Raw genomic sequence first — 269,712 nt, 5'->3', positions numbered from 1 at the left:
TTTATCTCTGTGTGAAATGGGAAGTTACTGAAAACTTTGAGCTGGGGAGGGACATGGTAGGAACTATTGCTATCATGAAAATCCTGGTGGGTAAATTTTTATCAGCATGTTTCATTGCTTTTTTAGAACAGAGTCCTTGAAGTGTAGTTACAGGGTAAAAAGATAGGACTTTTGTTTGAGGACCATTTTAACCCTGTCAACATCTTGATCTTAGACTTCCAGCCACCAGAACTGTAAGGAAATAAATTTCTTTATTTATTTTTCTTGGCCATGCCACGCAGCCTGTGGGATCTTAGTTCCCTGACCAGGGATTGAACCCGGGCTCTCGGCAGTGAGAGCACAGAGTCCTAACCCTGGACCTCCAGGGAATTCTCAGGAAATAAATTTATATTGTCTGAGCCATGCAGTCTGTAGTACTTTGTTATGGCAACCCCAACAAACTAACACATCATCTTAATTTGCTCATCTGTTAAAATTCTCTTTCCAAATAAGGTATTCACAGGTACTGGGCATTAGGACTTCAATACCTTTTAGAGGACAAAGGTATCAACCCACAACACCAGACACAAACAAGCAGAGATCAAAGATGAAAAGAGAGGCTGGTGGAACCGGATTTCCAGGTCTAGTCCCTGAATCCCATGAGCTGCCCTGTTTCCTGCAGCTCCTTGGGTTTTCTGAGTTTCTCCAGAATCCTTCTAGTAAATCGCCTTTTCTGCTTAACTTAATTTGAGCTGAGTTTTCTAACACTTTCAACTGAGACTCCTGCCTAATATAAAGTGGGAGAAAAATTTAGCTGTTATGAGTTCATATGCCAGGAAAAAAAGAAAAGAGAAAAGAACCCCTTATTGCCTGCCAGGCCTTATTCCATCTGCAAATCAACCCAACTCTTGATACCTTTGAAAGTTGAGCTGCCTTTCACATTTATATTTTCAACTCTTTCTTTTTACTTTTTCCACCTTGATTGTTTAGAAATCCACTGAGAATTTTATTCATTTTGTTTGGTAAAACTGCATCCTTTAAGGCCAATTTACCTCATGATGTTCGTACAAAAGGGGAAATTTTCTTTGTAATAGCGGTAGCAATTAATGGCATGAATTATAAAAGAATCTAAGATATTTCCTGTCTGAGAAGACCAATTTTAAAAGACTGATCTCACACCAGACTGAAAACCAGAAATTACGGAAGGGCAGTTGTGGTCATAATACAGGGAACAATGATAATAAAACAAAAGGCACACATAGAGAATTTCAAAAGAAGTGTAACTTAGAAAGCTAAGGGGTAACATGTTCAGCCTCAATGAGAATAAGTTTACCAAGTCTTTTCCCTTCCCACCTATTTTTCTAGGGCAAGAAGGTGTGAGCAGTAAGGAACTGGAGGGCTGGAACTGTTGGAGGGGAAAGAGGCAACCATGAAGAGCCCCAGAGCAAAAGAAGAGTGAGTTTAGGGACAAATAACAAACTTAAGATAACTTAACTTTGCCTTGAGTTAGTTATTACTTTTCTCAAAGGACTATCTGATTGATGAGATCAGGCAGAAATGTGAATGTCATCAGTCAATGACGTACAGGAGGATTGGGGGTGCTTTGGGAGATACAACCACCGGTAGTGAAGAATGCAAGATTAGGCAAAGAGATAATCTAACCCAAAATATGGTTCCAACTGAGTCTCAGCCGACCCTATAGGAGCAGAAGCTCTGGTTCTGGGTGAGTCCCACTGAGGCGAGGGGCTAGGGGAGGCAATTCCCTTGCAGTGCAGGACAATTCCCAGTGAGGAGCACGGCTTTCGGTTGGGGGTTGGAGGAAGCATAGGTCCTGAAGTGGGGATCCGGGTAGAGTACCACATCCATTATCATTCCTATCCAGAGTATACAGATGAATAAACTGAAGCTTGAAGTTAACTCATCTGAAGGGAGTAGAATCCAGTCTTCCCAAATTTTTCTCTGCAGAGGTGTAAACGAATAGACACAAAGTCACTGGAAGAAAACTGGAAGGATTTGAAGGCAGAACACAAAAGAGCGTTTAAAGGCATTCATAATTCTGAAGAAAGAATAAGCTAATCAAAAGAGGTATTGGTGACTCATGAAAGCATGAGAAAATAAAATTCGAGGTAAACATAAATATTAGAGAAAGTACCCCTAGAAATAGATGATTCATGCAAGGACTTTGAATAATTCTTTCCTCTTTGGAAAAAAATATTCTTTTCCTAGAACAGTCACATCAAGATTAACTTAAGCCGTCAAGCAACGGCCTTTGTTTGCTCGCCAAGAAGGCTGATCTTACCAGTAAGAGCATATCTAATTAATGTGGTAGTGATGTCTCAGAATGAAGCGGCTCCTGACTTTGCTTTTAGCTCCCCAAAAGCTTAAATGACTATTGAAGATTATATTATGCAGTGGTTGTGTGTACTTGGTTACCCCAAGTCTACCCCTAAAATACGGATGCTGTCTTAGAGATGAGATAAAAGAGAAGCTGAGCATGCAAGTCAAAGGGTTAATTCCAGGGATGTAACACATTTACCAATGTCACATGTACCTAACATTATTCTTACTTGTGACCAGGCATTAGACTTGCTTTTCTTTCTTTCTTTTTTTTTTTTTACTATAGTTGTTACCATTGTCATTACCTATGATGACTTGGAGGCTAGGCCGGGCTGTTTTTTCTGCATGAAGCAACATTCCAGTGAGGCTCTCAGTGTCTCTCTGGGACAACCGATTAAACAACAGTTTAAGGATGGGGAGCTTATTCTGAGTCCTCCTAAGATGCTAATTAGTCCATCAACATCTGCTTCCCTAACCTCAGAGCTGAAATAAAGAGGGAGCTTAAATGGCAACTTCTCTGGGCACAAACCTTAGAAGATTGACTCACCTACCATGACGTACGATACCAACCAGCCAAAAGATGCCCCATGACCTGGGAATGAATGAGGAACATCACAACTTATAATTAAACAACGATGGGGCTCCAGAAGGAAGGGTCAATCCAGACCTCCCCTCTAGCACTACTGGGACTAGATGGAACCCATGGTTATATTGCTAAGGGAAAAGGCAATTAAACAAGAAAGAACTGGTCATGCTAGTTCCTGGGACAAGCATTTCTAGGATGCAGGAGGCTTATGTAAGGTGAATAAATAATTCTTCCTAGGTCTATTCACTACCCAGCCTTTCTGCTAGTATTTATTAAGCATCTTCTGTGCAGCTGGCACAGAACGTGTTAGAACATAAAGAAAAGTAAGATACAGTTCCCCCTTCGAAGGGTAGGCTGGGAATTGTTGGTCGTTTACTCTGCATTCATCCTGCCCTCTGTCTTCAGGATAGAACCCTGTTTTTCTTCAGGTGTTCACTCGACCCCTAGCTTCAGTGGTGGGCCTTACTGGCCTAGGAAAGATCTTCATTACCACTGATTGGCAGTAGAATGGGCATCTGACCCAGTCTGGACCTGTGAGACATAAAGAGAGGTTTACTGGGGCCACAGCCTTGGTTTGATGCCATCCCTGTGATGACAGGAAACAACAGATAGGAAATTCTAGGCCTTTTTTTCTTTTTTTTTTTTGCCACACCGCACAGCTTGTGGGATCTTAGTTCCCTGACCAGAGATTGAACCCATGCCCCCTGCAATGGAAGCGTGGAGTCCTAACCACTGGACTGCCAGGGAATTCCCAGTCTTTTTTTTTTTTTTAATCTCGGCCTTAAAGTGAACACTATGGAACCCCTCACCAATTACCCCCAATTACACCATACTATTTTCATTGCCCCATACATGGGCTAACAAATCCACTTTGTAGTCCAAGCCAGTCTGAGCTGGCTTCTCTTACTTGCAACCTAGAGAATCCTAATTGGTAAAAAGCTGACAGTCCAAATTTAGCTCCCTTGGAGTGGTATTTTCTAAAAGCAAGCCATAGGATAAAGTACTTTGCTGGAACTCAATTGCATATTTCTCAAAGATGGGACTGGGTCTTAACGTTTCTTTGTATCTCTGGCACCCTGCAAACACTAAGTGCTGAATCTTTCATGCAATTCAGATAAGGTGATGTATAAATAAGTTCTCTGATAGAGGAAATTGCTATCAAATAAAATAATAAAGGAACTAAAGCACGAATACAAGCTTTTCGTAATAATAGGTAACATTTCTTGGGCACTTAATATGAGTCAGGCACTGTTCTTTGTGTAATTGCTTTGAGTAATTTGCATGTGTTAACTTATTTCATCCTCACCACAATAGCCAGGAACTGTTATATCCACAGTTTACAGACAAAGAAGGTGAGGCCCAACACACCTACTCAGATACTTATAAGAAAGTTTGCTTAAGATGAAAATTCTCAGTAGTTAACTAATGACTAATAAAAAGAAAACCTTAAAGTCTCCATACTTCAACCAATAGGACTTACCTAAGCCAGTTCATAATAGGATTGTGTTTCATCTTCTTGACAGGATGAGAGGTTGAAAAATATAGATTTGCTTAGTTTTTTACAACACTTTAATATGCTATGTTGATTTATAGATTCTTGGAAACCCTTTTTTTTCATTTTGCTGCAGTCTAAAAGTTATTGTAGAAGCATTTGATAATCCATGCTATTACTGCAATCTGTTAGCTGTACTGTCTTACTAAAATGCAACTTCTTGGACTTCCCTGGTGGTGCAGTGGTTAAGAATCCGCCTGCCAATGCAGGGGACACAGGTTCGATCCCTGGTCCAGGAAGATCACACGTGCTGCAGAGCAACGAAGCCTGTGTGCCACAATTACTGAGCCCGCACGCCGAGAACCCATGCTCTGCAACAAGAGAAGCCACTGCGATGAGAAGCCCGTGCACCGCAACAAAGAGTAGCCCCTGCTTGCCACAACTGGAGAAAGCCCTTGCACAGCAACGAAGACCCAACGCAGGCAAAAATAAATAAATAAATAAAATTTTAAAAAAAAAAGCATCTCCTTGTTAACCTAGACATACCAGGCCATGTATCTTTGAGCCAAAATCCCCAAAATTCTGTTCCATGTCTTTATCTTAAAATCTGTAAGTATCCAATGGGTAGTGTTTGCTGTTATTTCTTTCAATAAATATTTTTTGGGGAGCCATCACATACAGGCAGTCTTCCAGACACTGAGGAAACATCAATAAACAAAATAGATATACAGTTGACCCTTGAACAACACAGGTTTGAATTGCATGGGTCCACTTATAGGTGGATTTTTTCCAATAAATTAGTATCTATATTTTCATTTTACAGATCTTTAAATCAGCTAAATATGGGGGAAAGTTTGTGTTCTATTAGAGATCACAGTATGAAGAATCAAAAAAGTTAGGGCTTGAGTTCTGAGTGGTGAAAAATAAAAGATAAAGCATTCCCGTGAACAACTCATGTGAAGGGAAAAAACTGAATCGGAGGTTGAAAATGGGGAAGACGTGTTTTGAGGTTACTTCAGGTAGGAGGTGATGTTGACTGGACTATGGTGATGGTATGGAATATGGAAAAGAATGGAGAGATTCAAAATATACTTTAGAGATAGAAAATGATAGGAAATAATTTTTCTCTGCTAAGACCCCTTGCTTTCTCATTTTGACTTTATGTTTAACAGCCCAGGGGCAGCATTAAAAAATTAATGAACTGAGAGTTAGAAGACCCCAAATCCAAGGTTAAGTCAGTTAAGTAGGATGTGACTTTGGACAAGTCCTTTGCCTTTTCAGACCTTCACTTCTCATCTCTATAAAACAAGGGGGGAGTCAGGGTACCTCTACTGTTTCCTTTAAGCACTGTCATTCTATGGAGTCTGAACAGAGGAAACTACCATATCAAAATATTTGAATGGGATAAGTGTCCCCGACTCAATTAAGGAAATAAAGAATGAAAACTCAGAAGATTTTGCCATAGTATAGTCGCTTTGTGAATAGTGCAGGTAAAATAACACCCAGTGGCATAAGAAGGGCTGGAACCTTTTGATTATGATTTCATAATGATAGTTTATTTAACCAAGTATCTGAAAAATGACCCAGATGGCATATGTGCTACATTGTCAATATGACTCACTCTGATTTGGACTCAGACAGACTCTTCTACATTAAATATGTTCCTCCAAATGTAACAAATAAACTGAGATGCAGGGAAGGTACCCAAGAAATATTGGACAAGGTGAACTTCACAGGCACTTTATCGTAACACTGTTCACTATAGCAGCATTTCCCAAAAGTTGTACTTAGATGCTTTAACTCGATACATGGACAAACATGTATTTTTAGTAGTTATTTCCCCTGACTTTGTGTTTTATTTACAGAAGTATCCATTAGCTTAATGTTCCCTGGCCCCTCTCTGCTCCCTTACTCATTCCTGCCTGATTGGTGAGTTTGGAGAAAAATCTAAGTATGGTAGCTCAGTCTTTCTCTCCTTACTGTTTGAATCTGTCTCCTTCAGAGAGGACAACTTCTGTGCTGTCCTTGGCTATGAGGAAAATGGGGCCACACTGCAGGTCAAGCCTGTCGGTGGATGTGTCTGTCCAAGCCTGGGGTCCACTCTAAGGGAGGCCGTAATCATCCAGCTCCTAAGCAACACCCCCAGTGCAGCCTTTATTAGTAATGAACCTCATATTTTGAGCTCTTTTTTCCTGATTTTTGTCTACCTTTCAGGTGGCGCTAAACTTGAGTGAGAAAGATGACATTTATTGAGTCACCTCAAATTCCAACACTCACATCCATCTTAATAGATACTGGAAAAAATATATGGCCCATTAATGAAACCTTATATTTCCACAGATATTATTGCCTAATATGAATATCATTCTTTTAAGGGGGTCACTTTAACGTTGATTAAACAAAAATATTAAGAAAACAATAATATAAATGATACAAAATTATAAACTTAGCAAATTTGTAGAAAAAAATTTAGGAATTATGTGACTGACAGAAGTTTGGGAATTATTGTACCAAAGAGCAGAATGTGATATAAAGCATGTCTTGGTCCCATTCAGGAGCTTCATCAGACCAAAAAGACTGTCAATTCAGGAGAAAGGCTTGTACTTGATGAAACCTTATATAATACAAGAAAAGTATGGAATAGCAATACCGTAAGTTAAATTGGAAATACCAGTGTGAAATAATAACCTTAATAAGTATGTTTTCAGCTCTCAGTGACCCAGTAGCAACAGGAATGCATTCTTGCTCCCCACACATTTCCATGTGCATCCCCAGAGCCCAGCTCCTGGTCTTTAGAATTATTTCCTATTAAAAGAAAACAGAATCCTTTGGAAGGTAGCTAATTTCATGATTTATGATGGAAAAAAAAATTTCAGAACATCTCTCCAACATCCTATTGTTGCCAAAAAAGCAAGAGAGTTTTCAAGAATATTAGGGGCAGTGTATAAAGGATAAAGGAGTCAACATAAAGGGCCCCCCAGTGACCATATCGTGACAGTTTTTTAAACAAAATTACTATTATACAAATAGAGCAGATATAACACACACACACACACACACACACACACACACACACACACACACAAGTCAAATGTTTGCCCAGGTCAAAAAATAGAACTTTGCCACCTATTCCATAAGCTCCTACCATGAGCCTCATTCTGATCACACACCCTTCCCCTTCCTCATATCCTCACTTTTATAATAATAACTTTCTTGTTTCTTGTTTTTTTGATTTTATCACCCAAATGTGCATCCTTAAACACTATAGTTTACTCTTGCCCATTTAAAAGAAGATGCATCTCTTAGGATGAAGTTACAATTTGAGCATCAAAAGCACCGTCACCATCATCATCACCATCACCATCACCATCACCATCATAATCATCATCATGGTTTACAGGACAAGATGAGTTTTGTGAAAGACCATGAATTCAAAATGACTCAAAATAGAAAAGTTATTATGAAGTTTGCCCGAAAGATTACTGTAATAGAATGTAGTGACTATAATAGATCATGTTTATTTTTTATTGATTTTAATAATTAAGAGGGTTTGATATTTCTTCTATGAATCTTGTATGTTTATAAAGCACAGTCATATGTCTACTTTATCTGTTAAGAATAAACACTGGACAGTGTAAGTCAAATAGCCCCAGAAAATGTATATGCCAAGAACAAGAAGGACTATTCAGTTTGGGTGGGCACCCACAATAACCAACCAGAAAGGGGGTTCCACAGTGTTTGCCAGATGACCTACAGAGGAACACTAACTACACAGACTTAATCTCTCAACCCCTAGGAGATTAAATCTCAATGCTAATGAGGGAGATGTAACTTTTTAATGCTAAGAGACAAAAATCAATATTTGAATATGACAAGATAATAGGTTATATATAACAATGGCCAAGTGATTTTTTTTTAATCAGAGATAAATACTAGGTTGCAAAATTAAAACCCTAGGCATAAGATAAGGCCTGAAATAGTCGCATTGGAATTAACAGGTGTAATTTAACTATAGAAAATTATAGTTAATTTTTATAGTTAAGCTTTCATAGAAAAGCTTAATATAGAAAGGTAGTTTGGGTTAGAATCACCTTGAGAGAAACAAACAAGTATAATCAAGAATTAGTCAGTCAATAAACCAAAGTTCTGCAATCTAGGCCATTCTGATAAGGTAATCTTTTCTTCAGGATCTGCTAAGAATTTTATGACCCAAGGAAAGGAATAAAATTAATAATGCTGAAACTCTGAGGGTATCTAAAAACACATATAGAAAAACAAGAAGAGAAATAAGAAAGACATTAAACCTATGATATTGATGTTTTAGAGGAAATTTAAGTGAAACTATAACAATAAGTTCTGTAGCCTTTGTTTTATATGTTTGTGAATTATGGTTTCAAAGTGTTTAAAAGGATCAGCTGTTCTAAATATATAATTACAGTTAGTTTAAACTGTTTAAAATGATAAGCTTAATAAATCTGTAATCAATATTTAAAGGCCCCGAGAAAAAATTCATTTTCAGTTTGGGGTATTAGATTCATGAGTTTAATAAATTGAACATTAAACAAAGAACAAATGATTCTGTGTATTCCTTTCCATGGGAAAACCTTTTGGATTTAAATGATCTGTCAAAAACAAAACAAAACAAAAGAAATGATCTGTCAATAAAGACCTAGAGAGAAGGTGGTCTTACATTGTGTTAATTATCTATCCCTATGTAACTAATGGTCCCCAAACTTACTGGCTTAAAACAACATTTATTATCTCGAAGTTCAGCATCCCATAGGCCAGAGATCTGGGCAGGGCTTAACTGGGTGGCTGTGGCCCCAGGTCCCTCACAAGGCTGAAATTAAGAGGTCAACTCTGGTTGAGTCTCAAGCTCACCTAGGGAAGGGGCCTCTTCCAAGCTCACACATGTGGTTGTCGGCAGGATTTAGTTCCTAGCGGTTGCTGGACTGAGGACCTCCATTCCTCCTTGGCTGTTGGCCAGGAGCCACCCTCTGTTCGTGGCCATGTGACCTCTCTATAACGCAGCTCACAGCACGGTAGCTGGCTTCATCAGGTGAGAAAGCAAGAAAAGCCAGAGAAAGAGTCATAGTCTTTTATAATCTATTCTCAGAGATGGCATCCCATCATTTTTGCCATAGCCTACTGTTTGAAGCACATCACTCAGTCCAGTTCACACTCAAGGGGATGATTGCACAGGATGATTACCAGAAGGTGGGGATCATTGGGAGCCATTTTAGAAGCTGTCTACATGTGAAATTTCCCAAGGCACTGGCCCATACGGCAATACACTGAGGGCCATGTGTGTGCAACCAAATGTCATGTCTCTGCAAACACCAAATCACCAATCATTTACTGAGCACTTTCTATGCACCAGGCTTTGTAGGAGATGCTGGGGATACAGTGATAGATGAGGCACACTTCCTGCCCTTAAGGAGCTCATAGTTCAATGAAAGAGACCCACAATTCAAGGAGAGTTAGCCACTCTCTCTTCTCTTCCTCTCCTATGGCAAACATAATTTTATTTTGCAAATATTTATTTAAATCTCTGGTTCCCTGTGAGACTATAATGTCCCAGAGAGAAGCTACTATGTCTGTTTCATCTTCTGGCTCCTCGTGTCTTGCACATGGCCTGACTCATAGGAGGCCTTCAACAGCATAACACTTTGAACCTAAAAAGCAGCCACGGTCAATAATCTACTAGCCATTCACACCTAAATGTGAATTAACGGCCTCAGTCTTCTGAGAATTAATCATTAATAGGGAAAGAAGGACTTGGGAGCTGGACAAAAGTGATGCTAAGGGAAATGTACAAAGAGGAATCTCGTCATGTTAAAGGAGATACAGGTTGACTCTAATTTTGTCAAGGCCTGATTTAACTTCCCCCTCCTACTTCCTTCCCCCACTCTCCCACCCCCAAGCAATGAGGAAGTTCTACTGTATTATGGTTGCAAGTCTTCTCTTCTCTGGGCTGTACACGTTCTTCAACACAGGCAGTAATTATATGCCACAATCTGACACTGACATAACTCCATTTCTCTCTCACATAATTGCAGGAATGCAAACTCTCTATAATTACTGTGGTTAATTAGAAAATAAGGAGACGCAACTAATGAGGACAGGTGATAAAAACAACTGTGAACATTTCTTTCAAATTTACCTTTAGCATAAAATTCACTCAGCTTAAGCTCTAGTGAACCACAGAAGTTTTTTATAAATGTCACCGGCACAGGTCTAAATGAATATTTTACCACAGCGATTCGTGTTTTCAGAAGACTTAGAATAAGAACAACATCTTCTCTATAAATGTAAGCTTAATTCATGTCTTTGGAAAGGTAAATTATGTGGATTTCAAAAATATTTTAAATATGCAACATTCTCTTCAAGAGGAATCTTATCTGGAAAAAAAAAAAGGAAGCCAAAGTAAAAACAGAAAAATCGTAGAGTTATTCTAGGGGCAAAGGTTTCAGGAGTATGGACTCTTGCCCTCCTCACCCCACAGAATCCCCTGGACAGGAAGGGAAGGGAAGATAAGTCATTTCAAACCACAAGCGTCTTCCAAGAAGGGTTGGGTGTGTGAAAGAAAACCCCTGGACCTGCAGATCTTGGCCTGTGGAGAAGCAGATAGGCGTTGAGGCTAAGCCGTGTTTGGGAACAGGGGCCATGAAGATGAGTCACTCTACCCAACAGATTAATAAAAACAGAGGGTGAACTAGAAAAGAAAGGAAGGACCAGCAGGATGGTGGCAAGTGGCCAGCACAGTCAGCAAAGGTAGTCTTGCTGAGTTAGGTTGCCTCATTACAATCATATAAGGTCAGCCCCCGTTTTCATACAGCTTGTTCCTTTCACAAAGGCATAGTGAGGCAAGACGTTTGTGAGGGCCACAGCAAGGGCCTGCAGGTGTATAGTCTGGGTGAACGTGGCACCCAATGGAAAGGAATATCCTGTGTGGGACTGAAATCGAGCAGGACCCTGTGGGGCTCCTGGGCATGGAAGCCTTTCCGTGTCCCCCATTTCTTGTTTGTAAGGAATAGTTTCCAGCCTCCATGACCTTCCCTGAGATCCAAAGGGCAGATTCCAACAGTTGGTAATCAGGGAAGGGAGGGGATGCAGAGACACAGGCGGAGCCACCAAGAAACAATAGTGCAGCCTTGGAACAGGATCCTGGTTCCACCTCAAGGGATACACAACATAACAATATCTTTAAGCTCTTCTGCAGATCTAAAACCTCCACCAACTGGAAGATGTCCCAGAGAGAAGGTCACAGTTTGACAACCTCGAGAAACTCATCAGGACTACCTGAGGCCACATTAAAGGAACCAGAGAAGTTCATCAGGAGGCAGGATTAAAAGAGTGCAGGCCCTGCACACACTCTGATCCCTATCAGCAACTCCGCCCTTGAAGCTTTGCTATAAAACTCCTTACCAGGGACTTCCCTGGTGGCCCAGTGGTTAAGAATCCACCTGCCAATGCAGGGTACATGGGTTCGAGCCCTGGTCCGGGAATATCCCACATGCCGCGGAGCAATGAAGCCCGTGCGCCGCAACTACTGAGCCTGCGAGCCACAACTACTGAGCCCACGTGCCTAGAGCCTGTGCTTCACAACAAGAGAAGCCACCGCAATGAGAAGCCCGCGCACCGCAATGAAGAGTGGCCCCTGCTCACTGCAACTAGAGAAAGCCTATACACAGCAACGAAGACCCAATGCAGCCAACAATAAATAAATAAATATAAATTTATATTAAAAAACTCCTTACCAAATCTCCCCAGGTTGGGACACAGAGTTTTGAGAGGCACAAACCCACTATGGCCTCCTTTGCCTAGCAAAGCAGTAAAGCTGCTCTTTTCTATGTCACCCAGAACTCTTGTTTCAAAGAGTTCATTCGGCACTGGTGCAGAGAGGCTGAGTTTTTGGCATCAGGACTAAGAGGTGATCCCTAAACTGAAGTAATTCAATTGTTAGGACAATTCAAGGTGTTAGTAAATGTGGAGTGCTAAGAACAGTGTCTTGTGATGAATTGGGAGATTGGGATTGACATATGTACACTAATATGTATGAAATGGATAACTAATAAGAACCTGCTGTATAAAAAAATAAATAAAATTCTAAAATTCAAAAAAAAGTATTATTATAATAATGAAAATTAAAATTTAAAAGAAAAATAAAAGAACAGTGTCTTGCACACACTACAGCTGATATGTACTTCTTAAAATAAACAAGTAAATTAACTCTGCAATACAGCTGACCTGGGCCAGCACACGAACCAAAAGTCACTGGAGGAAGTAGCAGAGGAGGTAACTGCATCCTCCCCGAGCTGTAAGGCCAGATTCACTCATTATGCTGACCAGAGGCCCAAGATTATAATCTCATTAATGCGAAATACTAAGTGTATTTTCATCTTTGAATCCCCTACTTATTAATTCTTTATTAAATAGAAGCATGATTTAAAAGAGTACACATAACAAACAAAAGAAGAATACACACAAAAGTCTATGAAACCAAACAGAAAAAAATAGCTACTAAGACTATACAAATACACTGTGATATTATATTATATATAATGTCTTTTATGTATAATATTTTTTAAATCTCAAAATAAGAAAGAGATTAATGCTTAGACTTTAGCTTCCTGGAATCTGATCTTGCTGGAATATAAATGAATGGATAGATAGTGTGCCTTTTGAAAACATGTATTCATTGAAAATTTTTTGAGTTTTCAAAGGATATAGCATTATTTTTATTTTGACCACAGCATCACTGTGATACTTTCTAAACCTCTTATTTGTCTCTAGCTCTGAAGGAATTCTCATCGTCTTAGGCGTCCTGGTTGGCTAACCTTGCCCTAAACCTATCCCTGACACTGCCCAACCCACTGGTAATGCCTGTAGTACACAAATCAGAAAGCGGATTTTTGTGCAAACTTATCTCCACTAGTAAGCAAAGAACTCAGGAAAGTTTTGTATACAGTTAAGTAGGTCACAAGCAATATTTCTGCATACAAAGGACAGTAAGTAGACCCTATATCTCTACCTTCAAAATATATCCACAATCTGACCATCTTTACCCCTTCTGCTGGAGCCGCCCTGGCCTAGGCCACCATTAGCTGTCACCAGGCTTACTGCAGTGGTCTCCTAACTGGCCTCCCACTTTCACTTTTGCCCCGTAGCATCTTCCCTCAACACAGCAGCCAGAGTAGCTTGTTAAAACGTAAATTAGATGGTGACCCTCTGCTGCTCCAAACATTTGTATCAGTCGGCATCCAATCAGGAAACCAGAAACCACTCTAGATATCTCAGAGAGAGGGGCTACGGATTATAAGGAATTGATGACAAAGAGGAGTAACTGCAGGAAGCCACTGCCACCCTCAGGCTGGAGGAACAGAGGGAATATGGTGTGACATGGAACCTGCAATCAGAGCCACTGAAGGGACCATGGCTGGAAGGAGCTGCCTGAGCCAGAGTCCCCAGCTGCCGTTGGTTTTAGGGCAGCTGCCACATGGGAAAGGCCGCCAGGACCCTCAGCTGGAAAAACAAGAAAGGCTCTTCCTTCCTCCCTTCTTCCAGTCCTGCCAGCACCTCCCAGGGCAGAACCTAAGAGGACGCCAGCGGGAAAGGGACTCTGGGAAGTGTAGTTTGCAGGTCCCCTGCCCCAGCAGTAAGAGGAGGGAGCTGAAGGAGAGGGTGAGGGGTTTCAGAAAACAGCTCCCATCCAGAGCAGCACCTCTCTCACGGTAACACCCAAGTTCTTACGACGGTTTCACAAGAAGGCACCGCCTGGTCCCGACACACGCACACGCCTTCTTTTCTGACCTCCTCTTGTCATCTTGCTCACTGTGCTCCAGCCACACTGGCTTCGTTGCTCTTCAAACACACCATGCTCTCCTTCCTGTGCTGTTTCCTCTGCCTGGAATAGTCCTACCCCAGATAACTTCGCAACTCCTTCATCCCCTTTAAGCCTTTATTTAAAGGACACCTTCTCAAGGACACTTCCCTGAAAACTAATTTAAAAATGCAACCCCTCCTAACTCCCGATCCTCACCAATGTTTTCTTTTTATTTATTTATTTATTTATTTATTTATTTATTTATTTATGTTTTGCGGTACACGGGCCTCTCACTGCTGTGGCCTCTCCCGTTGCAGAGCACAGGCTCCAGACGCGCAGGCTCAGCGGCCATGGCTCACGGGGCCCAGCCGCTCCACGGCATGTGGGATCTTCCTGGACCGGGGCACGAACCCGTGTCCCCTGCATCGGCAGGCAGACTCTCAACCACTGCGCCACCAGGGAAGCCCCAATGTTTTATTTTTCATCAAACATTTATCCTTCTCTAACACACTATATGTTATATATATACATATATAGTTTAATCAGATAAGTATCTTTTTATTCTGTATTACATATTTGTAGTTGTCTCTAAATACATATATTTTAGTTGTCAATATCACCCCACTAAAATGTAAGCTCCACAGGGACCAGGACTTTGTCCGTTTTGTTTAGTGATGCATCCCCAGTATTCAATAAATACTTAACTGAATAAATAAATGTAATCATTAGTAGATGTATTTATTATGAAATGAAAAGTATTAAATGATCTTAAGAGCTTGGGGTAAGGAAAAGAAACCAACAGAGTTCACACCTCTTCCTCTGGGAAGCCACTCTAACCCCACTCAGGCTATGTTAGGTGTCCCTTCCATGTGCTCCAAATGCTCCCTGGAATTCCCCTTTCCCAGAACTTGTCACACTATATTGCAATTATCTGTTTATATATCTGTCTCCTCCGCTGAAACTCTAAGTCCCATAAGATACCAAAGGGTGGTGCCCATCCGGGAAACACTGCACATCGAGCACCTGGTAATACCATCCTGCATGTCCAACAAACAGTATCTGTGGTCGAATGTTCCTGTCAAAAAGCAGAAAAATACACTTAAAGGTCTTAGGATCTCTCGACATCATTCCTTCCTGTGATATTCTGGAAAGACAGAAGAGCCAATAGCTGTAAGGAAACATAAACAGAGTCAGGAAATAGTTAAGTACAGAAGCAAAGAAAGTTGGTGAGCAATAGTGCCATTGTTTTGGCTGAAAGAGAACAGGCAAAATTATCTTGGTCTTGAAAAATAGTTTAATATTTTTATTAGAAGTATGTATATTGTCTGAAGATCACTCCACTGTTGAATTATATTAACAGCTGAATATTAGAGAATAACAAACAAATCTTGAAAAAATTAAGTTACGAAAATCAAAATAATTACCATAGAAAAGCAATGCGTATAAATAGATAACAGATTTTACAGTGTTATTCTCAAGGGGGAAGGGGAATGGCTGTTAGAGCTGCAAAAGTTCATTTAACAAACGTATTTTTCTAATTTTACAACAAACTTTAAGAGGAAAAATTATCCTTAGTATGCATATTCATAGACAGTAGAAACATAATTACTAAATATCAGCCTTGGTGAGTTTTTTTTTTAAGAAGTTTCCAATAGACACCTATAAAATACCCACAGTCTTTTATGAAGAGATCATGGCTATATCTTAGTCTTAAAATAAATGCATTCATTTGGTAATAATTTGGGGGCTGGAAGAAGTCGTTATCACACACACCCATATACTTAAGCACCAAATTTATCATAAATAGCTTTGACTTGGCTTATAACCTCAGTAGTGTAGAGGCGCACAGAAATGTCTTATCTCATCTTGTCCTAAGAAGTAGCATTGCTCATTGCCTGCATGCATATTACCCAAGCACATCACACAGGAGAGACTCAGGACTTTGAAAAAAAGGGGCTCCTCAGCTCGCCTCTCTTCAGCAAGAAGCAAACACATCTTGTTTTGTTTTCAGCGGCCTGCTAGTGCATTCAACATCGGGCCTCCCTTTCCTCCTCTGCTTAATTAAAAATGCAATTTGACCAATAACTGTGTGAAATGCATTATAAGCAACAAGAAGGCAGTTCATCAGAAACCTGACTTTTTTTATTCCTTTCTCTCTGCATAAGTTTTCAAATAACTCCCAACCGGGAAATGACTTCAGCCTGCTGCCTGAATTGTACATTTATTTGTTCACTTGTGCAAGGAGAAACCTGAGCTAAGTCAAGTGAGATACATGCACACGGTCCTGGAAGGATCATTTGAGAACCAGTTTCAAAGCAGATTCTAATTCCAAAATGCCTCTGCCACTTAGACCCACATGGGGATGTTACCAGCCTCACGAAATATCATCGAATAACTGAGCTGTGCCAGTGGTGGAAGTGATCGCGGCCACGGTGGCTTCCTTGCTGGGAAAGGGAGGAGAAGGTGGAGGAGGGGCAGTTGATTACAAATAGCTTTAGGGAGGATACGATAAAAGCGGACATACAAAGCCACGGGCTATTGATTGCAAATCTGGCAAGGCTGCAGGCCATTCTCATTGCAGGCAGGGCACCGCAGGGCCCGATAGGACTCCTTAAATCTGTTGGCCAGCATCGAGAACTTGCTGCCGTGGCACAGAGAGCAGGTGGCACTGCCCGATCCTCGGCAGTGAAAACAGTTGTCCTCGGGAAGTTCCCCTTCCTGCAAGAGACAGGTCAGGGTTAAGTTACAGCAGCAGTTCAAATCCATTGTTCACACACAAGTCAAAATAGCACTGGGAGCCTGCAGAGGCCCGGGCAGAATTCGAGGAAAATGCGTCCCACACGTGCCAACGAGGGACCTGGCCAGAGGCACAGAATAAGCTCAGCACTTTATCGGAGATTTCCCTGATGGACATCTCTGAGACAGCAACTCCTGCCACCAGGCCGTGCACTCCACAACTTGACCTTTTTCATCCCTCTTGTCACCATCTGACACGTTATTTCTGTACCCATAAGGGCAGGACTTAATGTTCCTCATTGCCAAACTAATAGTGAACACTTGTGAAACACCTGGGAGGTGTCAGGCGCTGTACCCGAGCCCTCGGCAGTGAGAGTGCAGAGGCCTAACCACTGGACGCCAGGGAATTCCCTGGGCACTGTTCGAAGAGCTCTCTCTGTGCCAGTGGTCACACAGCTTGAAGAGAAGGAGGCAGGCTTGGGTCCCAGGGGGTCGGGCGCCAGAGGTCATGCTCCTACTGACTCCATATGCAGCACTCATCAGAGTTGCCCAGCAGTAGGTGCCCAGGATTGTTCTGTGTGACTGAGGGGACGGATGAATGGATGTTGCAATCCTTTGGAGCGTAGCTCTGAATTCCTGAAGAACTTTTATCTTTATGCTCTTGGAGAGCCATGAAAAGGCCCTGTGATTAAGAGCTCGGCTCTGGAGTCAGCAGCCTGGAGCTGAGGCCTGCCTCTGACAACAACTGTGCACCTGGGATGGTTCCCTTAACCTCCCTAAATCTCAGTTTCTTTACCTGTGATCTGGGAGGGATATTGCTTACCTCTCTGAGTAGCTGGAATATTAAATGAGAGAGTATATGTAAATGCCCTAATATGTTATCTGGCATATTATAGGTTCTCCATTAAAGTTAGTTTACTTCTAAGCCTTGTCCCCTCCTGCCAGGGACACCAGACTATGCCCCTTGGCTATCGCTGTGCTCTTCCCCTAAGACATCTCAAGGAAACTGGCAATTTTGCGCTGCCATGCAATGACCGTGCACAGACCACGAACCTTCTGTGAAATAAGGGGTAATACCAGATCGATACCAGGCAGATTCAGCACCAATTCCTGTCTATTTCACCTTTTGAACATCTCTCAAATCTCTTCAGTTTCCCCTCCACAACCACAATCCCCATCCAGACACCTATCGATTCTGGCAGGAACTCAGCATAGTTCCTGCCTCCGGGCTTGTGGGATGTTCTCGCCATGGATACCAATCTCATGAACCTACAGTTGTGATTGCCACATAGAAAGCACCCAAGAAACCTTGTAATGAACACCTGCCCACCAGATAAACTTCAGGTTAAAACCCAATGCCTGGGACTTCCCTGGTGGCTCAGTGGTTAAGAATCCGCCTGCCACTGCAGGGGACACGGGTTCGAGCCCTGGTCCGGGAAGATCCCACATGCCGCGGAGCAACAAAGCCTGTGCGCCACAACTACTGAAGCCCGCGTGCCTAGGGCCCGTGCTTCGCAACAAGAGAAGCCACTGCAATGAAAAGCCCACGCACCGCAACGATGAGTAGCCACTGCTCTCTGCAACTAGAGAAAGCCCGCGTGCAGCAATGCAGACCCAACACAGCCAAAGATAGATAGATAAATAAATAAATTTATTGAAAAATAAATCTCCTTAGCTGATGTACATTGTCAGTTACTTCTTACATCAGGCTCTCATCCTTAGGTCTCTCTCTAGCTGGTGTCGAGGAAACTTTCCCCACTCTCAACCCAACCAGCTCCTACCTGTTCTCAGATGTCAGCTTAGCAGCACTTCCTCCAGGAAGCCTTGCCCACTCGTACCTCTGGACCAGGAGTCCCACCCCACCCCTACTGCCCCTAGCCTGGCAGGTCTCACACTCCCCTGAAAGTTCCTGCTGACTAGACAGGAAGTGTTCTGGGCTCGTGCCTCTCTCCATCACTTCCTGACATCTAGTGTAGTACCTGGCACAATATTTGCTGTTCACATACTTGCTGAATGAATAAACAAACAAAACAATGATGTCTGGAGATCCCTTAGTGTTCTTAAATTCTAGGAACTAACAAGACAGCTGGAGTTCACTGGGTGCCTCAACCAGCTAACACACCTTTCTTTTGTAACCTAAGAATACAAATCATCTCTGAAAAGGGAGGCCTATGTTCTAAAAATAGCCCCATCGCACTGCAAAGTGCCTAAGTAGGTATTAAATTGTATTTATTCTAGAGGTAGGGAATGGAGGTCATTTTCCAGCTGACAAAATCCCAGATGATGTCCATGTCCCCTTTTGTTAATATTTTACTGATTGTTGCCATATTCTGATATGTTAACAATGGGGAAATTGGTTTTCTTCCCTTAAAGTATGCAGAATAAATATATTTGCCAAAATATTCTTAAAGCAAATTGCCATGGTCCATTTTCCTGCCAAATCCATCATGTTTTTGTTTTGCACTTGATCCCATTGAGATTTTAATGATATAAGTCAATGTTGTCAAAGAAAATACAGTAAAATCCTACCATAATGCTATACATGTGATCCAAAAATTCATTTGCATAGAATGCCAGGCCAGATATTGAAAGATCAGTGAAATGACCTGGTGAGCCTGCCATAAAGAACAAGAACAAATCATCAATCAAATCTCATCTCATGTCACATGGTTATATGACACATTGTTAGAGGTTTCACTGGAGTTTCCATTCTTTTTTTTTTTTTTTGCGGTACGCGGGCCTCTCACTGTTGTGGCCTCTCCCGTTGCGGAGCACAGGCTCCGGACGCGCAGGCTCAGCGGCCATGGCTCACGGGCCTAGCCGCTCCGCGGCATGTGAGATCTTCCTGGACCGGGGCACGAACCCGTGCCCCCTGCATCGGCAGGCGGACCCTCAACCACTGCGCCACCAGGGAAGGCCTGGAGTTTCCATTCTTATCCTAAGTTACCACCCTTCCTCCAACTGTTTGCTCTCAATATGCTCTTTTTAATCATTCAGTTAACTCAACAAGTATTTATTGAGCCTCTACTCTATATAAGGCATGCATGATATCAGCGTCTGCATACCAGTCTCAATATTTTTAAAAATTCTTCCCAGAAAACATTTAGTAAGAAGATATAGAACATCGCTGCACAGCGTAACTTAGGTTCGAGAACCCAACAACCTACCCAAACCACCTCTCATTAGCTCCATGAACAAGAAAAGGGGTCTCAGCTTTCATCAGAGACTCAAAGGCTTGCGTGGCCCTGAAGATGGCAACCAGCACCAATCTGGAGGCCGATCAGCAGAGTGATTAAGATCATGAGATTGGTAGTCAGATGGACCCGGGTTTGACTACTGACCCCGGTGACCTCTGGCGAGTTACTTAACTTCTCTGAGCCTTAGTTTCCCCAGCTGCAGAATGGGACTACGGATAATACCCACCTCACAGAGTCCTTGTGAGGATGAAATGGACTACTGCATGGAAAGCACTGGGCATGGGGCCTGGCTAACATGAACCCTCAAAAAATGGCAGTTATTATTATTATTATCATTATTCTGTTTCAAAGGTAAGATCACCTAAAGCATAAAGAAGCCCAGATGACTTATGGTCTCAAATCCACTGAATACAGGGTCAGATTTTTCCCCTTCTACTTTTCATTGTGGCTCAATTCAATAATTCCTCTCCTCTTCTTTTATAGTTAATACAGACGTTCAAGCATGGCCTGGCTTTTAGCCTTCCCTGCTCTTTCATCAAGGTCCTACTGTTTCCCTGTTCCATATAACACAACAAAGAGTCTCTTGGTCAGAATGGGCTCCTTGATGTTCTTTGACCCTCTGTTTTAGAATAAAAGTTGTCTGGGCATTTACTGCATGAGGGATGGGGCAAACAAATAGCAATTTCAAACAGAGCTTAGGGACTTCCCTGGTGGCGCAGTGGTTACGAATCCACCTGCCAATGCAGGGGACATGGGTTCGAGCCCTGGTCTGGGAAGATCCCACATGCCGTGGAGCACCTAAGCCCATGCACCACCACTACTGAGGCTGTGCTCTAGAGGCTGCAAGCCACAGCTACTGAAGCCCGAGTGCTCAACTACTAAGGCCCACGTGCCTAGAGCCCGTGCTCCACAACAAGAGAAGCCACTGCAATGAGAAGCCCATGCACCGCAATGAAGAGTGGCCCCCGCTCGCCACAACTAAAAAAAGAAAGCCTGCGTGCAACAATGAAGACTCAACGCAGGCAAAAATCAATCAATCAATTAATTAATTAATTAATTATAAATAAATAAAATAAAATAGAGCTTAAAGGACAGGCAAGTGGAGTATAACCTTTCACAGTAACTTTCTGCTGCACACCTCTGTCTTGGTTTATGGCATTATAGCTAAAAAACACCGTTCTCTCCAAATTGAATTGAAAGGTAATTGTCATAGCAGGCTTGTTGTTGCTTTTTCATTCAGGCCTGCAATGTGACCTGCATTTCTCGTCCTCTTCTGAAAATGCATGCTCTAAGTTACAATACGGTATGGAAAAGGATAGCATTAATGAATTTTAAAGTGGGACGGTAATGCTTTGGATCACAAAGTTTAGTTGTCTGACTGCTGCTATGCTAGGCTCTGAATAGTGCTTTGTAGAAAGCGAGAGAAGGCAGAGGCAGAATATTTCTTATCAGTTGGCATTTTCATTCCAAATTCCAGTATTCTTTCCACAAACATTTACCTAATATTTACTGAGCACCTATTAAATGTCAGGCTCTATTTTTTTTAGCATTGGAACTACTATGTTACACCCAACATAAACATGCCCCCTGACCTAATAGAGACTGAATCCTAGTGGGTAAGAGCAAACATTAACCAAAGAATCACACAAATAAATGTAAGATTACATGTGCAGGGGGAGGGGGAGGTGCCTTGAGGGGTCCATCCTTGTGGATTTTTATCCTCATGGGATTTTATCCTCATGGAAACCAGGGGAGGCCTCTCTGTAGAAGTGATGCCTCCACTGAGATCTGTGGGCAAGGAGGTAGGGAGTCTGGAGAATATTCTAGGCACAGGGAAGTTGCCAGCAAAGAACATCTAAGGGGTAGCCAGATGGGCAGTGTGCATAGGGCAGAGAATTAGCAGATATGTGTAAGAGATGAGGCTGAAAAAGCCAGGCCACACAGTGCTTTCTAGAACAAGTGAGGAGTTTTGGTTTTATCCCAAGTGATAAGAGCCTACTGAAAGTTGTTTTCTTTTGGCAGCAGGGCTGGGGGGGGGGGGGGGGGGGGGAGGTGAGCAAGGGATGGCATGATCAGATTTGCATTTCAACTATATTTTATCAAGTGTGAGATCAGGTCGGAAAGAGACAGGAATGGTTCTGAGGAGAACTGGAGTCTGGTCATGGCTTTCTCATTCCCTTGACTCAAGTGCGAGGAAGACCCTGGCCCATTTTGTCACGCTAACCCATGGGAGGTTCAGCTTCAAGTCCCAAGAGATGGAATCTAAAGAGATAAAATTCATTTCTGCTGCTTTCCAAGCTTTTACTCTCTTAGCTTAAATTCACCAAAATTGCTTTTCTCACCCTCAACCCCATACTGTGAACTAACGAATGTCATCACCTTCCCACTTGTCTGAGCATGTCTGAGCAAGGTGGGGTGTGCACACCTCTGAAACGTGTGGGGAGAAAAAAACATTCGTACTATCTATATTTATTTTTTATCTAAAGAAAACAAAACAAGAAATTAAGCTTTAATAATATCTTCATAAGAAAAGGTTATATTGATTTTTAATAAACAAGGTGACACCAGCACCCTCACTAAGTTGGGCAGTCACTTAACATAGGTGGTACCCAAGGGACCCTGTTGTATACATGATGTAAAGTGACCTCACTTTACATAAAGTGACAATGACGACCCTGCTCATTCGTTCACTTTCAGCATATTACAACATGTGGTTCACTAGTGTCTGGTCTAGTGGATTTACAGATGATATTGCTTAGTTTTAACTAAACTAATCTCCACAAACTCTAAAGACAAGTAGATTTATTAGATTTCTTCAAGGAAACTGTGGGCTGAGAATTACCAACAGTAATAGGAGCACAAGCAAACCCATAAGAAAAGGACAGAGCTGATTTTTTTCCATCTCTAGAACAAGCTGTTCTAAGCCTCAATGCAAAGTGAAAACAATAAGTTCCTAATCAGATCTTAAATCATTCAAAATAATTCAAATTTTGAGTATTTGAAATATGGGCTTATAACTATCATTGCTAACAATAAAATGTGATAAACCACTAGAATATAATAAACTTAAAATTCCTCAACATCTTTAACATTTAGACATAAGTATTCACATTCAAAAGTTCTTACTTAAATAGTGCACAGTGAAAACAATTTGGAGACCACGGCTATAGGGCCAGCTCTGCGCAGGGCAGTGAACCGTTCTGACATACCTGTGGGTACTGGTTATGGGGGAAGGTGCCTCCCGTCTCTGCCAAAGGCCCATCGTTCTGGTCTCCATAGATTTCTTCTTTGCTCATCAGAGACTCTTCCTCAGCCTCCTCTTCCTTCTGGAGCATTTTCCTCATGAAATCTCTCTTGTCCATTGGAGTTCGAATGATTTTCAGGTTATTCGTGTAGATGATTATCTTTCCAAAATCTATAATAGGTGGGGACTAGAGAAATGAAGAATGAGCATGGTCATTCACCAGGAGTCACCAAATACAGGGCTGCAGAACCTCTTCAACATCCCAGGAAAGAGAGATATGGTCTGGCACTAGGGATCCCATCACAGCCCAAAGCTACAGTTCATTCTCTGGTTTCTTTGCTCGGTCTGAAAACCCTGAACAACAGCTTCTTTCTTCCTGTTGATGGTAACCAGCCAAAGCTGAATTAATCATGTAACTAGAATGTAGGACTCTGCAGGACAGGGTCTAGAGCTTCTATTCCTGCTACATACCATGGGATCTGGTGCAGGGCTGGGCACAGTGAGTGCTCAATGCATACAAAGGAAAGCTCTTAAAAAATAAATCTCTCAGCAACCAAATTACTAGTTATGCTTTTTTTAAAAAAATTACCAGTTTACATAATTAATCAGGGTGCCTTTTAAGTTCTAACTTTTTTTTGTTTATTGTATAATGTGCATCGTTTGAAAATACCAAGGAAATATCTTTTTGTTTTTAATGATGCATGAATGGAAGTAATGCTAGTTGGCAGTATTTGATTGTAAGAAATCAATAAAGTAACTGTATTTTTAAAAAAAATAAATAAATCTCTCTCCAACATTTTTATGCATAAATAATAACAGTAGACACAATTTATTGAATTACTACTATTATTATCATTATAGTGGATAGCATTTGTTTTGGGTCAGGCTTCATACTAAGCATTTTACAAACATTACCTCACTTCCCTCCCAAACATCCCTATGAGGTAGATGCTATGATTTCTACATTTTACAGAGAAGGAGACTGGGTTCAGTGTGGTTAAGAGTCTTCCACGTTTACAGAGTTACTCAGCGTTTGTGGCCAGGATTCAAACCCAGGTCTGTCTCACCCTAAGGACCATATTCTTAACACCTATACTGTAGTACTCATAAACATTCCCCACAACCACCAGATAAGATATATGTGTGTGTGTGTGGTGTGTGTGTGTTCATTATTCATATAATATGAAAATTTTTTATGTCAATAAATGTACTTCTATAGCATCATTATTAATAGCCTATGTTCCCTTGTATGGATTTATCATGTGTAACTTCATCATTTGCTGAGAAACAACTTGGGCAATACTACAATGCAGTAGAGAAGCCTGGGGAGGAAATGTTTCGCAGAGCTAGGATAGCTTGGGGGGAAACAACACTAGATCCCAGTTCCATTGTCCACCAGTTGTGAGATGGGGAGAGCCATTTGGCCTCTCAGAACCTGTTTGCTCACGCAGATGGGTTGACATCCAACTAATGGGCACCACCAGAGACAAATTACTTATTAAAATATATGAATATTTCCATACTGGGTGGTAATCAGGTGCTGTCCTGATACTCCTGAGAGCCTTCCTGTTTCCCCAGCCTCTCTCCTCAGGGAGCCTCTCACATCCCCAAACCCAGCAATGTAGACATTAATGCTTAAGACCCCAGTCTCAGGACCCTGCCCCAGCACTCTGCTGGCTTCTGTGCTGACTGAGCAGTGTTCCTGTGCTTAAATATTTTGACTCTCATCCCTGAGGCTAATTATATCAACGTCTAGGGGCGAGGGTGCAATGAAGAATATGTAAGAGTTTGCAAAAGCTGAAGATACTATGCAAGTGATGGGCATTGCTACTGCCACTAGTATTAGAAACTTCTTTAGTAGTGCACGTACAATCATGCTACACAACTACATTCCCCAGCATGAAATATCTGGCCCTGCTTTTACAGAACTGTATAAACCAAATTTATTTGGATGCCACAGTTAAGCAGTCTCCTATTTAAAGCCATCAGGCATTCAGTCACAACCTGGCTTGAGCAGGACTTCAATCTTCAGGTCCCCTTCCTTGAAACACCCATGGAGTTTTCAATAATTATTTACGGAGCCACAAGCTTCCTGCCTGGCCCTGCATTCTCTCCCTCTCTTCAGGGGATCATGTAGCAGCTTCCATTTCCTACTGTTTGATGCATGCTGGGTTCCTGTTTCACACTGTGGACTATCAGTTTCTGAGCATCAGAAGATAAAGATGGTGGCACTTTTGGAAGGTTCCATATCTCTTTCCAGTAATAGCCAAAGAGGTTCAGTTACTAGGAAGCTTTTTTCACACATAGGGCTGGTTTTTTCAAGGCAAAATTCTCAATATACAAAAAAAAAAAAAAAAATTGCAGTCATCTGGTCCAACCTCCTGCCTCTAAGCTGGTCAGCATCTGAGACACTCAGGATAGTAAATTTATTTTTAAGATACTCCGAACATGGAGGGTCCCAAATCACCTTTAAGGTGTGTTTAAGTTTCAGTCACCCTGACAGCCAAGTTCTTCCTTGTGTCTAAGGAAACTCTCTGGGTGTAACTAAAGTTCACATTATCCAGTTACACCCAATTGCCTGTGAGGAATACCCACTCTTACATTATAGAGGACCAGGATGGAGCCAGGAATTTTTTGTGTCCTTCCAATGCTCGGAATGGCAACTTATGTGATTAAACATTCATAAATACTCTGATGTCAAAAGCAACAGGACTAGGAATTGCCATTCAGGGACCATGAAACCTTTCCACTGCTCTGTGTTTAAATGCAGACATGCCTAGTGGGTACCAGAAACTCAATGGCGTTTGGAGGTAGGCAGACCTGAGTTCAAATTTTAAATCTCTCAAACTGTGTGAGATTTGCAAGTTTTTTTAAGCCCTATAAACTTGTTTTTCCAATTTGTAAAACTCTCACAGAGTTACTGTGAAGAAAAATTTGCATAATTTCCACAAAGTACCTGTTCAATAAATGTTACTTTCCTTCTTCATTTCCCTTTCATTTTTTTAAATGAACCTTATAAATTTTAGTCAGTTTCAATTCCTTAAAATATCTGATTGTTTATAACCACTTTCTCTATCCATCACATAAAATTTTAAAAGACTCCATATTTCCTAGATAAGAACCTGGTCATTATCACAATGGTAGGTAACATATACTGAGCATATACAATGTGCCAGGCACAATGCTAAGTACTTTTAATGTCATATATTTTTAATCACCGTGATAATCTTTGAAAGTAGGTACTTTTATTATCACAAGGTTAAGTGGCTTGCTCAAGCTCACAGAGTAAGTGGGTAGAACGGACATCAAGTCCAGGTTTAATTGACACCAGAGCCTTGCTTTTTATGATTATTATTTTATTGTGGTAAAATATACATAACATAAAATTTACCACTTTAACCTCCTTAAGGTTCAGTTCGGGGACATCAGTACGTTCACATTATTGTGCAACCCTCCCCACCACGTGTCTTCAGAATGTTTTCTTATTCCCACACTGAAACTCTTCAGTTAAACTCCACCTTCTCCTCTCCCCAACCCCTGGCAAACACCACTCTGCTTTCTGTCTCCGTAAATTAGACTATGCTAGTACCTCATGAAAGTGGAATCATACAACTATCTTTTTGTGACCGGCTCATTGCACTTAGCTCAAGGTCTTCAGGGTTCAGGCATGTTATAATGTGTATCAGAATTTCCTTCCTTTTAAGGCTGAATAACATTCTACTGTATGTATATACCACGTTTTGTTTGTTCAGTCACCTATTGATGAATATTTGGGCACCTATGGGCAATTATGCTGCTATGAACACTGGTGTACAAATATCTGTTCAAGTTCAGAGCCCTTGCTTTTAATTATTGTGTTTCACTGCTACCCAGTGTTGCTGCAAAGCCGATATTTACTAAGCGTTATTTTACAGTTGGATTCACTATTGAAAAATCATGACTTCCCAGCCCTCATTTCCTTATTTTTCCTAAGTACCGCACTGACAACCTGTTTCAGTGGGTGGAGCTGCACGAATCCATCCTGATCACTCTCACACCAGAGGCGGCCTAGCAGTGGGATGTGGCATTTGTTCAGGCAACAAAGAAAACAAGGATAACCGGATGAAGCAGAAATCAAACCCTGAACCTTGTCTCTAGAGTACTATGTTTAAAACCACTGTGCCGTGCTGCGAGGAAGACTCCGGTAGCTGGTTTTATCAAGTCCATGCCTAATCATACTTTTACATAGATGCCAGGTGTGACACATGACTGATGAAGGTCAAGAAGTCCAACATTATAAACCATGGCCTTGTACAAGGTTCGTATAAACTATGACTTTATAAATTCTAAAGCTACAAATGAGATTTAGTTAAAAAGAAATCCTGTAAGTACAGGATATAACAAAGTACCTAGGACGTATAAGCACTTGATAAATGGTAACTATCATTATCATCATCATCACTATTATTAATGGCCTTATTCTCTTAAAAGGAACATTCCATAGGGCCAAGGGCATGAGGAATCAGAAGACCTGGGTTCTTATTCTGACTCTACACCTAATGACCCTATAATATTGGGTGGGTCCCTTACAACTTGGAACTCAATTTTCCTCACTTGCAAAATGGAAAATACCATACTTTGCCTTTCTCCTCAAGGTTGTGAAGAAGACTCAATGAGATAGAATGTGATAGTGTTTTGTAATGCATAAGTCACTCCACTAACATGAGGGATTGTTCATTCCAGCCCCCTTTAATAGCAAAAAGAAACCTGGTGTTATCTTTGATAAATGTGGACATGCCCATAATTACACTTTTACCAATGCCAGCAAGGCCAATACATTTGTCTGCTATAGAGGTATAATCTGTTCCCTTAGGAAACGAGCAATAAAAATGATTAGAGAGTAATTATCTGAATTTCACACTTTAAAGATGAAAACATATCCTGGTGTGCTATTCATTAATAACCTGGTACATTATATCATTGTATTCACTCTTTTTTTTTTTTTTAAGGCATTCATGGCCCTACCGGCAGAGAGCATATACACATCTCTGTTTTTGGAAATCAGCAAATATTTTCCAGGTTCTTGTAGCTTCAAAGAAGATCATGTATGGGCTTTTGATTATCCATGGTACTGGAGAAGATAACTGAAATTCACAGATAAAATACATGTTTCAAGTGAAATATTAGCTCAAATGTCTTCCCATGTAACATTTCCTCTGGCTGATTTGCTTTTCACCATTTCTTCCCAGGACTCCAACTACCCAGCATTCATGTTAACAAGCAATGGAAAGGCAAAATAAATAAATAAACAAACAAAAAAGCAGGCAGCAGGAGGGAGATAAGAAATAAAAGAAGACATGGATAAACCACAAGCTGAATAATTGGCTGGAATAAAATAAGCACCTTCAAGCACTTAGCTCTTTCAGAAAAAAGAACAACTCGTTGCCGCATAATTTTCTAAAACAGCAGACCGGCAACCTGAAAACCGCTGCATCTCTATTTCATTTACTTACCAAGATTGCCCAGACAAAGACCCAATTACAATTTGCTACCCTGCATGGAATTTGAATACTAGCTATGCGTATTGCACTTTCCAATAGGTAGTCAACAAGAATGTTATTTTCATCCCAGAAATATTATTCTGAGAGCGGCTTCACGTTTGGTGCACCTATAGCTCTGGTCAGTACCAGAGTAGGAGCGAGATACAAATCTGAACAATTCAGGTGTTTCTCTAACCACATTTTAGTCCTTAAAGCTTATACACCATGGGCAATACCAACCTTACGGTCATTCGCCTTGTAATCATTGAAGAAAGGCTGGCTGCTCGCCAAGGTGTAGGCACTACCCTCTCGAAACACGCTGATCCTCTGAGCAGTCAGCTTAGGGGAGTACGACCGGGGTTTGGGGGCTTCCCCAGACCCATAAACACCATCCATTGGTTCAAGGGACTCTTGGAGGAAACTGTGAGGGTACTCCTCCTTTGGCGACTCTAATTCCTGCCCATCCTCAAAGACCTGCTTCAACACCCGGCCACTGTAGGAGGAAGAGATTTTAAATCGTACTTTCCGGGGTTTGCCGTCACTCTTCTGGTTCAGCTTCTTCGCAGGGTCCTCCATCAGCAGAAGGTTCACCTTGTGGTTTCCAGGCTCTGGTGTAGCCAGTGAAACTTGGGGCTCTGAGAAAAAGGCATTTTATTTTCTCTCCTGCATATGATTAATTCAAGCTGGTGCTGGGGTATGCTCGGTTTACAGCAACTGACACCTGCAGGTTAAATATTGATAGGCCTTCATGCCGAGGCAGGCTGCTGCGGGTCTATGGAGTGGACGGAGCATGAGACAAGACCGGGTCCTCTCGGAATCCCAAACTCGCCCGTGCCTTCACCCCAACCCTGGCGTTTCTTAATAGGAGCATGAGTAGGTTTATTTAGACTGAACAAGTAATCAGTTCAGCAGGGATCAGTTAGCAAGGGTCTTGTTATTCTTACCCACAACTATGACCTAGTGAGCATTTAATAGGTGCCAGAGATTTTTACAAGCATTATCTTACTTTGTCCTCACAATAAACCTACAATGAAACTATTATTAACTGTGTTTTACAGAGGGGAAAGTGAGGGCCCCAGCAGATTCTCCATTAGTTTACTCTATTACAGCAAGTAAGTGACAGAGCAGGGATTCGAACTCAGTTCTAACTGATTCCAAAACCCATGACCAGTCCACCAAGCCGAAAGTTTTCAAACCGTGTCTCATGGAGCCCTAGACAGGAAGAAGCCATGGGTCCTCCTGAGCCTTCTACCCCTGCATTAACCAACGCACCTTCACTTTATATCTATCTTATATTTAAGATTTCATCTGCAAGAACAGCATGAGCCCCAATGCCTACTGAAGACAGCACCTAGTAAATGCCCACACTGTGAGATAGTTGCTGGGATGAATATCAGAGAAGCACAAGACATGGGGCTTGAGAATGACAGTCCTATAATTCAGTTTAGGAAACAGGCCTAACACGTATGAAGTAACAGCTTCCTGCTTAGGGAGCAAACCGTCCACTGCTAACTGCCGGAACAGCTATTCTGGGAAGAGAGCAGTCCCTCAGGAGACAAGGATGTAAGAGGAAGGCTCATAATGGAAGGGCCCTTGTATTGGCAAAAAAAAGAACAAGTTGGATTTGAAGAGCTGACAGGGTGGAGGTTAAGACTTTCTCCCAGTCTTTGCTAACGACATCATCATTGACTTAGTTGCCCAAACTGATTTCTCCCGTACTTCTGCAGCCATTCCCATGGATTCTATCACCACTGCCTTCTTCCATCCAGCCCCACCTCTCCGTCCCCAGCTCAAGCCCTCATCACTTCTGTTTTCAGAGCTGTGGCAGCCTCGTGGTGACCTCCCCACCCATCCACAAGTCCATTCTCCACATAGATGCCAGAGCTATGCTTCCAAAGCACAAGTCTGCGGAGGCCACTCTCCTGCATAAAACGTCCTAACTCTTCATGCAGCAGGCAAAGTTCCTCAAAACCTAACCCTGTCTTCCTCTCCAGACTGTCCTCTGTCTCTTCCGGGTGCTGCCTGGAATTTGTGTTCCAGGCATACTGACAATCTCACCTATTTCTCAAAACCACAGATTTCTGGCTCCTATCCAGCACAAACTCTGTTTCCTGATTGAAATGTCAAACTTTCACTCATCCTTCAAGTCACACCTCCAAACTCACAGCTTCTGGGAAGCCTTCCCACCTGCCCCAAGGAGAAGGCCATGGGACTTTGGACCTACCACCATTAACTGCTTCTTGTTTTTTTCTTACCATTCCTGTGTTCTCCATGAAACTGTGAACACATCAGAGTCAGGCGCTATCTTGACCATTTCTTTACCCCTAGTTTTTACCAAAATGCCTAGTATTTAATAAAACTCAGTTAATAATTATTCAATGAATGACTTCCAGGTGAGAGAAGTCAAGTAAATAAAACTTTTAGAACAGGAGATGAGCACATTTTGTGGAGAACAGTGAAGAGGTAAAAGTTGTCAAGAAAAACATCTACATTTCTACTAAAAAAGGGTTTCCCGGTTATAAGGTCTCTGTGTAATCAATGCAAGGAGTAGATTAAACACACACACACACACACAGACACACACACACACACACACACACACACACACACTCACTCATACAGAGACAACATTTTAAAACAAGAAAGAAAGATATGTCTTCATAGTATCAGAAGATACATGCCTATAGGTTCCCTAGGATGCAGAGCTGGCTGTGATGTGCCATGAATGGATGACAGGAGGCTGAAACATGGACCCCTCAGCCCTCAGGACAGCCAGGTGGGGCCCCAGGCTCCCAGGTGGTCACCTCGGATGACATCAGCCTCATCTATTTCCTCCAGTGTAAAAAAACAAGTACCATTATTTTCTAAGTATACCATGCCATGAAAAAGACCAGGAAGCCCTAACTAGAAGAACATTTTCTTCTATCCATCCCAAGAAACAAGTATTAGTAAGTGACTTATAGCCTATCTTCACCCAGAGGACCAGTGAGTGGACTTCCATGACTACCTGGTAAATAGGCATTCTCCACTGAACACGGAATAAACATCATTAAAAAGGTAGACTTTCAAAAGGGTAGATTTCAACCAGAGTGTATACATTGATGCATTTTGCACAATTGTGCTTCTGCTACCTTGAAAATTCGTTAAGCTTAAATTAAGATAGAATTATGAACACAACCGAATGAATCGGATAGGATCCTCACTATGAAAAAAAGAATCCTTTAGTTATGTGCAGAAATCAAAGGCTGGTAATGAGTTTTCCAAGTAACATTTGTTTTGTACTTTTTACACCCATTCCCACGTTCGCAAACAGACTTTCAGCAAGCCAGACCAAACTCATGGAAGTTTTGAAACAATCATGCTTACCTGATAATTTTTAGATGTTAGTGATTTCAGGACAGTCACAACTTAACACACCTCCAGATGGAGCATACATTGACAAAATGAAAACAATTTTGGCAGTATTATCCAAAGCTTTAAAACTGTTCACATCCTTGAACCTTACTAAAGAGAAAATAATCGCATAAATCAGAAGAAATAATGTCAAAACATTAGCATGAGTTGCCCCCAGGTGGAAGACTCTCAATGACTATTTTTTCCTTCCCAGTTTCATTATATTTTACTTGACTATGATAAACGTATCTTACTTTAATAATCGGGGGAAAATAAATGAAAACAAATTCATTACTTTCAACCCAATAATTTTTCTTAAGGAGATGATTTTTCTTTTTAATTTTAAAAGTTTTATTTGAGCAAAATTGATTTGAATCAGGCAGCACCAATCCAGAAGTGGTTAGGAGTGTTCCACCAACAGGGGCTTGGGGAGAGACTTTTATAGAGAAAAGGCAGAGGCAAAGTAAGGCAATCATTGTTTGGCTACAGCTCCAAGCCTAGTTGTCTGTTTGCGACTGGTCAGCCTTAGCGTTTTGATTTCATAACCATGGGGCATTTACAGGCTTAGACTTTGATTTGCTTACATAGGCCACCACAGCATTAAAGCTACACCAATTTAATAGCCTCCTTGTTTAATTAATTTAACGATTCCCCTCTTTTTGCTATCTTCTCATACGTGAGAGACCAACCAAACGTTTGCTATTAGTGCCTCTCTCAATCACCATCAAAGTTAAGTTGTTCTTGTCTCATTGTCTCACAGATTATGATGTCAGATCCACAGAAGAATTGTTTTTGCTGTTCATCTCGTTGTTCATCTAGTTTCTGTTTCTCCAAGTGCAGAAAGCCCATCTGATGTACTGCTGATGGCTACAAACATGCATTTAAGACCTTTGATAGGAGGATAATACCAAGAGACTTAAGTATACTCCTTAGCCAGGGACCCCGTGAACCAAACCAGTTGATATCAAATAAATCAAAGAAGATACCTGAAAGGGCATCAACCTGTTATAGCCAAGTGGCTTATTTGTTAATTTCTTGTATTTGCTACAATACCAAAGGTGCTGATCTAGGTATAGCAGAAGGTATTTGCTATGGCATAGACTGCTTTTTCAGCCAAGTAATCTAAAGCAAGTCTATCACGTAAAACTGCCTTAGCAAGAAAGTCTAGGGACTTCTGTTGTGTAGCTATGGCCTTGTCGGTAGATTCTGTGATAGTTGCCAGAGTTAAGGAGCATTGTCTTCCTATGTATTAACAGAGAGGAAAAGCAAGTAGTAAAAATGCAAAAGGAATAAAGTTTTCACACTGGAGATGAAGATCTTGATCCATGATCTTGGGAGAGCTGTCCACCTCAAGATGCTGTCTGCTTCTGGGAAGTAACCTCCCTCGTCAATTTTAATTTTAGATCTCCAGCTGGTATGCAGTTCCAAGAGTCTGGAGAACCCCTTTATAACTGGGGGATGTAGACCCAAGGTTCAAGTCCCTAAAATTCAGCTGCCACCTGGGTAGTGAGGAGGACCTGGTATGGTCCCTTTCAAGGAGATTCAAGGGCAGTCTCTGTTCTTAGTGATTCCAAATCGGAAGGGTGGCAGAAAACTGGAATCATTCGTTTGGACAGTTGTAGCCAGATATTTGAGGAAACTAGAATTAAGGATCCAGTCAGTTTACTGGTATATAACAAAACCTCAAAGACAATGAACGGGACTAGAACCCAATACCCACAAGACCGTGTTATAATTTTCTATGAAATATAATTATTTCCTCTACAATCACCCTCATTTCTATCAAAGATAATCATAGTAAGACAACTTTGTTTGCAAGTGTAGTCTCATTAAAATTGGCCTGATTATTCAGATAAATGCAGCAAGAATAGTGATTGACCATATAGATTCTCTTAAATCTGCTTTGCGGGAACTTTTCATAAGGAATCTTAGATTGGACTTTTAAAAGCCTCTCCAGGCTACGAGACCAGGCCAAGAACTCAACATTAAACTTCACCTGGAATACCTACAGATGTGAGTGAATTCCTCTCTTTCTGAGGGTACCCTAAGGTTCTGGGCCTGCCAGGAAGCGGGCTTCCTCATTCACCAGGTAGGGCTTCCAGGAATCCTTAAGCAAGGTAAGAGGCCAGTTTTTCCAAAGGGTTTTTATTGGCTCATAGAATCCACCTGAGTTCCTTAAAAGTATCAGGTCAAATCTGATTTTATGCATATTCTCAAACATGACATTCTAGTCAAAGCTTTGGTAATATAACCAATGTTTCCAATTGTATCTTATGATAAGAAGAAAATATTCTTATTGAACTTATGCAAATAACTGTATTGCTATGCAAATAAGAATACGCAACAACTTTCTAAATTCTGGAGGGATTGGGTAGGGAGAAAAAGTAAATGTTCCAGTTCTGTTTATAAAGGTATACTTTACAAAATTACTCTAAGTCATAGATAGATGAGAAAAGAGAACAAGTTTTCCTTAAATCTGGGAGGTAGGGGGGAAAGAATATTAAAGATTCAGGAATGTTTCAAAGAAAAAGTTGTAAAAAAATTATAATCATCTTCATCAGTTCATTCAATCCCATGTTATTAATTCTTGTTCTGCTGAATACAGTTTTCCCATTAGTTCTGGAAATTCTCACCCAAGTCACTTTTATGGTCTTTATCACAAACTTACATTCTAGAGTACTTGTCAGAGTCCTTCCCGTGAATCTCTCTAAAGATGAAACACCTTTGCAAAAGCATCACAGTAAGACAATAACTGTTTGTAAATGATAAAAAAACACAAAACTTTAAACTGGCCATGGACAAACATCTGATGAGAGTGCATTTGATAAGGAAATGTAGTTATTTCTATAGTATACAATAATTTAGGATAATAATTGGATTATTAGAGTGCTGACAAATTTCTAGAAACTTTAAACAATTTCTAGAATACCTATATTAGTAAATATCCAACAACATATAACCTAAGAAGGTTTGTCATTACTTACTATTTGACAATGCACCCCACATAATTTAACATACCAAATAAACATAATTAGTTTAACATCTCTCTTTTACAAGGTGAGAAACAAATCCTTTGAGATTTTCCAGGCTTCCTCTGGGAAATTTCAAAGTTACTTTGAGGTCAAAAAGACTGCACTTATATTTTGATTTTGGGAAGTTGTCAAAATGTCAAAAGGTTTGAACATTTGACTAAATAGGATCTCATATCTTTATGAAATAATACTTAATTATCAATTTAACTAAATTGACAATAGAAGGTTTTAAAAGCAAACACAGAAGGTTACAAAGCTGTAAACAAAACTTAGATCTTTTAATATTGAGAAGACTGGGTTTTCTTAAGTAATCAAAGACCTGATAAAGACAAAGTAAAGCACAATAAATTATTTTGGAAGACACCAAATCTTTGCTTTCCAGGTAGATTACCCAAAAAGTTAAACAACAACAACAATAACAACAAACTTTCACAATCAAGAGGAAACCCACATTCCAAGAAAACTCTGTCCTTTTAACAGAGAGAAAGCCAAATTCTAATTCTGTATCAGTGTACTTCTGATACTAAAACTCATACTTCACAATTTTAAATAAATCCATTCTCATTTTAGTCAGCTTGACCACACATAAAATTCCTTTTCCAACATCCTTTTCCACAAAACTTTTACAACTTTTTATTTTTTTTTTTTAATATCCATTCAGGTTTTGTCCTACGTTTTTCTCTTCCTCATCCGGAACAACCCGTCATTTTACTTTCCTTACCTACTTTTCACACAGTTGTTTCCTTTAACTTTTCTAAGTAGTTTTAATTACATTTATTGATTAGAATTCTTAACCCTTAGAATCCTTTATTCCTAATAAAAACTAAGAAGTAAGCAATTGTGGACTGTTACAGTAGCATTCTGTGGATTGGCCAATCCATAAATATATTTCACAATTTCTAGAAGTATATTCTTCCTCATAGTAAAATTTTCAATGTGTTACAAAACATGTCTACTAATAGATCCAAGTATCTTTAGTTCCCCTCTAAAAGGAAGGCAAAAGTGGATAAACCTATGTCAGTAATTTATGTTTCAATACTTTATTTTATTTGGAAATGATCTGGCTATTCAATGAATATCCATCATTTAACTGATCTCAACATAACTTTAAGGTTTCAATTTATCAAAAATATTTTGGAAATTATTTTTAAGTAGACATTCCTTAAAGCATTATTATTGTTGAAAAGTTTATTTATAAGCTTTAACCTTACTTACATCTATTTAACTTACTTGTTCTTAACAATTATGTTTAGATTACTCATGAAAATTTCATGGGAGATTAAACAGCTAACCGTCATCTTAAGTTATGTTTCTTGCTGACAAATTCTGTAACAGAGAAGACATGAGCTTATTTGAATTTTAGTAAACCTAGGTAGAATGAAAGCATTCTATTTAATACTGTAACTCTAAAGACATGCCTGTTTTAATTAAACCAACAGGCTTAAACTAGCTTTTATTTGTCAGAGATTATCCTAGATCACATGAAATTGAAAGACATGGGTTAGTTTCTATATTTCTGAAAGTATACTTGATTTATATAAATGTTTTTTGTCTTTAAGCCAATTAAATAGAGCTCTTTACCAATTAATTTTGGCAATACCATTAAGAGGTAGAAAAATACCACGTATCTATAACATACATACATAGACATACATAAACATACAGACAAATGCAGAACTCTTATAGCTTTCATTTTAAAATTTTAGCCATGAGACAGTTACAATAATATAAAACTCACTAGCTTATAAAAGAACATTTGGATACAAATTGTGCTTCTGGTGAATACAATAAGTTAAGGTTACCTCTCTGATGGCTAGGGCTCTTACTAATATTTGGGGTAAAGACTTCAAGATTTTTTTTTTTTTTGCGGTACGCGGGCCTCTCACTGCAGTGGCCTCTCCCGCCGCGGAGCACAGGCCCCAGACGCGCAGGCCCAGCGGCCATGGCTCACGGGCCCAGCCGCTCTGCGGCATGTGGGATCTTCTCAGACCGGGGCACGAATCTGTGTCCCCTGCATCGGCAGGCGGACTCCCAACCACTGCGCCACCAGGGAAGCCCCCAAGACTTCAAAATTTTTAATTCAGCTAATTTCCAAAAAAAAATTTTTTTTTTCCTAGATCAGAATTACCTCCTTTAAGTTGGCATCTCAAGAGATGGCTGTAGTTTCCTAGAGAAGACCAGGTAGAACATTTACATCTCAAAGGCACAGAGAAAGGACGGGCTATCTCCAAAAAGGACTCTTTTTCCCCCTAATTCCAGATCTTCCACAATATCAGCAAGGCTTTTGAGATGAATAGGGGATATTCTGGGACTGGATAAAAAAAGAATAGGTGGCTTCGAACTGTTTCTAGAGCCGAATTTCTGTTCTTGTCGAGACTCAATTTGTAAGACAAGCACAGCTGTTTTTCATTCCTTAAAGAATTGGGTTGCACAATCAAGAGGTTGACCCACCCACCCAATTACATCACACTCGGTTTGCTTGGTTATATCAGGGAGAAGATCTTCAACCAAGATGGAAGTCAAAAGATTCCTGTACTATAGCTTGAGAACCGTGTGTCATTGAAATGCGTGAGTAAACCCTTCCACAAGGGCTTCAAAATGTTTTCTTTCCCTCTGGATACACAGTTTCATTTTAGTCTAGGAGAGAAGGCCTAAAAAAAAGTTCCTACCAGGCTCTGAATATCAGCTTCTAATTTGGCCAACTTCTGACCATAGAGCTATTAAACACACACACACACACACACACACACACACACACACACACACACACACCAACAACAACAACAAAACCCTTTTGAATGTCTTGTTAGCTTTCAATCAGGGCAAATAGTAAATTCTCCTGGCAGTACTGAACCCCTTGGATGAAGAGGCATTCCCCAAAGAGGGTGCAAAAGATACGATCCTCCCAAGACTCAGGACTCCTCCCAAAGATAAGCAAGAAAAAGAAAGACTTAGAAAATTCCCTTGAGAGCTGACAACAGTCGGTAGGACCCTAGCTGCAAATGGAGTGCAACCCACAGTCCTGTACGGTCATATTTTGGGGGCCCCACCTAACAGATGTCAAGCCAAGTTCTCAGGACACAAATTGAGACAAACAAGAAGGCAATAGATGTCCCTGGGAAACCAAGGATTGATAACTATTTTTTCCTGCCAATCTGGATTTGGAAAGGAAGGGACAACGTGAAATTTTACCTTCCTCTCGTGAGCAGACACCACAGAGATCTGGGCGAGCTGACTTTGGTAAGGATTCTTACCCCTTGTGGGCTTCTGCCAGTTTTCCCAGGATGCCATCTGCAGGCCCCGAAGAGGGTGGGGTGTCCCAGCGGGACTCCTCCTGGTCACCAGAAACTGAGGCTTCACACTGGACCCAGTCCAGTTTAAGTCAGAACCAGTCCAACCCTGGACCCAGTCTGGTTTCTCAAGTAGACCCAGGCCAACTTCAGCAGTTTCCAGAAAGAAATGTTCAAATAAAGTCTGAAAGCGCATAGTGCAGAAGCTGTGGATGGAGGATGGAGGGACCTTACCCACCACCTCCAGCAACGCAAGGGGCTCTGCAGGTGCCTTCACTGCTGTCGCTCGTTGTTCCTGAGGGCCTTCGGGGTCTCCTTGGGTTCCCTCTTATGTCAACAGACCTGTGAAAAGATAAACTGAGGCATATTAAAATTTTTAAGAGTTTATTTGAGCAAAACTCAATTCAAATCTATCAGTGCCAAACAGGAAGTGCTTAGGAGTGCTCCTAAGGAGATGATTTCAAGTGGAGAAAAATATTTGTATGGATAAATTATTCACAGTAGGAAAAAAATTTGAAAACAACTTAAATGTTCAACATAGGAATTCCACAAAATGAAAGATTATGTAGTCATTTTTAAAAGATTTACAGAGCTTGAAATAATATGGAAAAATACTTATGAAACAAATTAAGTGAGAAAAGGTGTAACAGAATGTTTTGTTCTGTGATATAGACTTTACTATGTAAAATTTTATATGAGAAAAAGACAAAAGTAAATCCATTAACATGTTAAAAATAGTTCTGTCTGAGAAGGTAGTTAGGGGTGATTTTTATTTTCTTTTTTATACTTTTCTGTATTTTTCTAAATTTCCCATAATTAGCTAATATTGATTTTAATATTAGGGAAAAAACAGGTTTTTTAAAAGTAAACTGCGCCTAACATTTTAAAATACAGATGAATTTATGCAATTGGCTGGAGAAAATTAAATCTTCAACCACTGCCATTTTTCTTCTGGATAAATTCAACTAATAGGAAATTATATCATTTTATTGTAAAAATATATTTTTTTCATACCATTTTAACACAAAAAGAAGTGATTTTAACTTAAGTCAAACTTAGGGCAGAATCATTTACTCATGATTGTACCCAGATGCAGAAAATTTTGATGGGTTATTGAAAGTAGAGGTGACTTACATAACAAAATCAATCAATTTATAATCTCAGTATGGGGCTCATTAATTTTTAAAAGCTCTGATGGACACCTAACCCGGTGATTAGACTTGGTGTCCCTAATGGTGGGACAAACTGACATTCTGTGTCTCCTAATGAGATGCTTCATTTAGAGATGGGGTGTCCAACCCAAGACGTTCTTGACACTGAAAGTCACTATTTATAGTTACACTGGGACAGGAGACAAACGGGAATAAATAAGCACCCTACTGATGAGGTATTTTGGCCAAAAATATTTAATATTTATGTAGTCAAGACTTCAGACCTAACTTTTCATTTACAAGAAACACAGGTGATGGAAGTATGAGTGAAATGACGCTAAGAGGAAACAGATGGACAAAGCCAGTATGTGGGACATCCTACAAGACAACTAGTCTCACCAAAAAGTCAATACGTTGGGGAAAAATGTTGTGATGAGTGGGACATTTTAGATTTAAAGAGATATAACCAAATGTAATATATGAACCTTGGTTGGTTCCTGGAGAAACTTGACTCTAGAGTTGGTATCAGAGGGACCTAGAGAATTATCCTTCATTTTCTTATGCAGGATAACACTATGTGATTATGTGTGAGAATGTCCTTTTTGTAGGAGACACATGCTAAAATATTTAAAGTGAAATGTCATGATGTCTGCAATTTATTATAAAAAAGCTTATCCCCTCAGTATATATGCATACTTAAATACATATGCATATATATAAAGTAAAAAAAATGGAAAAAATATTAACAATTCTTTACGGTTGTTTATTATACTATTCTAATTTTTTAATGTTTGAAATGCTTATGATAAAAATTGGGGGCAAATAATGTGCTTAGAAAAATATTCACAGATGTTTGCTTGTATGCATTTTGATTTATACCTAGTGTATTCTGAATCTTCTTGGAGTAGAATCTTTATCCTATCCTGTCTGATGTCATTTACTGGACTTTATTTTTATGTGTACTTTGGGATTTGGGAGATTATATTAAATATGTGTCTTGATGAAAGAAATGTGCAATTATTGCAAATTGAGTATAAACATTATCCGTTAGCGATCTTTCCACATCTATCTTTTCTAATCAGAGTAGGGCTTATAAATTAAACATATCCTTTTAATCTGCTCATACATTACTACACAGTATGTGTGTGCGTGTGTGTGTGTGTGTGTGTGTGTGTGTGTGTGTGTGTATTTAAACCCCAGTCTGGCATTTCCTTTTGAAATATTTTTATGGCAGAACATTGTTATAGTTATTGATCATTCCTAGAGAGTTGTGAGGGTTCATGCAACTTTATAAAAAACATGAAAAACAAAATCTAAGTTTAGAGTACCTCTACTCTATCACAACCAAAATAGAAATTTCCAAGGCAATACTTCAAGAGACTCATATCTCACTATTTTTTTTTTTTAATTTTACAAGGTTGTCTAAGCTCCCACAGGAATGAGTTTTTCATTACGGACCTAGGTGATATGGAACATAGTCTGGTGACTTGTTTTCCCCCATATCACAGGACAATCTGATGAGGAGACCAGCCCATCCAAAGTGTGAGATCAAGGGCTCTGATTAGAGGGTAAGACATTTTCTTCCACGCCATCATTTCCCAAAGTGTGACCGACAGAGCTAAAAGTTACTTCTTGGAAAAAAAAATCCTCATAAAATAAGTTTGGGAAATTATGGGTTAAGTCAAGTTAAACTAATTTCTTTACTGCAGAACTTCTTAGAATGTTAAATATACTAATGTACTTTGTCGACTTCCACCGGGGGACACACCATTTCCAAAATGTAGTGCCCACAAAACTCTTTTTATTGTTGGAATTCTATTTCAGGAAACCAGTGTTCTGAGAAAAATGTCTCAGAGATGCTGTTAGAAGATGCTTATCTACTTAAAAATTCTCCCCACCTCTGACTCTCACCCTCTTCATAGTGAAAAACAGTACAGCTTATTAAGCATTTGCTATGTGTGAGAGAGGTATTTCACAGATAAGAAAACTGGAAACTGAAGCTCAGAGAGGTTATGTTATCTGCACAGGGTCCCAGAGACACGAAATATCAGTTGCTATACTCACCTAGGTCTGACCCCAAAGTTCATGCTTCTCTTACATCATCAAATTGACCACTTGGGGGAAAAAGGTCAATTCTTTAAAAGTGGGATAGAGGGGACTTTCCTGGTGGTCCAGTGGTTAAGAATACACCTTCCAGTGCGGGGGATGCGGGTTCGATCCCTGATCAAGGAACTAAGATCGCACATGCCACGGGGCAACTAAGCCCACGGCTCTAGAGCCCGCACACGCCACAACTAGAGAGCCCACACACCGCAACTACTGAGCCCGTGCACTCTGGAGCCCACGCCCACAACTAGAGAGAGGCTCACGTGCCACAACGAAAGATTCCTTGAGCCACAAATAAGACCCGCTGCAGCCAAATAAATAAATAAATATTTTTTTTAAAAAGTGGGATAGAAATTAATTTTAAGAAGTCTAGTCGTAATCTAAAACCCATAATAGACTTTTGAATATATGATCAGTGAGGCCTCTCTGTGGCTGGGATATAACTTAGCCACCAGTGTGGTTGGGTCTCTATGTTCTGTCTCAGAGGAGACCCCATAGTTTGTTTTGAAATTTAATCACCTGCATTATCTGTAATTCACCAGAATGGAGAGATAGGCCATCTTCCTTGCACTTTGAAATGCCTTTTCCTCATTGCCTCTGAGCAGAGCTGGCACAAGTCTTTGCATCACAGGCCAAAACCCCCATGTCAGAAGGTAAAGGGAAGGTTCCCAGAGGACCGAGCAGAGGGTGAGTGTAGTGGAAAAACATCAACCCTGCCAGAAACCACAGGCCAAAATCTGGGACTTCATTAAAAAATAATAATCACTTGGGATTATTCTACCATTGCAAAGACCCTGTCCCTAGGGCCCCTGGTTTGCCAGCTAGAGAATAAGGAACTCGTTTTTCTAACTCCTCTCTCACTTCTGACTTACTGTGCATTGCTACCAGACAGAAAGGAAGAAGGGCTCTCAGAGGCTGCAAAACGGTCCTGAATTTTCTTGATCTCAGCACCCTCCAGTAGAAATACACATATGTATGTAACGTAACCCACATATATATGTTTAAATTTTCCACTAGCAACATTTAAAAAAGTACAAAGAAACAAGTGAAATACTAGAAACATTTTATCAGTATTCAAATTTCATAAGATTGATAGTTGATGACGTAGATTCACATACCCAAGTAGTTCCAGTCACACTTAAAAAAGTCTTCCAGTAACAGACTTGAGCATCAGCTTAAAAATATATGTGTAGGGAGTCAAGATGGCAGGGTGGGAAGACACGGAGTTCGCATCTCCCAACAACTAGGGTGCCTGCTCGATGCTGGGGGGGACCCCGACACCCAAGGAGATGGGAAGAACCCCCAAGCAAACCGGTAAGACGTGGGGGGACTGATGGGGGAGGAGAAGTGGAGGCCATACAGGACTGGCGCCCCAGAGGGGTGGCTAAGACGGGGGAGGGATTCCCACGCCAGGAGAGACGCTCAGGGGCTTGGATGGAGGGAGAGCACCCAGCATTTCCCCTGCCCAATTGGGGGGAAGTCTGCCCGGCTCTTGGGCTGGGTCCTACACCCTCAGAGGTCCCCTCTGGGCCAGATTGGTCCTGGAGGTGTAGGAGGGAGGCCAGGAGAGAACAGGAGAGGTAGGTGAGAGGGACCAAAGATCTGGAGAGGAGCGGAGGGCATTTGCTCCACCTACTGGGGCACAGGGAGCCTCCTGGGCTCCCAGGCTGGTCCCTTGCCCTCCAAAGTACCCTCGGAGCTGCGTGGGTCCTGGGGGAATAAGAGGGAGACTGGGGAGATCAGCAGAGGCAGGCAGGAGGGGCTGTCCAGGATGAGAGGAGTGGGAGAGGAGTGGACGCGATTTGCCCCACCCACTGGGGGCCCGGGGAGCCTGCTGAGCTCCCAGGTGGGGTCCCCCCCGCCCCCTGAGACCAGAGGCGGGAGGTATGCCTGGGCCCCTTCTGTTCTGTTGAGCCTAAGCCCCACCCCCCACATCCCCCAGGGCCTTTTGCAGCCATGTGTGTCCTAAGCATAGGCCCCGCCCACTGCCCAAACCTCACCCTGCTTAGGCCCCACCCTCCACAGCCAACGCCTTTTCCACCTTTTTTTTTTTTTCTCCTCCTCTTTTTTTACTATTGTGGTTCTGTTTTACCTTCCAGGTGTTGTTTCATCTATATTTTTATATTTTTTCTAATACACCTTTCAGTTTCGTAGTCTGATTTTATTTTTTACTTTGTTATTGTTCCCCCTTTTTTTTTTCTGCCCCACGCAGCTTGCAGGATGTTGGTTCATGAGCCAGGGGTCAGGCTGAAGCTTCTGTGGTGGGAGCTCCATGTCAGAACCATTGGACTAACAGAGAACCTCAGACACCAGGGAACATTCATCAGAGTGAGGTCTCCCAGAAGTCCTCATCTCAGCACCAAGACCCAGCTCTACTCAACAGTCTACAAACTCCAGTGTTGGAAGCCTCAGGCCAAACAACCAGTAAGACAGGAACACAATCCCACTCATAAAAAAAAAAAAAAGGAAAAAAAAAATGAGACGGCAAATAAATATGTCACAGATGAAGGAGCAAGGTAAAAACCTACAAGATCAAATAAATGAAGTGGAAATAGGCAGTCTACCTGAAAAAGAATTCACAGTAATGATAGTAAAGCTGATCCAGAATCTCAGAAATAGAATAGAGGCATGGACTGAGAAAATACAAGAAATGTTTAACAAAGATCTAGAAGAACTAAAGAACAAACAAACAGAGATGAATAACACAATAACTGAAATGAAAAATACACTAAAAGGAATCAGTGACAGACTAACTGAGGCAGAAGAACAAATAAGTGAGCTGGAAGACAAAATGGTGGAATAATGGCAGAGGAGCAGAATAAAAAAAGAATGAAAAGAATTGAGGACAATTTCAGAGATGTCTGGGACAACACTAAATGTACCAACATTCAAATCATAGGCGTCCCAGAAGAAGAAGAGAGAAAGAAAGGGTCTGAGAAAATATTTGAAGAGATTATAGTGGAAAACTTCCCTAATATGAGAAAGGAAATAGTCACCAAGTCCAGGAAGAACAGAGAGTCCCATACAGGATAAATGCTAGGAAAAACACACCAAGACACATATTAATCAAACTAACAAAAATTAAATTCAAAAGAAAATATATTAAAATCAGCAAGGGAAAAACAAAAAATAACATACAAAGGAATCCCCATAAGGTTAACAGCTGATTTTTACCAGAAACTCTGCAGGCCAGAAGGGAGTGGCAGGATATACTTAAAGTGATGAAAGAGAAAAACTTACAACCAAGATTACTCTACCCAGCACGGATCTCATTCAGATTCGGTGGAGAAATCAGAAGATTTTCAGACAAGCAAAAGCTAAGAGAATTCAGCACCACCAAACCAGCTTTACAACAAATGCTACAGAAACTTCTCTAGGTGGGAAACACAAGAGAAGAAAACGACCCACAAAAACAAACCCAAAACAATTAAGAAAATGGTAATAGGAACATACATATCGAAACTAACCTTGAATATAAATGCATTACATGCTCCAACCAAAAGACACAGACTGGCTAAATGGATACCAAAACAAGACCCATATATATGTTGTCTACAAGACACCCACTTCAGACCTAGGGACACATACAGACTGAAAGTGAAGGGATGGAAAAAGATATTCCATGCAAATGGAAATTAAAAGAAAGCTGGAGTAGCAATATTCGTATCAGATAAAATAGACTTTAAAATCAAGGCTGTTACAAGAGATAAGGAAGGACACTACATAATGATGAAGGGATCAATCCAAGAAGAAGATATAACAAGTATAAATGTTTATGCACCCAACATAGGAGCACCTCAATACATATGGCAAATGCTAACAACCATGAAAAGGGAAATCAACAGTAATACAATAACAGAAGGAGACTTATCACCCCACTTACACCAATGGACAGATCATCCAAACAGAAAATAAATAAGGAAACACAAGTTTTAAATGACACAACAGACCATATAGTTTTAATTGATATTTATAAAACATTTCACCTGAAAGTGGCAGAATACACTTTCTTCTCAAGTGCACACAGAACATTCTCCAGGATAGATCACATCTTGGATCACAAATCAAGCCTTGGAAAATTTAAGAAAATTGAAATCATATCAAGCATCTTTCCTGACCACAGCGCTATGAGATTGGAAATCAATTACAGGAAAAAGACTGTAAAACCCACAAATACATGAGAGCTAAACAGTGTGCTACTAAATAGCCAAGAGATCACTGCAGAAATCAAAGAAGAAATTTAAAACTACATAGAAACAAATGACAATGAAAACATAATGACCAAAACCTATGGGATGCAGCAAAAGCAGTTCTAAGAGGGAAGTTTACAGCAATTCAATCTCACCTCAAGAAACAAGCAAAATCTCAAATAAACAATCTAACCCTACACCTAAAGCAACTAGAGAAAGAAGAACAAAGAAAACACAAAGTCAGTAGAAGGAAAGAAATCATAAAGATCAGAACAGAAATAAATGAAATAGAAACGAAGAAAACAATAGCAAAGATCAATAAAACTAAAAGCTGGTTCTTTGAGAAGATAAACAAAATTGATAAACCCTTAGCCAGACTCATCAAGAAAAAAAGGGAGAGTACACAAATCAATTAACTTAGAAATGAAAAAGGGGAAATCACAACTGACACCACAGAAATAAAAAGGATTATAAGAGACTACTACAAACAACTATATGCCATTTAAATGGACAATCATGAAGAAATGGACAAATTCTTGGAAAGATACAATTTTCCAAGACTGAACCAGGAAGAATGAGAAAATATAAACAGACCTATCACAAGTAAAAAATTGAAACTGTAATTAGAAATCTTCCAACAAACAAAAGTCCAGGACCAGATGGCTTCACAGGTGAATTCTGTCAAATATTTAAAGAGCTAACTCTGATCCTTCTCAAACTCTTCCAAAAAATTGAAGAGGGAAGAACATCCCCAAATTCATTCTACGAAGCCACCATCACCCTGAAACCAAACCCAGAAAAAGATATCACAAAAAAAGAAAATTATAGACCAATATCACCGATGAACATAGATGCAAAAATCCTGAACAAAATACTAGCAAACAGAATCCAACAACATATTAAAAGGATCATACAACACAATCAAGTGTGATTTATCCTAGGGATGAAAGGATTCTTCAATATGCGCAAATCAGTGTGATACACCATACTAACAAATTAATGAATAAAACCCATATGATCATCTCAATAGATGCAGGCAAAGCTTTTGACAAAATTCAACACCAATTTATGATAAAAACTCTCCAAAAAATGGGCATAGAGGGAACCTACCTCCACATAATAAAGGCCATATATGACAAACCCACAGCAAACATCATACTCACAGGTGAAAAACTGAAAGCATTTCCACTAAGATCAGGAAGAACACAAGGATGTCCACTCTTGCCACTCTTATTCAACATAGTTTTGGAAGTCCTAGCCACAGCAATCAGAGAAGAAAAGAAATAAAAGGAATACATATTGGAAAAGAAGAAGTAAAATGTCCCTGTTTGCAGATGACAGGATACTATACATAGAAAATCCTAAAGACACCACCAGAAAACTACTAGAGCTAATAAACGAATTCGGTAAAGTTGCACGATACAAAATTAATGCAGAGAAATCTCTGGCATTCCTATATACTAACAACGAAAAATCAGAAAGAGAAATTAAGGAAACAATCCCATTTACCATCACAACAAAAAGAATAAAATACCTAGGAATAAACCTACCTAAGGAGGCAAAAGACTTGTACTCAGAAAACTATAAAACATTGATGAAAGAAATCAAAGATGACATAAACAGATGGAGAAATAGACCATGTTCTTGGATTGGAAGAATCAATATTGTGAAAATGACTATGCTACCCATAGCAATCTACAGATTCAATGCAATCCCTATCAAACTACCAATGGCATTCTTCACAGAATTAGAACAAAAAATGTTTCAATTCGTATGGAAACACAAAAGACCCTGAATAGACAAAATAATCTTAAGAAAGAAAAATGGAGCTGGAGGAATCAGGCTCCCTGACTTCAAACTATGCTACAAAGCTACAGTAATCAAGACAGTATGGTACTGGCACAAGAACAAAACTATAGATCAATGCTACGGGATAGAAAGCCCAGAGATAAATCCACGCACATATGGTCATCTAATTTATGACAAAGGAGGCAAGAACATACAATGAGAAAAGACAGCCTCTTCAATAAGTGGCACTGGGAAAACTGGACAGCTACATGTAAAACAATGAAATTTAAACACTACCTAACATCATACACAAAAATAAACTCCAAAAGGATTGAAGACCAAAATGTAAGATGAGACACTATAAAACTCTTAGAGGAAAGCATAGGAAAAACACTCTTTGACATAAACCACAGCAAGATCTTTTTTGACCCACCTCCTAAAGTAATAGAAATAAAAACAAAGATAAACAAATGGGACCTAATGAAACTTAAAAGCTTTTGCACAGCAAAGGAAACCATAAACAAGATGAAAAGACAACCCTCAGAATGGGAGAAAATATTTGCAAATGAAACAATAGACAAAGGATTAATCTCCAAAATATATAAACATCTCATGGAGCTCAATATCAAAAAAACAAAACAGTTCAATTAAAAAATGGGCAGAATGGCTTCCCTGGTGGCGCAGTGGTTGAGAGTCTGCCTCCGATGCAGGGGACACGGGTTCGTGCCCTGGTCCGGGAAGATCCCACATGCCGCGGAGCGGCTAGGCCCATGAGCCATGGCCGCTGAGCCTGCGTGTCCGGAGCCTGTGCTCCGCAACGGGAGAGGCCACAACAGTGAGAGGCCCACGTACCGCAAGAAAAAAAAAAAAAAATGGGCAGAAGACCTAAATAGACATTTCACCAAAGAAGACATAGAGATGGCCAAGAGGCACGTGAAAAGATGCTCAACATCACTAATTATTAGAGAAATGCAAATCAAAACTACAATGAGGTATCACCTCACACTGGTCAGAATGGCCATTAGAAAATCTACAAACAAATGCTGGAAAGGCTGTGGTGAAAAGGGAACCCTCCTGCACTTTTGGTGGAAATGTAAATTGATACAACCAATATGGAGAACAGTATGGAGGTTCCTTAAAAAACTAAAAATAGAACTACCATATGACACAGCAATCCCACTACTGGGCATATACCCTGAGAAAACCATAATTCAAAAAGAGACATGTACCGCCGTGGTCATTGCAGCAGGTATCTACAATAGCCAGACATGGAAGCAACCTAAATGTCCACTGACAGATGAACGGATAAAGAAGATGTGGCACATATATACAATGGACTATTACTCAGCCATAAAAAGAAAGGAAATTGAGTTATTTGTAGTGAGGTGGATGGACCTAGAGTCTGTCATACAGAGTGAAGTAATTCAGAAAGAGAAAAACAAATACGGTGCACTAACACATATATATGGAATGTAAAAAAAAAAAATGGTACTGATGAACCTAGTGGCAGGGCAGGAATAAAGACATAGACGTAGAGAATGGACTTGAGGACATGGGGGAGGAGGGGGAAACTGGGGTGAAGTGAGAATAGCGTCAACATATATACAACCGAATGCAAAATAGCTAGTGGGAAGCAGCAGCATAGCACAGGGAGATCAGCTCCGTGCTTTGCGATGACCTAGAGGGGTGGGATAGGGAGGGTGGGAGGGAGGCTCAAGAGGGAGGGGATATGGGGACATATGTATGCATATGGCTGATTCAACAGAAACTAACATAGTATTGTAAAGCAATTATACTCCAATAAAGATCTATTTTTTTAAAGTATATGTATAAGTTGAATTAGATTAAAAGTTTAGTTCTTTAGTCCCGCTAGCCACATTTCAAGGCCCACTGGCCACATTCTGCTTGTGGCTACCCTATTAGACAGCACAGCTGTGCAAGAGTTCTTAATGGGGCCAGCAGTGCCCCCTAAGGGGCATAATGGAAATGTGTGGAAACATTTCTTTTTCAGTACTGTACTCACAGGCAGTGGATGGGAGGCCAGAGATGCAGACATCCTGCAATATAAAGGGCAGTTCTGCACAACACGACATTGTCCCACATCTCAGATTCCCACATAGGTTAAACACATGTTTATAATTAGAACCTGTTTGTTTTGGTGAGAGCAGTACGCTTGGCTTTAATATACATTTTGGGGGACTGAAAATGTATATAACTTAATAGAAGTTTGTTTTATTTAGAGCTCTACCAAGAAATGCATAACATTTTGAAAAATTGCTTCACAGATTGAAATGTCGCTCCTATATCAGACAGTACCTGTAGCTGTGGCATTCACAGGGGTCCTAGACACAGGTAAAGCAGCTGACTACTTCATGATATCTGCTAGAGAAATCACACCCAAGCATTTGCTATTAAAATACACAGCATTTTATTATCAATTACTTTCCTTTCTTTCTCTTTATATGAGAGCAAGGGCATTGTATGGGTTTTCAAAGTTATATTAGTAGGAGGATTATTTAATCTAGTAATTTCATTCCAGAATAGTAAAGGGGTGTTATGAAATGTGTTACTGAAAGCACGTAGAACCATTGTTCTAGGAAGAAGCATGGCTGGCTCAAGCCGATGAAGACTGCCACCTGCAGGTAGGAGAGCAAACTGAGGCTGCATCCCAGAACGCAGAGGACAGGAAAGAGCTGCCTCAATTAAACAGCTACGTACTTTGCATCTCCCAAGTCCAAAGCACTGTGCTAGAAAACAGGGCTATGGCAGTGACCCAAACGATTAGGGCTCTGCTACCAAGGAGCTCACAGTCCAGGGTGGGAAAGTACGTGGGTCTGGGGAGGGGGGATCAAGGTCAAGTGGGCACAAATAATCAGCTGGTCAGAGATACCCCCATCCATTTCAATCCTCTCTGATAGCAACCTGTTCAGTTTAGTTGATCCAGGAAGATATACCAAAGACTGCTAAATTTTCTGTACACATATTTCATATTGTTTCAAAATTTACATCAATTTAGAAAAACATACACAAGTAATACATGAATACAGGCCTTTTAGAGGATACATTTTTTTAAATTGAGAGGAATAAAGAAGAAAATAAAAGGTCTCCTTCACTCTTCTTAAAAAGGAACTGTTGGGCTTCCCTGGTGGTGCAGTGGTTGAGAGTCCGCCTGCCAATGCAGGGGACACGGGTTCGTGCCCCGGTCCAGGAGAATCCCACGTGCCGCGGGGCGGCTGGACCCGTGAGCCGTGGCCGCTGGGCCTGCGCGTCCGGAGCCTGTGCTCTGCAGCGGGAGAGGCCACAGCAGTGAGAGGCCCACATAAAAAAAAGTAACTGTTACTAATACATCTAGAATGTGGCCTTCCCAACATTTTATGCATTTATATACATATGAATGCAGATACAAATAGATGGTTTTGTTTTTTAAACGTAAATGAAGTTATATATACATAGATACATATGTATACAGATATACATTATAATTTCATTTATGTTTAAATATATATATATATTAATAGCTTTACAACTTGATTTATTTAATTTAAAAATATATCTTGGAGATCTTTCCATGTCAATACAGATAGATCCCCCTCATTGGTTTTATGATTCCATACTAACTCATTGTAAAGAATTCATTCATTCTTCAACAAATGTTTATTAAGTATCTACTACATGCTTGAAACTATTCTAGGTGCTGAGGATGTAACAGTAAACAACAAAAGCAAGAAAAAAAAAAGGCAAAAACACTTGCCTTCATGGAGGTTAAATTCCAGTGGAGAGAAAGAGGCAATACACTTAATAAATAAGTTAATAATATATGCACATGAAAAAGTGATAACTGCTATGGAAAATACAGAATAGGATAAAGGAGACTGGGAATACTAAACTCAGAGTGGGGTGGATTGCAACTAAAAACAGTGTGGATAGAGCAGGCCTCACTGGGAAGCAGGCTTGAGTAGATGAGAAAGAGAGCTATGAGGACATTGTGGGAAAGAGTTTTCCAGGCAGCAGGAACAGCCTGTGCAAAGGTCCTGAGGTAGGAATGTAACTAATAGGTTCAAGAAACAGCGAGCATGCTACAGCAGCTGGAAAGGGCAAAAGTGGAAGAAGAAAGATTAGGTCGAAGGTGACTGCAAAAATCTATGAGAGATGACAGTGGGTTAAGATCAGGGTGGTAGCAGATAATGAGAACTGGTCAGATTCTGCATATATTTTGAAGGTAGAGTCAACAGGATTTACTGACGGTATTCACGTGGGGAGTGAGAGGGAGAAAAAAGGAATCAAAGGTGATTTATCCTAAGCACATGGAAGTACTGAACTGCATTAACTGTGATGTACCATAGCTGATGTAACCTGTTCTTTATAAGCTAACACTTAGGTTATTTCTAGGTTTTCTCTATTATAAATGATATTGCAAAGGTTATCCTCTTACATGTACCTTTATGCACATCCAGCTGGGTTTCCCAGTGAACAGTTTCACTCATCTCTCACCTTTGAAACGAGCTGATCTACTCTAATACACCAGGGAGGAGAGACGTGTTCTCAGGACATGCAAAGGAATTGGTGCGTGAAGCCAAATTAAGCACGAAGAAAAGGTCATCTTTTCTCCTTTACATTTTCTCTTCTTGCATCATCCCATTCCCCAATTAATATCGTGCATGATAAAATCACATAACAGCTAACATTTTTGAGCACTTGAGTGCCAGGCACAGTGTTAAGTGATGGACCAGCATCTTCTCATTTTTACCCTCATGACAACACTATGAAATAAATGTTTATGTCCATTGTATACATAAGAAGTAAAATAAGATCTTGCAGGGGAAAAATGCACCCCAAAGGTCGAACACACATAACTGATGGACCTTGGACTTAAACCTGGCCCTGAAGCTCACATCCTCAGCCATCTGCACTGTGCAGTATTTAATATAAATAAACTTCTACATTACCCTGTGATTATTTTTCCTTGGGACAAAATACCTTCAATTCCATTTACAGTAAGGACTATGCCTGCCCCCCTAAAAGGCAGTACAGGGTAATGCAAAGGACACAGCCTACGGAATCAGCTCTTTCTGACTGTACGATCTTGAGTAAACAGTTTAACCCCTCTAAACCTTAGAGAAGTGGGTCAGGACCCAGAGAAAACAAAACATAGCGTGGCTAATTCTCTATGGGGACTTGTGAGTATGAAAACCTCTTAAAGATTTTATATCCAAGTGTCCTATTTGTGGTTAAAGACAGACATTGAAGTCCAGAGTCTCTACTGGAGAAATCGAGATCATTCTCTCCACTCCCTGTGGTCCCCCTGCTACAAATCAGTTTCCTTGGAAACGCAGCATCCTCCCTATCTCCCTTCTTCATGACCTACTCTCTATCCTGTGTCAGAGCTGTCACCAAAGTCACCAAAAGATTCAGGGCTGTGGAAGGAGGATTTGCCTCAGACTCGGAAGCTGAGAGTCTAGTCCCAACTCGACCCATAGCATTGCTGTGTAACTGGAACAAGCCCTTAGCCCTCTCTGAGCCTGTTTTCCCATCTCTGAAATCATCAGTAAACCAAAGAAACTCTAAATTATCTCTCAGAATGAACATCCTACAACTCTGTCTCCAGTGGTGATGGGAAGGAAGAGAATTATGGATGCAGTGAACACGAAGGATCTTGCCTCCTACCTATATTTATTGATTTGTCAGAGGCCACAATTGATTGTCTTCCTCTGGAGCAGACGCTCAACTGCTGTTCATGCAGCAAAAGCCATTTTTTGCCTGAGGAAACAAAACGTTCTGGGAAATTTCACAAAAATTGATCTTAAATTGTCTAAAGAGCCACAAATTCACATCAAACAGAGCATTACGAGAAGCCTGAGGTCCCAAATGTTGTCTGTAAATGCTTCCTCCCTATGAAAATTTTAGAGCACTTCAGAGATGTGTCCTGGACTGCCTGGCTTAACGATCAGCTCTGTTGGTAAAGGCTGCGGAGCAGGGGTGACTGGAGCTGAGCTGGGTCTGACTCACTCCAAATCCAGGCAGCCGATTCATGTGCAAACATGGGTCTCTGGCCAGAGGGGCACTGGGAGCACACAGGGCTCTGGGAGGATTACATCACTCCCCCTAAACCCCCAGCCCAAGGCCCCTCCAATCTACCCCATGTCAGATTCCCAGAAACACACACACTCACCCCACCTCTACCCCACCCCCGCCAACCATTACCACTGAGGAAACCTGGGGTGACAGAAAAAGACCCAGAGGAGGAATTGGGATACTGGGCTTCTGGCCTGATGACTGGTAGATCTTGACCCTAGAACTGGGCCTTAATTACAGTATCTGTAAAACGAAAGAACTGGACTTGAACTTGTTAACTCTGACAATCTACGATTCTGGGATACGAAGGACCTCCACCGGTTCCCCTAGGAGCTATGCTGGCTTTCTGCAGTCTCTACCAGGTTCCAGGACCTACACTTGTTGTCTCTTCTGCACAGTTTCCCAGACCTTCTGTGAGGCTCTCTTCCCCTGATCCATATGGTCCTCAAGAAGGTACAAGACCCCACCACCATGGCCACGGTGACTGGTTCAGGGCTGGGCAGGTGAACTTGGAATAAATCAGTCGCTTGCCTGATGCTTCTGTTACCTATTGCTGAAGACCAAACTGTCCTGAAACTTAATGGCTTTAAGTGACAACCATTTTACTCTCCCTCAAGGTTCTCTGGCTGGAATTGCAGTCAGCTGGAGGCTGGCCTGGGCTGGACCATCTGGGACACTCACTGCACCCAGTAGGCTCACTCATGCTGGCTATTGGTGCTGAGTGGCTGCTGAAGGCTCAGCTGGGGCTGTTGACGAGAGCATCCTGTTTCTTCTACCCCATGGTCTCTCCATGTGGCTTGGGTTTTTTAGGGCATGTCAGTTGGGTTCCAAGAAGGAGCATTCAAAGTAGGCAAGTCCCAATTTGCCAGCAATTTATCAAGCCTCTGTTTACATCACGCTTGCTAAAATCCCATCAGTCAAAACACGTCACATGTCCAAGCTCAGAGTCACTGAGGGATGGCCGGCCCTACACAAGTGTGAGTACCAAAAAGCATGGTTCTTTGGGGGCCATCAATTAACCAATAAATTTCCTATTGTACTTAAGCTGACTTGAATTGCTCTCACTTGTTGCCAAAAGAGTTATGACTAATACAGAGTCAAAGATTTCAATTCAATTCTTGTCCTTACCACTGTGCAGCCAAAAAGTTACCTGACCTGAGATTCAGTTTCTTCATAAGATAAGAGATAATATTCAGTTCAGAATACCATTATAGAAAGTAAATAAGATGAAAAACCCCAAAACATTTAAAAAATCCCAACATGCTATACAAATAAGATGTCCTATACAAATAAACATAACATAAATGATGATGATAAAGGTGATGGTAAAGCAGGAGAAACTGAAAGTTTAAGTCACTTCAGTTTGTAATTGATTCATTTCACAAACACTTCTTAGATATCTACTATGTATACAATACTATTATAACTGGCTGGTTGTATAGTGGCAGGAGATGTCCAAGCCCTCAAAGAATTAGAGTCCAATAGGGGAAACAGGTATACACACACACACACACATATATGTATATATATATATATTGGATTGGCCAAAAGTTCGTTTGTTTTTTTCTGAAAGATGGCTCCAGTAGAGCTTAGTTGTCCTTAACTTCATTCGAAACAATTTTGTTAGATTGTATTGTGACAGCTGTCATATCAGCATGCATTTGAAAAAAACTTATCGAAATTGGTGAATTTTTGTGTAGCCATTTTAATATCGAAGATGGAAGAAAAAAAGCAACATTTTCAGCATATTATGCTTCATTATTTCAAGAAAGGAAAAAACTGAACTGAAATGCAAAAAAAGATTTGTGCAGTGTATGGAGAAGGTGCTGTGACTGATCGAATGTGTCAAAAGTGGTTTGTGAAGTTTCCTGCTGGAGATTTCTCCCTGGACGACGCTCCAAGGTCAGGTAGACCAGCTGAAAGTTGATAGTGATCAAATTGAGACATTAATTGAAAACAATCAACTTAAGACCACACTGGAGATAGCTGACATACTCAAAATATCCAAATCAAGCACTGAAAATCATTTGCACCAGCTTGGTTGTGTTAATCGGTTTGGTGTTTGGGTTCCACGTAAGTTAAGCAAAAAAACCCTTCTTGACCGTATTTCTGCATGCAATTCTCTACTTAAATGTAACAAAAACATTCCTTTTTTTAAAACAAATTGTGACAGGTGATGAAAAGTGGATACTGTACAATAATGTGGAACGGAAGAGATCGTGGGGCAAGCGACATGAACCACCACCAACCACACTCAAGGCTGGTCTTCATCCAAAGAAGGTGATGTTGTGTATATGGTGGGATTGGAAGGGAGTCCTCTACCATGAGCTCCTGGAAAACCAAACGATTATTTCCAACAAGTACTGCTCCCAGTTACCAAATGAAAGCAGCACTCTACAAAAAGCGTCCGGAATTAGTCAACAGAAAATGCATAATCTTCCATCAGGATAACACAAGACCACATATTCCTTTGATGACCAAGCAGAAACTGTTACAGCTTGGCTGGGAAGTTCTGATTCATCTGCCGTAGTCACCAGATATTGCACCTTTGGATTTCCATTCATTTCGGTCTTTACAAAATTCTCTCAATGGAAAAAATTTCAACTCCTTGGAAGACTGTAAAAGGTACCTGGAAGAGTTCTTTGCTCAAAAAGATAAGAAGTTTTGGGAAGATGGAATGATGAAGTTGCCTGAAAAATGGCAGAAGGTGAATACTTTGTTCAATGAAGTTCTTGGTGAAAATGAAAAATGTGTCTTTTATTTTTAACTTTAAAAACCGAAGGAGGATGGGAGGGAGGGAGACGCAAGAGGGAAGAGATATGGGAACATATGTATATGTATAACTGATTCAGTTTGTTATAAAGCAGAAACTAACACACCATTGTAAAGCAATTATACTCCAATAAAGATGTTAAAAAAACAAAACAAAGGAACTTTTTGGCCAAACCCATATATATATATATGTATATAAAACATTAACCTAAGGCTAAAAAAAAATGCTGCCTCAGGAGAGGAATAAATTTTTCTATGACGAGAGATGGAGGGAATAAATCATTCTGAGCTGCATAATGGGTGGAGGGGAGAAGAATGAGGGCATCTTAGAAAATATAGTACTTAACCTAGGCCATAAAGAATGTGTTGGCTTTTATATACATGGAGGAGGCAAAAGGCATTCTGGAGAGCGGTCACCAAAAGGACAAAGGCTGGGAGGCATACAGTAGGTGCTTCATGAGAAAAAGATAGATAGATATAAGTAAGTGAATAAATGGTGTCCCAAGGATAGCGCAGAGTCCCGTGCTTCTGCAGTAAAGGGAAGATGGGAGGGAATGGTGAGACAAAACCAGAAGAATAGATTGGGACCACATTATGATGAGCCTTGAATACCAGCCCAAAGGATTTTCGCATTTATTTCAATAGGGAGTCAGTGAGGATCCTGGAGCGTAATAATGACAAGATCAGAACCATGTTTTGCAAAGATCAGTCTGGTAATAATGAGGGATGAACCTATACTTCCCTTTACAGAAGCAGCCCTCCGTCTGTCTCAGTCTACGGATGGTGGGTGGCCTGGTACCCCTACTCTCTCATTCTACTCCAGGGATGTGCAGGTGATTCGACTTGACCAATGGGAACATTTCATCCCAGTGGCTGGTTCAGGGAGAGGTGTCTGATTCAAGCTAGGTCAATGAGATTGTCTCCTAGGACTTTGGATAGAAGTGTTGGGAAAGACGTGTTTGTTTTTTCCCCACTGGTATTGCTAATGTAGTGTTATGTAAGGCTGAAGTTTATGGTGACCAAGAAAGCCTGCCTGAGAATGAGGCTAACAGGGAAGAAAAAGAGACAATAGGCAAAGGAAGCAAGTGACTATTGGCTTCATTTGAGTTCCTGGATAGAGCTGCCCTGAAAGTAATGCACCCCTGAATTTCTATCCCATTGGAAGTGATCCAATCATATTCCATTTGAATTGGTTTTCTTTTTGTAATGAAATGATTCCAGACTTCATACAGTCAGGCACTATGTGAATCCCTTAACAGTCATCCATTCACTTAAGAAATGTGTTTAAGTGCCTACTCTGTGCCAGGCACTATTCTAGGCATTGGAAATAGTGTGAAAAAACAGACAAATATTCCTGCCCTCAAGGAACTTACATTCTAGAGTGGACAAGCAGGCTAGATCAAATGAGATTAGAACAATAATGGGGGAGGGGCACCCTGGAGGGCTTAATAGGCCATTCTGAGGATTTAACTTTTGTTCTGAGGACAGGAAAGCATTAGAGAGTTTTGAGCAGAGGAGGGGTATGCACTCGCGCAGATTTCAAAGGATCACTCTGGCTGCCACACTGTGTATGAAAAAGGGCACGGGTGAAAGCGCAAGGCCAGTTAGGAGACCATGGAAATCAGGAAAGAGAGGATGGTGGCTCGGTCCATGGTGACAGCCATGAAGGTGGTGAGACATGGTCAGAATCTGAATCTAGTCTGAAAGTGAAGGCCAACAGGTGTTGCTGATGAATCGGACATGGGTCCCGTCAGGGAAAGAAAAGTGTTGGGGAGACGCCAACGTTTTCCCTCAAGCACCTCAAAGGATAGAGTTGTTGTTAACAGATGTGGGGAAGCCCAAGAGAGGAACAAGCATGAGGGTGAAGGTCAGGCATTTGTTGTTACCTTGTTAAACTTGAGTTGCCTCTTAGACTTCTAAGTGGAGACACGGAGTAGGTGGTCAAATATTAGAGTCTCGACTCCAGAGAAAACATCTGGACTGGAGTGACACACCTGCACCCACCTCAGAGAAAGATCAAGGGGAAGCTGCTCCGGCTGCCTTACTTTTCCTCTGTCGCTGCACCTGCTCCCCTTGTAACTGTAATTGCCTGGCTAGGCAGTGAGCTCAAACATGCTTTCCTCTGGTCTCAGAGGATCTTCTATATTCTAACAGTCCTATCCAAGAAGACTTTTTTTTTCTTAAGTTTTTCAAGGTGAAAGTTCAGCTCTAGAGATCCAAGAACATAGGAATGACCACGTGCAAAAAACAAAAACAAACTCACTGGGAACAATGTTTCCTACCTGAGAAGTCTCAAGGAGACCTGGAATTCCTGGGCTCTACACAAGCAGGAGCAATACAGGCACCGAGAGCAACGTCCGGGTGACAGGTGGCAGAGTGGGGGTCGATTCAGAATCGCGGTGGCTTTCATCAGCTGATGAATACTGAAATGCTTGGGGGATTTTTTTAGCTCAAAATAGGAACAATGAATATGGAGGGATCTTTTAAATATTAATAGAAGCAGTATTAAGGAAGAAAATGGAAACTATTGTTTCACAAACAGCTGGATCTACTGAAGCAAATTCAGTGTGTATTTCTGAGGGTTCCTTTCAAAATATGCTTAAGTATAATAAGCAAAAACTCCAGGGGGTTGTGCCATGGGGAGAAGACCGGTGGATTGGGAATCAGATCTGGCTTCCAACCTGATGGCAAATCACTGACTTCTGAATGTCACATTCTAAAATGCAGGTTCTAAGATCGCTCACGGTTGCTGCGAAGTGGAAGAAAATGTGCGTAGTAATGACAGAACTAGGAGCATTGAGAGTCATCACTGCTGGCACTGGGCGAGGTATCTGATGGGTGCTGTTCTAAGCCTGCTAAATCTGGAAGATACAGGGGGTAAGGCTGAGGACTTCGGACGAAGAGTGCCTGGATTCAAATCCCCACCCTGTCACTCACTGGCTGGGTGACTTGGAGCAAGTTGCTCACCCTCTCTGTACTCAGTTTCCTCATCTGCAAAATGAGGAACATAATATTAGCTTCTAACCTTATCAAGAAGGTTAGCAACAAGATTAAATGAGCTTTGGTAAATGAAACACTTAGCACAGTGCCCGGCACATAATAAGCACTCAATAATTATCAGTACTTATTACCATCACATGTAAGTCTCATAACACGGCCAGGAGGTGTGTAGTCATTACTACTGCTATGTTATGGCTGTCAAATTAGAGTGATGAATACCTTGTCTAAGGTCACACTGCTGGTAAGTAATAAGTATCACTAGTAAGTAATAAAGAATGTGAAATTGTTCATTATTTGTATTTTAGTACGTGGCAGGGATTGAGAGACCTTTTGGTTTTCTCCCTGATGTTGAGCTCATTTCACGGCTTCTCCTGTTCTGTTCCTCAGCTGAGCTGCTAGGAACTTCCATCTCTGAGCAGCTGCCTCCGCCCAAACATCTGCTTTTCATTCCATGTCACATGTTCAGAGAAGCCTTTTCTGACCGTCAACCCTAAACAGTCCCTACCACCCCCATCCGAGTACCAGCCTATAACGTGACCCTGTTTTATTTTCTTTACTAAAGTTACTGATTAACTTGCTCATTTGGTTGTTGTCTACCTCTTCCCACCAGAATGTAAGCTCCTTGGGGGCAGGGACTTCGACTGGCTTCTTCACACTCGATCCACATGGCCTCGAATAGCACCCAGCACATAGCAGATGCTCAATAAATGAAAGATGAATGACTGACGTTCTCTCCACTTATCTGAGCCTTTGGAAAGCAGCCTCATTTTACTTCTATAAATCCTTCTCAGTTAGTCTTCTGTCTTAGATCCACCAGCAAATGACCAAGGAATGGGGATAAATATTCCTGCTCCCTTTACTGTCCCCCATTAATACCTCCCTTACACACATTTATAAGACTAACAGGACAGTTCGATCAGATGTGTTTTTCTCCTCTTCCTAAGGCTGGTGCTAAATTGTGAGGATTAATGAGATTCCCGTTGCTCTCACACATTCTAAGTGTCATGCCGTGGCTGAACCAATATTGGAACTCATATAGTACATCGGAGTTCATTTCGTTCCTAGGCTGTTGTATTTGCAAGCACGGTCTCTGTCAAGTTTGTTTTAATAACAGGGTTCCAGAGAAAATACCAACTGAATTCACTACTAAAATAAATTGAAACTACATGAGCAGGCTTGAGGGGAAGAGGTATCCAAGAAACTTTATCTTTTCAAACTCGGGGGCCGGTCATAAATTGACAATCAGTAGAACACACACCACCTCTTCTTGGGAAATAATTTCTCTTGGCCGGCACCCCCAGACTACGACTTGACTTTGTGAATCTAAATTACGCTCTCCAGTAACCAAGCAAAGAGGACCTTGTTGCCCAGAGATTTTCTTTTTCCTTCTTTTCAATAACTCCCCACTGTCCATAAAAATAATATAAGTATAAATAATGGCATAATAATATAGCAACTCTATACTATCTGCTGTTGCAACATCTGGGATACAGTGATGCCAATTAATTACACCACCTACCTGCACTCTGATGGTGGAGATGACACAAAACATATGTAAATCACTTCATTATAAACTGTGATAAGCGCTATGGCTGAGGCCAAGGGACCTACTTTAGATAAAGCAGATAAGATTTAAAGTGAGATTGAAAGGGTAAGAAGATCAGCTATGTGAAGTGTGTGTGTGTGTACATGTGGGCATGCACATGTCCATCAACATCTACATCCCCGTCCTGTGGATGAGGAGAGCAGGGCTCTGGGAGGTTACATTTCCTGCCCAAGGTTACTCAGTCATTACAAGGCAGGGTTTGGAAACCCATATAACCCATTCTAATGCTAGGCAGTGACGGTCCAAAGATGAATGAAGTGGTCAGTGATTGGTCTTGTCTAAAATAGGGTTCACCTCAGACTCCCCAAGTTAGCCAGCAAGTGTCCAAGTCAGAGACCCTAATGAGTTCCACTGCTGTTGAATGCCCCTCTGTCCCAGGTGTGGGCAAGCTCTAAAAGTGCAAAGGTGGATCACATCATTCTACCCACCAGAGCTCAGGGCCTAGTGAAGGAGACAGAGGGCCAACAGGCAGTTACAACCCAGTTGGGCAAAGGCTGTAGAAGAGAGAAATGCAGGAGGCCGTGGGACCAGAGGCGGGGAATCTTATCCCTGAGCAGCGGTCAGGGAGCCTTCCTGGATGAAATGTCCCTGCTTTCGTTCCTTCAGCAAATAATTCGAGAGCCCCTAGTATGTGCCAGACGCTACTCTAGGTGCTGAGGATCCAGGGATGAACAGTAAACCCCAGTCCTCACGGACCTGACATCCAAAGGGGAGGGGGAGACAATAAACACCAAGGAAAGAAATCATTTAAGTAATTTGATAGATGGTGTTAGGTGTTTTGAAGACCACAAAGCAGAGTGAAGTGAAGGACCGTGACCAGCAGAGAAGCTACGCTAGAGTGGGTGGGCAGCAAAAGTGCTGGAAAAGAGCCCTAAGTGTCCAGAGTCAGCCATGAGAACATCTGGTGGAAGAGGGTTCTAGAACCCTCTGGTGCAGAGGCCTAAGGAGGCAACAAGCATGGCCTCGTCAGGAAACTGCAGGAAGGCCACTGTGACTGGAGTGATCAAAGGCAGAGTGGACAGACCAGACATGAGGTGGGAGATACAGCAGGGCTGGTTCCCGAGGTCCTGGTATAGGTGTGGGATTTGATCCCCAGGGCAATGGGAAGTCACTGAAAGACTTTAAGAAACATACTGATATGCTCTGATTTACATATTCAAAAGGTAACTTTGATCAAATGGATTTTTGAGCACATGGACTGTCAGCATTTTTTTTAATTTATTTTTTTTATTATTTATTTTGGAATAATTTTAGATTCGTGGAAAAGCTACAAAAATAGCACAGAGATTTCCTATACCCTTCACCCGGTTTCTCCTACCGCTAACGTCTTACATAACCACGGTGTAGTCAGCACGAGGAAGACACTAACAATGATAGATTACCATTAACTAAACTACAAACTTCATCTGGATTTTACCAGTCTTTCCACTAATGTCCTTTTTCTCTTCCAGGATCCAGCTGAGGATAGCACAATGCCTTTAGGCTTACCTTCTTTTAAATAGTCTTTCTGTCTTTGAGGAAATACCCAGGTCAGCTAGAATCCCCTTGTCTGGATTGTAACTGAAAGTCTTGACAGATAAAAGGGGGGAAGTGGGCTCAGGCAGGCTACTTCTGGAGGCTCCTTCAGTCTTCTAGGCAAGAAATGCAGGAGCCTACCCAAAAGAGGGGGGCGTGGAGTCAGTTAAGTCAATATGGTCACGTCTCTTGCTATCACCTCATGGAATAGAGGTAATTTTAACACACCCAAATTAGGAAGAACATAGTCTCAGAATAGACAGCCTTTTAAATTTAGCTTTATGAAAAACTTAATACACTGCCCTAAAGTTTTGCATTTCTGTCTGAGAAGAGTGCAACTTTACATGGACTTATTCTGGTGCAGCCCACAGAGTCTCATCTGGAGACAACCCCTCTTCAAAAAATTGTGGATTCACAGAATTACAGTCACTTAATCAACAAACATTTATGGCACGCCTTCTGTGTGTCAGGCACTACACGGCTCTCTCAAGATCCTTGTGTTTCCTGTCCTAGTAGAGTCTACAGCCTTTGTGGGCATCAGAAAAGCTCTGGTTTTAGAAGCACGCTGTGGATCAAAGAAAATGAAATAACTTATTGCAGAATGACATGTTCAGAGGTTTATTACTAACCTGATAGAGCAAATGATTACATGCCACTTAACATTGACAGATTGGCTATAAACTGAGCATAGCAATGGGAGTGCCCCGCAGATTATATCTGGGATGGGACGGGTAGCCACTCCTCTTCGGAAAAAGGCCTCCTGTGGGAGGTGAAGCCTCCAGCACAACTTAAAGAGGGAACCAAGCTGGGGGCACCTTCAGCTGTGTCTACACCTAAACATGCAGCTGTCTTTATAACCTGTCTCTAGTGCAGGATCTCTTCCCTACTTTTTCCTGATCATTTCAGTTGGTCAAAATGGGCAGTCAAAGTTGGTCTCTAAATGGGTTAGAGAATCCCTTGGTAGGCGATATTAGACCAGAAGATAAAAATCTTGATCCTAGTTAAGAAGATTAATAAATAATAATCAATATTATTGAGCTCCTACAATAAGCACAGCAGATAAAGATGAACAGCTCCTCAGCTGCATCCTCCCCAGCAACAGAGGTGAAGGGTGAAGAGCAGAGAGCAGGGCAACCAAGTGATGCTGGGGTCCCGGGATTACAGTCCTGCTCTCGGGCACTTGTGAGAGATTGCTCGAGGCAGCTGACCTCCATTGCATTTTGCTTCCTTGTCCTAATGCTATTGTCCGAGAAGCAGTGGTTACTTTTAAATAGCGGGTTGGAGACTTCTTGCATCAGGATCACCAGAGGTACTTGGAAAAATGAAAATTCTAGGTCCCTCTCCCAGGCCTCCTGAATCAGAATTTCCAGAATCCAGATTTTAGATAAGCTCCCTAAGTGATCCTGACCCCCCTGAAACCTTAAGAACTGCTGTCCTTAAGGTCACCCTACCTATCCATAGATGGCTGTAATGACAGAAGTGTGGGGAAGGTGCAAATGATGGGGAGGAGGTCTTGCAGGAGGTGACAGACAGAGACAGGTGCAGGGGGCCATTCCCACCACCATTCCTGCGCTCTCCTTACAGGGAGAGAATGGTCAGGTTTTGGTTACCTTAAACGGTCTGTGGATGGTCTGTAAACCCCTCTAGTCATTGTTACTGCTTGACTTGACCTTTCCGAGGTTACTGTCCACCTTGATTCTCTAGGGCAGGGGTCCCCAACCCCCGGGCCATGGACAGATACTGGTCTGCAGCCTGTTAGGAACCGGGCCGCACAGCAGGAGGTGAGAGGCAAGCGGGCAGGAGAGCGAGCGAAGCTTCATCTGCGGCTCCCCTTCGCTCCTCATTGCTCGCATTACCACCTGAACCACACCCCCGGCCCCCCTCAACCTGTCCGTGGAAAAACTGTCTTCCATGAAACCGGTCCCTGGTGCCAAAAAGGTTGGGGACCACTGCTCTAGGGCCCTGTGGGCTGAGAACTTCAAAAACCAGAGATACTCTCAAGGCTCTCCGATGTTGCACAAGGAAGTTTCCAGAACAAAACCTAAGCTGGTGAGTCCTGCTGGTTAAGAAGATAGGCTCTAGACTCTAGACACTAGAGGGCTATGTGCCCTTGGACATCTTGTGCCTCAGTTTCCGCATCTGTACAGTGGGTTTACCACCAGGACCCTCCTCCTTGGGATGATGTAAGTAGCAAATTAGATAATCCATTCAAAGCTCTCAGCATGTGCCTGGAACAAAGTTCATACATGACACGTGTTAGCTCAAATATACATCCTGTCGGAAATACCGGGCCCCCAGGGGCACACCCAGCTGACAAGTCACCGTGGAGGGCTGGAGAAAGACGAGCTTACTCATGGGAACTCAAAGAGCTGTGTGGGAGGGAGGCGGGGGGCGGAGGAAAAGGCGGGATGCTGCTCAGACCCCTGCTTGCACTGGGGCGGAAATCACGTGTGACGGGAAAGGAAAAGAAATGAAGGGAAGTGACAAACTCTCTGTGCGTGTGTCTGTCATCCTGGATGAGCGATAGACATGATAAGAACCCTCAAGACCAGGCCGCATCATCAGATGAAGAATAAAAAAGCTTATTATTAGGGGAAACTGATGCTCTACGAAACCAGAGCTTTGAGAACAAAGAGAATCTGACCGGCATGCTGTGAGGCTGGGGAAGCATGTTTCATTCATGACTGGTCACAGGCCTTGGGGTCTTTTGTTTTCTTTTATTTCCTTGTTTTCTTGTCTCATTTTCTCCCCCAGGCTGAACCCTGGGGGTGGGAGGGTGCTCTGTCTATAAAAAAACCCTTGAAGGGAGGTGTTGGGACGGGGAGGATTTCTTGTCGGGGAAATACACACAGTCTGTATCTTGAAGGGCTTTATTTGAACTGCCTGGAAAATACTTCAGAGGCAAGTCTGTACAACCTCATCAATAAACTCAACCTTACACTTTTCAAAGGAGGCAGTTCAGGGGGTGGAGGAAGGAATGGATGTAGCTTTCAGGCTGGGATTCAAACATGGTTCAAATTAAGTTGACTGGCTGTGTGACCTTGGGGAAATCACTTAACCTCTCTGAGCCTCCATTTCCTCATCTGTAAAATGGGATCATGGTTGTCACTAATCTTACATAGTTGTTGTGAGAAATAAGACAGGGTGGTGTAGAGCAAGCCCTTAGAGAAAGGGCACTGTCCACATTGATGTCACTGTTGTTAAGATCCATAAGAGGTTTTGGGAGCAACAAGGGAAACCAACATAAAATCAAGATGTTCCCTGGTTTACAATCATAGCAGCATGCAGGAAACTCACAAGACACCTGTTTCAACCCTAACAACAATAGGAGCCATTTCCAGATTAATTTTGTCAGTTCCCGGTTCTTTTTGAAAAAGCCCCTATTTCCAGGGCCAGAAGTCTTCAGAGCCCACATCTCCTTCAAGTTACAGAACAGCATTATTGTGTCAAGACAGGTGAATTCTCCACAGAAGATGCCTGCTGCCCCACCCACGCACCCACCACCAGCGACCAATTCCCAAGTCTCCTTTCTCCCCCAGAGTTGATCCCCAAGGCACAAAGAGCTCAGAAAGGAAAGCAATTCTTATTGTTCTTCCTCAGCTTTTCCTGTTTCTTCAACCCATGAATTTGTGTTTCCATGTTCCAGTCTCCCCAGAGCTGTGGATTACTTTAAGGGCATTTCAGAAAGAGAAGCAGCATAAGAATGAAAGTCTGCAGAATACAGACAAGAACCGTGATCCAAAAAAAGGAAACATACCCTCTCAGTCACTCACTCACTAAATCGTTCCATAAACCCTGATGGGACGAACCGCCACTGAGTGGCAGGCCCTGTGCCAGGGGCTGGACAAGGAAGAGAAGAGAACATGGTCCGCGATCTAGAAGTGCACAGTCTAGAAGGTAGACAGGGATACATGACCACGGCAGAGGCGACAGGAGGGGCAGCTGTCGCAGCCTCAGCATTGCCCCAGTAATTGATACCTCCTGATGAGATTATTGGGTTCGTGTCCCACAGACCAGCCTCGGGAGTAGGTAGTGAACACCCAGGGATCTCCCCAAACACCTCCCCATCCCTCACCTGTCTCCACGCCTGAGTTCCCTCATGAGTCTTCATTTTGGAATAAGGCACCATCACTTGTTCGGATGCCAGTAGCCCTAGGAGCTGTCATCATCAGTCAAACCAAAACCACTTCCCTTAATTCCCTTAAACAGAACTTTACAGTTTACAAAACATTTTGCATTTATTATCTGGTTGTAGGGCAGGCAGTTTTGTCCCCACTGTACAGACGAGGAAGTTAAATAATTAGCCTATGGCCTCAACGCTCAAAGGTAACAAATCTGGGGTCTGAACAAGGTCTTCTGCCTCCAAGTCTAGGGAGCCGGCCAGGATCATCACTATTGCCTAGTACCTAAGGCCTAAGTTACTCTTTCCTCTCAAAAGTAGGTATTTTGTGGTTGTGATAGAGAAAACTGACTTAGCATGGACTTAATAATACCCTACTCTGCATTCTCCAAAGAGTTCCATGGAAAGAGAGGTTGAGAATTCTCATGTCCTTCAATACTCAAGCAGACCTTGCCCGGGGCCATGGGCACAGGGCAAGGTCAGGTGGCAGGAAACAGCTAGGAATAATGACCAGTTCCTGGATGGTTACCCTGTGCCCAGCATTCTGCAGCAGACTTCAGCTACATCACCCGAAAGTCCCTACTCCTCCCCTGTTCCCACCTGTGTCACTTGCACCCCCGTCGTTTAGGGATTTCCCCGCGCACAGAAGGAGAACCTTCGGAACGAGTCCCCTTGTGTTCTTCATTAATAACTACTACCCACTTACAAGTCCCTGTGGGAATTACTTTGTCATCTCCGTGGATGCTGTGGCCTCCATGAAAACACTGCTTTCCTGCCCAGGATGCTGCCTCTTGGGACCTCAAAACTTTGAGAGGAAAACAGACCCGGGTTCCCTTGTGTTTTCACTGCACCCCTGGTGCCATGTGTAAGCCCTTTCCCCAACTCTGCATTTTGTCACCTTGGCCTCTGAGCCACTGAGTGTCCCGCACCACCTGGGGAGAACAGATCCTTCAGCTTATGGCCCTAACCCCTGCCTTACGGGGGCTGAGCCGCAGTTCCTTGGGTCAGGCAGGGTCATACTCCCCACAGGCCATCCTCTGTCACTGTGTCCCCATTTCTTTCCCCGTCTCTTTCAATCCAAAACCATATAAACAAATTGGAGAAAATGGAAAATCTAGCCCCACAAACCAACTGAACACTGCTGGATAATTCTGTAAACGTGACAGCTCAGGGGGGCATGCAGCTGTTGGTCCCAATCCTAAACTCTTAAAAATCACCCGGGTAGTAACAATAGCTGTCATTTATTGAGTCCTCACATACTTATCTAAATAACCCTCACAAAGACTCTTTGGAATAAGTACTACTACTGCCCTCAATTTAGATAAGAAAATGGGAGTTTAGAAAGTCATCTGTCAAGGGCACTCTCTCCAAGCCAGAAAGTGGAGAGATGGGCCCCATCCATCTGACCCCAGAACCTAAACTCTTTTTTTTTTTCTTTTTTTTGGGGAGGGGTACGCGGGCCTCTCACTGCTGTGGCCTCTCCCGTTGCGGAGCACAGGCTCCGGACGCGCAGGCTCAGCGGCCATGGCTCACGGGCCCAGCTGCTCTGCGGCATGTGGGATCCTCCCGTACCGGGGCACGAACCCGTGTCCCCTACATCGGCAGGCGGACTCTCAACCACTGCGCCACCAGGGAAGCCCCAGAATCTAAACCCTTAACGCTAAAGTGACACTGAATTCCCCACCTTGGCTGTGTTTGAAAGGCTTGCAGATTCAGGTAGAATTTCTTAGGACTCGATTGCTTCTAGAAACGATGACAAAGGAGAGTTTAAGTACTGGGTTGGTGGTTGGGGGAGAAGCTGTTAATTTTAGATCTGTAATTCAGGCTGCTCATGAAGTGACAGAGGTGTCACCATGACCCTTATCTTTGCCATCCACCTTCTAAAATAAAAGAGTCAGGGCCCATGATTTCCTCAGTGGGAAGATCCATCTTTATGTACTTAAAAGCCCTAGGGATGATGGGTGTTTTTGTTTTTTTTTTTTTTTACAAGTTACTAAAAGAAATTCTGGCCTGTGGAACTCCCCTGTCATTTTCCAGAATTTCCCTAAAACGTGCCCTTAACACCTGGTAGAGAGTCTTGTGCAATAGGAGAATGTTCCAGAAATGTGTTTTTTAATCCAGACACGTCCCAAGAGGTCAAGGCTGATAAAACTGTATTGATGCCTGCTCAGTCTAGGTCCCTCCTTCCTATGTCTGCATCACACAGATGTCCTCAGCAGCAAAGGTAGATTCCAACCCCCTAGAATACTAAATTATTTCTCCTCACTGCTTATATTAGTTCTACTTAAATTCAAAATTAAGCAATTAATTGACATAGCCAAAATAAGGACCCCAAAATTAGAATAATAGCCAAGTGGTGGCAACTACTTTATGACCCCTACCCAAAAATACAAAAGGTGATGGTAGCTCACATCCATCTGGTATTGACAGGCTGCCCTGTTGTCAAAGTATGGCCTGGGACCACCACACTAGCACTGCCTGGGAATTGGTTAGAAATACAAATTCTCAGCCTCTCCCAAGACTTCAGGAATCACAACCCCTGAGGATGGAGTCTAGCGGTCTGTTTTAACAAGATGTCTGGGTGATTCTGATTCTCTGAGGTTTGGGAACCCTGCCTTACTTCACTGAGTCTTTACAATGACCGTGGAAGATGCAGGAAGTATTGGGCATCACTGTTCCCATTTCAAAGAGAAGAAAACTAACTCTGAAATTATTGAGGGACTTCCCTGGTTGTGCAGTGGATAAGACTCTGCACTCCCAATGCAGGGTGTCCGGGTTCAATCCCTGGTCAGGGAACTAGATCCCACATGCATGCCACAACTAAGAGTTCACATGCCACAACTAAGGAGCCTGCCTGCCGCGACTAAGACTCAGCGCAACCAAATTAATGAATTAATTAAAACAACAACAACAAAAAAACAAATACTGTAGTGGAATAACTGAGGACATGGAAAGGAGATGTGACCCATGAGCCCCCCCGCCCCAGCAAACTGGGGGCTGGCGAATAAGCCAGAACTGCAAACAGTCCTGGATGCTTTGAGCCCCACCCCGGCAAACCGGGGGCCTGCGAATAAGCATTGAGTGTTTTGGGCACTGATCCATGAGATGTCCTCAGTATAATCAGAATGGTGGGAACACAAGGAAATGTCCTTGTGCTACTTCAGTATAATCAAAATAATGGTGGGAACCTTGTGCTGCTTTTGCGCTCAAGGACGAAGCACGGCATGTTTTCAAGAAAGCCCATTAATGCTTGTATAATCAATAGAAGCATATGTTGCTGCTTTGGCATTTCTGGAATGTTAAGAAAATAAGTCTTAAAATGTAAACATAGATAATGCTTTAATAAAAGCTACCACAGCAGGACAGACGGCGCTGTTTTGCCTGAGCGAGCGGCAGGCAGCCCTCTACTGCTGTGTTTCGGCACAATTCATCTCCTGTGATGAGCTTACTTTCGGCCCTGTCATAAGATAAACTACAACAAAATACACATTACTTTAAAATAAATTTTAAAATAAAATAAAATAAAAATATTGAGTCACCTGTCCAAAGCGAGTAGTAACACTAGGATTGGAATACAAGGCATTCTGCTCCCAAAGTTCCCACTTCTCTGAACATGTGTTTCCTTACTGGTGAAAAGTAAGCAGGACAGAGAGTCAGGGAGACAAATGGCTATTCCTATGAAAACCAATTAAAAGTAACTTTAGTCCAGGGTCGGGAGAGAAATTAACATCTATTGAACATCAGGTATGTTTCAGTCACTATACACAAACATCTCACCCCATTTAATTGTCACAGAAGCCCAGGCTAGGTGGGCACTCTGAAATCCGATCAGGTAGGGTAAACAATTTTCCCAGGCTCTCACAGCTAAGTAAGTTGCAGAGGAGAATCTGAATCCTGCTTAGTCTGCCTCTAAAATCCTTACAGCCTCCCTGGGGCACACTTACACATTCAGCATATGCATGTGTCCTCATGGCAAAAAGACAAGAAAGCCAGAGATGAATGCATAGGCAGCAGCAAATGAGATCACCCTGCTCCAGGGATGAAAAACCACCGTGACAGCAATTGTGGGGCTTTCACAGCGTCACCAGTCAACCCAGTCTGTTCCTCCCTCCCCTCCCTTCTCTCTCTCTCAAAAACCACTGACTTTTCCCTTTCACCTTGTGAGACAGGGAAGTCAAGTTATTACCAAGTTAAACATGTTTATTCTCTTCCTATTCATTGAGGATTCATCTACCTTTCTGAGGAAGCGTGGCCTTTTGTGGGTAATGGTGCCAGAAATGGCATGAATTGCTAGTTGAAATCCTAGCAATATTCAGCAAGGATTATCATAATGTTATGGATGTCTTTAACCAGCTCCCCACTCAGAATACATACACACCCTCGAAACTGGTTTGGAATTTACCAGCAACCTTCCAAGTTGATGGGTTAATTAACTTGCAGGCAATGTATGACATGTCATGAAACATCTAAAGTCAAGCAGCACAGAAGGTATAAAACTTAAAGCTACAGTTTCTCACCCATTATTTTGTAGAGTTTTTTTTTTTAAACACTTGTTTCCTTTCACTTAATAAAAACAAAAAAACAGTATTTCCCACCCCACACCCCTTGGTTCATAGAATCAAGGGAACACAAAATGAAAACTCTGGGTGAAAATATTCGTTGACATAAATATATAAGACAGCCCCCAAATCTCCCTAGCTTAAAACCAGTCATTGGCTTTCACGTTCTTTTAGGATGGAGCCCAGGCATCCCAGGCTGCTCTATCAAGCGCTTGTGATCAGATGGCTGCCCACGCTCATCCCAAAGCCTGACATGTCCTGCCACAAACTCAGTACTCAGGCTCTACAGAGTACGGGCTGTTCCCAGAAGGTCCCAGGTCCTCTCCTGCCTTCATGCCTTTACACCTGTGGATCTCTCAACAGTCCCTCATTTCTTTACCAGGCTAACTCCTGCTCACCTCTCCAAACTCAGCCCAGGTGCTACCTCTTCAGGCAAGTCTTCCCTAACTTCCACTGGAGTCTCCCGAGGCATCATGTGCTGATCCTCACCACACTACGTTTCACACGATTTTACATCAGTCTCTTTATTTGGTGCTACCTCCAAAGGGGGGAACTCCATGCAAATCTCTCACTGCTATCAAGACCCAACAAAGGGCCAGACACATAGTAAGCACTCAGGGCATCTTTGCTGAATGAAAGAGTGAATGAATGAATGAAAGATGATCACTTAGCTATTCATTTTCCCACAAACTCTGAGCACATCGTGGAAATTGAGAGAGATGATTGTTCCCTTCCTTAAAATGCTGCTTCTACCCCAAGGACCCATACGGTCCAACACAGCCAGAAGTATCTCAAGGCTGCAGAAACCCTAGTCCAAAGCAGTATCCAGATGAGCTCATTATCTAGATGAGCCCAGGGGTATCCACCAAACTCAAGATACTTGTGATCAGTAACAAAACCAAAGCTAGGCCAAAATCCTGAAACTGGCTCCCGTCTGAAATGGTCTAGAAACTCACTTTGGTCCAGATCTTTCTAGCATGAGGCCAGTGTAAGTATGTTTGTGTGTTTGTATTCATCATAAAAGCAGTAGATAGAAAAGAAAGCTCCACCACTCTAAATCCCAGCTGCCAGGAAGGGGACGGATACATGCAGCTGTGAGCTCGAGAGCTACCTGGAGTCCAAGAGCAGGCCTAGGTCCCAGCACCCTGCGTGCACCGAGCCTCTATGCTGGACCATGGGAACCCTAAAGCCTCGGATCCGTGTGGCAGCTGGGCCTGGGGCAGCCGTAGGGCGTGGCCTGCCTGGACCAGAGCCGCATGTGCCTCTGCATCACTTTGAAGAATGGTTTGCAGCAAGATGCCCAGCGGGAGGACTTCCGCATCTTCCAGCCTGGGCCAAGGCTAGAGGTCCTAAAACTCTGGGAAGGATAAGCCCAACCTGCTGACCCAGAAGAGGAATTTCCGGTCTGCCCTAAACCAGAAGGAAGTATTTTATTGCATTTGGTCTAGGACAGAGCAAGGACCCCCCAGGATCTGCACTAGATCTACGAGTTTGTGACCTCAGGAGCTGGGGACTTTCCTGAGCCGGATACCTCTCCAGACACCAGTGGCAGATGTGGTACCTCTGACGCCCAGAAGGAGTTCCTGAGTGACGTGGGCTTGGCCCCATTACCAGATGGGGGCCTTCGAGCCTGGGTGTGGACCCTGAGCACACTCCTCAGCTTTTGCTGAGCCCCACCTTAAACATCCCTGTTCCCTGCCCTAACTTGGACCCCCGCTCCCACTCCCAATAGCCCACTGTGGCAGCTTACCTGAGGAAGGTGAGTACCAGCTGTGGCATGGGAGGGGCTGGAGCTGGGGAGACGGCCCCCTACACTCTCTCGTCCCTCTCTCTTAAGATTGCTGCTATCACTGCTCAGAGTGGAAGTTCAAGGGGACCACCTCCTACCTGGGTACCAAGTCTTCCAGCAGACTGTCTTCTGCCCCAGGGGCCTGTGGCTGGTGGGGTCAGATGCAGGGGACAGGGCACTGCTTGGACAGCCAATAAGACTGTCAGACCCCAGGGTATGACAGGCTACATGAGGCTGTGCTGAGCTGCCTTGCAGGGGGGTGGGGGGAGGAAGCGGGGAGCTCTGCAGAGAGCTTGGCAGCAGCTATGGGCCCAGAGGCTGGGGTACTGCCACTGGTACTGGGCCATGGGCTAGACCGCCTTCCTGATGGTGACCACCAGCACGATGGCGAGGCCCCCAAGGGCAAGAAAGGAGGCATGTTCCACCTGGAACCTTTTGTGGCAAACCTGATCATCTTCAGGGAAGGAAGCAGACACCATCTACACCCTGTAATTCTCTTGCTGGGGACTCGTGGTCCCAGGACCAGCTGTCTATCAAGAGGCTCCTGGTGGTCAAGGTTGTTCCCACGTGACTCAGCACCCTGCCAGATATGGCCCATTTAGAGGGTACCTCCTCCCTGGGGCATACCTTGAACCTGCACATTTCCAACAGCCACTTACTCTCCCTCACCTTGAACCAGTACAAGGCTTATCTCCAAGACCTGGTCAAGGAGGTGGATTTCTAGGTCACTGGGAAGGCCTGAACCCTTGCTCATCATGGGTATAGGGCCCTCAGCCCTCACCTCAACCAAGAAACGGGTTCTTGAGACAGGCCGAAAACCCCTCAAACGTAAAGCAACGTATAGAGAGTGGAAATTAGCCCATAATATGATTCTCCAGAGAGAGCCATTGCTAAGAGTATGGCCCACATACTGTGAGCCCGCAAGACAAAATCCAGTTTAAAATATTTTTTTTTAATATTTCTATTAGTTGCCACAAAATAAAAATCTAAAGGTTCATGTAACTGAGATATTTTTTGTGGAGCTCTGAAGGCGGCAGAGAAGGAAATAGACTACCACAAAGTAGCACGAGAAGTTACAGCTTTTCTTGGAAAATCCAAAAATCCACCAACCCATTAGCAATGATTATCTGAAGCTGAGTGGTGCCAGTTGATTTCACATAGGGTGTGCTCTCAAGGTTGTCACAGTACCTACCTGACCCATTCATAAAACCAGTCTGGCCCCCATGTGCATTTGAGTTTGCAATCATTGATGTCTATCCTTTCAAAACCCTTCTGTAGTATGAGTATTATGAACACTGCCTACAATTTTCTCTTTTGTATTGTATCTATCTATGTATTCCTCTGGATGACCACATTATGGTATATATACACAATCCCTTCCTGATGGATATCTATCATTAATCACAAAGAAGGTAACAGTAAAAACCCTTATATGTATCTTTGTATATTTGGGCATTTCTCTTGAATAAACTTCTAAATGTGAAATTACTGAGTAAAAGGGAACACATATTTAAAATTTCAATAGATAATGCCAAAAGACTGAAGTTGGTTTAGAATCCAAGCCATTTTTTGCCCCAAGCAAGGAGCAAGGAGTAGTTGAGTTTAGAGACAGGCACCAGAGATGAACTGTTCAACTCACAGACATAGAGAACAGATTTGTGGTTGTCAGGGGGAGGGGGGTGGGGGGAGGAGGGATGGAGTGGGAGTTTGGGATTAGCAGATGTAAACTATTATATATGGAATGGATAAACAGCAAGGTCCTACTGTATAGCACAGGGAACTAGATTCAATATCCTGTGATAAACCATAATGGAAAAGAATATGAAAAAGAATGTATACATGTGTAACTGAATCACTTTGCTGTACAGCAGAAATTAACACAACACTGTAAATCAACTATACTTCGAAAAAAAAAATTTTTTTAAGAGATGAACTGTCCAACATGTGAGCCCTCTTCTTCAATAACCGTACTCCTATACCCCTAATCGACCCATAGATGATTTCCACAAAGATAATATTGCAAATGGAAAAGGCAGATGCAGCAGGACAAATATATTTTAGAGTTCTAGCTGACAAGTTATTTCACAGTCATAAATTGGGCGTGAAAACAAAATGAGATAATAATTCTGGTTATATTTATGGAATTCTCCATTTGTTGTTAAAAACAAAAGGAATTTTTATCCAAATATATTGACTAGTCTTTATTTCGTTTTTGGCACTTCTCATCGTTTCATCTAAAAAAAATACCCCCTATATTTTCTCCATTTATGTTTCAGGCTTATTTCCATTTCTGTTCCTTGTAGACTAACCCAATGTTACTGTGTGAAGGCTGCTTATGTTTCCAAGGTTTGGGCTCTACTGAGTGGAACTAAAAATAAAAATCTCGGATCAAAATTACAATAAGGAATTCACAAAAATACATCGTTTTTTCTATGATAAATGTAGCAAATGGGATGACTTGAAGGTTAAGAGTAGAGATTGCCTGGGCATAAGTCTTGACGTTCCCCCAAGCACTAGTTGGGGCAAAACATAAACCTCTCTAAAACTGTCTCTTAATCTATTAAGATTGGGGTAATACTAGGGTTATCGTTCTTTGCACAGAATCTGGCACAAAATAATGTTCATTGTTATTGTTTATTCTAACATAATAGCAAGCCCCCACCCCCTCTTAAAGTCTATAAGATGCTACAACGCTCAAGACCACTGCGGCTACTCTGTGAGTTGACAATCATGTAATGGCCAAATCGGAATGAATGACTCCTTCAGGAAAAGAAGCAGCCAGGAGTTGGGCTCAGTTTTAAATTGTACTTTAGATGCAACACCATAAATGATAAGAGTCCTGGTAAGAGGATAATGGCTAACCTTTACTTAGCACTTACTCTGTGTCACACTCTTTGAAGCATTTTATAAGCATCTTCTCAGTGTATGCCTACAATGATCCTATGGAATGAGCACTATTATTATCATCCCTGTTGTACAGATGAGAAAACCAAGTATAGAGTGTTTAATCAACTTGCTCTAAGTCATCCTCTTATTTAATAAGATGGCATAAGTCAGAAAGAGAAAAACAAATATCAGGTAATATCACTTATATGTGGAATCTAGAAAAAGGGTACAGATGAACTTATTTGCAAAGCAGAAATGGAGACACAGATGTAGAGAACAAAGGTATGGATACCAAGGGGAGAAGGGGGAGATAGGATGAATTGGGAGATCGGGATTGACATATATACACCACTATGTATAAAATAGATAACTAATGAGAACCTACTGTATAGCACAGGGGACTCTACTCAATGCTCTGTGGTCACCTAAATGGGAAGAAAATCCAAAAAACGGGGGATATATGTATACATATAGCTGATTCACTCTGCTGTACAGCAGAAACTAACACAACATTGTAAAGCAACTATTCTCTTATAAAAATTAAAAAAAAAAAAGATGGCACAGGCCTTCTGACTTCAGAGCTTACACTCTTAACCACTATAGTAAGTCAGAAACAATGGCAGAAAGAGGCCATTTACAGCTAGGACAAAAGGAGGAATTCAGGTATTGTCAACCAATATCTTTCAAGCAACTACTCTGTACCAGATACTGTTCTAATGCTACCAATGCATATTAGGAGGTTTATTCCTTATGCCATGCCTGAGAATTACATGTTACTGATAGCACTTTTGCGGATGGGGCTTAGAGCTACTGAACACCTGGGGTCACAGAGCTGTCAGCGGCAGAGGTGAGTTTCCTAAACATGTCTGCAGATTCCAAGTCCCAGGCTTTCTCCCTAGGATTGCAGTAAGAATTCCAAGCACAAATGAGTCATCCTCACCACTCAGCAAATATTTATTAAGCACTTAAAATTTGTCTCAGGTGCAAATGAACAACACAAACGGTTCCTGCACCAAGGAACAGGGATTATTTGGAAGAGAAACAATTTACAGGGACAAGTGAGTAAGTAATATTTTATATAATTAATATATAATCAGCACCATCACAGGGCCCAAAAAAATGTCTAATTGATTTGGCAAATATTTACAGTCAGTTACAGAAAAATAATTCTACTTCTCTCTTTTAAAAAAGAGGAAGATAGGGGACTTCCCTGGTAGCACACTGATTAAGACTCTGTGCTCCCAATTCAGTGGGCCCAGGTTCAATCCCTGGTCAGTGAACTAGATCCTACATGCATGTCACAACTAAGAGTTCACATGCCACAACTAAGGAGCCCGCCTGCCACAACTAAGACCCAGTGCAACCAAATAAATAATAAATATTTTTAAAAGGAGGAAGACATTTGTTTACCATGTATTTTCATATTATCCTAGAAGACTTACCTATGAAGAAAGGCATGTAGGACTAATCAGGGCAAGTAAGGAATTACTAAGTTTTGTAACTTTCCCAACTGTGATCAAAAGTACTAGATCGTGGTTACTCATTAGCCTAGGCAAATAGTCAGCTCTTGCACAGACTTGCCCTGAGTTTAGTAAGTATTAAGGGTGCATCCTGCTCATGATTTTGAATCAAAACATTTACTGATTTCATCAGAAAAGAAACAGTAAAGGAAAAGGAGAAAGACAGGTTATGAGTGAAGTAATTGACCACAGCCCTTTTCTTTTGTAAGTCACAGTATCTGTTGTGGAATAACATCTACATACAGCAATTTCGGAGCTTTGTGATTTATTTTTCTTTCCAATGGCTATCTTATCAATTGTAATGCATAGATTATTAGTGTTACAGGATTTAACTCTGTCTGTTGAAAATGTTTTAGTAAATCTATAACGATTTAAGCTAGTTTTATTATCTTTGAAATATTTATTACACTAGTAACATACATTCATTACAGAAAAACTACAAATACACATGAGCAAAATAAAAAAATTAAAATCAATTGGTAAGTCTAGTGGCCAGAAATTACTGTCACTGACATTTGGGCATACATTCTTCTAGTCTCAATAATATATATCTACATATCATTCTTAAATAACCTGGGCTCATATGGCTTGTAAGTTTCTATATTTACTTAATTGTGCATGTTCTTTATGTCATTAAATATACATCTCCACTATAATTTTCAATAGCTGTAATATCTATTTATCTATGCCACCATTTATTTACCCATTTACCCATTCCCCTATTATTGGACATTAAGGATGTTTCAAATACCATAAATAATTATATGAGGAACATACTGGGGTATATACCTGTTGCATTAGTATAAATTTCTAGAAGTGGTATTTCAGGGTCAAATAAGGACATATTTGTAAGATTTTGGCTAATTTTTTTACTGGTTTCTTTTCTTTGTTTTTTTTTTTTTTGAAATAATTATAGACTCACAAGAAGTTGCAAACATGCAAGTAGTACAGAGAAATCCCTTGCACCCTTCACCAGTCTTCCCTCAATGATAACATCATACATAACAATAATACAGTATAAAAACTAGGACACTGGCATAATGTAATAACTAGACTACAGACTTTACTTGGATTTAAGCAGCTGAATTATTTTTTTAATATTAATAGAATGGTAAGATGCATTCTCACTTTCCTACTTTCTCTTCTCACACAGCTGTCTTTAGCACTCCCTTCAAATCCTACAGAGAGGAAAGACTACAACTATGTTTAGTAGACCACTGTCTTTTATTAAAAATTAAGAGGAAAAAAAATGCAAGTAAGACTTTCACCAGATGCAGAGGTGGTTGAACCAACATTTATGACACAGAAAATGCGTAGGATTCTGCCCTCCTTTTGGTTCTTTGCATCATTCCAGTTCCTTTATAATACACTGGAACAAAGTTTTCCAAAGCTGAGGGTACCCCAACACAAAGCAAGTAACAGTGAATCACACAGTGAGAAAGTGATTCATTTCTCCTTCACTCCTTTGATGACATCAAGGAGAAAGCCTCAGTTTAGGGCTATTCTTCAATGCCTCTATAACACTTACTAATTCTCCCTTTTTAACAAATTGCTTAGGCCTCAAGTTCAGACGTAGGCAGGCAGCATCTTTTAATCGGAATTCAATGGCATTTTACTGTTTTAACGAAATGTACTTTTGCTTTCAAATTGCAGCAGATGAAACTGGTTTTCCATTTACAGGAGTATTTTTTAAGTTTCCTTTTAAAATAAATTTATTTTAACAAAAAAGTGATTTTATTTTTAAAAATTAAAAAAAAAAGCAAAAAGACGGAATGCAAATAGCTGAGCTTAGTGATACATTGTGTTAGAGCATTTTGGTCAATAAAGAACTGACCAGGGCTTCCCTGGTGGCACAGTGGTTAAGAGTCCGCCTGCCGATGCAGGGGACACGGGTTTGTGCCCCGGTCCGGGAAGATCCCACATGCCGCTGAGCGGCTGGGCCCGTGAGCCATGGCTGCTGAGCCTGCGCGTCCAGAGCCTGTGCTCCGCAACGGGAGAGGCCACAACAGTGAGAGGCCCACGTACCGCAAAAAAAAAAAAACAAAAACAGAACTGACCAGCCAAATGGCCCAGCATATTCTTCCTTGGGGTTGAGTTTGGGTGAGAGTGAGAATCACCTGGCTTCTGGTTCTCTTCTGGGATTTGCTTGCAAAAATGAAATAGATGAACAGAATCCTACATCTAGTAAGCACTTATTGGATGCATCGTTTCATAGACTCCCCAGAACAACCCAATGAGATAGATTTCATTAATAACTTCATTTTAAACATGAGGAATCCAAGGGACAGAGGACCTGGCAGGGCTAGGATTCAGACCAGGTGACTGCTGGTTCATACTGTTTCTCATTAAACTTAAAGACCATTAGTCATCTCTAGAAAATTTGGGATGACTCTTTATCCTTGCCAAGACTTTGGGTCACTGCGGGTCTGGTGCTTGGTAGGAATTCCCTAAAGTACATTCCTGACCTGATTAGACAGACATACTCCTGATTAGAAAGGAAATCTCACAGTTCATTATGGGCCTGCATCTTTCAGAGAAAGACAGAAGGTCTAAATAGCCATTCAACCCCTGCCGTTCTACTTTCCTACACATTTCCACTATTGGAAACGTGCCCACTTCTCTCCAATCATTCCTCTCCTTGAATTGTTCCAAAGGTTTCCCAATATCATTAGAAAACCAAATCACAGAGGCAAATTCAGCATCATGGAAACAGATAATATAGCTCGATTTAAATATTTAAAACCTATATCCAAATTTATACTAGGTACTAAGGACAGAGAGCAAAGAATTACAAAGCATGGGCTCTGCCAACAAGAGTCCAGTGACAGTCAAGAGAGTCTTCATGACCTTTCAGTTATAATACCTTAGATTTCCAGTGACCTGAACTCCTTTGATGGACTTATGGATTGGGTTATGAATGACTAAGCTTATGGCAAAGCTCCTGAGACCACCAAAGTGTTAAGAGCAGCTCAAATGAAAACAGCACACCTCTAACGTTATAATTCAAAAAAGTAAATAAATTTCATTTACAAAAATTGTCTGCGGGAGAGGCCTTCAAGATGGCGGAGGAGTAAGACGTAGCGATCACCTTCCTCCCCACAAATACATCAGAAATACATCAACATGTGGAACAACTCCTACAGAACACCTACTGAACACTGGCAGAAGACCTCAGACTTCCCAAAAGGCAAGAAACTCCCCCACATACCTGGGTAGGGCCAAAGAAAAAAGAAAAAACAGAGACAAAAGAATAGGGACGGGACTTGCACCTCTGGGAGGGAGCCGTGAAGGAGGGAAACTTTCCACATGCTAGGAAGCCCCTTCACTGGCAGAGACAGGGGTTGGCGAGGGTGAACTCTCAGAGCCACAGAGGAGAGCGCAGCAACAGGGGTGCGGAGGGCAAAGCAGAGAGATTCCCACACAGAGGATCAGTGCCAGCCAGGACTCACCAGCCCGAGAGGCTTGTCTGCTCACCCGCTGGGACGGGTGGGGGCTGGGAGCTGAGGCTCCGGCTTCAGAGGTCATATCCCAGGAAGACGACGGGGGTTGGTTGCGTGAACACAGCCTGAAGGGGGCTAGTGCGCCACACCTAGCTGGGAGGGAGTCTGGGAAAAAGTCTGGACCTGCCTAAGAGGCAAGAGACCATTGTTTCGGGGTGCACAAGGACAGGGGATTCAGAGCACCGCCTAAATGAGCTCCAGAGATGGGTGAGAGCCACGGCTATAAGTGTGGACACCAGAGATGGGCATGAAATGCTAAGGCTGCTGCTGCAGCCACCAAGAAGCCTGTGTGCGAGCACAGGTCACTATTCACACCTCATCTCCCAGGAGCTTGTGCAGCCCACCACTGCCAGGGTCCCACGATCCAGGGACAACTTCCCCGGGAGAACACACGGCGTGCCTCAGGCTGTTGCAATGTCACGCTGGCCTCTGCCCCCTCAGGCTGGCCCCGCATTCCGTACCCCTCCCTCCCCGCAGCCTGGGTGAGCCAGAGCCCCCTAATCAGGCGCTCCTTTAACCCCGTCCTGTCTGGGCAAAGAACAGATGCCAGAGGGTGACCTACATGCAGAGGTGGGGCCAGCGCCAAAGTTGAACCCAAGGAGCTGTGCGAACAAGGAAGAGAAAGGGAAATCTCTCCCAGCAGCCTCAGGAGCAGCAGATTAAATCCCCACAATCAACTTGATGTACCCTGCATCTGTGGAATACCTGGATAGACAACGAATCATTCCAAAATTGAGGCAGTGGATGTTGGGAGCAACTGTAGACTTGGGGTTTGCTTTTGGCATCTAATTTGTTTCTGGTTTTATGTTTATCTTAGTTTAGTGTTCAGAGTTTATTATCATTGGTAGATTTGTTTATTGATTTGGTTGCTCTCTTCCTTTTATATATGTATATTTTTTATATTCCTTTTGCTCTTTTTGTGAGTGTGTATGTATATACTTCTTTGTGTGATTTTATCTCTATAGCTTTGCTTTTTACCATTTGTCCTAACGTTCTGTCTGTGTGTTTTTTGGATTTTTTTTCAGTATAGCGTTTAGAACTTGTTATCATTGGTGGATGTGTTTTTTGGTTTGGTTGCTCTCTTCTTTCTTTCTTTAATTACTTTTTAATTTTTTAAATTTTTAATAATTGTTAACGTTTTTATTTTAATAAATTTATTTTATTTTTCTTTCTTTCTTTATTTTTTTCTCCCTTTTATTCTGAGCCATATGGCTGACAGGGTCTTGGTGCTCCAGCTGGGTGTCAGGCCTGTGCCTCTAAGGTGAGAGAGCCGAGTTCAGGACATTGGTCCACTGGAGACCTCCTGGCCCCACGTAATATCAAATGGTGAAAGCTCTCCCAGAGATCTCCATCTCAATGCAAAGACCCAGCTCCACTCAACGACCGGCAAGCTACAGTGTTGGACACCCTTCGCCAAACAACTAGCAAGACAGGAACACAACGCCACCCATTAGCAAAGAGGCTGCGTAAAATCATAGTAAGGTCACAGACACCCCAAAACACACCACCAGACGTGGACCTGCCCACCAGAAAGACAAGATCCAGCCTCATCCACCAGAACACAGGCACCAGTCCCCTCTACCAGGAAGCCTACACAAACCACTGAACCAACCTTAGCCACTGGGGGTAGACACCAAAAACAACAGTAACTACGAACCTGCAACTTGTGAAAAGGAGACCCCAAACACAGTAAGTTATGCAAAATGAGAAGACAGAGAAACACACAGCAGATGAAGAAGCAAGGAAAACACCCAGCAGACCTAACAAATGAAGAGGAAAAAGGCAGTGTACCTGAAACAGAATTCAGAGTAATAATAGTAAAGATGATCCAAAATCTTGTAAATAGAATGGAGAAAATACAAGAAATGTTTAACAAGGACCTAGAAGAGCTAAAGAGCAAACAAACAATGATGGACAACACAATAAATGAAATTAAAAATTCTCTAGAAAGAATCAACAGTAGAATAACTGAGGCAGAAGAACAGATAAGTGAGCTGCAAGATAAAATAGTGGAAATAACTACCACAGAGCAGAAAAGAAAAAAGAATGAAAAGAACTGTAGGCAGTCTCAGAGACCTCTGGGACAACATTCAATGCATCAACATTCGAATTATAGGGGTCCCAGAAGAAGAAGAGAAAAAAAAGGGACTGAGAAAATATTTGAAGAGATTATAGTCAAAAACTTCCCTAATATGGGAAAGGAAATAGTCAATCATGTCCAGGAAGCACAGAGAGTTCCATACAGGATAAATCCAAGGAGAAACACACCAAGACAAATATTATCACAGGATCAAAAATTAAATACAAAGAAAAAATATTAAAAGCAGCAAGGGAAAAGCAACAAATAATATACAAGGGAATCCCCATAAGGTTAACAGCTGATTTTTCAGCAGAAACTCTGGAAGACAAAAGGGAATGGCAGGACATATTTAAAGTGATGAAAGGGAAAAACCTACAACCAAGATTACTCTACCCAGCAAGGATCTCATTCAGGTCCAACAGAGAAATTAAACCTTTACAGACAAGCAAAAGCTAAGAGAATTCAGCACCACCAAACCAGCTTTACAATAAATGCTAAAGGAACTTCTCTAGGCAGGAAACAGAAGAGAAGGAAAACACCTACCATAACAAACCCCAAACAATTAATAAAATGGTAATAGGAACATACATATGGATTATTACCTTAAATGTAAATGGATAAAGTGCTCAAACCAAAAGACATAGACTGGCTGAATGGATACAAAAACAAGACTTGTATATGTGCTGTCTACAAGAGACCCACTTCAGACCTAGGGACACATACAGACTGAAAGTGAGGGGATGACTCTCTCTCGCCCTGTCACAGCTCACCTTTCCCCCTCCCCATAACCTCAAGTCCGTTCTCTAGGAGGTCTGTGTCTTTATTCCTGCTTTACCCCTAGGTTCTTCATGACATTTTTTTCTTAAATTCCATATATATGTGTTAGCATATGGTATTTGTCTTTTTCCTTCTGACTTACTTCACTCTGTATGACAGACTCTAGGTCTATCCACCTCATTACAAATAGCTCAATTTCGTTTCTTTTTATGGCTGAGTAATATTCCATTGTATATATGTGCCACATCTTCTTTATCCATTCATCCGATGATGGGCACTTAGGTTGTTTCCATCTCCGGGCTATTGTAAATAGAGCTGCAGTGAACATTTTGGTACATGACTCTTTTTGAATTTTGGTTTTCTCAGGGTATATGCCCAGTAGTGGGATTGCTGGGTCATATGGTAGGAGGGAGACGCAAGAGGGAAGACATATGGGAACATATGTTTATGTATGACTGATTCACTTTGTTATAAAGCAGAAACTAACACACCATTGTAAAGCAATTATACCCCAATAAAGATGTTAAAAAAATAATAACAAATATCAGTTAGATCAAAAAAAAAAAAAAAAAGAAAAAGAAAGTGAGGGGATGGAAAAAGATATTCCATGCAAATGGAAATCAAAAGAAAGCTAGAGTAGCAATTCTCACATCATACCAAAGAGACTTTAAAATAAAGACTATTACAAGAGACAAAGAAAGACACTACATAATAATCAAGGGATCAATCCAAGATGAATATATAACAATTGAAAATATTTATGCGCCCACCATAGGAGCACCTCAATACATAAGGCAAATGCTAACAGCCATAAAAGGGGAAATCGACAGTAACACAATCATAGTAGGGGACTTTAACTCCTCACTTTCACCAATGGACAGATCATCCAAAATGAAAATAAATAAGGAAACACAAGCTTTAAATGATACATTAAACAAGATGGACTGAATTGTATTTATAGGACATTCCATCCAAAAACAACAGAATACATTTTCTTCTCAAATTCTCATGGATCATTCTCCAGGATAGATCATATCTTGGGTCATAAATCAAGCATCAGTAAATTTAAGAAAATTGAAATCAAGTATCAAGTATCTTTTCCGACCACAACGCCATGAGACTAGATATCAGTTACAGGAAAAAATCTGTAAAAAATACAAACACATAGAAGCTAAATAATACACTACTAAATAACAAAGAGATCACTGAAGAAATCAGAGAGGAACTCAAAAAACACCTGGAAACAAATGACAGTTAAAACATGATTAACCAAAACCTATGGGAGGCAGCAAAAGCAGTTCTAAGAAGGAAGTTTATAGTAATACAGTCCTATCTCAAGAAACAAGAAACATCTCAAATAAACAACCTAACCTTACACCCAAAGCAATTAGAGAAAGAAGAACAAAAAAATCCCAAAGTTAGAAGAAGGAAAGAAATCAAAAATATCATATCAGAAATAAATGAAAAAGAAATGAAAGAAACAATAGCAAAGGTCAATAAAACTGAAATCTGGTTCTTTGAGTACATAAACAAAATTGATAAACCATTAGCCAGACTCATCAAGAAAAAAAGGGAGAAGACTCAAATCAATAGAATTAGAAATGAAAAAGAAGTAACAACTGACACTGCAGAAATACAAAGGACCGTGAGAAATTCTTACAAGCAACTATATGCCAATAAAATGGACAACCTGGAAGAAATGGACAAATTCTTAGAAAAGTACAACCTTCCAAGAATGAACCAGGAAGAAGTAGAAAATATAAACAGACCAATCACAAGCACTGAAATTGAGACTGTGATTAAAAATCTTCCAACAAACAAAAGCCCAGGACCAGATGGCTTCACAGGCGAATTCTATCAAACATTTAGAGAAGAGCTAACACCTATTCTTCTCAAACTCTTAGAAAATATAGCAGAGGAAGGAACACTCCCAAACTCATTCTACGAGGCTACCATAACCCTGATACCAAAACCAGACAAGGATGTCACAAAGAAAGAAAACTACAGGCCAATATCACTGATGAACACAGATGCAAAAATCCTCAAGAAAATACTAGCAAACAGAATCCAACAGCACATTAAAAGGATCATACACCATGGTCAAGTGGGGTTTATCCCAGGTATGCAAGTATTCTTCAATATACAGAAATCAATCAATGTGATAAACCAAATTAACAAATTGAAGGAGAAAAACCATATGATCATCTCAATAGATGCAGAGAAAGCTTTCAAGAAAATTCAACATCCATTTATGATAAAAACCCTCCAGAAAGTAGGAATAGAGGGAATTTTCCTCAACATAATAATGGCCATATATGACAAACCCACAGCCAACATCATCCTCAATGCTGAAAAATTGAAAACATTTCCACTAAAATCAGGAAGAAGATAAGGTTGCCCACTCTCACCACATTATTCAACATAGTTTTGGAAGTTTTACCCACAGAAATGAGAGAAGAAAAAGAAATAAAAGGAATCTATATCGGAAAAGAATAAGTAAAGCTGTTACTGATTGCAGATGACAGGATACTACACATAGAGAATCCTAAAGATGCTACCAGAAAACTACTAGAGCTAATCAATAAATTTGGTAAAGTAGCAGGATACAAAATTAATGCACAGAAATCTCTTGCATTCCTATACACTAATGATGAAAAATCTGAAAGAGATATTAAGGAAACACTCCCATTTACCGCTGCAACCAAAAGAATAAAATACCTAGGAATAAACCTACCTAAGGAGACAAAAGACCTGTATGCAGAAAACTATAAGACATTGATGAAAGAAATGAAAGATGATACCAACAGATTAGAGATATACCATGTTCTTAGATGGGAAGAATCAACATTGTGAAAATAACTATATTACCCAAAGCAATCTACAGATTCAATGCAATCCCTATCAAACTACCAACGGCATTTTTCACAGAACTAAAACAAAAAATTCCACAATTTGTATGGAAATACAAAACACCCCGAATAGCCAAAGCAATCTTGAGAAAGAAAAACAGAGCTGGAGGAATCAGGCTCCCTGACTTCAGACTATACTACAAAGCTACAGTAATCAAGACAGCATGGTACTGGCAAAAAAACAGAAATATAGATCAATGGAACAGCATAAAAATCCCAGAGATAAACCCACACACATATGGTCACCTTATTTTTTTTTTTTTTTTTTCTTTTGCGGTGCGTAGGCCTCTCACCGCTGCGGCCTCTCCCATTGCGGAGCACAGGCTCCGGACGCGCAGGCCCAGCGGCCATGGCCCACGGGCCCAGCTGCTCCACGGCATGTGGGATCCTCCCGGACCGGGGCACGAACCCGTGTCCCCTGCATCGGCAGGCGGAGTCTCAACCACTGCGCCACCAGGGAAGCCCAGTCACCTTATTTTTGATAAAGGAGGCAAGAGTAAAAATGGAGAAAATACGGCCTCTTCAAGAAGTGGTGCTGGGAAAACTGGACAGCTACATGTAAAAGAATGAAATTAGAACACTCCCCAGCACTATACACAAAAATAAACTCAAAATGGATTAAAGACCTAAATGTAAGGCCAGACACTATCAAACTCTTAGAGGAAAACATAGGCAGAACACTCTAGGACATAAATCACAGCAAGATCCTTTTTGACACACCTCCCAGAGAAATGGAAATAAAAACAAAAATAAACAAATGGACCTAATGAAACTTAAAAGCTTTTTCACAGCAAAGGAACCCATAAACAAGTCGAAAAGACAGCCCTCAGAATGGGAGAAAATATTTGCAAATGAAGCAAATGACAAAGGATTAATCTCCAAAATTTACAAGCAGCTCATGCAGCTCAATATCAACAAAACAAACAACCCAATCCAAAATGGGCAGAAGACCTAAATAGACATTTCTCCAAAGAATATATACAGATTGCCAACAAACACATGAAAGAATGCTCAACACCACTAATCATTAGAGAAATGCAAATCAAACTACAATGAGGTATCACCTCACACCAGTCAGAATGGGCATCATGAAAAAAATCTACAAACAATAAATGCTAGAGAGGGTGTGGAGAAAAGGGAACACTCTTGCACTGTTGGTGGGAATGTAAATTGATACAACCACTATGGAGAACAGTATGGAGGTTCCTTAGAAAACTACAAATAGAACTACCATACGACCCAGAAATCCCACTACAGGGCATATACCCTGAGTAAACCACAATTCAAAGAGAGTCATGTACCACAATGTTCATTGCAGCTCTATTTACAATAGCCAGGACATGGAAGAAACCTAAGTGTCAACTGACAGATGAATGGATAAAGAAGATGTGGCACATATATAAAATGGAATATTACTCAGCCAAAAAAGAAATGGAATTGAGATATTTGTAATGAGGTGGATGGACCTAGAGTCTGTCATACAGAGTGAAGTAAGTCAGAAAGAGAAACAAATACCGTATGCTAACACATATATATGGAATTTAAGGGGAAAAAATGTCATGAAGAACCTAGGGGTAAGACAGGAATAAAGACGCAAACCTACTAGAGAATGGACTTGAGGATATGGAGAACGGGAACGGGAAGCTGTGACAAAGTGAGAGAGTGGCATGGACATATATACACTACCAAACGTAAAATAGATAGCTAGTGGGAAGCAGCCACATAGCACAGGGAGATCAGCTCGGTGCTTTGTGATCACCTAGAGGAGTGGAATAGGGAGGGTGGGAGGGATGGAGACACAAGAGGGAAGAGATATGGGAACATATGTATATGTATAACTGATTCACTTTGTTATAAAGCAGAAACTAACACACCATTGGAAAGCAATTATACTCCAATAACGGTGTAAAAAAAAAAAGAGTAAAACAAATACCATATGCTAACACATATATATGGAATCTAAAAAAAAATTTTTAAAAATTGGTCATGAAGAACCTAGGGGCAGGACAGGAATAAGGACGCAGACGTAGGGCTTCCCTGGTGGCGCAGTGGTTGAGAGTCCGCGTGCCGATGCAGGGGACACGGGTTCGTGCCCCTGTGCGGAAAGATCCCACATGCCGCGGAGCGGCTGGGCCCATGAGCCAATGGCGGCCGCTGAGCCTGCGCGTCCGGAGCCTGTGCTCCGCAACGGGAGAGGCCACAATAGTGAGAGGTCCGCGTACCGCAAAAAAAAAAAAAAAAGACTCAAACGTAGAGAATGGACTTCAGGACACAGTGAGGGGGAAGGGTAAGCTGGGACAAAGTGAGAGAGTGGAATTGACATATATACACACTATCAAATGTAAAATAGATAGCTAGTGGGAAGCAGCCACATAGCACAGGGAGATCAGCTCCGTGCTTTGTGACCACCTAGAGGGATAGCATAGGGAGGGTGGGAGGGAGACACAAGAAGGAGGAGATACGGGGATATGTGTATATGTATAGCTGAGTCACTTTGTTATAAAGTAGAAACTAACACACCATTGTAAAGCAATTATACTCCAATAAAGATGTTTTAAAAAATTGTCTGCATAGCTATTTTGTGATTTAATTTTAAATTTGAGGGACTTCCCTGGCAGTCCAGTGCTTAGGACTCTGTGCTCACTGCCAAGGGCCTGGGTTCAATCCCTGGTCAGGGAACTGAGATCCCACAAGCCACGTGGTGCTACCAAAAAAAAAAAAAAAGAAAGAAACTATCTTAGCCTGAGACAAAGGCTTGCTGGCCTGAGGTAATTTATTTGGGGGCAAGGGTTACGGATGAAAGAGTGTTACAGGGAATGAGGGAGAGATAACATAAGGACGCATTATTGTATTAGCCACCCAACGATGAGTGCAACTCGTCCCACAGAACCTTCTGAAGAGCCTTATGAAATCTCAGGACTGCCCACTCCAAAGGCTGAATGGAGGAAGCATTTATCCATAGATTCCCCATTAGTGAAAGGTGGTCCACAGTTCTGGATCATGCACTTGTTACTGGAGAGCAAGTTCCCACGGGTGTCCCTATTGCAACGTCAGAGAAGCTGACGACAGGAAGCAAGAGGTGCATGGCAGGGTCCCGACAGCGCCAGGTAGCATTCGCCTGAATCTGGTGAAACTTCTTAGCATTAGAGGTGAGGCTGAGAACATCCAAGTGCATCCAAGAGGTCGCCAATATAAAACCATTATCAGCATCTGCCCAGACACAGTTTTTTAAGAACACCATTCATTCATTCATTCATTCATTCATAAACCCATTCAACAAACATTTATTTATTTATTTATTTATTTTCAACAAACATTTATTAAGCATCAACCACATGCCGGTGACTATGTTAACTATGAGGGATCCAGTAGTTTGTCTATCATAAGTGCTTTGCTCTCTTGGAACTTGCAGTCTATTTGGGGGAATCAGGCATTTAGTAAATTATTATAACAATTAGTGAATTACAATTGTGATAACTATCATGAAGCGTAGGATGATAAACTTTCTAGTCATGAGAATCAAGGAAGGCTTCCCCGAGGAAGTGGCATTTAAGCTAAAACTTGCAGAGGAGGAGGTGAAGAAAGTAAAGTAGGGGAGAATAACTAGAAAGCGTGTTGCAGGCAGAAGGAAGAACGTGAACAAATACCCCTTGGCAGAAAAACTTTAACTGTCCTGAGGAAAAAGAAAAGGCCAGGGGCACTGGAGTGTGTGAGTGAGGGGGAGAGGCGGGGGTAAGTTGGTGGCTGAGCAAGAGCCAGATCACATCACGTCCGGCCTGACAGGTCAGAAAAAGGATTTGGATTTTATCCTAAGGTCAATGGGCATCTACCGAAGGATCTTGAACAGGGGAACAATTATAATCAGATTTGGGGTTTTGTTTTACATAAAGCGAGATACGCTTGTAAATACAAGCAGCAGAAGCTCATAAATATCACACAGGTATTTAAAAAGAGCACCGTCTGTAATCGCTATGTAACTGTACAAAAACAAAGAGGAGTGTTGATGAGGTGGGAGCAGTGGGCTGGTGGCCTGAGCCTGGAGTCTGGGAAGGCCTGCGTAGTTCACTTTTTCTGTGTTTTTGAGGACTACTTCTTGGTCTGATTTGACGCCAGGTTTGCATTTGGGTAAGCCACAATGAAATCCCCACTGAAAACTCTCCCCCTTCTTCAGAAGCTTCAAAAGAAAATTTCTCAAGTTTCCACTAAGACTAACCTCATATGTGGGTGGTGGTAGGGACCGCCTATAGGATGTGACTCAAAAGGTGCTAAAACGCCACTCCTATTCAGTGTAAACTTTCTATGCCCTCTGCCAGTGTCTAAAATTCTACCATCACCATTCCATTCTGACGAATGTTCAACTGTCAAATATGGTAGCACTGGGTCTATCCTGCCTTCCTGGGACGGAGCTGGTTTTTTGTGTTTTCTCGGGGATGGGAGGATTTGAAGCTTTTTGAGATCACTGGCCACACAGGGGCAGGGAGGGGCCATGAGACTGGGTAGGTTACATACAGCGAGAGTGAAAGGAGCTTGGGCTCGTTTGTAGTTAAAGGATGCATACATAATGTTGCATGTGTATCTTTACATAAACTTAGGTAAACATAGATGGGTATACTTATGGCATATACATGACTTTATAACATGGGAAGCAATAATGGTAAGGAACATAGGTCCCAGGATTAAACCAACCTGGGTTCAGATCACAACCTCTGTGACTCCAGGAAAGTTGTAGCACCTACCTTATAGGGTGGTTGGCAGGATTCAATGAGATAGTCTGTTTAAAGTCTTAGCACTGCTCTGAGGCATAAATGTTACGTTACTAAGATGATGAGTATGTTTGTCCTTGTGCAAACATGTGTGTGCCTGCACGTGTAGGTGCAGATGTGGGTATGTAAGGGAGACAGAGTATGTCTAGGAACAGGAGCGGGGGGACTTCCCTGGCCGTCCAGTGGTTAAGACTCTGCGCTTCCTGGTGGGGAACTAAGATCCCCAAAAAATACAAGAGAGGGGAAGAGGGAGAATGTTGGCCACCCCTGCAGGTGGAGTTCCCACTAGAGTGGCCCTTTCTGTGGGGTGAGGGGACTGAGGGACAGCTCACAGAGGAGACAGCTCAGCTTTACCAAGCGGGGACACCAAAGGGTCTGGAACTACAGGGCCTTCCTGATCAGCACAGAATCTAAAGTAGAAATTAGTTGAAGGAAACAGGCAACGGAGTGGGATGTGTTGCTGAAGTTCAAAACACCCTACATAAAAGAGAGATGAAAGAAAAAAAAAAAGAATTGAAAGTGATCTCTTGGAACTGACATGTATCCAAATCAGGCCCCTGTGCTTGGAGAACATATGACTTCATCTGCTCCATCCCAAAGCTCCCCCCTGTTTTGAGCCTCATGCATGTTTGCTTTTTCAGAACTGACACAGAAGAACCTTGAAAAGCCTGTAAACCACTGTGATCTGTTCTCAGACCTCTTGGTTCCCTCTTATGGTCTTCCCATGGAGTTATATCTAAGTACTTTCTTCATGATAAGGAATGGTCATCCCTGTGTTTGAGAGAGAAGATACAGTAAAAACAGAGCACCCAGGATCTAGTCCCAGTTCTGCCCCTAACTCACTGGGTAACGTCAAGGAATCTCTCAGTCTCTCTGGGCACAGCTGCCTCATCTGCCAGAGAATTTGATTGGTCACTTTGGGTCATTATCTTTTGACTTCCTGCCATCCTAGATGAGGTTTAGCTCCCCTCAAACATCTCTCCTCCCCTTAAAGTGGTATCACCATATGACATGGTGGTTGAGAGCCCAGATCACCAGCCTCTTGCTAGCTGCGACTCCTAGGATGAGTTATTTAACCTCGAGTCTCCATTTCATTCTTTGTAAAACGAGGGTAAGAAGAGCATAGTGTATCACTGGGTGGCTAAAAGGATTGAATGAGTTAGTGCAGTTAAAGTATTTAAAACAGTGCTTGGCACAGATAAGGGCTACACTACTCTGGTGTTACGTAATAATAATAAGATCATTATTACTTTATTGGGTAACTTTGTAGTGTTAAAAGAAATATACTATTGATAAATCAAGAAATAGAAGTATAAGCATTATTGGGGGCTATAAAAGGCTCCAGTGGGTAGGGTAGGGGGGACCTGGGACATTGCTTTTCCTTTTTCTTTAAGCCCTCCTGTGCTTTGACTTTTCAAGGATGTGTCTGGACCACCACAGTATCGTTTTTTTAATTTCAAAAGATTGAGCAAAAAGATCACTCAAGTCCCTCTCAAATCTCACAATTCAAGGACTGACTGTGATTTTTAAGGAACAGTATTTTTTAGGTGGCCGGTTTATCTTTGGTATCATAGCTACCGTTAATACGTTTGACGTTTTCAGGAAATCCTCATACAAGGTTAAAATAAACACAATCACCGGGGCATGTTTATAACTGAGTGTGTTTCAGCGTCTGGGAAAGGAGCGAAAATGAGAAAGGTGAAAATATGAACTTTGTAAATATTTGTATGAGCTAGCAAAATATTTGGCCCCCTGTAATCTCTTCCCAGAAATCGACTCCGTTGCACAAAGGAAGGATCAGTAGCAGTAAGCTCAGAGGAAAGCGCTGCCGGCGCCCAGCGCTGAAAGCGTTAACAGGGCTGAGTAAAGCGATCCCTGAAGTGAGTAAGGCTCGAGTTGTAAAAGTTTGCAAAGCAGCGGCGGCAGCAGCTCCCAGGGAGATGGAAGCCGGTCGAGGGAGCCTGGCGGAGCGGCAACCGAGAACCGTGCTGAGCTGAACTCAGCCGGGATTACAAACTCAAGGTTAGTGGCCCCCGCACACCTCCCCGCGCTGACATCTTTGGAGAGTTGTCTCAGGAAGGCCGGCGCCGGCTCTCAGCCTGGTGTGTCCTGTCTGCTTTATTCACCAGTGGGGCCACCGGCTGTCGTGCCAAACCTCCCGCGAATGCGGTCGCCCAAGCCCTGGCGCTGTGAGGGCCGGGGACCTCTTCCCTGGAGACTCTCCTAAAGGGGAGACTTCTTTACAGACATCCGAAAGGAAACTGTTTCTGGGACAAGGATGATTTTCAGAATACACACACACATAGGCGCACACACACACCTGTGTACGCTGCTCCATCTTGGTTCTTGCAGGCTGTGACCACAATCCAGAATTCCTATCTGCTTCAGTTGAAACTGAGAACCATTGTCAAAGTAACAAAACAGGCTGTGCAACTTTATCATATGGGAGGGCTATTGTCTCTGAGGCTAAGATAATCAAGGTGAGAAAAAAGAGAGAGGAAAGAAAGAAAACAAAAAAAAAGAAACTTCCAAGCCACATGGCCTGGAGTTGACAAAAGAATTTTTGAAAATTAGTTTCTAGTAGAAATGTCTCTTGTACATTGCTAGAACAAAATAATGGGGGAAGATGTATTGTGAAGGAAAGAATTCTACAACTACATGAGATTCAGATACATTTATCTATGTAAACAGTTTGTTATAGTATGGTGCATAGCAGATAAACTTAAAAGAAGGGGGGAAAAAAAGAGTAAATAGCTTCAGAGAAATTGCATCCTGAGGGGCCTTTCATTTGAGACCCAGATGGACTGCCTGAGGGCTTTCACCCTTGGAGCCCTGGCTGAGAGAGCGGGGTGGCTTTGTCCCCTCAACAGGCCAGTTCTGTTTCCCCCTCTTGCCTTGCACACCGAGAGGCAATGAGTAAGTAGCCAGTGGCCGGCTGTGCTGACAGCTCCCTCACATCAGCCAGCAGGCTGGAGTCGAGGCTTATACCTGCTAGCACTGAATCAGAATGAGTCATCTGAAACTTGGGTGCGGGAGCAAAGTCCTTGCAAACTGCCTTATGAGACGCTGGCTGGATGTAGGTGGGATACACCTCTCCGAGCACTCACAGTTTTTTCTTCTCTTCCTTTCTCCTTCAAACCGGCAGGCATCCGGACACTCTCAAGAGGCAGTCTCTGCCCCTTTGGCTCAGCTGACCTGACCATGTGGACTTAGCCCCTCCGGGTCAGGACTGGAGTTTTAAAATAAAATGGATGATGTGACATTACTTGATCTTCTGGAGTGCCCCGTGTGCCTCGAAAAGCTCGATGTCACCGCCAAAGTCCTCCCTTGCCAGCACACCTTCTGCAAACCATGTCTCCAGAGGATTTTCAAGACCCACAAAGAGCTGAGGTGCCCCGAATGCAGGACCCTGGTGTTTTGCAGCATCGAGGCGCTGCCGGCCAACCTGCTGCTCGTGCGCCTTCTGGATGGCGTGCGCTCGGGCCAGGGCTCGGGGGGAGGGGGCTCCCTCTGCAGGCCTGGCGTGCTGACCTCACAGGGCAGCAGGAAGAGCAAGACTCACCCCCGAGGTCTGCAGTGCAGCCCTTTCCAGCTGGTGCCTAACATCAGAATCCACATGGATGGGGTAAGAAAGATCTCATTTGTTCCTACTGTGTCCACTTGGAGGTTGGGTTTGCCTGCACCAGCAGTTGGGGCTTCTGTTCTTTTAGTTACATTTCAAAGACCCCCTGCGGAGGATTCCCTGGGTATAAGTTTCTGTGGGCGGTGATCGTTGTACTGAGACTTGGTGGAATCCTGAGCCTATCTGATCCACCCACGAATGCTTAGATTGTTAAAGCTTCCCAGGTTCTCCCTGCTCCTCGTCCAGAAGGTGGTAGGACAAGGAAAGCTTTCTTGATTGTATTTTTGGTCTTACATTTCTGCTGTTCTGAGGCCAAACCAGGGCACGGGAAACGCACAGAGGATGGGAAAAAAGAAAAACAAATCTAACTGCTTGTTGCTTTTGAGATCCCAAAGAAGTTTCCAAATGTCAGGTTTTGTTTGCATTTTTACCCCGATCCATCTTTCCATTCCTAGTCATAAAGTGCCATGATGACAATGCTCATTCATAATGGTTCAAAGTTATCAAGACACTTAACTGCCCAAATTTCACGTGGGAAGGGAGCATATATGTGGGTAGAGTGATTGACAGGAAAGGCTGGCTGTGAAGTACAATAGATGTGTGTAGGAGCCCCACAGGTGTGGCTTACTTTACAAAATGAATAAAACATACACAAAGTACACATCAGAGGCTGCAATAAAAAAAAAAATGAAGAGCCGCAGGAGAGCCCCGGGAGATCACCCAGTAATGTTTTTGGTGTTTGTAATGTGAATCGCTCTCTCCAGCCTTGTGGGCACATCCTCAGGACTCTATCTGACCTGGATATGGGAAGCTGGGTAAGGGGACATTTCAAGAGAAGGGCGTGGTCCTTGTGGCTCCAGGAGGATTATTTGCTGTCACCCTTGCAGTCAGTGTGTCCACGTGGACATGGCAAGCTGTGGCTTGGGTGGTTGGCATACTTAGAAAGTCTCAGTGGTATTCTGTGAAGTCCCACCTGAAGCAAGCTCTAACACTGGCAGCAGAGTCTCACGACTCCCTGCTGTGAAGAGCCGCAGAGGGTGGGAGGGTCTTCCCTGGATTCCTTCCCACTGAAGAAGAATAGCCTTGTGGTGTGCATTCAGAGCAAGTTTCTAAAGTATTCCTTCCAAGAGCTCACCCCTCCTCGGGTTCCCTGCACCTTTAAGCCACCCATGCAGTAGGGGTGTATGGAAACATTCCAAAATGAGAGCGGGAAGAAGCAGGGCATTGGTGTGATTTCTTCACTGCGGACTTTTTAGTGCCATTGGGCCTGTGTGCGTGAACACATTCCTGAAGAGGGCTTGGCGCCCTTGTTTAAGGCTCCTTATTAGCCCTAGGTCTAGTCATCAATCAGAATCCACAGGCCTGGAAAAGGCGGGGTCGGGGTTGCGGAGCAAACTTTCTGAGGCAGGCTGTGTTTATAGAGCATTAGGTTCTATCTTTGGTCAGCAAATCTCCCTTTGAATTCCTAAGACCCAGCAACCTCTCCCCTCCCTTGCGCTGCAAAGTCTGCAAAGTCCCTGCAGGGCAGAGTATCATCGATCACTCAGAGTGTCGGGGGACTGGGAGAAGGCAAGTCCCCTACCACCTTCGCATGTTTTTGTTCATGCTTTCATCTTTTTTCGATGTGGCTACGTTGCTAAGAAAAGGTAGCAACAGATGGATCCACAGCTACCTACTTTTTGAACCACAGAGGATTCCCAGGCCCCTCCCGGCACAGGGAGTTGTAGGAACTAGAGCTGGTCCAACGGAAGAGACAGCCAGTAAGATGCTGTGTGTCCCTGGAACTCTTTCACGAGGACCTGTCACTTCAGACCAAGGTGCCAGTGATGGGGTTGTGCCCATCCTCTGAGCTGCACTGGAGTCCTGCCATGAGGCTGAAATGGAGAACCAAGCCGTTGAGGGCTCCTGCTTTCAGGGAGGACCTGGTTTAGTGAAGACTCTCTACAAGAGAGCAGAGCTGGCAGCCAGCCCACAACTGCCCCTGTTTCTTTCATTTCCTGAGCCCCCCTTTCTCCAAGTGCCTCGTGTCATCTCTTTTGCCTCTCTCAATGGGGATATGAACAAACTATTCCTGGATGTAAATACGGCTGTAATTCTGCAACCTGTTCTACTCCCCCAAATACAGCTACCTTTCCTATAAGTGTGAAAGCGATCACGTGTCCCTGGGTTCAGAGAATTGTGGATTATCTGGGAGGCCACACTGTTCTGAGAGGCGGAGTGATGGCCTTGCATCCTCAGTCAAACCCTCACCAACCTACTTGCCCTCTCAGCCTCAGTTTACCCAATCCAGTCAACACTTAGTAATACTTGCTACCCCTCTTCCTGCAGGATAGTGTAAAAATTATCTTTACAACATACTCATAGCACCCTAGAAAACCTATGCCGTGTAAATGCAAAGTATCATCATTATCATTAATTTAAACTGGCTGTATGTCTTTGGGCAAGCCACTTAAGCTTGCTGGGTCGCAATTTAAAATTCTGTAAAATGGGAAAATGTATTACAAAAACAGAGCCACTGTGAGGCTTAACTAATGAGTGTTTGCAAAGCACTTTGAGATCCTTAGATGAAAGGCATTAGGAAGGTCGTTATCATAGTAAGCATTATTATTGACTGTTTAGTGTGCCCTGCCGTGCATGAGGCATTCTACAAAATACAGCAGGAGTGATAGCCCTTGCAGGAGAGTGTAATAGGTCTTATTATTGAACTTGAGTCTATGATGAGTCCAGGCCAGGATAATACTAAGTATCAAGTACTACCCTAATACAGCATAAATAACCTGTGGTCACAGGGTACCATTTTCTAAAACACCTCTTCCAAAGGACTCGATGTTAAGGTGGCACTCCCAAAGAGTTCATTTAACTTCCTGTCCAGCAGCTTTTTAAGCCCAAAGTCTGTTCTGCTCTCCTAAACTCATCAAAACCACAAGCTCATCAAGATGTTTCTGTTGGCTCAAAGAGGCCTGGTACTTTTTGTGCCAGCCAGTATACTAGGGTGGAACCAACACTCACACTTCACGGTGCCAGCCCAAGAGACAAAAAAATAGTCCACTGTGCCTACCTGTCTAAAACCCTCCTAAGCCGATTGTGTAAAAAGAAAACTTGAGAAACGGCTGTGGGTTTCTACAGCACGCAATTATTTCAAACCAACAGGGGAGATCGACAGACTCCTGCAGGGCCCATGGCAGTGCAAATCCCACGGGCTCTTATTCCTTCCCGTACTGCAGGTGAGCCAGAGGAACTTTGCAAGCCTTCGAGAATATTATGGGCTTCTGTATAGCTGATCTCTCTTCCTCCTCCATCTGTTATCCTTTAATAATATTTCTGAATTAGAACAGGCAAGAGGGGCTTCCCTGGTGGCACAGTGGTTAAGAATCCGCCTGCCAATGCAGGGGACATGGGTTTGAGCCCTGGTCCGGGAAGATCCCACATGCCGTGGAGCAACTAAGCCCATGCGCCACGACTACTGAGCCTGTACTCTAGAGCCTGCGAGCCACAACTACTGAGCCTGCGTGCCACAACTACTGAAGCCCGTGTGCCTAGAACCCATGCTCCGCAACAAGCCAAGCCACTGCAGTGAGAAGCCCGCGCACCGCAATGAAGAGTAGCCCCCGCTCGCCACAACTAAAGAAAGCCCGCGGGCAGCAACAAAGACCCAATGCAGCCAAAAATAAATAAATAAATTTATTTAAGAAAAAATAGAAAAAAGGGAAGAAAGCAGTGAAGATAAAATTTGCAAAGTTAGGTTTGAAAAATACCAGAATTCAAATCCTGATTCTGCCCCTTGATAGTTGTATAATTTGGATGAATCACTTAAACCTCAGTGCCTCTAATTCCCCTTTTATAAACTAGAGATAACAGTAGTATCTACCTCAGAGCGTCAGTGGGGAGAAATAAATGAAACTGTTAATGTCAGTTAGCTCGTAGCGCCGCAACTGGTTCCTATTACAAGCTCAATAAATATGAGCTGTTATTCTTATTAAAGCGACTCAAGACTTTCCAGTCTAAATTACACAACATCTCTCACTCCCTTGTTAATCGAGTGTCCTCCAGAGATGGTCCTGGGTACCCTGATTTCTGGTTTGCTTTGTGTGTCTCCAAAGGATCTGGGGCCATGATTCAGGTGTGTGATTTCTCCCAGCATGTGCTGACTTGGCAGCTCACTTCCAAGACCCTTTAGGAGCAAGGACTTGATTCTAGGAGAAAACGTGCTACCCAGCGTCACTTCCCCAAATGGCAGGCTCAGCAGGACGCCATACAAAGGGCAACAACCTGGTGCACCTCCGCAGCATCACCAGTTCCTCGTTAAGGTCTAGCTTTCCTTTCCCCTGCATCTCTCTATCCCCAATACAAACGTTGCCGCCCTGGGCCTTGCAGGGCAGGACTCTCTCCCTTCTTTGTTAAACAACATGCCAACCACACACATTCCTGTCTCACTTGCCCTGTCTCAGCAAGAACACACCTGCCACCTACAGCACACAGACCAGGTGGCCGTGTCCTAGAAACTTTTTCAGCTGGTGTTGCAAGCAGCTGAGATGGCAAAATGAGGTCAGAAGGCACATGAGGGAATTGAGGCTGGGTAGAAACCAGAAGGCGCCCAGCCCCTTTTCCTGGGTTTCAGCTGCTGTGTCCTTCGGCAGAGCTGTGACACAGACGGTGGTTTCTGCTAAATTTACAATGGGACTAAAACCATCCCAAGCCCCTGAAAACAGCAGGCAGATGCCACTGGGCCAGCAAGGCCTGGATGCGGCAAGTGGAGGAAGACATAAAGGTAGGAGCTGAGGTTGAGAAGTCAGGAGACCCAGATGGTTCCCCAGATCCACCCACATATGCAAACCTTTTAAAAAACCACATGGCCCCAAACTGGCTTTGCTCCCAACCCTCTCTCCATGGACCTCCTTCCTAGTTACAGTTCCCTCCCTTTTACTGATTAGTGTTTAAGGCTTGTGGTCAAATGGAGCTGGGTTTGTGCTGGGATTCAATTACTTGTGAGCTATGAGGCCTCAGGCAAGTCACTTAACCTCCCTGACCTGCAGTTTCCATATTTGTGTAATGGGGATAATAATGGCGTACATATATCAGAAGGCTATTGTGAGATTAAAATGAGATAATGTATGTGAAAAGCTTAGTATAGTATGGTACATAATAGATGCTAATAAATGTTAAATAACAAAATTAACAATAGAGGAGAAAGCTTGGGGCATTGGATTTGCACCCACACATAAACATGCAGAGACTTCTGTTAAAAAATTAAGCAAAGGAGATAGCAAAAGGACAGGGGCTTCACGAAAAGACAAAACTGTAGTGATGAAAAATAGTGGTTTTCAGTGGTTACCAGGGGTTCTGGGTTGGGAGAGGATTATAAAGGGATAGCATGAGGGAATTTTATGGGATGAAGGGGCTGTCCTGTATCCTGTTTGTGGTGGCAGTTAAATAAATCTGTGTATGTGTTAACATTCATAGGAATATATACCAAGAGAAAAAAAAGTCAATTTCACTGTATGATGATGTTTAAAATAATATTTTTAAAAATGAAAGGGAGCCCTTATACATTTCTTTGAGTCTCTGCCTGATTTTTACTGGTCCCACTCTGATGTCCTTTCATCTCTGTGTGTACTGGGTCAATGCTATTTCGGAGAAGGATTTTACCATCATTTAAATGATCAGGGTAATCCCTGCAGGTGGGCTTCTCTCTGTTTTAGCAAACCATTCTATTACCTGCTTCAGTTTTCTCATCAGTTAGAGGTATCTGGCCAGTAGACAAACACAGCGTTTTGACCCCCAGTGGATGGCCCAGGCAGATGCCTGGGATAGAAGGTTCTCCTCACTCAACCTCAATTATCCAGCACATGCGCTGGGGCATGTCACCTAAGGGATCAGTCAACGCATATTGTGTGTCATTTTGTTGCCTCTTAGGTTGTCTTCCCACATGTCCCTTCATACTATAAAAAGATTATGGAATGAGGGAAAGTGCTGTTCAGCCCTTGACTCAGAAAGAGCATCGTCATCCATCCCATTCCAGGCACCATTACATAGCTTTGGGCTTAGCTGGGCCCAGCCCACATACAGCTCTCTTCAATCTCATTATCTTCTCCCTTTCTTTCTTATCTTTAAATTCATGCTTATATGACAGTCTTTCACAAACTGTATTCTGTAAGCTATTAATGGATGTTCCCTAAAGCTCCAGGGTCAAACAAACCTGGACTGAAACAGAGCCAAACATTTTTTCTTTGCCGCAGGACTTTTCAGCACTTTTTAGCACGCTAATGAGCTGTGAATCTCTAAGTGGTAGATAAGAAGAAGAAACGTTCCCCAAATTTCTGTAACAGTGATACTCCCCTCTCCCTCCTTTCATTAGTACCTTGAGTAGTGTTAATTGTCATGGAACAAATTTGGGGAAATGCTGTCTCATACTAATGCAGAGGTAGTTAAGCCCCCAGAGAGAACCTTTATTGTGGTTAGAGACTGTTGACTCATGCCAAGAAGAGTTTTAGGCAAGCTCTTGTCATTAGAAGATATTTTTGGAAAACTGTTTGAAACTCACTATCACCACCTTCTGCAGTATTTATTTAGCTTCTGTCAGTAGTCAGCTATAGGTACACTGGGAACCCACACAGCAAAGTAAAGATTCTACCTTCCCAGTGCTTACCATCTAATGGTAAAACCAACTAGTTAGATACATGTGTCTAAGCATACATAAATAAATATATATGTGAATATATGTGTGTGTGTGTATATATATATAACATATCCCTGATTTAAAGATATTATCTATTGTAAGATATATTATTTAGTTATAGCTCTTAAGGGAAAAGAAGCATTACCATGTTAGATGTTCACTGTAAGATACATCCAATTTTAGAAATGTTAAGATATGAAAAAAGGAATGTCTTACTGAAGAGTACATGTTGTGTGATTCCATTTATATAAAATTCTAGAAATGGCAAAACTATAAACTATAGTGGTTTTTTGGGTAATGCAAATGTTTTATGTGGTGGATATAGGTTTGTCTAAATTCATCAAACTGTACATTTTTAAAAAGCTCATTTTTGGTATGTAAATTATAACCCAGTAAAGTGATTAAGACAAAGAAGCCTTAGACACAAAAGATGATGGTTTATGAAAATGTCAGGCGAGGAGGTGGTTCAGTTTAAGGGAAATGAAGTTTGGCCAATAAAAAGAAACTTCCTACAAAAAAATAGGTGTTTTAATGGTCAGGAAGGACATGGTCAAGGAGTGAAAAAGCAGGGTCTACTCTGGGCATGTGGGTGCTAGGAAAGTCAGGGCAGGACAAGGATATCTTGAACAGAATGGAAGTTGGAAGAGAGGGAGAAGGAAACAGATGGAGTGGACATGGGGTGACCTGTTACCTGCTTCAATACCACTGCTAGGAAGGCATGTGTCAGTTACTCTGTAATAAAGTCTCTCTGCAGCCAAACTGCTTACCTGTCATCATGTGGCCTGATGGATTCAGTGCAGCCAAACAAGATACCTCTGCTCCAAGCAGATGGCTGAGCTCACTGGGTAACTGAGCAGCAGTCTCCACTTCACTGGCAGACAGAGCCACTCTTTTCCACTGAAATGGTCAGGTTACCTGACAACCCTAGCCTGCAGGAACACGAGCCAGCACACCCAAAGCAAGGAGTAGAACACAGGACAAGGAAAGACAAGTCCATCTGTCGTGAGCTGCTTCCTGCAGCTTGGGTCTGTGTCCGCCCCCAGGGTCACACCGTTCTAGATCCCCAGGTCAGAAGCCAGGGCATTCAACAGACTGCTTCTAAGTGCCTGCTACATGCCAGGCTCTGTCTTGAAAGCTCACACCATTGAAAGCCCATACCAGGAATGCTCATGGTCTCAGACTCCAGGACTCACATAGCAGCTGAGTTCACCTCAGATCTCTGTCATTTTTCCAATCTTTTTTCCAAACACCAGCAGAACAGGCAACTTGTCCTGTGTCTCAATACTGTGCTTGGAGTACCCAGCCTACAACCTGGCCCAGATTAGGAACCCCCAAATATTTTTCGAATGGATGACTAAATAATGAATGTATTCATGTCTCTGGTAGACTTCATGGAATCATGGAATAACCCTTCATAATGCAGAAATGAACTCTTTATGGATAGAACCATGACAAAGCTATGTGAGGAATGAGCAGCTTATTACAGTAGGCATACTGAAATATTCTAGTTGGGAATCACCTTATTAAATACCTTTTTGGGTGACAAAGAGTACTGTCCAGAAAACACAATGGGCCAGGTTCAAAACCACTTAGCTCATGAATTGCTAACCCTAAGAAGATAGGAAATGCCTCTCCGTATATGGCCAAACTCCTGCATCAGACACCACAAATTCTATGTGCTCCTTTGATCATGGGGGAAACACTTCATGTTGAGTTAATGTACACTTAGTCCCAGGGATACCAGTGACAGAAAAGATGAGGCACTAGAAGAATTTGCTCCTGAGTTATGAGCTAAATTGACCTGGCGTCCTACAGGAAGGGAAGGCAGTTACTTCAGGTAGGAACGTGGCCCCTGCACCTCTCATGCTGACAAATGTACATCACACATGTATATAATGTATATAACATACAGGTTGCCATTTTAGCCATTTTTACGTGTATAGGTCAGTGGCATTAAGTATATTTACATTGTTTTGTAACCATCACCACTATCTATCTCCAGAACTTTTCATCATCCCATACTGAAACTCTGTACCAATTAAACAATAATTCCTCATTGCCCCCTGTGTGTGTGTGTACATGTATGTGATTGTATATATATATGTACATATACACACACATATTAAAACTTTTTTCTGAGTAAGAGGAGTAGGTGTTTTAGTATCATTTTTAAAATATGTATTCCAGTTTTCTGCTGCTTCTGACCTTAGACTTCCAATGAGATAAGCAAACAAGATAATGTTGTGAGGGCTTCCCTGGTGGCGCAGTGGTTGAGAATCTGCCTGCCAATGCAGGGGACACGGGTTCGAGCCCTGGTCTGGGAAGATCCCACATGCCATGGAGCAACTAAGCCCGTGAGCCACAACTACTGAGTCTGCGTGTCTGGAGCCTGTGCTCTGCAACAAGAGAGGCCGCGACAGTGAGAGGCCCACGCACCGCGATGAAGAGTGGCCCACACTCGCGCAACTAGAGAAAGCCCTCGCACAGAAACAAAGACCCAACACAGCCAAAAATAAATAAATAAATTTATAAAAAAAAAAAAAAGATAATGCTGTGATTCAGGACAAAGGCTCTTCATAAATGTATACTGGCTGTGTGCTTCTGGGCAAGTTACTTAGTAATTCTGAGCATCGCTGCTACAAAATGAAAATAGGAAACTTAACTCATAGTGTTCTTGGGAGGAGTTAACGAGGCGATTCTTGTAAAGTGCTTAGCACAGGGTCTGGACAAAATAACCTCCTAGTAAAGGTTAACTGTCTGCTTGCACTCATCCAGGCAGGTTAATCTCAGAAAGTACTACTACACTGACTGCGGTCAGCCTGCCATTTTACTACACTGAAGACACGGGGGTAATGGTGATCGTGGCATCATTTGGAGGATAAGTCAAGATAATTCTTGTGAAGTTCTTAGCACAGGGCGTGACGCATGGTACTCCATGACAGTAAGTGTGAGGCATTATTATTTTTTCCTATGCCTCATTCATTCAACAAGCATATACAGGATGCCTTTTATGAGTAAGACCCTTTGCCAGGCTCTAGTGAAGAACAAAAGCAAATAAGATATGATCCTTAATAACATGTAGACATGGAAGAGACCCAGGAAAACTGACTAATTCACCAAAATGGCTGAAACCCTCCCTTAAAGAGCTCATGGTCTTTTGGGACACATCCACGTAAAGTAATAATTATGATGCGGTTAATAAATGTTAAACAAAGGACTTACTATGTCAGGCACTGGGTAAAGCACTTTTACCTACAGAATCTCACTTAAACTTAATTCTTTCTACAACCCACTGAGATAGGTGCTACTGTTTTCTCTACCTCACAAATAAGAGGCTTGTGCTCAATAAATGTTCATATAAGAAAACACAATGGGAGGAAATGGCTGCAGATCAAAACTGAGCATTCCCATAATTGTGTTTGGGGCAATTGTTGAGGTTGCATTTTTAAAAATGCAAATGGTCTGATGCTTAACCATTCATAGAAACCCGCGACACTGAGGATTGCAAACCTCAGAATACACTGAGAGGCATGTACATTGGGTGGTGAGTCCTGGCATCATGGTCCCAAGGCTGCTGGTTTGGGAAAATGTGCCTTTTGGCTGCCATTCCCACGTACAGCATGGAAAGCCAAGCGAAGAGGTGAGAGAGCTTGGATCATTCACTGTTACTCTTCTCTGAGAGGCTAACAGGAAAACTTTAGCCTGGAGACAGGAGACATAAGGCAAATAGCTCCCGGGGTGCCTGAAGCAAACCACCCCAGCTGAGGGTATCAGCCACCTGCCAGTGTGAGAGAAGGCAAGTATGGAACCATCTGCCTAACTGGGAAACTGGCCCACATGGCTGACTGCAACCCATCCTCTGGTCTCAGTGTAGCCTTCACTCCTCCAGGAAGTCAGCCCTCTGTCCCAAATCCCAAGCCAGCCGGCCATTTGTTCCTCCTCAGGCTCCCAGAGTCCCCAGTGCTACCCTCTGGCCTCATAGCACACATAAGGTCCATGAGGTCAGGGAAGTGTCTTGTCTCCTCTGTACTCAGCACAGTGCCTGAAATGCAACCAGCATTCAATAAATATTGAAGTACTGAATGCATAATGTTGGCGATATTGCAAGACACTGCAGTTAGATTCAGAATCTTCAAGGCTCAGGAGCCCCTGGTGTCTCCCCCTGAGGCTAGAGGAGAGGAGACATCCCAGCCATCTCGTCCCCAGGATCCCTTCCAGCCCCTGTCTTGTTGACAAGGGTGTTTCTTGACTCAAGGCCAGGTGTGCTAGGAATGGCACGTAAGTGCTTGCAGGGGATTCAGAGGTAATTGGGAGGTGAAAAAAGAAATCAGAGCAGAACGGAGCCAGAGAGAGAGGAGGACACCAACTGACTGGCAGGCGCCGCCCTCTGAGCAGGTTGCCCTGGATTTGCGGAATTGAGGATGATACGGCCGCACACATAGAAGTGTTTTATTTGGTTGCCAAGGCAACGCAGCAGAGTCAGTGGGCATGGAGCAGGAATAGATCTCTTCAGAGCTGTGTTCCGGAAGGGTGATTGGCTGTGATATTAATGAGCTGCCTGGATAGGAGAAAGGCAAGGCTGACATAAACCTGATTTGGGACTTTTGCTTAATAAACAGGAATGGCAGAGAAATGGAGGGGCAGAAGAGAAAACTTCTCTTTCTGGCTTTCTGGGGAAGCAGGAGAGGTAATCTTCTGGACTTCCAGTTTCTCATTGAAGGAAGGCGGAAGGGGATGATTGAAGAACAAAAGGAGATGGCAGCGTTATCTTCCCCTTAAGAGATTATAAAAAGGATGCAGAAGCCCACATTTTAACAAAAAGGACATTTTCCATCTCCTCCTTTTACTTCCCTTTGTGTGAGAAAGGAAAAGAATTTGCTGTTAAACATGTTTCTTTTTATTTTGTTTTTATTTTCTTAAGTTGTTGGAACACTAAGATTTTTTTTTTCCACGATCATAAAACTTTGTGATTGAGAGAGGTCCTGGGTTTTCTAACTTCTCCTCTACTTGCTGTCCCAAAGCCTCGAGAATCAGGCAAACGCCAGCACACAGAGTGCTTGGCCCGATTGCTTGGGCAAGGAGGGTGGGACCAGAAGAGAGAGAAGCCAGACGGGAGGTGGACATTATTAATTTGCACCTTAATAACTACAACTGTCACATAGCACACACCGTGTGCCAGACACTGTGTGAAATAAGCATGGTTTTCTTGAGTTCTCCCAACAGCCTTTGGAAGTCCATGGTGTTTTCTCATTTTACAGTCGAAGGAACTGCTAGGAAGTGGCAGAGACAGGATTTGAACCAGGTTTGCCTACATCCAAGGACTGGGTTCTAAACGAGATCAGTCAGGGTGACCAAGACAAGTATGGTGTTCCCTTGGCACCTCAGGGAGCCCTGCACCACCTGCCATTGCTGGTTGGTTCCTGTTGGCACCAACACCACCATTCTAATGTGGTTGAGAAGCCTTCCAGAGCATGATGTAGTCTGTAGCCAATGCAACTCCATGAGCACGATATGCTGTGCACCTGGTCATAAATGTAAGGGTTTAAGTGGTAGGAATGAGTCTAAGTGGATGGAGAGGGAGACAAGAGAGGAGGAAATGGAGCCAGAGAAAAGAGGAGGGTAGGGATAGAGAAAGGCAGAAAAGACACATGGGAGATGTAGACGGGCAACAGAAAGCAGGGAGGAAGGAGGAGGAAAGGGAGAAGCTGATCAAGGAAGCAAGTGCTGGGGGGAGGACTCCTTGGGGAGATATGTTATCAGGAGATATGGCAGGCTCTGAGCCGGAGCTGGTCTGCGTTTCTCGAAATATAAACAGAGTTAGATCAAAATATTTATGCTCCATTCCTTTCGGAAACCTGTCATCGGGATAGGCAGAATGGTCTATTAAAGGTGGAGAAAAATAGAGCCTGAAATTCAGGAAAGTCAGCTTCTAATCCTGTCTTAGCTGAGAACCAGCCTGGTGACATGAAGTGTATCTGAGTGCTTAGTAAATGTAAGCAATCACTATGGCTAGAAGAAGTCTTAGATTCTCTGAGTCTCAGAATTCCACTGTCTCAAATATTTTACAGAATATGCAAATGATACAGAAGTATTTGCATTTATGTTTTTTTTTTAACCTACATAAATTTAAAGATTTTCAGAGAAATAGTTACTGGTTTTGAACCCTTATGGTCTTCACAGGCCTGGGCTAAATACCTGCAAAAGCTTATTGAAACCACAGAGCAACACTGTTTAACAGCAGAGGAAATTGAGGTTCAGGAGTAGAGCACTGAGTCACTTGCCCAAAGTTACTTGTGTAGACTAACTCTAAGCCCACGTTGTTTTTTTAAATTTTTTTAAAATTGAACTATAGCTGATTTATAATATTGTGTTAGTTTCAAGTATACAGCAAAGTGATTCAGTTATATATATATATATATTCAGATTCTTTTCCTTTATTGGTTATTATAAGATACTGAATATAGTTCCCTGTGCTATACAGTAGGACCTTGTTGTTTATCTATTTTATATATAGTACCTTGTATCTGCTAATCCCAAACTCCTAATTTAGCCCTCCCCTACCCTTTCCCTGTTGGTAATCATAAGTTTGTTTTCTGTGTCTGTGAGTCTGTTTCTGCTTTGTAAATAAGTTCATTTGTGTTATTTTTTAAATTCCACATATAAGTGATATCATATGATATTTGTCCTTCTCTGATTTACTTCACTTAGTATGATAATCTCTAAGTCCATCCATGTTGGTGCAAATGGCATTACTTCATTCTTTTTTTATGGCTGAGTAATATTCCATTGTGTATACATATCAACATAGCCTCTTTATCCAGTCATCTGTTGATGGACATTTAGGTTGCTTCCATGTCTTGGCTATTGTAAATAGTGCTGCTACGAACATTGGGGTGCATGCGTCTTTTCAGATTAGAGTTTTCATCTTTTCCAGATAAATGCCCAGGAGTAGGGCTGCTGGATCGTACGGTAACTCTATTTTTAGTTTCTTAAGGCACCTCCATACTGTTCTCCATAGCAGTTGCACCAATTTACATTCCGACCAAGCATGTGGGAGGGTTCCCTTTCCTCCACACCCTCTCCACATTCTTGACTATCGCATTATGCTACCCTGCAGCACAGTAGCTCTGCTTTCCTTGTGCAAAGAGTATATGTAGCACGTATCTTTTGTATTTATTAACGTGGCGTTAGTAACTTCCTCTCAAGTCATGTTACCTGTGTAAATCTTGTCACTCCAGAACTACATGGTACCAACCACATGTGCAGGGGCTGAGTGAGTCTTCTAATTCCTTTGTATTCTAGAATCTCACACCTGTAGGAGATCTTAAGGTCCTCCAAACTAGCCAGCCACTCTCCTATGCTTTGACTTCCCACAGAGACACCCACTTGACTGTTGCCTTCAGAACTCCAGAGTGGGGGAGTTTTCTGTGCCTGAACCTAGTCTATTCCCTCCATTTCTTGCCAGCAATCTTAGAAAAGTCTTTCTGAGATTGAGCCACACAAAACACACCTGCTCTTTCTTTCCATGGAAGCCTACAGGTCTTTGAAGGCAACTCTGGAGGGTTGCATCTTATTTTTGTATTTCATTTTCAATCTTACCTTCTACAGGCTAAAGTACTTCTCTTAGTTCCCCTAGAGAGCTGGTTTAAGTATTTCTAACTCAGGGAGCAAGATGGAGGAATAAGAGCAGGGCCTCTGAAGTCATGAGAGCTGATTTCAAATCCCAGTTCTACCTCCTGTTAGCTGTGTGCACTTGGGACGTCATTTAACCTCCCTGAGCCTCACTCTCTTTACCTGAGGATGAGGTAACATCCAAACTACCCCACCCAGTGGTTCTGAGGATTAAACAATATGACACATGTGACACACTCAAGGACTGGCCCATAAGTGCACTTAGTCCACGTTGGTGATTTTTTTTTTTTTTTTTTTTACTGAGGTATAGATGATGTACAGTATTATATAAGTTTCAGGTGTACCACATAGTGATTCACAATTTTAAAGGTTATATTTCACTTATAGTTATTATAAAATACTGGCTATATTCCCTGTGCTATACAATATATCCTTGTAGCTTATTTATTTCATACATAGTAGTTTGTTCCTCTGAATTCTCTACGCCTATATTGCCCCTCCCCCTTCCCTCTCCCCACCAGTTTGTTCTCTGTATCTGTGAATCTGTTTCTTTTTTGTTATATTCACTACTGTTTTTTTTTCAGATTCCACATATAAGTAATATCATACAGTATTTGTCTTTCTCTGACTTATTTCACTTAGCATAATAACACTCCAGATCCATCCATGTTGTGGCAAGTGGCAAAATTTCATTCATTTTTATGGCTGCATAATATTCTGTTGTATATATAAACCACATCTTCTTTATCCATTCAACTGTTGATGGGCACTTGGGCTGCTTCTATATCCTGGCAATTGTAAATATTGCTGCTGTGAACGTTGTGGTGCATGTATCTTTTCAAATTAGAGTTTTTGGTTTTTTCAGATATATACCCAGGAGTGGAATTGCTGGATCATATGGTAGTTATATTTTCAGTTTGCTGAGGAACCTCCATACTGTTTTCCATAGTGACTGCACAAATTTACATTCCAACATGTTGGTGACTTTTTTATTCTTTAGTATTATTATTGCCCCTCTCCCTGCATAGTTGTCCATCTTATTTCACTGGGAGCACCTGGTCCAGGATCCAGTTGCTTTTTGCTTAAATCACCCACAAATAAGCATAACAGGGTCTGTCCCAGAAAAGACCTCTGAGGTATCCCCACACTGGGATTTCAGGAAGAAATGCCACAGTCCTAGAGAATGTCTCTTGGGATCTCCTCCCTGTAAAGAGCCTCTAGCCATAACAAACCTTGCTAAAACAGTAACAGGAATGCTACTCTTGAAAGCACTATAGAAGACAAAATATCTCCTTTTATATACTGTATGTTTGGGAGGGTGCACGTAACATTCTGTGGGTGCAAGGTAGGCTACTGGTATAAACTAAACTCAATGAAAGGAAAAAGCACTACATTCCAGTAATAATACCACTAGTAGGTACTCATTATACAAATATAGATCGAGTGCTGTCACTATGTACCAGACAGTAAACTGGGCAGCAGGATACAATAATGAACAAGATAGACATAAAAGGTACACTCTACTGGGATTGATAAAAAGAAGAAAAAAGCCATGGTCTTAGTTAGGTTCCCCCCAGAATCAGACTCTGACATGAGGATTGAGTGCTCATAGATCATTTGGGAGGAATGAGGACATCGGTGGGGGAGTGGGAACATCATACAGGAGGGGGAGGTGACTAGTTAAGGTGTGTTTTGAAGCCACTCACCACAGTGGGCTACTGATGCTTTACCCCTTGGAAAAGCTCTAGGAAACAGTGTAAAACTCAGACTGAAGAATTATCCTGGCCAAGAGGTGAGAGATCTGGGGCATTTATACCTCTATACCTGTCGGCCAGTGGTTAAGAGCTACCCCAAGGGGCAAAGTATGTTCTAGAAGATCAAGGGAAGGCTTCCAACAGAATTGCAGGTGCTGGCTATTGGAAGTGAAATTGAGTTGCACAGAAATGATAAAGGGATCTGAGAAGATATGGGTAGAGCACCAACCATGTCACTTACATACATACGAAATAACCAAGATAATCACAAATTGTGCTGCGTGTCTGCTGTATAAACTAACTCTTATCTATACAAGGATATGAAATAGAGGATAAAAGGGAAGATCTTTGATCAGGGGAGGCATTGATGCTGAGACCTGAGTGATGAGAAGAGGGCAGCTCTGTGACAAGGAAAGAACTGGGTTCCAGCGAAGGAGGACATCTTGAGCCTGATCCCAGATGGAACTCGCTAAGTTTGGGGAACCAACTGAATGCCCACTTGGCTGAGGGGTGATAAGCAATGAGGTGAGACGCATGAGAATAGACTTCAGAGGAAGGTATAGAGGGACCAAGAAACGATGGTCATGAAGGGAGCTTGGATCCTAGATGCAATGAGAAAGATTAAAGCAGGAAAATCATCTGACCTGATTTTCAATTTAATATATTACTTTGGCTCTTGTGTGGGAAACGAATTTCTGGGGTACAACAGTAGAAACAGAAGATCAGTTTTAAGTCTTCTGGATGGGTGGCCTGGACTAAGATGGCATCTGTGATGGAGAGAAGTGGATGAGTTTGAGAGCAAACTTGGAAGTAGAAACAGTGGGACTTGCTGCATTTGGGCACGCAAATTGGACCCTTTATGTGCCACTAACCTTACTGAAAACTCACTATGCCAAGCACTTCCATTTAACTCTTGCAACTTCTGTGTGAGGCAAATACCATTACCTTCACCCCATTTTACAGGTAGGGAGACTGAGGCTCAGAAAGATTAATTTGCTCAAGGTCTCACAGAGATCAAGAGACAAAGCTGGATGTGGCCATAGTTGGTGACCTTAAGGTCCTCTATGGTCTCATTAAACCCAAGAGGAGGTGGGGATTGGCCCACGTCACCCTCTTTGAATGTGTGCCTCACTGTTCAATGGTGTTAAACCTGCAGGATGTCAGTCAGGCAGAGGGAAAAGCACAGGCATTAAAACCAAAAGACCTGAGTCTGAATCCCAGCTCTCTCACTGGCTACTGTCACTAGAACTCTCTGAGCCTCAGTTTCCTCCTCAGTAAGGGAGTAACATCTACTTCAAATGGTTGTTCTTTTTCTTTTTAATTTTATTGAAGTATAGTTGATTTACAATGTTGTTTCAAATGGTTGTTCTTGATATTATGATAAATGGATCCTTGTAAAGGCTGAATCACCAGGTTGTCCAGACCCAGCTCAGACCACCTCCCTGGGTGCCTCCAGACAGGAACAGAATTGGGGCCACATAAGGCCTCCATCCTTGGGAATTGGTTCAGGAGACTTGACTCTCAGACTCAGAGGGGCAGATTTCTTCAAAGGGGAAACTCATCCAAACAAATTCCTCCCATGACTCTGCCTGAGGCCCGACCTAGACTGGGTGTTGCATAAAAGGCAGTCCTAACCCAAGTTTATCTCAGGCTTTCTTTAAAAATGCCACCTTGTAAGGAATCATAAAACACAGGTGCTGGGCTTCCTTGGTGGTGCAGTGATTTAAGAGTCTGCCTGCCAATGAAGGGGACACGGGTTCGAGCCCTGGTTCGGAAAGATCCCACATGCCGGAGAGCACCTAAGCCTGTACGCCACAACTACAGAGCCTGCGCTCTGGAGCCCAGGAGCCACAACTACTGAGCCCATGCGCCACAACTACTGAAGCCTGTGCACCTAGAGCCTGTGCTCTGCAACAAGAGAAGCCACCGCAATGAGAAGCCTGCGCACTGCAGTGAAGAGTAGCCCGCGCTCACCACAACTAGAGAAAGCCCACGCGCAGCAACGAAGACCCAACACAGACAAAAATAAAAAAAAAAATAAAAAAAATAAAAAACACAGGTGCTGAGAGCTGAAAAGGACCATAAAAAACCATCTGGCCCAATGTCTTCCTATGCAAATGCGGAGTCTGCTGCTTAGCGAGAAGAAAGGACTATCTAAGGCCACACAGTTTGCCAGTGAATAAACACTGGGACCAAAGTCCGGGCGCTCTGAATCTTGGCCTGAGCACTCTGTATTTTAACTGCCTTGCATCTTGCCCAGGCCATTGTAGCGAGTTTGTTGGGCTTGGGTCAGAGGCCTCCAAACCAGATTTCAGCATAAAGAACTCCTTTAGAAACGTGAGCACATTCAGATCATGTGTAGTGTTTTGCAGCATGGCCTGGTGAGGGCACTTTCAAACCTCTGGCCCTCAACTGCAATCTGGGCTGAAAAGCGTGTAAGCATTTACACGGTCTCACGGTTTATGCCAATTTTGAGCCTCAAAAGGCAATTTCCAAAGACTCAGGGGGAAAGAACAAGGGACAAGCTATACAGAGAGACATAGAATAAAACTAGGATGGCAATGAAAGAAAAATCTTTCCAATGTAAAGCAAAAGGTATGAAAGAGATGCGCCTGGAATTGGCATCGAGTGGCTCTAATTTCATGGATATTGTTCTTTAGAAGCACTTTGTTATGCAACCATTTGCCCAATCCCACCTGCTATTTCGGTTTTGTCTTTTAAATATTTTAAATTATTTCCAAAGAATAGAAAAGCGATTGCTGGCTTTTTGAGACTCCTGATATGTAATGTTCATTTGCTTTCATCTGTGTTTGTCAGAACTTTTACTTGCAAGTGACAGAAACTCACCTCAAATGAGTTCAAATAAAAGTGGGAATTTGTTAGCTCATGAAATGGGAAGTTCAGTGAGCTGATCTCAGGGCTTCTAAGGACCCAGACTGTCTTGCCAGTTTGCTCCTGTATCTTAACTCCACTTCTTTCCCTATATTGGCATTATTCTCCCCAATTACAAATAACATTCTCCACGACGGAGTTGGAAGAAGATGCATCCCCCAGGTTCCAACAGAATCCACTGCAGTTGGTAATAATAATAGGGACTTCCCTGATGGTCCAGTGAGTAAGACTCTGCGCTCCCAATGCAGCGGGCCCGGGTTCGATCCCTGGTCAGGGAACTAGATCCCACATGCCGCAACTGAGAGTTCGCATGCCACAACAAAGATCAAAGATCCTGTATGGGGCTTCCCTGGTGGTGCAGTGGTTGAGAGTCCGCCTGCCGATGAAGGGGACACGGGTTCGTGCCCTGGTCCGGGAGGATCCCACATGCCGCGGAGTGGCTAGGTCCGTGAGCCATGGCCACTGAGCCTGCGCGTCCGGAGCCTGTGCTCCATTACGGGAGAGGCCACAGCAGTGAGAGGCCCGCGTACCGAAAAAAAAAAAAAAAAGATCCTGTATGGCACAACTAAGACCTGGAGCAGGCAAATAAATAAATATTAAAAAATTTTAAAAATATAATAATAAATTAATTAAGAAGAGGCAGAATTACTAAATTCACAGCATTTCTGGGAGGGCTGCAAAGCCTGACTGGAGGCCACTCTGCCAGGAACACTGCCTTAAATGACCAAGTGCTGACTTCCAGGGCTGACCTTGCAGGCTCTGAACATGGAGGCCTCCTGCGGCCCCCCTCCTGTTAACTGCAGTTGGAGGTCACCTTTGCATTAGCCCCTACCACTTTCGCACAGAAGAAAAGATGGGTCTTCCTGGGTCCCCTCTTTGTGTCACCAACTTCCAGTTTGAAGTTCAAGTCAGATCTCTGTCACTGAGAGAGCCTAGACCCCTAGTTGAAAGCAGTACTGATAAAGCTGGCATTTTCAGCTTCTTAATTCTGAGGCAGTTTCTGCCACCCACCAAAATTCATAAGGTGGGGGAGTTCCCAAACATAGAAAGTGGGTTCAGATGCATGGCATTCAAAAGACTCATGAACACGTATTACACAAAACACAGCAACAGACAGCTCAGATTTATATCGCTCTGGCTCCACCACCCCAGAAAAAAAGGGAAGCCTCTTTCAACACTGCCTAGTTCAGTGCCTGGCACGTAGTAAATACCTGTTGGACAGAAACGATCCAGAAGCTTTCACAAGTAAGACCTGATTCCAAATCCCAAGACTCCTTTGTCTGATACTGACAAAACGAAGATGAAATTAAAGTCCTGTGTCCCCCTAGTTTCCTTCTGTCTAAAATATTTCTTACCTGAACTTTTGTTTAAAGGTGGGCAGGCTGACCTACCTCACTTGTGTCTAACTTTTATGGCTGTCTGCTTTCTTTTTGTTGGGGGGGAAAAGGGGGATGTAATATTTCTGATAAATGGAAACTTGACATTTTTACCAATGGAAGTCTACTGAAATAGAAAATGAGATTCTTACCTGGGAAGAACATTAACAACATGTAAAATTGCTATTGGCACTTAAAGATGCATTAGGAGGGTCAAAACTGGGATCAAAAAGAACCCAATAGGCGAGGCAGATGACAAACACAATTCTCAGCTGCATTGAAAACAGGGCAGGGAGTTAACATGCAATCCCTCAAAGAGCTTTCACAGGTAGTGTGATATTTGATAGCAGCAAGCAACTGATGGAAATTTTTATACAGATGCTGAAATTAGCTTTGCTAACGCTACTCCTACAGTGAGCACTACCCAGCCTTGACTCTTGGCAAGTTGCCTGTGGAGATAAAATGAAGAGGGCAAACTGGTATCATTTTTGAAGACAGTAGGATTTTTCAGGAACTACTGCATTCCCACGTCCACCCTCATTTTTTTTTTTTTTTTTTTTGCCTCATGTCAATTCAAAAATTTGTAGCAGAGAAAAATCCTGAGGGGGTTATCTTTAGTTGTCACTTGTAACAGTCTTTCCCTAATTTGGTAGTAGAAATAAGCACATGTTGAGTCATTAGAATTTTCTCATTTCTCAAGAAAGCACATTGACTCTTCTCCAGACTATACTGCCTCTTTCTGCCTGCGGGGAAGGAGGGAGGCACAGAGAGAGATAACCTTTCAGAGGTGGATGAAGTAACACTCATAGAATCCTGGGTGCAGACAGGGAACTATTTCAGGATTCTCTGGAATGAAAGGACTCAAGTACCTAAAATACATGAAATAATCAGTGATTCATGGTTAAAAGAATGTTGTGGTTTTGATCTAAAATATTTGAAGTCCGGGCATCTACTTGGCCATTATTATAACCACAGTGGTTTTATCATTTTAACTGAAGTTGCTGATTGAGGCCATCAATTCATCAAGAAAGAAAAGTGGGCCAAGCCAGAGGTCAACCTGAAATATCAATTTTTATTTATACTGTTTAGACTAACCTATCCAAGAAAATTTCCCTGTGTCAACACAGTTTATCCGCTCTATGTGTGAGGTCGTTTTCAGTTGTAATTTGCAGAATTCCTTGCCGAACTAACTTAACCAAAAAAAAAAAAAAAAAAAATTGGGAGAGGGTGACTAGAGGATTGGTGGTTTCACGGAGATTTGAAGAGCAGATTTTAGGAGTGGCAGGATCTATGAGTTCACAGTAATCTAATTCTGTATGTCTCTGTCTCTCTGCTCTGCCTGCTACTGCTTTCTTCATTCTCAGGAAAGTTCTTTCCAGGAGAAGGATATTGGCAGCCAAACTCTACATCATTCTTAAGGCTCTTAATCTTAGAGAAATTGAGGGCATACTCCTTGACAGCTCTGCCAGAGATGCTAATTAGCTTGCCTTAGGTCCTCTGTGCATCTCTGAGCAATTGCTGTGGATGGGATATAAGGAATACTCTGGTCAGGACTAGGTCACGTGGCCACACCTGAAGCCAGAGGGCAGGGCAGGGTCAGCCCACCTGCATCACAGGGACTGGGCAGAATTCCTAGGGGATAAAGGAGAGGTGGTTGGTTCACTAAAGGAAAAGAGCCTGTGCAGACAAATGTCTCAGTAAGAATACATTTAAATCCTGGGCACATTTTTAATATTATTTAGGATTAACTGCCATGCATGGCAGTTAAAAGCAAAAAGGAACCAAAATACCAAGTACCTCCCAATGTTTTATTATTTCCTGAACTGTCTGGCTTTCCATCCAACCTTTTCACCACCCCACGGTTCAGTGTATCAAAATCCTGCCTACATTTTTAAGGTCCTGTTCAAGTGCCACTTCTTTATTTTTTTTAATACTTTTTAAAATTGAAGTATAGTTGATTTACAGTGTTTCGGGTGTACAGCAAAGTGATTCAGTGTGTTTGTGAAGTATCACCTCACACCGGTCAGAATGGCCATCATCAAAAAGTCTACAAATAACAAATGCTGGAGAGGGTGTGGAGAAAAGGGAACCCTTCTACACTGGAATATATATATTCTTTTTCAGATTCTTTTCCTTTATAGGTTATTAGAAGATATTGAATATATTTCTCTGTGCTATGCAGTAGGAGCTTGTTGTTTATCTATTTTATATATGGTAATGTATATCTGCTAATCCCATACTCCAAATTTATCCCTCCTCCACCCCCTTCCCCTTTGGTAACCATAAGTTTGTTTTCTATGTCTGTGAGTCTATTTCTGTTTTGTAAATAAGATCCTTTGTATCATTTTTTTAGATTCCACATATAAGTGATATCATATGGTATTTGTCTTTCTCTGTCTGGCTTACTTCACTTAGTATGATAATCTCTAAGTCCATCCATGATGCTGCAAATGGCATTATTTCATTCTTTTTTATGGCTGAGTAATATTGTATCGTGTGTGTGTGTGTATGTACGTATACACATACACACCATATCTTCTTTAGCCATTCATCTGTTGATGGACATTTAGGTTGCTTCCATGTCTCAGCTATTGTGAATAGTTGTGCTATGAACATTGGGGGGTATGTATCTTTTTGAATTAGAGTTTTTGTCTTTTCCGGATATATGCCCAGTAGTGGTATTACTGGATCATATGGTAGCTCTATTTTTAGTTTTTTAAGAAACCTCCATACTGTTCTCCATAGTGGCTGCACCAATCTACATTCCCACCAACAGTGTGGGAGGGTTCCCTTTTCTCCACACTCTCTCCAGCATTTATTGTTTGTAGACTTTTTGATGATGGTCATTCTGACTGGTGCGAGGTGACACCTCATTGTAGTTTTGATTTGCATTTCTCTAATAATTAGCGATGTTTAGCACCTTTTCAGGTGCCTGTTGGCCATCTGTATATCTTCTTTGGAGAAATGTCTATTTAGGTCTTCTGCCCATTTTTTGATTGGGTTGTTTGTTTTCTTGTTATTGAGCTGCATGAGCTGCTTGTAAATTTTGGAGATTAATCCCTTGTCAGTCACAAAGTTTACAAATATTTTCTACCATTCTGGAGGTTGTCTTTTTGTTTTGTTTATGGTTTCCTTTGCCGTGCAAAAGCTTCTAAGTTTAATTAGGTCCCATTTGTTTATTTTTGCTTTTGTTTCCATTATTCTACAAGATGGATCGAAAAAAATACTGCTGTGATTTATGTCAAAAGTGTTCTGCCTATGTTTTCCTCTAGGAGTGTTATAGTGTCCAGTCTTACATTCAGGTCTTTCATCCCAAATGCCACTTCTTTAGAAAATCTTCTCAGTCTGTCCCTGTCTGAGATTCTGTGTCCCTCTTTTGTTCCGATAGCCTCACCTGGCAGTTCCCTCGCCCGGCCTCCATGTGTCTTATATATGCACGGTTTTGCCTTAGGTACCAACCCCTGACTGCCACCAGAATAAAACTCAGAAGATACTTAGAAAGGAAAGATTAAGGGATCAAGAGAAGGAGGAAGAAAAGAAGCAGGCTAAGTCAGGATCCCCTTTGGACTCCACACCTCCCCCTTTATTGACATGGATTTCTTGTCTCTTTCTCCTCCTGGACTCAGTTCCTTGAAGGCAATGACTATGTTGTTCAATTATTCCTTTTTTTATAGCTTGCACAAAATAAATACTGGATGCATGAATGGATGGATAAATGAATGACTTTATAGAGTTAGTTGCAGGCTGACATAAACCTTCCCCTTCTCCAATAAAATTCAGGTCCAAAGAATGAAGGGATTAAGATCAGCTGAGTAAGCAACTTTATACTGGAAGGTATCATAACCACATTGAACACAAAAGGAACACACACATACACAAAAAGAAAATAAATGGAACACAATACATTAAACTATTGCACAAGAGAATTTGTTTTAATATAATGGAAAACTACCCTCCTGTCAGGCTGATTAAACACCAAAACCCCTCCTACCTTCACTTACTACTTTTCAAGTCCCCTGAACACAAGGGGCTGGATTAAATGACATCAGGTGACCTTCTTCAACCCTCTCCTTCACCCCCAGCTCTTTGATTCCTTGGAGTTCCCCTTAATTGTTCTGGGTTTTTTATTGCTGTGTCTCCATATCATTAGAAAGTCCCAAAAGTGCAGTTCTAGTTAAATTCTACTTACAGCAAAACGAGAGGCAAGCATGTTGTGGACGTGTTCCCTGTGTCAGTTTTGACCATGGACCCTTAAGTGATCTGCTCCAAGGCTCCACTTTGTTCTCACAAAAAATGCTCCAGTAGAAACACATTTTCTTGTATGTACTGAGAATAATTAAATGAAGTGGCCAGCTCATTTTTGAGGCTTTTGTTATTTCTGACAAGGTTGTTCAAAAAGCAAAAACTAGGGCGTCCCTGGTGGCACAGTGGTTGAGAGTCCGCCTGCCGATGCATGGGACACGGGTTCATGCCCCGGTCCGGGAAGATCCCACATGCTGCGGAGCGGCTGGGCCCGTGAGCCATGGCCACTCAGCCTGCGTGTCCGGAGCCTGTGCTCTGCAACGGGAGAGACCGCAGCAGTGAGAGGCCCGCGTACCGCAAAAAAAAAAAAAAAAAAAAAAGCAAAAACTAGAAGAGCCCTATTTCAGCCAATTGCAGTTTTTCAATTTTTCTCCTAGAAATGGCACTGCCCTGTTTTGTCGGTGATGTTTACCCTCAGGCTCTGTCAGATTCTGTAGGTAGCTATCAAGTAAAGAGTGATGTGAGTTCGCTTGTTTATCTGGGGCTATGTTAGCCCGATATCAATGGTCAATTGACTCTCTGTGTTACAAATCATCGTAAGACTTCTGAGCAATCGTCATTTTGCGATCTAGAGCCATCACCGTTTTGGACTTGGATGATGGCAGTCTTCTGTTAAACTACGAGAAGGGAAAGAAAGTTGAAATTCAATTGTATTCGTTTCAACAAACGTTGCTTTTGCACAGAGAGTGATAGACTGGGCACTGTGGGGTTTTCAAAGTCGAAAAGAGGTAAGATAATCAGTGTTTACATGAACTACTCTAAATGTCATTCATCCTTTCAACAAATATTCATTTATCAGCCACCATTTGCCGGACATACTGCTAGGCTGTGGAGGGGGTAGAGTGAAGAAACATGTAGTTGCAGTTTCCCCTCTTACGGAGTGTGCCATCTCATGGGAGAGAGGTTAAGTAGTAAAACACACAAATATGTATAAAATTTTGAGGTGTGATGGGTAATAAGAAAAAGACCTGAAAGCTGTGGCCTATTCTTGAGGAGGGATATTTTAGACAAGCGTCAATGAGGAAGACTTCATTAAAATGAGAATCAGAGATGAGAAAAAGGTACTTCCTGAGGGAGTGAAGGATAAGTTGGGACGACCCAACTAAAGAGCTGGGCAGGAGTATCTGAGGCAAGGGAGTAGCTTGTAAAGAAGTCCCGCAGAGAAGAAACGAACTGTTAGAGGACCTGCCCTCAGGCTTTGTAAAGAAGGGGAGAGGAGTCACAGGTAGAGGAGAGGGAGGCAGAATCAGATTTTAAATGCAATGGGAGGCCACTGAAAAGTTTTAGATGGGAAGGATACGATCTAACTTACATTTTCAAAGGATCTTCCTGGCTGCGTTGTCATGAAGGACTGGGTGAGGGCAAAGGGGAAGAGGGGTGACTATGAGGAAAGCATGGCAGAGACAGAAGAGAGTGGAAGTAAGACAGAGAAGTGACATAGTTGAGACCCATTTTGGAGACTCAATTCCCTCAACTTTAAAGTGGAATCGATAACACCTATACCTTGGGGTTGTGAGAAAAAAGGAAGACAATGTATGTAATGGTTTATAACAATGCTTGACATGTTGTGAATGTTCAGTAAATGTTAGCTATTATTGTTTGCATAATTTTCAGAGCAATTTTCAGAATGACTTGGGAAACAAAAACCTCTCTCCTCTGTATTAAGAACCTTCTTGAAAGGGTTCTGGTTCACAAGAATTAAAATACGCATTCTATTTCCAGCCCTGTACCAAATGCTGGAGGGAACACAAGAGACAGAGGAGATATGGTTCTTGCACTCAGAAAAATCCAGATTTGATGGGTGGGAATGAAGAGATGATAAGATGTGTCCTCATGAAACAAATAGAAGTAATGACTTTATAACTAGGGACCAAAGACCCTTCAAAGAGTCTTTTTTACGCTTTAGCTTTTATCCTTTAGGTGAAAATCTGCCAAGTGGAACCATGATTTTGGAATAGGAGCCCTGGTATAAGTTGAATACTGTTTAAATTGTTCCTATTTAGGCAACTGCTTCAAAATAATAGCTTTGTGTGGAGAAAAGGTGCCCAAGGTTTAAGTAAACTCAACATCGACACCGGTTCACTCTTCTAATTCTCCCTTTTATGACTCCTGCCCCAGTCAGGACCAATGACCGAGCACTGAAAGCATTGTTAACTCTGTCAGTGGAACAAAGATGCCTCAAGATAAAATCATTCAGCAGAAGTGCCAAAAGAGAAGTAATATCTCTTTAGTGCCTGCCGTGGGTCAGACCCCATGAGGTAGGTAGTTTTCCCCTGCTTCATGGAGGAGACTGAGGCTGTGTGAGTTTAAGGCATAAGCCTGAGTGGGGCTCTGAGCCCACGTCTGCCTAGCACCGGGCGGGGAGTCTTGACCACTATGTGGGATTGTCTCTCTCTTCTAGTCAACAGTCAGGACACTTAGAAGCTGAATTTATGGTAAATTGTTTCCCTAGAAGTAGACTTCTTAACTTTGATTCCAGGAGATCCATGAATTCCTGACACCCTATGGAAAACCGTATAGATGTTTACCTGTGTGCAATTTCCAGCAGAGTCCATCAGATTCTCAAGAGGGGTCATGACCCCCAAATGTTAGAAGTTGGCTTAACCTATCAAAATTTAAGATGTGTGTACTTATTAATTTAATAATCTCACTTGTGAAATACTAGTGAAGTGCTTAACAATATTTTTGTACAGATGCTCAAACTCTGCATCACTGCTTATAAAAGAAAACACTGGAAACAACCCCAGTTGTGAGAAATGATCAAGTAAACAATGATCTATCTATACAACAGAATATTTATTGCCATTTTAAAAAACGAAGGTAGCTCTTAATATACTAATAAAACAGGTCCACAAAGTACAACTAAATGAAAAAAGCAAGTTGCAGAACATATCTACATGTGCTATATACATACTTTTGTTAAAAATTACGTTTACATCTGTGTTTGTGCATGTATGCAGGTTTGTGTATGCATAGAAAAAAGTCCTGGAACATTATTCCCTAATATAATGTGAGCCATGTATGTAATTTAGCTTTTTTTTGTGGCTGCATTAAATAAAGAGAAAGGTGGAATTAATTCTAATAACATATTTTATTTAATCCAATATATCAAAGTATTATCATTTCAGCATGTAATCAATATAAAAATTATGAGATATTTTACATACTAAGTCTTTGAAATCTAGTGTGTATCTGCAGCACATTAAATTTGACTAGCCACATTGTAAGTGCTGAGTAGCCACATGTGGCTACCATACTGGATAGTCCAGGAAGTAGGATAGAGGAGAGAGCAAAAAAAGGGAGCTACGGGTTTCCCTGGTGGCGCAGTGGTTGGGAGTCAGCCTGCCGATGCAGGGGACACAGGTTCGTGCCCCGGTCTGGGAGGATCCCACATGCCGCAGAGTGGCTGGGCCCGTGAGCCATGGCCGCTGAGCCTGCGCGTCTGGAGCCTGTGCTCCGCAAAGGGAGAGGCCACAACAGTGAGAGGCCCGCGTACCACAAAAAAAAAAAAAAAAAGGGAGCTATATTTTCTTTATATGTTTTATAGTGTCTAGGTTTCTTTATAAAGATATATTTCTTTTTTTACTTCTTAGTTACATATATTTTAAAGAACTATTAGGAGCAACACAGAGGTACCTGAATTTGCTTCTCAAGTCCAGCTAGATATCCACCCGGGCTATAACATACTTGATGTCAAGGGGTCGTGACCAATATTTACATGCTGCTGCCAAGCAGATAAATCAAGCCATCAAGTGTTTATTAAGAATATACAAACACACACACACACACAAAGAATATACAGTGTGCTGTCAAAATGGCTATCATCAAAAAGAACACAAATAAATGTTGGCAAGGATGCGGTGAAAAGGAAGCCCTCGTACGCTGTTGGTGGGAATGTAAATTGCTAACGGCCACTATGGAAACAGTATGGAGGTTCCTCGAAAGACTAAAAAGAGAGCTACCATAGGATCCAGCAATCCCACTCCTGGGTATATATCCAAAAAAAATGAAAACATTAATTCGAAAAGATACATGCACCTCAACGTTCGCAGCAGCGTTATTTACAAGCGGCAAGATATGGAAGCAACCTAAGTGCCCATCAACAGATGAATGGATAAAGAAGATGTGGTTCATATATACAAAGGACTACTACTCAGCCATAAAAAAGAATGAAATTTTGCTATTTGCAGCAACATGGCTGGACTTGGAGGGCATATGCTAAGTGAAATAAGTCAGACAGAGAAAGACAGATACTATTTGATATCACTTATATGTGGAATCTGAAAAATACAACAAACTAGTGAATATAACAAAAAAGAAACAGACTCACAGATATAGAGAACAAACTAGTGGTTACCAGTGGGGAGAGGAAAGGGGGAGGGGCAATATAAGGATGGGGATTAAAAGGTACAAGCTATTAGGTATAAAATAAGCTACAAGAATATATTGTACAGCACAGGAATAGAGCCAATATTTTATAATAACTGTAAATGAATATAACCTTTAAAAATTGTGAATCAGTATATTGTACACCTGTAACTGACATAATGTACATCAACTATACATCAATTTAAAAATGTACAGTGTGAAAAAAATCTCAGTGAGAGCTAAACCCCATGGAGGTTATGAAGAAGAAGGAGGCACAATTCCTGCCCTCGAATTTAGAATTTTGTTGGAAGAAAAGACTTATTTATGGAAAAATTGTAGGAAAAATTCAAGGTTGAATGGCATCATCAGGTAGGCAGTGTAGGGGTGACAGTGCAATGGGAATTCAAAGAAATGGGAGTTGGTGGGAAGTGGGAGGGAAGGAAGGATGGAAGTGAAGGAGGTGGGAAACAAAAAATGCCCATCGTGGGTGTATCGGAGCAGGACTCCAGGTTCACTGTGTCACTGAGTAGTGATGGAAAGGGATGGAGGGCAGATCCCAACACCTCCTTATTCTCTACCTGGTTTATGTAGCGGCTACAGAGGTGCGAGGGTAAAGCAGCTTAGAGGAAAGGAGGATCCTAGCCGTGAGTTGGCAAAGAACACCAGGCAGACTGGATGGGGTGGTCAGTATATTCTCTAACATGGGTGTGTGATTCCCCGGATCCTGGAAGACCGAGGTTGTGCTGCAACATCACATATTCTGAACACATTCTCCCAGAACTCTGCATTTATTCTCTCCCCATCCCTTTAATCCGAAAATGCTCTACTTACCAAGAAAGAAGCGATTCATGTGCAAAAGAATCTACTCATACTGCATAATAATAATAATGGCTAATCATGACCAAGCCTTCATTCACACTGGCTATACATGCATTAACTCATTTAATCCTCACAGAAACCTTGAGCAGCTGTACCAAACCTTGAGCATCATCCCATTTTAGACACTGGAAACTGAGACTCAGGAACATTAAGTGGCTTGCCTGCCCAGATTCCCCCTGCCAGTAAGGGCTAGAACTGGCATTTGATATAATCTGAACCCAAACCAGCATTCTGCTACCACCCCCAATGGTTTGTTTGTTTTCTGAGGTAACATTGATTTATAACATTATGTAAGTTTCATGTGTACCATATTATATTTCTACTTCTGTATGCCCTACTGTGTGTTCACCACCAAAAATTTACTTTCCATCTGTCACCATACAGTTAATCCCCTTAACCCATTTTGTCCTCTTCCCCTGCCACCCACCCTTTCCCCTCTGGTAACCACTACTCTGTTCTCTGTATCTATGTGTTTGTTTTTGTTCGGTTTGTTCATTGATTTTGTTTTTGTTTGTTTATCAGCTTTTTATATTCCACATAGGAGTGAAATCATATAGTATTTGTCTCTGTCTGACTTATTTCACTTAGCATAATACCCTCAAGGTCCATCCATGTTGTTGCAAATGGCAAGGTTTCGTCTTTTTTACGGCTGAGTAGTATTCCATTGTGAGTGTGTGTGTGTGTGTGTGTGTGTGTGTGTGTGTGTGTGTGTGTGTATACACACACCCACATCTTCTTTTCTTCTTTATCCATTCATCCATTGACGAGCACTTAGGTCATTTTAGTATCTTGGCTATTGTAAATAATGCCGCAATGAACATGGGGGTGCAGATATCTTTTTGGATTACTATTTTCATATACTTTGGATAAATACCCAGAAGTGGAATAGCTGGATTATACTGTAGTTTTGTTTTTAATTTTTTGAGGAATCCCCATACCGTCTTCCATAGTGGCAGCACCAATTTACATTCCCACCAACAGTGCATGAGGTTCCCTTTTCTCCACACCCTCGCCAACACTTGCTATTTGTTGTCTTTTTGACTACAGCCATTCTGACAGATGTGAGCTGATATCTCATTGTGGTTTTGAATTGCATTTTCCAGATGATTAGTGATGTTAAGCCTCTTTTAGTGTCCCTGTTGGCCATCGGTATGTCTTCTTTGGAAAAGTGTCTGTTCAGCTCCTCTGCACATTTTTAATCAGGTTTGCCCAACCAGTACTCTTGACCTCTGTGCTATAGTTGCTTTCCCTCCTACTGGGTGTTGACTGGGCCCCATCTTACTCTAGTAAATGAAAGCAACGTCAGCATAAGAAAAACATTTTTTTCCAATTTTCCCAACAACCTGGGAATTCAGAGCTTTGAGAATTTTTTTAAAGAGGGACGTGAACTTGGTGTATATCAGATGTTCTGACAATTAATGAATGTGTAATTTTCACTGACATGATTAGACATGCAATTTGATCTCCACATTATTCTGAGAACATTTGAAAAGAAGAGGAAAATCAATCTCTTCACAAAACTTTGAATTATTTTTGAGCCACAAGGAATATTAATGGGAACCCAGTTCCAAGGCCTTCCAACCTTAAATAGTCTCTAGTTTTGAGGTTGCCTTTGCAGTGGGCTGGTTCTCCTTAGACCAGGGCTCTGCTTTCTCGCTCTTTTTTTAAAAAATAAATTTATTTACTTTATTTATCTATTTTTGGCTACATTGGGTCTTCATTGCTGAGGGCAGGCTTTCTCTAGTTGTGGCGAGTGGGGGCTACTCCTCGTTGTGGTGCAGGGGATTCTCATTGCAGTGGCTTCTCTCGTTGTGGAGCACGGGCTCTAGGCACGCAGGCTTCAGTAGTTGTGGCATGTGGGCTCAGTAGTTGTGGCTTGGGGGGCTCTAGAGTGCAGGCTCAGTAGTTGTGGTGCACAGGCTTATTTGCTCCACGGCATGTGGGATCTTCCCGGACCAGGACTCGAACCTGTGTCCCCTGCACTGGCAGGCGGATTCTTAGCCACTGTGCCACCAGGGAGATCCCTCTGCTTTCTCCCGCCAAAACGTAGAAACTCAGCCCAAAACAACCTATGACTATTACTTGCATGGCTGCATCTGGACTTGAGAACTCTGCAGGAAGCCATATTTGTTCCACCTACAAACTGAGCGCTTGGGTTTGGAAACTTTTCCTACCAGTCAAAAGCTGACAAGCAGGCTTTATTGGTTTGTAAGTAAGTGAAGCAATAAGCCAATAAACAGCAGTCTGCCTCTCTCCTTCCCTCTGGATCCCGGCATCAGAAGGTGACTGTCCTAGTTACAGGAGCTGGTTGAGGGAAGAGGAGAAGGGACCAGCGCATGTGGGGCTTCTCACATGTGTCATTTCACCTTTACAGCGACTGTACAAGGTGGGAATTATTACTTCTACTTCACTGATGTGGAAAGCGGAGATTAGAATAGGCAGGTTATTTTTCCAAAGTCTCCCAGCTGGCAAATGGCTCTGAAGCCTGTGTTTATTCCTCAATACTGTGCTGTTTTCTAGGATGGGGGAGGCAAGCATCCAGGCTTGAATAAATGATCAAGATGCCTACTCTGGCTAGCCATGTGCTAGGTGCTGTGGTGGGTGCTGAAGAAGAAAATTACATGGCCTTAGCTGACCCTATCAGTGTTGATAAATAAGACTATCAATCTGGAATGGTCAGGCTAAGATCGATCCCCAAAGTTAAGACACAAGACAAAACATGAGGTTTGAAGTAGCCAAGAAGTGAAAATAACGATGATAATGGTTAACAATTTTGAGCATTTACGAAGTTCTGAGCATCGTATATGGGCTATCTCCTTTAGTCCCACAACAACTGTATGAGGTTGGTGGTATTATCATCCTCGTTATAAAGAGGAAGAGACTGGGCCAAGGTCACTCAGCTAGGAGTGGAAAAGTTGGGATGTGAACCTACATTCTCTCTTCAATGAATGTACTTCTTGGAATTTAGAACCAGAGAGACTGTTTTAATCCTTACTAGACCAGTCATCTGATGACCCTGAGCATGCTATTTAACTTAGCTTGCTTGCATCAATTCATCTGGAAAATAATAAATAAAACTAATAATACCAAAAGAGGGAGGGAGGGAGAGGAGGAAGGAAAGAAGGAAAATAAAGAAGGAAGGAAGGAAGAGAGGTCATGCTCTGAACCATAGTAGGTAGAGAGGACAGGGACTGTTCCAGCACCCTACCAGAACAGCAAAGGCTCCATTTCTACTCTTCAGGAGAGACTGGTTTGCTGCCTTCCAAGGGAGTGAGCGCAGAAGCTACGGCATTAGGAGGATGTGGGCGCCACCCCCCTCCCCACTACCCACCCCAAATACTTGACTTGCTCCAGAGTGTTACTTCACAAGGTAATCACCAGTGACTGCCCCAAGCCATAGAAGGGGCAATGGACTGGATGTGAAGTTCTCTCCCAGCCTGAACACTGCCTCCATGTGTGAGTGTCACAGGAAGCGCAAGTATCTGGGGCCACATGACCCCAGAAGGAGACACCTGCTCTGCAATTGCTCCTACATCCTTTGCACCCTTCCAGGAGATCCAGAGGCTGCGTAAATTATCTTTACCTCTAATGATCTAGCACCATGGCAAGTCACTTGGCTGCTTTGGTTGAGGGATTTTGAGAGTATAACTGGGGCCAAAGTGAAGCTTTCGCTGGCAATGTACATTACCCTGAGCCTACTTTGAGCTCCATGGAGGTGGAACTTTGTCCTACTTGCTGCTTTAGTCACAGTGGTAAGCACACAACAAGGCGTGAGGGATAAAAGAGGAACCTACGTATGAACCCTGCCCTTAAGGAACTCATGCTTCACTGCAGTTAGACAGGCATGTGAACATGGAATTTAAATGTAGTATAGTAAGAGCTATGGTTGGGGAAGTAAAGGGTCCCCTGGAGAGACACCTGACTTGTGCTTGGGAGTCAAGAAAGCCCTTGAGTGAATGACATCTCAACTGGGACTTGAAAGATAGATAAGAGCTAGCCAGTTAAAGAATATGGCAAAGAGGGTTCAGAGCAGAGGAACAACACATCCCTCCGGGAGGAAGGTTCTGAAACGAGAGATCTAGGAACATCACAGGAAGAAAGAGGAACAATGAGGGTTAAGAAGTTGACAGTGGCCTTTAAGCCATGTTAAGGAGTCAGGACTTTATCTTGGGGGCAATGGGGAGACTGCTGATGCGTTCTGAACAAAAAAGTTATATGATCATTTAGGAACTGGGCATTTTCAACATTATCTTCCACATCATTCAAGAAAGACAGTGGATCTGAGAGCAGTCGTGCTTCTCTCCATAATAAGTCTTTTGAGTTCCTTTCAGTCTTTCAAACTTTTCATCACATATGTAGTAGTTGTTGAAATGCCCCAAAATAGATTCATCCTTTTAAGAAGGAGAAGTTGCTGAAATCTCTATTGATTCATATAGGAGGAAAGACATGCTGCTTTTATTATGCCAGAAAAAATAACTGCAGCTTCCCTAGGTCTTTCTCCAAGGATACTTGAGCCCATTCAACCCAACTCAGTTTGTTCTTCTTGATTGTTTTTTTTTTGTTTGTTTTTGTTTTTAACCTTAAGACAAAATTGCCCTCTAAATATTTCAGCAAGGGATGTATGGATATGGTTCTACTGCATTTTCTACTTGAGACATATATGTGGCAATTATGAAAGTCATGAAGTAGTGAAAAGGAAAGTAGAATAATTGAGGAAGAGGGGCATGTCTATGCTGTGTAACAAATGTGCACAAACTTAGAAGCATAAAACAACACACACATTATCTCAAAGTTTTAGGAGATCTGGAGTTCAGGCACAACCAGCTGAAACTTCTACAGTCAAAGCTTCTAGCAGGGCTGGGTTTTCGTCTGGAGTTTCGACTGAGGAAGGATCCACTTCCAGGCTCACTAAGGTTGTTATCAGAATTCATTTCCTTATGGCTGTAAGACTGAGGGCCCAGGCTTCTTGCTGGCTGTAGGCTGAAGGCCACCTTCAGCTCCTAGAGACTGCCCTCAGCTCCTGGCCATAAGGACCTGCTAACATGACCACTTACTTCCGCAAAGCCAGCAAGGCAAAGAACCACTAGCAAGATGGAGTTTTATACAAATGAAGTAATCACAGTAGTGACGTCTCAACACCTTTGCCATCTTCTGTTGGTAGAAACAAGTCACAGATCCCACTGACACTCAAGGGGAGGGGATTACACAAAGGCATGAACACATTTGTCCATGGTGGGGTGTCATGGAGGTCACCTTAGAGTCTGTCTGCCACAGAAGGATAGGGAAGGAAAGGGCAAGAAAAGAGCAAGGAGAGGAAAAGAAAAATGGAAGGAGGAGGAAAAAATATCTGCGTGTATGTAACATTTATTAACCATGTATTGTGTGCAAGTTCCTGTGCCAGTTATCTTTATGTTCATTTTATCACCCTGTGTAGTAGGTGTTACTAATATCACCATTTTGCAAAAGAGAAAACTAGGGTTCAAAGAAGTTAAATACATTTCTCAAGTTTACATAGTGTAAAAAGTAAAACAAGAATTCATAATCATTTCTACTAGATTCCACAGTCCAAGCTTATAACTACTATTCTGTGTTTTAAGAGAGCAGGGAAGGAGAGAGCAAAAGAATTAAAGTGAATGGAGCAATAAGACAGGACAGAGTTTCCAAACAAATGCAAATTTGCTCCTAAAACAGTTGGCAATCAATGAGGAAATCTTAGGTCTACAATATATTGGATTGGTTTCAGCAAGAAGCAGCCAATTAGAAAAACATGAACTTGAACTGAAGCTGGTAGGACCACTGATGAGTCTCAGGCTTCTGAGACTTTTCTTTTGTGGGACTTTTCTGGCCCACCTAGGTTTTGCAGAACCTAGAGCAAAAGCACTGCAGCCAAGCTGCGCTCGGGACCTTGGAGACGCCAGCTCAAACAGGCAGCGTCCTATACACACGTTCTGCCGAATTTCTGCAGGAGCACATCTGGGCCCAGGCACTGGGCCGGAGCCTGGGCTTGTTTTTCACGACTCATTTGCAATGTCCCGTTCTATTCCTGGGCGCTCCGTCCTTCCCAAGTGACACTGGAGCTCAAGTTTCCCAATAGCCACTTTACCACGATGGCTCCAAAAGCGCTGCTCGGCACCAGTCCTTGGAACTAGCATTGTCCAACACTGGCTCTAAGAAGGATGGCTGAACATGGCATGCCCCTGACTCCCCTCACGTGTCTGAAAGGGGCAGCTGCAGGCCGCACAGGAAGCCTCCTCCGCTGACAAAAGGTGACTCACGGCAAGCAGTATGGGGGAAAGGAAGGGTTTAGAAATACGCCCCCCTGCACCAATTTGGGGCAGGCAGCATGGCTAGTCCCCGCCCCTGCCTCCTGCACTGTTTGACTTGACAAAGCCCCCAGCTGGTCCCCACCTGCCCAGAGGGAGAGATGAGTAAAACCATTGATCTTATGGTTCACAGTCAACCCTGCTGGAGTCTAACCAAGCCATAAATGTGAATTGAGTTCAAATTTTACACAGGGCCACTGGACCCTCAGCAGAGTCCAAGGAAACGGAAGACATTATATCCTCATACCCGGCCCCTGCCATTTACAAGCTGCGGTGCTGCGGACAGATCCCTGCTCTGTGCCTCACGTCCCTATCTGAGGGTTGGGATGATAAGTGGACTTATCTCATGGACTATTGTGAGGCTTAAATGAGATGCTGCCTTAGGACATAGTACTAACTAACCAATAAATGTAATTTATAGTAGGCACTTGATAAGGAATGAAGGGTGTTGACTTTTATGAAAAGTTCGATACCCGCAGTGAATAGCGTACACACATACTTAACTGTGCAACTTGAGTAAGACAGTGACAGGTCACATGCATACTGATAAAGAACTTTCCTTTACATGTGATGGATTTTAGTAAATATTTGGGGAATTAATTGACCTGGAATATTAAGCTTGTTGTACTCAACAGGGAAGGGAATGTTGTACTCAACAGGGAAGCCAATCCCATAACAGTACATAGAGAGGGATCATTAATAAATGTAGGATGGGGCTTCCCTGGTGGCACAGTGGTTGAGAGTCCGCCTGCCAATTCAGGGGACGCGGGTTCGTGCCCCGGTCCGGGAAGATCCCACATGCCACGGAGCGGCTAGGCCCGTGAGCCATGGCCACTGAGCCTGCGCTTCCGGAGCCTGTGCTCCGCAACGGGAGAGGCCACAACAGTGAGAGGCCCGCGTACCGCAATAAAATAAATAAGTAAGTAAGTAAGTAAATAAATAAATAAATGTAGGATGCTGCAGAGGAAGGAGGCTGGGCTTTATCCTCAGACTCCACCACGTATCAGCTGTGTGACCTTAGGTTACTCCTCCTCTCTGAGCTTCAAATTTCTTTGCCTATAAAATAACAGTAATACCTGCCTCACAGGCTGGTTATAAAGACTGAATAAGATATTACATCTAAATGCACTTTAGCCTGGTTCCTGATCCACAGCAAACACTAAATGATAAGTAATGACTTTCATTCGCTATTTTACAGACTAATGGAGTTAAAAAGGAAAACAAAAAGGGATTTTCAGTTGAAATGCACTTGCCTAAAGGCTAAAATCACTAACTCTTAGAAAACACCTTGCTGTAGTTTCACTCCCTAAATTGACAGAAAGATTGCCTTATTCATGCTTGACTAGGAATTTGAATAGCCTTGTTCTAACTGGAAAAGTCAGTGAGAAGTGAAAGATATTAGTTAATGACAGATAAAATGTCTGAGCCAGATAGACTCTTAGACCAAATTGAGCAGAAGCGACTTCACCACTGTAACCCAGTTATCCCAAGCAAGCCTAGAACATGAAAGAGAAGCTCACATGCCTAAGTCATCTAGTTGACAGCTAGGCTCTCCATCCAGTTCTCCCCATGGTTCTCTGAGTTGAGGTCATTTGAAACGATCTAAAACTGACCCACTGTGTGATCCTGGGCAAGTCCTGTCATTTCAATTAGTGTTTTATAAAGCATGTTAGAACAGAAAGTCACTCTAAGACTCACCCACTCACCACCTTCCAGAGTCTGGCTCATACCCTTTTGTCTTTACACAGACTAGGCAAAGCAAGAATTTGTTCAAATGAAGTACATTCATGTCATAATACCAGCACGTGACCTAGGCCAACCCACACCCTCATCTCAGTCACAGATGAGAAAACTGAGGCTTGGTGAAGGTCACTTGGGACAATTAGAGACAAGCAATGGGTGAGCAGGGGCCAGAACCCAAGTCTTCTGATTACTAGCCCAGAGCTCTTTTTCTTAGGTCAAACTACCTCCTGCACCTACTATAACAAAAGGAAAAACAAGATAGCTTATGGTTGTCCATCACCTATACTTTGTTCTGACATATATGTTTACTATTTTCCCACAGACTCCGAGGAAGGAAACTAACAGTTATTGAACACCAACTATATACTGTAGATGCCTTGCTTGCATTAAATTCTCATCATACACCTACAATAATGAAAGATAGCATTTATTGATTAAAGATAGCCAGCTGCTCTTCTAGGAGCTTTACGTGTTTTTGCACATGGTACCCAGCCAAGGAGGTATACCGGAGGCTGAATCCAACCTCTGCTTACCAAACCCTGAAATGCGACCACATCAGCTGCTTGGTAGGAGTGCCTCTTTGTGTAACTTATCTGCCCAAATATACACAAAGGCATGCATAGATATGTGGTGGAGGGATCTTGACAGCATCCCCATATGGCTGGTCCTATTACTGTTCACTTGCTGAGATGTCACAGCTAGTTAGTGGTCAAGGCAGGATTTGAACCCAGGAACTCTGACCCTTGTCTCATATCTGGGCTCTGTGAGAGGCAAATTGAGATAGGGGCTCTAATATTACATACACCTTGAGGACAGAAATTCTGGCCGCTTCGCTGACGTGCCCCAGTGTCCAAAACTGTGTCGGCACACACAGGCACTCAGTAAATTTCATGGACTGATTGACCTCCATTTTACAGATGAAGAAGCTGAGTGTCAAAGAGGCTAAATAACTTGCTTAAGGTCACACAGAGAGCTGGAGATCAAGTTGGGATTTGAATGCAAATCGCTCTGACTCTAAAGCCCTTGTTCTTTCCACAATAACATTCTGTCACTCGTAAGCATTTGTTGAGTGTATTGAACTCTAATTATGTGCTCAGGAATATGGAGCTACAAAGATTAATAAGATTTAGTGCCTACTCTCAAGAAACTGGGATTCCAATTGCTGGCAAGAATTCATATTCCCATGAAAAAGAATAGAGATATGTATATTTATGGCGGGGTCACTTTGCCGTACACCTGAAACTAGCACAACATTGTAAATCAACTATACTCCAATACAAAATTTTAAATATTTAATAAAAAGAATTCATATGCCTGGAATCATATTCCCTGATTTCCTAATTCAAAGCAAATCTAAATGGTATAAGCCCGTGGTACATTTTAAGGCAAGAGGGTCTGTCCTGTCTCCCAAGCTCAGGATTATAAAAGTGGCCCACCACGGTCCATTGGCCTCGTCTGTTTCCTTCTATACACCATTGGCTGGTTTGTCCACAGAATACCGTTGCCGGGAGAATGAATTAAATCTGTGCGACCTTGGGATAGCCAACCCCCCATCCTAGCTTCTCTAGATTCCCTTGAAGTGATGTCCACAGGTGAGTTTTTATACGTAACTCCATGTCCTCTTGCTTTCTCCCCCATTTACCAAAATATGAATACTTAAGTTAGAACATTAGGCTAGGAAAGTTAACGCTTTTCTAAAAGCAGTAATCATGTTTTGATCAGGAACATTAATTCAGGATTTACTTCATTTTCCTTCCTGGTTTGGTTTTCTATTATATTTCAGAGGCAGGAAGTGGTTAGAAGAGAAGGGTGGTTTAACAAAAAAATCTCTAAATTCATTAGTTGAATTCCACAGGGCTGTGTGAGCAATCTCTTAATAATCCTACATCAATACGAGAGAAGTTGTAACTAGTTCACTTAGTGTAATTATAGGGCAGCTTTCTGCCAGGCTTTAAAGATAGACTTTGAAATGTTTCTTTTTTCATTTGCCTCCCGCTGTGTGTGGGGAGCAGCTCAGGTTCCTGGGATACCTGCCAGAGCTAAATGGGGGCCAACTGGAGAGAGAGAGGCACCAAGATTTGGCTCCTGTTTTCTTGTGCTCAGACTGCTGGGAGCACAAATATCTTAGCAAAATGGTCCCCTGTAGAAAGCTCTGGGCCTAGAACCACTATCTAAATCCTCCCATCTTTAGATCAGAGAAGAACTGGTAAAGCCACTAAGATTATGGCAAGATATATAGCACAAAGCTTCAGAGTTTGCACTAGAATAGCAGTTCCCCAAGTGCGGTCCCCAGACCAGCAGCAACAGCATCACCTGGGAACTGGTTAGAAATGCAAATTATTGAACCCCACCCAAAACGCATAAGAAATTCTGAGATCCCCAGCGATCTGTGTTTCAACAAGCCCTTTGGGTGAATCTGAGGTGCGCTAAAATTTGAGAACCACGTTTCTAGGAACATGATATTGAAGAGCATGATCCTACTAGCTTTGTCCAGGAGATGGGAATTCTAACTCATAGAGAGTTAGAGGCATATCCAACAAGGCATATCTAAACATTAAGATGTTTGGAGTTGCGTAGAGCAGGGCTCCAATCCAGGCTCTGTCTCTCACCAGCCATGGGGCTTAGACAAGTTACTTAACTGCTCTAAGCAATAGTGTGCTGGTAAATGTTTAACAAACAGCTCGGTGGGAAATGTAGTGTTTGCCAGTTTCCATGGTGTAAATACTCCCATCTCAGCTAATTTCAAGCTGCCCACATAATGGTCAACTAACTCAAAAATTTCATGAAAATTTAACAGTTAGTTCTCATAAACCCATTCGAGCTGATGCCAGCACACCACTGTTTCTAAGACTCAGTTTTCTCATCTGTCAAATGGACGGATTTAGTATTTACCTCGTAGGGTAAATGGAATGTTGGAAAGTTGAAGTGAAAATATAATAAGAGTACTTATATGTACCAGGCACTTAATATGCATTATCTCACTCAATTCTCATACCCATGAGTTGGGTACTATTATTCTTTCCATTTTATATATGAGGAAACAGCTGAAGGAACTAGTCCAAGGTCACATAGCTAGCAAGTGGGAGAGCCTGTTAGTGAGAGACTTCTTAGCACCTGTGTGTAGACTTCTCTGCACAATGCTGGGCACAGGGTGTCGCTCAGTAACTGGTAGCTATTATCACCATAGAAATGAACTTATTAAACGCCTCTCCACTTTGGAAGGAGGGATCAACAGTTTGTGCTGAAAGAAACTTCTCAGTCACAGATGCTACATTCATTTTCTTCTGGGAGGAAGGGCCAGTATCAGTCCATGCAGGCTGCTATAACAAATACCACAGACCACGTGGCTTGTGAACAACAGAAATGTATTTCTCACAGTTCTGGAGGCTGGGAAGTTTAAGATCAAGGTACCAGCATGGTCTCATTCTGGTGAGAATCCTCTTCCTGGTTCATAGCCCCTGTCTTCTCACTGTGTCCTCATATAGCAGAAGAGCTAGGGAGCTCTGTGGAGTCTTTTTTATAGAAACACTAATCTTGTTCATGAAGGCTCCATCCTCGTGACCTAAGCACCTCTCTAAGCCCCACTACCTAATTCTATCATCTTTGGGGGTTAGGATTTTAACATATGAATTTGTGGGGGACACAACCTTCAAACCAGAGCTGCCAGGTTGTCTGATGGAAGAGCCAGCTGTTCATTATTCATGGGACAGATGTAAGCTACTCCCCTCCCCAATTTGGCAAACTTTTTTCCCAGGCTTTCTCTGTGCTTGTACACTGATATATGTACACATACACATATGTCGTTTTATATTGGGTCGTATTTTTGCAATTTTCTTTTCTTTTTAACCTAACAGTATATCATGGACATCTTTCTGATGGTGGTCCATACCAATCTATGTCATTCTCTCTCAAGCTTTTATCACTCACTCCACAGTGGCTACATACCAGCATTTATTTAACCACTTCATGACTGAAAGACATTTAGGCTGTTTCCAATTCTTCACTCATATAAATGACTCCCCACTCCACAATCTTTTATAGATTCTTTCACATGTCTGAAGAAGAAATTCCTAAAACTAGGATTTCTGGGTCAAAAAGAACACCTAGTTTAAATCTGGATCAGAGTACCCAAACTGACTTCTCAATGTGAAATTTAAGCTCCCAGCATTCAAGAAGGAAGGTGCCTCATGAAAAGATGCCTGATATTGCTAATTATTAGAGAAATGCAAATCACAACTACAATGAGGTATCACCTCACACCGGTCAGAATGGCCATCATCAAAAAGTCTACAAATAACAATGCTGGAGAGAGTGTGGAGGAAAGGGAACCCTCCTACACTGTTGGTGGGAATGTAAGTTTGTACAGCCACTATGGAGAACAGTATGGAGGTTCCTCAGAAAACTAAAAACAGAACTACCGTATGACCCAGCGATCCCACTCCTGGGCATTTACCCAGACAGAACTCAGTTCAAAAAGATACATGCACCCCTATACATGCAGCACTATTCACAACAGCCAAGACATGGAAACAGCCTAAATGTCCATTGACGGATGAATGGATAAAGAAGATGTGGTTCACATATACAATGGCATACTACTCAGCCATAAAAAAGAGTGAAATGATGCCATGTGCAGCAACATGGATGCAACTACAGATTGTCATACTAAGTGAAGTCAGAAAGAAAAACAAATGCCATATGATATCACTTACATGTAGAATCTAAAATATGACACAAATGAACCTATCTATGAAACAGAAACAGACTCATGGATATAGAGAACAGATTTGTGGTTGCCAAGGGGGAGGGCATTGGGGGAGGGATGGAGTGGGAGTTTGGGCTTAGCAGATGTAAGCTATTATATGTAGGATGGATAAACAACAACGTCCTACTCTATAGCACAGAGAACTATATTTGATATCCTATGATAAATCATAATGGAAAAGAATATAAAAAATAGAACGTATATATATGTATAACTGAATCACTTTGCTGTACAGCAGAAATTAACACAACATTGTAAATCAACTATACTTTAATTTAAAACAAAAGAAGGAATGTGCCTGTTTGTCCATACTCTCACCAACATTGGCATTCCTCTGATAATTTTAAAAACTTTTTATTATGAAAGTTTCTTGATGTAAAAAACAAAGAAAATAATAATACTGAACTGCTATGCAGCCATCACTTGGCTTCCACAACTATCAACAATTTTAAGGCAGAAATAGAGACACAGATGTAGAGGACAAACGTGTGGACACCAAGCGGGGAAAGCAGAGGGGGCTGGTGGTGGGATGAACTGGGAGATCAGGATTGACATATATACACTAATATGTATAAAATAGATAACTAATAAAAAAAAAAGAAACTAATAATAGTGAACTGCTGTGTAGCCATCGCTTGGCTTCCACAATTATCAACAATCTTATTTCATCTATACCCCACTTTCTCCCTCCACTAGATTAGATTGAGACAAAGCTCATATATCATCCTCTTTTATCTGTAAACAACTCAATAGGTACCTTTAAAAGATAAGGACTCTTTTTTAAAAAATATTGATCGTTTTTTTATTTTTATTTTTTATTTATTTTTTGGCTGAGTTGGGTCTTCGTTGCTGTGCGCGAGCTTTCTCTAGTTGTGGCGAGCAGGGGACACTCTTCGTTGCGGTGCACAGTCTTCTCGTTGTGGTGGCCTCTCTTGTTGCAGAGCATGGGTTCTAGGCACATCTAGGCATGGGCTTCAGTAGTTGTGGCTCAAGGGCTCAGTAGCTGTGGCTCGCGGGCTCTAGAGCACAGGCTCAATAGTTGTGGTGCATGGACTTAGTTGCTTGCGGCATGTGGGATCTTCCCAGACTAGGGATCAAACCCATGTCCCCTGCATTGGCAGGTGGATTCTTAACCACTATGCCATGAGGGAAGGCCCAGGACTCTTTTTTTTAAACATAGTCTCAATACCATCATCACATCTAAAAATTCCTTGATATCATCAAATACCCAGTCGGTGTTCAAATTTCCCCAATTGTCTCAGAAGTTTTTAATAATTGGTTTGTTTTAATTGGGATCCACCAAGGTCCACACATTACACTTGGTTCATATGCTTCTTACATGTCTAAATCTCTCTGTTTCACACACACACACACACACACACACACATTCTCTTCTTTTTTTCCTTGCAATATACTCATTAGAGGAATTGGGTCATTTGTCTTAGAGTTTCCCACTTTCTGAATTTTTCTTATTACATCCCTGTTGTGTCATTTGTTTATTTGGGGGGGGGGCGTGTCATTTAATATGTCTGCAGTCTTCTGTATATCTTGTAACTGTTAGCTCTAGAGCTATGCTGTACAGTGCAGTAGCCACTAACCACATGTGGCTATTTACATTTAAACGAATTAAAAATAAAAATCTAAAATCCAGTTCCTCCATCACATTAGCCATATGGCAAGTTCTCAGTAACCATGTATGGCTGGTGGCTACTGTATAAGACAGTACAGAATAGCACACTTCCATCATCACAGACAGCTCTTTGCACAGAATGCTTCTAGAGGCATCATCAGATCCTCTATGATTATTAAATTATTTTTTCCTCATCTGTGCTCAAGAGCAAAGATGAACGCCTTGAAGTTTGTGTTACTAGGTAGGCTCGGGTAATATAAGGGAAGTCACTCACATGTGCCAGACTACCCCTGCCTGTTTTAAGTGGCAGCCACCTGTGTTTACAGATGATGATTAGATGTTTGTGATGAGCGCCACAGGTATGTATGAGATTCTGTGAGGCTAAAAGGTCAGCAGCTCCCAGCGTGCAAGCAGCCCTGACCCTTTCCTGCCTCCTCAGAGGGAAATTGAGGGAATCAATGCTAATTCAGAAGGCTCAGTCTTGCAATTACAGGACATGCTGGTTCCAGAATATTCCTAAACATTCCTCCTTTCCCAGAGGTGCAGGTGTTTCTGGCCGGAGCCTTCTTCCTGCCTGTGTCTGTCATGGCATGTGTGTAATGAGCACATTTCAGACCACACCAAATAGGTTTCTCAGCTTACTTCTGTGACACTTGGAAAAGCCCACAGGGGCCACAGCAAGGCAGAGGAGGGGAGCAGCTGCCACTGACAATGGAGCCATCTGGCTGGCTGTGCATTCTAGCAGAAACCTCCCCGGGTTCCTGAGAAAATCTCAACCAATCTATGAGGAAATGTATTCTTTGGGGTCCTGATAGGAGATAGGTATAGAAAAAAAAAAAGCATTCTGTGAATTTGGGGTTAGGAGACCATCATTCATGGATTCATTCATTCTAAAAATACTTACTGGGGGGCTTCCCTGGTGGTGTAGTGGTTGAGAGTCTGCCTGCCGATGCAGGGGACACGGGTTCGAACCCTGGTCTGGGAAGATCCCACATGCCGCGGAGCAACTAGGCCCGTGAGCCACAACTACTGAGCCTACGCGTCTGGAGCCTGTGCTCCACAACGGGAGAGGCCACGATAGTGAGAGGCCCGCGCACCGCGATGAAGAGTGGCCCCCTCTCGCCACAACTGGAGAAAGTCCACGCAAAGAAAACGAAGACCCAACACAGCCAAAAGTAAATAAATAAATAAATAAATATTAAAAATACTTATTGGGCCAGACACTGTGCTTGGCACTAGGAACAAGGTGAGCTCATTAAAAGTTTCTGCTCTCACCAAGTTTACAGTCTGATGGAGGAGGAAGGTCCATAAACAAGCCATTTAACAAATACCATACTGGGGGCACGGGGGTGCTGTGCTAGACAGTGTCATTAAAGTACCCAGAAGAGATCCCTGCCCCTGACACGGACACTGAGGGACATACTGTTTAAGCTGAGACTGAAAAAACATGTAGCAGTTGGGCAGGAGAGGAAGAGGGTGGGATGCTTAAAGAACATTCTGGAAGAATGTAAGAAGTAGCCATGCACGAGGCATTGGTAGTACAGAAAGATGTGCGGTTGGGCTGCAGTGGGCAGTGTGGTAGGAGAATGACTAGGGTTAAGAGTGGAGAGACAGGGCCTGAGCAAATCCCAGCTCTCGGAGCTGAGGCAAGTCCTAGCTTCCTGTGCCTCGATTTCTTCCTCCACCAAATAGGCATAGTAATTCTTACCGTGCACTGTTGTGGTTAGAGCCCAGTGACCCAACAGATGCAGAAGTATTTTACAAATCATATCCTAAAGCCCGAGTTGTAGAAAGACAACCATACTGTTCTGTACCATCTTGCACCGCTTGAGCGAGCATGAATTAGGGAGCTGTGTTGCAGTGTCAGACCTGGTCCCTGCGGGCCCACAAAAGGCAATAACGCATATGTCTCCTGTCTTCCCAACTCCATATTCAGCAACACCGGGTTGGTAGCCCAGGTAGGAGTAATTACACAATGGAAATTGGCAAATACTACAAATCAGAGCCTTTTTTTTCCTTTGTTAGAGAGCTGGTTTACCAGCACACCACCAAGTGAGAATGAAAGGAATAGAAAGAGGAGGAACCCTGGGGCAGCAATTATCAAGGAATGTCCATCCACAACAAAGAAGATTTTTCACAGAGTGAGTCTATCATTTTTTCTGCCATCTGAAACAGGCCCACCCAAAGCCAGTGCTCGGGGAAGAGAAGAGCAGGGCCATTCCGTCATGCCAACCCATTCCCAGACGTGCCTGAGGAGTGCCAGTGACACCCGGGTCACAGAGATGAGACTGGAGCCTCTCAGATCAACAGCTGCTAGGAGCTGCTTTCTTTGGCTCATGTGGCCAGCGAGAAATTGGATTTCAATGTCCTGAATAGGCAGAAAAAGATATCTCCTTGCTTCCTTCTGCTCCCTTTCCCGGCACTGCCAGCTGGCGTTTTTTTGTCACTCAGCATGGCTTCCTGTAGTGGAAATTAGACACTTGATGAAGAGGACATGTAGGCAAGAAAAAGTCTTCAGCAGTGGGAGGCTCCAAGGCAGGTATCCGTTGGAAAAATAGGGATACGGACATAGCTCAAAGCACATTTTATGTAATAGGGCCTTTTTAAAGGATGACCTATAAAAATACTATTTTTATCCGTGGCTAGCATGCCTGGATACACCCCAATCTTGGAAAAATAACTAGTTGGGCCTGTTGGAATTTTATGTCAGGAGCAGAGATGGCAAAATATCAAAGTTGGAGTTGGGTTTAAGTGGCATGGTGTGGCTTAATATTCATTCATTCATTCAACAAATACTTACTGGTTCTTACTAGGTGCTGCTAGAAAGTAAATCCCATAAAGGCAGAGACTGCATCTGTATGATGTGCTGTAGGCATTCAGAACATTTGTGTTGAATGAATGAGTGGATGCCATTGCTTTGCCACGTGTGAGTGGCATAAAGATGGACAAATCATAGACCCTGCTGCTGCACAGTTCAAGTCTTGTGGACAAGCAGACAAGTAAACCAGCAATTACAATACAAAGTGATGAGTGCTGTGTCAGGGGAAGTGTAGGGTACGGTGGCTCACTAAAATAGGAAGCCCAACTCAACCTTATGGGAAGAAACAGCAAAGGCTTTCTAAAGACCAAGATGCAGAAGACAGAGGCAATGCCAAAGATATTGGCACCTATCTGGATAAGACCTTAAAGAAAAAAGGAACTGTCCGCATATTCTGCAGTATCTCATATTCCTGGGAGGACTAATGACTTTATCTCATTGTGGAATATGTTGCAAATAGCTGCTGTAATACTTCTATGGCTTAATCCTTGGAAACGGTTTCCATTTCTCAGGGACTTTCAGAGGGTTTCCCTCAATTCAAGCTTTCCACTGGAACAGTCCTGTGCTCAGTGTGACAGATGACATGTGGGTCTTTAGTATCTCTCTGATGTCCAGCCACTCACTCCTAAAATGGGGTCCAGCTCTACAGGCAGGCAGGGTACTTCTCCTGTAAGTTCACATCTGTTCCATTTGGTGTAAAGGAGAGGCATGCTCTGAATTTTGATTTCAAAGAGGCAGATACACTGCAGATTTGCAGGAGGTCCTGGTATTGACAATGCCGTCTCAAGGACAGCTGAACTGAGAGGGAAGATTTCTAACTTCCCAGGGCTTGCTGTTTTCAACAGAAGTCATGTAGACTTTTTCTTTGGGTATCACCAAATTAAAGTGCAAATAAGTGTAGATAGGCACACAGACACAAACACCCAAGTCAGAGAGGAGGAGGCTATTTAAGAAGTAAAGCGTTTGAAGCTCTATTTACAATAGTCAGGACATGGAAGCAACCTAAGTGTCCATCGACAGATGAATGGATAAAGAAGATGTGGCACATATATACGATGGAATATTACTCAGCCATAAAAAGAAACAAAATTGAGTTATTTGTAGTGAGGTGGATGGGCCTAGAGGCTGTCATACAGAGTGAAGTAAGTCAGAAAGAGAAAAACAAATGCCATATGCTAACACATATATATGGAATCTAAAAAAAAAAGAAAAACTGGTTCTGAAGAACCTAGGGGCAGGACAGGAATAAAGACGCAGATGTAGAGAATGGACTTGAGGACACGGGGAGGGGGAAGGGTAAGCTGGAACGAAGTGAGAGAGTAACATTGACATATATACACTACCAAATGTAAAATAGATAGCTAGTGGGAAGCAGCCACACAGCACAGGGAGATCAGGTCCGTGCTTTGTGTCCACCTAGAGGGGTGGGATAGGGAGAGTGGGAGGGAGACGCAAGAGGGAGGAGATATGGGGATATATGTATATGTATAGCTGATTCACTCTGTTATACAGCAGAAACTAACACACCATTGTAAAGCAATTATACTCCAATAAAGATGTTAAAAAAAAAAAAGTAAAGCATTTGAAATCCAGATGTAACTTTTGGACAGAAGAGGACAAGCCCAGCCACTTCAGCTCTTCTCTCCAAAGTCACTTTCCCCGCGGTTCTGGGGCACTCACGTCCCTTCACTCCTCACCACAGCCTGTCCTGCAGTGGCACCTTTACTCACCAGCCATTCTAGGAGGACCACGTACACAAGAGCAGAGACAGTAGTGGAATAAACTGCCTCTACCCATGACTCAAATCTCAATGATTATCAATATTTTGCCAATTTGGGGTCATTTGTAGAGATGTGGATGGACGTAGAGACTGTCATACAGAGTGAAGTAAGTCAGAAAAACAAATATCGTATATTAATGCGTATATGTGGAATCTAGAAAAAATGGTACAGATGAACCAGTTTGCAAGGCAGAAAGACACATGTAGAGAACAAATGTATGGACACCAAGCAGGGAAAGCATGGGTGGGGGTGGTGGGATGAAATGGGAGATTGGGCTTGACATATATACACTAATATGAATAAAATAGACAAGTAATAAGAAACTGCTGTATAAAAATAAAATAATAAAATTCAAAAAATGTATTTTGCCAATTTGGTTTCATCTCATCCATCGCCCTTATTTCTAGCATATTCTAAAGATACTCCTGGAGCTCTGATCATTCACTTAGTATCCCATTATCATTAGCATTTGAAGGAATGGAAAAATTCACCTTCTTCACTTTGCAGTTGAGGAAACCGAGGCCCAGAGAGGTTCAGTGCCTCTCTCAAGGACCCAAGTCTGTAAGTTGTGTATTACATCTAGGGGCCACTTCCAGTCCCTAGACCAGATGGCTCCATTATCAGAAACGCTCTGCTGTTTGCCTGAATCATGTTGTCACCAGTCATTCCTCTTTCAGCTCCAGAAACCTCCACATGGAGGTGAAAGAGAGAAACAACTTGGCGGAGAAAGCCAGTGTACACGTGACCACAGTTTTTTTCCCCTTAAGTCAGAAAAGTGGTGGTGATGGTGGTGGGAGGGTCATTTGACTCATCTTCCCTCCCTCTGCATGGTGGACTTGGCTCAGTTTCTCGAGCCATATGCAAAGAGACTCATCCACCAAGTGCCACACCTACAGGAAAAGCTCTCTCTGGGAATGGAGAAAATGGAAGGGGGCAGAGTGGCCTCCCAGGAGGAGTGAGATGGCTCTTCCCTCTGTCCTTCAGGCTCCCACGCACCTCCAGCCCTCCCTCACAGGTGCCCTGTACCCGCCTGTTAGAAGAGATGGCAACCAAAATGCTTTGGTTCCTGGAGAATTCAGTGTGCTGCCACTGAACAGCTCCAGCATCTGGAACCCAGCTCATCTCAAATGCAATCCCAAGCTGTGTATTAAAAACCAGCTTATGTAGGTACCCAAGAATATGGCCATGAGCATGTCTGGGATTACCTCCTGTGATGGGGGAATGAAATCACCCCAAGGCAATCTCAGAGAAATGTCTGGAAGGAAAAATGAAAGCATGCTAATGGTGACCCTGAAAACAGGCTGCTGGTTATGAATGGTTCTTTCTCTGCCCACTGGCATAAATCCTGCTTCCTTCCCCCTTTTCCTGCCCTAGGATCCCTGATAACTCAGAAAGAAGGCAGGAGGGACCAGGGGAAAGAAGACTGGCATTTTCCTGGTGCCTGATTGATATTTAAGGGAGGAAGGAAGGAATGCCGTGCCCACTGACCCACAGTGGTAGGAGATAGATAAAGAAGGAAAATGGACGGACAAAGGATTAATCTCCAAACTATATAAACGGCTCATGCAGCTCAATATTAAAAAAACAGAAAACCCAATACAAAAATGGGCAGAAGACCTAAATAGACATTTCTCCAAAGAAGACATACAGATGGCCAAGAAGCACATGAAAAGCTGCTCAACATCACTAATTATTAGAGAAATGCAAATCAAAACTACAATGAGGTATCACCTCACACCAGTTAGAATGGGCATCATCAGAATATCTACAAACAACAAATGCTGGAGAGGGTGTGGAGAAAAGGGAACCCTCTTGCACTGTTGATGGGAATGTAAGCTGATCCAGCCACTGTGGAAAACAGTATGGAGGTTCCTTAAAAAACTAAAAATAGAACTACCATATGGCCCAGCAATCCCACTACTGGGCATATACCCTGAGAAAACCGTAATTCAAAAAGAGTCATATACCACAATGTTCAGCTCTATTTACAATAGGCAGGTCATGGAAGCAACCTAAATGTCCATCGACAGATGAATGGATAAAGAAGATGTGGCACATATATACAATGAAATATTACTCAGCCATAAAAAGGAATGAAATTGAGCTGTCTGTAGTGAGATGGATGGACCTAGAGTCTGTCATACAGAGTGAAGTAAGTCAGAAAGAGAAAAACAAATACCACATGCTAACACATATATAAGGAATCTAAAAAAAAAAGAAAAAAAAGTGGTCATGAAGAACCTAGGGGCAAGACGGGAATAAAGACACAGACCTACTAGAGAATGGACTTGAGGATATGGGGAGGGGGAAGGGTAAGCTGGGACAAAGTGAGAGAGTAGCATGGACATATATACACTACCAAACGTAAAATAGATAGCTAGTGGGAAGCAGTCGCACAGCACAGGGAGATCAGCTCGGTGCTTTGTGACCACCTAGAGAGGTGGGATATGGAGGGTAGGAGGGAGGGAGACACAAGAGGGAAGAGATATGGGGACATATGTATATGTATAACTGATTCACTTTGTTATAAAGCAGAAACTAACACACCATTGGAAAGCAATTATACTCCAATAAAGATGTTTAAAAACAAAAAGGAGGGCTTCCCTGGTGGCGCAGTGGTTGAGAGTCCGCCTGCCGATGCAGGGGACACGGGTTCGTGCCCCGGTCTGGGAAGATCCCACATGCCGCGGAGCGGCTGGGCCCGTGAGCCATGGCCGCTGAACCTGCGCGTCCGGAGCCTGTGCTCCGCAACAGGAGAGGCCACAACAGTGAGAGGCCCGCGTACCGCAAAAAAAAAAAAAAAAAAAAGGAAGATGTGGCACATATATACAATGGAATATTACTCAGCCATAAAAAGGAACGAAATTGGGTCATTTGTAGAGATGTGGATGGACTTAGAGACTGTCATACAGAGTGAAGTAAGTCAGAAAGAGGAAAACAAATATCATATATTAACGCATATAGAAATGGTACAGATGAACTGGTTTGCAAGGCAGAAATACAGACACAGATGTAGAGAACAAATGTGGACACCAAGGAGGGGAAAGCAGGGGGGAGGTGGGTGGGGGGGTGGGATGAATTGGGAGATTGGGATTGACATGTATACACTAATATGTATAAAATGGATAACTAATAAGAACCTGCTGTATAAAAAATAAATTAATTTTTTTTTTTAAATCACACACACAAAAAGGAAGGAAAATGGAGAGCTGTGCTCTCCCATGTCTCTGCCTAGGACTAGAAGAAGAGAGGCTGAGACAAAAGGCTGGGGGGAGAGAAAAAGGAGAGAGATACATGACAAAAGTCACAGGACAGAATAGACTTTTAGATATAGGTATAAGGCCGATAATAAGAACCTTCCTTGCACGGTTCTCCTTCCATCCCTCAGCGTCTATCACCTCCCTATTCTTCTCTATAACACTTACTCCAACTTGTAATTATGTGTATACTCGTTTATTTATAAGTTTGATCTTTGTTTCACCAGGTAGACAATGCCTGGCATGGGTGGCACTCAAAAAGACGCCAGGTAAACAGTCTCCCTGGTCAGGCAGGATATTCCAGGGGCTTAGAGAGTTTGGCCCAGGTCAAGGGCCAAAACTTCCATTGGAATCTGCAGGATTTGGGTAACACAGACTTGCTGAGTTTACTGCATAAAGAAGTATTAGTATTAGCCCCAATTTGTGGATGATCCAAACTAAGAATCAGGAAGACTTAAGTGATTTGGCCAAAGTTACAAAAGCCAGAATGCAAACCAACACCTTACTTGACTCTAACATCTGTGTTCTGTTGCACCCTAGTACCACCCCTGAACAAGTAAAATTCTCTATGAAGGAAGAAACTCACATGGTATGTCTCATAAGCCTGGCCTCAAATTTGAACGTCCAGATTCAGACCTTCTGATGATCTCAAGCCTTTGAATGTCAGGATTCAGACCGTCTGATGATCTCAAGCCCCCAAGCAGCAGATGGTCTGGGATTTGTCAAGCCTTGATAGATCTGATGCTGTTGAGTGAGCACTGAAGTGTTCCCCCTCCTCACCAGAGAAACATGAGCACAAGGGCCAGCCAGCACTTTCTAACATATGCTCCCTTGCCCCCAACATCAGATCCAAAAGGGTTGCCAACATGAGGGAGAGATGCAGGATGGCTCAGTTGTCTAAGCAGCAGCTGGGAAGTTAGGACCCAGGACAGTTAGCTGACCCTTTGCCTCACAAGTGGAATGAAATCACAGGGGAACTCACATTTACTTTACCCAGCATTCCCCAGGCCCATTCTGCTAATCCTGCAAAGTGGTCCAGATGCAAATACAAGGTCACATTAGTGGAGTAAAACTTCTGAGAAGCCAGTCAGCAAAAGAGCCTGTGTGCCTTTGTTCAACTCAATGATTCCTGAGCTTATTTTGAGTATGGAAACCTTTTTGAGTATGGGTAGCACGAAATTGTTAAAATTCAGGGCAATTTGGAACAGAGGACCCAAACTCTCCTTTTTTATTTTCTAGTTCATGCCACTAGATCTTTCCAATAATTATTATCAGTCATATTTATTAATCTTATATGCATTCTTTTCCTCCAGGAATAGCAATTCCTGGATGTTTCTTGATTAATTCACAGATTCATTCACCAAGCATTTATGAAACATCTGCTTGTGTCCAGGGCTCAGAGACAGAGTTTCAGAGGTGTTTCAGACACAAATCCTAAACTCTCGGGCAGAGAATTCATAGCCTGGTGAATGATACCTGAGCCAAAGGCCAGGATGTTTTCTCTTGGCTCCATTCTCCTGTGACGGGCCATCTCATGACCAGCTAGGGAGGTAAGCAGTTAGCTCAGCATGTTGGTTTTGGCCCCATCCGATGCCAGAAGTAGAGAACCAGGCCTACCTCTTTCTAAACAAGTGGGAATGCCACTCATGCATGGTGAACAGTTCATTACACAGGAACAGGCTGAATGCTCACTCCAGCTCAGCTTTTTCCCTTGTCTCATCACTGTGATGATTCCAGTCTTGGGCTCCTTTTCTCTTACCCTGTTATCAATCCATATGCCTCCTTCTTTATTTTCCAATTGGAAATAAGCTCAGAGCTCACTGGCAGCTAGTCCTCCTGCTGTTTCTAAATTCTGCTTTTTGGATATTTCACTGTTATGCAGTTTTGTTGTTTCTGGGTTTTTAATATGTATTAATCAGGACTTTTTCAGTTTCAGGGGTCAGAAAATAACTCCAAGCAGTTTCAGTAATAAGCAATACATTGAGGATATCATCTCATTTAACTGTGTATCCTTTAGGCACAGTTGGATATAGACATTCAAATTTTCTTGTGAAGGCTCTATCCATTACTTACCTGTTTATCTCACGATATCTCTAGTTCTGCTGCTTTCTGCAGCTTCACTCAGGAAGGTGTGTCTGCTGGCTGGGAAATATCACCACTGGTAGTCCAAGGCTTACCACCTCCAGGCTCATGATCCAAAAGAAACACTCTCTTCTTGGGTGTCTACATATCAAACGTCAAAGAAGATTCTAACTGACCCTATTTGGGGCACACGCCTGCCCTGTACCAAGCTTTATGCCAGGAGGATTTGGGCACTCTGTTACCGAGCCAAACTTGGGTACACTCACCCGCACAGTAAAGCCAACCTACTGACATCAGGTTGTGGTGAAGGAAAGTGCGGCGTTTACTGCAGGACACCAAGCAAGGAGAATGGGTGGCTAATGCTCAAAAGACCAAAACTCCCTGAAGGATTTCAGGGAAGGGATTTTCAAGGCAAGGTGAGGGAGAGGGTTGCGGGGTGCCGGATCAGCTCATGGACATTTTTCTGATTGGTTGGTGGAGAGGTAACTGAGTGGTGTTTTGGGAGTTAACATCATCAACCTTTTGGATTTAACTGGTCTGGGGTCTACGTGTATATGGTCAGCATGCAGCTAACTTTTTTCACCTGGGGAGGGTTTTAGTATCTGTAAAACAACTCAAGGACATGGCTAAAATATTACTTATAGTCCTTAAGGAGGAACTGAAGGTCCTTGACTTTGTATTATGGCTAAACTATTATGTTGTCTCACTTGACTGTTTTTGTTTCTGCATTTTCTCATTTTTGATTGAATTTGTTCTCTGGAACTCAGGGAAGGCCTAGGAGGCTAAAGCTCCTTTACAAACAGGAGGCAAGGGACATGGTGGGGGTGGGTGGGGGTGCTTCTGTCCCCAGAAAGGCCTTCACAGGACCTTGCTCGGTTATATAACTGGCCAGCCTGGGCCACATACCCATGTGTATGTGGTGTGACCAGAGTGAATAACATGCCCATGAGAAGATGGAGAGCAAATGGGTGGATCCTCAGAGAAGGGATGGCTGCCATTTTATTACCAACACACATAACTACTACAACATAATTTTACCACTAATGCCTCTGCATACCCCCTGCTTCCTTATTTCAGGGTTCTGTGCTTTATCTTCCATCAAAAGCATGGACCTCGTGTGGCTTTCACCTCATCCTACTGAGATGACAAATCAATAGGCAAATTACAGGTGCATAGAAGTATTAATCCTTTTGAATCTCAGAGAAGGAAAGCTTTGTAGGCACACACACAGCCTTCCACTGGATTATCTGGCTTACTGAAAAACACCAGGAGAAACATTTGGTAATGACCTGGCTGTGAGACCGCCACACCCACTTTATCCCCATTCTCCCTCCCTCCTGCACCTGTCGAGACAGAAAACAATTGGGGTGGTGTTTTGTTTCACCCAACAGAACAACGGGTGATGGCTGCTGCAGAACTTGGAGTCATTTTCCCTTGAGAGAACCATTGCTGACTGGATAGAATCAACCAGCTGAGTCTCTTCAGGCAGGTGCTTAACTTTTATGCGAGGGCTCTAGAGTTCAATAATTCATGCTCGTGCAGCCAGCAGCAAGCAGATGGCATTCAAACTCTATTCAGATTGTGATTATAAAACATCACCCCAAATGAGTTTTATGATGGAAAAACATACTAGGTGACTTCAGCGGGATGAAAGAGAAATCAGGGCTTTGACGTCAAATGAACGGAAGTCAGTCTCGGGGCCGCTGTGCATTGGCTGTGTGACTTTGGCTGAAGGTTGAACGTCTCAGAACCTGTTTCTTCGTGGATAAAATTAAGATAAACCTACTTCACAGGGCTTTGAGCTCCTATAAATGAGATAGTACTGTACATGGAAAGTGCAGTAGTGCAATAATGTAAGACAAATTTCTATGGCTTGCCAGAAACACAATAAATGCTAATTTCCTTCCCCTCTTCAGATTCTTTCTCTCTCCTTCCCCACCCCAACCCTCTTTACAGCATGGAAGCCAATGTTTTCTATAAGTATGAATGTAGAACTGAGAGTAAAAGGGGAGAATGAAGAAAAGAGGTGATGAAAAGAGTCTTCATGTTAAAAATAGAATTTACAGTTTGCTTCCACAATAGTTTATCTCAACTGAGGGGAGATAGAGAAAAGATGAAGATGGTCAGGCAATTAGTACTATCTCAGGGTTTCAAAGTTTATGCACCTTCAAAGAGATTTAAGCATTTTGTGCAGTTTTAGTCTAATATACTTGCTCAATAGTCATTAAAATACATAAGCCACCTTGTATGGGAGTGTCTTCCAGAAAAGAAAGGGAAAAAGCAGCTCAGCCATTTATAAAACTACATCAAATCTCCATTTTAGTTAGAATAAGACATAACTCAGACCAGCGGCATCAAACTTGGATGGATGGGAGAGCTGGATAAAAATGCAGCTACTTAAACTGCCCTCTAAGAGATTCTGGTCAAATTGGTTCAGGGCTAGGGTCCAAGAGTCGGCATTTTTTACATTTCCCGAGATTCTGATCTAGGTAAACCACAGACTTCATTTTGAGAAACACTGGTTGAGTAGTTAAGAGCTTGGGCTTGAGAATAGACATACTTGAGCTCAAATTCCAAAATCTACCACTTTCTAGCTTCATGAACTTTGGCAAATTTTTAACCTCTCTGATCCCCAGTTTTCTAATCACAGGTTGTTGTGAGAATTAAATAAAATATACTGTGGAGTGCTTAGCACAGTATCTGGTACATAGGAGGAAGCACTCAATAAATATTAGCTATTGATATTATCATTATTATGCAAAGTCAAAGGAGCTTCAATTCCTTTTTTCCTAATTTTTTCATTCTTCCTTCCTTTTCTTTCTTTTCCTTTTATAAATCCAAAATAACAGCGTATTAGCCAAGATGGAAGTTTATTTAGATTTCAGACACAAGTCTGGAAGTAAAGTAGTCCAGGACTTGCCTGGCAGCTCTGCAACCCAGACTACTTTCTCCCCTTTTTAGGTGCGACCCTTATCCTCATTGTTCAAGATGGCAGCTAGAGCGCCAGCTCTGCATCCCACATAGCAAAATGGAGGAAAGAAAAAGAAAGTCAGTCTCTCTCAGTAGGGACACTTCCTAAAATTTGCTTATATCCCATTGGCCAGATGTAGCTGCCAGTGAGCCTGGTAAGTGTGACCAGTGTGTGCCAGGTGCTCATATACCCATAAAAATGTGATTTATATCACAGTGTAAAATTGGGAGAAGGCTTAGGGACAATAATTATTCCCTGATATGTCTAACCCTGGGAGTCTAACAGATTCAGATCATTCCCCAGAAATCCTCTGTTCTCCATCTGCTTCTACCTGCTTACTTCTCAGGTAAGGGAGAAGCTTCTCCAAAAGGTAGTTACATGGTTTGTTGATCCCACTCAGCTAGGCTTATTTTCTTCTTAAATTCCTCCCATACCTTTCACTTCTTATCCCCCAGCTTCATTCATTTTCTTTACTATCCAATTGTAATAGACAGTACAATTTTTTCATTGTAGAAAAGTTAGAAAACACTGCAAAGCACTTAGGGAAACTTTTTTTTTTTAATATTCAAAAATCTCATCATTTAGAAATAACTACTCTTAAAATGTTAGTATATAGCCATCTAGCATTTTCCCCAGGTAAAAAATATATATGTATATTTACAAAGAGAGCCTAGTCTACATAACTGTTTTTAATCTCTTCTATTATACTTAACAGTATATTATGAGTAACTCTCAGTGTTATTAATTATAGATCAACATCATCAGTTTTAATGACTGTAGGGTTTTCCATTGTATGGATGTATCATAATTTATTCAACTGGTTCCATTTATCTACAACAGTGTGTTAAACCTCCTAGCACATACATCTTTGCTCATTTGTCCACCAGTTTCCCAAGGATGAGCTATGTTCCTGTGATTTTCTAACTCCCCAGGGACCAGCAGAAAACCATTGCTCTGCTGCTGTCCCATCAGCAATATGATGCCGTTCAGGTCTTGTCTCGACCCTGAAGCTGCTTGAAATTCCTTTTCAAATGAACACTGCAGATTCTGAAGGTCCTTGAAGGTCCCAGCAAGACTGTCCCCAGCAGAGGGGAATACTCCACCCAATGGCCGAGGAAAGCACAAAATACAATACAATCACAGGTGACACTGATGGGCTTTCTATAAAACCTAAGTTACTAGAACTTTCCATTTGTCAAACTGACCTCAAACAAGACCAAAGTGACGCCATTTCTCCTAGGAGAAACCAGTTTCAATCAGGAAAAGAAATGCATTTGACTGAAATAATTATTTAGACTGACAATTGATTTGACAAATGACAATTCTTTAGCTGATTTTTTTTTAGGTGATTATTGATTTCTGACTATTAACTCATCTCGGTTGTGCTTCCTAAAGATCCAAACACACATGAGGTTTACACTTTCTAGACAGGCTGAAGACAAATTACAATGCATCACTCTCACATAGCACTTTCTATGTTCAGGGGGTTTTCACCTCAATTTTCTTGCCGTCAACACTGAGCCCTACATTACAGGTGTTAATTCTAAAAGGTGTCATTTATTGAGCACATATTATGTACCAAGCAATACACAGAATGCATTATCAATATTTTTTAGTCCTCACAGCAACTCTAATGAGGTAGACATTCTATTATTACCCCATTTTATAAATGAATGTGGTTTAAGAAAGATGAAATAGCTTGACCACAGTCACACAAGAGCAAAGAGGTGGAGCCGTAATTCAAAATCAGTACTCAGATCCCAGAAAGAGTCACAGCCTCACTCAAGTTCACATAGTTGTGGAGTCAAGTCCAAAATCCTGTTCCCTGCATAGTGATTAAGAACAGGGTCTGGGCTTCCCTGGTGGCGCAGTGGTTGAGAGTCCACCTGCCGAGGCAGGGGACATGGGTTCGTGCCCCAGTCCGGGAAGATCCCACATGCCATGGAGTGGCTGGGCCCCGTGAGCCATGGCCACTGAGCCTGCGCATCCGGAGCCTGTGCTCCGCAATGAGAGAGGCCACAACAGTGAGAGGCCTGCATACCGCAAAAAAAAAAAGAACAGGGTCTCTGGGCTTCCCTGGTGGCGCAGTGGTTAAGAATCCACCTGCCTATTCAGGGGACACGGGTTCAAGCCCTGGTCCGGGAAGATCCCACATGCCACGGAGCAACTAAGCCCGTGCGCCACAACTACTGAGCCTGCGGTCTAGAGCCCGCAAGCCACAACTACTGAGCCCGTGCGCCACAGCTACTGAAGCCCGCGCCAAGAGCCCATGCTCCACAACAAGAGAAGCCACTGCAATGAGAAGCTGGCTCACCACAAGGAAGAGTAGCCCCGTTCACCGCAACTGGAGAAAGCCCGCATGCAGCAATGAAAACCCAACGCAGCCAAAAATAAATAAATAAATAATAAATATATAAATGTATATTTAAAAAAAAAGAACAGGTCTCTAAAATCAGATTGTCAGAGTTCAAACCCCATATCTGCCATTTCCCAGCTGTGTCACCTTAGGCAACTTCCTAAACCACTCTGTGCCTCAGTCACCTCATCTTAGAAAGGGGAATAATAGTGTTTATCTCAAAGGTTAAACAAGATGACCCACGTACGGCACTTAGTACATAGGAAGTGCCCTGTATTTAGTTATTAATATGATCCCTTGTGTCCCTCCAGCCTCTAAGCCATACATATTTTATTGATCCGTGACACTGCAGGTGCCGCGAGCAAAGGCCTTGTGCAACTACCGAGGGCAGAATCCTGGTGACCTGAGGTTTAATAAGGGAGATGTCATCCTCCTCCGGAGACAGTTGGATGAGAACTGGTACCAGGGGGAAATCAATGGAGTCAGTGGGATCTTCCCAGCCAGCTCCGTAGAGGTCCTCAAGCAGCTTCCCCAGCCACCCCCACTCTGCCGGGCCCTCTACAACTTCGACCTGCGTGACAAGGACAAGAGTAAGAACCAGGACTGCCTGACCTTCCTCAAGGTAAGATTCTGGGCAGCTACCAAAGTCACGAGTGACCACATAAAGACTGGCAGAACCTCGAGTTTTTGTTTAATATTTGCTGATTGTTTTTAATTATATTTTATCCATAAATGTATAAATGTGTGCCTATATATGTAATGTGTATGTATAATTCAAACATATGGTAGTAAAGTCGCCAGAGAAATCTAATAGGAGTTCGATGGGAATCCTCAAACCTTTTCTATTGCAACTGCAAAACAAAGTATCTGCACACTCATTCATTCATTCTACAATCACTTTTGAGCACCTGTTCTTTGCAGACACTGGGGAGACAGCATGAACAAGTCACAACACCTACCCTCAGGCAGAGTAGTGAGATAAACAGACACTTGGACAGAAGATTACAGACACAGTTTAACAGCGTGCTGTGTAGAACTACAGATCTTACCTTTTCATTGTGTATCTGCAGGGGTATTCTCGCTGACCAAGTTCTGATCATCTAGTACTACTCGTTTACAACACTCTATTTTGTTTGTAAACATTGCATTCAAAACACTCCAAACAACACAATAACATAATTATATCTTTACACATAAATCACCTCTTACAAGATATATTTTCCAAACACATTAGTTACCCTAAGGTTTTTTTCCTCTCTTTTTTTTTGGATGATTCTTCAGCATTTGCAAGTAAGGACAAGTCTACTAAATTCTAGACTATAACCATCCCTCGGTATCTGAGGGGGATTAGTTCTAGGACACATTGATTCCTGAAGATACAGAAGCCGCGGACGAGGAGGGTCGACTGTACTTTAAGTCATCGTATTCAGTACTTATTATTCCGTAAACATTTGAATTCTCTCTTAGAAACCAAAGTTGGGGTGATTTTCATTCTTTGCTACTTATGATAAGTAGATCAAATACAAGTACAAGTGGCACTGCTACAGTAGCTCAGGAAAGGTCTTTTGTTTTGTAAAACATTTTTATTCCATCACTACTGGAAATGAGATTTACTTAAGATTCACTCAAACTAGATAACCCCACTGTCCTCCATATTTTGAAATACTGATCTTTGTTATTGTCTTAGCACCTCAGAGTGAGTCCCCTAAGGAATGTCATTCTGTAGCTGACCTGTAAACTTTATACTTTGACTACAGCTGGAGAAGGGCAGTTCAATTCCACAAGCGTTTATTGAGTATTTACTTTGTGCCAGGCATTAGACACTAAGCTCTAGGGACACAGCTGGAGGAAGACATAGGCAGGAAGCAGTACCTGCTTTTTTGCCCTTTTCTGGGAATTTGCAAACTGGGACACTTACCCACCTGCTTGTTCATTCATTGAAACCAGCCATGTACCAAGCTGTCCACTGGAGATAAAGTGATGAGTCACTGTCCCTGTCTTCACGGAGCCAGCAGTCTAGTGGAAGGAACAGACACATAAATGGGAAATGAGGACAGAGGACCCAGAAGAGAGGATTTGATCCCTTCTGGAAGCCTGTTGAAGGCCAAGACTATACCAGGATATCACATGGTCTTCCTAAACTCAGCATGTCCAAAAAAACTCAAGATCTTCTCTCCAGAAGCTTTTATTCCTAGTATTTTCTATCTCGGTAAATTTTCCAGTTTATTCACACATGCATTTATTCATTCATGCATGCATGCATTCAAGAAATATTGTTTAAAAACTGTGAATCACTATGTTGTATACCTGAAACTTATATAATATTGTACATCAACTATACCTCAATAAGAAAAATATTAAAAAGGAATGATTGGTTGACTGCTATAGGGGAGCCGCTACATAAGATCCTAGGGACAAAAATGAACAAAACAGATAAGGCCCTGCACACATGAAGTTTATGGTCTGATGGGGTGGACCGGCATTAAAGAAATCATAACCTATAAATATGTAATCACAGGTTGTAATAAGGACAGAGAAATCTAAGAAAGGGTATAATGCAGTAATGGATTTAGATTTGGATTCGTCTATATTACTAAGGGGCATAGATCTGAAGATCAGAGAGATCAGTGGATGAATATTCAGATTTAGATTGATAACAGGCATGGACATGGAAAGGTATTCCTGATGTGATATTAAGTGAAAATTCAATGTATCCTATATGACATCATTTGTAAGAAACACAAAATAAGCCAAATGAATGTATTTGCTAGGAGTCAGAGTAGTGGCTACCTCTTGCTATGTGACAGGAAAGAGTACTAAAGAGCCATCTTGGTGCTGGAAGTATTTTATATCTCTTACTCTGAGTTGGGGTTTTGTGGATATATTCAATTTTAAAAATTCATCAAGCTTTACATCTAAAATGTTTGTACTTTATTGCATGCCTATGTATATTTTCTGAAAAGTTTTTAAAAATCAGTGTGTCTCTATGCACATATATTTTATCCTCATAGAAAAGAATCTGGGAAAAAATGTGGCAACCAAGATGTTAACAGTGGTTGTATCTATATTGTGATAGAATTCTTTCTTTGTTTTGCTTATCTGTGTTTCCAAGTGTTTCTACAAATCTCCCTATAACCTTTGGTAATAAGAAACATTCAAATAAAAAGCCACTTCATGTTTGATACATTAAAAATTAAATAGGGGGACTTCCCTGGTGGCGCAGTGGTTAAGAGTCCGCCTGCCATTGCAGGGGACACAGGTCGAGTCCTGGTCCGGGAAGATGCCACATGTCGTGGAACATCTAAGCCCGTGCACCACAACTACTGAGCCTGCGCTCTAGAGCCCACGAGCCACAACTACTGAAGCCCATGCACCTAGAACCCATGCTCTGCAACAAAAGAAGCCACCGCAATGAGGAGCCCTGAGAAGCCTGCGCACTGCAACAAAGAGTAGCCCCCGCTCGCAGCAACTAGAGCAAGCCCACATGCAGCAACAAAGACCCCACGCAGCCAAATAAATTTATTTTAAAAAATTTTTTGGAACACTGAAAAGTGTTCAAAATCAGAATGCAATTCATTCTTCCTTTTGCTAAGCCAAAATTCTATCTCCCTACCTCTTCCATCTTGGTTTCTCCATCAGATTAATTTAAATGAAAAGCCCAGATTCTGCTGGTGATGGAAAATTAGAGACATTTCCAAGTTTTCCTATTGGATTTCTTCAATGCTCCAAATTATTTCTACTCCTCTTTTGGTCTTGGTGACCCAAATACTGCCCTTTATGGAGAAAGATTATTTTAGTGGAAGATTTTGTAAATAAATTGTGAAAGAGTTACATTCCTTGCCCCTTACACCATCTGAGACTCCAAGCCGATCTCCACTGAAGGCTTTCAGCACCTGAAAACTCACAGTAAATGCTAACCAGGAGACTTTCTCTCTTTCAGGATGATATCATCACTGTGATCAACCGAGTGGATGAGAACTGGGCAGAAGGCAAGTTAGGAGATAAAGTCGGCATCTTCCCAATCTTGTTCGTAGAGGTACGTGACTATCAAGTCTACATCTGATTCAAGCTTACTCAGAATTATACATGTGCTACAGTGAGTAATTCCTATTTGATATGAGGCTTATTTCAGAACTAACTAAAGTCTTGAAAGAAAAGATGCTAGATGATAATACCCATTTCTGGCAAGAGTGTGGGAAAATGGGCCTTTTCATTCTGCTGCTAGGAGTACAAATTGGTGCCGTCTCTCGTTTCCAGACTCAAACTCCTATCAAGGATGTTGAAAATGTACATCTCCTTTGAGTCACTAATTCCACACCTGAGAGTTCATTATAAGGAAGTATTAAGACAAGTGTGCAAAGATATGTGTACAAAATGTGCAAAAATGTTCATTGTAGCATTGTGCTTAGTGGTGAAAACCCAGAAATAATCTAAAACTCAACAATAAGAATTTAGTTTTTTTAAATTATGGTGATGGAAAAATATATACCCATTAAAAATAATGTTAAAGGAGAATACTCAATATCATGGAGTATCTGGTATTATGGAAATATGTTTGTGATTTATTGGTAAGTAAAATAAAGTTTAATGAGTATAAAGTTTCAGATTTAGAAGATGAAGTTCTGGAGCTCTATTACAATGTGGATAAAATTAACACTACTGAACTGTATACTTAAAGATGGTTATTATAGTAAATTTTGTTATGTGTTTTTTACCACAATTAAAAAAAATTAACTGCTTGAAACTAGCTTTGTAAATACATATGTGTATATATAAATGGATAAAGGGCTAGAAGACTATGTACCAAGATATTAACAGTGGTGATCACCAGATGGTGAGAGTCTAGATAATTTTCATGTTCTTCTGCTGACTTGTATTTTGTAAATCTTCAGAAATGAGCACATATTACTTCTATTGTTTTTTTAAATCTACTTTGAAAAAAAAAGAAAGAACACACGCTAGGCTATCTACCTATTTCTCCAGGATAGTAATATAACCTATAGCCCCTAACCTCTCTAGCCATCATTCTCACCCCAGCTTGAAGCAGGTCATTACAAATTTAAAAGAGAGGTTTCACTGTTTAACTGCACTTATTGGGTGCTTACCAGGCATAAAGCATTAAAAGCTAGCGGTGCTGAGCTATAAAAGAAGTAGAAAGTATGCTCCCTGCCCTCTAGGAGGGTGGGATGAAACAGAACAGAGGTAGAGTTGGAAAGAAGGGACCAGTTCTACCATTCGTAAGAGCCGAAGTGGGTTCTGAAGTGAATGGTGTGCCCAGAACACTGCCCAGCTGTCAAGGTTCCCTCACCCTCTCATCTCAATCTGTATGGAAGGAATGAAAGATGGAAGGGAGGGGAAGAGGAATGGTCCAGAGAGGCTGGTCTTCCTACTCTCTTCACTAAATGATCGTGCTTTTTCTCTTGTTGAGGCCCCTTCCAGGTACAGCCACCCAATTCTCTCTACGTGTTCAACTTCACTCATTTTATGAGGCTCAGCTAGAAATCTTCTTTTTCCATAAAATTCCAGCAACTAGTTGAATACTCAGTTGTCTCTTTCTTCTCAGAACAATATGGGTGTGTGGCTTGTACTGATGGGTGTGTGGCTTGTACTTCACAGGCTAGCCCAACACAGAGCAGGTACTTCATAAAAAAAAATTAGCTTCACAAGTGAATGAATGAAAAAAATATTTGGGAGGTGGTCCGACTGGCCAGGAAAAAAATTCAGAGAACATACCTTTCAACGTGACCCTGTCCTAAATATATATTCAATCATTCAACTTATTTTTCATTGAGTGCCTGCCATGTCAGGTCCTGTGCTAAGTTCCAGTGATACAAGACAGATATGAGTCCCTACTTTCAAGGATTGTAGGGGCAGACATGAATAAATAATTATAAGTGTGATGAATGATGCAAAGAGTGAAGGAGAGGGAACTATTGGGGGGAGGAGAGTATGATGTTCAACTTACCTGGGTAGGGTGTTGGCAAATGCCTTGTAAGCCAAGATCTGACAAATGATGAGGAGCAAGCATGGAGGGAAGAGTGTTTTAGGGAATGGAGGTAACATGTGCAAAAGTCCTGCAGGATGAGGAAGTGTGGTGCCTCCAAAGGACCAAAGAATACTAGAGCTGGAGCTTAGAGAGTAAGAGAGAGACAAAAAAAAAATGAAGCCAGGGAAGTAAATGGGACACACACCACAGGAGACTTTGTAAACCTTCCTGCATTAGTCAGGATGAGTTAGGTTATGCTATGGTAATAAACAGCCCCTGTATCTCAGTGGCTTCACAAAGAAAAAGTTATTTCGAATCCATATTACATGTTCAGCACAGAATGGTGAGAGGCTGTGCTCACACAGTCACTGAGGAACCCAGACTGATGAGGCCGGGCCATCTTGTAGCCGTGCCATCTGGAACATATGGACTTCCTAGGTTTCATGGCGGGGAAGAGTAAAGAAGAGTGAGCTGTGTATCAGCAAAGGCCTCAGCTCTGTGACATTTGTCACTCCCACTCATAGTCCATTGGCCTGAACCAGTCACATAGTCCCACCTGGCTTGAAATCAGCTGAGAAGTATAGGGGACTACTTGGAGTATTTGATGAGCATCCTCACCTCTGCCGTATCATAAGAAGTTTGGACTTGACCCAGAAGTCAGAAGACACCACTGATAAATTTAAAGTAAGGCAGTGACTCCATCAGATTTGGGGTTCTTAAAGATTGCTCTGGATGCAGTGGGAAGAATAATTTGAGGAGGAGGGATTTAAAAAAAGCAGAAAGATCAATTAGGAGGCTACTACATGGCTCCGTTAGAAAATGATTGTAGCTTTGACTAGTAGATTGGAAACAACTGGACAGATTCCAGGACCTCTTAGGAGGTAGATCCACAGGAGCGGGGGATAGGGGTGAGGAAGTGGTCAAGGATCACGCCCCATTTTTGGATTTGTGTGGGTCAGTGGTAGAGCCATTTGCTGGATCAAGCAACATATGCTGAAGAGGAACAGTTACGATGTTTGGGAGATAACCGTTAAGTCTCCAAGGACAGAGATGAGCTACAACTAATCCTAGTTGGATACCTAGGAGGTGCTTAAATTTTTACAGATTAGAGCTTGCATGGTCCCCTGTATTATTTCAAGAAGCTTCTTCATAGGTCTGGGGAAAAAAGGCATCACTGACTTCATTACCCATTTCTGATATCCTTTTTTTCCAAAACTTCTACATTTAATGATTATTCATTTGGATACTCTCCCCACTACTCCACCTCTAAAATTAGTGATTACAAGAACCCTCACAGTCATCATCAAACTAGGGTCCTGTTCTCCTAATTGCTAGAAGGGGAAAAGATAATCAAGTGGTTGCTGTAATCTGGGAACCTGGTTTTCAAAAATTACTTGAAATCTAAATTGAGCTTTTTAAAGCAGTACTTAAAATTTGATTCCAGTCATTTCATTAAGACCAGCACTTGCCGAGAACCCTTTAAATAAGTTTTGAACTACCAGCGCCATGCAAAGCAATTGGAAGGAAGGAGAGCTTTCTTCTGAGAGTGAGGTGGGCTTTTTGGCATAAACAGGATTTTTCTTGTTAATGTATCGTTTGACTTATTGAATTGCATCTGGGTAAAAGGTGGTAAAACAAACACGGAGCTTATGCCCGTTCTTGTCAGGACTTCTCCAGCGGGGCCTGCCTGGGTTATACGAACCTCGCTCAGCCCAGTGGACCTCAAGGATATTGTTTCTAATGAGTGGGTGCAAATTGAAGAGCTCTGCAGTCCTTCCCCCGCTGAGCTATTAATCACCCTGGCAGAGTACAGGGAAGACCCAGAGTCACACGGGGCTCTTTGTCTGTGTTGCTGATGGAAACACCCATGGTATTGCTCACCTGGGGGCAGAACAATTAGGTGAAGGCAGAAAAAAATTAACTTATTTCATCGTGGCTATGAATGACCAGAAAGAGCTTTACTCAGTCAACTCAGAGAGCGTGTATTATCGTCTTACTGGGTGAACAGTGGTGGGATGGGTGCTCTGGGGGAACATGAGACATGGTCCAGGCTTCCATCAGAAGCGCCCTAAATAATTTCAGTAATTTCCCAGTTGATCTCCCTCCTTCCGGTCTGGCATTTCTGCATAGCAGCCAGAGTGAGCTTTTTATGTATTTATTTTTATTTACATACAGTAAAATTTGCTCTTTTTGGTGTCTCTGCATTCTGATAAATGCATACAGTATGACCACACTACCATCAAGATATAAAATAGTTCCAACACTTGCCAAAAAATACGAGGGCAGGCTGCCTCTTGGAAGTCCGCTCCTTCCCTGACTGCAACCCCTGGCACCCACTGATCTGTCTTCTGTTCCTGCAGTTTTCCTTTTCCAGAATGTCACAGAAATGGAATCACATAGAATGTAGCCTTTGGAGTCTGGCTTCCTTCACTTAGCATAATGCCTTTGAGGTTCATCCATGTTGTCGGGTGTATCGGCAGCTCGTGCCTTTTCTTTGTTGAGTCATACTCCACGATGCGGACGTGCCAGAGTCTGTCATCCATTCGCCGACTGAAAGACACTGTGATTGTTTCCAATTGTCTGGCAGCTATCACTAAAGCAGCTATAAACACGTGCATACCAAGTTTTGAGCGAGCCTGAGTTTTCATTTCTCTTGGGTAATTACCTAGGAGTGGGATGGCTGGGTCAGACGCTAAGGGGGAAACTGTCAAACCGTAGCTTGAGCTTCTAAATAAAAGCATACATCAGATCATGTCACCCTTCCACCTAAATCCTGCCAAAGGCTTCCTATTACAGTCAATAGACTCAGAGCCTCCCAGTCGTATGCGATCCGGATCCTGCCTGCCTCCATGGTCTCCTCTTTACCACCTGTTCCTCACTTCTTTCTGGTTCTTCCACATCGTTTTCTCAAACAGCCTGAGCTTTCTCCCTCTTCGGGATCTTTCCACTAGCTTGCAATCCCTCTCCTGGAAAGTTCTCATGCTTGTCTTCACATGGCTGGTTCTTTCTTGGCATCTGTGTCTCAGCTTGAATGTCACCTTCTCAGCAGGTCTTCCTTGACAGCCCCCCACCAATCTAAAGTAGCCGCCTCCCGCAGTCACCCTCTGACACATGAGAGCATTTATTACCGCCTGGTCTTTTCTTGTTTGGTTGTTTACATGCTGGCTCTGCCATGTATGTCACCCCTTCAGCTCTCTTGTCTTTAAAGTGGGCATAATAATGCCCCTTCCCCTACTTGATGGTTTCTTTTCACAATATTACAAGCTTCTGGTGGCAGGAACTACATCTTTTCTAAAATTTTCTATCTCAACTATATTAATCATCTTAATCATCCTCACATTGTTATTAAAAAGTTCTTAAATGAAGAAAAAGTTCTTAAAGGAGCAAACTCCCTTTTACCTCTATAGGTGAATCTCTAAACTAGAATGAGACACGTGCTTTTAGAGGGCAACTGGTAACAATCATCATGATGGAAGTTTAAGTAACTGTCCCGGAAAGTTTATTCACACAATCCCCTTTGTCAGCATATTTCCGATTTCTGAACGACATGAACTCACAGGGCCCTTGGTGGGCAGGGTACTCAAAATACAATACAGTCAGTGGTGGTGCTAGAGCTGGCTGGAGCTAGATGGCAAGGGCTGGGTGTTAGGTTTTCAGGAATCTTGCTAGCCAGTTGTTAAACCATTGGTAGATCTTTACACCACAGAGATTGGTAAACTCTACAGATTGGGGTGAGGGGGGTCATTTGTTTGTTTGTTTTGTTTGTTTTTCTGATGTACCAGCACACCACTGACGGTAAGAGGTATAGAACAAGAGAGAATGGTGATGAGGTAAAAGTATTTAAAGGAAGTAGTAAAAGGTGGTCTTAGCCTTAGGTGATCCAGGGTCCTGAATGGATTTACATTCTGGTTAAACACTTATCAAGCGTATGAACTTGAGCAACTTCATCCACTCATTATTGAACAAACACTCACTGAGCACCCACTCGGGGATACAGCAGAGAACACGTGTATAAGGTCTCAGCCCTCAGGCAGCTAACAGTCCAGCGGAGGAAAGGAAGATAAATGATTACCGTGTGGAGTGGGAAAGCATGGGGGCTGCAGGAACACTGAGAAGGGCAAACAGCCAAGTCAAGGGTGGAGGTGGGGATTCAGGGGTGGCTAGAGGAAGAGGGAAGGGTCCCCCAGGTAAAGGAGGCTGGGATGATGCTGAGAGAGACGGGAAAATCAGAGTAGAGTATCATGGCTTGTTTTAAATTCTTCAGACCTCAGTAAGAGTCGTAGCTACGTTGCAGGAGAGTTGTGAGAATTGACGGATATAGTAAAGGAATTGGGATATACTGATAACAGGTGGAAGCTGACCAAGGAATGACAACTGAGGCGGTGGCATCTGAGCCGACTTCAGACTAGCCTGGGTAAGACACAGCCGCTCACACGAGATCAGGATGCCTAAATTCTCATCAGACCTTTTGCCTTTTCAGCCAAACCTCACTGCAAGACACCTCCTACAGAAGAACAAAGGCCGTCAGTCATCCCACACAAAAGGCATGTCCCTGGTGTCATCCTCCAGAGGCAAGGCGACCAACGCACCCACACTCCGAAGGGGCCCGGGGTCCAGGAGGAAGGGGCCCGGGCAGTTCTCCATCATGACGGCCTTGAACACCCTCAACAGGATGGTGCACTCTCCCTCGGGGCACCATATGGTGGAGATCAGCACCCCAGTGCTCATCAGCTCCAGCAACCCCTCTGTGATCACTCAGCACGTGGAGAAAGCGGATGCTCCTCCCAGCTCTGTGGGGCAGGTAGGGAACCAACCCCTGGGATAAGGGCACCTTGGAGTTGGGCAAGTGACCCACACCGTGTCACAAGCAATATTGGATCTTTAGTACCTGCTAAGCCCCCATAATGCATTAATAACAACTAATGTCATTATGTGTCAGAACTGTCTATACATGATCTCATTTCATCCTTGAAACAGCCTGTGAGCTAGGTATTATTATTATTGCTATTGTTACCCCCATTTTACAGATGAGAAAACTGAGGTTTAGAGGAGGGGGGTTTGCTTTCCCTTGCTAAGAGCCATGGCATGGTTCCTGTCCCTTAGAGAACTTCCCTCCAAGGAGATAATGACATCTGTTTCCTGGGATCACAGTTTAACCTTCACTGTTCCATCCTCCAGTAATGTATCAGGCATCACGTGACAGGGAAGAAAAAGAAACTATGGGTTATTGGGTGTTTTCAGGACTAGCTATATACTTTGCAAGGCCCAGTGAAAAATGAAAATGCAGGTCAAAAATGATTAAGAATTTCAAGATGGCAACAGCAGAGCATCAGACCAAGTGAAGGGCCCTTCTGAGCACAGAGCCCTGTGTGACTACACATGTCACATACCCTTGAAGCCAGCCCTGGTGGTTTTCATATGGAGCATTTAATGAGATTATGTATGTAAAGTGCTTAGCACAATGCCTGGCACATAATGAGTACCCAATAAGCATTAGCTCTTAATACTATTGTTATTAATACAACTGCTGTTATTATTAAGCCTGGCCACTGAGTTGCCAAGTGAAGGGAGATAAGCCAAGGGGCCATCCTGGCAATCCAGAAGCAGAACTACTTCTAACAGCATGAGGCTATTTAGGTTGAAGGATGCTTTAAAAGATGAAGGACCAGAGGTACAAGGCAAAGTAATTAAGAATTGCATGTCAGGTATTCTGCTATAAACACTCTTTGGAACCATGCAGGTGACAACTCGAAAAGACAAACCTCAACTTGCACTGATGTAACTTTTATTAAGCTGTAAATCTTGTTTTTAAACATGAATCTCTACCTTGGGATTAAATGACTTAATTGGACTCTAATCCCTTTTTAACAAGACAAGGAGGAGGAGAAAGTCAAGGGTTCCTCAAAGACCTGTGTGCTGGTCTAAAAGGAAAACAATCACCTGCTACAGCACTTCAGACCTTATACCACTGTCTGCATCTCTAGGAGGCCGGCTGTTGACGTCATTCTGCCCGCCACTTGCACTACATACATACTCACACACAATTACACTCTCCCCTCCCTATACACTCTCCTTGCATTAAAAAACTGTGAAATTCCCTTCCCTTCCTACCCACACACACTCCAAACACTTTTTTACAAGTACATACACACTTTGTGCCCCAAGTTCTACACCCCGTACACACATATACACACACATACATGCTCCAACATGGGAGCCTAGTGACTCACAGTTAAGCGAAAGACTAGCAGAATTTTTCTGAAACCATTTTTTCTAAATATATAGACATAGGTATACGAAGTACAGCCCACACTCAGTAGATCTAGGCTAGCTCACTCAGCTATAAGTTGGCTTCCCAAAGGATTTAACCAAGAGTCACTTTCCCGGTGCCTTTTTCATTCTTCTCCCTGGTCATTTACCTCATCAACAGAGAGGCTGGACCGAAGCAGAGAATCCTAGTAGGATTCAAAACAAGTAGTATTCCTTCCTAATGTTCACAAATGGTGAGAATTCCAAAGTGTGGCATTGGCATACCCTATCCCCAGGGAACCACTGCACAGTACTGATAGCCTTTTCTCAATTCACATGGTGGTGGATTATAAATATTTCTACATGTTTCCCCAGATGTTGTCAAAAACACACTCTTAAAATGCCCCATTTATGAGCTACATCTAAAGATGAGTGGAAAGTTGAGCAAATGACAAGATCTCCTGCTTCCTTTTTCTCTAACATCCTTGAGAGCTGTGGTTGGGTCTAGCTTATCAAACTTCCCCTCCTTCCCCATCCCGGCACCTTTCATAGTACATAGTCCCTAGTAGGTAGTAAATCAAGGAATCAAGACATTTGGCTTAAACATCTGGGCAGATGGTGGTGACGTATACATAGACAGGGAAGACTGGAGGAGGAATTGTTTCCTATAGAAAGATCACAGGTAAGTGTAATTCTTTCAACCAGTAGACATCTGTTGAGTTGCTTACAATGTACTAATTACCAGACTGAGTCCTGGGGATTCTACTACCAAAACATCAAGAACGGCAATAATAATCTCAAACATTTATTGAAAGTAAAAGAATTGATAGGTAGAAAAGGAAGGAAGGAAGGGAGGGAGGGAGAGAGGAAGGGAGGGAGGAAGGAATTCTTTCTTTGTTGCCAGTGTCCTGGGTCCTGCGCTCCATCCTAAAATATGGTAAGAGCCTTTGTAGGTGAGGTACTCTCACCACTTTACAGTGATGTAATTAAGACCCCCAAAGAAAAATGGTTGGGCCACCGTTCCTAGAATTAGTGAACAGTGAGAGTCTGTTCTGACCGTAGAATTGTGTGATTCTGGCCCATAAGCTCTTGTCACTATGCTTCGCCATTAACAGAGATGTCATCAGGCAACACCGTTACATCAATGTAGTTTATCTTGAATGTCTGTAGCCTCCCTTTTCTTGCACATCTTCACTTGACTCCAAGGCCTTCCAGCATTCTCTTCCCTGCCCACCCCTCAGTAAAGAATTTGCCCTAAGTCTTCTGCACCTCAAGAAGGTTTTCATTTACTATCACTTTGTTCCTTTATGAACTACCGTGTCCAAGCATTGTGCACGGTACTGAAGGCACCAGGAGTAAGTCTTGCCCCCAAGGAACTCACAGTCTAGCAGGGATACAGAAAATAAATGACAGACTATGGTGGAGTTAGGGCTTCCTAAAATGAGATGAGCACCCTGATGGCTCCCACACTGACTTAGGCGGGGAAGATACTTGGAATTTTACAACACAGAACTGTCGACAGAGAAAGTTACTTCCTTTCCAACTTTCCCCAAGCCTCTTGGTGATATCAGAAAGTCTTAGTTTGGTGCTAGTCTGTCTTTAACATCCTCTATCAGGTTTTGCTAATCTCCCTCTGTCAGGAAGCGAGAACCAGGCATCAGGCTCAGAGCTTCGGGCAAGCAACTGCCCATCTCTGAATTTCATAACACTGTATGTTTTCATCATGTTGTCGGATGGTTATCCTCCATATCTTACAAGTGATACCAGTTCTTGTTCACAGAAGTCTATGAAAAATTTTTAATACTTTATTAACATGTTTAAGCTTTTTTTTAAAGAACAGTTAGTTAATAAAGGTACAAGTGATATGTGGATATGGCAAAAACCATGGAGATGGGACACAATGCAGTTTAGAAAGCACCAATCCAGAGTAAATACATGCATAATTAGAACATGTAGGAAGTGCTACGGAAGCAGAGAAGAGGGCGTTTGTTAGCTTCAGTCCTGTTCCCTGAGAGAGGGATATTTGAATATTTGAACATTGGTCCTTCTGTGACTGACGTGTAAAAAGTCCAGGAAAATTTTTTAGGGAAAAGCCTCTTTAAAGAATGTTCAGTCCCCACCAACTAAACGGAGGGGGCTTGGAGGATCAAGGAGTAGGTTTTCTGAAAACACCTCTAAAGAAACAATGAAGAGGAGGATTACCCTTCACCTCTTAAACACCAAAGGGTAGCAGTTCCTACCTTCTCACAGAGAGAAGCTGAAGCAAGGAATTCTGTTTTCCTGTTGTCATTGTGTCCTCCCACCCTTGGGAAACCACCTGACACATCTGGCTGGAATGTCAGGAAGTGACCTTAAAGGTAAACTTTGGACTAAATACAATTGTGCTTGAAAATAATTCAGGATTAGACCTGAAGACTCTGAGTAGGTTCCGTGGGAAACTGCACTGGAGGAGGTTAAGAAGGGGGATTGGAACCAATGTAGTTGGCCTTTGGGGGAGTCCTGGAGATTAACTCTAGGTCTGCACTGAGGACGGCGATGCCTTCGAAGGAGAAGGAAAGTCAACTGCATGGGACACGAGTTAGAAAGAAGTCCGTCAGTAATACCTCTTAAGGGAAGCCACAGTGCCAGGTCCACCCTGGAGATTCCAAAACTGACTTCTTCAGGATGTGGAGTCGGTTTGTCCCATCTCCCCACTCACAGCACCATGAGGTGCTCTTGTTTGCTGTAACTCTAGCCTTCCTAAGACATTCTGCTCCCCCAGTCTACGCACCCTCCCTGCCCAGGGAACTCAGCCTCTTCCTCCCTTCCCCCTCCCGCCACTGCCAATCCCTCCAGCCCCCTCCTTCAGCCTGCCCCTTCCCCTGTATCACAGGCCCAAGTGAGTGCAACTGCAATGCAGCTATATAGAAAGCCCGTCGTCATTCCAGAGTTCTCTCTTTCCCTCACCTTCTACATCCAGTTCATCAGCAAGTTCAGTTTGCCACCTAAATCGCAATTGTTTCTATTCATCCCATCCCACTGCCTTAGTTTTGGTCCCCATCACTGCTTCAGTCTCTTCCTGGTCTCCCAGAACCTTGCTCAATCTCAACCCCTCACCCTGCCAACCCCCTCACCCCTACCCATTCTCCCAATCATAGCCTCCATACTCTGGAAAATCCAAATCCGTTTGTCGGCTTCTCCTCCCCAGACCACCAATGGTTCCCTACAGTCTTCAGAAGCGGCAATACCTGCCATTAACTAAGTGCCCACTAAAAGTCAGCAACTCTCAATATGAGATGATTTACAGACATTATGACTATTCTCACAGCTCTTCAGAGTAGGTGTTCATATGCCCATTTTACCAAACAGAAAAGGTTTGGGACAGAAAAATTAGATAACTTGCCCAAAGTCTGAAAGCTAGAAACAGACCCAGGATTTGGGGCCAGACCTGTGCCTTCTCTCCTAAATGAGTGAAGGCATTCTAAACCCTCCCTGATCTGACGGTAGCCTTCCAGCCTCCCCCCATGTCCCCCGCCACAGGCATACACGAAAGTTGCAGTGACCTACTCAACATTTGTAAGCATAGTGTATACTAGGCCACCTCTTGGCTTTTTGTCCTTGTACCCGGCATAGTGCCTGCATTACTCTGGGCAATGAACAAACGTTTGTGGAATAAATAAATGCTGTTCCTCCTGGAATTTATTTTTGGTTCATTTGCCTGTCACAGTCACATGCATACCCCAAGCCCTGTATGTATACCATTTCTTCAAGGAAACTTCTGCCACCCCTCTTCTGCAGAATTAATATCTTTCCCCTGTGTTCACATCACATTGTTTACACTTGTGTTCTTAGTACTATAAGCATCCCATATGTATCTTGTCACCAGGCTTACTAGATTGAAAACTTGTTAGGGGCAGGGGTGGTGTTTTATTCATTTATGTTGCTGTTGACTTTCCAAAGCCCCAATAAAGTTTTCTAATAACGTATTTTGCCTCAAGAATCAAAAACAAAGACAGAGGCCTCTGATTTACTTAAATAACTACCAATCCCTTTCCCCTCTTCTGATTACCCAGAAAATAAAAGAGGGAAGATAGAGAGGGGAAAGACAGGCCACTGAAATCATTCCTTATGATGTGATTCCCTCCCCCAGGCCTCCTCCATCCCATCCCAGGATGATAATGGCAAGTCCAAGCATCTTTCCTGGGCTCCTGGGAAGATGAGCTGTCATGTGCCTTAGGGAATTCTGAGGTCTGTAAAGCTGACTCTCCTTTCGATCCAATATTCAAAATATTCTGAAGAAAGTAATTTCTAGGAGCTTCAATTATAAGTCCAGATCTCCTGTGTCCCTTTGTCTCCATCTTTCGCAGAAATCTCCCAACCCAACTTTAGGGTACTCAGGACGGCCATGAGAGATGGTTTTTACTGAGTAGTAAGATAATTTTTTTTTCCTTTGGACACAGTGTCAGTGCTAATGTATGTTTAAGATTCTTAGCTAATCCTCCTTCTAAGGTAATTTACAGACATAAACTTCCCCTATGCTTATATTCTTATTTTGATTATCTTCCAATATAAATCTTTATCTTTACAATTTTCACGCAACAAACCCCTGCTCACAAGTGAAGCTGTCAGAGCTCTCTTGAACTGGCCGGATTGGCCCCAAAGAGTCGTGAGTGTAAAGTGGGGAGGCTCCACTAAATGAACACCTGTCCCCTCAAACTGTTCTGTTCCATATCATCATTATCTGCCCCAAAGTACCTTCTATGGGACCCAACAGGTGCTTGAAATATGTTTATTAAATTTTCAAGAACATACCCCTTGGGTGGAGACAGCCCCTTAGACTGTTCTCATACATTATCAGTTAATGTCTTAGCAGGAGTTCCCTGGCTGACATCTGAAAGCAAAAAAAAAAAAAAAAAAAAAAAAGACACAGGGTAGAACCAGAGGGCCTCTGCTGCCCTCTGCTCTTCCAGATCCCCTGGGTAAAGAGCTGTCAGGAGCCACCTAGAGAAGCAGTGTTATGTCCAGGGGAAACCACTCCAGCCTTAGACCCAGACACCTCTCCCCCATCTCAGCAGTGAGACTTCTGACAAGTCCGTAGCCACTCTAAGCTTCAGTTTCCATAAAAAAAAGCAGGAATAACCCCTGCCTCACGAGGCTGTCGGGAATATCAAAGATGTAAAGTGGGTGTAAAGCGCTTGGCTCCCATTTTTATTATTTTTGTTATTATTAAAAATGTTAGCAGTCAAAATTGCTTAGTAGTCAGTTGCTAGATTTCTCTTCAAGCACTCGCCTCCAGGTTTTTTGAACTTTTTTGTAAGAGAAAATTTCAAACACATATAAATGTTAAGAGAAGAGCACAGTGAACCCTCCGGTACATAATCACCCAGTCTCAGCAATTATCCACTCACAGGCCTATCTTATTTCAGTTATACCCCACCGCTCATGAACCTGCTCCTAACTGAGTTATTTTAACGCAAAGCTCAGACATAATATCATTTCATCCATACACATCTCAGCATCTCTTTAAAAATTTCAGGGAGTATTTTCTTCCAAGAGTTTAACATAAGAGTGATCCCATTATCACACACTAGAAAATGGAAAATAATTTCTTAAAAACATTAAATGTTCAGTGCTCAAATGTCCATATTTGCCTTATAAGTTTTTTACAAGATGTTTTGTTTAAATGACATCTAAATGAGGTAAACGCCTTGCATTGGGTTGATACGTCTATTAGATTTCTTTTATTCTACAGGTCCTCTTGCTTTTGCTTTCTCTCTCTGTCTCTCTGTCTGTCTGTCTCTCTCTCTCTCTCTCTCTCTCTCTCGTCCTTTGCCATGGACATGTAAAAAAAGCCAAGTCATTTCTCCTGTTGAATTTTCCACATTCTGGGTGGTACTGGTTGAGCCTATGCAATGTTAACACATTCCTCTCCACCATTCATGAGGAACCATTCATGACCATTTATTCAGGGCTGCAAAATGGTGACATTCCAAATCTGTCATCCCTCCTGAATTTTTTTTTTAATATTTATTTATTTATTTGGTTGGTTGGTTGTGTCAGGTCTTAGTTGTGGCAGGCAGGCTCCTTTAGTTGCAGCTTGTGGGCTCCTTAGTTGTGGCATGCGAACTCTTAGTTGCTGCATGCATGTGGGATCTAGTTCCCTGGCCCGGGATCGAACCCAGGTCCCCCTGCACTGGGAGTGTGGAGTTTTAACCACTGCGCCACCAGGGAAGTCCCCCTCCTGAATTTTTTTAAGCTGCAATGCTTCTGTAAGATTGACTACTACCTTCTAAGAGTTGATGATGTGTAAGATCCTATACTGTGAGTATTAACTAAATTATTTCACAATGATCTCCAAACTTTCATACCATAGGCCCTCAGCATATACTGGGGAATCCAAAGTTCATGTCTTAACCACCATATATTTATTCTCTCCCCACCCGCCCTGTGTTTCTCTCTCTCCCTTCCTTGTTTGTTCCCGGGCATTTCCCTAGTTCAAAGACAGGACTCATTTCTCACCACCTTCTCTCCTGGCATGTTTGCCATCATTGAACTGCTACTCCTTTTTCCACTGGCCGCTGCCAGCTGGGCTAATCTCCCCTGCCTGCCTGTGCCAGTCTGCTTGTTTACATCCTTATCACTGCCCTCAGGCCGGCCTCCTCATCCTGGCCCCTTCAGCAGTGTGTTCACCCTTCTGCCCCTCCTGAGGACTGGTTCCCACAGCTGGGCTAAGACCAGGAGGAAAAGACCAGGTTTCTTCAGCCTGGAGAAGAAAGGGCTTCAGTGTTGCTGTGGGAATAGGAGTTGACTTTATTTTTCCAAACATGGGTTTATAGACTGGTTTTGTGTTCCTGTGTCTGGAAGAGGAAAGGAACATAAATCAGCACATGAAGGATTTCATGAGGAACAGGGAGAAATCTCTCCCATCACATAGACTGTTAGAAACTAAGCACTGAAAATGCTGAAGGAGCCTGTGCATGCTGCTGTTGGGTTTTGGGGTGGTTTTTATTTTTCCCTGTAGAGGAAGGCAGCTTAATATAAACAGAAGGGCTCTGAGTCAGGCTAAGCTTCACGCCACGGCTTTGCTACCTAATAACTAAGTGACAGTGAACTAAGTACCTTACCCCATTGAGCCTCAGCATCCTCATCTGCAAAATGGGTAGGTCCTTCCATGCGAGGTCTTTTCAGGGATTAGCCGTAACTCAGTAAGCTGCTGCCATTGCTCTTACCTGCTTGCCTCCAAGCAGAGTGTTTAGAATATATCATCATTGGTGTGATTGAGGAGAACCCCTAGCTTAAACCGGGCATTGAGCCAGACATCTTCCAAGATCCAGGTGACCCTTCCAACCTGAATTCCCTAAGGTATATTTTTCACAACTCCTGGCCAACACGGGGGTGATCTTGTCTCATTTTATATGTGAGAAAATTGGCAGGAAAAGGTAATTCCGTAACAGAGTCAACGTCTTCCTCCAAAATCAAATCAACTAAATGTGGTTTAAGACCAAACTAAGAGTCCTTTTACTGCATCATTTAATGCCTCATCCGTGAGCCATATGGTCCCAGGCTGCAAGAGTGATCATTAGTACAAGACAGGTGCCACCACCACCTGATGTGCCATGATGTCGCCAGTTAGGCCTAAGAATCTGATCCGAATGCTCCCTTCCATCAGCAGCATGACCGGGGGGAGCCATTTTGCCTCTCTAGGTCCCAGTTTTCTCATTTTCTAGGTGGAGTAATAAAACAGACCTGGCAGAGTATTATGTTGCTCAGTTAGCGAATAGCACACTCTGAAGGCAAGTGACACCAGGAAGAACAGCTCCTATTATTTAGTTAATGATGGTCCTGGTTGGGATTCCTCTGGTCTTTTCTCAAGCACACTTTCACACAAGAGTTCTCTTTCCTTTCTGGCTACTGCAAAGCTTTCTCAGCCCCAATAGGTGTCAGGTAGAGATCTCCTCTAGGAGCTTTTAAACAAAGAGCTTCTTGGCACTTTAGGGAGAAACAGTATAGTAAGAAGATAAAAATAAGGGCTTTGGGGGTCAGCCAGCTCTCACTCTGCCTCTTACTGAGCAATATAACATTGGGCAAGTTACTTAATCTCTCTGGACCTCTGTTCTTCCATCTGTAAAATGAAAGTGATGTGGTGATTTTTGGGTTTTTTTAAACCTCTTAAGATCGCTGTGAGGACAAAATGAGGTGATGCACGTACATGAGATAATGGCCAGGTTTTGGCAGTGGTAAATGGCTCGGTAAATGTTCACTGTATGATTAATGTTGGGTCGGCTCAGGAAGCTATGACCTGCCCCCATGCCCATGCCCCAGGGCTGGCCTGTGCAAACAGGCCTTGATGAGAATGCCGTCCGCCAGCAGCACGCTTCAGAAGGATGCTCCTTCAGAGCCTGCCTGGAGTGCAGAGGCTTCCAAAAGTCCCCGTATTTCCTTGTTAAGCAGTGGCAATTCTGGAAGTAGGGAAGGAGTATGGCTTTGGGCTTGTATCTTGCGGCCCCTTGGGGCAACTCTATTTGCTCAGCTCAGACCCTCAGCTATAATCCCAAGGGGAACCCGCAGGAGGGAAGCCATGAAAAAAGACTTTGGACAAAGGAGGAGACCAGGGTGGAGACTGAGGCAGGGCCGTGTTTCCACCATCTTTTTCTTGGCACCTTTCAGCTTTTTCTGTAAGCCACATCCTCATCTGGTCTAGTTGCCCAAGCCCCTCACAGCCCACCAGTGAAGCAGCCAATGAAGAGTTGTCAGGTGCCCCCAATGCTCCAGGCACAGGCAATACAGTGGACCAGGCAGACCTGGTCCCTAAGCTCGTGGAATCTCCAGACCAGCAGGGAAGACAAATACTAAACAAAGTATTATAAATACCTGATACAAGATTGTAAGTGTGCAAAGTTCTGTAAGGTTGAAGGATGGGGAATGAAGAGAGTCTGAGGGTGGTCAGGGAAGCCTACCTGCAGGAAGTGACCTTCAGGTAGAGAGAGACCTGACGGATAAAGGAAGTCAGCCTGGGGAAAGAAGGTGGTGAAGCGAGACCCTCTCCTCAGCCCCAGCAGCCCAGTTCACTTTATACTGAAGTTAACGCCAGAAAACGGCAGTGCTCCTGGAGCACCATGAGGCCTGCAGTGCACAGATCCCCGCCCTGCCCAAGCTCCCTGAGGTACTCTGGGGAAAAACCATTCTTGTTCTGGTGATCAAATCAAGTTTGGTAATTAACCCGGCTTGCTTCTTTGATTCAGCATTTCTTCAACAAGAAGTTAAACTTTACATCATCATTCTGCCCAATTAATCCTGGCAGGTGAGCCACTCAGGGGCCCCAGCCCTGCCAGGGTTGAAAAAGGGAGCGGCCTGGCCTGCACCGCAGACATTTTAACACAGACTCTTTAGCCCTGGGAGCCAGGAGCAAGGGTAACTGATACGCGAGGCCACTGGGGCCCTTAACACACACACACTCACAGAATTCAGCATGAAGGAAAAATAGGAGAGGAAAAATAAAATAGAAGAGCAAGAGAAAGAGAAAAGAGGTGTACAGGGCAACAGTCAGGGACAAGGAAGGTAGTATAGAGAAGGGTAGTACAGGAGACATGGACATTCCTCAATGGCACAGGGACCTTGTCCACGTGGCTCAAATTTGCAAGGACCCAGTAATAGCACCTTTCACACAGACCTGTTAGGAAAGTGAATGAGATATTCACATAGAGAAGGCTTTGTCAACCTCAGTACTGCTGACATCTGGGGCCAGATAACTCTTTGTTGTGGATACTGTCCTATGCACGGTAGGGTGTTTAGCAGCATCCCTGGCCTCTACCTACTAGATGCCAGGAGCACCCACCACCTGGTTGTGGCAACAAAACATATCTTCAGACCTTCTCAAATGTCCCCCAGGGTCAAAATTAGCCCCAACTGGGGGCCACTTATGTGCGGGAGATAGCACAGGGCCTGGCGTACAATACATGTAGAATAAACGGCAGCTGACATAAGGTCTGTGCAAGGCAAATGCCCTTTCTGAATATCAGACCCTTCTTCCCAAGCACATGCCAAGAATATAAGGGCTTTGGAGAAAAACTGGAACTTTCCGTAGGTGGGATGGGTAGACTTGCCAGTGTCATCACTGGAAATGTGCAAACAGACTCATGTGCACAGGGATGGAGAGGCTGAAGGGACCTATATATTCACTGGATTGTTGGAACAGGTCCACTTTCCACTCTGCTCAGCTCAGAGGGAAAGGAGCTAATTTTGTGGCGTGGGTAGCAGGTGCCAGGCCCAGTGCCAGGGTCTTACATATAGACCAGCCTCTGTGAGTTCTGTGAATAGATATTATTATTTCCATGTTAGATGGAGGAACTGTGACCCAGAGAGGCTAAGTAACTAGCTCAGTGTTACTCAGCAAGTACATTTCAGGATTTGGGTCAGAACCCAGGTCTGACTCTCTTCCAAGCCCATGCTCTTTCCCCACCCAGGTGGCAGGAGTAGGGCTTCTCATATGCCTACTTGATCATTCACAGTGAGAGCTTAAGAGCAATTCGAGGGCAACAACCAGGCTTAGTGGGAAGGAATGATGGGATTGATTAGCAATGTCCGTCATGGGCCCAGGAATAGGAAAAGAAGGCAGGTGTTCCAGGTGTTTGCCATCCTTGTACAGACCCATAATCCAAGATTCAGTGATTCTGTATCATCCTAGCTGGCGTTTTCTGGGGTCTACACTGGACTAGGGGTACATCCCACTTTGTTCGGCAAATTAGCTGCTTTCTTGCTTTCTCGGGACATAGCTGAAAATCAAGTGTTCTCCATAGGTGAGGGTTTCTACAGAGGGCACAAGGAGCCTGTTCTTAACACATTGTTCTCATGGAGAAACAAGGTATCACAACCCTTTGTTAATGCTTGAGGAATTTTATTTTTGATGATTAAACTGTTCTCAAAAAAGAAAAGGAAAGAGAAACTTCTGAGGAAATGGGCCATTTCTTTTCATAGAAAAAAATGTTTGCTGTATTTTCAAAGTACAAGCTTTGGAAGATGCAATATCTATCCTTCTCCCTCTCTTACCACTCCAAAATAATCCAGCCCTGGTGGAAAATTGCACAACTAGATGCATAACAAAACCTGCTTACACGTGCAAAGAACATTGCAAACACCAGTTCGTCTGTTTCCAGACACTTCAGCTAGGGAAAATGCTTTCTCATGGCTGAGTCTAGGGCAACCCTGAGGACAGAGAGGGTAGAGTCAGAAATGGGAACAGATCCTTCCCTCCTGCTGGGCTTAGTTCAAGCTGCCTAAGTGAGCTCTTGTGCTCCACCTTGGCCTTGACCTTGATCTGTGCTGGCACTGATTAGGGAAGGCTCCTTGCCTTCACGGTCCTGTTCACTAACACAGCGTGCCCACCACGTGCCAGCCAACCATTCATTCAATAAAGACTTACTGATTCCCTGTAATGTGCCAAGTTCTGGGCAAGCACTGGGGAGACCAACCCTAAATATATTTGAAGCAGCATGTACCAGGTCATAGAGAACATTCACGATTTTAATCATTCTCTTGCATCCATTTCAAGTGGGTAGGACATGAATGAGATTGGAGAATGTCTACCCTTGATGTTCAAAGTCATATTCCCTATGCCTGGGATTAGGCCCTTGCTGGGCCCTCACCTCTCTATGCAAATAGAGAAAGCAGTCACCAGGGGAAGGGCTATGCACTGCAAACTATTTCTGCTATTGGCACCTGGAAATTATCCACTATTCATTTATTTGCTGGGGAGGTGCTACAATAGGAATGGCAAACTACAGCCCACCAGCTAGATGTGGCCCTCAGCCTCGTTTTGTATGGTACAAAGCTAAGAAGGTTTTTACAGGTCTAATTGGTTGGAGGGTAGGGGGGAATCAAAAGAAGAATACTCCATGACATGTAAAAATTCCATTTTCAGCATCCAAAAATAAAGTCTTGCTGTCACACGGCCACACTCATTCTTTCCGTATTGTCCACGGCCGTTTTCACACCACACAGCAGAGCTCAGGACTTTCAAAAAGACTGTATGTTCCACAAAGCCTAAAATACTTACTGTCTGATCCTTTACAGGAAAAGTTTGCCAACCCCTAGGTGAAACCTTGCTCGCTCGCTCTCTCTCTCTCTCTCTCTCTTCCTTTAAAATGCAAATACTTGCTGGTCTAGCGACATCTGAGGTCCCTAATGCCTTGGTGAGAATGCGTGTACCTGGTCACTTGCAGCCCTGCAGGGAAGAGGCAGCAGCAGATGCCTGGGAGGCACCAGCTGAGCCCCCATAGCCATTCATATCTGCCTCTGGGTACACAGCTGTCACTTTACACCTTGTTTTGGCATTTACCTAACTGCTGCCTTCTTACCCTAAACTCCATAACAGCAAGGTAACTGGTGCCTCCTGACCCCCTCCAGGGTTAATCCTAGTTGAGCCTGGCATGGGGAAATATTTAGTAAATGTTAGTAGATGTCTGAGTGAGGAAGTGAGTGAAACCCAGTGAGTGTACCAATGTGTCTGAGTCAATAAACGTAAACAAGAGACTGAAGAAATGGCTGAAGTAAGGAATGATCAAGTGATCTAGGGGTTGGATGAAAGACAGGAGACATGGATGAGTGAGGGAATGCTTGTAAGAGTGAGGAACTGAAGAAAGAAGTATACAAGTGAAAGTGGGAGATGGGCTGTCTACAAATGCCACGTAAAGGAGATGAAGGGCGTCACCGCCAAGCTCTGCTGATCCCCTCATTTTGCTATGCTTGCTCATGCCCTGCCAGCCGTGGGGATTTTGTGCTTAATCAACACCCTCCCTTGCTGAGGGTGTGCCCATGCTTTAGTGCTTTAGCGTCTAGGGCTTCTGTCAGAGGACAAAAACACCTGTGCCCCTGGGCGTGAGGCCGAATGGCCGTGCCTCCCTTACTGTGGTCTCCCATATATGGAAAAGATACACCTTCAGCTGATGCATCCTCAGCCCCATCCCTTCTGTGCACCGCATGGGAATAGGACCTACCCCAAAAGCTGAGGTCCCCACAAAGGCACACTTTCCCAGGGCAAGGGATGGGCAACATGTTGATTTGGATGACATTCATGGCCACGGTCATCCTAACCAGGTGGGAAGACGTGGAATCAAAAACACCCTCTCCAAAGCCAGCCCCTCCCGGTATTCTGTTTCCCTCCTAGCACGTATTTTTAAGTGTCTTTCCTTGTTTTTTGCTTTGTGTATGTTTATTGTTTTGCCTGTTCCCTCACTAGAATATAAGCTCCCTGAGGACAGAGCCAGGCACATGGAAGTCTCAATAAATACTTGGCGAAAATGAGTGAAACATAGTCTGGAAAACAAGTCATGTAAACCAACCCCTTGAACCAGCTACCAAGACAGGATCCCCTCTCCCAATGGGGACCTGACCTGACTCTGCCACCAAATCCCACGTATGACCTTCAACATGCCATTTCGCCTCTCGGAGGCTCAGGAGATTAAATTAGCCTATCTTTAAGGTCCCTTGCAGCTCTCATATACTACAGTTCTAAAGCCAAGGGGAGTGGGCTTCAAGGTTCATATATAGTTAGTTAATAAGAACCTCAGTTCCCTGACCACAACTCTAAAAAAAAAAAAAAAACAACTTTAACTGTCTGGCTCATGATGGAGATAAAGTGACACTGGGTGTAGTAACATCTCTGTTTTGGCCAGCGGCCATCTGAGCATCAAATGTGACTATCCAAATGCAGCCATTCCTCTCCCTTAAGCTTTGCTGAACCTCTGCCCAGAGCCAAAGCCTGGCCTGACATCCCGCTGCCGGTGCCTTATGAAAGCCATGAAAGTGTACCATGAAACCCCAGGGAGAGAAAGGACTGGGAAATCTCTTCTCAGCCATCCTTGCAGGATTCCCAGAAACCAAGCATACTTGCCCTGGCTCAGCCCAGCAAATAAGGTACAAACATTGGGAGAGGACTTGTCTGAGCGCTCCAACCCTCACAGACTCCTGCGCTCTGAGAACCCTCCAGCCCTGACAGCCTCTTGATCCAACCTCCAAACTGCACACACTGCTTTGCATACTGTAGGGAGTTCTGAGAGGGTCGGCTGTCAAGTCAGGATGTTTAGGTTTGAACCCCAGCTCTGCTTACTTGCTGGCTCTATGGCCTTGGGAAAATTACTTTCATGGGTTTTGCCTTGACTTTCTCATCTGTAAAATGGGAATGGTGATGATGATAATAATAGTATTTAGCCCTTTGGTGTGTTGTGAAGATGACCTGAGCTAATAGGGTGCTTAGGAATGGATGATCCCTAGGAAGCGTTCAAATATTAGCCCTTGTGGTGGTTGTGATTTGCAAAATCTGGGGATGGTGTTCCCCATCTTATCTCAGTGAGATTGCACACTCCTTAAGGGCAGGGACTACACCTTCCTCTCAATCCCATCCTCACATTGCCTCATCCAAGGCTGGGAACACTCAGAACGCTTGTCAGTCAACAGGCATCAGACATTCATTCTCAAATGAATGTCTGCTAGTCAGAATCCATGGGCACTGGCACCTAGCCTTCTTTTGAGAAAAATGACACAGGTTGTGAGAAGAGGCTGAGCTAAGGAACATCAAGATAAGGTAAAGAACAAAAAGTAGAACTCTCCATCCCCCCCCAAAAAAAAAATATATATATACCTTGTTTGGTGTTAACAACTTCTTAATGCCAACAGAAGAGAGAACAAATAAGTGGCAAGAAATTAACTTTCTGAAGATACCAAGTGAACTTGACACTGTCACATGATTTCTGGGCTCACTAAATTCTTTTTCTGGCCGTGCCATGTGGCTTGTGGGATCTTAGTTCCTTGACCAGGGACTGAACCTGAGCCCTCAGCAGTGAAAGCACCAAGTCCTAGCCACTGGACCACCAGAGAATTCCCTTCACTAAATTTTTTAGAAGGGAATTTTTTTTTAACTTTCCTTTAAGTCCTGCTTCAGTTTGCTTCTCCAGCTACCTCCCTCAAAGTGAAAGCCACAGGCCTATAAAGATTGAGAGTCCTTAGAGAAAAACCTATTAAACCTCACCTAAAACAGATGAAGGAATTTAGGACCAGGTAGGTAAATTTAGGACTAGGTTAACTTCCCTAGGGTCACCTGGTAAAAGAGTAATAAAGCAGGGAGCCATACCTAGGAAAATCTGAATTCAGAACCCACGTTTTTAGCAATTATGCCATATTGTCTCCTGACTGGTTTTGGTTTGCTGCTTTCCCCATCCAGCTCTCCCTGTGGGTCCATTTTCCTTAGTTCAGGAAATAACTGTCCGCCCCACTCTCTCTGCCATAAAGAGGCACGTTCTAAGTCATGGAGTCTGTATCAGAGGCCAGTACAGCATGTGAATTTCTAGATGTTCAGAAATGACTCCTCTTTGGGTTGCTTGTGTCTGGAAGATGTGCAGGCAGGACCCAGGTTCTGTCGGGTTTTAAGACAGAAGAGTTCTCGCACAGTCTGCGCTATCCTGGTGAGCAGTGGCCTTCGTCATCGATCCCCAGGACCTAGCACAATACTTGGTACTCCATAGATGCATGGCAAGCATCTCCTGGGAATAAATGCCATGTGAGGACCCACAGCAGATTTAGGAGGAACTTTGCTTGTTTAGATTTTTATGGCCCCTAATGAAGCCCAGGGAGAGGATTTAATTATAATTATTGCCAAGCCGTTACTTCTTCAAATGGACCGTTATGACTAGGAGGGCAAGGGTTATAATTAAGGTTTTGGTATACCGTGGCATTTCAAAAAGCACTAATAGCACTCAACTCATCAGATTCTGCTTTGGTACAAAATCCCACCTTGCAGGCATAGGCTGTTAGGCTCAGGAGAACATGAGGTCGAAAATGGAAGGGGGAGTGGCAGGGCTGGGGATACTTTTTGCGCAACCAGAGGACCCACCTTAAAGAAGGGGATTTTGCCTTTCTGGTTTGAGGTGTGGCCTTTTTTCTGCATTTTCCCAAGAAGCCAGTGCAGAGCACAGCTACAGAGAGGTGCCAGACCCCATCCTTCACTGGAAGCCTCAGAGTACATGAGAAAAGCCCAGTCCAGTGTCAGGAAAGGACTCCTGAATGTCCCACACACAGGGCTAGGTGCCCGTCACTCAGTCTTTCTCAAAGGGAATCTGGACTATTGAGGCCCTTGTGTCCCAGAGAATGAATATTTCCTCCTTAAAATCCAATCTCGTGTGAAGCAACTATACTCCAATTAAAAAATTTTTTTAATAAAAATTTTTAAAAATCCAATCTCATTGAGAAAGTCCTATCTTCTGCTGCTTCTTCTCACACATCTGCTTTGTATGTCTCCCCTCTTGGAAGAGTAACAATGTTACAATTTGGGGGGTATTTCATATGAGCCAGATGTTGTGCAAAGTACTTTGCGTATATGTTCTGTTGAATTCTCACAAGAATTCTAAGGGATAGCTACCGTTATTGGCCCCTTTTATAGATGAGGAAACTAAGGCTCAGAGGAATTATGTCTGAGCCTCACACAGCTGGTTACAGTGCCAAATTTCAAACTCAATTCAGACGGCCCCCAAAGTCCATTCTCTTAGCCATGGTGGCCCAGTGTTTCAAGGATTTATAGAAATCCACCAAATCAGTGACTGTCCCCATGCAGTTCTTCTTGAGTAATGCCATGGGACCCTGGAGACGCTAAGAACTTGAACTGACAGTGTGGTGGTCCACGTCACCTGGGTTTTTCCAAGCATCACCTTTTCTCCCCAACGGAGGCCGTCAAGCAAATTAATCAGAAATTTATCTTCAGCAAACATGCTTTATGAAAATCATTTTACATCTGGGACACAGTTCTTGGCAACTCTTTAGAATCGTATAATAACCGTTAAAGAAATTTACAATCTTCCCACAAAGAGAACCCCAGACCAAGACAGGTTTACAGATGAATTCTTTCACGCTTTCAAGGAGGGGATAATTTCACTTTCTACAAACTCTTCTAAAGAATGGAAGAAAAGAAAACATTTCCCAACTCATTTCATGAGGCCAAGATATTCTTAATATCAAAAACCAGAAAACAACAACATCGGAAAGGAAATTTTGAGCTCTACTTCAGTCATAAACATAGATGCAAAACCCCTCAAGTGTCTATTAGCAAACCAAATCCAGAAATATAGGAAAATAGAATATACCATGATTAAGTTGGGGTTTTCCCAAGATTTGAAAGGTTAATTTAACATTATGAAATTAATTGTGTAATCTATCGCATTAACAAATTAAAGGAAAAAAGATCTTTTCAATAGATAAAGAAAAAAAGTTTGATAAAATTCTCTACCCATTCATTACACATATTTTAAAAGTCTTAGCAAGGGCTTCCCTGGTGGCGCAGTGGTTGAGAGTCCGCCTGCCGATGCAGGGGACACGGGTTCGTGCCCCGGTCCGGGAAGATCCCACATGCCGCAGAGCGGCTGGGCCCGTGAGCCATGGCCGCTGAGCCTGCGCGTCCAGAGCCTGTGCTCCACAACGGGAGAGGCCACAACAGTGAGAGGCCCGCGTACGGCAAAAAAAAAAAAAAAAAAAAAAGTCTTAGCAAACTAGGAGTAAAAGGGAACTTCCTTAACACGATAAATGGAATCCATGTAAAATCTACAGCAAACATCACACTTAATGGTAAAATGTTGAAGGCATTCCCTTTAAGATTAGGAAAAAGAAAAAAAATGTCTGTTATGTTTCTACTCAACACTGTCCCTCCCAGAGTACCTGGCCAGTACAGGAAGATAGGAAAAAGAAGTAAAAGGTTAAGTATTTGAAAAGAAGAAACATAGTTGTCATTATTTTTAGATGATACTGTTGTCTATATAGAGAACTCAAAAGAATCCAGAAAAATGTATTAGGAATAAATAAGAACTTAGCAAGGTTACTGCATACAAATCAACAGAAGAAAGTTAATTGCACTTCTGTACTCTAAAAAGAAAACAGAGAATTCCCTGGCAGACCAGTGGTTAGGTGGTGCTTACACTGCCAAGGGCCCAGGTTCAATCCCTGGTGGGGGGACTAAGATCCCACAAGCTGCATGGCATGGCCAAATAAAATAAAATAGAATTATTAAAAATAAATAAAAAGAAAATAGAAAAATATTTTTTTAAAAAAAGATACCATTTACAACAGCTACTCAATTTTTAAAATCCAACAAAAGATATGCAAGCCCTTTATGGAGAAAATGTATCAGACTTTAGTGAAAGACATTAAAGAAGACCTAAAATGGTGGAGGAGGGATGGATTGGGGGTTTGGGGTTAGCAGATGCAAACTATTATATATAGAATAGATAAACAACAAGATCCTAATGTATAGCACAGGGAACTACATTCAATATCCTGTGATAAACATAATGGAAAAGAATATGAAAAAGAATGTATGTATGTATAACTGAATCACTTTGCTGTGCAGCAGAAACTAACACAATACTGTAAACCAGCTATACTTTAATAAAATTAAAAAGAAGACCTAAAATAAATGAAGAACTATGCCATGCTCTTGGATAGAAAGACTCACTGTCTCCCCAATTTTATTTATAAATTAAAATCCCAGTGGGTTCTTTGTGTGGAACTCAAAAGGTGATTCTAAAATTCAAATGGAAGGACAAAAAGCCACTAGCCAAGATGCTTCTAAAAATGAAGATGGAATTTGGTTGGGGTGAAGAGTGGGACCTACCCTATCAGATATCAAATTTTATTTTAAAGTTATAATAATTGATGGCACGAATTTAGCATAGGGATTCTATTAAACCAATGGAACATACTGGAGAACCTAGAAACAGACAACATGGAGAATTGATTTATGACAGAGCAGGCTTTGCAGATCAGAAGGGAAGGATGAACCATGGTGCTGGGCTAATTGGGTATCCATGTGGAAACAGATGAAATTGGATTCCTCCCTTGTCAAAAAATCAATTCCAGGTGGATTAAAGACTTAAATGGGAAAGACAAAACTATAAAACTTTTAGAAGACAACATAGAAGTATATCTTTATGACCTTGGGATAAAAAAAATAGTATTCAAGATTCTTCAAAAGCATAAGCCATAAGGGAATATATTGTAAATTTGACTCTATTAAAAATAAGAACTCCAGTTCTTCAGAAGACACCACAGAGTAAAAACACAAACTACAAAAAATTCATATCCAAAATATTAGAACTCCATAACTTAAGAAGAAAATAACCCAAGAGAGGGGTGGAAAAGCAGACAAAGGAAATGAACAGGCATTTCATATAAGAAACAAGAATGGTCCATAAACATTTGAAAAGAAACCCCAGCTCATCAGTGCTCAGAGAAATTAATTTGAAACCACAATGAGATATCATTTCACACCCACCACAAACAGGTATTAAAAAGCTCAGCATTAACACACGCTGGTGAGACGGTGGGGTAACAGGAATTGTCATTCACTGCTGGTGGGAGTGTAAATTGTTACAGCCACGCTGGGAACCAGTTTGTTATTGCCTAATAAAACTGAGCAGGCTCCTACCCTACGGCCCATCAATTCTACTCGTAGGTGTAGATCCTGGGGAAACTCTTGTACGTGTGCACGGGGAACATATACAAGAACGTTCATAGCAACATCCTTCAGGACAGCCCCAAACTGAAAATCACCCAAATGACACATAAATGATAGGATGGTTAAATGGTGGTAGATGCATACAGTGAATGAAATACAGGACAGCAGTGAAAACCAACCACGACAACTTAGTGTTAAGCCGGAGATGCGAGCCACAGAAGAACACACGCAATGTGAATCCATTCACACTGTGTTCAGAAACAGGCAGACCTCAGCCACATATGGTTTAGGGATGTATACCAACGTTGTTAAAAATCACATAGAAAATCAATGGAACAATTAATAAAATTTCAGCATTGTAGTTAGCTCTGGGAGGAGGGAAGAGATCTGATTAGAGAGGAATATGAAGAGGGCCTCTAAGTACAGTATTCAATTCCTATTTTTATTCTGTTTCTTGAGTTGGGTGGTATGTATGCAGGTGTTAGTTTTGTTATTCTTCTTTAAATAACAAAAAATTATATACACTTATTTCTACGCCTACTGTATTTATAATTTAAAATGTCAATAACGAGGGAAAATAACAGAGTGGAGATGGGGGTGGGGGGCATAGAAAGGGCAGGGGTGACAGAAGCAGTGTGACCTGCTCAAGGAGCTGAGAAAAGACCCCACAGCTGAAGGAAGTGAAGCGGGGAGGGAGAGGGGAGGAAGGTGAGGCTGGAGAGTGGGGCAGGGGCTAGACCACAGAGCACATTCAAAGCTTCGATGACTACCTAGAAAATGGAGATGTAGTTGGCTTCACAGCATTATATAATATTACCCCTGCTGACCTCGCTGTGTACTTTAGAAGACATTTTTCGAGGTGGACCTAAAGGGACCTGCTGCTAGCTCATGATCAAGTTTTCTTTTTCAGACAACGCTTTTACTCCCAGGGCAAATCAAAGCACTGGATGGCGGCTCCCTGCTCATCCAGAACAGGGAGGTTTTGCAGGCCGGACTGGTTCTGAGACAGGCTTAGAGAAGGAAGGCGAGCAGTCTGGCAAAAGGAGCTCTGACTCTGTTGGGACATCGCTTTGGCCAGGGAAGGAGGAAGATAAACAACAAAACAAAAACAACGTCATATTCAACCTCCCTCCAGATCTATTGTATATTACGGGGGACACTGGCCAGGGATGGTGGTTGTCATGAACATGACATACCTGTGAACATAAAAACAGAATGCTGAATTTGGCTACATGGCTTCTTCCTGGGATGCACAAACATGCCTCACATACTTGAGCCCTCTAGCCAAATGGAGTTAAGTGCTAACCTTGCTGACTCACAGAAGGGGCTCCAGGCCAGAGTCCTTGCTCCTGGTGTCAACTTAACCAGTGACTTGCTGGCCATCTCCCGAACATCATGTAATCTTTCTATCTTGGCTTCTTCATCTGTAAAAATGGGAATTGATGACAGTGAGGTCTGTGTATCACAAGTTAGTGCTGGAATCGTAGGCTGTGAGTGAAATACCTCTTGGAGATCAAGGCAAGCGTCTCCCAGCAGCGCCCAGAGCACCTTCAGCCCCACCCCTCGGCGGCGCCAACATGCACCACGTTTACATAACTATGGGTTTAAGTGTCTTCCCTGGTATACATGGTGAGGTCCACCTGAGGAAGGAGCTCTATGTGTCTTGTTCGTTGCATTAACTCCAGTGCCCAGGACCAACTATGGCCCACACATTGCAATTGCTGACTGTGGCTCTTAAGCCTCTTTTTTTTTAAATTTAATTAAATTAATTAATTTATTTTTTAACATCTTTATTGGAGTATAATTGCTTTACAATGGTGTGTTAGTTTCTGCTTTATAACAAAGTGAATCAGCCATATGCATACATATGTCCCCATATCCCCTCCCTCTTGAACCTCCCTCCCATCCTCCCTCTTGCGTCTCCCTCCCTCCCTCCCACCCTCCCTATCCCACCCCTCTAGGTGGTCACAAAGCACTGAGCTGATCTCCCTGTGCTGTGCGGCTGCTTCCCACTAGCTATCTGTTTTACGTTTGGTAGTGTATATATGTCCATGCCACTCTCTCACTTTGTCACAGCTCACCCTTCCCCCTCCCCATGTCCTCAAGTCCATTCTCTAGTAGGTCTGTGTCTTTATTCCCGTCTTGCCCTTAGGTTCTTCATGACCCTTTTTTTTTTTTTTAGATTCCATATATATGTGTTAGCATACGGTATTTGTTTTTCTCTTTCTGACTTACTTCACTCTGTATGAAAGACTCTGGGTCCATCCACCTCACTACAAATAACTCAATTTTGTTTCTTTTTATGGCTGAGTAATATTCCATTGTATATATGTGCCACATCTTCTTTATCCATTCCTCTGTCGATGGACACTTAGGTTTCTTCCATGTCCTGGCTATTGTAAATAGAGCTGCAGTGAACATTGTGGTACATGACTCTTTTTGAATTATGGTTTTCTCAGGGTATATGCCCAGTAGTGGGATTGCTGGGTCGTATGGTAGTTCTATTTGTAGTTTCTTTTTTTTTTTTTTTTTTTTGCGGTACGCGGGCCTCTCACTGTTGTGGCCTCTCCTGTTGCAGAGCACAGGCTCTGGACGCGCAGGCTCAGCGGCCATGGCTCACGTGCCCAGCAGGCTCAGCGGCCATGGCTCACGTGCCCAGCAACTCCACGGCATGTGGGATCTTCCCGGACCGGGGCACAAACCCACGTCCCCTGCATCACCAGGCGGACTCTCAACCACTGCGCCACCAGGGAAGCCCCCTATGTTTAGTTTTTTAAGGAACCTCCATACTGTTCTCCATAGTGGCTGAATCAATTTACATTCCCACCAACAGTGCAAGAGGGTTCCCTTTTCTCCACACCCTCTCCAGCAAGCCTCTTTTAATTAAAGACGAGAATGAATTTTTAACTTCATAAAGTTCAGTGGTCGACTCTAGATTATCCATAGCGTTGGTATAGAAACTACCGTATAGTAGTTAATTTTCTGTCTCTAAAATGCAGCCCTTCTCCCGACCCTAAGTGAACACTCTGTAGGTTCAGGCCCTTGTTAGCTCCTGGGAATACTGAGATGCAGGACCACAAGGGCTTGGGAGTAGGTCACACTCTGTTGAGGAAGATAGTACCCCATACCCACCAAGCTACTGAAAGGCATGAGCCCCAGAGGAAAGAGCTGAGTGCCACAGCATGGTGGGGGGGGAACAGCAAACTTACATTTGGGAAAGCCGGGGACCTGCAAACTCCTCTAGAAGAGTAGGGCTGCTTACTGCCATCCCCCACCGCATCCTTGGGTCCTGGTCTCAGTCCAAGACCTCGCAGGGCCGTCGCATAAAAGGAGCTGCTCAGCCCACCCCACCCCACCCTGCACAGCAGCTAATCTCTTGGTAGATCAAAATAAGTAAATTAATATATACACACTACTATATATAAAATAGATAACCAAATCTAAAAAGAAGTACAAATGAATGTATTTACAAAACAGAAATGCAATCAGAGACTTAGAGAATGAACTTTTGGTTACGGGGCTTGGGGGGGAAGGGTGGAGGGAAGGGATAGTTAGGGGGTCTGGGATTGACATGGACACACTGCTATATTTGAAAAGGATAACCAACAAGGACGTACTGTGTAGCACAGGGAACTCTGCTCAGTGTTATGTGGCAGCCTGGATGGAAGGGGAGTCTCAGGGAGAATGGATACATGTACATGTGTGGCTGAAGTGCTTTGCTGTGCACCTGAAACCATCACAACATTGTTAATCGGCTATACTCCAATATAAAATAAAAAGTTAAAAAAAAAAAAGATAACCAACAAGGACCTACTGTGTAGCACAGGGAGCTATGCTCACTATCTTGTAATAACCTATAATGGAAGATAATTTTGTAAAAGAATATATATATTTATATATATATATTTATATATATATATGTATAACTGAATCACTTTGCTCCACACCTGAAACTAACACAACATTGTAAATCAACTCTATTTCAATAAAAATTTTTTAAAATAAGTAATATTTATTGAGCACTTGCTTACAATGCGCTAAATCCTGTACATGGATTCTTTTATGTAATCCTCCTAACAACTCTATGAGACAAATACCATTACTGCCCCCATTTTAACAGATGACGAAGTGGAGGAGCCACAGTGTTCAGTCCTTGCCCAAGATCACACATCCTGGAAAATGCTAGAGCCGCATGCTTGAGTACTAGGCTAGACCTGCCTCCAGACTCCTGGACGGGAGCTGACTCTGTGCCCACATGACTGACGAGGCTGGCACAGGGCCAGTGGAATGTTGCAGCAGCTCTGTGCCAGGCGCCGTGCCCCCTTCCTTCCTCACTTAACACCTCGAGACCTGAAAACACCCAGAGGCCACACAGCGGTAGATTCTTCTGTTCCCGATAAAGACTTCTTTTAAATGAGTCATTTCCTTCAAAAAGGAGGAAAAACTGTTTTTAGATCGCAGCAGAAATACCCACCCCTACCCTCAAGTACATACCCTTTCCCTGATCCTGCTCAGATCCCCAAATCCTATCCCAGGAAGCACCAGATGCTAGAGGACCTTGCATGCAGCCTCACAAACCCTTTGTGGCTCGGAGACCTGAGGTCACAGCTGACCTCAGGAAACCACCCACCAGAGGCCCGTTCACTCAGACAGGCTGGCCGTCTGTCTTGGATGCCAGTGACAGGAACAGACTTGCCTCCTCAGAAGTTGGCCGTCTACCTGGTTGTCTTTATTTACTGGGTGGTGCCTTTGTTTCTCTCTTGTTCTGTCTGTCCTCCTTCCCTGCCTTTATCTATCTTGCTCTCTTTTCCTATCACTCCATTCATTCATTCATTCATTTTTGTTTTCACCTTATTTACTGAGCTTCTGTCTGATGCATAGGTTTCCACCTTTGATTCCTCTCCTATTCAGGTGGCCCCCTGCCATGAGGGCCACTGCCTAGCTGTTCACTGTGAAGCTGAGCCATCACCCTTATCTCCTTTGCTGACCAATCCCAGAGCTTGGGCTGGGTCAAGCTATGGCCACTTGGATGTTTCCTGCCAGCTAGATAATATATTCCTATTTTTTTAACAGCTTTATTGAGCTATAGTTACATAAAGTTCAACGATTTTAAGCATACAGTTCAATGACTTGGCAGATGTAAAAAGGTAATGACTAACAAAATCAAGATATAGAATATTTCTATCACCCCCAAAAGTTTCCTTGTGCCCCTTTGCAATCAATCATCTCTCCCCATCCCTGGCTCTTGGTAATCCCTAATCTTGCCGTCACTATAGTTTTGGCTTTTTTTAGAATGTTACATAAATGGCATCACAGAATATGTAATTTCGTGTTTCATGCTTCTTTTACTTAGGATGATGTTAAGATTCTTCCATGTAGTTGCATGTATTCCTGAGGAATATTCCCCTGTGTTTGTAGCACAGTTTGTTTATTCGTTCACCCATTGATTGGCATTTGGGTTGTTTCCTGTTTCTGGCTAAAATAAAGCTGCTATGAACATTCATGTACAAGTCTTTGTATGGACATAAGTTTGCACTTCTCTTAGGTAAAAACTTGTGAGTAGGATGCTGAGTAGAGTGGTAAGTGTATATTTCACTTTATTTAAAACAGTCAACTTGTTGTCCTGTGTGGTGGCACCATTTTACATCTCCATCAGCAATATATAAGAATTCTAGGGCTTCCCTGGTGGCGCAGTGGTTGGGAGTCCGCCTGCCGATGCAGGGGACGCGGGTTCGTGCCCCGGTCCGGGAGGATCCCACATGCCGCGGAGCGGCTGGGCCCGTGAGCCATGGCCACTGAGCCTGCGCGTCTGGAGCCTGTGCTCCACGACGGGAGAGGCCACAACAGTGAGAGGCCCACGTACGGCAAAAAAAAAAAAAAAAAAAAAAAAAATTCTAGTTGCTCCACATCCTCACCACCACTTGGTATGGTCAGTTTTTAACTTTAGCCATTCTTATAGGTGTATAGTGGTATCTCATGGTGGTTTTAATTTGTATTTTCTTGATAATTGTTGATGTTGAGCACTTTTTCATGTACTTACTGGCCACTCAATATATCTTCTTCTGTGATGTCTATTGCCCACTTTTTAATTGGATTATTTGTCTTCTGAATGGGTTACGAGTTTCCCCAGTCTTTTCTTAATCTCCCTTTTCTTCTTCTTTCCTCTATCGCTTTGGATCTATCTCTTTCTCCCACTGTGTGTCTCAGTCTCAGTTTCTGACTCTCTCCCCAACTTTCAGAGTTGTTTACTATCTCCCTCTCTCCCTCCTCCTCCTTCTCCATTTGTATTCTTCCTTCTCCTCTCAGACACCTCAAAATCTGAGAATCTGTCCTTGTTTCCCATTCCACATTAGAAGGAACTCCATCACAAGCCCAGTGATTTCAGTTCTGGCAGGGTTCCATGTTCCAAATAGGGGGAAAGATCCCCTCTCTAGTCGAAGACCTAGAGACGTAAAAAGCCTGGTGTAATGAAGGGATGACTTTTTTGCATGCTGGCATCTTCCTCCTCCCTAAGTGATTAATAGTGTTTATGGATGGCAGGGCTTTTTACTCAAACATAACACTGGAAAGTCACAGGTGTTAAGTGAGGTTCATCCTGCTTAATCAGTGGTCCAACAGCCTACACAAACATAAGATTAGTTGTTCACACAACAAGGCCCTCCCTTGGCACATCTCCCGATCCCAGCAGGGTTTTATCTTGCCCAGTTGCAGGGAAGGAGATCCTAGCCCAAAGCCAGCAGCTTGTTTAAGGAAACCAGTATGAAAGTGTTTCATTGCAAAGCTCAGAGCACTTTATGCAGTGTTAGAGGCTTTCAGATGGATAACCATGGAATAGTCTTTGGGGTTTTTTTTAAATACAATTTTTAAAGGTCACACTCTATTTACAGTTATTACTAAATATTGGCTATATTCCCCATGTTCTAAATACATCCTTGTAGCCTATCTTATACACAATAGTTTGTACCTCCCACTTCCCCACCCCTATATTGTCCCTCCTGCCTCTCCCCACTGGTAACGACTAGTTTATTCTTCATATCTGTGAGTCTGCTCTGTTTTTGTGATATTTACTTGTTTGCTGTATTTTTTAGATTCCACATATAAGTGATATCATACAGTATTTGTCTTCCTCTGTCTGACTTATTTCGCTTAGCATAATGCCCTCCAAGTCCATCCATGTTGCTGCAAACAGCAAAATTTTGTTCTTTTTTATGGCTGAGTAGTATTCCATTGTATCAATATACCACAACTTCTTTATCCATTCATCTCTTGATGGACACTTAAGTTGCTTCCATATCTTGGCAATCGTAAATAATGCTGCTGTAAGCATTGGAGTGCATGCATCTTTTCTTTTTTTTTAAAGTTTGAATTTAGTTTTATTTATTTTTTTATACAACAGGTTCTTATTAGTCATCAATTTTATACGCATCAGTGTATACATGTCAACCCCAATCTCCCAATTCATCACACCACCACCACCACCCCTCTGCCGCTTCCCCCCTTGGTGTCCATACGTTTGTTCTCTACATCTGTGTCTCAATTTCTGCCCTGCAAACCAGTTCATCTGCACAATTTTTCTAGGTCCACATATATATATATGAGTTAATATATATTTGTTTTTCTCTTTCTGACTTACTTCACTCTGTATGACAGTCACTAGATCTATCCACGTCTCAGCAAATGACCCAATTTCATTCTTTATTATGGCTGAGTAATATTCCATTGTATATATGTACCACATCTTCTTTATCCATTCGCCTGTCGATGGACATTTAGGTTGCTTCCGTGACCTGGCTATTGTAAACAGTGCTGCAATGAACATTGGGGTGCATGTGTCTCTTTGAATTATGGTTTTCTTTGGGTATATGCCCAGTAGTGGGATTGTTGGATCATATGCTAATTCTATTTTTAGTTTTTTAAGGAACCTCCATACTGTTCTCCATAGTGGTTGTATCAATTTACATTCCCACCAACAGTGCAAGAGGGTTCCCTTTCCTCCACACCCTCTCCAGCATTTGTTCTTTGTAGATTTTCTGATAATGCCCATTCTAACTGGTTTGAGGTGATACCTCATTGTAGTTTTGATTTGCATTTCTCTAATCATTACTGATGTTGAGCAACTTCTCATGTGCTTCTTAGCCATCTGTATGTCTTCCTTGCAGAAATGTCTATGTAGGTCTTTGGCCCACTTTTGAATTGGGTTGTTTGTTTTTTTTAATACTGAGCTGTATGAGCTGTTTATATATTTTGGAGATTAATCCTTTGTCCATTGATTTATTTGCAAATATTTTCTCCCATTCTGAGGATTGTCTTTTCGTCTTGTTTATGGTTTCCTTTGCTGTGCAAAAGCTTTGAAGTTTCATTAGGTCCCATTTGTTTATTTTTGTTTTTATTTCAATTACTCTAGGAGGAGGATCAAAAAATATCTTCCTGTGATTTATGTCACAGAGTGTCCTTCCTATGTTTTCCTCTAAGAGTTCTATAGTGTCCAGTCTTACATTTAGGTCTCTAACCCATTTTGAGTTTATTTTTGTGTATAGTGTTAGGGAGTGTTCTAATTTCATTCTTTTACACGCAGCTGTCCAGTTTTCCCAGCACCACCTACTGAGAAGACTGTCTTTTCTCCATTGTATATCCTTGCCTCCTTTGTCATAGATTAGCTGACCATAGATGCGTGGGTTTATCTCTGGGCTTTCTATCTTGTTACATTGATCGATATTTCAGTTTTTGTGCCAGTAACATATTGTCTTGATTACTGTAGCTTTGTAGTATAATCTGAAGTCAAGGAGTCTGATTCCTCCAGCTCCACTTTTTTCCCTCAAGACTGCTTTGGATATTCAGGGTCTTTTGTGCCTCCATACAAATTTTAAGATTTTTTATTGTAGTTCCATAAAAAATGCCATTGGTAATTTGATAGGGATTGCATTGAATCTGTAGATTGCTTTGGCTAGTATAGTCATTTTCACAATATTGATTCTTCCAATGCAAGAACATGGTATATCTCTCCATCTGTTGGTATCATCTTTAATTTCTTTCATCAGTGTCTTATAGTTTTCTGCATACAGGTCTTTTGTCTCCCTAGGTAGGTTTATTCCTCGGTATTTTATTCTTTTTGTTGCAGTGGTAAATGGGAGTGTTTCCTTAATTTCACTTTCAGATTTTTCATCATTAGTATATAGGAATACAGGAGATTTCTGTGCATTAATTTTGTATCCTGCAACTTTACCAAATTCATTGATTAGCTCTAGTAGTTTTCTGGTGGCATCTTTAGGATTCTCTATGTATAGTATCATGTCATCTGCAAACAATGACAGTTTTACTTCTTCTTTTCCAATTTGTATTCCTTTTATTTCTTTTTCTTCTCTGATTGCTGTGGCTAGGACTTCCAAAACTATGTTCAATACTAGTGGTGAGAGTGAACATCCTTGTCTTGTTCCTGATCTTAAGGAAACGCTTTCAGTTTTTCACCATTGAGAATGATGTTCACTGGGGTTTGTCATATGTAGCCTTTATTATGTTGAGGTAGGTTCCCTCTATGCCCACTTTCTGGAGAGTTTTTTTTTTTTAACCATTTTTAAAAATATTTATTTAGTTATATTTTTGGTTGCATTGGGTCTTCGCTGCTGCGTGCGGGCTCCCTCCAAAAGCGGCGAGCAGGGGCCACCCCTCTTTGCAGTGCGCAGGCCTCCCACTGTGGTGGCCTCTCCTGCCGCAGAGCAGGAGGCTCCAGGTGTGCAGACTTCAGTAGTGGTCACACACAGGCTCAGCAGTTGTGGCCCACAGGCTCCAGAACACAGGCTCGGCAAGTGGCACACGGGTCCAGTCTGGAGAGTTTTTATCATAAATTGGTGTTGAATTTTGTCAAGAGCTTTTTCTGCATCTACTGAGACGATCATATGGTTTTTCTTCTTCAATTTGTTAATATGCTATATCACATTGATTGATTTGCGTATATTGAAGAATCCTTGCATCCCTGGGATAAATCCCACTTGATCATTGTGTATGATCCTTTTAATGTGTTTTTGGATTCCGTTTGCTAGTAATTTGTTGAGGATTTTTGTATCTATATTCATCAGTGACATTGGTCTGTAATTTTCTTTTTTTGTAGTATCTTTGTCTGGTTTTGGTATCAGGGTGATGGTGGCCTCATAGAATGAGTTTGGGAGTGTTCCTTCCTCTGCAATTTTTTGGAAGAGTTTGAGAAGGATGGGTGTCAGCTCTTCTCTAAATGTTTGATAGAATTCACCTGTGAAGCCATCTGGTCCTGGACTTTTGTTTGTTGGAAGATTTTTAATCACAGTTTCAATTTCATTACTTCTGATTGGTCCGTTCATATTTTCTGTTTCTTCCTGGTTCAGTCTTGGAAGGTTATACCTTTCTAGGAATTTGTCCATTTCTTCCAGGTTGTCCATTTTATTGGCATAGAGTTGCTTGTAGTAGTTGCTTAGGATGCTTTGTATTTCTGCAGTGTCTTTTGTAACTTCTCCTTTTTCGTTTTTAATTTTATTGATTTGAGTCCTCTACCTCTTTTTCTTGATGAGTCTGGCTAACGGTTTATCCATTTTGTTTATCTTCTCAAAGAACCAGCTTTGAGTTTTATTGATCTTTGCTATTGTTTTCTTTGTTTCTATTTTATTTATTTCTGCTCTGATCTTTATGATTTCCTTCCTTCCGCTAAATTTGGGTTTTGTTTGTTCTTCTTTCTCTAGTTCCTTTAGGTGTAAGGTTAGATTGTTTGAGATTTTTCTTGTTTCTTGAGGTAGGCTTGTATTGCTATAAACTTCTCTCTTGGAACTGCTTTTGCTGCATCCCATAGGTTTTGGATCCTCGTATTTTCATTGTCATTTGTCTCTAGGTATTTTTTGATTTCCTCTTTGATTTCTTCAGGGATCTCTTGGATATTTAGTAATGTACTGTTTAGCCTCCATGTGTTTGTTTTTTTTCAGTTTTTTCCCTGTAATTCATTTCTAATCTCATGGTGTTGTGGTCAGAAAAGATGCTTGATATGATTTCAATTTTCTTAAATTTACCAAGGCTTGATTTGTGACCCAAGATGTGATCTATCCTGGAGAATGTTCCGTGCTCACTTGAGAATAACGTGCAATCTGCTGTTTTTGGATGGAATGTCCTATAAATATAAATTAAATCTATCTGGTCTATTGTATCATTTAAAGCTTCTGTTTCCTTATTTATTTTCATTTTGGATGATCTGTCCATTGATGTAAGTGAGGTTTTAAACTCCCCCACTATTATTGTGTTACTGTCAATATCCTCTTTTAGAGCTGTTAGCAGTTGCCTTATGTGTTGAGGTGCTCCTATGTTGGGTGCATATATATTTAAATTGTTATATCTTCTTCTTGGATTGATCCCTTGATCATTATGTAGTGTCCTACTTGTCTCTTGTAACATTCTTTATTTAAAGTCTATTTTATCTGATATGAGTATTGCTACTCCAGCTTTCTTTTGATTTCCATTTGCATGGAATATCTTTTTCCATCCCCTAACTTTCAGTCTGTTTGTGTCCCTAGGTCTGAAGTGGGTCTCTTGTAGACAGCATATATATGGGTCTTGTTTGTTTATCCATTCAGCAAGCCTGTGCCTTTTGGTTGGAGCATTTAATCCATTCATGTTTAAGGTAATTATCCATATGTATGTTCCTATGATCATTTTCTTAATTGTTTTGGGTTTGTTTTTGTAGGGCTTTTTCTTCTCTTGTGTTTCCCACTTAGAGAAGTTCCTTTAGCATTTGTTGTAGAGCTGGCTTGGTGGTGCTGAATTCTCTTTGCTTTTGCTTGTCTGTAAAGCTTTTGATTTCTCCATCGAATCTGAATGAGATCCTTGCCAGGTAGAGTAATCTTAGTTGTAGATTCTTCCCTTTCATCACTTTAAGTATATCATGCCACTCCCTTCTGGCTTGTAGAGTTTCTGCTGAGAAATCAGCTGTTAACCTTATGGGAGTTCCCTTGTATGTTATTTGTTGTTTTCCCTTGGTGCTTTCAATAATTTTTCTTTGTCTTTAATTTTTTCAATTTGATTATTATGTCTCTTGGCATGTTTCTCATTGGGTTTATCCTGTATGGGACTCTCTGCGCTTCCTGCACTTGGGTGTCTATTTCCTTCCCATGTTAGGGAAGTTTTTGACTATAATCTCTTCCAATATTTCCTCTGGTCCTCTCTCTCTCTCCTCCTTCTGGGACCCCTATAATGTGAATGTTGTTGAATTTATTGTTGTCCCAGACGTCTCTTAGGCTGTCTTCATTTCTTTTTTCTTTTTTCTTTTTTTTGCGGTACGTGGGCCTCTCACTGTTGTGGCCTCTCCCATTGCAGAGCACAGGCTCCGGATGCACAGGCTCAGTGGCCATGGCTCACGGGCCTAGCCACTCCGCGGCATGTGGGATCTTCCCGGACCAGTGCACAAACCCATGTCCCCTGCATTGGCAGGCGGACTCCCAACCACTGCGCCACCAGGAAAGCCCCTGTCTTCATTTCTTCTCACTCTTTTTTCTTTATTCTGTTCAGCAGCAGTGAATTCCACCATTCTGTCTTCCAGGTCACTTATCCATTCTTCCACCTCAGTTATTCTGTTATTGATTCCTTCTAGTGTATTTTTCATTTCAGTTATTGTACTGTTCATCTCTGTTTGTTTGTTCTTTAATTCTTCTAGGTCTTTGTTAAACATTTCTTGCATCTTCCCGATCTTTGCCTCCATTCTTTTTCGAGGTCCTGGATCATCTTTACTATCATTATTCTGAATTCTCTTTCTGGAAGATTGCCTATGTCCACTTCATTTAGTTGTTTTTCTGGGGTTTTATCTTGTTCTTTCATCTGGTACATAGCCCTCTGCCTTTTCATCTTGTCTATCTTTCTGTGAATGTGGTTTTTGTTCCACAGGCTGTAGGACTGTAGTTCTTCTTGCTTCTGCTGTCTGCCCTCTGGTGGATGAGGCTACCTAAGAGGCTTGTGCAAGTTTCCTGATGGGAGGGACTGGTGCTGGATAGAGGTGGCTGTTGCTCTGGTGGGCAGAGCTCAGTAAAACTTTAATCTGCTTGACTGCTGATGGGTGGGGCTGGGTTCCCTGTGTTCGTTGTTTGGCCTGAGGTGACCCAACACTGGAGCCTGCAGGCTCCTTGGTGGGGCTAATGGTGGACTCTGGGAGGGCTCACAGCAAGGAGTACTTCCAAGAACTTCTGCTCCCAGTGTCCTTGTCCTCATGGTGAGCCACAGCCACCCATCACCTCTGCAGGAGACCCTCCAACACTAGCAGGGAGGTCTGGTTCAATCTCCCCTGGGGTCACTGCTCCTTCCCCTGGTTCCCGATGTGCACACTACTTTGTGTATGCCCTCCAAGAGTGTCAAGTCCTTCAATCAAATCCCAGTAGCCTTCAAAGTCTGATTGTCTAGGAACTCCTCCTCCCGTTGCCAGACCCCCAGGTTTTGAAGCCTGACGTGGGGCTCAGCACCTTCACTCCAGTGGGTGGACTTCTGTGGTATAAGTGTTCTCCAGTTTGTGAGTCACCCAGCCACCAGTTATGGGATTTGATTTTATTGGGATTGTGCCCCTCCTACCATCTCATTGTGGCTTTTCCTTTGTCTTTGGATGTGGGGTATCTTTTTCGGTGAGTTCCAGTGTCTTCCTGTCGATGATTGTTCAGCAGTTAGCTGTGATTCTGGTGTTCTCACAAGAGGGATTGAGAGTACATCCTTCTACTCCGCCATCTTGGCTCAGGCTCTCTCGTCATCTTCTACTTGTTGGTCAAGTTCCTCTAGGTCAGGAGTGCATGCATATTTTCAAATTAGTGTTTTTTGTTGTTTTTTTGTTTGTTTGTTTTGGACATACACCCAGGAGTTTAATTGCTGGGTCATATGTTAGTTCTATTTTTATTTTTTTGATAAACCTCCATACTGTTTTCCACAGTGGCTGCACCACAGTGGCTCCCACCAACAGTGTACAGAGGTTTACTTTTCTCCACATCCTCACCAACATTTGTTATTTGTGTCCTTTTTGATGATAGCCATTGTCACAGGTGTGAGGTGATATCTCATTGTGGTTTAGTTTTGCATTTCCCTGATGATTAGCAATGTTGAGCATCTTTTCAACGTGCCTGTTGGCCATCTGCATTTCCTCTTTGGAAGCGTATCTATTTAGACCTTCTGCCCATTTTTAATCAGTTGTTTGTTTTTTTGATGTTGAGTTGTATGAACTGTTTACATATGTTGGATAGTAATCCCTTATTGGTCATATCATTTGCAAATATCTTCTGTCATTCAGTAGGTTGTCTTTTCATTTTGTCAATGGCTGCATTTGCTGTGCAAAAGCTTTTAAGTTAATTAGGTCCCATTTGTTTATTTTTGCTTTTATCTCCTTTACTTTAGAAGACAGATCCAAAAAAATATTGCTACAATTTATGTCAAAGAGTGTTCTGCCTATGTTTTCCTCTAGGAGTTTTATAGTATCCAGTCTTACATTTAGGTCTTTAATCCATTTAGAGTTTATTTTTCTACATAGCAGGTGGACTCTCCACCACTGTGCCACCAGGGAAGCCCCCTTTCTTTTATATGTAGCTGTCCAGTTTTCCCAGCATCACTTATTGAAGAGAGACTGTCTTTTCTCCATTGCATAGTCTTGTCTCCTTTGTCATAGATTAATTGAACATAAGTGTGTGGGTTTATTTCTGTGCTCTTTATCCTGTTCCATTGATCTGTGTATCCGTTTTTGTGCCAGTACAATACTGTTTTGATGACTATAGGTTTGTAGTATAGTCTGAAGTCAAGGAGTGTCATTCCTTCAGCTCTGTTTTTCTTTCTCAAGATTGTTTTGGCTATTCGGGGTATTTTGTGTTTCCATACAAATTTTTAAATTATTGGTTCTAGTTCTGTGAAAAATGCCATTGGTATTTTGAAAGGGATTGCAATGAAGCTGTAGATTGCCTTGGGTGGTATGGTCATTTTAACAATATTGATTCTTCTAATCCAAGAACACAGTATATCTTTCCATCTATTTGTGTCATCTTTGATTTCTTTCATCAGCGTCATAGTTTTCAGAGTACAGGTCTTTTGCCTCCTTAGGTAGGTTTATTCCTAGGTATTTTATTCTTTTTGATGCTGTGGTACATGGAATTGTTTTCTTAATTTCTCTTTCTGATCTTTCATTGTTAGTGTATAGAAATGCAACAGGTTTCTGTACATTAATTTCATATCCTGCAACTTTACCAAATTCATTGATGAGCTCTAGTAGTTTTTCTGGTGGTGTCTTTAGGATTTTCTACTCATAGTATTATGCCATTTGCAAACGAGCAGTTTTACTTCTTCCTTTCCAATTTGGATTCCTTTTATTTCTTTTTCTTCTCTGATTGCCATGGCTAGGACTTCCAAAATTATGTTGAATATAAGTGGCGAAAGTGGACATCCTTGTCTTGTTCCTGATCTTAGAGGAAATGCTTTCAACTTTTCATCATTGAGTACAATGTTAGCTGTGGGTTTGCCATATATGGCCCTTACTGTGTTGAGGTATGTTCCCTCTTTGCCTGCTTTCTGGAGAGTTTTTATCATAAATGGATGTTGAATTTTATCAAATGCTTTTACTACATCTACTGAGATGATCATATGCTTTTTGGCATCTTTTTTTAAAGCTTATTAAAATATATTTCACATAACATACATTTAAGCCATTTAAGATGTACAAGTCAGTGGTTTTTAATATATTCACAGATATGTGCAACCATTTTCACCACAATTTTACAATATGTCATCACCTCAAAAAGAAACCCTGTACCCTTAACTATTATTCCTATATCCCCCTATATCCCCAGCCCCTGGAAACCACTAATCTACTTTCTATATAGATTTGCCTCTTCTGGTCATTTCATATAAATGGAATTATGTAATGTGTTTTGTGTCTGACTCCTTTCAATTAGCATAATGTTTTCAAGGCTTATCCATGTTCTGGCATATATCAATACTTCATTTCTTTTATGGTTGAATAATATTCCACTGTATGGATATACCACATTTTGTTTATTCATTCATTAGTCAATGGACATTTGGGTTATTTCCACCTTTTGTCTATTATAAATCATGCTGCTGTAAAATTCATGCACAAGCTTTAGTGTGGACATATGTTTTCATCTCTCTTGGGTACTGGACTTACTGGGTCATATGGTAATTCTATGTTTAGTCATTTGAGGAACAGCAAAACTATTTTCCAAAGGGCCTGAACCATTTTACGTTTCCACCAACACTGTATGAGGGTTTTGATTTCTCTACATTCTTGCCAACACTTGTTACTATCTGACTAGAATAGTTTTCTGATCCTATACCTGGATTGAAATGTCACACATACATACGCAGCCATACATATATTTCCACAGTCATTGGCACACACATAAAACTATACCCATTCATATTTGCACACACCTCTAGAGTTTACATACCTACACACATAATTCCAGATAGACATTTACAACCATACATACATATAATCAGAGTATACATGCTTATCAATCCACAGACCCACATATGTGAACATAATCAGACATACAATAGACCAGTGCCATCATACATGTACATGCAATTGTCATGGGTTCTGAAAAAGCATACGCAATTGTAGAAAGAACCAGAGATACATATACTTGGTAATGGATTAGCAACTGCCCAAACACACATATGCAAATCATAGTTATACCCACAAAAGCATAGTCATAAAAAGGCACACATATGTAGCTACCATCGCTTATGAGTTGACAACTGAAGACAGATTGAATGTATTTACTCTGGATGGCATGGAGATGGTTGAGGTTTCATTAGTCCTTGGTGGACTGGGTAGAAAGATCTTTTTGTTCATTTATTCATTCTTTAAGCTACAAGTACATATTGGGCACATAAGAAATACAATGATGAAAAAGACATAGTCCCTGCCCTCATGGAACTTACACTCTAGTGATGGGGGATGGTCAGTAACTAAACAAGGAAACAATCACAGCCTGTGATATATGCCAAGAAGGAAATGAGCAAGGTAAGATGTTAGACAACAGGCAAGGTGCCAGGATAATAGGCAGTTTCCGATACTTTTAGCATTATTGCTCCCTCTTTCATCCTGGAAAAGTAAAGAGGATGCAGATTTACCTTCCTTAAGTCACTGGGTAAACTGGTGTGTGTGTGTGAGTGTGAGTGTGTGTGTCTGTGTGTGTGTTAATACTGATAGTGTGGGCTCAGGACCTAGACAACCTGGTTTAAAAGTTTGTTTCATACTAGTCAGGTAACTTTTCTTTCCCCCAGTTTCTCATCCAAAAATAGGGATGATAATAGTCCCTTTAATAAGGATTAAATTAGCTGATACTTGTAAAGCTCTTAAAACTGCCTGGCGAGTGTTAAGTTCTCAGTATTAGCTATTGTATCATTTTATGAGAATAGGTTTTCACAGAGGGAGGTGAGTGCAGTGGGAGATGGGTAGGGAGGGGCCCAGGGAAGAGATCGAGGATCCTGGCAGTACCCTGTTGACTGTAAACTAGACAGGTCTTCTCCTCTGCCCTCTCTGAGCAGTCTTTTGGATTGCGACCCTGGCATGCCACCCCAGCAAACGATAAACCAATCTACCACCACTCGGCTCTGCCTACAGCCCCAAACCACAGAGAAGACACATGCTGGGTGGTGCCAGGCGTGGCCCTTGGTTTTTGGTTGTGTCAGGCTGCCTCTGCTGTGGGCCTGGCTGGTGATGTTCACTGGTTCTGCCTGGCTTTTCTGTCTGTGTAGGTCAGCACTTATCACCCTGCACCTGCCTCCCCAGGACATTCCACGGCCATCATCAGTCTGCCCGGCTCCCAGCAACACCTCTCAGCTAACATGTGAGTAAAAAAAGTTCAACCCTCCACTCCTGGTCCTGGCATAGAGGGGTCATCTTTGCCATCCCTCTGCCATCAAGCATCCCCCGTCCCCAACCAACACATCCAGAGAGATAACAGCTCCCCTTCTTTTACAACTTCCAAAGGGAATAATGGTGAAAAACACAAATTACCAAACCACATCATCCTGGCTCATTATTTTACAAAAGTAGAAAGAGACTGGAAGATTATATACCAAAACATTACAGGAAGCTTAGGTACTGAGCAATTTCTATTGTCTTCCTTTAGATTCACAATGTAAGGTCATCAATAGATGTTGCTCTAGTAATCAGCAAGAAATAAATATAGCATTTTAGAGGGGAAAGGAACCTTGCAGATGAGAACACTCTCCTAGCCCCTTTGATAAAAACTTTCAGTGTCTCACAGTCCATAGAGTCTAGAAGGACTTCCTAACATCCAGCCTGAGGCCATACACTGGTAACCCCGAACCTGGCAAGCCAAAGTGGGTTATTTTATTTTATTTTTTTTTGCGGTACGCGGGCCTCTCACTGTTGTGGCCTCTCCCGTTGCGGAGCACAGGCTCCGGACGCACAGTCTCAGCGGCCACGGCTCCTGGGCCCAGCCGCTCTGTGGCACGTGGGATCCTCCCAGACCGGGACACGAATCCGTGTCCCCTGCATCGGCAGGCGGACTCTCAACCACTGCACCACCAGGGAAGCCCCAAAGTGGGTTATTTTTAATGCCTTTAGGCAGGCAGTTATTCTCCTACCACAGCCTCACTATTCCCCAGGGTCTTCACCCCCTGGCTCATACCTGGATGTCACCTGCCCAACTCCTGTGTGGACTTCAGAGAGGCAAATCACTGCTCTAACCCGAGAACATTTCTACCATGTTTCAAGCCCATCCTCCTCCACGCCAACATGCAGCCAGTATTCCACTGCGTGCCAAACACTGAAATTAACACCCGCCTCCCGTTTTCCCATGTCCACCTCTGGCCTACATTAAGCTAAGCTCCTCGGGCCATTCCTGGGGGTCAGACATGTCCCTACCCTCAGGAGAGGGAGTGGATCAGAGAGGTTTCTCTTCTGACCCCTCAGTTCCCTGAACCTTGATGGCTGTGACCATTGTCTTGGGGGATACTCTAAGCAGTGTGAAAAAGCATCCTAGATAGAACCATCACTTCCAGGTTTGAGACCCAGCTCTGCCTCTGATTCCTGGTCACCAACTCCTTTCTCTATTCTAGACCAGCTTCCCCATTGTCAAAGTGCTGATGTGACCTAAATGAGTGATTTGCAGCTGTGGGGCACTCTGTGGAGGAGCAGGGAGGAGGTGGGGGCAGGGATCTGGGCGCCTCCACTGCTACTTCAACCAGGCTCCACCACTTTCATCTGCCTTACATAGTGAGATTTCAGTTCTTAAAAGGTGTTGTTGCTAAACACCGGGCAGGTGGGCTCTAAGTTTTCCTCTCGCTTCACCCTTCACTGGTTCCATCCTTCCGCTCACCAGCTTCCTTTACCAGTTCCTTTTGTCTCCCCAGGTTTGTAGCCCTGCACTCCTACTCAGCCCATGGACCCGACGAACTGGACCTGCAGAAGGGAGAGGGCATCAGGGTCCTGGGGAAGTACCAGGATGGCTGGCTCAGGGGTGTCTCCTTGGTGACCGGGCGAGTCGGCATCTTCCCCAACAACTATGTCATCCCCATTTTCAGGTGGGTCCTCTCCAATCTCAGGCATCAGAGGGTCAGGTCACCTAGGCCAGGGGCCATCTGTGGGTTGAATCTCTGAAGGACTCAATGCCCTTTCAGAGTAAGGGCCAAGAAACAGCTTTTGCTCTAGTACCCTCCTAACACTTAACTTAAAAAAAAATTAGCAGAATAGTTATCTTTTAAATAGCTCTTCACATTTTACAAGCACTTCTGCATCTCTTAACTCATTGGCTATGCTCAAGAATCTTGTTTAAGGTAGATGTTATCTTACAGATGAGGAAATTGATGTGCAGAGTTAACCAGTCTGCTCAAGAGCTAGATTTCAGGTTTTCTACTATATAATCCCCCCCCAATCGCACCTCACACCCTGCACCCTGACACTTCACAATCATGGCACAATGTGAAAACACAATGATCAGAAGACCTCTTGGAGCACCTTGGGAGACTTCCCAGGATTCTGGTCCATTAGGCAGGGTTTTTGTGACTCAGACCACTACCCATCCATCCACACCCCAGGTCACATGCTAGTTACCCTGAAGATCTTCTTCCCAAACAGCTTTTCTCAATCTTTTTCATTCTCTGGCACATTCATCAATTTCACTGGCATACAGTTTGTCCAGCCACCTCATATGACCACAACTACACACAGACCCCAAAACTATCCATGGTTCCTCCTACCCCCACCCCCATAAGTCCAGGCAAAGCCTGTCACAAGGTAGCAAGACCATCACTACATATACACTCTGTCTTTATGACATATCAGAGTCATAACTCCAAGGAAAGGGATAATCCCATTTTACTCTCTGGGGGTCAGAGCTAGAGTCATATATGGCCAGTTTTGGGGACTTTCATGTAGGCGGGGCAGTGTGTCCAGTGGAGGGCAGCAATGGTGAGGAGACAGAAACTACATCACTGGAGAAACCTATAAAGAAAGTAGGATTATTTGAGCTACAGAAGACAAGGGTCACAGGGACCATAACAGAATGTGTAGACCAGGAAGTAGATTTGTTCCATGAGGAGACAGTGAACCAGTGAATACAACTTAGAAGGTTCCGGTTCAATAAAAGACTGCACTTTCTAACCCATGGATTTTTCTAATCAGTCTGGCTGGTGAGGTGGTGGATCCCCTTTCTAGAAAGACTACAGGTAAATTGTGGGTTCCAACAGATCCAGGCAAAAAGATTTCTTCACATGCCAGAAAATTGGAATAGAGGATCACAGTTACTCCTTTCAAATGGAAGGTTCTTGGAATTTGTTAGAAAACTGGAAAATCTCCAAAGGCAAACTAAGGATGTCTACAACTGATGCTTTAATTCATTTATTCAACAAATATGTACTGAGCACTATATGTCAGGTACGTTTTTAGATGCTGGAGAAACGCCAGTGAATAAAAGACACAGTATCCTCGCCCAGTGGAGCTTACATTCTAGTGGGACAGACAGACAATAAACAAGGCATATAAGTAATATATGTGGCATGCTAATGATAAGCTCTAAGAAGAACAAAGAAGTCAGGAAAGGGGGATAGAATTTGCGTGGGGGTGATTACAATGTTAATCGCTTGGTCAGAGATGGCCTTACTGAGCGGTAAGAAGGTAGAATGAAGAAATGAGGGAGGTGTGTTCCAGGCCCAAGGAACAGCGAGTACAGAACAAAGGCCCTGAGGGAGGAGCACGCCTGACATGAAGGCCAATAGGACTGGGTTAGGGAAGTGAGAGGGGGTTAGTAGGTGATGAGGTCAGAATGGTAACAGGGATTCAGATCACACAGAATTTCCTCGGTCATCATGAGGAATTTGGCTTTAACCGATTTATAGGGCTTTGAGCAGAAGCATGACATGATCTAACTTATGTTGTAATCAGAATCCCTCTAGTTGCTGGGTTGAAAGTAAACTATAGATAGGAAAAGGTTGAAGCAGAGAGACTAGTTAAGCAGATATTGTAATAATCCGGTTGGGGGAGGGGGTGATGGTGAAATGAACCAAGGCGCTAGCTGTGGAGGGAGGGAGCAATGGTTAGATTCTGGGTATATTCTGAAGGTAGAGACAACAGGATTTTCTGACAAATCAAATCCTGGGTGTAAAAGAAGAGAGGATTCATGGTGAGTCCACTTTTTTTTTGCTTTGAGTAACTGGAAGACAGAGTTGCCTTTTACTGAGATGGAGTTGAAAACCAAAAGAGGAACAAACAGGTTTTGAGGTGTTGGGGGGAAGCAAAAGCTTGGTTCGTAGAAGATTAAGTCTCAGATGCCTTAGTATTCCTAGTAAAGACATTGGTAAGCAGTTGAGTATACACGTCTAGCATTTAAGAAAGAGGTCCAGCCTTGAGATGGTATTTAAAGCCCTAAGACTAGATGAGATCATCATGATAGGACCCACTGAGATGGAGAGAAGGACAGTGATCCAGGAGCTCAACTCCTCAAGGAAAGAGGGGAAATGATGGCTCCAACACGGCACGGTGGTAGGTGGTGGAGTCTAATCATGTGAACCCAAGCTGGGAAGTCTTGAGAAGTCCCTCCAGTGGGAGGATGATCCAGAAGTGACAACAAAGAGCAAGGACCTACCCTAACTCATGAACAGTCTTCCATGGAATCTTATCATGAATGCTCTAGGGACCATCTCTACTACTGGGGAATTTGCTTATGCATCAGGCCTTAGCCCAAAGTCCTGGATATTCCATGAAAAAAACATTAAAAGAAGAGTGACCATATAACTTATCATCAAAACTAGGATGCTTTTGAGATAAAAGAGGGACACTCTACCAGGAGAGCAGGTGTAAACTGAGACTCTCCCAGGAAAACCTGGACGTAAGGTCACCCTAACTAGAATGCATGTAGGACTCCATTCCAGTGTACTTCAAGGCTCCAGCTTCCCGTTCTCTCCTTCTTGGCTTTTCTCCAAGTTAGATCTGTTCTTGGGCGAGTCATGAGCATCTAGACTCACCTGCTCCATGATGGCCACGTGTTAGGCAGTGGATGGAGTTTCAGCACCAGCATAGTTTGCCATGAGTCCATCCCCACCCCCAGCTCATAGAAACCTGCATATGTGCATATACTGAGATGCTACTTATGCTGATGTGTGTGTTTGCTTCTAGAGAGCCAGCATTTCTAAAACGGAAAGTCCCTGTCACAGTATAATCTCCTGAGGGCTATTAGGTGACAGTAGATCAATGCTTTCTGTGTGTATGTGTTTTCCTTGACAGCCTCTCAGATGCAGAGAAAGTTCCCATCCCCAAAATCTTGGACGCAGATGACATGCTCAGTTTGTCTATCTGGGGGCAGCTCACCCTTGTTCTTAACAACCCTTCCCATTTTGGGAGGTTTAATTCCTCCCGCTTCTCAGGGCTGAATGATGCCATCCTTTGTCAGCTGAGTTTTTCCTACCGAGTGGGTTGGACTATGTGTGCAAGGCCCCTTTCTGTTCTAACGTTCTGTGTGTGTGAGAGGTTTTGCCCCATTTTTGTTGTCTGTTTGCAGTGATGGCTCTGCACTGCCACCAGCCCCCGTGGTGCACAGGGCTGCCTTTTATAAGACAGCCAGACCTCAAAGGTGTGTAGTGCCCCCTGAGCATTTGAACCTCTGCTCTTACTAGCATCATCTCCTAATGAACTGAGCCAGCCAGAGTTTCAGGATCAATTAGAGACCAGAGTTGACAAAAACGCCAGGGTTTTGATTTACGATTCAGCAAGGGAGCCTTTTAATTACTGAGAGAGGAAAGGCTGCTATGCTGTGTAAAGCTCCAGTCCTCTGTGCTCGGTGGTGCCACCAGCCTGTCCAGCTGTGCCAACCACAACTAAATATCTGCCACCACGACCTAGTTCCCGTATCCCAGAGTTATCCCCTGGCTCAGGTGGTACAGAACACTTGTCACGTTCTCATTCAAGCCCTTCCTAACAGCACCTACATCCCTTTGGTTTCCTCTTCCATGCACAGTCTCGGTAGAGGCATAAGTTTCCTCCCTTTTCACAGGCTGCAGAAGCCAACTCCTCCCCGCTCCCCTCCCCCTCCTCCTCCCCCTCCTCCACCTCCTCCCTCCCCTCCCCCTCCTCCTCCTCCTCTTCTCTCCTCCTCCCCCTCCCCTCCCCCTCCCCCTGCTCCTCCCCCTCCTCCTCCTCCTCCCTCTCCCCCTTCCCCTCATCCCCAACCTCCTCAACTCATCACCACAGGTGAGGGACAGGCTCAGCCTCTTGGGACTTGGAAACATGAACAAGGAAGGAACAAGGGAGGAGAGAATGTGGACAGAGTTGAAGGCCATTCATGGCGGGGACTCAAGGCGCAGCACCTGATCAGACTCTTCCCACCTCCTATCCCTGCTGCCCAGCTCTCAGCAGCCTCCCTTGGATCCTGTTTCCAAGCTCTTTCCGCTCCCTCCTGTCCTCCCAATAAATGCCCTTCTGCCCAATAAGCCAGGATATTTCTCTTTCTGGCAACCTTCACTGGACACATATGCCATCCTGATGCCTAAGGGGTGGAGAAAAGTGACACGAGGGCCACCACTCACTTTCCTTTAACTTTCTACATAGAACTATATAAAGATTGTCATGGTCCAAGCTTTTGCCTTACCAGGAGGTTACTGACAGTGCTGAGCAGGATAGAGCCGCTGTGTGTCATGTCCCTTTCAAATACTGCGCAAGTTCTTAAGGGCTCATATCTCAGGTAGAAAAGGGGACACAGGGACCTGCACACTCAAAGCAGCCCAGCAGAGCAAATCAGAGGCAACACACACACCTCCCACTTAAACCCAGAATGTCTTTCAGTCTCTCCATCTAGAAAACAGGGATCATAATATCTGCAGGTCTGGGGTGTCATGGGGATTAATGAATATATGTTTGCAAAGTGCTTTGATGCTAGAAGAATATGCTGGGTAAGTGCTGAGCTTTTTGCCAAAAGACATAGAGGGACTCAGTGTTGGATGGGAGACTTGAGATTTAGGAGTTTCTGGAATCTGGCCTCATGCTGGGTCCAGAAAAATGAAGTTGCACCTTTGTCTGTAAACAGTTGTCCAAAGAAGGGACTGGTGGGATTAGGCTGGCTTGGGCCTCATTAACTGTATTCTGTCCAGGCTGCTGATGCTGCTGGCAACAAATTTGGAACCTGTCTTTGCTGTTGCCAGTCCATTTTGCAGCATCCAACACTTTGAGGCCTTTGTTTAAAACACAGGTAGGGGCTTCCCTGGTGGTGCAGAGGGTAAGAATCCACCTGCCAATGCAGGGGACACAGGTTTGAGCCCTGGTCCAGGAAGATCCCACATGCCACAGAGCAAGTAAGCCCGTGCGCCACAACCACTGAGCCTACGCTCTAGAGCCCGCGAGCCACAGTTACTGAGCCCATGTGCCACAACTACTGAAGCCCACACTCCTAGAGCCCGTGCTCTGAAACAAGAGAAGCCACCGCAGTGAGAAGCCCACGCAGTGCAACGAAGACCCAGTGCAGCCACAAATAAATAAATAAATTCATTTAAAAGAAACAGGTAGATGCAGACTCTGCCAGGCAAGCCAGTGCTGGGGAGTTCTCTCCAGCCCAGCCTTCATCTCCAGAATGTAGTCTGAGCTCTTCCTGGTGTACAGCCCACTCCGCCTCACTGACTGCATCCCCAGGGGCCAGAAGCAGGCTGAAGGCTGTGGACAGAAGCCCCTCTCTGCAAGCATCAGTTCCCAGCGTGTTTGAATGCATATGCTTCCTGGGCAGAGTTGGCTGCATTACATGACGCCTTTCCCATCTTGAACAACACTGGTGGCTCGATATTAAACTACATATACTTTTTTAAAGCAAAACAAGGAGAGAAAAGGAGAAATAAGGGGGAATTACCTAAAGAGAAACCTGGAGGCATTGACAGGAAGGAAAATACGTGGAGGGCATCTCTGTGCCGGGGCCTTGGTTGAACTGGTTATCTCCAGGGAATTAGCAGGGGTTATTTAATCAATAGAGTGACAAGGGGATTCATGGACTACTCGGTAGGGGCTGTGATGCTGCGGCAGGATGGTAAAAGGGCAAGAAGGGCATGTAAAATGACACCATTCCCCATGGGGTTCAGGGAGTTGCAGGCTGGAAACATGGACAGGAGATTGGTGTTTTACAAAATATTAACACTGTTCTTAAAAATCAGAGCCTAAGGCTGAAGAATTAGGTCTTATGGAGGCATGTGTAGGGCCTACCAGCTCCTTTAGTTTGTTAATTTTCAAGTAGGATGCAGGGTTTTCCAAATGATGAAGGCTCTAACTAGCCAGTAGGTAGGTAGCTTAGTGGTAGAGCGAGGGGCCAGCCTGGACCTGGGTTCAAATCTCAGATCTATTAATTGCTTGGACAAGTAACGGTAAATCTCTATTTTTTAACCTACAAAACAGTAGTACTAACAGTACCTACCTCAGAAGGCTGTCGAGAAAAACCTGTGAGATGATGTGGGCAGTGTTTGGCCAATGCTGGGTGTTACAGTGGGTATACAGTAAGTGCTTACTATGTGTGAGACAAAATGACTGGCTTCAGTGCTAAAAGCATCATGGCAGCCATTCAACAAACATTTATTAATAAACAATATGTGCAGAACACAGAGGCTATAAAACAAGTCATATAAAATCTCTGCCTTCAAAGAGCTTAGGATCTAGTGGGAAAGTCACTGAAAGAACAAGAAATCGCCTCTGCAAAGCGAAATGAACACATACAAGATCTTGTGCTCTGAACTGAGGGCTGAAGGGACACGGGGTGAAGAGTGGTCAGAGCTGGAGTGAAAGATGATGATATTCAAGTCTTCTAGTTCCACCAGGCCTCAGTATGAGACCCCCTCCCCTCCCTCAGCATGCCCACACAGTTATCCAGGTGTGGAAGCTGAGGCCTCCATAGTTAAGCCTGTGATGAAGACAAGTATAAACATATATATATATATATATGTATGTAGGTATGTATGGGTAGGAATACGATGAGGAGGGACCACATGTGCTATACAGTTGGGAGCAGATCATTTTTTTAAAACAGGACTCTTGACTGAACCTTTTCTTTCTCTATTTCTTCTCTTTCACAAAAAAAAAAAAAAAAAAAATTTGCACAACCAGAAAGACATCTAGTGTTCCAGACTCCCGGAGCTCTGCTCTCTACGCCACATGGACGTTATCCACCTCCTCTGTGTCCTCCCAAGGCAGCATTTCAGAAGGTGATCCCCGGCAGAGCCGGCCCTTCAAGTCCGTCTTCGTGCCCACGGCCATAGTCAACCCCGTGCGGAACCTGGCCGGTCTCAGGACCCTGGGGCAGGGCTCCCTCCGCAAAGGGCGGAGCAACATGAGAAAGAGTAAGTGGTGGCAGAGAGGTACGTGCCTAGAGCTAGGGGATGGGGGGATCTCACACTGGCAAACAGAGTGCTTTTTGCAAAAACAAGGATCTTGGCTTTAAAACAAGCCTCTGTGAAGGTTGCTTTACACTTCCCAAATACTGCATTGTTTTATCAGATGAAGCCAAATGGACTCAAGGTCCCCGCCCTCAGTCACTTCATACACGCACGCTGACTGATTGGGATGATACCAGCCCTGAATGCCAACATATAATTAGAGCATGGCCAAGGTGGATGCTGGTTCTTATTAAGACAGGACAACTAAAGCACTTGCTGGATCAATGCTTCTTAAACTGTGCTCCATGGAACCCCTCAGGAGGTGCCAAAAGGGAAACAAGGGGAAGAGGAAAAGAGGAGTCATTGCTAAGAGCCCCTGAATCCCACTTTGTTTAACTAATATATGCACAAGGTAAAAAAATTATATTGTACAAAAGTACATTATATTGTACAAATGTCTCCTTCATATCCTTGCCCCCCAGTCCCAAGTTCTCGTCCATGTACATACATACCTTGTAATCTTAGTACACTGTTCTGCACCTTGGTTTTATTTTTATATAACATCCACATTGCACACATGGCAATTACATAGCTCCTTCATCTTCAAAGCCATGCTTTTATCTCCTAATATATTGAATTTCTGCATAAGGCTTCATTTTCAGGGGTTCTCAAAAAGTGGGTGAAACCCATTGTTCTATAAAACATCAAGCCTCTATATTCGTACACCTCTCTAGAAGAAGAAAACAAGCCAAGCAAAGTCAACTTGATGTGTTCTACATCCCCTGACTTAAACTGGGCTCTGCCATCCCTCCTGCTGTCTTAAAAAATGATTTAAGGTGGGCTTCCGTGGTGGCGCAGTGGTTGGGAGTCCGCCTGCCGATGCAGGGGACACGGGTTCGTGCCCCGGTCCGGGAAGATCCCACATGCTGCGGAGCGGCTGGGCCCGTGAGCCATGGCCGCTGAGCCTGCGCGTCCGGAGCCTGTGCTCCATGACAGGAGAGGCCACAACAGTGAGAGGCCCGCGTACCGCAAAAAAAAAAAATTGATTAAAGGTGAAAATGCAGTACTAGTCAGAGCAAAAGATTCACATGTGGGACGGTATGCCACACAGACATTAAAGCAATTAGTGCCCCAAGACAATTAAAGCAATTATCTTAGTTCTACCCTTTCTCAGTGCTTTCTGATCATCTGCTTGACCACCAATCCCACCGTTGCTTCTTAATTCTAGCCGACAGTGCCTCCCTCCTCACCCTCTCCTCCACCTTCTCCCCACAAAACATACGTGCAATAAGTTATCCCACCACAACAGCCTCGGGCAAGTTACTGACCTCTTCGGCCTTCAGGTTTCTCATTTGCAAAATGAAAATAAAAATAGTACCTACCTCATCAGGGCATTAAATAATTCATTTAACACTAATGGCCCAGTGCCTGACACATAATAAGCTCTCGAGAAATGTTAGCTATTTTTATAGTATAGCATTTTATCAGTATCAATATTGCTACTGCAGCTAAGCAGATCATGTTGGGTCCCTCCAGAATGTGAATGTAATTCACTTCACTTGTGTTGAAATGTTCACATAGTCTAGACCACTTTTGAATACCGGGAGAAAAGCCCCTCGGCAATTGTTCACACTTCCTTTCGGACACTCCCTCTCTAACTTTGTGTAGATCTTGATTGGCTGGGAGTTTTGACGCTTGCATTATATGCACATGTAATAAGAAAGCATTAAAGCTCTTGGAAATTAGGAACCCGACAAGATAAGTAGATAAGGCGGTAAACTGATTTTTTACCCATTTCTGAGAGCCTAAGGACAGGTCTGCCTAGTGTGGCTTTGACCTTCCTAGGTCCCAGAGGCTTTCTCTCTCTCCCTTTTCCCAAGGTGAGGATGGTCAAGCTATCAATCTACCCAAAGCAAAGAGAAATGACAGAGAATTGACTGTATGCATCTCACAGGGCTGTCAGTGGAAAAACAGACATTGACATTGAAAGGTCAAACTTGTGTAGTGGTGGCTGGGTTGCCAGTGGCAGCTAAGAACGCCAGCGGTGTTACAGTGAGCATCTGCTCTTCATGTTCACACCCGGCTTGATAAAGAGTCATGACACAGAACATGGCCTAGGCTCAGGCCTTCTGCGCTGGACACAGATGACTTTGATTCACACACGTGTCCATAGAGTGTCACAAAGAACTAACATCTCTGCTGGATGTCACCTATAGCTCTAAATTCTGGGAGACCCTTATGAAGAAATAGCCCACAATGCTTCTCAGGGTGTCTCCCCCACTGCCCCCCACAGAGCACAATGAACTCTCGATTATTCTCCAGGTCACCCACAGGACATATGCTCAAAGGATGGGGATCTCCTGTCTTCCAGAGAATTTGAGGGGAAGGAATGGCTTCCTTTTACTGAGGGAGGACTATCTCAGTTTAAAAAACAAAAAAAAATGAGCTCAGGGAAACGGAAGGGGCAAAACCAAACTCCTGGACCGTGCATTTTTAGAGTTTGCTTCTCCTTTACCTAAAAACACACACAAAAAGTTTTAAAACATGGGGCATTTATGATGTTCCAGGCACTATCCTAACGTTTTGCACACATCATAAAATGTAATCCTCACCCCAGGCCACGAGGTGCTGTTTTTAGCTCCAGTTTACAACCAGGGGACCGAGGAGCAGGGAGATGATGTGACTGATGTGCTCCTGGCTCCCTGGGAGGAGATCTGATTCCAGAGCCTGAGTCATGGGACTTCACGAAGCTCATCCGCTCACATCCCTAACTTGGGAATAACCTTTCCAAATTTGCTTCCAGCTGCTGTCACGTTTGCCTGATACACACAGTCCCTAAATTCCGCTCACCCTTCCTCCCTGCAGATCCGATGAAAAGCAGAGGTCCCACCACCACAGGCCTAAAGCTTCCATCAGAATTTTCTTTAAGTAGCTGGTTGGAGTCCTCTGCCCTCTCTCCTACCCTCTCTCCCTCCCACTCTCTCTTGCGTGTCTCAATTTCTGCTGTCTCTTTCTTTGTCTCTGCTTTTGTTTCCTCTTTGGTCTCCATGCCTTTATTTCTCACTGCGAAGCTCTCTCTTTAGGACTGTCTTCTTCACTTTCCACCTTAAAGGCCTGGAGGGAGAAAGTAGGAGTGTGTGTGTGTATGTGTGTGACAGAGAGAGAGAGGGAGAGGACAAATAGAGGTGATATACCCTCTGACGCCACCCCACCCCCAGTGTTCGCCTAGCCAGTCATTTGCTGCCAGCATCAGCAAACAGCACTAAAAAAAGAATAAGGTCACCTTTGAAAGACCCTGGGAGAATGTGAGCACAGTCAAACTGGGAAAGCACTTAACTATTCTGGGCTATCAGGACACACTGCTTACCCAGCTCCCACCCAAGCTGCTGTCAGCTGCCCCATTGCTGATATCTCTGTCATACAATTCCCCAGATGGATCCCTGCAGAGACCCGTCCGGTCGGGGGTCCACACCCTCGTGGTGGGCTCCCTCAGACGCAGCCCCACCATGGTCGTCCGGCCTCAGCAGTTCCAATTCTACCAGCCACAGGGGGCCCCCTCCTCAGCCTCGGCGGTGGTGGCGGAGATGGGACCCAAGCCCACTGCCACTGGGGAGCCTGCCCTCACGTGCGTCAGCAGGGGCAGCGACACCAGGATCCACTCGGCGGCCAGTTCCCTCATCATGGAAGGCAAAGAAATCCCCGTCAGGAGTGAGCCTCCACCAAAACTGCCTGCATCTGCCCCGCCATCCATCCTGGTGAAACCAGAGAACTCAAGAAATGGCAGCGAAAAGGTAGGAGGAGGTGACATTAGGGGGGCCTGATTCTTTAGACCCCTAACTTTGCACAGTGTCCCAGCTCCTGAGATTTCACAGTAAATGGACAAGGAATCAAAACTGCAGCCACCAAAGAATCCTCACACACAACCCCCCTTCCATATCCTCACATCACCCGCACCCTCCCCAGACATGTTACTGAAGCTCCTTTATGCTTCCAGAAGATTTTACACATCCTTCTTTCGAGGCCCAGAGGCAACTTGGAAAAAACACGGCTTTGGCATCAGACACAATCTTGACTTGAATTCCAGCTGTGCTGCTTGCTAGCTGGTGACTCTGGTTAAAACACTTCACCTTTCTGAGACTCTTTTACCTAAAATGGCGGTAAGAAGAGTAATAGCCTCATAGCATTGGAGTTAAATGAGTAAAGTACTTACACAGGGCTTGATACGTACTCGTTCACAGTATAGGAGAGGCAACTGAGGCACAGGAGAAGGTAAGTGACTTAGTAAGGTCACACTGAGTTATAACTACTCCAACAACTGTTATCGGGACCTTTGCGGTTATCGGTTCTAGGGCTTTTCCCACTAGGAGTCCTAAGAGTTTTTGTAAAAGTGTTATGTTCTCAACAATATCCTTGAGGCAGGGATGGAGGAGGTGACGTGAAGAAAATTAGGTGACTGTTATCTTTTAGTGTATTGAACATCGCACCACCACCATTACAATCACTACCACCACCACCATCACCACCAACATCACCATCACTACCATCACCCATTTCCCTCCAAATGGAAAGATGGTGTGGTTTCCTCCTCTTTGTTAAGCATTTACTGAATGCTAACGACCTAGCAGGCACTGTGCTGAGTACTTCACATGTCCTATCTCATTTAATTCTGACAACAACCTTCTGATGTAACCATAATTATTATTGTCATCCTCATTTAAAAATGAGGACATGAAGGCTTATGGAGTTAAAGTACATTACCCAAAAGCACACAGCTGACACACATGAGTGTCTGGAGTAGAACTGAGATCTGACACAAAAACTAAGCTATAAGCTTGCAGGGAAAGGCATTTGGAAAAAGTTAGTGTTAACTGATTTAAATGTTGAGAGTTCTTCTTCTGAATTACGGTATTCAAATAATTCAAAGTTTTCCAGACCTCACTTGTCAGTTACCCCCAAGCCATTTAGATGCAGCCCTCAAACTGTGTTTAGTAAGTGCCCAGACCTCCGCTGGACATGGTAAGGGTCAAAAGAATGAAGACATTTGGTCTCCCACTCACCTTTCAATCTCAAGACATTGGGATTGAATTTCACAGGAAAAAAAAAGATTTCTGAGCAGTAGCACAGAACACTTTATTAAGCTGTAAGATAGGGAATGGCCAAAGTAAAATCTAATATACAAGATCTATAACAGGCTAGGAAAGAAGGGAGAGAGGAAGGGCTTATGCAAACATCAGATCATTGACTCCCACATAAAGCGGGACCTGCTAATCAGCTCCAGCCAGTTGCTGCCAGAATGGGGCACAGGCCCCAGTGTGCCTGCCCTTTGATTATCTTAAGGGACATATAAAATGCTGATTTTTATATGCATCTCCCAATTTTTAATGTGTTAGCAACTAAATCGAACTCCCAGACTTTCTGCAGACTATATTCAGTCAGCAGTGTCCAGTTGACTAACTCTGCTCTGAGGGTTTATGAAGGAACTGTCTGGATGGAGTCAGCAGGGAGGCCTCACTGGCAGGTGGGAAGGAGAGAGGGGAGGTGAAGGACCCTATTCTCAGGTAGGTGGTTGTCCCCCCTATTTCTCGTAGCTAATTCCCAGTCGTTCTTCAGTTCTTGACTGAAATAACTCTGCCTCTAAGAGGCCTTCTCGGACAAGGCCCATTCCAGCTTCAGTTGGATACTTCTCCACATTCCTCAGCATCTTCTGCTTCCCCCATGACAATGGTTATCATTGTCATTTGTCAGGGCGGTTTTGTTCACTCTTGGCTTCACAGCACCTGACAGAGTGGTGATGCATGGTCGACACTCATGACAGACACAAGTATTTGCTGGATGAACACGTGAATGAGGCATTCCAGGAAGGGACAAGTGTAGAGAAACAGCATGAACCAAGTCCCAGGGGGAAATAGCACAGGTCTCCCACTCACCTATGTCCCTTTGCTCTCCTCTGTCTTACAGCAAGTCAAAACCGTGAGATTTCAGAATTACAGCCCTCCTCCCGCCAAACATCACACCTCTGGGAAGCCTGAACAACCAGCCACCCCGAAGGGGTCCCAGCCTGAAGCAGCCCCCTTGGGCCCAGAGATGACCGTCCTATTCGCCCACCGAAGCGGCTGCCATTCTGGACAGCAGACAGACCTCCGGAGGAAGTCAACCTTTAGCAAAATCATGGCCCCAGCGCCCACTGCCTCGACCACGCAGACCGTGTTTCCCAGCAAATGAATCTACAGGTGGCTTTTCCTAGACCCCAAAGAGGTGAATTGCATTTAAATACAGTATGCCTCCACTGAGGGCGTCCTGCCATTCTTTGGGGACTCAAGCATGGGTCCTTGTTCTGCCCATTTTACCTCCAGGAAAGGACAGGTGGGAGTGGGGATTCCTGCCCTGGCTGGGAAGATAGACTAGACGACCTTCCAAACATAATGATTCAATGTAGCAAGGCCACTACCCAGACCAAGGAATGGGAGCTCATCCTGCCCACTCTATTCCCCAGCGTGGAGTGTGCAGCCTCTCATCCTCTGGGTTCTGTGTAGAATTTCTATGATGTTATAAAAGGGGCTTCAGCCAGGGGGGTCACAATGGTGGAATGCTGGCATTACTTCTTTGACCTCAACATCTTAGAACAGCTTCTGCCATCTTCTGGGACCTAGACACCAGCCACTAGTAGCCACCATATCTTTGTGCTTCCATCGTCATAATCCTGGCTGCCAAGGGAGAATTTCTGGGAAGGGTGTGAGACAGATACTTTGAACATTCCAAGAACCCTCTAAACCAAAGAGAGACAGCTTCCTGGCTTTGCTCCAAACAAGGTCAGAGAGAAAGCTGACTACCGTCATACTTTAAGCTTCTCAATCTGTTTGCCCACATATAATCCTACATGATAGATAAGCAGGAATCACATACTCGTGGAGAGGGTCTTGTATGGTGTTACGGACAATTCATTCATCCTGGCTCTAGTCTGATTTCCCCAAGAAAACAAAGCATGCTTAGAAACAGCTTGGTAAGGGGTTTGAGTTTAGATATACGTTCTGTTTGCATTGCAACAGTCTTTACTTTCACTGATTTCTTCTATTTGGGGCAGACTAGCTGTTTCACCAGGGTGCAGAATAAGGCAACAATGTCACTGAGAAGATGCCAATCCACAGCTGGGTTGGGGGTGCCTTCTAGAGGAAAGTTTCTATAAAAAGGGACTGGACAAATAAGGTTGGAGAGGAAAAGTGGGTAAGAAGGAGGAGAAAGGGAGAGTGAAGAAAATATGGAGGAGAGAGTGGGGAGGTGATGAGAGTGAGAGAGAAAGAGGATTAGGGGAAGTGTCAGGGAAGAAGATAAAAGAGTAGGAGAGCAGCCTTGACATTCTTGACAGGTGGGGAAAGAAGGATGGAGTCTGCAAAAGTAGGTGACCCCACTAAGATGGGGCTGAAGTGAGTGGGACCAGCCAGGCAAAGCCTTGTAAACGGGGGTAAAAGAGCACCCCAGGGAGTGGAGGCAATGCTGTAAGACAAATCATTAATTCTCATTTAACTTAATTGTTGTGATTTAACATTCATTGCATGCCCATCAATGTGGGCACTTTAGTGCATAAATGCCATTTGCTACTAAGCCTGGATGTCATTTAAAAAAACAAAAGGCTGGGCTTCCCTGGCAGCGCAGTGGTTGAGAGTCCGCCTGCCGATGCGGGGGACACCGGTTCGTGCCCCCGTCCGGGAGGATCCCACATGCTGCGGAGCAGCTGGGCCCGCGAGCCATGGCCGCTGAGCCTGCACGTCCGGAGCCTGTGCTCCGCAGTGGGAGAGGCCACAGCAGTGAGAGGCCCGCGTACCGCAAAAAAAAAAAAAAAAAAAAAAAAAAAAAGGCAGGTCTAATTAGACCTTCTCCCTGGACAGTTCTTGAAGATCCTGGGATTAAAAACATCCATATTTTATGTACCAACCACACACTTGGCAAACTAAATTGTCAAGACTTTTCCAGGCCTTAATAAAACAAAAACCAAACCATAATCCTGCCAAGGAATACTGCACCTGTGTCAGACCTTTGGGGTTGGTAGAGCCAATGTGGTCACATGCTCTGGTGTTTCTGTGTGATAGTGACCCACGTCTATTCCACAAAAATTGTCAGGCCCAACTGCATGACTCAATGAGCTGAATATAGTAATCCAGATGGAGAAATGGGGAAAAGTCATAAAGACAGGCAGGCATCGTATGATTTGTCAAAATATGAGTACTTACACCTCGTATTTACCCCAAAAAGCATTCTCGGTGAGTTAATGAGTTTAGCAGTCTACACCCAGAGTGGCAGACACACGGCATGCCCAGCCAGCCAGACATTTAGTCTGTGCCTCAGTAGCAATGGAGCCAGTTAATGTGTAACTGTTGTGGCTGAAAAGTAGGTTGTTTGGGCGTAGTGAAGATACAATCCATACCCTCCAAATGAAACAGAATATTCTTCCCATTGTCCACGATCTCTATAGAGTAACCTCTCTGAGAAATGTAAACAACGCCAGAGGCTGGCCATCCCCATTCCATCCAGCCTTCTTCCCCCATGCCCCGCATCAGACTCACTCCCTCCCAAACCAAATCCCATCTCTGCAGAGTCATATGAGGATTTGAAAGGGGCAGTACAAGTTGAACTCGCTGGGCACTGCCCATCATTTATTCTACCACCATGTTTCAGATATTTCTATGAGCTGGGTACTGCAATGAGAACAAGAGATACATTCTCTCCCATAATGTCCACCATAACCTTATAAGGCAAGTACAATTGTCCCCATTATAGAGCCAAGGAAACTGAGGCTTGAAGGGTAACCACAGACAGTGACAGAGCGAGTTTGATAGCTGCCCTCACCCTATCTAACTTCAGAGCCTAACTTGGGACTACGCTACATGAACCAAGAGACCATCCTTGATGTCAGGCCACTGACTTCAAACTGCAAGGAGGTGGCATAATGCAGTGGTTACAATTGCAGGCTCTGCTGCACAAAGACTGGGTCCAAATCTTCATTTACCACGTGCTAGCTATGTGATGCTGGGCAAGTTACTTAGCCTGTCTGAGCCTTGTCTTCTTAAATAGGAACGATAATAGTGCCAACCTCACTGGGCTATTGTGAGGGTTAACTGAGATGATAAAGTGACTGGAACCATGCTGGCACATAGTGAACACCTGATAAATGTTAGCCTTGAATGTTTTCAAGGAAGCAGACCATCGAAATTCCAGGTGAAAAAGCTGAAAACAAGGGCCTGTCCGGGGATGTGGTGCTAAAAGGAGACCAAGTAGCCTAGTCATGGAGGTCACAACACAGTCTGAGTCCTGAAGGACAAGAAGAGTCAGGCAGACAAAGGGGTGGGTGCCCAAGCAGGGAAAGCAGCATTTGGCAATGGGTTTAAACGTAGCAATCAAGCCAAGTTCTCTTGCACCTAAGTACCGAGGAATCTACTCCTTTGTGGAACATTCCCGGGATCCCAGTGGGATCCCTAGCACCTCACGTCTGAAGCCAGATATTCCATCCTGTGAGAGCTCCATCCCCTCAGCTAAGACTCAGAGTCCCTAGAAGAGGTGCCCCTTCACCCCGTGATCAGACCTGACACCTCAGTGCTAGGAAAGCTGCGGAGGGCAGGCTCTGCCTGGGGGCGGGGGCAGAGAGCAGGGGGGGCATCTGAGAGGTGAAGGAGGGGCACAACCAGCTGAGGACAGACTCTGAGGGCCACACCTAAGGAAATGGTGGAGTCACACTTGACTTGAGCAGCATCAAGGGCCTCACTTAAAACTTGTCTCCTTCCCTTATCACGGGGGACCAGCTGCACCTCCTCCACCCTTCCCCCTCCCACAGACAGAGCTTTTGTAGCAGGAAGAGTTTAAAGCGACGCCCTACCTGTGACTTGGTGAGATGCAGAGCTGACTCACTGACTTCCAACTTCCCTTGACAATTCAGAAGGTCCGTCCACGCCAGGCCTGCGCTCCCGACTGGCAGCCATCTGATGGGGCTGCAATTGCCATGAAACGGACATGCGCTTTTCAATTTGCCACGCAGCCCCAGTAGCCTGCTTCACTCACTCACACGACCTGCACCTGAACTGGGCACGTTCCCCTAGAGACTGCGTGCTTGACTTCATCTCCCAGAGGCATCATAAACCCCTTGAAAGTTACAGCTGGATCCCCAGACATCCACTGATCCAGGCACACAGGTCTCAGGAGCATAGCAGGCCAAGCCAGGGCCCTACAGGGTGTCGTTCAGTAGTTTTGAGGTGGGGACTAAGCCTCTGTGCTTTCAACAAGCTCCCCAAGTGATTCTGAGGCACATGAAGTATGAGAATCAAATTCACCTTTCTCATGTGGTATAGCAGAGCTGACATTTGGATCTGACATTCAGCAGGAGTATGACCTCACTGGTGGTTAATATATTGAAATCGTCCCGTACTGATAGGTGAATAGTAGATGCTCTGAGCTCCCCAAGACCTCTCCCCCCTCCCACACCCTGGCCCTTTCTCCATGTCGTCCTCCCCATCGCTTTCCCATCCAACAGCTAAAAAGCTAAGGCCAGCTGCAGCAATAAAGCCCTTCTTCATGCTGATTGGCTAGTGCCTATGCCATACTGATTACTAAATATCTTGACTGTTACCCTATTATAGAGAATAAGGCCCAGAGGTTGAGAGCACTGCTGTCAAACCTGACACTCTTCCCAACCCCCATCCTGGCCACTGTTCATCCCTCGACAAGCACCTTCATCAGGCCCCTAGCTTAGGAAAGGAGCTGACTTGGAGGATGAGCATTTCCATGCCTATTCACCTACCTTTTTCAGCTAAGAGTTTCATAGGCATAAGGAATGCACTTCAGCTTCCCAGCTCCTCTGGCATCATGTTGGCAGGTATGGAAGCACATAATTTGCTTCAATAAGATGAGCAGGCCTCCATCTTGATCCTCTCCCCAGCCCCTATTCACACGGGCAGCCCCACAGCCTCTGACTCCCTTCCCAGGAAGTGAGAAGCTGAAGCAGGTAGAATAACAAGGGCCTCTCAAGCCTCTCCAGCTGGGAGCAAGTACTTAACAAGCTGGGCTCTCCTGGGGCAGCAGCTGCTGTCACTGATGCTTCTCTTACTTAGTCTTGAGAGTAAAGACTCCAGTTCCCCCTTGGGCTAAGTGAAAGGAGTGTTAGCACTTACAGAAACCTCTTAGGTGAGCCTGAAAGGCAGTCACCTAGGGGAATGTGTTTGGCAGGCAACACTAAGCCAGAGGAATTAACTCCAGAGAGCCCTGCAGCAGGTTGGTGTCCCTGAGGATAAATCTCACAAGGACGTTTTTCTTGAAATAGAGCAATGTTAAATGATGATCAAAGCCACCTGCTGTTGGCCAGGCCATAGTATTGTGCCCTAGACCAGAGCAGAAACAAAATGTTCCCAGGAAGCCCTTCTGCCTATTGACCTATACTTTGACAAATGGAATGCAGCAGAGGTGGGATCAAAGATGACGGGACGGAGGAGCATTAGATTCACCCATCCAGCCATCCATCCATCCCTCCATCCATTCATTCAACAACAGTTCATTCATCACGTACTCTGGACCAGGCTCTATGAGAGGCAACAGAAATAAAGTAGTTACCAGGATAGATAAAAATACATATGGCCCTCACAGAATGTTGTTTCTTATTACTTTTTTCTGGATTTTGGGCTCCTTTCTGCTTTTCTCCCCTTTTATAATTAAATGTTCTATAGAAATATATAGGATAATAAAACCAATAACCATATACCCACCACCTAGCTTTTTAAAAAATAATTGAAACCTGCTGTGTGCTTCTCCCAGTCCCATTCCTTCCTTCCCCACCTCCCCACTTCCTTCACAACCACTATCCTGAATTCCATGCTTATCACTCCCTGTAAAATTCCCAATCATGTACCATATGGAACTCGGAGTGCAGCTCATAGAGGTACTCAGTAAGCACTAGTCAAAGCAAGTATTGCAACCTGGGGCCATAGATACCCTGCCTGAATATTTGAACTCCCATCTGGCTTCTGTCACTGGGACTCTAAAGCTTTGATTCATTGCTGGGAATTGAGATTTTGATGCACCAGCATGTCTGGTTTTGAGAAGTTTGAGTTTAAAGGGGTTTTTACAAGAGTTCTTCCAAGTACAGCTGTTTTAGGAGGACTTGTTGCTCCTGAGTAGAGAAAATATGGGTTGTGGCTGTGCCTGCATTGTTTGAATACAGAGTTTTCTACCTAGCTCTCCTCTGGGTGTTGTCTGGAGCCTCTGGGTAGCCAACTGCAAAAACCAGAGTAGCTCCTCAACTTCTGAAACTAAAACAGATCTTGCTGCTGCTGCCACCAAATTCTTATAAGAACCTCGTGAAGAGTGCAGAGAAAAGTTATTTTTGTCCCCAGACTACAGATCAAAAAACCGAGACTCCGGATATTTCAATGCCTTGATTAAGGTCACATAATTAGTTTGAGATGGAAGGGAGACTACTGATTCTTCATCCAGCAATAACTGTCACCATTTACTGAGCACCTACTGTGTACCAAGCACTGTACATGCATTATGCCATCCAATCCTACCCAACCCTATGAATGCAGGTACTGCTATTATTCCATTTTAGGGATTAGAATTATGACTCACAGGTCAAATGACCTGTCCAAGGCAACAAGAACTAGAACCCAGGACTCTAAATCCAAACCTTAATCTTAAATCACCACATCCCTCTTCTTCAATAGCAACTGTAAGCACATAACATGGTTGAGGTTGGAGAGGTTGCACAAATGTGTGTGTGCTGCTGAGACCACAGGGGTGAGGATGAAGATGGGGGTGGGGGAATGGTTTAACTCAGGCGGTCAAGCCCTCCCAGAGAATAAGTGTTGGGTTGGCCAAAAAATTCGTTCAGGTTCTTCCATAACATCTTAACAGAAAAACCCAAACGAACTCTTTAGCCAACCCATACAAGGGTCTTATCATCCAAGAAGTAGGGACGGGAAAGAAGGTGACTGAGAGTGTTCTGTACAGAGAAATCCAAAAAGCAAATCTACGCCTGCTGCAAGGGCGGCCAGACACAGCCCAGCAACTTGTAAAAGAACCAAAGCTTGCAATGTGGTTCTAGATCATTGACATCAAAACACAATGATTATTTTGCATTCCCTAGATCTCTCCCTCTTCTTGAGTTTACTTCCAGTTTTGCCTGTCCTCACTCTAAAGGATACAGAGTCCAGAAGAAGGGGAACATGATTTCCAAAATGACCCCCACTTTCATCTTCTCTGTGGGAACAAGAGGACTCAGAGAGCTGACACCTTCCAGTGTTCCATGCTGGTATTTTTCCGAAGTTCAAAGGCAATTGCTTTCGGGGGCGGGTGGGTAAATACACACCCACAGATGCAAGCTAATTATGCAGATAGGGTCACTGCTGGATGGACAAGAGCTGCAGCCTGGTAAGGACTAAAAGGATGCCAGCCAAGACCCAGGGAGAAAGGCAAAATGCATTCGCAAAGGCCATTTTGTGTATCCCTGGTGAACACTGTTAGAATCAATGCTAGCGTGACCGACCGACTTGATGAAGGCCACTTGCAATGTCAGAGTTTGACGGCTGTCAGTCGCACGTGTCCTAGAGGCCAGAGCCATCCTAATGTCCTTCCCATGAAAACAACTCCCTGGACCATCTGAGAGGATTGTGAGAACTATTTGCAGTCAGGAGACTCTCACAAATAAGCAAAAGCAAGCGTGAATCAAAACATAAGGAGACAGCAAAAACGCCTGGGGGACCATAGAGGAATTCAAACAAATATCACCTTCAAAGGGTTGTACCTGGATCCCTACGCCTTCCCCACCCAGTTCCTTGGGAGATGCTTTCCATCTCTGTCTAGGAGAGAGCTGGAGGACCACACTGCCTGAGGTCTGCCTGAGGAGAACATGTCAGTCACAGCTCGAGAGAGATGGCATCAGCTTCCATGACAAAGGACAGAGCGGTCAGACAGCCGGAAGGCGCCATACTGTTTGGAATGGAAGGCTAATTTTAGATATCAGAACCACATTTCCAAATATTCCATCCTGCACGTTCTATTGATAAACTGAATTCTTTTTTAAGCTTACAGTCTTTTTAGATTTGGCAAATTTGATAGCTTGGACCTTCTTCATGGAGACCTCCAGTAAAGGACTAAATTTTAACACATCAGTCAACAAGGATTTGGGGGTAGCTATTCTAGCTGTACTCCCAATCCACTAGAACCTTACAAGATATGGAGAAACAATATAATAGCTAGGGTGACGGGTTTTGGAACCAAATCATCTGGGGTTTGGTCCCAGCTTGTCACCTACTAGTTAGGTTTCCTTTGGCAAATGACTGAAGCAACTTGAGAAAGCTACACCACCTCCCTAAACCTGCTTTCTCATCTGTAAAATGGGAATCAGAACCTCCACCTCATAGGGTTCTCAGCAGGATTAAATGAGATCATGCTTGTACAGCTCTGATGGTGATACGGGGTACATTGAAGTGTTCAATAAATGGTAGCTATTACCCATAAATGGGAATGGAGGCACAATTCAAAAACAGAGTACAAGAAAGAGCTAGGCTCAGAAGTAAGAGCAGGGAGTAATGAAGGAGTGTTTCAGCTGTCAGGAGGGCTCCACTGAGGCGAAACAGATTCTGAAAGATCGCAGCATGGAGAAATGAAGAGGAAACCACCTGGGGTCTGGAATCACATATCCCTGGGCTCAAATCCTGGCCCCACCACTTCTTGGCTGTCTGACCTTGGACCAAGTTAACTAACGTTTCTGAGACTTTCTTTACTCATCTGAGGAGTGAAAACAATAATCAACACTTCACAGAGTCATTGGGAAGATTAAGTAAGACAGATAGGCCAGATGCTGGCGTGCAGAAGGGACCCTAGCAGTGAATTCTGCAGTCATGACAAAGGCAGGTGATCAGGAGAAATGCTAAAATAAGAACAGAATCTTCTTACTACCATTCATTACACGTCTACTAAATGCCAGGGACTGAGCTAACTCCTTAGAGGGTCATTTACAGGGTGGTTAAATGCACAGTGAGTCAGGTGACCAGGATTCAAATCCAGGCTCTGCGCTTCCTCCCTGTGTGATCATGGGGAAGTCATTTAATCTTCCCAAACTTTAGTCCCCTTGCTTGTAAAATGCAGGTTCTAACTGTGCTTTCCTTGAGTGGTTTGGTGGGGATTAAAAGAGATGATGGGCATGAGGTCATTAGCACAGTGCCCAGCTCTTAGAAAATGCTCTGTGACGTTAGCTATCTTGACTGTTTGCATGCCTTTTCTCATTTAACATTCACAACAATCCCATGAGTTGGGTGTTATTGTCCCCTATTTATGGATCAAACAGATCTGAGGCTCTGAGGATAAATCACTTGTCTAAGGTCACAGAAAGGAAGCAGTGGGGCTGGCTCTGTAAGACTAGAAATCTCAGCTTCTTTGTTCTCTTCACTTTTCAGATCAGCTGGTCAGTGGCACCAGGGTTGAGGAAATATGACAGTTATTTTTAAATGTATCTCATGCCATAACCCTCATCAGTGTTTTGTCTTCTGGTTGTCCCTATCACCTCGCCTCCTCATCTGTTGAAGGTTTGAGGTTCAAGGTCATCTGTGACCCCGAATGCAGCCGGTGGGCACCTTGGTGCTGCCCCTCTGGGGACTCACTTGCAGCTTCACAAGGTTGACAAGGTTTATGAAATGTCCATTCTGATTTGCAAATAGGTCTGACATGGACATGCTTCCAGCTGGCTGGTGATTTCGATAACAACCCCTCCTCCTCAGTGCTAATTAACAGAAATTAAATGTCCCTGGCACACTTTGTAATTCAGAAAATGCATGTGCTGATTAGTTAATCCCCAGCTGGACACGCCATTATGACCAAGGGGCTCCAGGCCAAAGTCCTAGCTCTCACTCCATCTCCATTTAAAGTCACAGAATGTTTTCTTCCTGGGTAGAAATCAGTGTCACCTCATTCATTTATTCATTCATTTTCATTCAACAAATACTGATTGAGCATCTATGTGTGTGAGGTTTTGCCCCATACAGTTGGGATACAGCAGTGAACAAAGCAAGTGATGTTCCTGCCTTCATGAACGGGAGTAAATGGTAAACCATTAAACCCACAGGATTGTTTCTATATGACAGATGTTATGAAGGAAACAAAGAGGGGGGACGGAGAATGGCTGGGGGGGTATGCACTACATTGGGTAGGGTGGCCAGGAAAGGATTCTCCAAGGAGGTGAGATTTCAACTGAGATTTGAAGACTGAGAAGGAATCGGACATGCAGCATAGTGAGATAAAGAGGAACAAGCTCAAAGTGTCAAGGAAATTCATTCATTTATCAAACATTTTTGATCATACATTCAATATGTGTTGAATGAACAATTGGAGAATAAATGAATCCTCTTTTTCCTGCCAAGAAGGACCTTCACAGGAAAGATGAACTTATGGGCGATGCCACAAGCTTAGAGGCAAGTTACTTCCATTTTCTCCAGCCCTGTTTCACCTCTCAAACAAGGGGCTTGGCTCAGGCACTAGCATTCCAGGACTGCAGGATCTTAAGTACTCACCTTCCAAAGGGACTGCCCTCACAGCTCTTTAAAGCCATGATTCTGCAGCAAGCAAAAAGCAATGTCATTTTTCTACGCAGTCAAAATGGTTGTTTCGAATTATGTAGACAAGGCATAAAACGTCATCTGCTTTCTTATCATTAGGATATATGTATTGAATTCCCATGCCCACTTACTCATTCCAAGAATATTATTATTAGTTGCGAGTCTCCCTCTCCCCTTCCCTCCCTCCCTCCCTCTTCCTCCCCCCCCCCCATCTCCTTCACTCTCTTCCGCTCACCTTTCTCTGGCCTAGCAGTGGAGAGCCCAGGCTATAGAATCAGAACACCCATTGTATCTCAAGTGTGACTCACTGTGTGACTTTGAGCAAGTCACTTCACCTCTCTGAGTCTCAATTTTCTCATCTGTATAATAGGAAGAATAATAGAGGCCCTCTCATGACAATCATATAAAGTAAATACTGAGCTATTGTTATCCTCATTTTGTGGATTAGGATGTAAAATTTTAAGAACTCTATTCAGGTTTTTAAGGCAAAAGAGACTCCAGTAATGAGTGTGACCATGAGCCCGTTTAATGATCTGTATCCACCACCTGTAGGGTTTTCCATTCTTTGAGATAATCAAGAACCAGGAACATAATAAATAGCCTTGAAGAGGTCTCCTAATTTATAGTAATACTTTTGAGCCAACAGTGATAGACAGACCCCCTGCCTTGTGCCAGACACTTTTATGTGCTTTACTTATATTGACTGATTTTAAAATCTCACTACAACCATACAAAGTAAATACTATTACTATGCCCATTTTACAGGTAAAGAAACTAAGACCTAGAGAGATTAAATAGTTTCCATGGGGTCATACAGTTGGGACTTGGTGGAGCTTGGGAATAAACCCAGGCAATCGGACCCCAGTGGATGCTGCTAGCTGCTTGCCACCTCATTTAAGATGAGACACAAAAGCTTTCCTGCAGACATCAGGGTTTTCTACTTCAAGCAGACCTGTCCCCTGAGTGCTCAATAAGCAAAGCATTATTACCTGCCTAATCCTAAAACCCCTGGCCTGTAGACACAGGACTGATAAGAGCTGCTACCCAGTGCTGTACAACACCAGCCAAAGGTAAATTCACCCCTCCTGCCACTGATGGGATTTTTGAGTGTCCATTAAAATGTCAGTGGATCTTAGAGTTGAAGTTCTTTCTACATCATTTAGCACAACCTGGAAGATCAGATTCATGTGGCAGCTGGCCTTCCCTTGGCAGTTACTTCCTTATTACTTCCCTGTCCCTGCGCTCACCCTCAGAAATGCTACATCACAACAAAGGTAGTTAAAGAGCTAACAAACCACCACTACTCCCTTGAGATCCAGAAGCAGTTGTCTCAAATCACCTTGCCTCCAGTCTCGGAGGGATATGCCCCCAGCTGCTGATGCCAGGCCTGATGTGCAGATCAAAGCAGCCATTTCCAGGCCCCCTGTGATAGCAACGGGTTGACCCATCTCCAGAGGCAGGTGCCCAGCATCAGTGCTGGTACCCAATTAGGCACAGGGAGGAGAAGCAGACTATGTCTAACACAGGTGTCTTCCCTTTTTAGGGTTAAAAGTTGTGAATAGCAGGCTGAAACTCCGGCCCATGTTTGGGGGTGTACGATGGAGACAGCGTAACTCCAAATCCTGCATAACTTATTGTCATGATGGGACACAGAATGCGTCCTCATAATCACAGGCTTTCTATTCATTCGTGCTTCTCGCGTTGACTAGGAAGCAGCCACCTGGAGCCTCCAATGGCTCTTACTTGCTGTTATTCTGAGTGGAGCGCGTAAGTCCTGTCTTGCATGGGCAGGCCCTGAGAGCGCAGAGAAGCTCAGTTGTTAGCCCAGATGTGGCTGCCTGCTTGAAAGCTCAGGCTCCTTCTGTACACTTAGTCTCTGTAGCCACAATTCATGCTTCTGCCTTTGGAGAGTGGGTTTTGATCAGACTCCCAAAACCGATACTTCCCATAAACTTTGCTTGCAAGATCCAGCTGTCCTGTGCCACCCCGCAAAGAATGAACCTGTCTGTGATCATCACTAAAATTTCCCCAAAGACAAAACTGGCCTGTTAAATCAGCAGGAGTCGTTGGATAGAAAAGGACTCAGGCTCCAAATGAAAGACATTGGGCAGAAGATAGAAAACTCCCTCTCCTACTTACTTCCTGTTTTACTGGGTTTTCATGGGAATTCACTTGTGGACAAACTCCGAGCCTGGGTCTTTTAGAAAGCAAATCTTTTTAAATGTTATTGGACCAATTTCCCATCATCCTTTAGCTTTCTCCTGTCCCCCTTCAGCATGGTCAGTTGGGACTTCATTTGCACTCAGAAGGGCCAAGAGCCAAGCACTGGCAGCAAAGTCACAGAGAGCAGCCGGCTCCTGTGATGCCCATCCAAACCGCCTGCCCTCACCTGGACAAGGGGCAGCTGGAAGTGTTGGCTGCACTTCCTTCCGAGCATCCTCAGCCTCGGGAAGAGAAGAGGCACCAGGGGCTAGGCAGGAAGGGGAGGACATTGGCTACATGTGTGGGGATGACAGGAATGCAGGTTGGGTTTGGAAATCAAAAATAAAATATTTGAGGCTTTGGAGAAATTCTGGGGGCTCGTGAATTTTAACTTTATTTTTTAAATAATTTCAGACTTCTGGAAATGTTGCTAAAATAGTACAAGGAATTCCTGTATACCCTTCAGGACTAGGTTCCCTAGATATTAACATTTTACTATGTTTGTTTTGATCCTCTCTTTTATATATGTAGGTACATATATATTAATTAATTATTAAATTAAAATTTAATATAAATTTTATATATAATTTTTCTGAACCGTTTGGAAGTAAGCTAAAAATCAAGTGCCTGTTTTCCCCTAAACATTTCAGTGTGTATTTCCTAAAAACAAGGGTGTTACATAATCACAATGCAATTACCAAAATCAGGAAATTAACACTGATATAGCACTATTAACTACAGATCTTATCCAATTGTCCCATTCTTTTCCTTTACGGAGAAAACAGATTTTGATGTCTTGTCTAAGATCCCATCTAGGACCACATATTGCATTTGTCATATCTCTTTAGTTTCTTTTAATCTGGAACAGTTCCTCAAGATTCATTGTCTTCCGTGATCCTGGCATTTCAAAGAATATAGGCCATTTATTTTATAGAATGTCTCTCAATTAGGCTTTGTCTGACATTTCTTAATCAATAGATTCAGATTATTCATTTTGGGCAGTAATGGATGATAATCCTTACAAATAATCAAATAGGAATCCCTGAGTCCATACTATATAAAGAAATGAGGGAGAAGGAAAAGCTCTTCCTTACAGTACAGGGCCAACTAAAAATTGTAGAAGGAATGATGGAATTTTTTAAAATCCCAGTTTGACAACCACTGCAGTAACAATTGGTTCGAGCAAAAGTCATCATGGATTAAAACTAGTGTATCAGAGTATCTCCTCAAAAGATACTTATTAATCACAAATGGGAAAATAACAATTTTATAGTGAAGAAAGCTGGTAGACAACCACCTTAACCAAAAGATCAAAGTTAGCATCTCCAGTAATGGGGAAGTAGATAGTGTGTACCTCCCGATATGACGAACGGAGGACACGACATCTCTTTTGTGAAATGGAAAGACAAATTCCTGCCCAAAAGACTTAAGAATTTTAAAGAACTACAGTTCTAACCAGGCTGCATTCACACACAATAGATTCTAAAATCCTTTTCACCTTCACAGACCCCGCCTTGGAGATCTTCCCAGGAGGAGCTAGCAATAACCGGTTACTGAAGAGAGCAAATCGTCTGCTTGAATGGAAACCGCTCGGTACAGAGCTGTGGACCATGTGATACTCCTTGGACATCAGGGATGGTACAGGAATACCAGTAGGCTGGCCTCCAAGACAGCAGGGTAATAGGAGAAAAAGCAAATGTGTCTTCCCACAGTATCAATGGGTGGCGGGCCAGGTTGGAGAAAAGCACGTGAGTCATGTGCCGCTACACGTTACACCAGACTCCTGGCCCTCCTGTTATTCTGTTCTGCTGTCAAAGCCAAACTTTGTCTTGCCAATTTCTCACACCTTGGCACCTAACTGACAAATGAAAAGACCGAACATCAAATGCCTCCCAACACTGTGTCTGGCCTATTGCTCCAGCTCAGATTTAGAGCAGTACAGGGGATGGCATGATATTCTCCTCTCAGATGTTCAAGCCAGAGAGGCTAGTGCTTCTTCACAATGTCCCCAGCCTTCACTCCCTCCCCTGACTGTGCCTCCTGCATCACGCCACCACATCCACATTCTTTTCCATTCCAATTCCGTTCTGTCTTTCCACCCTGATACTTTCTGATCCAGAGGGTTCTTGTTAGAATATACCAATCAAGGAAATAAGGACTTAGTACATAAATAATCTCAGACAAGAAACGTGCATGATGTTATAAGGGAGATGCCACAGACTGCAGTGCTATTTCAAGTCTAAAGATATAAAAATCAGTTATAACCATGCAGGCTTTTTTGTTCAGAAATAAGTCATCTTAAAGAAGTCAAAAGAAGATATTCTACCCCTATTTTTTCAAAAAACTATAATTTAAAATATAAATTTTAAATTATCTGTGCTAACCTGAGAGAGAGATTGTACAGATAAATGAAACGCACAAATACCCCCAGACTCTTTGAGCCACGTGTTTTCATCTTCTCCCCCGTCTTAAGACATCAGTAAGAGTTTCATTTCTAAAAGCACATGCCACCTTGATTACCAAAGACGATGACAGGAACGCAGCATGATTTGGATGTGTATTGATAGATGGTTTTGAAGTTCAGTATCATAATTTTGCACTGAAGCATCCCCCGTCTTTCATCCAGTCCTGCTGGTAAGGAGCCAAGCCAAACCATGAGCTGAGTAAGGACTGTATTTTGTGGTTACAGAAATGTTTTCCTCTGTGTGAAGCTGTCACTTGCAGGGCTCAAACTGGCACCTGTGTCTTAATGGGATGACTAACTTAATGGACTTCTTAATCATAGCCTTCTCTTGGTTAACCCCAGGGGAAGGTGATAATAGGCAACAAGAAGCCCCACAGCATTGGCTTTATCTGCCAAGAGGTGGGTGAGAAGCAAGAGGTATGATGAGACCACAGAAAGGCCAATGCAGTGACAACGTCTCCTTCTTACATGTGGTCCATGATGGTACTGCCAATTGTCGGTCATCCCTTTTCTCTGAACTACTGTGACTAAATGTTGGTTCCATTTCCTCTGGAATGAATTCGGGTTTGGCTGGCTCCTCAGAAGCAATGAATAGAGAGATGCTGCCTTCAGATTCTTGTTACAATCATGAGGCCTTACAACCCACCTATAGGTAGGTTTCAAAGACTTCACTTGCCAGGGCAAAGTCATAGAGTGTCAGAGTTGGAAGGAATTTTAGTTTTATAGGTGATATACAGAAAGGTTAAGTATAGGCAAACTGTCCCCACAAAAGCAAGTTGTATAAGCTGGGTGGGGATGGGGGAACAATACAACTTTTAACGCCCAGAAACCATTAGACCACATTGGCTAATTATAGCTTTGTCCCCAAGGCCCTCTCGCTCAGACTTTCTTCTTCTTAGACTGGCTTCCCCCTCTCACATTTAGAATAACAGGAAACCACCACTCCTAATTTTTACACTTGCTGTTTTTTTCTTCTCTGGGAACTTTCCATGTCTTATAGTATCATGGAGGGTTTTATGAAGATTTCAATTTCCTTTGAAACTGCTTAGCCAAATAAACAAAATATTTTTTTTCTAAAGCACAAAATGAAGACTATGATTTGTTCCCACCCAAACTCAGAGGCATAAGAAAAGCTCCCCCATTTGCTAAAGTTTTCATCTCCAGACTGTGAGCTCCAGCACATATATTCCAAATTGTCGTGGGTCAAAAAGTGCTGGAGGTGGTGGGAATGCAGCCAAGGACGAAGTAGAATGATTAGAATGAGGTCAGCCCAGAAATGCACCAGAGAATAGTCTGCTAACCATGAAGTCTGAGTTTCATCTTCTGGAATTGTTGCTTCTTATTACTGCATGCTGGGTCAGGGGGAGAGGGTGTTGTTTAGGGGGAAAAAGGAGGAAAGAGAAAATGAAAGAGGAGAAAACTTCACTCCTCCATGGGAATATCAGCAGAAAATCTATAGACCCTTGTGTCTCTGCTTCTTTTTTCAGTACAATATTTTTAATAGACCAAAAGACAATCTTTATGATGTAATAGGTATGTGAATAATGTTTATAAAAAGGGTATATATAACATGTTAGTCATTATCAACTACTGTACAAATAAACCTTAGATATATAAAATATATAAACATATAAAAATTATTTTATAGGGCAGTGGACACTTTTCATATCTTCGTTCCAAAAAATAGAGAGTTCCAGGGCTGGCATCTTATTCTTCATTAGTGTATTGCACTGTAAAGCCAAAAGGTTTGGTGGGGTTTCATTTGTTCGCTTTCTGGTTTTGTAATTTATAATAATCTGAATGGATTACTTTGAAATGTCTGTTGCATATGTGTTGGTATTGTTTGCCCACACGGAGTCATCAGAGATCCGTCCCACATTTTGCATCCTGGAAAATCAAAAGGAACTTTCTAGTGAGAAGAAAAACACAGAGAAGCCTCCACTGTTGGGTAACTCAAATTTGTACCTCTAACAGCTTCTTGTAAGTCTGAGGCAATGGGAAGTTTAAGATCAAATTTGTTGTCTCTCACTTAAGCACTGGGCGTTGGATAACTTTTCTGCTGGGAAGCAAGTACATATTTTTGTTAAGTTCTTTCTTCATGGACTTGACATGTTCTAGGGGAAACTAGAAGTCATGGCCCTGAGCCACCTTTCTTCAGGACTACTCTCCACCATCCGTTTTCAAAGAACCATCCACATATTAATTCTCTGATGTTCCATGATTCATTGGCAGACTCAATGCTTTCAGAGCCCAGAGTTTTATTTGTTTGGGTTTGTGGCTCTAAAGAAGTGTTAAGTTTGCTCTACCACCGAGACTGATCAGAAGAAGCAAAGGGGAAAAGGGAGCTCCCTTGCTGGAGAGGTTCGCTTGCACCTCTGACCACCTCTGACCACAGCCAAGAGAAGCACTGGGCCAGTAGCCGGTGTGTGAAATGCCATCTACTCTTCACACAGTGAGGGGTCATCGTGTGACAGTGGAGAGGTCACCCAAGTCTCTTTTGCCAAAAATGCATATTGTTCCCAGCTGTAAGCTTGTGAAGCACAATATGTGTTTTTGCATGAAACAATAGAAGAGGTTTATTTTCACTTAATAGACCCGTCCCTCAGGCCTGGTGTTTTCAGTAGCTGGCTTGGAGCAGGGAGTACTTTATCATGTATTAAACGCCAACATTGCGCATTTTATTGTTCCCAAAGAGCTTTGGCCCCTGGCAGCTGCCCTGGACATCCAAAAGGAGGGCTGAGAGGAGTCCTTCGTCAGACAGGAATTGCTTAGTTTCAGTGAGGATGGCTGAGCGCAGGGGTGAGTGACACTTCCCCTCAACACTCACCAGGCTGAGTTCGCCTCCCTAGAGCAAACTCCGGTTTGCGCAACCACGAGGGCCCAAGAAGGCCTCTTAGCCAGAAACTTTCTCTGCTTACTTAGTGCAGGAGTTAGTAGCACAGCCTCAATAGCCTGACTGCCTGTCACTTACCAGCTGTGTGGCCTTGGGCAAGTTACTTAACCTCTCTGTGACTCAGGTTCTTGTCTGGAAAATGGAGCTGTAATACCTCCTTCCTGAGGGATGTTAAGGATGAAATGTCTTAAAACAAGTAGAGTGCTTTGAACAGTGCCTGGCAATACAAGCACTCAATACAATTCATGTTTTACCACCTTCATAATGTTTGCTCTATCCACCAACCAATTATATTATTATTTACCTAATGTTCTTTTAATTAACTCAATTTTAACCTAAAACTTGATAGAAAACTTTATATCCCAACTGTAAATGGAAAATTATATCATTTGCAGCAAATATAAGGTAACAGTAAATAGTAATAATAGCTGATATTTACCAAGTCCTTGCTCCTTCCCAGTCATTGTGCTAAGTGTCTTGACTTGTTAAAATACTCACAACCCTATGAGGACAGTACTGTCATTTTACAGAGGAGGAAACTGAGGTACTAACAGATTAGCAAATTTTCCTGTAGTTACACAATTAGTAAATGAAGGAGGCAGTCCAGCTTCAGACCCCAAGCTCCTCAGCATTGCTCTGTGCTGCCATGTTAACAAGAACAAAAGTATTCTATTCCCATGGTAGATGGTTGGTGAATTAGTTTCCTAGGACTGCTGTGGTAACAAAGTACCACAAACTGGGTGGCTTAAAACAACAGAAACTTATTCTCTCACAGTTCTGTAGGCCAGAAGTCCAAAGTCAAGATGCTGGCAGGGTAGTGCTCCCTCCAAAACCTCTAGGAGAGGATCTTCCCTTGCCTCTTGCAGCTTCAGGTAGCCCCGGCATTCCTTGGTTTGTGGCAGCATCACCCCAATCTCTGCCTCCATCTTCACATGGCTGTCTTCCCTCTGTGTGTCTACCTCTGTGTCTCTTCTCCTCTTCTTGTAAGGACAGCAGTCATGTTGGATTAGGGCCCACCCTAATGACTTCACCTTAATTACATCTGCAAGACTATTTCCAAATAAGGTCACATTCACATATATGAGGAATTAGGATTTCAGTAGCTCTTTTGTGGGAAGGGGTTGGGGGGGCATAGTTCAACCTGTAACAGTGGCCCACCTATGGCTTTGAATTTGGGGCTGAAAATTTACAAATGCTGGAGAGCTGTTCATGATCAGCAACAAGCTAAGACTTTCCCCTTTATGCCAGTCAGGACTGAAGGAGTCAGGACAAGGGAAGGACAATGCTCCTGCATTAGAGTGATATTTAGGGCCCAGTCCAGGTGCTAACTGATTCACTTTGCTGTACACCTGAAACTAACCCAACATTGTAAATCAACTATAATCCAATAAAAGTTTTTAAAAATAATAAAAAAATAAAATAAACCGTCTTCTGCCCCATCATTGGTACTTTGGGAAAAGAGGCTTAGCTTAGCCATATAATAGTTCTTCCAGCTTCCCAGACATCTCTTGTGAAAGGGGAAGATGGGGGAAAATGCAGCCTTCCAAAACTCCAGGCAGGGTGACGGAGGGTAAAAAACTCACCTCTCGAATCTGCCTAATATGGCTGGGCTGGGATAGCAAATTCAGACAAATAACAGAGTCTTCATCGGGGGTACGTGCAAAGAAAGGACAACAGTAAAGACAGTAGTGGGAAATCATTCATTTTCATACTATTTCAGTGAAACCTTAAGAACAATCTCTCTACTAAGAGGGATTTGAGAGAAGGGTGCGGGGAAGTGAGGAGGAGATTTCTTGCTCTGTCAGATAAGATTTTCATTATTCGAAGGGGCCGCATAGATTTCGTAGAGTTGGGAGGTCCTCATCTTGAGTTCCCGGGCCACCTGGCAGATGGAAAAAGGCCAGCAGCAGTGCACTGCTAGCCAGTCCTCGCACAGCGTGCCCTAGGGGAGACCGGGTCTCTGTTCTGGCTCAATCGCACAGATTCAGTTCCCTTTCCCAGGAACCTCCGCAGTATTACCTCATGGCCCATCCCACCCACTGCCCCCAAGATCCGACACCACCCTGAAGTCATCGCCCAGGGACACAACTCCACCACGTTACCCAAGTGCCAAGCAGCTCGACTGCTAATCGATCCTTGCAATTCAGAGACCTGCCCTCAAGACTTCATACCTGAAACCACTGTCTCACTGACAGAAAATTCTCTGTCAACATCTTTTTATTTCCTCTTAGAACTTAATGTTTATAATTATTTTATTTACTTTTTTGGAGTAATAAATGCACATGGTCCAAAATTCCCACAGTAAGAAGGAATAGGAAGTAAAAAGTAAATCCCCCCCTTCTACAGCTCTCACCAGCCACCCAGTTACCTGTCAGGGGGCTACCGTTGTTGGTAGTTCTTATATACACTTCCAGATAAATTCTATGTCTAGGCAAATATATAGATACATACAGATATATACACATTACATTTTACCTACATATATATATTCTTTTTAAGTAAATTGTTACATACTTATACACCTTACTCTTTTGTTCACTTAAAAATATATCTTAGGGATCATTTCACATGAATATATAAAAAGATGCCTTTAACTAATGAGAACCTACTGTACAGCAGAGGGAACTCTACTCAGTGCTCTGTGGTGACCTAAATGGGAAGGAAATCCAAAAAAGAGGGGATACATGTATATGTGTGGCTGATTGACTTTGCTGTACAGCAGAAACTGACACAGCAGTGTAAAGCAACTATACTCCAATAAAAAAACAAATAAAATAAAAAGATGCCTTTTTATCTGTCCACATCTTAGTAGGTATGACATGTCTGTCCTCAATCTCTCATTGTACCTCAGTCTCAGCTGCACTGGAAATTGGCTCTTTGAAGGGTCCCCAGGGAACCCCCAAAGTGAATTCTGTATATGCTGATGGGCTACATTTTAAGTGAGATTATCCCAAGTGTATCCTCCAAATTTGGTGCACTTCTACCTATCATCTTCTCTGGATGTAATAAGAGACAGAGAAACAGAAGTGGTCAACGATCTACATTATAATAGGTCCCCCTTGGAAATACCCTTCACAAGGTGGCATTTTCGTTAATATACATCCTAGTAACAAATGAAATCAGAAATTTCTTCCCTTTCCTTTCTCAAAGTATTCCACTAAGTGTGGTGTTTTTAAGCATCCTCACCCACACCTCATTTTTTTAAAAAAATCACAGGTTTGAAAGGCATCCAGGTTCTCATACAGATCTAGCTTCACATATATATCCAAACACACTTACCCGTATTCTATGTCTCTCTCTGGTGCCAATTCTTAGTGCAAAGGTGGACCCAGGTAACAATGGCCAACAAAAACACTCTCCATACTGCCTGGCGATGTCACACTCAAGACACATGGGACAAATGAGACCACAGAAACCTGTCAATAACCACATAAAAGCAAGCTCAGGTTCTCAGTTGTGCTTAGAGCAACTTCACATCACAAAGAGCATTTATAGCCCTATGCCATCAATTTAATACTGCATTGTCCCCCTGCAATCAGGGACTGAGAATGAATAACCAATTTGCAAAACTCACTATATGAGAATTGCCATAACTGAGCCACACCAAAATTGTCTTCTTTTGTTAAACACTGGCAAAGCTGAACCTGCTACAATTCTGATAACGTTCACTACAGTAACTGTTTTTTCTGTCAAGAGAAAAGCATTAGATAATTTTTTATAGTTGAAACATAACTGTTGCTTCTCTTATGTTCATCTATCTAATTTCAATATTTAAAATAGACACAGTATAAGATACTTTTGAACAGCAGGCGTCTTCTTCTATAAATGTGATTGAAAGCTCTTATATGGTACACTGATTCTGCCTGCTATTCTTATAAGGACTTTATTCTATTTCTCAGGCCAGAAGGTTTCTCTAATGTTTGCAGTTGCATGGAGCCACTGACATCTGCCAGTTTTAATCTGTAAACTAGTAGAGGCTTGGTTCCTTGAACATCAGCTGGAAACAGTTGGTCATTTATTCATTCATTCATCTTTAACTACTGATATTGTTTCCTACACATCCTGCATGAACCATTAACACAGAGGTTCTCTTTTAAATACGTTTTGGGTCACGGAACCTTTTGAGAATATGGTGATAGCTATGAACTTGCTCCTGAAGGGGAGAGAAAAATACATGAACACAGACATGCAAAATTGTGCATTCAGTTTCACGGGGTTCAAGGATCCATTGAAAACTATCACTGGACCACAGGTTAAGAACCCCCAGTAAACGATTAAGATGCTATATCATTGCAAAAGATGACAACCTTGATGAATACAAACAATTTGAACTATGAAAGAGCAAAAAAACTAACCATAACCTTTAAAAATGTATTCAATAAATGTTATTGAGGCATAATTTATAAACAAGAAAATGCACAAATCATAAATGTTCAGTTGGATGAGTTCTGACAATCATATTCACCCACGTAACCAAACGTGTAGAACACTGCCATCACCCCAGGGAGTTCCCATGTGCCCCTTCCCAGACAATCCCGGTCCTCCCACCCCCACTCCAGACATATCACTATTCTGATTTCTATTCCCATAGATGAGTTTTACCTCGATTTGGACTTCGTATAAGTGGAATCATGTTTACTTTTGTATCTGACTTCTTTTGTTCAACATCACATTTCTTGAGATTCATCTATGTTGTTATGTATATCTGCAGTTTGTTCCTTTTATTGTTGAGTAGTATTACCAATGTATAAATGTTCTACAAATTGTCCACTCTCCCACTGTTTATTCCATTTTTTGCTATTATGAATAAGCACTATGAATATTCATATACAAGTCTTTACGTGGACAAATATTTTCATTTCACTTGGGTGGATTCCTGGAAATGGAATTGCTAGGTCATGGGGTAGATTTACGTTTAATTTTACCAGAAATTTACAAAGAGTTCTCCAAAGTATTTGTACCATTTTACCCTCCCACCAGCAATGTATGAGAGTTTGTTGTTCCACATCCTCACCAACATTTGCAATTGTCAGCCTTTTTTATTTTATCCATTCTAATGAGTATGAAATGGTAGTGTTCATAGCCTTCTAGTTCACCAGACACAAAGGCTTACATGCCATGTCACTAGCATACTAGAAGAATTCCTTGTCAAACACCTGTCTCTGTTGCCTCATCCCTCCCTCCCTCTTCAACAGTGAGGAGTGCAGAGTTCCACTCCCAAATTCAGTGACAAAGAAGCAGAAATCTAGGAATGCTGTTTTATCTTAGAACCTCCAAGGGATGTGCCTGGACTTCTCCAGTTTCATATAAGAGGTGAGGTAGAACATGTGCATGGAGGGCATGAGGACTGGAGTGGAGAGGGGGACAAGGAGCAGCCTATCTGAGAAACAGAACATCTATTTCGTCAGGAATCTTAAGAAAATCACGAAATCATGTATTATAGGCATCACTTGGCCCAAAGCAAACACTAAATTCATCCTTGATTAAGTCTGGGATGTTTTGTCCCACATTTTAAAAAAATCATTACTCCTAGCGAGATCAGCAGGTCCCACTCAGCACTGACAACTGGTATAAACAGGTCAGAGGACAGCAAATGGCCCATGAACGTGCAGTGAGTTCAGAGTGGTAATACTGTATGCAACCCTGAATTAGGGGACTTTGAAATCATGGCACATAAAAATCAATCAAAACTTATGCATGAATTACAAAATACTGTAGTGTATATCCCTGCAGATAAAAAATTAATCAAAAGTTGCATAATTATAAAGCTAGCAAGCTAAGTGAGTAATAAATTGTCTTTACCCAATTGCCTGAGCTGCACCACTTTAACTGGCAGAGAGAAATGCCCACCATCCTCAATAAGCATATTGTAAAGAAGTTGTTTTGTGCACTGAAACTCCTGTACCTTATTTTTATGACTCATATAACACATGCTGTTAATTTTATTTTTAAGCCTTTCCATTTGTATATCCAGGTTATCTAAGTGTTCATTATGAGGGAGTACTAGATACTGAGGAAACACACCCAAAATTCAATTACCTTGGGACAGAAGTCAGACATGATAAAAAAAAAACACTATAAAAGCCAAAGTTTTATTATATAATAGATAATATTTATACAGATTTCACCATGTGCCAAGCCCTGCTAAAAGTACTTTACATTTAGTAACTCATTTAATTCTCACAACAATCCTATAAAATTTACTATTATTAGGTCCATTTTACAGATGAGCAAACTAATGCCCAGAGGACTTAAACAATTTGCCCAAGTTCATACATTTGTTAAGAAGGGGCAGAGGTCACGTTTGAACTCAAGTAGTCTGGCTCCAAAGTCTTAACTACTACACATACCACATATGCCCAAATGTTCTCATGTTTTATGTATTTAATTAGCAAACAATTGTGGACTTGTGTGTTCTAAGACAGTGCCCTCACTACCACTGTTTGGTATTTATTCCTGTGGAGAGTCTGAAATCATGCAACTTCTTTAGGAAAGATCCTTGGGTCAGGTGTACCGAGATGGAGTGCTGTGGGATAAACACTGTGCTCAACAAGAGATGCACAAGGGTAGGATGATGGAATCCTTTGTCTTGAGGGGGCTCTAGGAGGAAATTTCGCTAAATAAATCACAGACCAAGGACAAGTATCCAGAACATACAAAGAATTCCTGAAAATCAATATATCAAGGATTAAACAGAAGAAGAAAATGAACACAAGACATGAACAGTTAAAGAACAAATACAAATGACCAAGAAAAAACATGAAAAGCTGCTCAATGTCGTTAGTAATCAGGGAATTGCATACTAAGATGATCAGAAACCATTTATTACCTATAAGAATGCCAAATTTTTCTAAGGTGTTTTTTATTTTTGAATTTTGTTTTATTTATTTTTTAATACAGCAGGTTCTTATTAGTCATCAATTTTATATATCAGTGTATACATGTCAATCCCAATCGCCCAATTCATCCCACCACCACCACCACCACCCCCCTGCCGCTAACCCGCCTCGGAGTCCGTAAGTTTGTTCTCTACATCTGTGTCTCAATTTCTGCCCTGCAAACCCGTTCATCTGTACAATTTTTCTAGGTTCCACATATATGTGTTAATATACGATATTTGTTTTTCTCTTTCTGACTTACTTCACTCTGTATGACAGTCTCTACATCCATCCACGTCTCAAAAAATGACCCAATTTCGTTCCTTTTTATGGTTGAGTAATATTCCATTGTATATATGTACCACATCTTCTTTATCCATTTGTCTGTCGATGGGCATTTAGGTCACTTCCATGACCTGGCTATTGTAAATAGTGCTGCAATGAACATTGGGGTGCATGTGTCTCTTTGAATTATGGTTTTCTTTGGGTATATGCCCAGTAGTGGGATTGCTGGATCATATGGTAATTCTATTTTTAGTTTTTTAAGGAACCTCCATACTGTTCTCCATAGTGGTTGTATCAATTTACATTCCCACCAACAGTGCAAGAGGGTTCCCTTTTCTCCAAACCCTATCCAGCATTTGTTGTTTGTAGATTTTCTGATGATGCCCATTCTAACCGGTGTGAGGTGATACCTCCTTGTAGTTTTGATTTGCATTTCTCTAATCATTGGTGATGTTGAGCAGCTTTTCATGTGTTTCTTGGCCATCTGTATGTCTTCTTTGGAGAAATGTCTATTTAGGTCTTCTGCCCATTTTTGGATTCGGTTTTTTTTGTTTTTTCCTGCGGTATGCGGGCCTCTCACTGTTGTGGCCTCTCCCGTTGCGGAGCACAGGCTCCGGACGCACAGACTCAGTGGCCATTGCTCACGGGCCCAGCCGCTCCGTGGCATGCGGGATCTTCCCAGACTGGGGCACGAACCCGTGTCCCCTGCATCAACAGGCAGACTCGCAACCACTGCGCCACCAGGGAAGCCTGGGTTGTTTGTTTTTTTAATATTGAGCTGTGTGAGCTGCTTATAAATTTTGGAGATTAATCCTTTGTCCATTGATTCATTTGCAAATATTTTCTCCCATTCTGAGGGTTGTCTTTTCGTCTTGTTTATGGTTTCCTTTGCTGTGCAAAAGCTTTGAAGTTTCATTAGGTCCCATTTGTTTATTTTTGGTTTTATTTCCATTACTCTAGGAGATGAATCAAAAAAGATCTTGCTGTGATTTATGTCAAAGAGCGTTCTTCCTATGTTTTCCTCTAAGAGTTTTATAGTGTCCAGCCTTACATTTAGGTCTCTAATCCACTTTGAGTTTATTTTTGTGTATGGTGTTAGGGACAGTTCTAATTTCATTCTTTTACATGTAGCTGTCCAGTTTTCCCAACACCACTTATTGAAGAGATTGTCTTTTCTCCATTGTATATCCTGGCCTCCTTTGTCATAGATTAGTTGACCATAGGTGCGTGGGTTTATCTCTGGGCTTTCTATCTTGTTCCATTGATCTTTGTTTCTGTTTTTGTACCAGTACCATATTGTCTTGATTACTGTAGCTTTGTAATATGGTCTGAAGTCAGGGAGTCTGATTCCTCCAGCTCTGTTTATTTCCCTCAACACTGCTTTGGCTATTTGGGGTCTTTTGTGTCTCCATACAAATTTTTTAAGATTTTTTGTTTCAGTTCCGTAAAAAATGTCATTGGTAATTTGATAGGGATTGCATTGAATCCGTAGATTGCTTTGGGTAGTATAGTCATTTTCACAATGTTGATTCTTCCAATCCAAGAACATGGATTACCTCTCCATTTGTTGGTATCATCTTTAATTTCTTTCATCAGTGTCTTATAATTTTCTGCATACAGGTCTATTGTCTCCCTAGGTAGGTTTATTCCTAGGTATTTTATTCTTTTTATTGCAATGGTAAATGGGAGAGTTTCCTTAATTTCTCTCTCAGATTTTTCATCATTAGTGTATAGGAATGCAAGAGATTTCTGTGCATTAATTTTGTATCCTGCAACTTTACCAAATTCATTGATTAGCTCTAGTAGTTTTCTGGTGGCATCTTTAGGATTATCTATGTATAGTATCAAGTCACCTGCAAACAGTGACAATTTTACTTTTTCTTTTCCAATTTGTATTCCTTTTATTTCTTTTTCTTCTCTGATTGCTGTGGCTAGGAATGCCAAAACTATGTTGAATAACAGTGGTGAGAGTGGACATCCTTGCCTTGTTCCTGATCTTAGAGGAAATGCTTTCAGTTTTTCACCATTGAGAATGATGTTTGCTGTGGGTTTGTCATATATAGCTTTTATTATGTTGAGGTAGGTTCCCGCTATGCCCACGTTCTGGAGAGTTTTTATCATAAATGGGTGTTAAACTTTGTCAAAAGCTTTTCTGCATCTATTGAAATGAGCATATGGTTTTTCTTCTTCAGTTTCTTAATACGGTGTATCACATTCATTGATTTGCGCATATTGAAGAATCCTTGCATCCCTGGGATAAATCCCACTTGATCATGGTGTATGATCCTTTTAATGTGTTGCTGGATTCTGTTTGCTAGTATTTGGTGAGGATTTTTGCATCTATATTCATCAGTGATATTGGTCTGTAATTTTCTTTTTTTGTAGTATCTTTGTCTGGTTTTGATATCAGGGTGATGGTGGCCTCATAGAATGAGTTTGGGAGTGTTCCTTCCTCTGCAATTTTTTGGAAGAGTTTGAGAAGGATGGATATCAGCTCTTCTCTAAATGTTTGATAGAATTCAACTGTGAAGCCATCTGGTCCTGGACTTTTGTTTGTTGGAAGATTTTTAATCACAGTTTCAATTTCATTACTGTGATTGGTCTGTTCATATTTTCTATTTTTTCCTGGTTCAGTCTTTGAGGTTATACTTTCCGAAAAATTTGTCCATTTCTTCCAGGTTGTCCATTTGATTGGCATAGAGTTTCTTGTAGTAATCTCTTAGGATGCTTTGTATTTCTGCAGTGTCTGTTGTAACTTCTTTTTCATTTCTAATTTTATTGATTTGAGTCCTCTCCCTCTTTTTCTTGATGAGTCTGGCTAATAGTTTATCAATTTTGTTTATTTTCTCAAAGAACCAGCTTTTAGTTTTATTGATCGTTGTTATTGTTTTCTTTGTTTCTATTTCATTTATTTCTGCTCTGATCTTTATGATTTCTTTCCTTCTGCTAACTTTGGGTTTTGTTTGTTCTTCTTTAGCTCCTTTAGGTGTAAGGTTAGATTGCTTATTTAAGATTTTTCTTGTTTCTTGAGGTAGGCTTGTATAGCTATAAACTTTCCTCTTAGAACTGCTTTTGCTGCACCCCATAGGTTTTGGATCACTGTGTTTTCATTGTCTTTTGTCTCTATGTATTTTTTGATTTCCTCTTTGATTTCTTCAGGGATCTCTTGGTTATTTAGTAACATATTGTTTAGCCTACACGTGTTTGTGTTTTTTACATTTTTTTTCCTGTAATTCATTTCTAATCTAATAGTGTTTTGGTCAGAAAAGATGCTTGATATGATTTCAAATTTCTTAAATTTACTGAGGCTTGATTTGTGACCCAAGATGTGATCTATCCTGGAGAAAGTTCTGTGCACACTTGAGAAGAACATGTAATCTGCTGTTTTTGGATGGAATGTCCTATAAATATCAATTAAATCTATCTGGTCTGTTGTGTCATTTAAAGCTTGTGTTTCCTTATTTATTTTCATTTTGGATGATCTGTCCATTGGTGTAAGTGAGGTGTTAAAGTCCCCCACTATTATTGTGTTACTGTCAATTTCCTCTTTTAGAGCTGTTAGCAGTTGCCTTAGGTATTGAGGTGCTCCTATGTTGGGTGCATATATATTTAAAATTGTTATATCTTCTTCTTGGATTGATCCCTTGATCTTATGTAGTGTCCTTCCTTGTCTCTTGTAACATTCTTTATTTTAAAGTCTATTTTATCTGATATGAGTATTGTTACTCCAGCTTTCTTTTGATTTCCATTTGCATGGAATATCTTTTTCCGTCCCCTAACTTTCAGTCTGTATGTGTCCCTAGGTCTGAAGTGGGTCTCTTGTAGACAGCATATATATGGGTCTTGTTTTTGTATCCATTCAGCAAGCCTGTGTCTTTTGATTGGAGCATTTAATCCATTCACGTTTAAGGTAATTATCGATATGTAAGTTCCTATGACAATTTTCTTAATTGTTTTGGGTTTGCTTTTGTAGGCCCTTTTCTTCTCTTGTGTTTCCCACTTAGAGAAGTTCCTTTAGCATTTGTTGTAGAGCTGGTTTGGTGGTGCTGAATTCTCTTACCTTTTGCTTGTCTGTAAAGCTTTTGATTTCTCTGTCGAATCTGATGAGATCCTTGCCAGGTAGAGTAATGTTGGTTGTAGGTTCTTCCCTTTCAGCACTTTAAATATATTGTGCCACTCCACTCTGGCTTGTAGACTTTCTGCGGAGAATCAGCTGTTAACCTTATGGGAGTTCCCTTTTATGTTATTTGTCTTTTTTCCCTTGTTGCTTTTAATAATTTTTTTTGTCTTTAATTTTTGTCAATTAAATTACTATGTATCTCGGCATGTTTCTCGTTGGGTTTATCCTGCCTGGGACTCTCTGCATTTCCTGGACTTGGGTGGCTATTTCCTTTCCCATGTTAGGGAAGTTTTTGACTATAATCTCTTCAAATATTTTCTCAGGTCCTTTCTCTCTCTCTTCTCCTTCTGGGACCCCTTTAATGCGAATGTTGTTTCATTTAATGTTATCCCAGAGGTCTTTAAGGCTGTCTTCATTTCTTTTCATCCTTTTTTCTTTATTCTGTTCCACAGCAGTGAATTCCACCATTGTGTCTTCCAGGTCACTTATCAGGTCTTCTGCCTCAGTTATTATGCTATTGATTCCTTCTAGTGTAGTTTTCATTTCAGTTATTGTATTGTTCATCTCTGTTTGTTTGTTCTTTAATCTTCTAGGTCTTTGTTAAACATTTCTTGCATCTTCCCAATCTTTGCCTCCATTCTTTTTCCGAGGTCCTGGATCATCTTCACTATCATTATTCTGAATTCTCCTTCTGGGAGGTTGCCTATGTCCTCTTCATTTAGTTGTTTTTCTGGCGGTTTATCTTGTTCTTTCATCTGGTACATAGCCCTCTGCTTTTCATCTTGTCTATCTTTCTGTGAATGTGGTTTTTGTTCCACAGGCTGTAGGACTATAGTTCTTCTTGCTTCTGCTGTCTGCCCTCTGGTGGATGAGGCTACCTAAGAGGCTTGTGCAAGTTTCTTGATGGGAGGGACTGGTGGTGGGTAGAGCTGACTGTTGCTCTGGTGGGCAGAGCTCAGTAAAACTTTAATCCACTTGACTGCTGATGGGTGGGGCTGGGTTCCCTCCCTGTTGGTTGTTTGGCCTGAGGTAACCCAACACTGGAGCCTACCTGGGCTCTTTGGTGGGGCTAATGGCAGACTCTGGGAGGGCTCACACCAAGGAGTACTTCCCAGAACTTCTGCTGCCAGTGTCCTTGTCCCCACAGTGAGCCACAGCCACCCCCGCCTCTGCAGGAGACCCTCCAACACTAGCAGCTAGGTTGGGTTCAGTCTCCCTTAAGATCACTGCTCCTTCCCCTGGGTCCCGATGTGCACACTACTTTGTGTGTGCCCTCCAAGAGTGGAGTCTCTGTTTCCCCCAGTCCTGTCGAAGTCCTGCAGTCAAATCCCACTAGCCTTCAAAGCCTGATTCTCTAGGAATTCCTCCTCCCGTTGTTCGACCCCCAGGTTCAGAATCCTGATGTGGGGCTCAGAACCTTCACTCCAGTGGGTGGACTTCTATGGTATAAGCGTTCTCCAGTCTGTGAGTCACCCAGCCACCAGTTATGGGATTTGATTTTACTGTGATTGCGCCCCTCCTACCATCTCATTGTGGCTTTTCCTTTGTCTTTGGATGTGGGGTATCTTTTTTGGTGAGTTCCAGTGTCTTCCTGTCAATGATTGTCCAGCAGCTAGTTGTGATTCTGGTGTTCTCACAAGAGGGAGTGACAGCACGTCCTTCTACTCTGCCATCTTGGTTCAGGGCTGGCCACACTCTAAGGTTTTTAGAGCATGTCAAATGCTGTGGGGCACCACAGAGAAATAGGTGCTCCATACACTGATGGAGATGGAAACTGGCACAGTCACTTTGGAAAGCAACTTGGCTGAATCTCATAAAATTTTAAATACTCTGGGATTCAGTAACTCCACTTGTTAGCATCTACCCTAGAGTAATGCTTACACATGCACACAAAGAGGCCGGTACAAGGATATCCACTGCAGCATTATTTGTGGCTTCAAATTTAAAACAAGAGTACATTAATAGACAAACATGTAAATAAACCATGATGGTGCAGATCATACTAGGGAATAATTAAGAACGCAATGAAAGATCAATTAAGTACCAACAGAGATAAATCTCTAAGACATATTTTGAGTTAAAAAAATCAAATTGCATGATGATATTACAGCATAATACCATTTATGCTTTGTTTAAAAAGTTACAAAGCAATAGTATATGTTACTAATAGATGCATATGTAAATACAGAGAAAAAGATCTGGAAGAAAACACTCCAAATTGATTTAATAAAAAAGAGTGACATGGTTCCCTTTTCTGTAATGTTTCATTTCTTTAATAAAGTGAACATATTCATGTGTTATTTGTGAAGTAAAAAAAATATATATATATGCAAGTATGTGTGTGTACGTGTGTGTGTGTGTGTGTGTGTGTGTATGTGTGTGTACTTTTTTTAAAAAAGAAGCTCAGGCTCAAGAGAGATCCATGCCATAAATTCAGCCTCTTCCTCTTCCCCCCAAAGGCCTAGTGGTCATGTCAGCTCCCACAGCCTAAACATTCCTGGCCTATTCTCTAACATGAACTCCACCCTCAAGCATGGAATGTGGTTCATCATTCATCCCTCTAACTCACAGGGGGAGTCGAGATAAAAAGAAGAAGGCTACACAAAACCACAGTGTGGAGCCCCAAAGAACATAAGTAGGAAAGGTGTGTGGAAATTGCAGCAAGGCACATTTCAGGTCAATTATCACAAAGAGGCAGAATCTAACAATAAGAGATGCTTAAAAAAGGAATGGTGGGGGGCTTCCCTGGTGGCGTAGTGGTTGAGAGTCCGCCTGCCGATGCATGGGACACGGGTTCGTGCCCCAGTCCGGGAAGATCCCACATGCCACGGAGCAGCTAGGCCCGTGAGCCATGGCCGCTGAGCCTGAGCGTCCGGAGCCTGTGCTCTGCAACGGGAGAGGCCACAAGAGTGAGAGCCCCATGTACCGCAAAAAAAAAAAAAAAAAAAAAGGAATGTGGGGCTTCCCTGGTGGCACAGTGGTTATGAATCCGCCTGCCAATGCAGTGGACACAGATTCGAGCCCTGGTCGGGGAAGATCCCACATGCTGTGGAGCAACTAAGCCCGTGCACCACAACTACTGAGCCTGCACTCTAAAGCCCACGAGCCACAACTACTGAAGTCCGCGCGCCTAGAGCCCATGCTCCGCAACAAGAGAAGCCACCACAATGAGAAGCCCATGCACTCACTGCAAGGAAGAGTAGCCCCCACTCACTGCAACTAGAGAAAGCCCACATGCAGCAATGAAGACCCAACTCAGCCAAGAATAAATAGATAAATAAATAAATAAGGAATGGGGCATGCTCATACATTGTGGGTGGGAGTGTAAATTAGTACAACTTCTAAATGGAGAGCCATTTGGAAACATCTATCAAGATTTAAAAAGGTACGTACTATCTTGACCAGTAGGTTTACCCTCAGCAATTGTCCAACAGGTAACTCACGCACATACAAAATGGCACCAATACAAGAATACTCACAAAGCATTGGTTTGAATAGCAAAAAGTCTGGAAACCACGTAAAGATCCACAAATAAGAATTTTTGGATAAATAAATTATGGTACATTCATACAATGGAATCTATGCAGCAATTTAAAATATTAGCTTCAGAAGTGCTGATATGGTCTGCACAATATGGTCACCTATATTGTTAAATTAAAACAAAATAAAGATGCAGAACTGTGTGTGTTTACAATTCTATTATTTGTGTCAATTATATATACCACATATACAGAAAAAATCTTGAAGGATAGATACCAAAATATTAACAATGTATATCTACGACACTGGGATTACAGGATACTGCTTTCTTCTTTTATAGCCTTTTGCATTTTTCTTTTTTACCATGATTATATGATACTTTTATAATAAAAAGATTAATCTATTTTCATTAAAATTTTTTATATATTTATAAGCATATAGACTATATTGGGGCTCAGGTAAGAGTGGTGTCCTCTGAGGAGAACTGGGCAGGGCAGGAGGGCAAGGATGGAGTTGCTGCTTTTCATATACCTAAGGGGTAGGTACTTTTGAATTTTGCATCACATACCTGGTAACCTATTAAAAATCTTTTTTTTTTTTTTTAAAGCACTGAGATGGCTCCAAGGGAGAGGAGCCCTCCTCTCCAGAAATGTTCAGAAAGCCAAGGCTGTCAGGTCCTTACCAGGCTTGCTACAGAGGGGACTTAGACAAGCTGGTGAGGGGCCAGACCAGCTGACCCCAATATCCCTTCTGAATCTAAGTCTTTGTGATTGTTTCAGTGAAGTGCAGGAAAGAAGGAAGCAAGTGAGAATACAGGTTAAAATTCATTCATAGATGTGTCGTTCAGGAAATATTCATTAGCGCCTTCTATTGGTCAGGTGCTCCGCTGGGCAAGACCCAGTGAGCAGGACCAGTGGTCCCTGCTTTCAGACTGCAGTGTACAGTGTACAGTTTACCCAAGATACAGTTCAAGGACACGAATCCCAGTCTGAGGCCTTTTCATGCCTCCTTCCTCTTCCAGAAAACCAAAGAAATTCTTGGACTGCTTCACCCCACCCACGTTGGGCCTCTGATGGCTTCTTGTCCACACAAAGCCCTTTACTGCCTGGTGCTTGTGGTGCCTCCACAGGAAAGGTGATTTTAGTGGCTGGTTCTTTCCCATCTCTCAGGTATCAGCTTAAGTCAGTTCCTCAGAGAGGCCATCCTTTGCCCCCTGTAATTTCCTTTCAAAACACCTTGTTTACTTCCTCCACAGCACTCAGCACCATTGCAATTATTTTGTCTATTTGCTTATTGCCTATGTACTCTCAGAGACCGTCTCTGTCTTAGTCACTATTATATCTGTAGCGCCTATCACTTGACCATACATAGGTAGGAACTCAGTAAAGGCTGGCTGAATTACAAACCAGTGTTGATTACACCTTCCACATAAACCTCCTCTGGGGCAACATCACAAACATCCCCAGCTGGAACAGCCAGCCTTTCACCCACAAGGCCATTTCACAGCCACGTATTTCACCTCCGCTTCAGCTTCACATCTGAGCTTTCAGAAACCACATCCTCAAAGGACACAAAAGCACCCATTTTCTCATCCCAGGGCAGTGTGAATTCAGAAGAAAGCACAGAGGTGGGAAGAGGGAGGCAGTTTAAAAACCAGAAGTGCAATTAAATGAAGAAGCAAAATGTCAAAAATAAATGGAAATTATCACTCTTCATAATGTACCCTTTGCTTAATGGATGACAAATTGTAGCAGTAATTCTCAACATTTAATGGTAAACTATCCCAAGATGGGAATCTGACGTGAAACAGTCATGGAAAGAAGATGTCCCTTTTGTTTCCAAGTTTGTCACAAGTATTGTCACAGTGATGTGATTAAAATAAAACTTTGTGGATGAAGTAGTCCTTTTAAACAAGGAAGGAAAAAAACCTAAGACTCATAGCACTCATACTCCAGCTGCATCCTGGGAATCATGGTGCAGATCACCAGTGTATAAATTGATACTGCCTATAAATTTTTTCTTGTGAGACCATTAGCTTAGAGATACTATGAGCAGTTACAAAATGGAGGCCCATCCAGGGAACAACAATTAGGACACAGTACATTTGAGATCAGCCGGTACTGTATATTCATGGCCTCTCCACCACAGATCACACCCAGCTGTAAAGAATATTGTATTCTCCACATGTCATTCCTTCTTGCCCCTAGAATGGGCTCTCCAATGGACAAGCAGGGACCCAGAAGACCCGTGTGGTTGGTCTCCTGAACACTGATGGGGGTGGAGCGCAGAACTCAGCAGTGAAACAATGTTTAAGGCTGAGGGGGTGGCATGTGGTCCTTTCTTTGGTCAACTTTTTAGGTACTCTTGGGATTGGGCAGCAACCAATCTAAGTCTCCTGATTCTACTCTTTGCTCTCAACACTCTGGAAAATAAAAATTTATAACAACAATGACATTAATACCTATGATTTACTACGTGCATTATTGTATATTTTTTGGAATTTTCATAGTAACACACCCCAATAGTAAATTTAGGAATTTATCCCTTCCCTATTGTGGGAAATAAGAGAACTGTCATTCAAAATGCCCTGGCCTAGTCAAGCAGCAGTCATGACCTAGGCTAGGCAGATTGGGCTCCATTGCTGAAACAGCAATTCTCAGACAGGAAAGCAAAAGGATTAAAATGTTTGGAGTTGACCAGACTTTCAGCTATCTCCTGATAATGCATCTTGTCCCTCCTAAGCTTAGCTTTTAGTTGATTTCCTGATTTTGTGAGCTACCCCATAACCTTCTAATGAAATCCTATGTTTGCTTGTGTATTAATTTCCTAGGGCTGACATAACAAGATACCACAAACTGGACATCTTAAAACAATAGAAAGTATTCTCTCATTGGAGAATTCTGGAGGCTAGAAGTCTGAAATTGGCGTGTTGGCAGGCTTCGTCCTTCTGGAAGCTCTGGGGGAAAGTCTGTTCCATGCCTCTCTCCAAATTTTTGGTGGTTGCTGGCAATCCTTGGCATTCCATGGCTTATAGATGCATTACTCTAATTTGTGCCTGTCTTCACATGGCCATCTTTTCTGTGTGTGCGTCCAAATTTCCCTCTTCTTACAAGAACACCAGCCACTGGCTTAGGGCCCACCCTAATCCACTATAACCTCTTTGTAACTTGACAACAATGCAAAGAACCAATTTCCAAATAAGGTCACATTCAGAGGCTCCAGGTGGACATGAATTTTGAGGGGACACTATTTAACCCAATATATAGCATGCAACCAAAAAAAACTCTGATCCAGTTATGTTCCAAGCCAGTGTTCTAGAGCGGGTTCTGTGCATTATCTGCTTTCATCTTGACAATCTTTAAGGTGGGCACCTTTATTTACCCCCATTTCAGAGCTGGAAAAATGAAGGCCCTGAGAATTTGTTCAAGGTCAAATGGCCAGTAAGAGGCAGAGTTAAGATTCAAGGCAAGGTCTATATCCAATACAAATGTGCTCTCCTAACCACTACATTATGTTCCAGGCTTTGCTCTACTTGGAAATGCACTGATACCCTCACCCCTCCAACCACGAACTATAAGCTATGAAGGGAAAATGGTCCACTCCCCAAACTGGGGCTAGGTCTCCACATCTCCACGTGGCTATTCTGCCTTCTCTGTACCACAGTACTGGGTGACAACCAAAGTCAGAGAATGTGGACAAGAACCAGGAAGAATCCTGAGTGATTCAGAGAACAGCTGCCATAATTGTCTGGTCAGAAGTACACATGGGTAGCTGTGGCAGGAAGAAATCTGCTGAGCTCTGGGTCAGATGGTCAAAGGGACAGCGATGGAGGGTAGTGTTTGGTGCTGGGCGGTCTCTTCTCTGTGAGGCCCAGGCAAACAGTGAAGGCTCAGGCTTGGATGATCAGAGCACCAAAAATTTTGTTAGAGTTTCTGCCTTAGCCAAGACTCAGCTGAATAAGGACGTGGATCAGGTAGCAGCTCAGAGCTCTCTGGTTGATCCATCTTGTGAGGCTTTAGGATAAATCCAGGTCTTGCCAGACCCTCTAAAGGGCGGGGGAGCCATATTCTTCAAAAATAGCGGATCCAGAGTCTGTTGAACTTAAGAGACTGGCCCTCATCCATCAAAAAGGACAGCCCCCCACGCCCCACCCCTGGCAAAAAAAAAAAAAAAAAAAAGATTCTGTGACCGAGTTACTCCCTAGGGCAAGAACATCAGGTCCTGGAAAAGGATACTGACATGTGGTACCAGAGATGGGTCAGAATGTCCTAAGGTAAAAATAGAATCAATGTGCTTTGAACTTCAAACCCAGTGGAAAATCATGCAGCTAGAGGGCAGTGTTGTTGGTACTTCTTTACATCTAAACCAGTGTCTGAAAAGATTTCAATCAACAAAGGGAGCTATTCAACCTAAATGCCCATCAACAGAAGAATGGATAAAGAAGATGTGGTACATATATACATTGGAATACTACTCAGCCATAATAAAAAGGAATGAAAATTGTGCAATTTGCAGAGATGTGCATAGACCTAGAGACTCATACAGAGTGAAGTCAGAAAAACAAATATCATATAACATCACTTATATGTGGAATCTAGAAAAATGATACAGATGAATTTAGTTGCAAAGCAGAAATAGAGACACAGACATAGAGAATAGTCATATGGATACAAGGCGGGGAGGGAGGAAGGGATGCATTGGGAGACTGGGATTGACATATATACACTATTGATACTATGTATAAAATAGATAACTAATAAGAACTTACTGTATAGCATGGGGAACTCTACTCAATGCCCTGCAGTGACCTAAACAGAAAGGAAATCCAGAAAAGAGGGGATACATGTACACGTATAGCTGATTCACTTTGCTGTACAGCAGAAACTAACACAACATTGTAAAACAACTATACTCCAATAAAACTTAATTTTAAAAAAAACAAAGGGAGCATCTTTTTATGATTGGTCTTATTCAATGACTGGTCTTCCTCACTATTCTGTGAGGAAAGTACTATACTTTCCTCACAGAAATACTAGAGATAAGCAAAAAGAAAAATTATTCATTAGCGTACCGTCTGGAGACACTTGCTGTAAACATTTGTATTTATATCCTTCCAGATATTTTTCTAAATATTCCCCCAAATTAATGTCTAATGTACATGGTTTTACAATCTGATTCTTTAACTTAAAATTGTATCCCAACATTTTTCCATCTCAGGAAGTATTATTCTACAATATGACTTTTCATGGCTGTATAATTCATTGTATTGAAGCCCCCACTGAACATTTAGGTTGTTCCAGATTGTTGCTACAATAACCAACGCTGCAACAATTTAATGATGCTGCTAAATCTTTGCACATGATTTATTTCCTTCGACTAAATGCCTAAAACTGTAATTACTGGGTCGAAGGCTACATAACACTTGAGGCCCTTTTTATAGGTGTTACTAACCATTCACTGGGAAGCTTGTACCAATTTATACTCCATCAGCTGCAGATAAGGGAGCCCATTTTGTGTGTCTTTACATGCAATGGATTTTGTCATTTAAAAAAACCTTTGAAGTCATCACTTATTTTATAAAAACATCCACATCCCTGAAAAGCAAGATCCTTCCTGCCAAGGAGTGTATTTGAGTCACTAGACTATTAGTCTAGTTAGTCTGAAACCATTTAATTTCTGTCCTTGTGCCTGACGCAGCTTTTCTACCCACTGGTGTTTTAGGAAAGAAAATAGTAAAGGAGAACTTAAAGGAAGAGAAAAAACATACAAATTCTCCTATCTCTGCAGACACTGAAGAGGCCGGTGCTCCAGTCCCCACCAGTCTGGACAATCTTTGTGACTGTGGTCCTGCCACTGGCTCCCCGGACAGGCTGCTTCACCACAGCCTGGGCTGGTGCATGGCTCCTGGAGAGTCAAGGATGGTGATTAACTTGGAAACAAAGAAGATGGTTCAGAAGGATAATCATCAAGCCAAGACACAGTGATAAAGAGACAGGGACCCAGTGATGCCCAGTGGCTCTTATTTCAGAGCCCAAGCTGACTTCACCATCTCCCTCCCTCCTCCTCCATCGTACCTCCTCTGATTTTTTGCCCCATTTCTATTAGTGGCATTATTATTCCAAGTTCTGTCACTCAGACTCAATGTCCAGTCTACTTCCTCAGTGTTTCTCAGTGTTTAATAATAAATTCACAAACAAAGCCCCAGCATGCCACTTCCTGGAAGCCTGACCTTGGTTAAGTGGCTTAACCTCTGTTTTGTTTGTTCAAATTTAAGATGAAAAAACTACCTCACAGGGTTATTATGTGGACTGAAGGACAGGTAACTTGTTTATTGTGCACACAGCCTGTGTAACAATGTGACCCTGAGTGAGGCTGTATGCAAGGATTTTGAAACTGTGTTGAAAAGACAAATAAGGAATTGGACTGAATGGTACATCTAAATCTGGACGAGGCTACTAAAGTGGGACAGGTAGTATCATTTAAATGAATAACCCAGACTTCAGAATATATCTTGATATCAAACCACTATATGGTTGTCCTCGTGCAGCCACATAGTACAACTCTGGTTCGATTTTCCCTGAAGGGCATAGATATTCCACTCAGTCATTCTGATATAGAAATACAGGCCCAGGGGGTGGGCTTCAAAAGTGAGGTGAGAAAAAAACTTCCTTCTCTTTCTGGGGCTGAAAGTTAGTTAGTTTTGCCTGGGGATACCTGGAGTGAGTCCTATAGTGAAGGGTACGCTGTTATCTAGCCTCATGGAAGGGGCATGTCAAGAGTGGGATAGAGGGGCCCGAGAATGAGTCTCAGCCTGTACATAGTAGCAGTTATTCTGTTTGGGGCTACCCTTTTAGCAAGCTTCATTAAGAGTTTTGTACCTGGTCTCTGATGTGTTATGAGGAAATAAAGAGCTTGCCTCATACTTGAGAGAAAATAAAAAGACAGCAGAATTTCTTCCTGTAACAGCTGTTGTTAACAGTAATAGTCACCAAAGTTCTGCACCTGGGACACCTGGGACACAAAACCTAGAGGCCAGAGTAGAATACTCCTGAGCATCCTTAAGGCAACACCCTGTGGGCATCTTGCAAACGGCTGTGGAGCCCTTTGAGAACCTCTGATTTGGGACATTAAATCCAATGGGATTTCAAGTTATCATAATATGGGGAGCACTGTTCTTGTTATTATGATCACATCTCTCTTTCATTCCACCAATACTACCCACACCCTCCCAAAGCTGACAGCACATTGGCTTGTTAAAAAAACAAATTCCCAAGCCTCACCCCAGACCACTGTACAGGACTCCAGGGATGAGGTATAGAAATCAGTGTCCATAATAAAGTTCCCAGGCAATGCCCACGTAGTCATCCTGATAACAGCCTGAAACCTGATACAGGTGGACTTGGAGACCACTGATGATCACTGCAATGGCTTCTGCACCTCCTACCAGGTAGGTGGCGATGTCAATATAACAGAGATGGCAAGGAAAATAGGAGGTAAGGCAGAAGGGAAGAGGATGCTGGGAGCACAGCCAATCTACAGTGCCAGTGAGACATGAGGGGCATCCCAGCCAACAGCTGGGAATGCTGCACAAGAGCTTGGAAGAGCGAGTAGAGTTGGGAGTGACCTATCTAGAAGTGTGAAAGTAGAGCTATGAAACATCCCCACCCTTCTATCCATTCGGCATTATAGACAATATGTAGGGTCTAACAAGCTTTTCAAGAACCTATCAAAGCGTTTGAGACCTGGAAAAAAGTATTGGCTACAAAATATAAAAACTGCAAAGTTGGGGCTTCCCTAGTGGCACAGTGGTTGAGAGTCCGCCTGCCGATGCAGGGGACGCGGGTTCATGCCCCGGTCCGGAAAATCCCACATGCCGCGGAGCGGCTGGGCCCGTGAGCCATGGCCGCTAAGCCTGTGCGTCCAGAGCCTGTGCTCCACAACAGGAGAGGCCACAACAGTGAGAGGCCCGCGTACCGCAAAACAAAACAAAACAAAACAAAAAAACTGCAAAGTTGAAATTAGTTAATGCTCAATTAAAAACCTAGCATGATACCTGTCACATGAATGTCCAATTTGGAATTCACACATATTTTATTATATTTGAAAACAAATTACAATTCTCTTATTTTGCAAAAAAAAAAAAAAAAAAATCCAAGAATGAATGACTGCTGAGAAGCAACAGCTAATCATAAATTAAATTACTCAAAGCCAAATAATTTCAAAAGCAAAATTATTAAAATCCTTTCACTTAGTATACAGAAAAGAAAAAGGATATAACATAGGTATGGGTACATGTTAATATATTTGCTATGAAGTGGGCTAAAGCTTACTGCTATGGATTGAATTGTGTCTCCCCAAATTCATATGCTGAAGATCTAGCTCCCAATGTGACTGTATTTGGAGGTAGGGCTTCAAGGAGATAATTAAGGTTAAATAAAGAACAGGGGTAGGATCCTGGTCCAATAGTACTGCTGGCCTTATAAGAAGGGAAAGGCCATGTAAACACTCAGAGAGAAGGCTGCAAACCAAGAAGAGTCCTCACCAGAACTGGACCATGATGGCACCCTGATTTTGGACTTCCAGCCTCCAGAACTGTGAGAAAATAAGTAGCTCTTCCGTAAGCTACACAGTCTGTGGTATTTTTTTATGAAATTCTGGGCAGACTAAGACACCTATGAAGACTTCAGATTGGTCCTGAAGAAACTACCTCTATACATATCTTCTCTCCTCTACTTCCATGTGAACTCCTTGAGGTCAGGGGGCACCTGCTGCTTCTCCCTGTATCCCCAGAATCCAGTGCACTCCTTGAAAACTAGTGGGTGCACAACAACTGTTGAATTGGATTAAACTCAATTCACACATCTCTTCCATTATATCTGAGTCCTCCTCAAATCTAGCTACAGATTATGTGACCTTAACCATGTTTCATTCTCTAGTAAAGGCACAAGTCTCAGGTGTGAATTGATTACATAAAAACATCAAGAGTTTTTATTGAGAGTAGCCTAAAATCTTCTTGCATGCCTCCACATAACCCAGAGCATTTACCTCTCAACGTGATCCCTGCAAGCTGGGACTTCCATTATTACACTAAGAGTTTCCAGCAATTTTAGTAAAGGAGTTTCTTAGCGCTGAGCCCCTAGATTAGATTTTCCCCTGAAACGCACTTATAGCTTGGAGCCCTAGAAGAGAATTTTCTGCTTCTATCTCAGCATTATATGTGTAACGCCTATTATGGCAAGGAAGCCTGTCCTCTAGCTATTGCAAATCAAATAACTAAGAGGGTAGCTTTTCCTTGGTGGGGGAAAAAAAGGGGTTTTTGTGTGTGTGTTTGCCTAATTTTGAACTCAAGAACTGTATTATTTTCTTTCCTTAATACTCTGAATCTTTGGTGATTTTTATATTAAAATGTTTGAATTGGCATTCATTAGCTAAAACATTTCAGTTCAAGATTATAGCTCACGTGTCAAAATTAAAATAACAAGCACAGCTACCCTTCACTGAGTACCTGCTATGTGCCAGGCACTTAGTAGTTCCTTTAAGAACTGAATAATTATTCAGGGGCTGCTACAGGTGTCAGACTAAAGTAGCTATTGCAGCTTCCTACATAGCTTTTAGCTCTGTATATTACTCTAGATAGACAGAATCTTACACTACCAGTAATAAGAATGAGTTTGGAAGCAGTGGGTGAAGCTGATGGTCACACAGTTTCTAAACCAGAGTAGCTATCCATTTGCCATCAAATTCAGCAACTTCTTCATTTAGTGTAAAGAGGACAGAGCTTCGATTCAGGCACACTGAAGTACAAATGTGGCTCAGCTGCATTCTAGTTGTTTGACCCTGTAAAATACAACTTGTCCCAGTCCTCAGCTCTGGTCTCTTCCATAAAATTGGACTTAAACTATCGGGCCTCCATAGTCGCCCTGAGGATTAAACAAGATTATGTACTTGGCATATAGTAGGCATGCAGTTGATGGCAGCTACCGTTATTATTTAAATTAAGGATCTTGCACATACCCTAGGGCATCCTGAACACTTTTCTCAGAAACGAAGAACAGAGGGAGGAGATTGGGGGCAGTTTCTCAGTTGTCATATGTGCTACCCAAATACCTTAAAATTCAATCAGGGTGACTAATCATCCCAGTTTGCCCTGGCCTAAGGGATTTTCCAGGATGGAAAACTTTCAGTGTTAAAATTAGAACAGTTCCAGACAAACCAAGAGGGTTGGTCACCATAAAGGAGAGAAGCAGAGAGAGGCTTCAACTGGTGGGAGGCAGAGGACTCACCGCAGTCATTCTAGTTATCAGCTCCTACCAAACAACGGATGGGACACACAGCCTTCCCCTTTTTCAGCCTTACCCTAACCTTCACCTCTTCTAGCAGCTAAACACATTCCCCACTGCATGTTCCCACACACCTGGTGCTTCAGCCTGGGGGGGTTTCATGTCACCCTCTACTTTAATGAAACTTGCAGTACTAAGAGTTTGTTCTGCCTTCCACTGAGGCCTCCTTGATGAACCATTTCAAACTCTTAACTGAAGTCAAAACTCTTTTGAGTTTTGGTTTCAAAAGGGTGGAAATTAATGGCAGCCACCAGAAATAAAGTTTCACTTGGTCAGGGTGCAACATTTTCAGTTAAGAATAGAGACACCTTTCCATCCAAGCCAGCTCTTCTCTTTTCACCAGCCAAGCAAGGCCAGAAGGAAATAATCAGTTGCCTCCTTTTCAAGCACACATTGATAGCAGCTTTCTTCCTGAGCCCAGTTTTCCTTTTCCTGGCTCCTTATAGGAGGATATTGATTTGATATTCCAACCAAAGAGCAAAAGCCGGGGGTAAAATCACCCTACTCCCTACCTCAAGCTGGAAATAAAATGTTGTTCATCTTCAGATGATATGAGTGAAAGCAATAGAGGTGAGTGTGTGTTGAGGAAGGAAATATCCTCAGGAAACTCAGAGAAGTAATTTCCAAACCAATTCATAGTTAATAGGTATTTTCTTGTCACTTGGGATGTCCTTTTCCCTTCAACAATAAGCTGATTCTAAACTTAGGTTCAATCCAAAATGAAACATCTAAAGAATGTTGCCTTGATATTCTGGAACCTGAGGTCATAGCACTGTAACTGGCAGACATCTTATTTCTTTAAAGACAGGTACACAGTTAACTGTGGGCATGTCCGTCTTACTAACCTGAAGGGAGATACTGCTGAAGATAATAGTGTAAGTTAAATAAAAAGAAAACTACTCTTTGGTGGAAAAATCCCTTTGCTTTAAGAGATAACTCTAGCAAACATGTATCTAGCTAAGTGTCACTTGACCTTTCCTTAGGGGACTCAAAAGGCTACAGATTTCCGCCATGCCTTGTAACTGAGAAGTAGTGGGGGCCTCTCATCATCCCCAGGGCTGCTGGTCCAATTCAGCAAGAGGGTATGAGTCCCACAAATAACCTGAAAACAGAGACAGAAAGAAAGGTCTTGCAGCACAGATATCGTGCTTGAGACCACGTAATAAAAGATGGTTTCCTAAAGTTTAAGCTACGCTAAGTTGTCCCAAGTCTCTAAGGATTTTTACAACTTTTAGAAATCTCCTACTCTTCCATGGACTTCATTGAGCATGCCGGGAAAGTGTTGCTACTTCTTCCCTACACAGCCCAAATGGAATCTGGTGAACAAAGCAGGGTTTGGCTGGTGATCGCCTCCCTACTGCTCTGAATCTTCAGGGTCTTAGGAGCCTCTGAATTATGTCTCTAGAGCATGTCTTATAGAGGCACGGACACCAGAAACACTAGGAAAATGTTCCTAGAGGAATAAAATTAGAGAAAATTGCACATTGAGGGGAGGGGTCTGTAATAAAAATTCAATGTTATTTATACTAGAAAGACAACAGGCGGAAATTGCCAACTCTACTATATATTCTCATCAGACCCATAGAGAATGATTGTTTACGGTTCTGAACTTCAAAGCATTTACTTGAACAGGGTTGTTAGCAAGAGCCTATATAATACCACCCAAATCAAGATCCTTCAGATACAGCTTCATAATTGCCTTCACTCACTAGGTTCTGGACAACTCTCATTGTCTTCTTAACTGTAAGGATGCATCCCACATGAAGGACAGCCATGTTTCTTCTGCTTACCACTCTATTCCAAGTGCTTAACACAGTGTTTGAAACACTATTAATAAGCACTCAATAAGTTGTTGAATAAATGTGCTATATATGAAAATTCAAGTTTATAAGAATAACAGAAATTAAGTGATTACTAGCTTTGCAAAAAGATTTACAATAAGATTCCTTTGAAGAATGAGCAACCATTGCACATGTAAGCTGATTCCGTATTTTAAAATTTCATTTGTGCCAACTTTTCTAATCAAACATCTATTGTATGAAGTGACCAATCCACATGCCACACAGCTCTTTCACCTAAAAATAAATGAAAAAGAGAAAGAAGAAAAAGAAATGTTCTTCTTTATAGAAGAATGACAACTATTTATGGAAAAGAAATGGTAACTGAAACCCAGTCCCCTGAAACAGAGTCCCCTGATGAGTTTATGATTAACCACTCTATCCAAAACTTTCTCTTTCTTGTCCAGCCCCTCCTCCCCTCAGGACTGAGTAGTATCAAAGAAAAGGGGAGAGTGAAGTCGAGCAGGACCTTGCAGGGCCCTCTCAGGTACAAAAGTCCCTCCATGTTCCCTGTTTCTTATTTGTAGAAAATGGCTTTAGTCTCCTAGGCCTTCCCCCTAAGTTCTAAAGGGCTAAGACTAAGGCAATTACTAATTAGGGAAGTGATGGAATGCAAAAATAAAGGAAAAGCAAATAGTTCAGCAATAAAACAGAGGCCGAGCTCCTCCTAAAGGGATATACACACAATCTGATGCATATCTTCGAGTTGTTCTGCAGAAACTAAGACCCCCAACCTGGAAGAAGATGGTGACGATCTGCTGACCATAAGCACAGAAACCTCAGACTAGCTGGAACCAGAAAGTTGATGATTAAGATTCCCAAAACATTAGCCTGTTACCTCACCACCAACCAATCAAAAGAAAGTCCAGGAGCTACAACCCTCACCCCAAATGTTGCCTTTAAAAACTCGTACTTGAAAGCCATCAGGGAGTTACGGTCTTTTGAGCACAAGCTGCCTGTCCATTATCCTTGCTTGGCACCCCGCAAATAAATGCTGCACTTTCCTTCACCACAACCCAGGGTCAGTAGCTTGGCTTTGCTGTGCAGCAGGTAAGCAAACCCAAGTCTGGTTTGGTAATAATTTTCGCATTAGAAAATCACCATTTTGCACAGTTTCCAACATAATTTATTCAGGAAAGGATCGGGGGTAATAAAACCATTAGGTAAAAAATTGGGAACAGGACATTTGCAAGGTGCTAAAACATCCTCTACAGATTTCTAATTGTAAAAGAAATAACGGATCTTAACTCTGGAGAAATACTCAAAATGTATCTTTACAATGGAAAGTCCTGAGAGTGTTTTTTTAAAATGTATCTTTACAACAAAAACTCTGAAAGTGATTAAAAATATGTATCTTTATAATGGAAAGTTCTGCAAGTGATCAAAACGTATCTTTAAAAGGAAGAGTTTGAGAAATTATCAAATTTAGCATCACTAAGAGTGGGACAAACTGATATTACGTATCGCTTGATATGGTACAACAGGAAGTAATGTTTAACCTAAATCTCTTTGTCTGTAGACCATGCTGTCCAACAGAAATAAAATGCGAGTCACATATGCAATTTAAAATTTTCCAGAAGCTACTTTTTAAAAAGTAAAAAGAAACCGATGAAATTAACATATTTTATTTAATCCAATTTATTCAAAATATTATTTCAGCATGTAATCAACATAAAATTGAGGTGTTTTACATTCTCTTTGTCATAATAAGTCTTTATTCTACGCTTTTACAGCACACGTCAATGCAGTACTCACATTTCAAGTCCTCTACAGACACATGTGGTTAAGTGGCTAAATTATTGGGACAGCACAGCTCTAGACCTAACTCCAGTATAAGAAAAACAAGGGGTACAACAAATCACCACTTAGTCCTCCAAAGTGAAAATGCAGTTAACTACTCCTTTGTCACATTCCTTAAGCCCTTAGGAGTAAGGACAGTGTCCTTAATGTTTGATATGAGTGTTTTTTTTTGTTTTTCATGTGTGTGGGGAGGGGAGGAGGGTGTTTGTTTTTCATGTGTGTGGGGAGGGGAGGAGGGTGTTCCCTACCTTATAATCAATTAAGCTTTAAGGATGGCAGTGAGCAGTTAGAAAACTTAATTGATGCTGTAAGTCTTGGGTGGCATCTAAGTATTTTCTAATACAGATATGAAGTTATGTCCAAAGATATTAAGGAGAGAAAATAGCATAACAAAGTATCAGCTAACACTGAGAACTTACCTGAGCCAGGCACATAAGTATCTAGTAAACAGTCATCAGAATGACTAAGTGAATGAATTTTTCAAGTGAAAAACAGAAAGACAAAACTACTACAAACTATAAAAGACATGAAGGAACATATCTTCTCATTCCCACCTAAAAATTTGCAGTGACTCTCTAGGTAATTAAATCAACTTCGAATTTCTGCCTGGAATCCAAGAATTGTTATAATAAGGCCCAATTTACTTACCTGTTTCCAATTTCTCTCTCATTCCTCCAAGATAAACATTCCATTCCCAGCATTATCTCCCAAACAAGCCATGCATTTGCTTTCACCTCCTAGCCCTTATCCACACCTGGTTCTAAAAGCTTGGAATGCGGCCCTGCTCTCCTAGCTGCTGCTCCAATCCTAATCATCCTTCACAGCGCACCTCATCTGTGAAGTCTTATCTGACTCAAGTCCATAGAAACTTCTCCCTCTTCTGACCTAACAGCCCTGACATCGCTGGCCTTGGTCAAATACATTCTTGTTTCCCATGCATGCATTCCTTGTTTAATAAGTATGCTGCAATGGACTGGAGCTATGGAAGCCAGGGCTCTAACACATCTCTGCCACTTATGTATAGGATTTGGACAGGTCACTCGTCCTCTCTAGACCTGTTTCTTCACGTGGCCTCTTTGCTACCCCTTCAGCACACCAGCTACATGCCCCTGCCTCAGAGCTTTTACACCTGCTGTACCCTCTGCCTAATATGCTTTTTTACCCAGATTATCTGCTAACAAAACTATATATGCATTTACCCTTGGACCTACAAGCCAACTTCCATAAATTTAAGATACACTTCCACAAATACAAAACCACATATCCACAAAGTTACTCACTATATAATTCTATACAGGTTCTATAAAATATCAGAAACTTAGAAACACCTAAATGCCCATCCATAGGAAACTAATTGAATGAGTTATGGTACACCTTTACAAAAGTATAACACAGAGGAGAGAAGAGGAGGGACAGAAGGGGGCAAGGGAGGAAAAGGAGAAGGACAAAGAAAGAGATCTCCATGACCTAAAGTAAAAAAATAAATACATACATATATTTATCAAAAAATAAATTTAACTTAAAAAAGCAAGGTATAAAATAATTATCTATAACATCTACTTTTTACATGAGAAAGGAGGAAGTAAAGTACATATAAATAAATATTTGCTTATTTTTACAAAGAGACACAGGAAAGATAATCTAGAAACTAGCGAAATGGTTAGCTATAGAACATGGGAATGTGGTGCCAGAGAGTAAAAATTCTCTGAATGCATGTAGTTTTGACTTTCAAACAGTGTAAGTACTTTACTTTTTCAAAAAATAAATAAAAAGGGGAAAAACCCATAAAATTGAGTAAGAGAAACAAATGACTTTATATTAAAACCACAAATGAAAAGGAATTCATTCAAGTAACATTTAAACACAGTGCTTTGACTATTTCCCTTAGTGAGAAACACCTTAAAGACACAAAGAACTGCAAATTTGTTTTTCAAAAAATATATATTGAACTCTACTTAGTAAATTTGTTGCTCATAGTAGCACTGCATTGGCAAGTCTGAAGTTATTAACAGAGCAAATCAGTAAATATACTGAGGTTCTTGGGAACCAGAATTTTCACTGTGTGAGAAGAAAGATACAGATATTTTCAGGGAAAATGCAAGAAAGAATTGTGGTATTAGATAAAATTATGATTTTTATATATACATATTTCTTAGCTCTGCCTGTTAGAAAAGCCTAAAAAAACCCCCACAACTTAGTAGCAATGAGCACACAAAACACCCAGATCTTGCTTTCTTAATACCATTCTCCATTAAAATGAAGCAGAGGTCCTTGGAGAAAAAACTGATTCCTGTTCTGGGGACAGGAAAATACAAGGTGAACAGGAAACTGCTTGTGCCATTAAGCAAAGAAATGTTCCAAGACTGATGGGGAGATGGCAAAAGCACACAGGAACTAGCTTGAACGGGGCTCCCACTGGATAACTCCAGAAAATCTGAGCAGTCAAAGTATAACAATGGTAACAGATCATAGCATATATGAAAAAAAGAACCCATCAGTCCATAGTGGTTTGTAAAGAATGGTGAAAGGCAAAAAATGGAAGCAAAGGGGAAACCTCTTCTTTACAGAAGAATGATACCTAATACATGTAGAAGAAATGATAAAATTAAGAACTCACCCTATTACAACTACCCACGTAGTTACTGGCAGAAAGATGATCGATGAATGCTACCATTTCCTGAAAGTTTGCTGGTAAACAGGATATTCACATAAATTTTAAAATATCACCTTACAGGCTACTTACTAATTACAAAAGGGAAAGATTGCTTTTTCAATGGAGAAATCTGAAGATACTACTTTAACCAAGTGACCAAACTTAGTATCATCAGTAATGGGAACACACCAACAATATATGAATCTGACAATCATCAATACATGATGCAGTGGGAAATATCACCCTGTAGTAGTCTTGCCAAGATTTTAAAATCTGAATCCAACCATGAGAAAACAGACAAATCCAGATTGTGAGGCAAACTTACTAGCAACTGGCATGGAGTCATCAAAAATGTTACTGTGATGAAAGACCGAAAAAGAAAAGCTGAGAAACTGTTCTAGTGTGAAGGAGATCAAGAGACATGACCACAAAATGTAATGCTTGATCTCTGAATAGACCCTGAAAAAAAAACCCTTATATTATTGCTAAACTACACTGGGCATATAAAATATATGCCCAATGTTACATTTCTTGGGCTATATATATATATATATATATATATATACATATATATATATACATATATATATATATTTTTTTATTATACAAGATAATGTCCTAGTTCTTAGGGGTTACATGCTAAAGTATTGAAAGGTAAA

The 269,712-nt window shown here is 42.6% G+C and overlaps 3 protein-coding genes and 1 pseudogene across 6 annotated transcripts; 2 read left to right on the top strand and 2 right to left on the bottom strand.

The window, feature by feature from the left end:
• Positions 1 to 15,508: 15,508 nt before the first annotated feature.
• GRXCR2 (glutaredoxin and cysteine rich domain containing 2) lies at positions 15,509 to 29,782 on the bottom strand. The gene is made up of 3 exons (XM_027081404.1): positions 29,157 to 29,782; positions 23,363 to 23,584; positions 15,509 to 16,938 (listed from the first exon to the last, which is right to left on the bottom strand). The coding sequence occupies exons 1-3, from the start codon at positions 29,490 to 29,492 to the stop codon at positions 16,756 to 16,758; spliced, it is 741 nt and encodes a 246-aa protein (XP_026937205.1). The 5' UTR covers positions 29,493 to 29,782; the 3' UTR covers positions 15,509 to 16,755.
• Positions 29,783 to 72,684: 42,902 nt separating this feature from the next.
• Positions 72,685 to 74,023, top strand: LOC113606778 (interferon regulatory factor 3-like; annotated as a pseudogene).
• A 19,602-nt stretch (positions 74,024 to 93,625) lies between these two features.
• Positions 93,626 to 237,967, top strand: SH3RF2 (SH3 domain containing ring finger 2). 4 transcript variants are annotated; one of them, XM_027081720.1, is made up of 11 exons: positions 93,626 to 93,756; positions 94,880 to 95,359; positions 155,314 to 155,583; positions 158,902 to 158,997; positions 165,428 to 165,748; positions 204,410 to 204,501; positions 206,036 to 206,206; positions 213,246 to 213,478; positions 216,947 to 217,305; positions 219,473 to 219,769; positions 233,809 to 237,967. In XM_027081720.1, the coding sequence occupies exons 2-10, from the start codon at positions 94,982 to 94,984 to the stop codon at positions 219,734 to 219,736; spliced, it is 2,184 nt and encodes a 727-aa protein (XP_026937521.1). In that variant the 5' UTR covers positions 93,626 to 93,756; positions 94,880 to 94,981; the 3' UTR covers positions 219,737 to 219,769; positions 233,809 to 237,967. The 4 variants fall into 4 exon arrangements, with proteins under 4 accessions (XP_026937521.1, XP_026937520.1, XP_026937522.1 ...); XM_027081719.1 differs by lacking the exon at positions 233,809 to 237,967 and adding an exon at positions 223,300 to 232,670; XM_027081721.1 differs by lacking the exon at positions 233,809 to 237,967 and adding an exon at positions 222,185 to 222,652.
• A 1,447-nt stretch (positions 237,968 to 239,414) lies between these two features.
• PLAC8L1 (PLAC8 like 1) lies at positions 239,415 to 263,450 on the bottom strand. The gene is made up of 4 exons (XM_027081723.1): positions 263,275 to 263,450; positions 258,190 to 258,326; positions 240,939 to 241,075; positions 239,415 to 239,601 (listed from the first exon to the last, which is right to left on the bottom strand). Exons 1-4 carry the CDS (start codon positions 263,397 to 263,399, stop codon positions 239,461 to 239,463), a joined length of 540 nt encoding a protein of 179 aa, XP_026937524.1. The 5' UTR covers positions 263,400 to 263,450; the 3' UTR covers positions 239,415 to 239,460.
• Positions 263,451 to 269,712: the final 6,262 nt, after the last annotated feature.

This window comes from Aethalodelphis obliquidens, unplaced genomic scaffold (assembly GCF_003676395.1).
Source record: "Aethalodelphis obliquidens isolate GAN/ISIS:26980383/991018 unplaced genomic scaffold, ASM367639v1 scaffold45, whole genome shotgun sequence".
NCBI classification, from domain to species: domain Eukaryota; kingdom Metazoa; phylum Chordata; class Mammalia; order Artiodactyla; family Delphinidae; genus Aethalodelphis; species Aethalodelphis obliquidens.
The sequence above is the reverse complement of the archived record's forward strand: the minus strand, read 5'-3'. Positions and strand labels throughout refer to the sequence as shown.

Coding starts and splice junctions, on each gene's coding strand:
- SH3RF2 (XM_027081720.1), top strand. CDS start 94,982: ATGGATGATGTGACATTACTTGATCTTCTGGAGTGCCCCGTGTGCCTC. Junction 165,749..204,409: donor CTCCCAGCTCTGTGGGGCAG/GTAGGGAACCAA, acceptor CTGTCTGTGTAG/GTCAGCACTTATCACCCTGC. Junction 204,502..206,035: donor CAACACCTCTCAGCTAACAT/GTGAGTAAAAAA, acceptor TTGTCTCCCCAG/GTTTGTAGCCCTGCACTCCT.
- GRXCR2 (XM_027081404.1), bottom strand. CDS start 29,492: ATGGAGGACCCTGCGAAGAAGCTGAACCAGAAGAGTGACGGCAAACCC. Junction 23,585..29,156: donor ACAAGGCGAATGACCGTAAG/GTTGGTATTGCC, acceptor TCATTTCTCTAG/TCCCCACCTATTATAGATTT. Junction 16,939..23,362: donor CCCATAACCAGTACCCACAG/GTATGTCAGAAC, acceptor TGTCTCTTGCAG/GAAGGGGAACTTCCCGAGGA.
- PLAC8L1 (XM_027081723.1), bottom strand. CDS start 263,399: ATGAATTGGTTTGGAAATTACTTCTCTGAGTTTCCTGAGGATATTTCC. Junction 258,327..263,274: donor CATTTTATTTCCAGCTTGAG/GTAGGGAGTAGG, acceptor TTGACTCTCCAG/GAGCCATGCACCAGCCCAGG. Junction 241,076..258,189: donor CTGCAGAGATAGGAGAATTT/GTATGTTTTTTC, acceptor GGTTATTGACAG/GTTTCTGTGGTCTCATTTGT.